The 288,358-nt window shown below is 38.8% G+C and overlaps 13 protein-coding genes and 1 long non-coding RNA gene across 33 annotated transcripts; 6 read left to right on the forward strand and 8 right to left on the reverse strand.

The window, feature by feature from the left end:
- Positions 1–653: 653 nt before the first annotated feature.
- On the reverse strand, positions 654–44,605 carry LOC127440460 (zinc finger protein GLIS1-like). Its single transcript, XM_051697039.1, has 10 exons — positions 44,527–44,605; positions 26,379–26,518; positions 25,158–26,299; positions 22,582–22,743; positions 14,454–14,564; positions 11,275–11,419; positions 8,486–8,618; positions 3,068–3,207; positions 2,049–2,156; positions 654–1,213 (listed from the first exon to the last, which is right to left on the reverse strand). Exons 3-10 carry the CDS (start codon positions 26,190–26,192, stop codon positions 1,092–1,094), a joined length of 1,956 nt encoding a protein of 651 aa, XP_051552999.1. The 5' UTR covers positions 26,193–26,299; positions 26,379–26,518; positions 44,527–44,605; the 3' UTR covers positions 654–1,091.
- Positions 44,606–45,096: 491 nt separating this feature from the next.
- LOC127440459 (nucleoporin NDC1-like) lies at positions 45,097–66,454 on the reverse strand. Its single transcript, XM_051697038.1, has 18 exons — positions 66,322–66,454; positions 65,855–65,975; positions 62,640–62,741; positions 61,579–61,750; positions 59,077–59,206; positions 58,803–58,911; positions 58,662–58,713; positions 58,413–58,545; positions 58,214–58,306; positions 52,313–52,394; positions 52,025–52,189; positions 51,664–51,921; positions 50,792–50,904; positions 50,512–50,562; positions 47,263–47,326; positions 47,062–47,162; positions 46,778–46,938; positions 45,097–46,597 (listed from the first exon to the last, which is right to left on the reverse strand). Exons 1-18 carry the CDS (start codon positions 66,358–66,360, stop codon positions 46,534–46,536), a joined length of 2,010 nt encoding a protein of 669 aa, XP_051552998.1. The 5' UTR covers positions 66,361–66,454; the 3' UTR covers positions 45,097–46,533.
- A 460-nt stretch (positions 66,455–66,914) lies between these two features.
- Positions 66,915–67,856, forward strand: LOC127440495 (uncharacterized). Its single transcript, XR_007897140.1, has 2 exons — positions 66,915–67,146; positions 67,425–67,856. It is a non-coding gene; the product is annotated as an uncharacterized LOC127440495 (long non-coding RNA).
- Positions 67,857–71,045: 3,189 nt separating this feature from the next.
- LOC127440485 (uncharacterized) lies at positions 71,046–73,227 on the reverse strand. The gene has a single exon (XM_051697103.1). The coding sequence runs from the start codon at positions 72,267–72,269 to the stop codon at positions 71,520–71,522; it is 750 nt and encodes a 249-aa protein (XP_051553063.1). The 5' UTR covers positions 72,270–73,227; the 3' UTR covers positions 71,046–71,519.
- A 38-nt stretch (positions 73,228–73,265) lies between these two features.
- On the reverse strand, positions 73,266–81,690 carry LOC127440477 (protein YIPF1-like). Of its 2 annotated transcripts, XM_051697088.1 has the most exons (9): positions 81,422–81,688; positions 81,257–81,309; positions 80,947–81,098; positions 80,779–80,859; positions 80,421–80,508; positions 80,224–80,340; positions 78,686–78,852; positions 78,345–78,527; positions 73,740–74,797 (listed from the first exon to the last, which is right to left on the reverse strand). In XM_051697088.1, exons 2-9 carry the CDS (start codon positions 81,288–81,290, stop codon positions 74,702–74,704), a joined length of 918 nt encoding a protein of 305 aa, XP_051553048.1. In that variant the 5' UTR covers positions 81,291–81,309; positions 81,422–81,688; the 3' UTR covers positions 73,740–74,701. The 2 variants fall into 2 exon arrangements, with proteins under 2 accessions (XP_051553049.1, XP_051553048.1); XM_051697089.1 differs by lacking the exon at positions 80,224–80,340 and having other exon boundaries at positions 73,266–74,797; positions 81,422–81,690.
- A 191-nt stretch (positions 81,691–81,881) lies between these two features.
- Positions 81,882–92,010, forward strand: LOC127440492 (leucine-rich repeat-containing protein 42-like). 3 transcript variants are annotated; one of them, XM_051697110.1, is made up of 6 exons: positions 82,421–83,575; positions 84,898–84,953; positions 85,144–85,306; positions 85,681–85,773; positions 87,345–87,458; positions 91,601–92,010. In XM_051697110.1, the coding sequence occupies exons 1-6, from the start codon at positions 83,351–83,353 to the stop codon at positions 91,631–91,633; spliced, it is 684 nt and encodes a 227-aa protein (XP_051553070.1). In that variant the 5' UTR covers positions 82,421–83,350; the 3' UTR covers positions 91,634–92,010. The 3 variants fall into 3 exon arrangements, 1 of the variants encoding a protein (XP_051553070.1); XR_007897137.1 differs by lacking the exons at positions 82,421–83,575; positions 84,898–84,953; positions 91,601–92,010 and adding an exon at positions 81,882–82,291 and having other exon boundaries at positions 85,144–85,275; positions 85,669–85,773; positions 87,345–87,435; XR_007897136.1 differs by lacking the exons at positions 82,421–83,575; positions 84,898–84,953; positions 87,345–87,458; positions 91,601–92,010 and adding exons at positions 81,882–82,291; positions 86,069–86,526 and having other exon boundaries at positions 85,144–85,275; positions 85,669–85,773.
- LOC127440486 (low-density lipoprotein receptor class A domain-containing protein 1-like) lies at positions 91,925–93,796 on the reverse strand. Of its 3 annotated transcripts, XM_051697105.1 has the most exons (6): positions 93,572–93,796; positions 93,401–93,428; positions 93,044–93,178; positions 92,763–92,900; positions 92,511–92,639; positions 91,925–92,367 (listed from the first exon to the last, which is right to left on the reverse strand). In XM_051697105.1, exons 1-6 carry the CDS (start codon positions 93,596–93,598, stop codon positions 92,219–92,221), a joined length of 606 nt encoding a protein of 201 aa, XP_051553065.1. In that variant the 5' UTR covers positions 93,599–93,796; the 3' UTR covers positions 91,925–92,218. The 3 variants fall into 3 exon arrangements, with proteins under 3 accessions (XP_051553065.1, XP_051553066.1, XP_051553064.1); XM_051697106.1 differs by lacking the exon at positions 92,511–92,639; XM_051697104.1 differs by having other exon boundaries at positions 92,511–92,900.
- A 142-nt stretch (positions 93,797–93,938) lies between these two features.
- Positions 93,939–99,613, reverse strand: LOC127440473 (transmembrane protein 59-like). 4 transcript variants are annotated; one of them, XM_051697079.1, is made up of 9 exons: positions 99,413–99,612; positions 99,098–99,203; positions 98,899–98,993; positions 98,548–98,700; positions 96,069–96,141; positions 95,924–95,971; positions 95,690–95,822; positions 95,443–95,560; positions 93,939–94,584 (listed from the first exon to the last, which is right to left on the reverse strand). In XM_051697079.1, the coding sequence occupies exons 1-9, from the start codon at positions 99,563–99,565 to the stop codon at positions 94,429–94,431; spliced, it is 1,035 nt and encodes a 344-aa protein (XP_051553039.1). In that variant the 5' UTR covers positions 99,566–99,612; the 3' UTR covers positions 93,939–94,428. The 4 variants fall into 4 exon arrangements, with proteins under 4 accessions (XP_051553039.1, XP_051553041.1, XP_051553040.1 ...); XM_051697081.1 differs by lacking the exon at positions 98,548–98,700 and having other exon boundaries at positions 99,413–99,613; XM_051697080.1 differs by lacking the exon at positions 95,924–95,971 and having other exon boundaries at positions 99,413–99,610.
- Positions 99,614–99,817: 204 nt separating this feature from the next.
- Positions 99,818–139,005, reverse strand: LOC127440451 (U2 snRNP-associated SURP motif-containing protein-like). 6 transcript variants are annotated; one of them, XM_051697020.1, is made up of 26 exons: positions 138,900–139,005; positions 113,430–113,528; positions 112,863–112,974; positions 109,771–109,892; positions 109,591–109,658; positions 109,416–109,504; positions 109,217–109,252; positions 109,010–109,092; positions 108,754–108,919; positions 108,415–108,626; positions 107,761–107,804; positions 105,253–105,357; positions 104,655–104,721; positions 104,397–104,572; positions 104,104–104,266; positions 103,930–104,009; positions 103,706–103,793; positions 103,463–103,600; positions 103,075–103,255; positions 102,803–102,883; positions 102,641–102,704; positions 102,324–102,480; positions 101,418–101,528; positions 101,216–101,337; positions 100,782–100,949; positions 99,818–100,630 (listed from the first exon to the last, which is right to left on the reverse strand). In XM_051697020.1, the coding sequence occupies exons 1-26, from the start codon at positions 138,942–138,944 to the stop codon at positions 100,492–100,494; spliced, it is 2,916 nt and encodes a 971-aa protein (XP_051552980.1). In that variant the 5' UTR covers positions 138,945–139,005; the 3' UTR covers positions 99,818–100,491. The 6 variants fall into 6 exon arrangements, with proteins under 6 accessions (XP_051552980.1, XP_051552979.1, XP_051552984.1 ...); XM_051697019.1 differs by having other exon boundaries at positions 102,803–102,886; XM_051697024.1 differs by lacking the exon at positions 138,900–139,005 and adding an exon at positions 137,645–137,796 and having other exon boundaries at positions 102,803–102,886.
- Positions 139,006–170,646: 31,641 nt separating this feature from the next.
- Positions 170,647–173,604, forward strand: LOC127440479 (alpha-tocopherol transfer protein-like). 5 transcript variants are annotated; one of them, XM_051697093.1, is made up of 6 exons: positions 170,648–170,933; positions 171,303–171,456; positions 171,541–171,734; positions 172,018–172,128; positions 172,228–172,448; positions 172,833–173,604. In XM_051697093.1, exons 1-5 carry the CDS (start codon positions 170,739–170,741, stop codon positions 172,435–172,437), a joined length of 864 nt encoding a protein of 287 aa, XP_051553053.1. In that variant the 5' UTR covers positions 170,648–170,738; the 3' UTR covers positions 172,438–172,448; positions 172,833–173,604. The 5 variants fall into 5 exon arrangements, with proteins under 5 accessions (XP_051553055.1, XP_051553053.1, XP_051553052.1 ...); XM_051697092.1 differs by having other exon boundaries at positions 172,228–172,478; positions 172,609–173,602; XM_051697091.1 differs by having other exon boundaries at positions 172,609–173,601.
- A 2,063-nt stretch (positions 173,605–175,667) lies between these two features.
- Positions 175,668–196,652, forward strand: LOC127440468 (probable serine/threonine-protein kinase kinX). 3 transcript variants are annotated; one of them, XM_051697052.1, is made up of 10 exons: positions 175,668–175,801; positions 180,184–180,339; positions 181,451–181,495; positions 182,320–182,388; positions 187,341–187,412; positions 188,250–188,312; positions 190,138–191,022; positions 194,093–194,134; positions 194,892–194,936; positions 195,025–196,652. In XM_051697052.1, exons 1-10 carry the CDS (start codon positions 175,762–175,764, stop codon positions 195,030–195,032), a joined length of 1,425 nt encoding a protein of 474 aa, XP_051553012.1. In that variant the 5' UTR covers positions 175,668–175,761; the 3' UTR covers positions 195,033–196,652. The 3 variants fall into 3 exon arrangements, with proteins under 3 accessions (XP_051553012.1, XP_051553011.1, XP_051553014.1); XM_051697051.1 differs by lacking the exon at positions 175,668–175,801 and adding an exon at positions 179,136–179,299; XM_051697054.1 differs by lacking the exons at positions 175,668–175,801; positions 181,451–181,495 and adding an exon at positions 179,136–179,299.
- On the forward strand, positions 185,431–186,939 carry LOC127440489 (uncharacterized). Its single transcript, XM_051697109.1, has one exon. The coding sequence runs from the start codon at positions 186,053–186,055 to the stop codon at positions 186,425–186,427; it is 375 nt and encodes a 124-aa protein (XP_051553069.1). The 5' UTR covers positions 185,431–186,052; the 3' UTR covers positions 186,428–186,939.
- A 1,758-nt stretch (positions 196,653–198,410) lies between the features above and the next one.
- On the forward strand, positions 198,411–203,215 carry impa1 (inositol monophosphatase 1). The gene is made up of 9 exons (XM_051697096.1): positions 198,411–198,706; positions 199,660–199,753; positions 199,850–199,983; positions 200,109–200,213; positions 200,403–200,448; positions 200,669–200,777; positions 201,866–201,974; positions 202,585–202,736; positions 202,905–203,215. The coding sequence occupies exons 2-9, from the start codon at positions 199,691–199,693 to the stop codon at positions 203,033–203,035; spliced, it is 849 nt and encodes a 282-aa protein (XP_051553056.1). The 5' UTR covers positions 198,411–198,706; positions 199,660–199,690; the 3' UTR covers positions 203,036–203,215.
- Positions 203,216–204,227: 1,012 nt separating this feature from the next.
- On the reverse strand, positions 204,228–216,567 carry si:dkey-181m9.8 (uncharacterized). Its single transcript, XM_051697026.1, has 21 exons — positions 216,369–216,567; positions 214,796–214,886; positions 214,457–214,522; positions 214,187–214,353; positions 213,930–214,096; positions 213,730–213,806; positions 213,051–213,221; positions 212,869–212,973; positions 210,469–210,714; positions 210,004–210,095; positions 209,744–209,926; positions 209,439–209,618; positions 207,728–207,826; positions 207,532–207,621; positions 206,531–206,645; positions 206,329–206,447; positions 206,116–206,229; positions 205,824–205,887; positions 205,617–205,710; positions 205,094–205,262; positions 204,228–204,968 (listed from the first exon to the last, which is right to left on the reverse strand). The coding sequence occupies exons 1-21, from the start codon at positions 216,411–216,413 to the stop codon at positions 204,798–204,800; spliced, it is 2,625 nt and encodes an 874-aa protein (XP_051552986.1). The 5' UTR covers positions 216,414–216,567; the 3' UTR covers positions 204,228–204,797.
- Between the last annotated feature and the right edge of the window lie 71,791 nt (positions 216,568–288,358).

Consider the following 288,358-nt stretch of genomic DNA (forward strand, 5'->3'; position numbering starts at 1 on the left):
CTCTAAATCCTAGTGGTGGTGTAGTGACTCGTCTCAATTGGGGTGGCAGTGGACAAATCCCAGTTGTCTCTGTCTGAGACCTCAATCCGCGCATCTTATCACGTGGCTTGTTGAGCGCCTTACTGCAGAGACATATAGCGTGTGGAGGCTTCAGGCTACCCTCGGCAGCATCCACGCACAACTCATCACGTGCCCCACTGAGAGCGAACCACATTATAGTGACCACAGGAGGTTACCCCATGTGACTCTACCCTCCTTAGCAACCAGGCCAATTTGGTTGTTTAGGAGACCTGGCTGGAGTCACATAATCTGTTCATTCTGATTATATTCTAAACAAAGTGAAAAATGAAGAAAATGTTGCTCCAAAAGCTAAAACTTAATTTTAGAATAATATAATCTCCTAAAGGACTGATTAGTAAAAGTAGAGCTATAATTAGAGTAAAGGTTGAAAAGATTCTATTTAATTTAACTGCAAGGTGGCGGCATACTAATAGTTCATGGTTTTGCGAAGTCTTCCGTAAAACTGCACACTGAAGCAATCAGTGAATGTCCACTTTTATTGCTTGTGTTTTTCTAATGGTAACACTAAACTAGAATGCAAAAATAAATAATTCAAAATGAATAAAAAAGCAATGGTGGCAAGCTCTCTTTCCTCTTCGGTTTATTTGAGAAAGAAGACAAAATGGTACATAATGTAATGTTGATGAAAAATACAACATAAATATTACTTAAAGAATCATGTCCTTTTACTAACTCAATGTAAACAGTATCTCTCCTCAATCTCATTCTCTGGGCAAACCAAACATGAAAATTACAAATGTTTCGAATCCAAACATAAAGCTGCATCGTCATTAACAGTGCCAAAGTTGCAGAAATTTCTCTTTCAAGAGCACAGCTGTCATTAAAGGGCTGACTCACTGCTTGAGGAATCTTTGAGAGGATATTGCTCAACCAAAGTGTTTATCACACATTTCTGTTGTGATTGGAGAATCTTTATCCAGAATTCCACTTCCTTAATCAACCATGTCTTAATGTATTTAAATCATTCCTATATGCCCCTGCTCCCAGGTACATTGGTCCAAAGGTGTATTTCACGTCTGAGAGTACAGAGGGCAGAACTGACTGAGGCAACGGTCATAGATCCCAACTGGAAACGGACATGGAGGAGGGTGATGCCCACTCACTGGCTGTGTATCCTGGGTTGGGCTGTGGCCTGTCAACAAAGAGAACCTTTGTAGAATTTACTATATTTTTGAAAAAAGTAAAAAAAAATTTTTTGAAAAAAATCAAGGTAACTTGATGCATTAAGATTTTCGAGCTCTTAATAACTAACAATAATGTTAATGTTAATAAATGTTAATGTTAACAATAATAATTGAATGAATTATAATAATAATAGTCTTAATATTTGTCCTCAGTACACTTAACACTGCTTTGTTTGGCCAATTTGGATTTGTTTGTTTACTACAAGCAAAATATAGCCTGTTGTTCAATTCAAAAAATTCTTGTTTATGCAACAACAGATTTCTTGTCCAGCCAATTAACAAAAAGTTTCATTTGTACATGTACATGGCTCATATGAAGTGAGCTCTGTCAATCTTGTCTTAGAAGAAGAGAACATCTTGCAACATCTTGCCAAGCAAAGGCATATTGACCTCTAAACTTAATACAGAGCTCTGAACATCATCAAACAACAAATAACTAACTAATGAAAAAAAAAAAAAAAAACAACAATGACAGCATAACGAGTCAGCAAACAGCACCAGCCTCTATAACATTTATTCATGCTGCAATTCATTCTGTGAGATTGCAAATCAGCAACATTGTTCAATTTCAAACTGTTTGTTCAGAGGACTCTGTTAACTAGTGGGACATTTGGGAAATATTGCAAAAACCTTGTTTTTATGTAGATTTAATGTAATTTAGATCTCTTAGTATCTGTGATTCAAAAAGCTACATATGCTGGAAAAAATATTACTGCTATTTTTACAGTGTTAGACCAGAAATGGAGATAAAGAGTTGATGAGAAATGACTGACATGAACGTACCAGAAGAATTTATACAGGTTAAAGGGAATCCATTTTGGTCAAAATTGTGCAGACCATCTCTTCCATTACTGGAAATCTGCTCTACTCCATTAAAAGTGGCCTGAAAAACTAGAGAGAAAAAAACCCCAGGCATCATGCACTATTTTTAAAATTTATGCATTTCAATGTCATAAAATTCCATCAGATTGAATTGCATAATCCTTCAAATGAAATTATAAAAACTTGAAAAAATGTAAGTTTTATTAATTTTATTTTGTTAAAGATTACTAATTTGATAAATGTATATATCTTAAAAATAGGCTAAAATATATTTAACAGGATTAGCTAAATACAATTCAATAACAGTAGTCCTATCTGCTTTAATTGAACAATACTTGATATTAGTTGATATCGTTATTCAACTGTGGTTACAAAACCAAGCTTAATACATCCCCATTATCACAATAAAATAGAAGGAACACATATTTTAAATTACATAACATCAATATTTAATTAAAGGATTTCTAGACCATCCTAAAAATCACATTGTGTTTACAAAGGGGTCTAAACATCGTCTCTCCAGCTTAAGTCCTGGCTAACACGCACATGGATCTAATTAAATGATCTAATTTAGTGGTTTTCAAGCTGTCAATGAACACTGATTTAACAGAGCCAGATTTAAATCATTACCACTTGTAATTATAAACTAACCACGTAGACAATGGGAAACAAGCAAAGGCAACCATAAATTTTTAACAGCAACAATGGTCCTCTTCATGAAACATTAAGTGTTCCCGTAAGAGAAGGCCATCCTGAAAAGGCTGTCAAAGTTGTTGAAGTATTGTCCCCAAACTTCAGTCCACCTACTTTGCTGACTAACACTGCCTCGTTTTGTAAAGTTAATGCATATTCCACCATCAATGCCAACAACTTGTTAGTTTGCGGAAATACATTTGTGAAAAAAGTTGGGAGTATAAACTGCCATAAAAAAATAAATAATTTCAGACACTAATGAATGTAATACAGAATAGTTTACAAACCTTGGTGATTTATTGGTACTTCATTAAACATCTGGTTGAGTTTTTGATGTGGGTTTAAGATAGAGCTGTGCTTGTCAGAGAGAGCCTGGAGCTCATTTGTACCACTGACCAGGCTGATTCCACAAACCAGAGGAGAAGGTCTGAAAGAAGACAGCAGTTGACTTAAAAATCAGTTGTATGTAAAATCATGAATGCTTAATATCTCTCAAGTTCATTCACAATCTACAACATAAGAGATGTATGTACTAATTTTTTCATTACATTTTAACCATGATAGGAAAACCAATGAGGCCACTCTAGGGACTACTTTCAATTCACATGGACATATTGCATATGTATGGATCAAACAGAATCAAATATTTCACAACTCATAAAGGATTTATGAAACATATGGGAAAAACACAGACGATTGGGGGAAAATGTATTAAGATAGGTAGAAATATGGAATAGCCACAATTTCTTATGTCTTACTTGTATATCCATTTTGCACCTTATTATTTAGGATCTTCAGTTAAAATACTAAATAACAAGATGCAGATGCAAAATGAATAGTTCTTTTGGAGAGTTTTTATTTGAGGTATTTTATGTGTCTGTATACTCTTATATAAGGTATTATGTTTATAGTTTTATGCTGTTTTATAATGTATTCTTTAAGATTTGTTGAGATGTTATTATTATTTACTGCTCTTATTTATAAAATAATTTTAAACATTTTTTGTGTTGTACTGTATGTGCACAGCACCACAATTCCAAGACAGATTTCACTTCAGAGACAAAGTATTTGAATCTATTTCAATTCTATTCACTGATTTTCATGCTAGTTTTTAGCCCCAGCTTAACTACCATTCAGAAATAATGGAAATGTTGTTAAAAACTTCTCAGCTCAGAGTTTGGTCGAGTGCACAGAAAAAACAAGGTCTCCAGTTATCAACTGCCTGTTCCGTGGTGCTGTGTTCGATCAGTGGGCTACACAGTAAGAGAGGCCGATATGTACAGTGTGTGGCAGCCCTGGATCTCTGCAGCTCTGCCATGTGTGTTGTGTCCCAATGGAGCGGTTGTCAACACAAACTCAGAAAACAGCTCTACTCTTCATATTTTTACAGCCAGCCTCTCTATACACGCTAATCACAGCCAGCTGCCAGCACGCACCCTTAGGCAGGAATGAGAGGAATCTTTCATGCAATGTTTAAAAATCCCAATTTACCCATCACACCGATCCTCTTCTTGGTTGTCAGTGTGTTATTTTCAGCCAGCACTCTGTAGTGAAAGACTTGCTTAAAGAAGGCCGAGTAGAGTATCCTATCATGTTTGAAGGGTCCATTTAATAACTGAATGTAAGGGTTCAGATATACATGACAGGAACTTTTATTCTGGAATTATGTGGTTCCAATGATCCTCTTTTTAAGTACACAGGTTATCACTTGTACCAAACACAAACACACTGGTCAACATAATTTAATATTGTGAGTATTTATTTATTTATTTTTCTGAAAAAGATGCAAATTAATCTTCAAAAGCATGCAATTAAAAGTGTTAAAAATGGGGCTGTGGCAAAAACATAATGAGCAATTCCTGAAGTCTTGGGTCACAGCTATAAAAAAAATGCTGTTTATTTGTAGTCTGTGGCACAAGCTTTACACAGGCAGGATTTAAGTACAATAATGTTAAGTCCAATGTCACAGGTCTGTTTTTGATAGGGTTGCAATTGTAGGGAAAAACAATGCTAAATGCAAAAATAATAAGAATAATAATTTAAATGCAACTGAGTAACTCTAATTCTATATAGATACAATAGCAAAATAAAAAGGCTTATCTACTTTCAAAAGGGAGAAGAACATGCTTTCCATATCTTTTGTTGTGACATCAAAGGCAGTACGTCCAATCAAACTCTACTGTATTTTTGCCGGAATTCACTTGGAAAAAGGTTGCAAAGTTAGGCAGATGCCAACATGGACAAAACTACACAATGTAAAAACATATGGTCAGATGCACAGATGCTGTCTAAACCTGCTGGGCTTTATTGCCTGCTGCACCTCCACCAGTGCCTTCAGTCGTCCAGCTATGGGGTCATCACCCAGGAGCCACACATCACAGATGTTTCACTCCATTAATCCCGGAACATCTCCTGGTGGTGTGGCAGCAGTCAGGGACATCTACCTGCCATCCCCCACAGCTGGACACTGGATCCTTTCCATTGTTTCTAGCTCCTTCATCCTCATCAAAACATTCCTCCTTTAAAGATCATACTACGCAGCCAGGGTTCGAGACACCCCCCATGAGCAGACCTACCCTATGTCCAAGGCATGTTAGAAAATGCATTTTTCTATTAGAAAAGACAAGCTTTCAGACTACGCCTACCAACTTCCAATGCCTATCCTTAAACCAATCCCCCAACAGAGTAAGTAGGAGAGTGACGTGAGAGGTGTCGTGGAAAAACAAAAAACAAAGTCTTTCAAGCAAGTCAGTCCACTGGCGGCCATCTTTGGAATGTTCTTGGGAAGCTATTTCCAGTCATGACAGTGCAGCTCTTATCTACTTAAACAGGAAAAGACGAAATCCCCTAAACTGTTGGTCAAGATTACGATCAAAGAACATATTTCAAATTAGCAGTAAAAGCTGAGAACACTGGTCTCATAAATTGTATCGTAATCTTTACCTCAGGTTACTCTAAAATGCGCAGTTTTCCCAGCTTGCATAGATAATGCGCATGCGCATTCTCGAGATGATTGACAGGCGATGTCTGCATCTAAAAGGTGACTGGCTCTTTTAACTGTAAGGTGGGACTTCCGTTCTACATCCATTGACTGTTGGGTGCTAGAGCTCCTTGGTTGAGAGTTCCAGTTTCTCCTATTAATTTTAAAAGTGGCCCGTCTCTGCTAAATAATCTCTGAAAATATTCAGACTACATTAATTACAAGTTTACCTGCAAGGAGATTTAACATGGTTTTGTGCAGTGAATTATTGGCTGCTGGGAGCATGAAACCATATTATTACATAATTATTATACCACCAATCATAAACCAACTAATACATTTCAATGTTTTGTTTAAGGACATTTTGTATGATAAACAATTTTGGTTCTGGGTTGGGTTGCCACTTGATGTCCAATGTAAAATTTGGGTCCTAAAACAAAACTGTAATCTATCAAAATGACTGATTCTTTTGGCAAGAACTCTGAATGGCAAAGACTGATAAAAGCCCAAATATTGTTTCCAGAAGAACTATAAATGATACACTATGCCACATCTTATGGCAAAAATAAGTCAAGGCAGCATCTTTTTCTGATAACTGCTTCATAAGCTATGATAGTTTCATTTTAAATGAATGCCAAACACATTCACCAGGTCATTCAATAGTCTCATATTTCATAAGTTTTTGAAATAACAACAAAAATCAAAGCATCCTAAATCATTATGTCTTAACAATATATTTATATACAGTATATACTGTATATATACTACTGTGCAAAAGTTTTAGGCACTTGTGAAAAATGTTGCATGGTGAGGATGTCTTCAAAAATAATGACATAAATAGTTTTAATTTATCACTTAATGTCATACAAAGTCCAGTAAACATAAAAAAGCTAAAACAATATTCGGTGTGACCACCTTTGCCTTTAAAACAGCACCAATTCTCCTAGGTACACCTGGACACAGTTTTTCTTGGTTGTTGGCAGATAGGATGTTCCAAGCTTCTTGAAGAATTCGCCACAGTTCTTCTATCTATTTAGGCTGTCTCAGTTGTTTCTGTCCATTTGTGTAATCTCAGACAGACACGATGTTCAGTGGGGGGCTTTGTGGGGGCCATGACATCTGTTGCAGGGCTCCCTGTTCTTCTATTCTAATCATTTCTATTTGCAAAAGAAATGTTTGGGAGTCTAAGATTTATATTTCCTATTGACACACTAAAGCTGAAGATATAAAGAACCATCTTAAGACAAATGCGTTTGTGAAACATCTGATGTGCCTAAGACTTTTGCACAGTACTGTATATATATATTGCAATAACCTCATATTCTGAAGGCAAAGGTCAGGAAATATAATTTAGCTCAAAATTATACACAAGTAAATCACCTTTGAAAATCCATTTGTGGAGAATTAGCTTTATGCTTTCTGTGTTGACTTTATTTCGGCACCACAAAACTGAGACTTTATGTGTTTTGAATCCATCTTAAGATAGCTGGTAACTGACAAACATGAATTGTGTCATGAATTGTTTAGGAAGTTCTGCTGAGATGCTAGTTGATAAAACAGATTTCCAGTTCACTGCCACAAAATGATTGTTGTTTACATAAAGCAAATCTGGACACATGTTCTCTTTCCGTGTGCTTGGATAAGTAAGTACAGTAACAAACACTGTCCTGTTTGTGTTAAGTGACAACAAAGGTCTTTTCAAGCTGAGGTCTGTAATTCTGAAGTTTGCGCCATAAACATAATGAAACAGAATTGCACAAATAACAACTGTTTTCTATTTCCTGTTTCCTAAACAATCCCCATCTGCCATTAGTCGGACATGCAGATAACCCCGCCCCAAACTCACACCACTGGTTGGGCAAACGTTACAGTTTAGGGCTGGTTAGGATGCTCAAGCAAGCCTATCAATGTTTTGATAGCACCACGGTGCTTTTGGAGAAATCAACCTACAATTGGCTTACTTAGAGCTGTCTCTGCATATGAGACTGGGATATGAAAAGTGTTTTAACACTGAAAACTGAACACATTTCAGCTTTATGATAAAGACAAATAATGTAGCAAATTAAAATAGTCATGTCCACAAAGCTTATAGTGACCATGCACAATTGCAAAAAAATCCTCAAATTATACTCAGAGAGAGGGCATTTCAATTTTCCATATGGAATTAGATAATGAAGAAATTAAGATCAGATCAAATCACTTCTCAATCTGCACATATTTGCATGACAGCACAATAGCAATAGAGAAAGTAGAGGTCATGGGTTAACTGTTAACATGCAAATGCATTATGATCATATTTTTCAAGTGAAGAAACATGTGCAGCCGCTCTTCATAATGACATCGTTCTTAGGGCAGGGAGAATCTGCATCCACCATATCGACCATGTTATTTTAATCGAACATCACATGCACATGTTGCTAACACTGCCAGTTACTGCTCTGGTTGAATCAAATATACAGTATATGTGTTGCAGATGGACTCTAACAGTCAGTGACAAATAGCCAAATAGTCACAAGTAAAATAGGTCCTATATGTATCAAAGAGAGAAACTGGACTTGTCCATGTTGTATGTTTTTTAAAATGTATGTTTTCACAATGTTCTGAAGATAAGCCTTTCAGAATTCAGTCAGCAATTATGTTACTTAGATATCCTGCCCAACTCTTGAAATGCAGCAGTCCCTCGTCACATTTACCATATACATATTGTCAGATGTGTTGATATTACCTCGGCTGATTAATCTTGTTATTGGGTAGATGGTTGTGGAGGCTAATGCTGCAGTGTCTGGTGGATTGCTCCAGATTCATATTGATGGCTCCTGATAAGACTCTGCTACAGGATTCACCATCCTCTGAGTATGCTGTAAACCCATCGGAACAAAAAGGATCTCTTTAATTTCTCTAAGGTCTCTTTAATACGTTAATTGTTTCTCATAGAGAGCAATGAGAATAAATGGAGAGTAAATGGAGAAATTTGCTTAGAGGTAGAGACAGTTCACACAAAAATCTCATGCTGCTTCAAAACCATAGGACATTCTTTCACCTCATGGACCACTTGTATAGTACTTTCATGGCACTTTTTTTGTCATTTTGGAGATTGACAGACACGGTCCCCATTCAGTTTCATTATAAAGAATAGAACGGTCATGATATTCTTCAAAAATTCTCCTTTTATGTTCAAACAACAAAATAAGGCAAAGACAAATGGGTTTGGAACGAGTAAGTAAATGATGAAATAATGTTAATTTTTGGGTTAACCATTCTTTTAAATCTCCTGAAGTCCTCTGGGAAAGAGACAGTCACATGAGGGCATTCCAGTCGTCATAGTGAATATAGAAATGTCACATGATGTGTTTTGCTAAATTTTGCTGATTCAGTAGAAGATTAAAAAAAAAAAAAAAAAAACATGTTAAAGAAATATAAAAACATTAGGTTAATTGAAAGAATTATTCCTAAAGAGTGCTCTAAAATGAAAAACCTACTGTTGCCTAAACTGAACAGGAAGCAAGCATCACAATGTAGTATTTAAATATCACCTATTCCTCCTGATCTAACATTCATCAAGGTCAAAAATGAGTAACGTAGGCAATTCTGCTTGCCGAAGTAAATCTTTCACAACCACTCTTAAATTGAAACACTGAGTTGTTTGTTTCTCATTCAGCAGAATCAGACCACTGAAATATCTGCGGCTTCTGTCTGCCTGCCAATCTCTTCAAAAAGTAGCGAGCAGTCTAAGGCAATTAGTGCAGACAGCCCTCCTGGATTTTCACTTCAGGTGTTGGCAAAAGGAGCTTTGCTCTGTCTGACAGCTTCTTGACTCAGTCACAAGCATTTGAAGGGAAAAGCGGCTGGAATGGAACTGATTCTGGAGAGTGTGAGAGACGTGCGTGGGGTGGCTGCTTGCCAACAGTGGGTGCCCAGTGTCTAAATAAACACTGCTCTTTTGAGCTTGTGGAACATCTGATGTCAGAAATAGTATATAGTGCAAATGATGGGTATAGGAATTGAGGAAGGGAGAGGAAAAGGCTAGTCTGAGAACATTCTCCCTCGTACACATCTGTAATGCTAAATGGCATTTACACATAAACATTTTTTCAACTGACAAACATAGGCACACAGTGCACTTGAATTTAAAAAGTGGACAGAGTCTAGAATTATACAGTGTGATGTTCTACAATGTCATCTTTCACTAGCATTGGATGCATCTACACTCACTGACCACTTTATTTGGTACACCTGTACACCCACTTATTCATGCAATTATCTAATCAGCAAAACGTGCGGCAGCAGTGCAATGCATAAAATCATACAGATATGGCATGATTTTTGGTGCCAGACAGGCTCCATTCTGGCACCATTCTGAGTAAACTCTAGAGACTGTTGTGCGGAAAATCTCAGGAGATCAGCAGTTACAGAAAAAATCAAATCAGTCAGTCTTGCACCAAAAATCATGCCAAGGTCTAAATCGCTGAGATCACATTTTTCCCCATTCTGATGGTTGATGTGAATATTAACTGAAGCTCCTGTCCCATATCTGCATGATGTTATACATTACACTGCTGCCGCACGATTGGCTGATTAGATAATTGCATGAATAAGTAGGTGTAGAGGTGTACCTAATAATAGTGTGTTATACCTCTTTAGCTAATGATGACACCCAAAAATGAAAATTCTATCAACATTTACTCACCCTAATGTCATTCAGAACCTGTTGATTCATGCGCATTCATGTTTACATGCACATTTTTACACTGATTATGCTTAATAAGTTGACAACGTATGTGGTCTTGTAAACGCATTAAATGGCTTTCATTCATTGGTGTAGGTGAAAAACGAACGGTTCAAGAATAAACCGCTTGACACGGGTAGGTTTGCCCATTACCCCGATTTCGCTTTACATGTAAACACTTTTACCAGAGCTCTTACGGGCTTATCCAATGTACTCACGTGTTGTGCACATGCCTCTTCACGGTTTGACGTCAAAAACTGAGAATAACTCGGTTATTTCAAATGTCATGTAAACGTGCGTTTCATGCTTTGTCTGATTTTTTAATAAGATGATTTATGTGAGTTATCATCGGATTGGTGTTCATGCAAATGGGCTCAATGAGTTGAACTCAAGAACTGATTTGTGAATGAATCATTCAGGCTGGTTTTGTGATAACCAATCAATTGAAAAGATCTAACTCAAAAAAATTATTCGATTACAAATCAGACATCGCTACTTCTTTCATAAATGCGAGAAATTGAGCTAGGCAGGAATGCTAAAGTGCTTGTTCATTTTAATTGCATGAAAAACAGTGACCAGTGCAGTCTAATTTTCCAAATTTCAACTTATGTGTTCCAAGGAAGAAAGCAAGTCATACAGAAAGTCTTACACAAAGTACGCAGGCATTATTTGGTACTTTTATATTCAGTAGTACAACACAAGCTCTTGAAAGGGTTCTCAGGCCTTCTACCATAGTCAAAAGCTCAATTCAGTGAAGGCAGATGAAGCCCATTCGAGAATAAACCTACCAGTAAAGCTTTTCTGATGAATCTTAGTGAGGGAGCTGGAACACCTGTGGTCTGGGATGTGTACTGAAGGAGTAGAGCCATGGAGATGCTGCAGGCCAAAGCACACATCCACAACTTCCTGCTCCACCTTATTACGTAGCTGGCCCTGTCGAACCACAGAAAGCATATAAATAGCGGAGACCAGGGCAAGTTGTCACACTTTTAACTCCAGAGACTGTTTCAAGTCAATTACTGTATAGCCAGATACTACAAAAAAGCAGTTTAAAGTTTTCACCATTAATGCCCAGGAAAAAATAAAACAAATAAAACAAATAATATGTATATATATATATATATATATATATATATATATATATATATATATATATATATATATATATATATAGTTGACTGAATGTGCATTGACCTTTTTTTGACAACTTGCCCCAATAGTGGAGAATGTTGTCAGACTATATGGGGAAAGTTGTCACAATCGAATCTGTCATGAATCTGTCGAAGTGGTCATAAGTTTCATGTAAAAATTGGGAGGGACACATTCCCCATAACCAAACACCATCAGAACAAAATCTATGCCTCTCTTTTAAACCATAACTGCATTAAACTGCCTTGTTTATAGGCTTGTTTAAATGTAAATAGTAAAACAATTATTAAACAAAATTTTTATTAAGCAAAAAACAACTCATGAAACAACAAAAATATAAAAGGTACCATACAAAAATATATATATAAAAAGAAATTCGACAAATATTGCAATTTATAAATTGTATACATTTATGACATTCACAACACATGTGACTGCCTTTTTTCTTTAATTAACATAGTTGACCCTTGCCTTAATGTACAGGTGCATCTCAATAAATTAGAATGTCGTGGAAAAGTTCATTTATTTCAGTAATTCAACTCAAATTGTGAAACTCGTGTATTAAATAAATTCAATGCACATAGACTGAAGTAGTTTATGTCTTTGGTTCTTTTAATTGTGATGATTTTGGCTCACATTTAACAAAAACCCACCAAATCACTATCTCAACAAATTAGAATACATCATAAGACCAATAAAAAAAACATTTTTAGTGAGTTGTTGGCCTTCTGGAAAGTATGTTCATTTACTGTATATGTACTCAATACTTGGTAGGGGCTCCTTTTGCTTTAATTACTGCCTCAATTCGGCGTGGCATGGAGGTGATCAGTTTGTGGCACTGCTGAGGTGGTATGGAAGCCCAGGTTTCTTTGACAGTGGCCTTCAGCTCATCTGCATTTTTTGGTCTCTTGTTTCTCATTTTCCTCTTGACAATACCCCATAGTGGTTCAGGTCTGGTGAGTTTGCTGGCCAGTCAAGCACACCAACACCATGGTCATTTAACCAACTTTTGGTGCTTTTGGCAGTGTGGGCAGGTGCCAAATCCTGCTGGAAAATGAAATCAGCATCTTTAAAAAGCTGGTCAGCAGAAGGAAGCATGAAGTGCTCCAAAATTTCTTGGTAAACGGGTGCAGTGACTTTGGTTTTCAAAAAACACAATGGACCAACACCAGCAGATGACATTGCACCCCAAATCATCACAGACTGTGAAAACTTAACACTGGACTTCAAGCAACTTGGGCTATGAGCTTCTCCACCCTTCCTCCAGACTCTAGGACCTTGGTTTCCAAATGAAATACAAAACTTGCTCTCATCTGAAAAGAGGACTTTGGACCACTGGGCAACAGTCCAGTTCTTCTTCTCCTTAGCCCAGGTAAGACGCCTCTGACGTTGTCTGTGGTTCAGGAGTGGCTTAACAAGAGGAATATGACAACTGTAGCCAAATTCCTTGACACGTCTGTGTGTGGTGGCTCTTGATGCCTTGACCCCAGCCTCAGTCCATTCCTTGTGAAGTTCACCCAAATTCTTGAATCGATTTTGCTTGACAATCCTCATAAGGCTGCGGTTCTCTCGGTTGTGCATCTTTTTCTTCCACACTTTTTCCTTCCACTCAACTTTCTGTTAACATGCTTGGATACAGCACTCTGTGAACAGCCAGCTTCTTTGGCAATGAATGTTTGTGGCTTACCCTCCTTGTGAAGGGTGTCAATGATTGTCTTCTGGACAACTGTCAGATCAGCAGTCTTCCCCATGATTGTGTAGCCTAGTGAACCAAACTGAGAGACCATTTTGAAGGCTCAGGAAACCTTTGCAGGTGTTTTGAGTTGATTAGCTGATTGGCATGTCACCATATTCTAATTTTTTGAGATAGTGAATTGGTGGGTTTTTGTTAAATGTGAGCCAAAATCATCACAATTAAAAGAACCAAAGACTTAAACTACTTCAGTCTATGTGCATTGAATTTATTTAATACACGAGTTTCACAATTTGAGTTGAATTACTGAAATAAATGAACTTTTCCATGACATTCTAATTTATTGAGATGCACCTGTATGTTAGTGTGATTTGATTATCTTCACTTGTTTACACAAGAGCTATTCCAAAGATATGATGATGGTAACAAATGTACCTTTTGAGGGCATAATTCACATAAATGTTTCTAATTTAAGAGGGTTTTGAACTAGGTATTTGAGACTAACATACAAAACCTCCAGTAGACTCCACTTTTGACACTAAATGTTACCGTTCCTGAGATATAGCCCAAGTGACAACTTTCCATTGTGACAACTAGCCCAGTCTCACCTATACCTCTGATGTACTACTCTGATAAAGCAGACAACACAGCCTACTGCTCAGAAAACATCTCTGCAAGGAGATACTGCCTGACTGAGTGCAACAAAGTCCCATTGTGGCTGAAACAACTTTCTGTTTCTGATTCATTGCAGCATTCAGTGGAGCTGGTGGTGAACATGTTTGTTATTTGCATGTCACATCTGGCCTCTTGAGGAACAGCACTGCACTGCTTATTAACTGCATTACGGGTCGAGAACACATGTGTTCTTGCTTAGAGTGCCAAAGCCATGGGAATACACAAAGGTCTGCCTCATCCTTCTTTGTTTGAGAGCAGGAACAGCCAATAAAACAATAGGCCTTTTCATTAGGGATCCCTGGGATATAGAAGATTAGTGATGAAGTTAATGCATTAAACGATGTGACTTCATTTTTCAGGTCATCAAGTTTATCAGATTATATGCACATTGCATGTTATTTTAGATTATGAGTCTCTTGATATAAAATTACAAACACTTAAGACTGTTACCTTGTCCTGTGCCTGCAGGGCTTTACTGAAGTGGGCCTTGACATGTTTGCGCAAAGAGCTGGGGTCCGTGTAGCGTTTGGTGCACCCTGGGAGCTGACAAGCATATGGCTTCTACAAGGAGTATGACAAAAATGAATGAAGCATGAGCCACAGCAGAAGAGAAAATCATGAATTATTAGTCACTCAGATGCATTAGAATTCACTGCTTTATGAACAGTGAACTAATGAATGAAAATATCCCTATATGGTACAGTGTTGGCATATGGCAAAATATCATTATCCTTAAATTGCATTGTTGAATTAAAAGGGCAGTTTTTTTTTTTTTTTAATAGAAACTAATAACATGCTGTTTTTAAGCCATGTAACATTACATTTTCTGTGTTTTTATAGGGTCACCCTTATAGGGATGACACAATCATGCTGAAATGCCTCTGAAAATTGCAATATTAAACACATTTCTTCTACATCTGGATTTTTGTGCTGCATCATTGCTAATTTCAATAGATGTGTGTGTGTTCACAGATCAGCTTTATTAAAGCAAAAACAAGAAGTCTGAATGAAATTACATTTCCCCACGGGGACTTTTTATAGATAGTGGCATCAATAATATTAATGCAGTTTTTATTTATTTGTAAGTGTTTTTGTATTTATGAATAAATAACATAATTATTATTTGTTTCGTGTGTTTAGAAAAATGAACACAGTTGTATTTTACAGAAAGGACAAAAAGGATTGGATTGAGGCGGGTCACTATGCCACCACGAGGACCAAGAGCGCATTGGGAATTGGGCATGCCAAATTGGGGAGAAAAGGAGAGAAATTTAATGAGAAAGCGCTCCAAATGTATAAATATTTACCAATTCATAAAAGAAACATGAATTGGTATAGAAGAGAAATTCATACTTTTTTTTATTTATTTTTTTATGTCTATTTGTATTAATTTATTCATTTATTGGCAAATAATGGCAAAATGTAAGCATTTTTTCCCAAAAAAATCTCTTTTGACTTTTGTTTAAGAAGATTTTAATGTCAAAACAATCTAGAGGGTTAAAATATTAAATTTTTAACATGTACCACAATACATTAGTTATAAGATACATACAAAAATTGATCACTTATAGTGTTATGAAAATTATAGAACTATTCAGCTTTCTAAACTTACAATGTCTCTAGAACAGTTCATGACTTTAGAACTATGGAAAAAACCTGAGTATTTCAGATGCTTCACATAGCATACATTTATCAAACTCATCTTCAACAGGATGTGACACAGGTGCGGAGGGATACACAAAACCGATTTTGTAAATATTAGGATATCACCACATCTGTCCATTCTAAACATTAACCACACATCACCCTATGCTGTACAAATTCTGAAAACAGCAGCAAGGCTATTAAGTAGTAATGACATGGAATCATACGTTTCAGCTGCGCATTCAGAAAGCATGACTGTCATAGAGAGTTGGGTGAGAAAGAAGAAAAGTGAAATTGAATAACTTTCCCAAAGTCTTCACGCAGAGGATTAAACATTGTTTATGTTAATAACAAAGTGACAAAGATAACAACCCTGAACAATCACTCACACAAATGTGCTCAACTAATCTACATGCTGATTTCTGCACTGATGTAGACTTTATACTTGATACATCTACCATAATAATAATAATAATAATAATAATAATTTTAATTTATATAGTGCCTTTCCAGAGCTCAAGGACACTTTACAATAGTTACACAATAATACACAAACAAAGAACAGTCACAAAAACACAGTTCAGATAGCACAGTCATGGAGAGTGAATACATAACACATTAAGATAAGAAAAAGTTTTAAGTTGAGATTTAAACTCAGAGATGGAAGAGATGCTGCGAAGGGTCAGGGGGAGTGAATTCCATATACTGGGTGCTACTATGCTGAATGACCTGCCACCCAGAGTAGAGAGGCGAGATCTAGGGACAGAAAGGAGCCCGGACCCAGAAGACCTAAGCGAGCGGATCGGGTTGTAGGGGAGAAGCAATTCACTAAGATAGTGAGGTGCCAGACCATGAAGTGATTTAAATGTAAGCAGGATTAGTTTATATTTGATGCGAAACAAAACTGGTAACCAGTGAATTTCAAACAGGAATGGAGTAATATGAGCTGAGCGCTTGGTATGAGTAAGAATTCTAGCAGCAGAATTTTGAATATATTGCAACCTAGCAATAGAGTTAGCAGGTAAACCAATGAAGAGGGCATTGCAATAGTAGGGTGACCATATTCTGGTTTTCCAAAAAGAGGACACCTTTTTTTTTTGCCAGGGGGTGGAATAATATGGTTCAAAACAGTGTTACTATGAATGCAAACTTTAATACAGTGAAAAAGACACTCTATTAGCATAACATAAATATATATAGATAAATACAAATTTCCAACATTCTTTTGAATGTCCATGTACTCAAATAAAAAATGTTATGCCATGAGTGTACCTTCATTTACTATTACTATTATTTTGAATGGCCATGGAAAATGAAGCAATGTGATAACAATTTTACCCGGTCGCAAAAAGTAGTCTGGTAATTTACCTGATGAACTTTCACCTTTTGCTGACCCTTTATGCTTCGCAGAGCTAAAGTGTGCTTCTAAATCACTTGCACCTTTATTAGCAAATGACACATAAGTGCCAGCTTTACATGTCATACATTCTGCTTCTCACGGATCTCGACCTGGATGAAAGCATGGGAATTTTTAGTGCAAATCTTCTGTAAATTTGCACTTTCGTTTGGGCATTGTTTCCACTCAACTGTCATTTGCTGCTACTGTCAAGCAACTGTTTGATGCCGAACACAACAGCGTTTTGCGCATTCATGGAGAGATTGACAGGCAGGAATTTGGCCAATAGTTGCTTATAATCGACCAATTGATGTGCGAGAATGCAGGACTTACAAAGAGGGGTTAAAGCAATGCAAATATGCGCCCACACACAATGAAGTATTAGACCAGATGCACATCATAATGCAACTAAAGCCAAATCCCGGCCGGATGCTTTTTTAAGGTCCGAAAAAGAGGACATATCGGGGAAAAGAGGACGTATGGTCACCCTATGCAATAGTCAAGACGTGAGGATATAAATACATGAACCAGTGTTTCGGCGTCTTTGAGACTGATAAAGGGACGAAGGCGAGCAATGCGGCAAAGGTGAAAGGCAATTTTAGATACAGATTTAATATGAGCTTCAAAAGTGAGGGAGGGATCAAAGATGATACCTACATTTTTTACAGTATTGGATGGTTTAAAGATGAAAGTGCCATAAATATCACAACCAAAGTCATAAGGAATGTTTTTCGTAAGTGTTGGTGTTCCAATAATAATGATCTCAGTTTTATCCATGTTCAATTTTAGGAAGCTGGAGTTAAGCCATTTTTTTATTTCATTTACACATGTTGATAGTGGACCGGTCTAGAGAGTGGGAGCAGATCTACAAGCTGTACATATTTGATTGTTATCAGCATAACAGTGTTAACTGAAACCATGGCGGCGAATGAGTTGACCCAAAGGCAGTATATATATGTCACAGTCTACCTTCCCCCATTTTCTTCAAGGACTCTTATTTTGAAGTTTTCCCCTGGACTACATCTCCTATAGTTCACTTCCCTCATCACTTCCATCTGTTCATCATCATCCGCACCTGCCTTCCATTCCCTCATTAGTTACTTGTATATATATATATATATATATATATATATATATATATATATATATATATATATATATATATATATATCCTCTAGTTTTGCCCATTCCTTTGTCAGTCCTTGAAGTGTTACGCTGTGTTAATGAAGTGTTACGTTGTGTTATGTTAGCATGTTGAACTTTGTTGTTTGTTTCCACTCCAGCGTTTGATCCACTCCAGCGATTATTATTAAAAGATTTAAAGAATCTACTCCTGCATCTTCTCTCTTACACTTCCACTCCACATTACAATATATAATGAATAATAGAGGTCCAAGAACCGATCCCTGAGGGACACCTAATTTCAGGGAAACAGTAGGTGACTGATAATTTTGTATTGAAATGTAAAACTGTTTATCCGAGAGGTGTGAAGAAAGCCAGGAGAGAGCAGCACCAGTGACACCAACATCCGAGAGGCAGGAGAGAAGTAATTCATGGCAAACGGTATCAAAAGCAGAACTAAGATCAAATAATAGAAGAATGGATAGAGAATCAGAGTCACTAGTGAGTAGTAGGTCATTGACAACACTTACAAGGGCGGTTTCAGTACAGTGAAATGGGCGAAAGCCAAACTGAAAGGGGTCAAAAAGATCATTTTGAACAAGGAAAGATTGTAACTGGGAGGCAACAACTCTTTCCAATATTTTGGAAATTAATGGTAAGTTAGATATAGGGCGAAAATTAGAAAGAACAGTAGGGTCCAAGTTAGGTTTTTTAAATAATGGAGTTACTGCCGCAGTTTAAAGTGGTAAAGGGAGAGAAGCAGAAGCTAGAGATCTGTTTAAGAAATGTGAGATATGTGCAGAGATGACAGAGTTTGAGGAGGGATGTGGGAGCAGGATCAAGTTGGCAAGATGAAGAATTGGACTTCAGTATTAAGTCACTGATAGAGGAGGGGTTTGTAGGTAAAACTAGACAAATATTGACAAGAGTGGTCTGGCATAAAACTAAAATCTGAAGCCTCATCTATAAAGCACTGGCAGACAGCATTCATCTTTTCCTGGAAATAATTCAGGACAGAACAACAAAGCTCATCAGATGCATGGACATCATGAGCTGGAGGTTGGGTGAGCTTATTTATCGTGTCAAACAAAACCTTAAGTGCCACAGCTGCCATCAAAAGCTTACTGACAGCAGTGAATGAAACCACCCTGCTCTGAATAAATCAGCTCTGTTGACTTAAGTGTGCTGAGGAAACAGATATCACATGCGGGCTGGTTGTTACACAGCTTTACAGGCTGGCATGAGACCTGAAGTGGTAAAGCTGTAGAGAGATGAGCAACCAGGACTGGTAGCCGCTGAAGTGGCGCTCTTTTTTTTTCCTCAAGTCATTAAAGTGAAAGAAGATCTCTCCGCAGTGATGGACTATAATTCCTTACTCTGAATTTAGTGTAAATAAATCCCTGTTATTTTAGGGGACTACTACATTTGGAAAAAAAGACAAGTAAGCTTCCCTCGCTTGTTTGTTTTCATTAGTGGTGATATGGTTGATATATACCCTAATGCCTTAGAGCAGGAAGACAAAGGGAAAGACGTGAGGAGAAATAAATTAGGCGTGGTGAAAGGAGAGAAAAAAGTAGGCTACATGTAAAGTGCATTTCATTTAAACATGTAAACAGAAAGAGCTAGTGAACATATTTGAACCAGAAATGTCATGTCCATTCAGACTGAGGAGACACGTGCCCATTGCTACATCCTGTGGTTCATACAATAGAGCATGGCACTAGAAATGCCAAGGCTGTGGGTCTGACTCCCAGGAAACACATATACTGGAATAATGTATACCCTGAATCAATTGCAAGTCTGCCAAATGCATAAATGTAAATGCTGACCCTCTCACATTTTTGAGCCAAATGGATTTTGAATGTAATTATTTTTTTTACCATACAATGAAAATGCATGGTGATTAATGGCTTTCAAATTTAGCTATATTAAAAAATTGTATGCATTAACATTAAAAATATTTTTTTTTTACCTGGGACTCCTTGCACGCTAGAGCAGGGGTTTTAAACATTTTGATACCAAGGACCCTCAAATATGGTGGTCCCTTTGCAAAGGACCCCCTTCTTAAAGTATAAAGGCATCTACTGTATACAGCTGAAGTCAGAAGTTTACATACACTTAGGTTGAAGTCATTAAAACTCATTTTTTAACCACTCCACAGATTTAATATTAGCAAACTATAGTTTTGGCAAGTCTTTTAGGACATCTACTTAGTGCATAACACGAGTAACTTTTCAAACAATTGTTTACAGACAGATTGTTTAACTTTTAACTGACTATATCACAATTCCAGTGGGTCATAAGTTTACATACACAAAGTTAACTGTGCCTTCAAGCAGCTTGGAAAATTCCAGAAAATGATGTCAAGCCTTTAGACAATTAGCTTTTGATAGGAGGTGTACTGAATTGGAGGTGTACCTGTGGATGTATTTTAAGGCCTACCTTCAAACTCAGTGCCTCTTTGCTTGACATCATTGGAAAATCAAAAGAAATCAGCCAAGACCACAGAAAAAAAATTGTGGACCTCCACAAATCTGGTTCATCCTTGGGAACAATTTCCAAATGTCTGAAGGTACCATGTTTATCTGTACAAACAATAGTACACAAGTATAAACACCATGGGACCACACAGCCATCATACCGCTCAGGAAAGAGACGCATTCTGTCTCCAAGAGATGAAATGTAGTTTGGTGCGAAAAGTGCAAATCAATCCCAGAACAACAGCAAAGGACCTTGTGAAGATGCTGGAGGAAACAGGTAGACAAGTATCTATATCCACAGTAAAACGAGTCCTATATCGACATAACCTGAAAGGCTGCTCAGCAAGGAAGAAGCCACTTCTCCAAAACCACCATAAAAAAGCCAGACTACAGTTTGCAAGTGCACATGGGGACACAGATTTTACTTTTTGAAGAAATGTCCTCTGGTCTAATGAAACAAAAATTGAACTGTTTGGCCATAATGACTATCGTTATGTTTGGAGGAAAAGGGTGAGGCTTCCAAGCCGAAGAACACCATCCCAACCGTGAAGCATGGGGGTGGCAGCATCATGTTGTGGGGGTGCTTTGCTGCAGGAGGGACTGGTGCACTTCACAAAATAGATGGCATCATGAGGAAGGAAAATTATGTGGATTGAAGCAACATCTCAAGACATCAGCCAGGAAGTTAAAGCTCGGTCGCAACTGAGACAATGACAACTGGACAATGACCCCAAGCATACCTCCAAAGTTGTGGCAAAATGGCTTAAGGACAACAAAGTCAAGGTATTGGAGCGGCCATCACAAAGCCCTGACCTCAATCCAATCCAATCAATTTGTGGGCAGAACTGAAAAAGTGTGTGCGAGCAAGGAGCCCTACAAATCTAACTCCGTTACACCAGTTCTGTCTGGAGGAATGGGCCAAAATTCCAGCAACTTATTGTGAGAAGCTTGTGGAAGGCTACTCAAAACATTTGACCCAATTTAAACAATTTAAAGGCAATGCTACCAAATACTAACAAAGTGTATGTAAACTTCTGACCCACTGGGAATGTGATGAAAGGAATAAAAGCTGAAATAAATCATTCTCTCTACTATTATTCTGACATTTCACATTCTTAAAATAAAGTAGTGATCCTAACTGACCTAAGACAGGAAATGTTTTCTACGATTAAACGTCAGCAATTGTGAAAAACTGAGTTTAAATGTATTTGGCTAAGGTGTATGTAAACTTCTGACTTCAACTGTATATTTTCATGTACAACGACCCATTTATAGTGTGTAAAAAAAAAAAATGTAAACATGACATTATAAAGACAACATTAAATAATTGCCTTTTACAGTATATTGCCATTTTACGAAAGTCACAAGATATTAAGATATATTAGGAGGTTATTAAAATCAATTATTATTATTTAATTTTTTTTTACAGTTATTGTTCTCTGAAATTTCCAGGGACCCCCTAGTACCCCTATGCGGCCCCGGACCCCAGTTTGAAAACCCCTGCGCTAGATGACAACTGTAGCACTAGACTAATACATCTTACATTTATACGAAGAACAACAAAGATGTTAAAAATTGCTCTTTTTGTCTTTGGTCATGTCTTATCTCAGCTACAACACTAAGTGAATCAGTACAATGACTGGAAATGCCCCCTCAGGATAAAAACAAAAAGTGCATGACGCCTCTGATTTTAACATAAATAAATACTGTATAGTTTTCTAGGTTGGACCTTATTTGCCCCCAAAAAAGCCTAAGATCTTCATGGCATGAATTCAACAAAGAGTGCCTAATATAGTGGCTATTGAGTGTATATTCATGGTGAACATATTTCATGATTTAAAAAGAAATACATACATCCATACATTGTTATATTTATTAAGACATTAATTAATGGCTTGTGTGTTTTGACCTGTGAGAATGGCATGGTCATACGTACAGTGTCCAGGTGTGTCCGCTGGTGTTTGGCTCGATCACTGGAGTTGCTGAAGGCCTTGAGACAGCCGGGGTGCTGGCATATGTAAGGCTTCTCACCAGTGTGGCTGCGTAGGTGGATCTTTAGGTTTTCCAGACGGGAAAATGCCTTATTACAGCCTTCAAACTACAAGAGAACACCCAAATAAACATGGGCACATGAGAAAAATCCCTCAAAGTAGCATAAAATCTTAATATATTCAGGTCCCCTGATTGAATTCTCATGTACAGACACATATGCATGCAAGTTATGACATATGCTTTAGTGGCAGATACCACGGAATGCTTTGCGCTATAAGCAGGGGTTAATACAGTATATAGCAAATCCATTTAATGAGAAGTAGGAAGAGATAGAGACAAGACAGAGAGAGACAGAGACTCATGTTGAAAAATTCTTTTTGGGGAACTAAAGATATAAAGTCACACAAAACTGTTCTCATCTCTTCGTTGTAAATCGTAATAAGTGCTATTCATGTTCCCAATTCATGCACATTTTAAGGCCTCTTCTGAAGATCCGCACACAGGCACAGAGACGCACATGCCACTCTACAAGTTTATTAAACAGAGCATGTTCAAAGCTGGTTCCTGTTAAAGCATGCCTCTGCTAAAGATGTTTGAGTTGGAGACAGGCCAGCGAGGGAGTCAGTAATAAGTCCAGCTGATTCAAGGTGGCAGCAGCAGTCATGCAGACTTATGGTTGGAGCAATTCTGTAAAATTATAAAACACATTTTGGCCATCACAGGTGTGATGTCATGATGAGGTTATATGAAAAATGAAAAAGCTTTCATTGAGCATCTTTGCATCTCTGTGTTTACAACTTTAAATTTTAAATTAAGTACACATTTATGTTTATATTTATTCATTTGGTAAAGTACACTCACAAGTGAAGTACACTATTCTTGTATATACTGTATGTGTATGAATAGAAAGAACACCCTCAGAGTCTATGTTAAAATCAGACTTACTGCACACAATATACTTTTACTTTTTGTATACTTTTATACCCTACTTTAATGGAATCTTCATCATATATCTACAAGCATATTTTATTTATAAAATCCATATGGCTGATCATTTTATATTTGATGGCTGTGCTGTTTTAAGAATCATATTAAAACATACAAAATTTTAAAATCATATTTATTCACTCTTGATTGATGGTCACAAATTCTAAATCTATGTACGTATGTGTCAAGATCATTATGACTTACAAGCACATAATATTTATTGTTCACCTAATGGAAGCCAGTAGAGAGCAGCATATGTATTTGATATCTTCCTGAATTATAGTGCTCTGGTTATCATTAAAGCAAGGAATAAAAACAAAATAAAAATAAAAATACAAAACCGTAAATAGATGAAATTATATCCCATGGCTACCTGACATAAAAAAAATTTTTTTTTAAATCTTATGTTGCTCATTGTGAAGAATATGAAACACAACTTCATCAAAGTATTTGATTTAGGAGATTATTTTCTCTGTCTTCCATAAAATCTAAAAGCATGTAATGCTCTGCATATCTCAAAAGAGACGGAACAGTGTTTAATGGGTTTTATGTTGTTATAACTTAGCATACATTTTTGCTGTTCACAAGCAAAAAGCATGTACTTTCTAGTGACAATTGTTGACCGCATTAAAAGCAACCAGGCAATGAATCAGTCTAAAATCTTAAAATTTAAAACTGAAAGATTGCTTCTCCACAGTTGTCATGGAAAGAGTTGATAATATTAATCATTGCAATCTCCAAGAAGGCAACTCTCACAAATACAATTTGTATGTGAAATATAAACAACAATAATATTTCTAAATCTCTCAAATCTGCAATGCAAAATCTTTGGAGATGAAGAGAGATTGGGACCACATGTCAATTTTCTCTATTATAAACACTTAAATCACAGAATTGGCATAGTTTTAAACTAAAACTGTATTTACAGTTGTTAATCCTTGTTGATAAAGTTATAAGTATTATTAAAATGTACTGTGTTCAAAGGCTGGCACAAAATTCAAATGAGTTCCAAGAAAAGGGTACAAAATAGGGTTTGAAACTGCTAAAAAACTAAGCTAATCTGAATTTTTCCACCAAATGTTCAGTGGACTTAACCTTCAGAAAATGTTGTTTGTCCACATCCAGAGGTCAAAATAAATGTTATATGTTGTTTTATTTTCTATTGAATTTCTATTAATTTATAAGCACATGTGAGACACGGGGAAATATTTTTTTTCCACCCCAATATTTTAATAATTCACAATATAATATTTTTTAGATTTAAAATCAATATCTATAGACTATAACAAAAATATTATTTTGTATGAGCTGGATACAGTTGCAATGGTCAGGAGGGGGTAACAGACATTTGATGTGTTTACAACTAGCTACTTTTCATACTATCTCAATCTTATGTTAGATTATGATAATATGTTATATATGTTTAACATATTTAATAGACCTCTCTCTAAAAAACATGGGATTTTTGCCTTTACTGCTCAAAAAAAAAAGTGGGATACCCATTTGTGGATACAATATGGATATAAAACTCACCATGCACTTGTTGGGTTTCTCGCCAGAATGGACTCTCATGTGAATAAGCAACTTGTATCGAGCATTGAAGGGCTTGTTTCGACGGACACATCCTGCCCAGAAGCAGGTAAAGTCCTCCCCTTTTCGCTGATCTATGTGAACCTTCTCTATGTGCCTCACCAGTTCTTCTTTCTGCCCATAAGAAGCCCGACAATCCATCCACCGACATGGCTGTTCATCTTTCAGGTGGCCATTCATTCCCTCATCTCCATGCGGCCAGCTCAGTCCCAAGTCATTCTTGCATTGATGCAGTATTGGAAGTTCCTTAGACGGTACTGTCTGACAACCGTAAATGTTAAGGTGCCTGGTTTGCTCCATGGTTGCATTTGAGTCAGAGCAGAGATACCGAAGCAGTTCCTCCTTGTTTTCAAACTGTAGAAGCTTCTTGTTACAAATCTGAAATTCAGCAACAGGTTCCTGCTTGGCAGATTTGGAAAACAGACCCACTTCTGGGGGTTTGTCCTGCTGCTGCTGTGTACAACTGAAGAGAAGGTCCTGTTGTTCCTCAGATGGACCACAGAGGGTTGAAAGAGATGAAGAGTTCTGACACAACTCTGACAAAGAGCCAGATGAGAGGCTGGAGGAAGGGGAAGAGAAGGATGGAGAGAAGGCATTGAAAGATGACGTGGACACGGAAGAGCAGAATAAGGAGGGGGACAAGGTATTGGTAACTTCTGATAGATTATCTCCAACTGAAAGACTGCAGGATGAGTCACTCTTTACTCCATTGATATACAACCCAATGGCACTTTCTGTGGAACAGACCAAATCAAGATCACCTGTTGTTATCGACACAGGTGACTCAGAGAGGCTGCACATTTTCAGACCTTCCATGTGCACTGCCTGATTTAAATGCCCATTTAAAAAGTACTCTTCATGATTGCTGTGGCTAACAAGCCCACACTGCTCCAACTGTGCAACTGTGGGACCAAGCATAGCAGGCCTCATAACATTCTTTGAGTTATTTTCCTTACAACTGGAGTTATGTGAGCACATCCTTCTTAATGAGTATCTTCAAACTTTCATTACAATAATTTCTTAGTGGGTTCTGGCCGCTCAAATGGTTTTCGGTAGTGCCACATCTGTTATGATTCTCAAGGTACCTGCAATAAACACCAGTAATATTGAAGAATTTGGACCATGGCTTTGGGAGATATCAGATTAAGTGTGTATGTGAAAGACCTTAAGATGTTCTGGTGCATGTTGAGGATGAATGCGAGCTGGTCACGAAGTTCAAGTTCTGTCCTTCCATCTTCTTAAAAGTGTCCCTCCCAGAATGCAAAACTCGGTTTAGGTATTTCGCCAGTCACTGTTGAGGCCTCCTGTTTTCACCACAAGGGAGAAAAATGAACTATCTGAGTTCTTCATTATATGCCATTTTCAGAAAATTACATGAATGTAGTGACATTTTTTCAAAACTATATTATGTAGTTCCTTATACATATTGTGACAGTTCCGAGGTAATGTGTCCACTGATTGGTGCTAAAAGTAAGTAAACTTTTCTCCCAAATGGATGAGGTTTTTATGGTTTATGTGCTATTGAGTTTTAAATCAACAAAACTAACCTCTTTACCCTAAACCTTAAACCTAACTGATAGTGTCATAAAAGCCTAATGTGATTGTGTAAACGTGATTGCTAGCAACCATGTCATTTTGTTCTGCTTCTATTGACTTGCATGCTCTACAGGACTTGTACCGGTGTCCTCTGCATTGCAGAGTACAACACTCTATCAGTTGAACTACTGTGCAATTTGATCACACTTGAACAAGTTTGTGAATGTAGATTATGTAATGTAAACCTTAAAATAAATTATGTGCTACAGTAAATGTGTTTTGATGTCATAAGACAGCATTGTGTGAGGAACAGGGCAAACAGTAAGTGTTTAAGACCTGATATCTGCCGTTTTACCCGATATTTGTGTGAAAGGGAATAAAAGTCATTGTTCTTTTGGCAATTCTAGAGTTCATTTCATCAGGAAACTGCTGCGATCTGTACAACAAGCCACGTAGAAGTCATTTTTCAAAAAGGTACTTATAGAAACGTGTTTCAACAAGACCATGTCGGCCATTTTTGACAGCACACACTACTCATCACGGTTGTAACAAAAGTAACAGATTTGATTCATGCTAATATTGTACTTACGCTAGGTTGTACTTATACTAGGCTTCATAACTAGCTTGACCATCAAAGTCAACCAGCTTCTGCAGATAGATAAATGGAGTGGTGGTGGTGTAGTGGACTAAAACACTGAACTGGTAAGCACAAGGTTGTTGGTTCAATCCCCACAGTCATCACCATTGTGTCTTTGAGCAAGACAAGTTGCTCCAGGGGGATTGTCCCTGTAATAAGGGCACTGTAAGTCACTTTGGATAAAAGTGTCTGCCAAATGCATAAATGTAGATAGATAAAGCTTGTTGGCTTCATCACCTTAAATTTGCTGGTGAATATCTTGACTATGCTAGACCAGCCTTGACCAAAATGGAAATTCATGCTGGACTTAACTAGTTCAGTTGGGCAACTATGACAGATCATTTTCTCAATAGACCATGCCACAACACTTCTGAGGGGTGATGCAAGTTTGCATAACACTAAGCTCAGAATCCCTGCAAATGGCAGAATGCTTCAGTGGCCAATGGTCCTCTCATGAATTGGACCTGATTATGGTTTTCTCTCCAAGTGTATATTTTGTTACCCTTATAGGTGTACAGGTAGCAATGTTCAGACACAGCTTCCCAGTAATGATTAACAGAGAGACATTTTTGCCTTGGTAGATTGGTTTGAACCTCTGGCAGAGGAGGATGCAGAGATGTGGTAATAGAGGCAGAGCTCTCTAATGTACCACATCCCCCAGCTAATGAGATCCAGGTCTGGAACTGTGGGGAAGGAGTCTTCAAAAGGTCTCTCCTGTCCAAGAGTCACACTACTGTGCGGAGTCAATGCACGTTGTAACACTCTGCACACATTTGCTCAAGTGATCTAGTGATGTGCTGCCATGATGGGCTGGCAAGGTGATTTGAAATTGAGAAATAATGTATGGGCACTGTGCCATGTATAGCTAAGACTGACTATATGCATCAAAAGGGCAAAACGTGACCAGAAGTGTTTCTTTCTTACTCTTACATGATGTGATTCAGTCTTAAAAGGAAAATACAACATAATAAAATAAGAACTCTCCATATACTCACGAGAACATATAAATTACACCATGGCATGGCTAATGGATTCATTCAGCTTAATTGGTCTAACAAGATTCCCTCTTCACCTTTGGCACTCAAATTACCTTTTTTATCAGACTGTTTCCTCAAGATTGGACAGAGCAGTGTTTCACTAATGTGTTGTTGACAATATCGCTTTCATCCCTAAAGAGCACAATGGAGAAACACCATCTGACACTCTTGAAGTCATTAAATACAATTTACCATAATTCTGTTCAGATTTTCACTTTAGTGCTGGGTGACAATTATATTAACACCTCACCCCACCCAACAGTTTTCTGCTGAATGAAATCTAAATTAAAGAACCCATATTATGCTAATTTACAGGTTCATGGTTTTATTTTGAGGGTCTACTAGAATAGGTTTACATGCTTTAATGTTCAAAAAACACATTATTTTTCTCATACTGTACAATTCTGCTAAACCTATTTTCATCATCTGGTTGAAACACTCTGATTTAGGTCCTGTCTCTTTAAAGCCCCCCTTTCCGGACTCGACATCACGCCATGTGAGTTTCGAATGTGTGAACGGCGAGCTCTGCGCATTTTGCTAGTTTTAATATTTTTTATGTTATAAACCGGTGAGATTCGATACACCCTGATCCTTAACTGTTCTATGAAGACAATATGTCAAAGAATTCAAAATCCTTGGGCTCTGGAGACATTAAAAGACACTTACGTGCTCAAGCTGATGCCCCTGAGCAGGCCGCAAGCCCAGGAGTCGATTTGGCCAGAGAAGTGAAGGAAATTCAGCGAGAATTGTTGAACATGTCGGCAATGCTGACGAAGGTCGTTGCTGACTTGGAGGATCTTGCTGTAATATGTCGATCGATCACTGCCATGGAGACAATATTCACTGAGGTGGTTACAAGAGTGGGGGATGTCGAGAAATGGATCAATTATCTGGGGTCATCAGAGAGGGAATTAGCTGCTAATCCGCTAGTGACCAAGGTGGATTTGGAACACGTCTGGAGAAGTTGGAAGATATGGAAAACTGCAGTCGGCGGAATAACGTCCATATTGTTGGAATTCCAAAGGCCGAAGAAGGTCCTGGATGGGCTCTTTCCAAGTCTGCTCGACATAACAGGCCATAAGCTGGAAATCGAGCGAGCTCACAGAGCTCACTCCGGCTCTGCGATCCACTAAGGGAGACAGGCCCTGATCAATTCTGGCCAAATTTCTGAGATCATCCGATAAAGATCTCGTGTTACGTGAAGCAAGGAATAAATGAAGGCTTTCTTGGAAGAACCACAGAATTTTCTTGTTCTCAGACTTTGCGAATTCGACAAGAGAGAAACGTGATCACTTCAAGGAATGCAAGAAACTCTTACATCAATGGAAGGTCGCTTTTGCACTGATGTTCCCGACCAAATTGAGAATAGATGCCAAGGATGGCCATAAAATATTTACATATCCCCAGCAAGCAATGTCCTTCATAAGGTCAATGGACTGAGTAAGTTATTTTGTGGTACTCACATTGCAACCAAGTGGATCGACTCACTGAACATTCACTTGACCATCCAAGGAAACTGAGCGCCTTTTTTGTTTCTTTTTGTGCTGGTTCTGCCTAGAGGCTGGAGTTTGTTTTGTGTAGTAACACTCCTTCGGGACAGTGTTGTGGATAAATCTGCACGTTCTTTGTGCTTATGCCTCCTATTGGTTGGAGTTTGTTTTGTGGAGTATTTCTTGAAAGACATTGGAGTGATTAGGTCATTTGTTGCACTCATGTTGCAGCCGAATGGGCCGGCTCACTGAACATTCGTTTGACTGTCCGAGGATACTGAACACCTATTGGCTGGAGTTTGTTTTATAGATTATTTATTATCTTATTTCTCTTCTTAAACGTAAGAAAAATGATATAGTGTTTCTTCAAGAAACGCATCTTTCCCTGCAGGAAGCTGAAAAATTTGGGAAGATATGGCGTGGACATGTTTTCTTTAGTGCTGGCTCAAGTAAGAGCAGGGGAGTCATTACACAGATAAGTAAGCATCTACAATTCAAATGTCTCAAACAGATTAAAGATAAATTAGGAAGAGTTATTATTGTTTTAGCAGAAATTCAGGGGCAAAGTTTTATTTTGGCTAATATTTATGCACCTAACGCTGATGATCAGGGCTTTTTATAGATCTTGAAGGGATGTTGCAAGCCGCTGGCACCCCTCATGATATAATATTGGGAGGAGACTTTAATCTATTGATGGATTCGGTCCTTGATCATAGTGAAGCAAAAGTGTGTAAGCCCCCTAGAGCAACACTGACGCTTCACAGGATGTGTACAAATTTTGGTCTTACAGATTTTTTATTATTTGGAAACTTTTGAACCCACCTAGTAGGGACTATACATTTTTTTCATCAGTCCATAAGATTTATTCTAGAATAGATTTTTTTTTAATGTATCCCTTTTGCAAAATCATGAATTCCAACGAATGTTAAAGGCTGAAATCAATGTATATATGGAGACCAACTGGTCCTCAGTATCCTCTGTGGGCGTGGCTTGGGAGGCACTTAAGGCGGTTCTTAGGGGTCCGATCATACAGTATGCCTCATTCACCAAAAAATCCAAAGCACGAGAACTCATGGGGTTGGAAGGGAATATTAAAAGTGCAGAGGCAGAGCTGAAGCACCAAATGTCGTCTGATGGCCGACTGAAATATAGATATAATACTATTTTGTCACGGAAGGTAGTGTTTTGGCTATTCAGGGCAAGAAAGTCATACTTTGAGTCGGGGGATGAAGCAGGAAAGCTTTTGACTAGATATATAAAGCAGAGAGAGTCTTTTTCTACCATTCCCTCAGCGAAATCTGCTGGTGGTGAAATATTTACCTCGGCCATTGATATTAATAATGCTTTTAAAGAATTCTATCTTCATCTCTATAGTTCCATGTCTTTATCTACTGATGAAGATATTAGAAATTTTGTGGAACCATTAGAACTCCCTAAACTGATGACTGAGCAAAAGAATTCTCTTGATTCTGAGATAACCTTGGAGGAGCTTGGCAAGGTAATTAAGGCCTTGCCTACAGGCAATTCTCCGGGGCCAGAGGACTTTGCCGCTGAATTTTTTAGATCTTATGCTACAGAACTGGCTCCACTTTTGTTATAAGTTTATATGGAATCATTAAAGAATGGAAAGCTTCCACCAACCATGACACAAGCACAGATCAGTCTGATTCTTAAAAAGGACAAAGATCCAAGCGAATGTAAGAGTTACCGTCCAATTTCCCTGATCCAGCTAGATGTAAAAATATTGTAAAAAATTTTGGCTAACGGATAAATTATGACATCTCTTATACATATAGATCAGGTGGGGTTTATTCGGGGCCGCAGTTCTTCTGATAACATTAGGCATTTCATCAATATCATGTGGTCAGTGGCGAATGATCAGACTCCGGTCGCTGCCATCTCAGGCATTTGATATGGTAGAATGGGATTTTTAAATTTTTTTTATGATTTTGGAAATATACGGGTTCAGGAATACTTTTATTGGATGGATTAAGTTACTTTATAGACACCTGGTAATGGCAGTACAAACAAATAGATTAATTTCAGATTATTTTACTCTGGATAGGGGCACCTGGCAGGGTTGCCCTCTTTCCCCATTATTGTTCTTTCTTGCCCTGGAACCATTAGCAGCGCGATAAGAAAGGAAGATGATTTTCCAGGGGTGGTGGTGGGAGGTATGACGCATAAGCTTTTGCTTTATGCAGATGATATTTTATTATTCGTCTCCGACCCCACTAGGTCTATACCTTGCCTGCACAGAATTATTAAGTTCTCAGGATACAGAATCAATTGGTCTAAATCCGAAGCTTTGGCTCTGACAGTGTACTGCCCAGTAATGGCTTTTCAGCCAGGCGCCTTCCAGTGGCCCAAACAGGGCATTAAGTATTTGGGCATTTTATTCCCAGAAAATTTGTGTGATTTAGTTAGAGTTAATTTTGACCCCTTAATAAAAAGGTTTTCGAGCGATGTGGGCAGGTGGGCTTCATTACTGATTGGGAAGGTTAATGTTATTAAAATGAACTGTATTCCAAAATTCAACTACCTGCTACAATCTCTCCCTGTAGATGTCCCCCTCTCTTTGCAATTTGATAGCATAGCGAAGACCTTCATTTGGAATGTTAAGCATCCCAGAATACATTTTAATAATTTACATAGGCCGACTGACAAAGGTGGGCTAGGCCTACCCAATATTTTGTTTTATTATTATGCATTCGGTCTCAGACATTTGGCTCATTGGTTGCTTCCACCTGAGAGAGCCCCTCCCTGGTTTTGTATTAAACAGGAAGTTCTTGCCCCTATTTCGCCATTGCAAAGCCTTTCTATTAAACTAACCGGAGAAGTTACACCCCGTTATCTCACATTTGCACTCAGTATGGACAAAAGTGTCCAGAATGTTTAATTCAGACATTTATTTAAATGTTGCCTTGAGCATATGGCTGAACCCAAAATTATGTATTAATAAGTCCCCTTTCTGCTGGTCAGAGTGGATTGTGAGGGAGGTTAATATGCTCAGTGACCTATATGAGAGTGGAGTGTTGAGAGCCTTTGAAAATATGGTTCAACATTTTAGGATTCCCAGACCTCAGTTCTTTAGGTATTTACAGCTTGTCCCAACAAAGTGGGAACTGCACCATCTTTCAGGAGTAATCATCTTGAAAATCCAGCATTGGTTGTGGTTGTACTGCTAAATAATTAAAATAAATTTTAACCACTGATTCTTCAATTCTACAGCCTTTGGAAGTCCAAACAAATTGGTTTTGGTTTTGCTTTTGCAGTGAAGAAAACAGCATCTTCTCGACATGGTGACAACACTAACCCAACTCATCCTGGCCTCAGCTAAAACTACGTTTGTTTGAGGGTGGGCCAAAGTAGCCCTTAGGCGGGTATTATGCAAATGTATTACATAGTGATGTAGATACTTTACGGAAGAAATGGCTGGACTACAATCCAGCCGTTGCGTGTAGTTCTTGAGCAGTGTTGTCTGTGGGAGAGAGTAACTCCCTTTTGCATGGACTTTGCTTTGTAACTTTGCAGACCTTTTACATGCACAAACAGCTATATTACACACTAAAGGAAAGGTAAAATCCCAAAAAGCATAATAGGGCCTCTTTAAATTTTGTATAAGAACAATATTCATGTGAATTGTTTCTTTACTTTCCACAACTAACATTTAGTAATCAGAAATCTTTAGGATCACACCGAATGAAAAACTTGCCAATAATCACAATATAAAAACTGAGTCAAGGAAATTTCCTTGTTTACTGGAACAAATTCATAAGATTAAAAAAAAAAAAAAAAAAAAACATATGCTTCCATTAAAATAAGTCCTTTCTTATTTAATATCACCAAAGTTCACTAAACACAGTTGTATAATTTTAGGCTGGGAAATGAGTACTAAAGCAATAGTTTTAATTTGAAATTTATTAGAAAATGTTCAAAGCACTTCTTTTCTAGAACAAGAACACAATATGGTCATATTTTAAAGTGTGCCATGGCACGACACCATTTAGATTCATTAAACAAATGGAAATTATGTGCTGTGTTGCTTTTCTTTCTTTTTTGTCATGCTGTGTAATCTGTCATGAGCCAAAATTGTGGCTGACACGTATGTTGCTTCCAGAACAGTATGAGTATGTGACATAAATGAACTTGCTTTGTAATTGCTCTCATTTATTAGTTCACAGCATGTGCCATGCTGCTGTTAACAGAGCATTGTGCAGAGGGAAAAAACTTTGATGTTAAAGTTTAGAGAATACTGGGTCGTTTTCAACACAGCCACTTTCAACCAGCCAGGCATCTCTGAAGTACATTCAAAGATGTGATTCAAGCAAATCTAGCAGAATTATCTATCTCTCTTAATAAAACATGATTGACAAGAGACAGATGTGGTTTTGTGGAGAAAAATAATATCACTGCGCTGAATGTACTCATCTTCATTGAAAGCTTACTGAAGTTCAGTGTCTGTATATTTAACCCTGTTAATGAGGAATCACTCGGCACAACCAATAATAATAAAGAAATGTAATCAATAATTACATTAGTGCCATCAAGAGCTATATTTTCATATAAATTCCTCTTATTTAGCATTTACTTATCTTTAATCAAGCTTTTTATCATTTACGTACTCTCATGTTGTTCCAAAGCCATGTGACTTTCTTCCATGGAACACAAAAGAGATGTTTGGCAGTATGTTACTCTGTCACCCTTCACTTTCATCGCATCTTTTTTTTCCATACAATGAAAGTGGTGACTGCCTAGCAACTACTTTTGTGTTCTTCGGAAGAAAGTAGTGAGTAAATGATGACCATCCCTTTAAACTGAACATGATGCAGTGACAAAATCCAGATACATTTCCTGCTGTCATTGGAGGTTAACTAATTAAGCAATAACACAAGCCAAGTGATACAAAGAGTGAAGCGTAGTGCTGTTATACTGAATATCAGCATTCTTGAAATGTCGCTTGTCCAATCAGATTTGAGGACAGCAACTAACTGTTGTATATAGTATACTCATAACACTCGAGTGAAACCGCTGGAATCTGACATTATATTCTTAAAAAACATGAAGCACGTCAAACAGTATTGCCATAAGGCAAATTGGTACCTGCAGAGTCAAGTGTAACGAATGAGGGTGGTATTCATTCAGACGACCGCCAGAGGGAGCCCTCTCCTGAATACTAACATTAAACCATTTCTTCTATGGTGACTTCCTGTTTACACTATATAAATAGCCATGCCTTCCATTGTTACTTTGCGAAGTATTGCCAGTTTCACTGCCTTACCAAGCATTTTTCCCATTGCCTTGTTGTTATGACCATTGTGCCTGCTTTATTGGATTACTGATTTTTGGATTACTGTTTTGCTCTGTTTGCCTGGTTGGACTGATTACTTGATAACGACTACTTTGCCTGTTTCTATGATTACGTCTTTGCCCTGTGTTTTGGATTTGTTTGCTGTGTATAATAAACTTCCTGTATATGGATTCTACCTTCGTCTCCATGTTGAGTCCCTCACATCAAGTTAGAATGGAAACCGAAAGTCACTCTCTTCTCTTGTCAGTCACTACAGATATATTACTTATTGTAACTCTTATTATAACTTTCATGATCAACACATTTTAGTGCATGTCACTGGTGGGTATGTGGGAGCTCAATAAAATAACAGTGAATTGTCTGCGATAAAGAACCCACTGGCTTTGCACTGATGGCCAATATGATGCCATTTAAAAATCTTCTGTCTCACTGGGGACGTAAATGGACAATCTAAAAGGATAATGGTGTCTCATATTACCAGCTGCATTACTGTTAAAGCACTGACAGTCCGGTGCATCACTGAAAAAGTAAAGTTTACCACACTGCCAGTTCCAAAAATTTACAAGCAAGTGCAAATCTGTGAGAAAACTCAGCTTAACTCTGAAGCCAGGAAATTCCACTAAAATGACAGTGGTTGAATCCAAACCGCTAGACATGGATAGACTTTCTCTACAAAATATGGTAGGTGAACAGTGGAGCTGGTACTTGCACATCTGCCAATGGCTTGGCCCCTTAAGCCAAGACAAGCACTATGTAAAATACAACCAGTTAATTGGTTGCGACTTGCATTGCATATTTCAATAAAAATATTCTGGTTTGTTAATGTCTATGATTACAGAGTAACAAAACAAAATCTTTAAATTAGGAGCATCTTGAGCTCTGACTGTGAACAAACAAACGAATGACAGCTGATTTTATTTAAGCCATGTTATGTTTGCGTTGTATAGTGTATCAAGTATTTCATTTGCACTGCATGTATAGTGCACAACCAGAGAGATGGGAGAAGTTTTCTGGAATCTGTTCGAAAACAGTGATTATTTTTACAATTTTGTTCTGTGAAGCTAGTGGGACAGAAATTACAGACTTTAGCTTAAAAGCCCCCTCAACTATAAAAATCCTCCTCTCCTGTATTTCCAACCATGCTTCCAAACCTCAACTCCTTTAACTTTTGTGAATGTAAATAAATCTTTAAACATAAATGTGTACTTCTTTATGGGTATGGAGTCAGAGGGGCACATTAAAAAAATACAAATTTGAGTTTGACCTATTAAATACATCACAAAAATAAAAGCCTAGCAATCGGGACTCACAAATGAAGTGTTCCTGGGCATATACAATGGTGTTTTTGGGCTTGGTGCAGAGAAAATATCTCATGATCCCCTACAGTCTTCTTGTTGGTCTCGGATCATATTTCCAAGCATTCCATGAAAGTTTATGGAATTTTGGTTTTTAGGCACGATGTGATTTTATGTGATGCCAACATGTGAGTTTTTTTTTAAAAACATTTTTTATGGTTTGAGCCAGAGTCAACGGGAACATTAAAATCCCTGTTTTAGTGTCCCTGTCAACACGATCATCATCATATTAAATAAACTTTAAGAGTGGATCCAAACAATACAAATAGCCAGAGTAGTATGTTTTTAATACATTTACATAGACATGAAAATAAAGTTGACGGTCACTGAAGCATCTGTTTAAAAGAAACTTTTCTGAATCTTAAATGACCAATAAAAATAACATGTCTCAACAATGCAGATTAGAAAGACACAATGTATAACAGCTAAGTGTTTAAAACTGAGTTGATCGATTTTGTAATGTCTCAAATACTTAAAAAAGGAATTTAAGGAGACTTGTGAATGAATATTTAAAGTTTTTTTCCCCCCTGAACAATCCAAAGAGCATTTTACATAAAATAAATGTAGCAACAACAGGGGTGGGTAAAAGTCAGTAGAATTTTAGTACTACACTCCATTATAATAGGATTTTGTAATGAGATGCATTTTGGAGAATATATCACTCATTTTGTCACATCATGGTGACAATTTTTTTTTTTTATTTCACTGTGAGGTACACTAACTACCATACTCAAGCTTTGATTACTATCATCATATCTGTGTTATGAGCAATTAACCAATACATAATAATGAACATGAAATAAAGGTACAATGAGATTTGTTTAAAGTCACTCTGAGTGCTGAATCAAACCCTTAATCATGTTATGTAAAATAAAAGTTTAGCCTTGCTCTTCAGAATTAAGAAATCAAACTAGGGAAAGCTAAATGCAATATATATATATATATATATAATTCCAACCTAAAGTTATTTTAGCTCTAACTATGGATTTTTAAATACCACATAGTTAAAGGCTGAAAAACAAAAACAATCCTTTGAGAAACTAACATGATAAGATCTCATCAAGAACTTTGTAAAAGAAAAAGAGGCAGCTGTTGGTTGAGATGTGGGACAGCAGTCAAGCCCATCCCATGATTAGGTTAGGTTGTCGGGAATCAAAATAGCACTTTTAGTCTGATATCTCAACTGTACCCCATTAAAAGGCTATATGTTAACATTATTTTATGCAATATGAACTAACATGAACTAAATGTGAACAACAGTATTTGATAAGTTAAACGAGATTAATAAATGTTGTAAAAGGTCGCTGTTCATTGTTAGTTCATGATGTCTAATGCATTTACTAACATTGATGAATTGTTACTAAAAATGCATAGCATGTGGATTTTTTTCTTGTTTTTTTATTTTTATCCCTACCAGATGACCCTTTCCTCTAAGTTTTTTAACAGCTGAATATTGCAGTATTATCATAAAACCCATTTAATCATAAATTAATCCAACTTGAACAATCATTTAGTTGGACTAGGACCAGTAAAGTGCCTTATCTCACCAAAACTATTGACCAGGGGTCTTCAAACATTTTCAGGCCAAGGACCCCTTGGTGGGTAGAGAGACGGAGCCAGGACACCCGTTACATATTGTATAAAATTGTGTTGTGTTTTATGCCTAAAAAAACGTGTATGGTAGGCTACCATATTATTGTATGTACATACTTCATGATGTTTACATTGCAAAGCCATTGAAATAATCATTAAATGCTGCCCTGCTGAAAAGACCAGCTAAAACCAGCATAAGCTGATTGGCTGTTTTAGCTGGTTGCCCAGCCCGGTCATAGCTGGTCAGGCTGGTTTTAAAGGGGTTTTGAACACTTTTTTTTTTAGCTGGTCAGGCTGGTCTTAGCTCATCAGACTGATCATGCTGATCTTAGCTGGTCAGGCTGGTCTTAGCTGGTCAGGATGGTTTAGCTGTTCAGTGTGGTCTTGGCTGGTCTTAGTTAGTCTCCTAGCCTGGCCAAGATGGTTTAAGATGGGAGGCTAGCTGGTCTCCCAGCCTGACCAGCTAAAAAGTTTTAAAATCTTCTCTGAAACCAGCTAACTGACCAGCCTGGCTAGGCTGGGTGACCAGCTAAAACCAGCTTAGGCTGGTTTTTGCTGGCCTTTTCAGCAGGGGTCTGCAACATTTTTGGCATGAAGTGACCTTTTTAATTTTCCATGTTAATCCCTGTGCCAGACCTCCAAAAAGAAAGTAAAAGACAGACAGACAGATAGATAGACAGACAGACAAACATAAAAACAGACAGACCCTGTCCATACAGGAAAAAAAAAAAAAAACTTTTATAAGGTTACTAAAATGGAGTCTTCATCTCACGCGAGTGATCGATTTTATACATATATTTCAAAATTACTGTTCATTTCATTGAGTAAAATTTGAAATGAGGAAAACAATGACTGAGTGCACCTTTAACTATGTTGTTTTAAGAGTCACCGTCGTGTGTGTGTGTGTGTGTGTGTGTGTGTGTGTGTGTGTGTGTGGTGTAACGTTAAGGGCCGTGTATGCCAGTTTGATCATCTCAGCAGTAACTATTTACTTACATCATGCAATTAAGCTATTGTTCTGAAAGCAAAAAGCAACTATTAATAAAATAAACTGTAGGCTGTCCTCTGCTCAACCGCAGAGTGCGACCAACTCACACAACCCTCCACTGCAGCGCTGCTCATACTATGGCAAGCCAAGAGTCTCAGAATTACGCGATAGTTTTAACGCGTGTACATCTAAAACGGTTCTAAACAACCATAAAGCCGTAAAATACGGCGTAGTAATTTCAAACGCCGTAAAAAACGCGCAAAAATATTTTTAAATGCTGTATTTAATGTGTGTTTAGTGTATGTGAAAAGCGCTGCTTTTTACGCAGTTTGGCTTAAAAAAAACGCAGTTTCTGTTGCACATAAGCAGACATTTATACTGCTTTTTATATGTAGTATAATGAGCCCCGCCTGCTGGTTTTCACAGCTAGTAAAGTTTGAGGGGTTCTCACCCAATCAGTGATGAACTGAGTCAGACTAGACCAGTTCAGTGCTGCAGGTTATTTCCGCAAAAGTGTGCTGATGATTTTACAGGAGATATATATATATATATATACACACACACTACCATTCAAAAGTTTAGGGTCACTTACTCATTCTTTATTTTTATTTTTTTTATTTTTTTTTCACATTTAGAATAATAGTAAAGTCATCACAATGATGGAATAATAGAAATGGAAATATGGGAATTATGTTGTGACTAAAAAAAATCCTAAATAAATCAAACTGTGTTATATTTTAGCATCTTCAAAGTAGTCACCCTTTGTCTAGAATTTGCAGAAATGTACTCTTGACATTTTCTCAACCAGCTTCTTGAGGTATCACCCTGGGATGCTTTTTAAACAGTATTGAAGGAGTTCCCATTTATGTTGGGCACTTATTGGCTGCTTTTCTTAATTATTCGGCCCAAGTCATCAATTTCAAAAACTTTTTTTTTTAAATAACATTTTTGTTTTGTAATTAAATAAATTAATATGGTGGCACAATTATATTTTTGTCTACAAAACTAATTTCAAACATTTAAGCATGTGCCTTCAGATCAAAAGATTTTTAAGATCATGAGAAACATTTGAACCCAAACTTTTGAACGGTAGTGTATATATATATATATATATATATATATATATATATATATAATATATATGTCATTTCAATCATTTCTTGATTAAAAAAATATAGTGAGCTATTTATAATGATTTGTAATGAATTGCTGCTTTTTACCCCATTAATTAATCTTAATGCACCAGTGTTTTTCTTCTTCATTTTTCTGATGTGACATTTTGAACTCAGAAAACTGTACACAGAAGAAATTATAATAAGATATATTATTAAATTAATGGGTTACCACCTGTAGGTAATGTATTCATCTTATTAATAATTGATAACATCAGTACTGTTAGTGGTCAGATGAGGACATTATTTGTGGTAAATTGCCATTGTTATTTTTACTGTACAAAAGCATTGATTTCCCCCCTTCTCCCCAATTTGGCATGCCCAATTCTCAATTCGCTCTGGGTCCTCATGGTGTTATAGTAACTCGCCTCAATCTGGGTGCCTCCACATCTGAGACCGTCAATCCGCACATTTTATCACATGGCTTGTTGAGTGCGTTACTGTGGAGACATAGCGCCTGTTGAGGCTTCACGCTATTCTCCGTGGCATCCACGCACAACACACCACGTGCCCCATCGAGAAAGAGAACCACATTATAGTGACCATGAGGAAGTTACCCCAATGTGACTCTACCCACCCTGGCAACCGTTGCTTAGGAAGCCTGACTGGAGTCACTCAGCTCGCCCTGGATTTGAACTTGCGACTCCAGTTGTGGTAGTCTGTGTCTTTACTCGCTGAGCTACCCAGGCCTCCAGTTAAAATTTTTAACAAAGCATTATCCAATTGGCATATTACCATTGTGATAAAATATCACATATGAAGGCATATTATTATATCAAAAGAATATGAACATGTTTAGTCATAATAATGAGAATGTTTCTCTAATGAGAATTATTATGAAACTGTTTCTTAGTGTTTTGAGATACGGAACTAAATTAATCCACAAAATATATATTTCTTTTTATCAACAAATTAGTCTCCATGTCGTTTTTTGTTTTTGTTTTACCCTTTCATAAGTTCAAAGTAGCTCATATTGATAATGCGCTGTTTTGCTGATCATATTATTTATGGCCGAGTTTGAATCTCCTGCCTCTGTGAGTTTTTTATTTGTATTTTTTATCTTGCATACTTCTGCCATTCCATCTAAAAATACCACTTATTTTAATCTGTACAATGATGCCAGCATCATTTAGTAAGTTTACATTTAATGGAGAGCAAAATATTGAGTCAGGAGCATGATTTTCGTAATCAACAAATCTACAGCCGGTCGTTCACATCTGGTGTAAAATGGAAGGTCTCCAGTTAACATGAAAACCAGTTGAACTGTATACCAGCAGCAACACAAAATGAAGTTTATTCTGGTCATCTTAATTTGTTTGAATCTAATGAGCAATAGGTGGAAATAACCTCAGTTCATCGTTGATTGGGTGAGAACACCTCACACTTTACTGGCTGTGAAAACCAGCAGGTGGGGCTCATTATACTACACTGTAAATAAAAATCCTGTTAAATTTACGGTAAAAAACTGGCAGCTGTGGTGAAACCACGTTTCAGGCTTTACGGGATGTAATTTTGATGCCTGTATATTTTACGGTGTATTACCGTCGTTTATATTATTAAATAATAAACTTGATATATTAATCTTCTGAAACTGTAAAAATCTGCTTTTTCACTTTCTAATGTGTTGTTGATCACCATAGTAATTACAAAAGGGTACATGATGACATGAAGTTCATCAATAGTGACCCTTCCTGGAACAATGACTAAAAAACATGTAGAGACAGTCCTCAGTCACTCACACAAACACTAAACACCATCAGGGTAAAACATGTGAAATTAAAATTATGCAATAAACATTAACTAAACTACATCAAATATAACACAGAACACCCCAATGTACATAACTGATATAAAAATAAGAAGAAACATAACTATTCCCATAAAATATAATGAAATGAACTGGGTCACGCAGGGAATTCTGGGAATGCCGATTATTTTTACCGTAATTTTAACAATAATTTACCGTAAAAAGTACATGCACTCTCGTTAAACATAATATACATTTTTATTGTTAATTATACAGAAAAATCATACTTTTTACATACATTTTTTTTTTTTTTTACAAAATCTTACCATAAAACTACATGTATTGTCTTTTTAAATATATATATAAAAATTTTACCGTATATTTTAAGGTAACTACCTGTTAACCAATTAAAGTTTTTTTACTGTAGCATTTTTACAGTCTTTTACCATTAAAATTACGAAAATATTTTAGTGTACACAGAAAACGCTGTAAAAAGCTCTGCATTTGTGCAACCAAAAACTGCGTTTTTACGGCGTCATATGCCAAGCTAAACAGTGTAAAAAGCGGAGCTTTTCACATACACTAAACACCATCTAATATGGCGTTTTAAATTATTTTACACGTTTTTTACAGCGTTTGAAATTACTACAGCGTATTTTACGGCTTTATGGTTGTTTAGAATGCCGCAAAATACGCCGTTTTAGATGTACACACATTAAAACTATCGCGTTATTCTGAGACTCATGGCTTGCCATACAAACCTGATGTGTGTCGCGCACTGAGCGGATCGTGATGAGCAGTGGTTGTGTGAAGGGTTGTCCAGGCTGCTGCTTCTGTTGACTAATGCTGTTTAGTCACACTTTAAGATTTAGCATGCAGCTGCGAAGGACTTCACGTCGATAGACTAAACTTCATACTCCACTCTCGGTGTCGCTCACGTGCAAGTAAGTGAGTGATTGATTACGACAAATGTCAATAGTGGATCAAGCAATAATTTGCGGACCCCCACAAAACTCTGTGAAGGTTTTCAGTGGCTGAATTGTATTATTCACTATTAATTATTCTCATTTGTACGTAAATGAAGTGATCCAAAATTATCCTTGTGATTATCCTAAGGGCCATAGCTAATGGGTGAAAGGTGGTAACGATTCTAGGGGCCCACATGTCCAGGGGGCCCCCACAACAAATTCTAAACTGTATTTTTTTTAATAGGAACGGGGTCCTGAGCAATAGATAGTAAGGGGGCCCCGAACACCTCGCTACGGCCCTGATTAACCTCATGTAAAATAACTAAATCATGCGCTACACAAGAATAGGCTAATGTGTCATGTTTGGTCAGTGAATCAGAGAAACAAAGACACTTGAAGGGATAGTTCACCCAAAGTTGAAAATTCTCTTTTCATTTACTCACCGTCATGCCATCCCAGATGTGTATGACTTTCATTCTTATGCAGAACACAAACTATTGGATTTATATATTTATATATAAATCTCCACTTTCATGTTCATTTTTCTTCTTTTGTTTTTTGGCGATTTGCATTCTTCATGCATATCGCCATCTACTGGTCAGGGCTGATAAAAAAGGTGGAGATTTATAGTGAAAAGGGACTTAAATATTGATCTGTTTCTCACACACACCTATAGCATTACTTCAAAAGACATGGATTTAACCACTGGAGTCGTATGGGTTACTTTTATGCTGCCCTTTATGCTTTTTGGACCTTCAAAGTTCTGGCCACCATTCACTTGCATTGAATGGACTAACAGAGCTGTGATGTTTTCTAAAAATCTTAATTTGTGTTTTGCAATAGATAGTCAGTCATAATCTGGGATGGCATGAGGGTGAGTAAATAATGAGAGAATTTTCATTTTTGGGTGAACTATTCCTTTAAGAAAAAGAAAGTATAAAAATAAAATTGGCATTATTTCACTATTTCATCTTGTGTTGTATTCTCCTATGATCCCATGGACCATTTCTGCAAATCTGTCTCTGATTGCGGCTTTTGTACGTTTAATAAAATCTAATAATTTTTTTTAAGAACTACCTTACTGGTTTAGATTTTCCTTAATTTGTACATACAAAACTCTCTTCATAAATTAGCTGGAAGATAACAATAATGAAATCAAGTGTAGCCTCTCTATAAGAACATAAAATAACCTTGTGTGATATCCTAAACCAAACCACATTTTTCACCTAATGAAACATTTTTCACATGTTTTTAAATTAAGAACAAAACAAGATAGGAAACGCACATTTGTTAACTGTCCCCACGAACTGATCCCAAAATATGAAAGTTGAACACTGCATGTTGCACAACTAATCTAAGTTTAGAGATAGGTTAAAGTCATTGTATCTTCACTTTATACACAAATTAACAGTTGTATCTGTCGAAATCTGCGACTTATTTTTGGTTTTCATTATGAAGTTCATAAGCAATAAACTCACCCGAGGTTGAATCACTGTTGGACTCTTGCTCTCTGCTGCTGCAGGACCAACTTTACACTAACTTCATGACAGATCATCATCCATCCTTCTCAATGTTGAAAGACCAAACCCTACACACCAGCAACTACGCCATCTCATGCTCTTATTAAATAATAATAATAATAATAATAATAATAATAATAATAATTAACGGCCTTCTCAACCTTAAAAAGTATGCAAACCGGTAATCGAATGGATAAACATGATTAAAAAAAATAAATAAAAATAAAATAAAAACAATAGAGACAAGTCCTTATAACTCCACGGATACAGGCGTTGTGGTCCATAAAGTTTTAATGGACTGTATACTGCTGCAAACTTTAATTTACAAACAAAACCCCTAGGGAATTATGAAACTACCAAGTCATTAAACCTTTCGAAAGGCTATATATTTTAGAAAATCACCACGGAAACATTTATTATTTAATGCTAACATTATGCAGATACACTCTGCAAAGTAGGGAGGTCAAAACAAAATATTCAGCCATTCAACCAGTTATATTTAATTGGATTTAAGTTATATGCAATATTTAGCATATCCGGCAGAACACAAACAGCGGCCTCTACCGTAAATCTGAGGCGCTGAACATGGCATTTCACAATGCAACAAAACGTGACTCCAGCCATTTACAGTAAAGCATTTTAGAAAACTTTATTTTCATGAAGGCTTTAACCTTCTAATACTTCAAACAAGATATCCCAAAAGATGCTATTATGGTAAATAACACAGAGATATTTATGTGTAAAACAGATTAATGAATGGAAGATCGTGGAACCAATGATCCATGTAACACCTAGAGAAGCCAATGATAATTTACATCCAATTACTATGCTATTAAAACACTACAAAAACAGGACAATCTGGAAACAATTAAAGCAAGATGCAAAAGTAGATCAAAAACAAGGTAAGTGTTTAGGCCCACTTAGGGTTAGTTCACCCCAAAAAAATCAAATTCTCTCATCATTTACTCACCTTCATGCCTTCCCAGATGTGAATGACATTCTTCTGATGAACACAAAGATTTTTAGAAGAATATCTCAGCTCTGTTGGTCCATACAATACAAGTGAATGGTGGCAGAACTTTGAAGGTCCAAAAAGCACATAAAGGCAGCATAAAAGTAACCCACAAGACTCCAATGGTTTAATCCATTTCTTTAGAAGATAGGTGTGGGTGAGAAACAGATCAATATTTAAGTCCTTTTTTAACTATAAATTCTCCTCCCTGCCCAGTAGGTGAAAATATGCACAAAGAATGCGAACTGCCAAACACAAAAGAATGTGAAAGTGGTGATTTTTATTATTTTTCTTTCACCCACGCCTATCAAATTACTTCTCAAGAAATGGATTTACCCACTGGAGTCTTATAGATTACTTTTAAGCTGTCTTCATGTGCTTTTTGAACCTTTAAAGTTCTGGCCACCATTCACTTGAATATTTCAGCTCTGTAGGTCCATACAATGCTTCTAAAAATCTTCATTTGTGTTCTGCAGAAGAGAGAAAGTCATACACAATCAGGATGGTATGAGGGTGAGTTAATGATGAGATCATTTTCATTTTGGGGTGAACTATCCCTTTAAGAGGGCATAATAGTTCAATTTACTCTGATGAAGAGTGTAAAGTCTTACACCATTTCCTTACCACCCCAGCATGGTTTTGAAATTCCTCATCACATCCTTGCACATGGGCACATAACCGTAATAGTAATTACGGTTATGTGCCCATTATTACACAATAATATTCCCACATTATGGAATTATATTGTGCATGAAAGATTTTTTGAATGTTACTAGGATTTCAAGGTGCAGGACCAGAATGAAAAACAATATACTTTATAAGGCCTTGGGTAAAGTTTAGAGCTAATCCCCCATATATCAGATCTTTTGAAGACGCATAATTGTCCTGTGAAGTGATGTCCTTCTTTCTTCTCCTGAGAGGCACGCACATTTGAATCTGAATGGCAAGGTGCACTATTCTTTGAATTCCAAGAACTGCTGAAGCCTTTTTCGATGTTCTGTTGATATATTCACAGCGCTGAAAACAAGAAAATTAACAAGATTGAGCATAAGCATGCAGCAATGCACTGTGTACAGTATATGCCTGGCAAAGTTCAGAGACATGAATAATATATTTTAATTATTACATGGCAACAAATACGACATCTTAATCATTCCCAGAACACTGAGACGCAGTGCTAAAAATGATTGGACTTACTTCAAGTGCTCTCCAAATGTGGTAGTTATCCTGTATATAGATGTCTTTAGAGCAGCACGCAGTGCAAACCTTAGAGTTTTGTAGGTGGAGTCACCCATACTGCAGGTAGTCCTAACAGGTTTGCTGGAGGCATGTGGCAGTTTAAAGTGTCTGTCAACAGCCTGAAATTAATAAAATTAATAAACCAAATGATAATAATAATAATTAGACTGTCTCTAAAATCAACCTCTCTGAATCTTGATCTAATCAGTCCATTAACACCTACAAAAGCTCAGTTGCTTTACCTCAAGCAAGAATACCAAGCTGCTAAGAATGTTTGGTAATGTAGTCTGCACCACTCCAAACTGGTCCTCAGAGAAAGAGGCCACCACCAGATGAGACAGTCCTAAAAACAGATATAGCAAGAGACAAATGTAAATATTCACATATACATGCAAACAAGCATATTAGATGACATTTCTTAAAAAGGAAAACTATTTTCTGACCTTGGAGAGCCCATATATGAGCTTGGCTGTCAGCAAACAGAGCTTGGCTAGAGGCTTCTGGAAGCTGTTCAATAGAAAAAAACTTTTTTACTTTTTTTTTTTTTTATATACAGAAAATAAATGTTCAGAGTCCTTTCAGGATTAGACATTAGGTCGGAGCATAGAATTAAATTAACTCATGCGAGGACTCGCTATTTTGGATTCGTTATACGCAATGCATAATTTTAATTAATTTATACCCATTGCATACTGTTCAGGACACTTTAAGGAGTCATTTAAGGGTTAAACTTCTGACACACAGAGCCATGTGACCAAACACCATGGCGTCGAATTCAGTGAACTGTTTCTATGGGCGCAGCACCAACAAAAGTGCCTCTGGTAAGAAACCTATTTGGTTGTAAAGAGTAGCATCTCTAGTTTCGTTTGATATGCTGATTTAAGTATTTCGTTCATTTTTCATGCTTTGGCACGCTGATAAACGAAGTACTCGGATGAGCGCTGTGGAGCGGTTTTCTGACAGGTGTTCCAAAAACATGTTAGTTATTTTGAATAACTTTTTACAGTAACAAATCTGTGGGTCATTTTGCTTCATTTTAATATAAATTTGGTTATATTTTATTTTGTTATTACTGTACAATATTGTTCTATTCTTTGACATTAGTAAATGCATTCCTATATATTCACAATGCATTTTCACATTGGGAATAAATGTATTCATGCAAAAGCTGAAAAATGTTGCTTGCAGAGGTTTTATATGGTGTTAGGATGAAAATAAGCTGCATTTCGAACTGTTCGAAGACCAGTGCCGACAGACAGCACACTGGAGGTTAAGTCATTCACTAAACAGGGAGCAAGGGAGCATCCTAAAGCTATCCATGCAGCTAAGTGCATTCACTCCTAAAATCCGACCAAAAGTTCAGTTTCAGGCTGCAGATGATGTTTGGACCACTCAACATGTTTGGCAGACACGAGACAATGATAATCAGAACATAGATTCAGAATTTTATAATGCAAAATTTTACTTTAATATGGCTGGCAGTGATTTGATGATGCTGGCAATTACTTTTAATCAGAATTATTTATAGAAAATCAGCTGTAATGTCTATAACATCTCAAAAACATGAATAATCAACACTCCTGGACACATAATAAACTATTTGCTGAAAAAAAAATCTTTCTATAGCTAAAAGACTTTATATAGCTTGGTACTACTTAAAATTTCACAACTTAGTCCCGCTATCCACATATGCAGACATCAATTTTTAGTAAAACGAATTGCTCTAGAATATTTTTTTATTTTTTTGCTCACGTGCTACTAGTTACAAGTCAAAAAGGGAAATGGAAAATGCACACACCAGTCACGCAGGGGTCTCAGTAGGTTAAGAAAATAAGATATTGATTTTAAGGGCTTGTGCATTGTGAATAAACATGAATCTATCTTTAAAAAACAAAATTACATATTACATACACACTGAAATACAGCTTGGGTTTGATTAAAATACACTACACACCTTAATACAGAGCCAGTTTATATACAGTTCCTCTAAAAGCTACAGTATATCTTAATAGTATTAGTAGAAATATATTGTAACATGAGTGGATAAAGATTAAAAAACTTTGTAATACAAAAGCAAAGAAATGCATGATGATTTGTAAAATTGCATTATTTTTATTTTATTTATTTTTTTCCATTTAAAACTGGGTAAACTGGGACACAAAAATAAATCTAACAACTAGTGCCCAACTGATTTATTGGTTGGTCGACATTAGCCTTTCACAGATATATTGGTATCGGCGTATATGTTTTCCGATATGCGCAGATATGAAAAGTTTTTTTCAGAACATAATGCAGAAAACAATGCTTTGGGTGATTCAGAATTGGTGTCATAACGCAGTTTGTCCAGCAGAGCATGCTCCGACTCCATTGTTTACAGAGCTGAGCTGACGGTGGTTTTGCACGGTACGGCGTTAGTTGGAGTCTTCACATTAAGTTGCTAACTTGTTTGTGAAATACATACTGGAAAGTTAATAAACAATGACCCAATCATTTTCCCTTTTCAATATTACTAATATAACGTTAACCCTGTCCCTGACAACCATGTCACTCATGTTTATCACATCTGTTTGCCAGCTATAGTTTGTCAGTGCAGTCAGTAATGTAGCAGATTTAAAGGTAAACATCAGAGCATAATTTTCCATCTTTTATTTTCCGTGACAACAAGCTTATAGCTAACTAGCTAACCACGTAGCTACTTTCATCCCTTGTCAGCTGAGTGGAAGCTAATGTATAAACATGTATTCACCAAACTGTTTTGTTCAGGATTCGCAGTTTGGTACCCCCTTCAACCGAACAATTCCAGTCGTTGCATTTACAAAATGTAATATTTAAAAGTCTGGTTTTCCACTGTTGAAAGTTTCCCTTGAACTTGCATAGCAGAATACGGTGTAACACCGCTGCCGCTGTTTATCTCTTGACTCAGCATGTGTAAATGCTTCTTGTTTTACAACCTGCCCCTAATTGACTGGCAGCATTAAAATAGTCAGCATTTGATTGATACTAAACAGTACTGCTGATGTTTATTTAGCTATTTATTTTATTTGAATTTATTCTTTATTTAAATGGTCAGCCATTGACTGATACTAAACATACAGTACTGATTTTTATTTAGCTATAATTTAAATTTATTCTTTATTTAAATGGTCAGCAACTGACTGATACTGAACACACAGTACTGATGTTTATTTAGCTATTTATTGTATTTTTATTTATTATTTATTTTCTCAGTGTTCATTTCTAGAATTTGTTGACAATGTATAATAATAAATGTCAAATATTCTTTGATAAAAATATTTAAGCAGCCTTCTGAGTACCTTTGCATAGTCATATCGGTGCAAAATTGGTGCACAATCCACATAGAAATGGTCTGTTTTCATTCCAGCTCAAAAATTAACTATATCGGCCACCAAATCGGTAATTTGTGAATTTCCCCCCTCTAAAATCGGTATCGGTCTCAAAAATCCCATATCGGTTGGGTACTATTAACAACTACAAACTAAACACACAACCTTCCACTCACAGAGAGACAGAGACACATGGACAGAGAAGACTAATGGTGTCTGTGCTAATTTAAACATGGGCAGAAACTAGACATGCATTAATGATTCCCATGACTAATAATCTATTGTGAAAGCATGCAACATGCAGCTTGAGACAGATCATCCATTCAAGTAATGCATGCTTAACCTTACCTTGTTAAATAAATACACTATCAGCACCCGCTTTGCCAAAAAGCTTTTAACCTGAGCAGAACAATTGAGAGTATGACAGGAACATGAGTTAACATGTGTCTCTAGGCCATGTAATTGTATCACACTGAAACGTGAACTGGCCTTTGCCACAGCAACCGTACTGGACATGCCAAAGCTGGTCAGTTTTGGTTTCTATGGATACATGCTTGGAAACAAAGTAAGTCCCAAGAAATAATAAAGGATTCATTTACAGTTCAGGCAGTAGAAAGTACTGTAGTACCTGCTCTCTCCTGTTCTGCATCCACTGGGCCAAAAAGCTGGGTTTCTGATTGGTTGGAGGAGGACTAGGAACGGTGGCAGGGGAGGCAGGAGGACTTCCATTGGCCTGTGATACTGTCCAGAAAGTAAAATCCAAATGAGCTAGATTAGATAATACTGTTTGGTCTACTATTTTAGACATTTGTCTTCAGCTTCTCACAAATATTTATGAAGGAACAGAGGTCATTAGAATCACACAGAACTACATTAAATCAAAAAAATAATTACCACAAAAAATATATATAAATATAATAAAATAATAATAATACAATCTTAAAAACATCACAATTCAACAGAATTTAAAGAGCATCTATTGGTTTTTAAACGTGCCTAATTTTGTTTTAAAGGTCTCATACAATAGATTTACATGCATCCAAGGTCAAAAAACACTTTAATTTGCTCATAATTAAAATTGCAGCATTAACTTTTTTCCCCCGTGTCTCAAACGACTCGTTCAATGATCCGTTCTAAAGGATTCATTCCAAACTCCTCCTTTCAGAGAGCCTACTCTGCTCTGGTTGGTCAGATGTCTCTAGAGTTTACTCCGAATGGTGCCAAAAACAAAAAAACATCCAGTGAGCAGCAGTTCTGTTGATGGAAATGCCTTGTTGATGAGAGGTCAACAGAGAATGGCCAGATTGGTTTGAACTGACAAAGTCTACGGTAACTCAGATAACCGCTCTGTACAATTGTGTTGAGAAGAATAGCATCTCAGAATGCTATTCTAAGATGCAGGTTAGCACTGTTTTGGCAGCATGAGGGGGACCTTCACAATATTAGGCAGGTGGCTTTAATGTTGTGGCTGATCGGTGCATGTTAGGCTGTGTGCCTCACCTGTGGAGGCACTCCATAATTTGGGGCCTCTCCTCATGATCTGGGGGCTCTGCACAGTGCCAGACCAGGGAGACTGGGGTTCCTGTTTGCCAGACAGGTGGCGAAGAGCAGGGGAGGAGAAAGGGCTGTCCAGATCTGGGGTGAAAGGAGCAGTCAGTGCACTGTGCCCCATTGATGACTTGAGGAAGACTGATCCGGGAGTCCTGAGTGGCATATTTGGTCGTGGTGTCTCAGGTAGATACTCTTTACCTGATATCACTGCAGAAAAAAAGGGCAGTTTGATTCCTCTGGTATGTTACCAAGGTCAGTGCTAATCTTGTGTTTAGGATCAGATTGTTGGATATTATTTAAGCAGTCTTACATGAGCTGGCTGTAGAGCCAGATTTGGTGACACTGCTGGCAGACTGAGACTTGACTCTGCCGTTAGAGGCAACTGCATCCTGATGAGCCACCAGTCTGTGTGTCAGCTCACTCAGCAGAGACAGACATTCCTTACTGATCGCATTCCAGTTATGAGGGTGACCACCTACATACAGATGTTACATTATTTTACAAGTGACGAAAAGGAAGGAATGTTTTTAGAATTCATTAGAAGCTGGTATGGAGGAATACGATTTTTAAAGTTACACAAAAATGATTTAGTATGTACCTGGCTGGCTCAGACTGAAGACTTCCAATCTACGTGATGGAGAATGTTGGGATAACAGAGCCAGGTCTTGCAGAGCCAAAAACTGCAAAAAACAGTCATAACCAGTTAAAAGAATAGTTCACCTGAAAATGAAAATTCTCTCATAATTTACTCACCCTCATGCCATCCCAGATGTGTAACACTTTTTTTCTTCTGCGGAACACAAATTATGATTTTTAGAAGAATATCTCAGCTCTGTAGGTCCATACAATGCAAGTGAATGGTGATCAAAACTTTGTTGTTTGTTTGTTTGTGGCTTAACGCCATGCCAGCTTCTATGACTATTTTTAGAACTGCAACATCTAATCGATAAAATCGGTAATTATTGATAATGAAAATTATTGACAACGAATTTCATTATTGATTAGTTGGATATATGCAGCCAGCATGGAGAAGCTCCATCAGCGATGTCACATTACAGCCCAGAGAAAAGTAGGGGTGTTAACGATTCATCGATCTGGATCGATGCATCGTTGATATCGATTCAATGCGTAAATATCGACACCATATTTTTTTAAGATGCACCTTTATTTTAATACTCATGTCAGCAACGTCCGTAAGCATTTCCGTCAGGCTATGAAGCAACATTACATTCATTTCACTTTGAGTGCTAAATACACTTTTCATGTGGGACACGGATGTGCACGGGGTCTCTGAAGCCAAATTGTGCTATGCTTTCCATGCGGAAAATACACGCATCAACCGGGCTTCCCGTGAAACGTGAGCTCCAGTAACAGGATCCGTACAAGCACGTCAACCAGGCACTCCTTAAAATGCGAGCTCTCATGACAAACGCAGAACGGCTCACATGCGCAATTAATTCGGGCTTCCATCGATGTTGTTGCGCATGTGACCCATTTTAATTTTACATGAGAATTTGCTATATGTTCAACCTTGTGAAACATCCTGACAATGCCAACATTCTGAACAGCACTAATGAGGGAAAGAGAAATCACCTGCTCAGCACTAGCATCAGTTATAAGACTTAACACATCAACACCCTAACTAACATTTATCCCAGTTAAGAGTTGTTCCTCTCCAGCGCATAACTTACATTTTCTATGTTTTATAATGTATACATTTTATGAATTCAAAATCATGCGCGTATTTCTGGGTATTTCGCAACACTGTTTGTTTTTACCACAGATGAGTCTCCGTTAAACTTCACTGAGCAAACGAGCGCGTGCATCCACGTCAATCAAACCGATCACAATGGAGAAAGGGAGCGCATCATTAGAGCCCAAGCACTGAAAGTGCAGAGGCCCTATTGTTCTTCTAAGGATTATTATTATTCTTTTCAAGGTTTTCGGTACTTTTGGGGTACTTAACATGCATGAAAACTCTAAATTTTGCAAACACATCAGAGTCATCGGCCATTAGGTCTGGGCAAATTTGCAGTGGGTGCTCTGTAACACCCCCTTGAAAATGGCCATGTAATCGTGGGCTCTGAACTTTTAAATACTCTTCCTAGGGGATTCATGTGACTGCAGTAGTGTAGTCTAGTGCATACGCAGGCATACGCCGTATGCCCACCTATCTTTCTTAGGATTTTGCGTATGCCCACCTAAAATAAGTGATGACACGTATGGCTGCCAGTACGAGTAGGCTTTTGACCCGGAACTTTTTCAATCTAATAACACAATGCCGCAGCACCGTAGAGTGAATTGTGTGTGTGTGTGTGTTTTTTAATTATTATTATTTAAAAAAGTGTACAGAGATTCTCTCTAAATACGCACAGAGCTGCGGGAGTGCAACTTATGGCACTGGCAAGACAGAGAGTCTGACTAAGTTGATCGACCAATCAGAATGTTCATTTCAGATGCGATTGGATATTTGCTAACCAATCATATTTTCAGTTTCAGACATTTCTAGCGTCTAATGCTGATGCACAAGCATCCCTGGAGTAACCATTATTTGCGCTGCAAATTTACTTCCCTGCTAAATGTATATATACATATATACACACACACACTCTACCGGTCAAAAGTTTTGAAACACTTACTCATTCTTTATTATAATTTTTTTTTTTTTTTTCACATTTAGAATAATAGTAAAGTCATCACAATGATGGAATAATAGAAATGGAAATATGGGAATTATGTTGTGACTAAAAAAAATCAAAAATAAATCATAACAGTGTTATATTTTAGCATCTTCAAAGTAGTCACCCTTTGCCTAGAATTTGCAGACATGTTCTCTTGACATTTTCTCAACCAGCTTCTTGAGATATCACCCTGGGATACTTTTTAAACAGTATTGAAGGAGTTCCCATCTATGCTGGGCACTTATTGGCTGCTTTTCATTATTATTTGGTCCAAGTCATCAATTTCAAAAAAGTTTTTTTTATTTTTATTAAATTTTAGTTTTATAATGAAATAAATTAATATGGTGGCACAATTATATTTTCGTCTACAAAAACTAATTTCAAACATTTAAGCATACGCCTTCAGATCAAAAGATTCCATAGTTTTGATGACTTTACTATTATTCTAAAATGTGAAAACAAAAATTATAATGACTGTGTTTCAAAACTTTTTACCGGTAGTGTATGAGAAAAAACAGATTGTGTGTCAAAAATAAAATTATAAAGACCACATTCCACATTAATGCAACAATCAACCCCCGAACTTTCCCCAGAACAAAACAAACAGAAAAGAAAGACATGCACATTAACCCTGCGCACGACACCGCCAACTGGCAACCATCTCTCTAAACTCAAACAGTCAATGTACGTCTACGAGAGCCCATGCGACATGTAGATTCATCCACTTAACTGTCTCGAAGGTGTGTGCCTCCACAAAACAAGCTCAAGCCGCTAGCAGAACCAGCACAAAAAAAAAAAAAAACACAAAAAAAAAAAACGGGCCGTTCAGTTCTTCGGGCAGTCAAACTCACTCCAATGTCCTGCAAGAAATATTCCACAAAACCAACTCCAGCCAACAGGAGGCATAAGCACCCAAAATGAGCAGATTAATCCACAAGCTGTCCTGAAGAAATGATATTACACAAAACAAACTTCAGCCGCTAGGCAGAACCAGCACAAAAATAAATGAAAAAGGTGCCCAGTTTCCTCGGACAGTCAAGTGTATGTTCATTGAGACAGGTCCACTAGGCGGCAACATAAAAATCACAAAATGGCTTACTCACTCCAATATCTTTATGTAGGATAATGCTTGCTGTGGTCATGTAAATTCTCTACGGCCATCCTTAGCATCTATTCTCAGTTTGGCCGGAAACATCAGAGCAAAAGCGATCTTCCGTTGATGTAAGAGATTCTTGCATTCCCTGAATCAATCACATTTCTCTCGTTGAATTCGCCAAGTCTGGGAATAAGAAAATGCTGCGGTTCTTACAAGAAAGCTTTCCTTTACTCCTCGCCTTGCGTAACACGAGATCTTTATCGGATGATCTCAGAAATTTGGCCAGAATTGATCAGGGCCTGTCTCCCTCCGTGGATCTGCGAGCCGGGACTCTGTGAGCTCACTGGATTTCCAGCTTATGGCCTATGTCATGTCGAGCAGACTCGGGAAGAGCTCATCTAGGAATTTCACCATATCTCGGCCTTCCTCATACTCAGGAATTCCAACAATTTGGACGTTGTTTCATCAATTACGATTCTCCAAATCCTCTAGTTTTTCCCAAACGCTTTCCAAATCTATCTTGGTCGCTAGCGGATTAGCAGATAATACCCTCTCTGATGACTTCAGATAATCGATCCGTTTCTCGACCTCTGACAATTTTGTAACCAACTCAGAGAATTTCGTCTCCATGGAAGTGATCGATCGACGCATTACAGCCAACAATCAAACAGATTGCAACAATCTTCGTCAGCACTGCCGAAACATTCATCAGTTGATTTTTTTGATATACTGTCTTCCTAGAACAGTTAAGAATCAGGGTGTATCGAATCTCACCGGTTTATGACACAAATAGTAATAAAACTAGCAAAGTGCACGTTCACAAGTCCACTCCTTGCATAACGTCATGTGACTCTTGGGTCATTTTACTCTTTAATAAACAGTATTTTTTAAGTTTTACAAGTAAAGGAACTGTTTTGCATATGTCCTGAAAGTAATAATAATAATAACAACAATCAAACATAACTATTCAAGCTTTGTGAGAGTAATAGAATCATTCAGTACAGTAAACCAAAGCAAATCCTTACACCCTTTATCATATCTGTTTCTTAAAAAATAACATTTTAATAAAATACAGGAAATTTCGTTATTTATCCAATTAATTGAAGAAATAATCGAAGATTAATCGATTATCAATATAATCGTTACTTGCAGCCTTAGCTATTTTCATGTCAGAAAAAGTTAAAATACACTAAAAGGTATATAGAGATTAAAAACCTATATAAGGTTTTTCATATCTACTTCTGCTAAAAATTCTAAAACTGATTCAGTCTGAACTTTATTAAAAAACCTTTTCAAAAGTGTAAGCTGAATAAAGCAATTTCCTAAAGGAGTTAAAACCTGCATAGTCCAATAAAACATGCTTCAAAAATAATGGCCCAAAACTCTGAAGCTTCAAAAAGCACATAAATAAATAAATAAAATAAAATAAATATATATAAACCGATTAATCGGCCGATAGTTTTTAAAACTGATTTATAGAATGTAAAAAAAAAAGTTTTATACTTTCCTTACTATAACAGGCACAGACAAAGAGTCCTAAATGAACAAAATCCCAGAGGCAATTTATTGTTCAACCAAAATCCCCAAAATATCCAGAAAAACTGATTATTTGGTGCATAACGTGGGACTTTTAAGAATATACAAGCCTGAAACACACCAGGGACTCATATTTTGAAATGAAGAAATGGTAAAAAAAAACAAAAAAAAAAACACATATCGGTAAATATTGGCATAGATTTTTGACGATAACAATCGTTCCAAAAAGTAATTTTCGGCACTGATTAATCGGCAAAACCGATATATAACAAATATATACAGTATATACCTCAATCATATAGCATAAAAGTAATTTATACGACTCCAGTGGCTTAATCCATGCCTTCTGAAGTGATCTAGTCGATTTTGGGTGAGAATAGACCAAAATATAACTCCTTTTTCACTGTACATCTTGCCATTGTAGTCTCTAGGCATAATCTCAATTTAACACTCAATTACACTTCCTAGTGCTTGACAATTGTGTAGCGCACTAGATGGCGCAATGTGTAATCGAGTTTGAATTCATGATCGCATAGGAGACTGCAGAGGTCAAGATTTATAGTGAATAAGGAGTTATATTTTGGTCTGTTCTCACACAAAATGTATTAATTTGCTTCAAAAGACATGGATCAAACCACTGGAGTCATATGTAATACTTTTATGATGCATTTATGTGCTTTTTGGAATTTCTAAATTTTGCTCGCCATTCTCTTGCATTGTATGGACCTACAGAGCTGAGATATTCTTCTAAAAATCTTTGTTTCTGTTCAGTAGAAGAAAGTCAATCACATCTAGGATGGCATGAGGGTGAGTAAAACATGAGAAATTAAATTTTTGGGTGAACAATTTCTTTAAGAAAAAAAAAAAAAAGCTACAACATCTGCAAAAAAGGCCCATCAGTTACATTTTAAGATCTCTTTTCAGGGTTTCCACGTTTTAACCAATGCATTTGCATAACTATTTCCGTTGTCCATGTTTACAGGATTTAAAAAAAAAAAATAATAATTTCGTAGAGTGTGTACTAGCACAGAGCCATTTCTATCCAACAGTTGAACATTGCTAGAAAAATTTATACATACTATGGAAATGTCAAAGACTATTTTAAAATTCCCTGATACTTCCTGGTTTGTCATGAACATGGTCACTATTGAAAAAAAAAGAAAAAAAAAGGAAAAACAAAACTGACCCTCATGACTAAAGTGTTCTTCTCAGCCAGAACTTTGGGCAGACACTGCTCTGCATCCTCAGTAAATATAGACTGCACTGGAAAACTGTAGGCCTGATGATGCACAAACAGTAATCAGTGATGATTGCCAAAACAGGTTCTTAAGTAATGCCATTTGTTTTTTTAGATATCCAAGAAATAGAACTTTATATTTATATACCTCTGTGACATAGATCCTGAAGAGAAGCACTGTGATATACCAGGTTAGGTACAGGAAGGTGCCACTGATCAACAGGTAGTAGAAGAAGGAGAAGTCTAAAAGTCCAGTCAATGAATCCAGTGGTTGAAGAGAACTATAAGGTTGTAAGGAAAATGAATATATGGATTCATGAAGAGTTGTTGCTATTTGTTTAGTTCAAAATGGTTAATATATTAGTTATTTCAGGCAGTCTGAATCTTAAAATCTGACCTGTCTGTCTGTAGATTAAGTGTGCTGGAGATCCATGCCTTGGGAACATACCCTAAAAACAAAGACAACATTCAAAATAATCAACTTCTCCCATAAGATTCTCTTCAAGAGGATGTATATTTGATCATCAGTATAACTTACCGAAAAAGAAATAGAGGGCGGCGAAATTCCTGGCTGAAAACAAGGACTGAATAACACTGCACTTCACCACCATGGGTAGGGAGCCCTTAAAGCGGAGGTACTTGTGTTGCTTCAAAGCCAGTATGACAAAGACAAAGTTGATTTCGCATTAATGATTCAGTTAATTCTCTTTCAATAGTAATAGGAGACTTTGCAATTATCAACACAGCCAAATCCTTAATTGATACTTGACAATATGACATTTAACAACAGTAGTGAATAGCCAAGTACTTACTTGTATGGGTTGAAAGGACACATAGTAAATATTCTGAACCACTCCAAGAAAACTGTGACTATATCCCATGAAGGCCCCAGCCAGGAGAAGGAACAGATGATACTCATTCAGACAGGTCACAAATTCACCACTAAAGAAGCCAACATAATATAAGGGACAGTTATTATTATTCATGTAATGTTATTGTCATTAAACACCAAATGCAGGCAGAAACTACTCAGGACTATTTAAAGTTGTCTTATGCATTTTAGAGGGGCACTTGCCTACATTCGGGCAAGACTGACCTCCTTGTAATTTTGGGGATAAGATTACTTACAGCATCAATTGAAAGAACTTAAGATAACTGTATATGTGTCATTCGCCTTGCCTGCGAGGAATGACAGGAATACCTACAATGCAATTAATGAAACATGATTCAGTGAGGTTGTTGTTTGTTGGACAAACAGAATCAGGTCATGTCATAGACCTGTGGTTCCAAAAGCGGATGCTGGCTAGGGGTGCCACGGAATCTCCGCTCAGTTCAATATTTTAATTGCCACTGACGTTAAAAGTACTGGTATCATTGAGTACTGACTGAATTCCCACATGCTGTTTGACTATAGCCAGCTGCTTTCAAACACTCATATGTCTGCTCATGCTCTATAGACCATTTCAAGACGGTTTAAAGAAGAGACGTTTTTTTGTTGTTCCTTGAACATTTCCTGCTAGTTGTGCGTTCCAAACAGGATAAATCCCCCTCCGAAGGGCACTTTGAAGGGAGAACAATCATGATAGTCATGCTGTAAGATCGCTTCAAACAGAATTTGCAATAAAAAATACTTTAAAAGTGAGTTCCGAATGACCCTTATTTTTGAGCCTTTCAAAGCTCTCGCAGTGGATGGTAAAGTCTTTGAAGTGCATACGAATGATTACTTCTGAATAGAACGCACCCTCATTTAAAACAACAGCACGAGCGCTTCATTCATAGTGACTTTAACACTATCACTAAGCTCCGCAAGTCATTTACTTGTACATTTAGTCTATTAGCAGATTCTTTTATCCAGAAGAAAGAGACAAGAAAAGTATTTTAATCATTAAAAAAAAAAGAAATCCTTACCTTGTTCGTGGGTCACGCAGAAAGCTTCATGGAACAGCTTCATTGATTATAACCAGAGACTATTTAGCAGAGACAGGTCACTTCTATTATAATTAATGGGAGAAATTGGAACGCCCAACTGATGTAGAAATGAAGTCCCGCCTTACAGGTAAACAAGCCAATCACCTTTTAGATACAGACATCAACTCAAGAACGCACATGTGCATTAGCTACACAAGCCGAAAAAAATAAAAAAATAAAAAAAATGCTTTTTAGCATAATACGAGGTAAAGAAGCACATTTTATGATACCATTGTAGTCAGATTTTACTGATAATTTGAAATATGTTCTTTGACAATAATCTTGACCAACCGTTTTGGGAATTTTGGTCATTTCCCATTCAAGTAGTTCGGAGCTGCACTTGTATGCTGCTTGTTTACATAGAAAATAGCTCCCACGAGCGTTCCAAAGATGGCCGCCTAGTAAGCTGACTTGCCTAAAACAACTTTGTTAAAACAGGAGCGATCATTCCCGAGCTCTCCGCTGAGGAAATAATTCTAAACTACAAAACATTTTCATTGCCTCCCTCGCGTAGATGCTCGGTATCAACAACACGCCTGGATAAGTCACTTCAGGTAAAATATGCAAACTCAGAGCCTTATTTAAAGCATTAGAATTACTTGTTATTGTTTAGATGCTTGAAATGGTCTATAGAGCACGCGTGAACAATCTAATGCTCTTCTTATGCAAAATGCCCCTCTTGAAGCGATGTTAATTTAAACACAGCCATTAATGTATTATGCGAGTGTAAACAGACGGGACAAAAATATTTGATCTTGAAATATCTGATCTGTGCGAAGTGTAAATGTAGCCTAATAGATCTGCAGCTGTCTGTTTTAGGTCTATCGTTAATATTAATCAAACAACAATATGGACAAGAAAAAGAGAAAAGCACTCACTGTCCTTGGCTGGATAACTTTAGTAGCTTTAAGCTCAATAGATTTCAATGATGCATCTCTTTCAGTCTAGTTCTGACTGCATTGAATCAATATAAATATATATCTCGCAGAGTAAAAATGATATACCTTAAGTAGTTTTATTTAGCATTTATTTAGTACTTTTTTAATGTTTTCATATTACATTTGTTTTTTAAATATTTAATTGCTGCTGTTCCTGAAAAGCCTAAAGCACTATTTACACTGTTCTCTATTTTATTATTGGCTCTTGAATAATATCTTTAAAAGCTTAAAGCAATGTTTACTAAGAAACACTTAAAGGCTACATTATTTTAATGTAATTTGTTAATTTTTTCAATAGCATATTTGTTTATTTATTTTTCAGTGGTTGGGGTGCCGTGGGCGAAAAACACTATAAAGGGGTGCCGTAGTTTAGGGAACCACTGTCATAGATCAATGCACATAACCCACCTCTCACTCCTGCAGGGAGTTCCTAGAGTGCTATAACGTCCACCAATTGTTACAGAGGCACACCACATCACCAGCATGCCCATGGTACAGTACACCAAAGAGTGGACACACTGTCGTGGGTGAAGCACCGTCCACATGAGGGCCACACGTGAACACGGAATGGAAGGAACCACTAAAAGATATACAAATAGAGTGAAATAATTAATCAGCACACAATGGACCTTAATCAGGGCAGACATCATATTTAATTTGACAGAAAACTGAAGGCTGTGAGGGACATCCATACAGTCCGTTCCTGAGTTTTTTCAGTTCCTGTAATTTTTTTTAAAGTTTCATCTTCTGAATGATTAAAGCAGGGCTGCACAATTAATCAAATTTATAATGGAGATTACAATTACAGCAATTACAATTTACTAATCGTGAAAAGTGTCAATTATAGCAGTCCATGTAGGTCTGCTCATGTTGCATCAAACTTTTCTAATTAATCTTCTATTTAACCTGCGTTTTTGCTGTGGTTGAGGATTGTAGCTAATCACAGACAAGTCTGTTGCTTGATTTCTGTGTATTTTTTATTTAAAAAATTGCTTTGTTTTTTATGCTTCTTTAGGCTACTGATCTTGATTTCCTGATATTTAAAACAGGAATAAAGTCATTCAGGAACACAGTTCTCATCTTGTTTTGGCTGTGTAGCTGAAATAAAGAATATAACATGCAGTTGATCCACCCACAATAAGAATTTTAATGTAGATTATATTAATCCAAATTAATAGCAATTACAATTTTTGTCATAATCGTGCAGCCTTACAACAAAGTACACAATAATTCAACAGTGGAGCAAACAGTACATCAAATCCTCACAGCCTCCATTTCATTCAGGTTAAATTAAATATAAATCTACCTTGACTGAGGTCTATAAATACAATGAAAGAAAACATTACCATACCACTCAAAATAACTCATGTCATGACCCTAAACAGAACATTAGTTTTCTTAAGAGAAAGTCCTAATTTTATCCATCCAAAAATAACAAATCTAGCCAGGTCCTTCTCCGGTTTACGCACATGTGTAGAACTCCAGGTTGAAAAAGCCAGTCATCAGAACCACTCCACACAGCACGACAAGAGAAAAGATGGTGCTTGAGGCCGTAAGAAGGCTTGTGCATTCTGAAAGCAAGGTTTGAGTTGATCACCAAAGTGGAATTCAAATATTTACATTATGTTTGTTGGACATTTCAGACAGATTAACACTAGCCTAGTTTCCATCCACTTTTCACGCTGTTTTGTCATCGACAAAGTGAAAAATGCTAAATTTGCTGTCATCTGCCTATTTCCATTCAAATGGGCTTTTATCGATAGAAATGGTGTGCGTGATGACGTCATGCCCAAAAAAACACTTTGTCGCATAAGTTTTGGTTTATCACAAAATAAATCTGCCCTTAAGCCGTTTCTATACAGAAATGTGTTTTTATCTAATTGTGTACCTTTCGCCTCCCAGATGTCCCTAATTTTTTTCCTCCAAAGTTTTGGTAAAATGGGGAGAGTATTGAGACAATTCATTGAAATTAACCAGCTAACTGTCATTTTAATTTCACAAATAAATACAATCAGAAGATGAGGAATTGCAATCAAAATGGAGCAGTTGCCCTTCTGATAGGACTGTAATATTGGTCCTGATGTTGCGCCTATCGCAGGTTGCCACCGGTTCCGACACGAAAGCGAATTGTCATGGCCCTGATCAAGCTGGCAACCTGCACCAAGAAGTGGGGGAAAATTTCAGTCTTAGTATAAGGACCATCCATCCATGTGTAAATGCTGTGTGCACAGCTATTAAAGAAAAACTGATGCAGTGTAACATCAGTGTTTATGATACATTCCTGATATTCAATAGGCTATTTTGAACAATCATCTAATCTAAAGCATTGCCAACACAACTGCATTATGTCCCACATATTTGTCCCACAACTTTTAACGACCAACTGAACTTGACTGTCATCTAAAATTAATTTTAGCATCATAATTTAATTTACATTTTCTGAAGAAGCTCAGCAAATGCGACCTGAGGTAAAGAGGGTTAGATTTAAAAAATATTTAAATGTTTTAAAATGTTCAAAAGCTCGGTTTTTGAAAGTGAACTCCGCATTGGAGTTTATAGTTAAGTTTGTGTAAAGAAAAGGCATATACAGTATATAAATATAGGTCGTTTGGAAATTATTTTATTTAAAGATTTATTCATTTGGTAGGCTAATTTATTTAATTTAATACAGGGAATTTTGCCTGCATTTTTTCCAAAAGTAAACTAACAATAATTTAATAGAATTGGGCTGTTAAGTGTTCAAAAAAAGCACACTGAAGCTTTTCTTCTAGTACTGTGTATTTATTTTTTATTTAAAACATCTTTGTACACAGAAATGATATATTTTGGTTTTTTTGTATTGTGGGCTAATTCCGTGACTGCCGTCTATTATTTTGAATGGTGTGGAAAAGCAACTTTAATAAATAAACGGATGTCTACCGCGATTAAATTAATCGCAAATAGTGGCCATTCATTTGTTCTCCGTGCACTTGTTGAAGTGCATGTCTTGATACGAGATACACTATATTGCCAAAAGTATTCGCTCACCCATCCAAATAATTGAATTCAGGTGTTCCAATCACTTCCATGGCCACAGGTGTATAAAATGAAGCACCTAGGCATGCAGACTGCTTCTACAAACATTTGTGAAAGAATGGGCTGCTCTCAGGAGCTCAGTGAATTCCAGCGTGGTACTGTGATAGGATGCCACCTGTGCAACAAGTCCAGTTGTGAAATTTCCTCGCTACTAAATATTCCACAGTCAACTGTCAGTGGTATTATAACAAAGTGGAAGCGATTGGGAATGACAGCAACTCAGCCACGAAGTGGTAGGCCACGTAAAATGACAGAGCGGGGTCAGCGGATGCTGAGGCGCATAGTGCGCAGAGGTCGCCAACTTTCTGCAGAGTCAATCGCTACAGACCTCCAAAGTTCATGTGGCCTTCAGATTAGCTCAAGAACAGTGCATAGAGAGCTTCATGGAATGGGTTTCCATGGCCGAGCAGCTGCATCCAAGCCATACATCACCAAGTGCAATGCAAAGCGTCAGATGTAGTGGTGTAAAGCACGCCGCCACTGGACTCTAGAGCAGTGGAGACGCGTTCTCTGGAGTGACGGATCACGCTTCTCCATCTGGCAATCTGATGGACGAGTCTGGGTTTGGCGGTTGCCAGGAGAATGGTACTTGTCTGACTGCATTGTGCCAACTGTGAAGTTTGGTGGAGGGGGGATTATGGTGTGGGGTTGTTTTTCAGGAGCTGGGCTTGGCCCCTTAGTTCCAGTGAAAGGAACTCTGAATGCTTCAGCATACCAAGAGATTTTGGACAATTCCATGCTCCCAACTTTGTGGGAACAGTTTGGGGATGGCCCCTTCCTGTTCCAACATGACTGCGCACCAGTGCACAAAGCAAGGTCCATAAAGACATGGATGAGCGAGTTTGGTGTGGAAGAACTTGACTGGCCTGCACAGAGTCCTGATCTCAACCCGATAGAGCACCTTTTGGATGAATTAGAGCGAAGACTGCAAGCCAGGCCTTCTCGTCCAACATCAGTGCCTGACCTCACAAATGCGCTTCTGGAAGAATGGTCAAAAATTCCCATAAACACACTCCTAAACCTTGTGGGAAGCCTTCCCAGAAGAGTTGAAGCTGTTATAGCTGCAAAGGGTGGGCCGACGTCATATTAAACCCTATGGATTAAGAATGGGATGTCACTTAAGTTCATATGCGTCTAAAGGCAGATGAGCGAATACTTTTGGCAATATAGTGTATTTGTGTTGGCACTCCTGGAAGTGTCATATTTGCAGTGATCGGATCTTTATGCCGTTAAGATCAATCGATAATCACGTACAATAAATTAGCTTTCAAGGATGAACACTGTCGTCACACATATTGGGGTAATTCTGTCATGGGACAATACATTTTTACGTTAATGTCATTTTTCTTGACAAAAGTGTTTCCAAACTAGCGACATTTTAAGTATCGACATAGAGTTTATGCGCTAGTGTTAAACGGAAACATATGTCGACACTTGTGAAATTTTAGCGATAATTTGCGTTTCCATCAGCTTTATTTTGATGCGCTAAAACTTTTTTCGCAAAAAAATCATTGGATGGAAACGTAGTTATTGATACACTTATGCACTTCTCAGCAACTCATTGTAATTAGACATGTTCTTAGGAGACACTCTTGCCCATTTTCCTCACCTGAAATCGACAGGATAGGGTGAAACAGGCTAAATCTACCGAAGAAAACAAAGAGCGCAGTTGTCACAGGTAGGAGAATCACTGACCATGCAATACTCGCCACCGCCCTCCATATCACAACCTGTAAATAAATATGAAGCGAATTTAGACTCAGTATATATATATATATATATATATATATATATATATATATATTTTATACACTCCACACACAACTTTGCTTTTTAACCTGTCTAAAAAAAAAACACATCATTCTACTAATATTTTCTAACATTTTAATTATAATTCTGAACAAACAAGCAAGAGTACACACAAACAAATCACTAAAGCATTATTCAGTGCAGAACAACACACCACCACATCGATAAGGTGCAGAAAAAGTATTGTATTACACTCTGCTGACTAACCACTTCCTAGTTGTTTACAGTCGAGTTCTCGAAACCATTACTAATTTGACCAGCCTTTACCTTTCTTATGAACCAACAATTATGTTTGAGGGAAAACATTTTGTCATGCTTGTGTCAGTCCTGCATCACTTGTGTAAAATCCATATAAACATGGCAAAAGTGAGAGCATTACCCGCGCCACACATTCGAAGGACCTCGTAAGGACCACTGCGAGTGTCTAACTTATCGCCGGAGTAAAATAACATTGAGCTTAAAGGAATAGTTCACCCAAAAATTAAAATTATCTCATTATTTACTCACCCTCATTATATCCCAGGTGTGTATGACTTTCTTTCTTCACTAGAACATATTTGAAGAAAAATAGAAACATTTCTTAGCTCAGTAGGTCTTTATGATGCAAGTGAATGGAGATTTTTCTTTTGAAGGTCCTAAAATCACAGACAGTCAGCATAAACTTCATCCATACGACACCAGCTGTTAAATTAATGTCTTCTAAAGCAATACGATCGCGGTTGGTGCGAAAAAGATAAACATTTAAGTACTTTTTAAAACTCTTGCTTCCGGTCGGCAGCATATGCGCGTGTGACGTAATCACATTGCCATTTGAGACACACGAGTACTGACGCACGTGGGACACACACATGGAAGGGCAGCGCTGTTTACAAGTGAGGAGGAGGAAGGCTGTACAGTATCTTGGTTGATTTTGGTTTAGATCTGTTTTTATCTGTTTCTTTACTCACAATGATGTGTTTGTGTGTTTATCCTGGATGTCTCAACCAAGTGGAGAACGTGAGAGTACCTCGGTATCCATGGCAATGAGAAAGCATCACAAGAGAGACCGCTTGGACTCCACCATCTCCTGAAGCATTGGATTATAGTTAAAAAGTACTTAAATATTGATATTTTTCGCACCAAAAGCAATCATATTGCTTTAGAAGACATCAGTTTAACAGCTGGAGTTGTATTGATGACGTTTATTTTAACTGTGAAGAGAAATTGCCAGCAGCTGGAGTTGTATTGATGACGTTTATTTTAACTGTGAAGAGAAATTGCCATTCACTTGCATGTTAATAATAATTATAATTTTTTTAATAATTTTCTTTATCACATTATACATTTGCACATATACAGTGAAATTCTTCTTTTTTTTTCACATATCCCAGCTAGGCTGGGGTCAGAGTGCAGGGTCAGCCATGATATGGCACCCCTGGAGCAGATAGGGTCAAGGGCCTTGCTCAGGGGCCCAACAGTGGCATCTTGGTGGTGCTGGGGCTTGAACCCCTGACCTTCTGATCAGTAACCCAGAGCCTTAACTGCTGAGCTACCACTGCCCCCACTGTTAAGGACCTACTGAGCTAAGAAATGTTTCTTTTTTTCTTCAAATGTTTTCTGGTGAAGAAAGAAAGTCATACCAAAGTCTTTCTAGCAAGTCAGTCTGCTGCCATCATTGGAAAGCTCTCGGGAGGCTATTTCCAGTCAAGACAGTGCAGCTCCCATCTACTTGAATGGAGAAAGACCAAAATCTCTAAAACGATTGGTCAAGATTACGATCAAAGAATATTTCAAATCAGCAATAAAATCTGACAATACTTGCATCATAAATTGTGATTCTTAACCTCATATTACACTAAAAATGCAATTTTCCTGGCTTGTATAGCTAATACGCATGCACGTTCTAGAGTTGATTGACAGGTGATGTCTGCATCTAAAAGATGATTGGCTCTTTTAACTGTAAGGCGGGACTTCCTTTCTATATCCATTGACCGTTGGGTGCTAGAGCTCCTTGGTTGAGCGTTCCAATTTCTGCCATTCATTATAATAGAAATGGCCCGTCTCCGCTAAATAATCTCTGGTCATACACACCTGGGATATCATGAGGGTGAGTAAATAAGAGAATTTTCATTTTTGGGTCAACTATCCCTTTAACCAGGGCCAGAGATTAAGAGGGCTGGCTTGTGGCAAAAGTTCCTCCAAAAGTGACAGAAATGCTCCTGAAATTCAAATTGTGGGGATAAAAAAATAAAAAGCCCCAGTTTTTTATTTATAACATCTGATATAGTTCTTAATATTGTGTTATAAGCTTATTTATTAGCTATTATCACAGAAAATATGATTTGATGTTGATTTAATTTTATTGGTAGGATGTAATATATATTCTCAGTCTAATTATTAAAATTCAGAACTTATTTAAATTGATTAAATCTAAGTATTTGAATATAAGAATGACAGAATTTTCAATATCAGCCACAACATTAAAACCACGTCTAATATTGTGTAGGTCCCCCTTGTGCTGCCAAAACAGCGCTAACCAGCATCTCAGAGTAGCATTCTGACATGCTTTTCTTCTCACCACAATTGTACAGAGTGGTTATCTGAGGTACCTTAGACTTCAGTTCGATCCAGTCTGGCCATTCTCTATTGACCTCTCTCATCAACAAGGTATTTCCGTCCACAGAACTGCCCCTCACTGGATGTTTTTTGTTTTTGGCACCATTCTGAGTCAATTCTGTTGTGCATGAAAATCAGCAGTTACAGATCAGCAGTTACAGAAATACTCAAACCAGCCCATCTGGCACCAAAAATCATCCATACGATTATCTAATCAGCCAATCGTGTGGCAGCAGTGCAGTGCATAAAATCATGGAGATACGGGCCAGGAGCTTCAGTTAATGTTCACATCAACCATCAGAATGGGAAAAAAATGTGATCTCAGTGATTTGTACCGTGGCATGAATGCTGGTGCCAGATGGGCTGGTTTGAGTATTTCTGTAACTGCTGATCTCCTGATTTTTTTTTATTTTTTATGCACAACAGTCTCTAGAATTTACTCCGAGTGGTGCCAAAAACAAAAAACATCCAGTGAGTGGCAGTTCTGTGGACAGAAATTCTTTGTTAATGAGAGAGGTCAACCGAGAATGGCTAGATGGTTCGAACTGACAAAGTCTATGGCAACTCAGATAACCGCACTGTACTATTGTGTTGTGAAGAAAAGCATCTCAGAATGCTACTGTGAAATGCGGGTTGCCGCTGTTTTGGTGGCACGAGGGGAACCTACAAAATATTAGGCAGGTGGTTTTAATGTTGTGGCTGATTGGTGTATATACAGTTGAAGTCAGAAGTTTACATACACCTTAGCCAAATACATTTAAACTCAGTTTTTCACAATTCCTGACATTTAATCGTAGAAAACATTCCCTGTCTTAGGTCAGTTAGGATCACTACTTTATTTTAAGAATGAGAAATGTCAGAATAATAGTAGAGAGAATTATTTATTTCAGCTTTTATTTCTTTCATCACATTCCCAGTGGGTCAGAAGTTTACATACACTTTGTTAGTATTTGGTAGCATTGCCTTTAAATTGTTTAACTTGGGTCAAACTTTTTGGGTAGCCTTCCACAAGCTTCTCACAGTAAGTTGCTGGAATTTGGGCCCATTCCTCCAGACAGAACTGGTGTAATTGAGTCAGGTTTGTAGGCCTCCTTGCTTGCACATGCTTTTTCAGTTCTGCCTACACATTTTCTATCGTACTGAGGTCCGGGCTTTGTGATGGCCACTCCAATACCTTGACTTTGTTGTCCTTAAGCCATTTTGCCACAACTTTGGAGGTATGCTTGGGGTCATTGTCCATTTGGAAGACCCATTTGCAATGAGTTTTAACTTCCTGGCTGATGACTTGAGATGTTGCTTGAATATATCCACATAATTTTCCTTTCTCATGATGCAATTTATTTTGTGAAGTGCACCAGTCTCTCCTGCAGCAAAACACCACCACAACATGATGCTGCCACCCCCATGCTTCACGGTTGGGATGATGTTCTTCAACTTGCAAGCCTCACCCTTTTTCCTTAAAACATAATGATGGTCATTATGGCCAAACAGTTAAAATTTTGTTTCATAAGACCAGGGGACATTTCTGCAAAAAGTAAGATCTTTGTCCCCATGTGGAATTGCAAACTATAGTCCGGCTTTTTTATGGTGGTTTTGGAGCATTGGCTTCTTCCTTGCTGAGCAGACTTTAAGGTTATTTCGATATAGGACTCATTTTACTGTGGATATAGATACTTGTCTACCTGTTTCCTCCAGAATCTTCAGAAGTTCCTTTGCTGTTGTTCTGGGATAGATTTGCACTTTTCACACCAAACTACATTCATCTCTAGGAGATGGAATGCATTTCCTTCCTGAGCAGTATGATGGCTGCGTGGTCCCATGGTGTTTATAGTTGCGTACTATTGTTTGTACAGATGAACGTGTATCTTCTGGTGTTTGGAAATTGCTCCCAAGGATGAACCAGACTTGTGGAGGTCCACCATTTTTATTTCTTTTGATTTACTCATGATGTCAAGCAAAGAGGCACTGAGTTTGAAGGTAGGCCTTAAAGTACATCCACAGGTACACCTCTAATTGACTCCAATTAGCCTATCAGCAGCTAAATTAGGCTTGACATCATTTTCTGGAATTTTCCAAGCTGCTTAAAGGCACAGTTAACTTAGTGTATGTAAACTAATGACCCACTGGAATAGTGATATAGTCAATTAAAAGTAAAGCAATCTGTCTGTAAACAGTTGTTGGAAAAATTACTCGTGTCATGCACAAAGTAGATGTCCTAAACGACTTGCCAAAACTATAGTTTGCTAATATTAAATCTGTGGAGTGGTTAAAAATTAGTTTTAATGATTTCAACCTAAGTGTATGTAAACTTCTGACTTCAACTGTATATATATCCCTTATAAACATTAAAAATGCCCCTGAAAATTAAATCCAAGGAGAAATTATTGCCCCTATATGTAAAAGTTTATTTCTGACATTGAGCTGAACCCTGAGACTGAGACATACAACTTTTTTAAATTTTAGTAGTTACTACCCTGAGCAAGACATAAATTAGTGACATTTAAATTGAATGAAATACATCGCTTTATTACATGATTATCCAAACCGGAGATGACAAAATCTGAATTAAACTGAATAAATTACATCTATCTTAAAAATATCTTACATATTTTTGTAGACAATAAACTTTAACCTATAGGAGTAATACTTGAAACTACAGACAAAAAAAAATTATTGTGATAAACCTATATTCAATAGTCCTGGCTTGAATCAGGTATCTTAATTATTTATACATACAATAAATATTTATTATATACAACTGATTTATACAAGTATTTATACATGCATAAATATAAATAATTTAGTTATTTAGTAATAATGTAGTTTTAAATCGTTGCTTTGAATCGGCCTCATGTCGACATAAGTCATTTTCAGTTGTGTATTCCTTTCACTTCATTCTGAATCAAAGCAATTTTCTCCCGATGAGTGCCATTTGCTAAGGTGATGCTGCGTCTTTCCAGACTGGTTCTGCTCTTATCAATCTCTCGACGCGTCTTGGTCTCAAATGCATTTGTCGGTAATATCTGAGTGGAACTGATGGACATCTCCGTCTGGACACCTTTATGAATTACAGGCTTTTGTCCAGGTCTCTGAGGAATGGCAGGCAGTGACAGCTGTTCCCTCTGCGCCTTCTTATCTTCCCATAATTTCAGAAGCCGTCGCTGATTGTTTGTCATATCCTTCAGATTTTGCTGGAGTGACTGAACTTGGTCCTCTAGCAGAGTCTTTGAGGTCACGGTGTTGGCCAGTTCTGAAGTCAGTTCATCGATGGTCAAACTTAATTTCCCCGCTTTTTCAACCAGTGAATCGCACTCCTTCTCCTTTTCATGCAACTCGTTGATTATATCCTTGGTGGTTTTACCATGAAATTTTGGACCCGACTCCAAACCAATTTCAGCCCGTAGGACTTTCACCTGTTTGCGCAGCTCCTTGTTGTCCAAAGTCAATTGCTTCAGTTTCTGTTTGAGAGCTTCGGTTGATCTAATTCTAGATTCATATTGTCTCAGTTTTTCCCTCATCAAATTCTCCCGTTGCAAAGCATCGTCTCTTTCCTTTCGGCACTTTTCCAACAGCTTCAGAGTTTCGTACTTAGAGACCTTTTCCACTTTCCCAGCCATCATTCACTTGCAGTCTTAAATGTTATATTGAAAATGCATGATCCTTGTTGAAGGTTGAAGCCTTTTTAAATAAGTTTTCCAGGTGAGGTCAAGTTGGGTAATTCAAATAATGGCAACGGATATCCTCCCATGCATTCAAAAGTGATCCAAAAATGAAGTCTCCTTTCTATTTTTTAATCCACTGTGTCAAGGGATACTGGGCGCCACAGTGACTTGCGAAGATGACATTGCTCCACAGAGGTTTTGGTTAGGCAGCCAGCATCAGTGTAACTCTAAGCTAAGGCTAGAATGACCATTAATTAGGACACACCACACATTGGCACAGTTTCAAGTGACACAAATTTTCGATTTTGTTAATTTGGAAAATGTAGCTAAGCCATTTCATAACGCTGGTGCCAACTTAAAAAAAATAATTTATCTAATTAAAATGAATGTGATGGATAAAGGTTAAAAGTGCACTGCTGATGGCACTCTGAGATACATGAAACGTTGTACTGTATCAGATCCTGACATCAAAGACAAGATAGATTTTATCTAAGACAATATACCTTTGTTCCTTTTATCTTGATGGGGCAGAAAAGGAAATTCTATGATCTCCACCAAAACCATGTGGCTATCACTATCACCATCAATCACTGAGACATTATCTGGGGAAAAAAGCCTTATGCGCTTAGCATATGCTCACCATTACCCATTAGTCTATGTTTGTGTGCATGTAAAAAAACAAAGAAAACTACTAAATATTTATTACAAAGTAATATCTTGAAACACTGTTAACAATTAATTGGTCTAGGCATTGTACAGTATCTACATGTACAGGCACATATCTAGATACAAATCTCTCATAAAATACACAGTGAACACAAGTAATATAGATATATATAAAACAACGCTAAAACAGCACCAACCCACGTATTAGAATAGCATTCTGAGATGTTATTCTTCTCACCACAGTTGTACAGAGCGGTTATCTGAGTTACCATAGACTTTGTCAGTTCGAACCAGTCTGGCCATTCTCTGTTGACCTCTCTCATTAACAAGGCATTTCCATCCACAGAACTGCTGCTCACTGGATGTTTTTTGTTTTTGGCACCATTTTGAGTAAATTTCCTGTTGTGTGTGAAAATCCCAGGAGATCAGCAGTTACAGAAATACTCAAACCAGCCCATCTGGCACCAACAATCATCCATGCGATTATCTAATCAGCCACAGTTCAGTGCATAAAATCATGCAGAAACGGGTTAGGAGCTTCAGTTAATGTTCACATCAACCATCAGAATGGGGAAAAAATTTGATCTCAGTGATTTGGACCGTGGCATGATTGTTGGTGCCAGATGGGCTGGTTTGAGTATTTCTGTAACTGCTGATCTCCTGGGATTTTCATGCACAACAGTCTCTAGAATTTACTCCGCATGAAAACATCCAGTTAGCAGCAGTTCTGTGGACGGGAATGCCTTGTTGATGAGAGAGGTCATTAGAGAATGGCCAGACTGGTTCGAACTGACAAAGTCTACGGTAACTCAAATAACCGCTCTGTACAACTGTAGTGAGAAGAATAACATCTCAGAATGCCATTCTGAGATGTGGGTTGGTGCTGTTTTGGCGGCACGAAGGGGACCTACACAATATTAGGCAGGTGGTTTTAATGTTGTGGCTGATCAGTGTAAATAAAAAAAAAAAAAAAAGCAATGACCACCACAGAAAACGGCAAGATTGTTTAATATTTAAACAATTTCTGCGATCTAGCTTTGGTTTTCAGCATCATTGAAACTAAAGTAGATTATCAGTTTATGTGTGTATTCTTAAACTCATATTTTTCTTTTCATTGTTTTTCGTGATGGCACTGTAGAGTTTTTAATGTTTTAAAACAATTTAAGTGTATGTACACGTTCCAAAGTGGTAGAAACAGGAGAATGACCCTTTTGAAAACCATCTCAAACTCAATTATCACATAAATATTTAAACCACAGCTATATACATATCCTCTACTTAGTAACACTACAGTAACATGTGTCTTTAACTCCAATCAGAAAAAAATCAGTAATGTTGCAACTTGTAGATGACTATCTAGATGTTACCCTGCTCTCCCACATCAAAATTAGATATTTACCTTCACACTTCAAAACAAAGACCTTAAGTAGTGAATTCCAGACAACCCACGAGCCCATTATCAAGATACCTGATTCTCTCTAATAAGGCAAGAAGAGAAGCAGCAATTACAGGAGAATAACAATTGCTTGAGGAGCAGAGATTATGTACAGGAAGTCTTGTCTCAAGTGTTAACATGTTGAAAAATCTTGTCAATTGCAATGTCTTATTTTCACTTCAGCAACTATAATCAAATGACAGCTGAAGTGCTTGCATAGCTATTCAAACATTTTTATGCCATGTCAGTGCCACACCACTGAAGTCCTGTATTTACCCTCAGCTCTATTTCAGTTTGCCTTTGTGGGTGATAAAGTGTTGGTCGTTCTCAGTGACTCATTGTGATCCTCTGATAGATCCGTCACATTTGTACTGAAAAAGTATGCCTGCGAGAGAGAAAAGAGAGAGAGGGCACAAATCATTCAGACTTTGACAGCACTTTTGTTCCTTAAACTCCACAAACATTGCATTCACTAATTAAATGAATGTAATTGATGGCATATGATAGCCATAAGGATATGGTTCTGCTCACATACTGGCATGTTTCCAGGGCAGTCAATGACTATTGCCAGTGTTTCCAAGAACACACCCCTCCACTGGGAAAACACATTTGACACCAACAACTTTGATCCTTTAACGCTGCAGGAAGAACTGCCAATTCTGATAAGCTACAAGCTTGAGTGTTTCAAAGCCCCTGTTGCAGTTTTACAGCACTCAATTGTTGAATATTTCGTCGTCAATTTCAAACTGGAAGCTAAATAAATGAATAAATGCAAACTTTAACATTTTGACAGTTTGATCGTTTCGAGGACTATAGAATGATTCAGTTTGAAACAGTAGATACATGTAAATATTTGTGTAGTAGATACAGTATATGTAGTAGATTAGTAGACACTAATATAATAGATATTTTGTATAAATTGTAAGAGCTGTCAATACAGTGTAAACCCTAATGCTCAAAATAATTAATTGTTTTGAGCAGGGAAACATTAAATCATACAAATTAGTTCAAATAAATTAACCTTGATGTGTATTTAGAACTTTCTCTTTCTTTTGAGTTCACGAAACTTACACCTTTTTAGTAACCTGAATTGTTTAATGTTTTGAGTTTAATGAACTTGTCTCTTTAAATTCACAGGAACTTAAATTTAACTGAAACTGGGAAGGGGATTTTTATTTCCCAGCATGCTTTACATAGCACTCGAAGGGAGAGTAAATGTAAAAATTAAGTGTTATAAAGCGTGTCTTTGTGCGAGATGAATGTAAAGGGAGATTCTTGTTAGTGTTTAATGTTTTGTTGCATTGTTTAGAAGAGTTTCTGTCATGTAAAATTTTTTGGGGGGTTACCATTATGGTGAATAGTGGAGCTTGAGATTAGCTTGAGGTCAGGTACAATATTAGATCGTTCTACACTTTACTGATATACCTGTTGAGCAGTTGCTGCTAATCAAAGCATGGTTTATCCAATTAGCATAAATTCAGCATGCTAACATTCACTGTACTGGTTTGTTCTAACTAGTACTAGCAAGCTAGGTTCCCTCTACTTGACATATTTAAGTTGAGCCTACACAGTGATTTTAAATTCAGCCAAAGAATGACATTTAAAGTTAAGTACCATTAAAATGCATATGTTCGCTTATTCAATATTTCAAGTTAAGAAAAAAATCAACATGCATGAGTACTACAAAATCAAAATCTGACAGTTATGCTTACTTGTAATTTATTAACTTAAAAAAATTGATGTAACCGATTACCTCAAATTTTTTTAGTTCTGCTAACTTATTCGGGTTTACAGTGTAGATTACATTTTTTAATTTAGTTAATTACATGATTTGCAGATTAATTAATCGCATATATCAATATTTGCCTAGAAAGGCTAATTCGAAATAAATAATACATAATAATTCAAGTCAATTTAATTATAATAGCCTATTCTGTAATATAATAAATATAATAATTCAGATATTCACCTTGAATATATTGTATTACTGTAGCAGATGAGAAAAGCATTGATTAGACAGTACAAAAAGTGGCTTTAGTAGTCAATATACTGTTTGTTTTACTCCCATATAATTGAACATAAGCCTGTCACTGGCCTACAGTCCACATCAATCCATTTTGCAGTTGGGTTTGTCAATCTGTCCAAGGTAGACTTAAAGGAATAGTTCACCCAAAAATGAAAATTCTCTCATGATTTATTCACTCTCATGCCATCCCAGATGTGCATGACATTTTTTCTTCTGCAGAACACAAATGAAGATTTTTAGAGGACTATCTCAGCTCTGTTGGTCCAGAGCTGTTGAAGGGGAGAAGGGGGAGAGAGAAGGGGGGGCAGCAAGGTGATTTGCAATTTATCACACGTGGTGATATTCAGGTGAAGATTTCAGCTTTTGTGAGAGAGTTCTATGATGTTGATTCTCGCAGAGTTCTTTGACTTTTACCGGGAATGGCGCCTTTTGGTTGTAGACATCCTGGTGCCAGCCTTACAAATCCCATAAGCAATAAAAGAAATGTGTTTTGCCTGCTCACTCATGTTTTCTTTAAAAATGGTACATATATTACCAGTTCTCTAAGGGTATGTGAACTTTTGAGCACAACTGTATACCTTTAAGGGCTGTTCTCACAGGACACATTCTTGCGTTCCTTCTGCACTATTTTTAATTGTTGGTCTACAGTGCCCTCCACTAATATTGGCACGCTTGGTAAATATGAGCAAAGAAGGCTGTGAAAAAATGTCTTTATTGTTTATCCTTTTGATCTTTCATTCAAAATATTCACAAAAATCTAACCTTTAATTGAAGTAAAAAAAAATAAAATAAAAAATCTCATAATTAAATAAATATTTTCTCCAAAACCCATTTGCCACAACTATTGGCACCCCTAGAAATTCTTATGAGTAAAATATATCTAAAGTATATTCCCATTCATATTTAAAAAAAATAAATAATAATAATACACCTGGGTGACTAGGAACATAAAATTGTTCAGCCATGGCTTCCTGTTTCACAGGAGTATAATAATGAGGTAACACACAGGACAAATTCCCTTAGTCAACCATCACAATTGGTAAGACTAAAGAATATAGTTCTGATGTGTGGCAAAAGGTTGTTGAGCTTCACAAAATGGGAAGTGGCTATAAGAAAATCGCTTAATAGCTAAAATGCTCATTTCCACCATCAGGGCAATAATTAAGAAGTCCCAATCAACTGGAGATGTTACAAATCGGCCTGGAAGAGTACGTGTGTCTATATTGTCTTCACGTATGGTGAGGAGGATGGTTTGAGTGGCCAAAGAATCTCCAAGGATCACAGCTGGAGAATTGCAGAAAATAGTTGGTTCTTGGGGTCAGAAAGTCTCCAAATCTACAATCAGACATCACCTACATCACCACAAGTTGTTTGGGAGGGTTTCAAGAAAAAAGCCTCTGCTCTCATCCAACAACAAACTCAAGCATCTTTAGTTTGCCAGACACTACTGGAACTTCAAATGAGACTGGGTTCTATGGTCAGATAAAACAAAAATAGAGCTTTTTGGCAGCAAACACCAGATATGGATTTGGTGCACACAGAGAGGTAGCCATATGGAAAAGTACCTCCAGCCTACTGTTAAATATAATTTAATAATAATAATTTTTTTTACAGCCTTCTTTGCTCATATTTACCAAGGGTGCCAATATTAGTGGAGGACATTAAAAGTACATATGCATCATACAGGCGCCTTTGGAGCGTCTCACTGAATTTCAGCATATTAAACATCCCGTTTTTAGGATTATGTCAAGTTAAAAATAAACTGAAATTTTGAAAATCGTGTGTCGAGACCCCTGCATTTCATTGTGCTTCATCTAACTGTCAAGAACACTTCCTGTGTGGCTGCGCTGCTTGTGAGGTTTGTTGAGGCTGCATTTATTATGTGTAAAGATTCATAAAAATATACCTTGCAACCAACTGCAAGTAGGATGTGAAGAATCACAATGGTGGACATAATTGCAATGGTAATCCGTGGTTTATCGTCCCTGATGGCCGGCCAGAATGTCATTGCCAGCACAGATCCTGAGAGACACAAAGCTACCACAATGGAGCACCACCTCAACCTTTCACTTGGTATTATCCACAGGATCTGTTTTTCATAAATGCACACAAACAGGTAAATAAGCTGTAACGGCGATGTAATAATAAAGAATGTTGAAAAACAATCCATCAAACTGTGATGCATCATATTTTTGAACTGATGAGATAAATATGCACATATTAATGTATAAAGATTGTATTACTAACCACCGCAGGAATGTAGATGGAGAGGGAGTAACCATAGACACAGACTATCTGCAGGAAGGAATAGGACACCAGGCTTGTGACCTTCCTATTTCGCCATGTGAGAAACCCCCATAGAGCTAATGGTACTAACCATGCATAGCTGTAGATTGCTGAAGCGGCCATGGTTACTTGAAAAACAAGGCAAAAAGAACAATTGAAAAGTTTTAGGTAAGGATTATGGGGTTTGATATTTGCCCTCTTCACAGCATACTAAACTTCTTTTGAATATTAAATGAATCAAATATAATTTACTGATATATGTTAAACTAATATAATGTATTGTATAATTTATTGTAGTATTTCATTACTATTGCACTAGCTTAAAGGAAAAGTTCACCCAAAAATGATCGTTCTCTCATCATTTACTGACCCTTATGCAGTTTAAACATCATAGATGTAAGATGTTTTTATATCCATACATTGCACACCTACTGTTTAGAAAGATTTATTAATTATAATGGAAGTGGTCGCATCGTAGTTTTTTTTTTTTTTTCATTTTGTCATTTCACAATAAGAGTTTTTTTATGTTCTATAAATTTTTATTTTAAAACTATCGCCCGATTAATCGGTTATTGGCCTTTCCTACCACCTTAGTTATTGGTATCGGCAAAATACACTATCGGTATATACAGTATATACTGTATACACTCACCGAGAACTGTATCATGCGATTATGTAATCAGCCAATCATGTGGCAATGGTGCAATGCATAAAATCATTCAGATACAGGTTAGGAGCTTCAGTTAATGTTCACATCAACCATCAGAATGGGGAAAAAATGTGATCTCAGTGATTTGGACCGTGGCATTATTTTTGGTGCCAGACAGTCTGGTTTGAGTATTTCTTTAACTGCTGATCTCCTAAGATTTTCATGTACAACAGTCTCTAGAGTTTACTCAGATAGGGGCCAATAACAAAAAACATCCAGTGAGTGGCAGTTCTGCGGAAGGACCTTGTTGATGAGAGAGGTCAACAGAGAATGGCCAGACTGGTTCGAGCTGACTGAAAGGCTATGGTAACTCAGATAACCCCAGTTGTAGTGAGCAGAATAGCATCTCAGAATGCACAACACTTCAAACCTTGAGGTGGATGGACTACAACAGTGGAAGACCACGTTGAGTTCCACCTCTGTCAGCTAAGAACAGAAAGCTGAGGCTGCAGTGGGCACAGGCTCACCAAAACTGGACAGTTAAAGACTGGAAAAACATAGCCTGGTCTGATGAATCTCAATTTCTGCTGAGGTACACAGATGGTAGACTCACGGCTGCCTCAGCTTTCTGTCTTTTTTCGAGTTTGAAAGTTTTGGACCCTGTTGACTCGCATCATTGATAATACAACTATGAAAATATCTTTGTTTGTGCTTATTTTTTTTCGATCATTATAATGTTTTGGTGAACTATTCTTTTAACAAAACTGGAGTAGTTACATTTTAAATCCTACAAAATGTAGTTTGTTTTTACTGTTTATAACACAAGCTTATTTCAAACAACATTTCTCACCTTTCCTAAAATCTGGCACATATTTGAACTGTGGCTGACCCTTGTTCACGAGAAAACTGGAGATGTTTCCACTAATAGCAATGGCAAATACAAGAGTTGCACAAATCCAGAAAGGTCCTACAACAATAGAGACCAGCACATTCAACCTTTTATAAACTTACTTTTCCTCTATTCAGTTTTATTTTAGTTTAGCTTACCATACAGGTCCGGGTTACTTCGTAAATAGATCTCAACAAAGTTTTTCCCTGGCCAAGGCAGAATTGAGCCAACTATTCTGTCCTTTACCTAAAAGTAAACAGCAGAAGTTTTTTAAGCTTCATCTAAGCCTTGTCTTGATAGCATATTGTTACCATTAGTTTCAACAATCTTTTTACACAACAATTACTTGCACAAGTCATGTTTGGGTCTAAATCGCTAAACTGGGAAAAAACACACACATGACCTGAAACACATACGTTTCTGACATACACAATGAAAGTTTCTGAATGACTTTTTATGTTACCAACCCCTGTAAAGTGAGTGGTGATTGCTATAGAAAATATTCAAGTAGCTTACCTGACCACTGTCCACATCGAATAATGTTTGATAGTACTCAAATGTCCAGAAGGAAGCACTTTTTCTCTGACCCGACAGAAGCTGTATAACAAATAAAAAATGTTTTTACAACAGCAATCCATTGGGGGAAATGAAATGGATACATTTTCTTGAATGTATTCCTCTGACCTCAGTTTTGTCGTCATTGTCCAAATGATCAATCTTTTCCTCTTCAAAGACAGTTCCAGCCCTTCGTTGTTTTCGAGATTTGAGCGGATCATCAGTGGTCACTGTTGTGGCACCTTGGTTACTTTCCATGAAATTTTGATCATCTTCAAATTCTAAAAGCACAAAAAGTTTTTTCTTTTTTTTTTTTCTTTACAACTTTCAAGAGCAACACGCAGATTGCACAATATTCTGATTAACATTTATCTACACTGTTGTTAAACTTGTAAAGTGATTTGCATTAAAATCATGGGTGGTTAATGTAAGTACTCACCTTGAAACTGCAGCTGAAAATCAGTATTCGCCATCACAGATCATCACAGTGCTCTGTAAATGAAGAATTCATTAGAGAAGACTTACAGTAGAAGATACCTTTTAGATAATGATGTCATTATTTTAAGCAGTAAATCATTAAATGTAGGAAACATAAAGGATTTACCACTGTAACTTAAGTATCTTGACTACATTCATGGGACGAGTGAAAATGCTGCACAACCTGTTGACAGTCAGACGACGTCAGCGGATATATTAACTCAGAAAACTGCAGTTAGATTAATCGTCGTAAATTAGTTTGTTTCAGAAGCAGCACTGTCTAATATTACTTTACATGCATGCGCCTTAACCGAAAGATGACATCAAATATTTTTCGGCGTGTCTAGCAGAGAAAGCTTAGCAAAGAAATGTTTACGATTTGAAACTTTGTTTTGAAGGCGTGAACTATAAAACGCGGAAATAGGCGAAACACTATTAACGTAACAAAAGAAAAGTGTTTACTTGTCCTGAAATACATTCTTGTATGCTTTAAAATTGAGTTCAATAAAGATGAAAAATACCTACGTCCTCTTATTCATGAATTATATCAATTTAGATATTTTATATAAATCTTAGTGTCTTTTATTTTGGGATGTACGTGAAGACTGACAGAACAGAAATGTTTTTTTCAACAGCGCGTCGCTTTTAAATGCCTTTACATTTTATTTCTTGACATTTTCGCAAATGCATCCTTAATTTAAAAAGCCAAATCAGTATTTTGGACAAAAGCTGCTCGAGTATACGTGCTGCTGTGTACGGAGCTGGTTAGGATGTACTTAAATGAGGACTGTGGATGTGTCTATGTCCGAGAGAAAGAGAGCTGCGTTGTGTCAGTGCAGATACTCATGCAGCTCCGCCGCAGAGCCACAGACTCTTCAACAGTGACTTCTCATTTAAACTCTGCATTGACGCGTTATCCTCCGCTAGTCACACAAAGAGGAGCGATCACTTCATCTTTACCTACAACAGAGGGCCGCCCGCAGGATTTCATCTGAGGGTACTCACAGAAATCAAATGATGTTACATTTTCTCTTAACAGCTTACAGTTCATTGTGTTGCAGTTGTTTGTATCGTGATAAATACATGTAGTGTGACTAAAATCATAAGAATCGTCATGATTAATTATTTTCATGTATTTAATACAGGAAGTGTTCACAAGATATTTTACCACAGATTTTTACCACCTCTTATATTTACCTGAATTGCTTCAAAATTGTTTATAATAATTTCCAGACACTGCTGGTCCACTGTAATCAAGTATATTTGATATTTTATAAGTGTTGCCCTTTTAGTGTTACATGGCATCCACTCAGTCTGGATTGGTGGCACATGATTTGTGGCCAATGTGTATTTTAATAATAATAATAATAATAATAATATGTATACATTGTATACACTAGAAAGTAACAGTATGAGATTTTCACGATATGATAACGTCATAAAAATACCACGGTATTACATGTGTATTACTAATATTATTTAACAGTTAATATTTAGTTATACAGTTAGTTAAATTTGGACTTTTATCTACTTGTAACTGCTCTACTGCCATTTAATTGTATGCCATGCTGCCAAATATTATTTTTGATTTATTATTTTAAGACTTGTAATGTAATTAAAAAACAAACAAACAACAAACAGCTAACAAAACGGTATAAATAAAATATAATAAAAAATTTCAACTGAAATGTAAAAATACTTGAAAATCAAAGTCAGTTCTGTTCCAAATTTTAGGTCGAGTGGCAAAGTGCTCAGTACCAAAAAATGTCCTCTCTGTATTCGTAAATATCCCAATACTGTTTTACTGAGTGAGAAACAGCTCCAAATGATTCAGTGAGAGAGCGCTCTGAACCAATTGTACCGAATCACGAATCGATTCAGACCGTTTTTCTAGCCCGTTTGGCCAGTTCACTGAAAAGAACCGACTCAAAAGAATTTCTCATTCGCAAATTGGGCATTGTTAATTCTTTTAAACAGCCAACAGAAATACGGGACACATTGCATGATTGGTGAAATATTTGGAGAGTAAATATTTCTCAGGTCAGTCGGAGCGCTCATGGTACGCACAGTGCATACTGCTGTACAGCTGCAGGCGCCACTGGTCTGCGGTACTCTTGTGAAATCATTATTTGACATATCTTTGCAGTTCATTGCTGATAATATTGGTCATGTGGATTCACTGGCCGGTTTCCCTGAGCAAATGGCTGTTAAGTTGTTTTCGGCCGCTGAAGAGAGACACAGATTCATTGACCCACATACTGCACACCGAGCACTGCACACTGTAAAAAATGGCTGTAAATTTACGGCCAAATTCCTACAGCAATCTACTGTGATTCTTAAATACAGTAGTTTGCTGTTAAAAATGTTGCATTCTGGGAGATCAAGAGCAGGCTCACTGTGAAGTGACTCGTTTTACGGTAAATAGCTGCTCTGTGCAAGGCATTAGGGGAATATGAACATTTAAAATCATGATATCATGCCCCCCCCATGAAAATTTAAGTTTGTGCCACATGCTTAGTGTTCATGATGTTTCTGACCAACACCTCTGTTCTTTATCATCTCACATCAGCCTTTACTTGTCTGTCTAATGAGAAAAAACCAAACAAAACAACAACAATCTGTACACAGTAAAATAACAGTATAGCACTGCATTGTGGGTTATAATGGTGAAATACCCATAAGCCTTTGTGCTTGAATTAGTATGTATGCTTTGGCAAATGCATTGGAGCTACAAAAAAAAAAAAAAAAAAAAAAAAAAAAAGAAAAGAAAAAAATACGCATACAAAATTATTTATTCAGACTTAATAGAAGTCTTAGTTTAATTTGTGTTGTTGTTTTGTTATCAATAGTTGTGTTTTGTTTGAAGTCACCATTACGGTGATTAGTGATCTCTTGAGCTGGCACCTTGGACCTTCTTTATTATTATAATATTATGTTCTTCCAGCCAATCAATTTACATTTAGGTAAAAGACAAGTTGTTGCACTGTGCTACTTGGAAGACAAAACCTAAGGGTAGCCTGAATGTCTGATCCTACCTTGCAAATGGCACTATATGTGGCAATAGTGATGCATTACACATAAAAGCAAAAATAACAAAGAATTTTTCAGCAAAATTATATCAGCAAATTGAGTGTTTGATGTTTCTGATGAACTTACAGCATAACTCGAGTTTGATGAAGTTACAGCATAACTTGAGTTGTTATCAAGACACACAGATATCAACTCTCAGCATACAAAACGAAACAGTGGTGACAATTAACAAACATACTTTTACGTAAATAAGAGCTGAACATTAAAATCCAAGTAACTTAGACTACAACAAAAACAATGTCAAAATAAACCAGTACATATGAAAAAAATCGAAGTAATTTCTTCATGCCGCAGTGCATGCTGGGAACATAGCTGTTAATTTCATCAACAGTATATAGTATGTAATTTGACAGCTATATGCTGCTAAATTACAGTTGTATACTGTAGCTGTAAAAACAGTATATAGCTGTTAATTCAGCAACAGCAAGACACCATTAATTTTACAGTAACATGCTGGCAACCCTGCTGCCAGTTCTTTACCATTTTTTGACGGGAAAATCTTTAAGAGTGCAGGTTTTCTGTGAGGCCTGTGGAGAACTTGTGCTGAAATCCATGTGTTTGAGAAATAGGTGAGAAGTGTCAAATGAACACAACCATGAATGATTCCTCCAGAAAGTATTTCCAAACCTATCTGCCTTCGTATACAGTATTGCTTATGTCTGTGTATGATGCCTAAAATGCTCTCTGAGTATGCCTATTTGCTAGCACATTCTGTATATAGCCTATATATTGTATTTTGTATGTGTGTTGTCTTCTCAGGTATCTTTTGATATCTGAAAGAATGGACGAGATCCGAATGTTTCAGAGTCTGGAGAGCCTTGACCTCAATGGATGCAGATTAGGCAACAACCACGACATTTTTAAATACATAACCTCTGAGGCCCTGTCTAGGTATGGACAACAGATCATTCTTAAAGGGATAGTTCAACCAAAAATGAAAATTCTCTCATCTTTTACTCACCCTCATGCCACCCCAGATGTGTGACTTTCTTCCTTCTGCTGAACACAAATATTTTTAGAAGAATATCTCAGCTCTGTTGGCCCATTCAGTGTGAGTGAATGGTGACAAGAACTTTGAAGCTCCAAAAAGCATATAAATGCAGCACGACTCGGTTGGTTAAATCCATATCTTCAGAAGTGAAGTTTTCATTTTTGGGTGAACTGTCCCTTTAAACAGTGCAAGAAAAGAGTCACATGGTTGCTAGTTTTACAATTTGTACTACTTTGGAATAAGTGTGATCACAGATATCATTAATGCATTTTTTTTTTTTTTAAATCTGGTAGTCTTGTGAAGAGGGGGCAAACTGCCTTTCTGATGCAGGCCTGCAGAGACTGACAGCACCAGTCAGATTGATGAAGAAAGGTCTAGAAAACCTGCAGATCTCTCTGGTAGGCTTATAGCAAATATTCTTATAGTCAACTCTAAATTACATTAAAATATTCTTTATGAATTATTTTCCATCCATAACCAGGTAGAAAGTATTTTTTATGCAAATTTACTTGTCTACTATCATTTTTACTTCTTATTTCAAAACAGAGAATCCTATCACAGAGAAAGGACTTGGCTATCTAACATGCTTTCAAATGCTATAGAAACTAGACATACACTATACTGCCAAAAGTATTCGCTCATCTGCCTTTAGACGCATATGAACTTAAGTGACATCCCATTCTTAATCCATAGGGTTTAATATGACGTTGGCCCACCCTTTGCAGCTATAACAGCTTCAACTCTTCTGGGAAGGCTTTCCACAAGGTTTAGGAGTGTGTTTATGGGAATTTCTGACCATTCTTCCAGAAGCGCATTTGTGAGGTCAGACACTGATGTTGAACGAGAAGGCCTGGCTCGCAGTCTTCGCTCTAATTCATCCCAAAGGTGCTCTATCGGGTTGAGGTCAGGACTCTGTGCAGGCCAGTCAAGTTCTTCCACACCAAACTCGCTCATCCATGTCTTTATGGACCTTGCTTTGTGCACTGGTGCACAGTCATGTTGGAACAGGAAGGGGCCATCCCCAAACTGTTCCCACAAAGTTGGGAGCATGGAATTGTCCAAAATCTCTTGGTATGCTGAAGCATTCAGATTTCCTTTCACTGGAACTAAGGGGCCAAGCCCAGCTCCTGAAAAACAACCCCACACCATAATCCCCCTCCACCAAATTTCACAGTTAGCGCAATGCAGTCAGACAAGTACCGTTCTCCTGGCAACCGCCAAACCCAGACTCGTCCATCAGATTGCCAGATGGAGAAGCGTGATTTGTCACTCCAGAGAACACGTCTCCACTGCTCTAGAGTCCAGTGGCGGCGTGCTTTACACCACTGCATCCGACGCTTTGCATTGCACTTGGTGATGTATGGCTTGGATGCAGCTGCTCGGCCATGAAACCCATTCCATGAAGCTCTCTGTGCACTGTTCTTGAGCTAATCTGAAGGCCACATGAACTTTGGAGGTCTGTAGCGATTGACTCTGCAGAAAGTTGGCGACCTCTGCGCACTATGCGCCTCAGCATCCGCTGACCCCGCTCTGTCATTTTACGTGGCCTACCACTTCGTGGCTGAGTTGCTGTCATTCCCAATCGCTTCCACTTTGTTATAATACCACTGAGAGTTGACTGTGGAATATTTAGTAGCGAGGAAATTTCATGACTGGACTTGTTGCACAGGTGGCATCCTATCACAGTACCACGCTGGAATTCACTGAGCTCCTGAGAGCGGCCCATTCTTTCACAAATGTTTGTAGAAGCAGTCTGCATGCCTAGGTGCTTCATTTTATACACCTGTGGCCATGAAAGTGATTGGAACACCTGAATTCAATTATTTGGATGGGTGAGCGAATACTTTTGGCAATATAGTGTATCTAGGACAGATGTGAAGGTAATTAAAGAGAAAACAAACAAGCTTCATTAACTTTGTAGTGGCTGCTGAAGTTTAAATCGAGGACATAATATTAACAATTTTTGTAGGTGAATTTGTCATTGAAAGGATTCTTCAGAAATAAGATTAATCTGATCCGCTCAGAGACACCTCTGAAGGTGTTTACTCACTCTGACTGCAAAACAGAGGGCTGGGCTGAACAGGTAACAGATACACAAAATGTTTTATGGTATCTGTCATAGATTTTATGTTCCTATGTAACATATGTGATGATGCCCTTTTAGAGTTTTTATACTGATACTATATATACATATATAGAGTTTTGATACTTTACAACTTATTTAAAATTGTCAATGAGGTTATAAACCAATGGGAAATTGGAGCTGCAGAATTACCAAAGAAAGACAACAAGCCAAGAAGAAATGCTCTCAGGTTCTGTGAGTTTATCCATTTTATATATAAACTCAGCAAAAAAGAAATGTCCTCTCACTTTCAACTGCTTTTATTTTCAGCAAACTTAACACGTGTCAATTTTTGTATGATTATAAAAATATTCAACAACTTAGACAAACTGAACAAGTTTCACAGACATGTGACTAACAGAAATGTAATAATGTGTCCCTGAACAAAAGGGGGGTCAATATCAAAAGTAACAGTCAGTATCTGGTGTGGCCACCAGCTGCATTAAGTTCTGCAGTGCATCTCCTCCTCATGGACTGCACCATATTTGCCAGTTCTTGCTGTGAGATGTTACCCCACTCTTCCACCAAGGCACTTGCAAGTTCCCAGACATTTCTGGGGGGAATGGCCCTAACCTTCACCCTCCAATCCAACAGGTCCCAGACGTGCTCAATGGGATTGAGATCTGGGCTCTTCGCTGGCCATGGCAGAACACTGACATTCCTGTCTTGCAGGAAATCACGCACAGAACGAGCAGTATGGCTGGTGGCATTGTCATGCTGGAGGGTCATGTCAGGATGAGCCTGCAGGAAGGGTACCACATGAGGGAGGAGGATGTCTTCCCTGTAACGCACAGCGTTGAGATTGCCTGCAAAGACAACAAGCTCAGTCCAATGATGCTGTGACACACCGCCCCAGACCATGATAACCCTCCACCTCCAAATCGATTCCGCTCCGGAGTACAGGCCTCGGTGTAATGCTCATTCCTTCGAGAATAAATGCGAGTCTGACCATCACCCCTGGTGAGACAAAACCGTGACTCATCAGCGAAGAGCACTTTTTGCCCTTCCTGTCTGGTCCAGTGAAGGAGGGTTTATGCCTTACAACAGGCCTACAAGCCCTCAGTCCAGCCTCTCTCAGCCTATTGCGGACAGTCTGAGCACTGATGGAGGGATTGTGCGTTACTGGTGTAACTCGGACAGTTGTTGTTGCCATCCTGTACCTGTCCCGCAGATGTGATATTCGGATGTACCGATCCTGTGCAGATGTTGTTACACGTGGTCTGCCACTGCAAGGATGATCAGCTGTCCTTCCTGTCTCCCTGTAGCGCTGTCTTAGGCGTCTCACAGTACGGACATTGCAATTTATTGCCCTGGCCACATCTGCAGTCCTCATGCCTCCATGCAGAATGCCTAAGGCACGTTCACGCGGATGAGCAGGGACCCTGGGCAGCTTTCTTTTGGTGATTTTCAGAGTCAGTAGAAAGGTCTCTTTAGTGTCCTAAGTTTTTAACTGTGACCTTAATTGCCTACCGTCTGTAAGTTGTTAGTGTCTTAATGACCGTTCCACAGGTGCATGTTCATTAATTGATTATGGTTCATTGAAAAAGCATGGAAAACATTGTTTAAACCCTTTACAATAAATATCTGTAAAGTTATTTGGATTTTTACAAAATTATCTTTAAAATACAGTGTCCTGAAAAAGGGACGTTTTTGCTGAGTTTACATGTTCAAACTGACACAGATTCTGAAAATAATATTTATTACAGAATGATTAATTTAGTGGCCTGATGTTGTAACTCCAACACCTTTTCTATCATTATGTGCATTGTGTCTATATTAAAGGTGCACGCAATAATTTTCTCATTAAAAAAGTTTTACTCCTAAAGAAATAAATTGTAATTTTGAAACTTGTATAAAATCATGACCACACATGAGATAAAGAGTTCAGTCATATCAGTAACATTTTTGAAAGCTCTTTTATTCTACAGTTGAAGTCAGAAGTTTACATACACTTAGGTTGAAGTCATTAAAACTAATTTTTTTAACCACTCCACAGATTTAATATTAGCAAACTATAGTTTTGGCAAATCATTTAAGACATCTACGTTGTGCATGACATGAGTAATTTTCCAACAATTGTTTACAGACAGTTTGTTTTACTTTTAATTGACTATATCACAATTCCAGTGGGTCAGAAGTTTACTTACACTAAGTTAACAGTGCCTTTAAGCAGCTTTGAAATTTCTAGAAAATTATGTCAAGCCTTTAAACAATTAGCTTCTGATAGGAGGTGTACTGAATTGGAGGTGTACCTGTGGTTGTATTTTAAGGCCTACCTTCAAACTCATTGCCATTTTGCTTGACATCATGGGAAAATCAAAAGAAATCAGCCAAGACCTCAGAAAAAAAGGTGGACCTCCACAAGTCTGGTTCATCCTTGGGAGCAATTTCCAAATGCCTGAAGGTACCACGTTCATCTGTACGCAAGTATAAACACCATGGGACCACGCAGCCATCATACCGCTAGGAAGGAGAAGCATTCTGTCTCCTAGAGATGAATGTAGTTTGGTGTGAAATGTGCAAATCAATCCCAGAACAACAGCAAAAGACCTTGTGAAGATGCTGGAGGAAACAGGTAGACAAGTATCTATATCCACAAGTATCTATATCCACAGTAAAACGAGTCCTATATCGACATAACCTGAAAGGCTACTCAGCAAGGAAGAAGCCACTGCTCCAAAACCACCATAAAAAAGCCAGACTACATTTAGCAAGTGGGGACAAAGATCTTACTTTTTGGAGAAATGTCCTCTGGTCTAATGACACAAAATGTAACTGTTTGGCCATAAGGACCATTGTTATGTTTAGAGGAAAAAGGGTCAGGCTTGCAAGCCAAAGAACACCATCCCAACCATGCAGCAAGGGGGTGGCAGCATCATGTTGTGGGGGTGCTTTGCTGCAGGAGGGACTGGTGCACTTCACAAAATAGATGGCATCATAAGGAAGGAAAATTGTGTGGATATATTGAAGCTCAAGACATCAGCCAGGAAGTTAAAGCTCAGTCACAAATGCTTCTTCCAAACAGCAAAGTCAAGGTATTGGTGTGGCCATCACAAAGCCCTGACTTCAGTCTGATAGAAAATTTGTGGACAGAACTGAACAAGCGTGTGCGAGCAAGGAGGCCTACAAACCTGACTCAGTTACACCAGTTATGTCTCGAGGAATGGGCCAAAATTCCAGCAACTTATTGTGAGAAGCTTGTGGAAGGCTACCCAAAATGTTTGACCCAAGTTAAACAATTTAAAGGCAATGCTACCAAATACTAACAAAGTGCATGTAAACTTCTGACCCACTGGGAATGTGATGAAAGAAATAAAAGCTGAAATAAATAATTCTCTCTACTATTATTCTGATATTTCACATTCTTAAAATAAAGTAGTGATCCTAACTGACCTAAGACAGGAAATGTTTTCTACGATTAAATGTCAGGAATTGTGAAAAACTGAGTTTTAATGTATTTGGCTAAGGTGTATGTAAACTTCTGACTTCAACTGTACATGGGGCAGGGGCACCCTCATGGGGGCAGCCATGTTAGAATCACATACCAGCTGAATACTACTCACTTAATCTCAGTAGCTGCCCTGTTATTGGACACTTTCACTCATTGATAAAAGTAATCATGGCTGATTGTGAACAGTGAATTTTTACAATGGCATCTGTAACTGAAAAGTATTGATTTTGAATGATGCTGCACCCACACCACTAGGTGTCACTGTAAGTCCAAGATGACTTACAAAAAGTGTCTGAGTGCGCCTTTAATTTTAATAGAATTGTTCAGGTTCAATACAAGTTAAGCTCTTCAACAGCATTTGTTGCATAATGTTGAATACAAACATAAAAAAAAAAATAAAAAAAAGCAAAACTCAGTTACAGTACTGCAGCGAATGGAAGTTTATAGGGCCAGTCCATAAGCATTAAAATGCACACCATTTCAAAAATGTACACGTTAACATGATTTTAGTATGGTAAAATCAGGGATTTACTGGCTTTATGGCATTTACCAGATTACAGAGTTAACCTGTTTTATGTTGTTGTGACAACAAAGTTGTAAAATTGGATATAACTTTACAGACAAGGTTAGTGAATATTATTTTGTTTTTTAGATGGAAGGGAAAAGTTTGTTCGAGAGACATTAAACTCCTTGTCTGGGACAAGTGGCACCACAAGTAAAGACAAAGTTGTGCCAATTCACTTATATAAGCATGATCTCTGTGGCATGATTTCATCAGAAGAACACATCGCACATTCCCCAACAGTGGGAGCTGTACAGAAGGGTAAGAAGAGGAGACTATCAACAGAGGAAGAGCAAAGTATAGCTCCTCTCACAAAGCGCCAATCTGTGTCCGCTCTATCTGCAGAGGATTTAGATCTGTTAAATAGTTACTGAGTGGCAACAAAGTTTACTTAGCCAACAATGCATTCCTCTGTGAGGGAAGTGACTCTGAAATGCTTTTATTTTGATTCTTGTAAATAAAAAAAATAAAAAAAACAGTTCATTTGAACTTTTGTACTATTATCTGTCATTGCCTCATTCATTGGCAGCCAAACATGGGCATGTTTATACAAAATACTTCACTTGAAAATGGACAAAGTGCAATATGAATCTAAGTTGTGTCTAAGACACAAGAATTTTTTTCATACACAACAGTGAAAATGGTAAAATGGAAAATACACATTCTGACTTGTACACAGGACAATGCATTTTGAGGAATGTCTGTATTTTAGTCTTTGATGCAGATGTATTCATCAGACCAGTCAAAACAGTGCTGTCTACCATCCCGACAAAGACTTTGGGGTATACACTCACAGTATTGAAAGAGCACAGGGATGCAGGCCCACCACTCTGCTCCACAGGAAGGGCAGCTTGTGTCTATCCAGAAGCACAGAATTAGTAGACAGTGTATAAATCTTAACAGGACAGAACGATCAATTACTGGGCATTATCACCATGATTAAATGCTTTGCGGACATGTGACATGTTGCAAATTAGTATTATATATAATAAAGACTTACAAATTCCAGTTTCATCCGAGCAGTCTCCACAATCATTAATAAAGTTACATTTTTTGTCAATGAAGATCCAAAAGCGTGGATTGCCACAACGTAAGATAATGTTACTTGGAAGGTTGTTTGGTAGATCATCTAAAATAAAAATGGCCCGCTTTGCATGAATCCATTGTGAAACACTGAACATTGAATTTATAGTAGTATACAGTATGTATGGATTTTCACATGCCTCTGTTGTTAAAATAGAATGAAGCTTACTACATATGAGCTTGTCCTCATCTGTTCCACTGGGACAGTTGGGAGCTCCGTTACAGAGGTCAGAAGGTGGGATGCAGGTTACTCTGTCATCACACAAAAATCCGGACCCATTTTGTGGCGTCCTACAATCTCGATTTACTGTCTCAAAAAAATAAAAAAAATAAAACAGAAGAAAAAATAAAAATACAAAATAACAATAGTCTGAGACTAAAATTGCAGATTCTTCTTTTGACAGTCTTTTAGAAAAAATGTTAGTGGATTACACACAATAAATGACATACTTGGAGGTGGCTCAGGGATGGCAAAAACCAAGACTAGCACCACTGCACTAAAGATCATACAAGACAAAAGGATCCCAGAGATACATGCAGCTCTTCTAGTGCAACATCTACAGCTGCAGCACTCACCATAACAATCTGATGAAAAACACTCCCATTACATCAAACTCTTTAAGCAGAAAGTATTGTCATTTTCACTGAAATCAATGTACACAATATTACAAGGGCAAAATGTCTGTGTAAAAAAACAGCTGTCCACATAAAAATGAATGAGAACATAATTAAGCTTGATGAATGTTCAAATGAATATTTGTTCATACAAAAAGGAACTTAAAGTCCAGAAAGAAAAGTACATCTTACCTTCCTCTTGAGTTTCACTTTTCTCGAACTGTCTCAGATTGAAAAGTGACAATCAATAACCTCAGTAGAAATCCAATCATTACTACTGAATCCAAGATATCCCCAATATACTGTATATATTCCCAATTTGCAGTTTGAAGTGTTATGTAGCCTCAATTATAATTTGCTTACCTGAGGACATGTCCTGTTGGGTTTCATATTTATTTGGATAAAGTTGAATCATAGCTCTAGTTAATCTGATTTACAAAATACACTTCTTGAATCAAACATCATTCAAAAAATATGGTGTCTTCAGAACTCTATATAAATGGTCAGAAGTGTGTTTCAAGCCAGTAACTTAGTAACGACATCAGCACTTGTACATAACAGCTTTGTTGCCAGCACTGACATGCCCACACAAATAGAAATTATGACAGTATTGACATTTCCAAACAAATAACTAACCACAAACACTGCACTGCTGCAAAAACACGGGCTACTTCAATCTGATCTTGATTAGTAGAAATAAAGAAGGTAAAAATATGAGACTGAACACATTTTGGTATTTTTCTTTATTAATTTTAAGATGACAAATCTGAGGTTGCTAAATATTTTCATTTATATTGCCTGAAATTCAATTATGAGTGATTCTGTAACAGTTCAACAAACTTTCACTCACCAATGGCTAAGATATCTGAGATAGCATAAATCGAAATGTTAAATTTCACTGTGCAACACAAATGTTGTACCACAAATCACAAACTGTTATTGATTTCACCAAGAACACACACAAAAGGAAAACAAAAACATTCTCTCTACAAATGGGTAGAAAACACTACAGAGCTTTCATTCTGATTGGTAATGCCTTTAAAGTGCCAAAACATCGAAAATATTCCCCATAGTCCATACTTCTCAAATTTGAAAAAGGAGAAACCAAAATATCGATAGTAAATAGCTATAGAGTTTTAAGCAACAATCACAAAGTTTGGACTGAGAAGACCAAATATCCATCATTAAGACTTAAGGAGTTCCTTGGAAAGATCTTACTCTTAAATGTTAGATTGATTCAGGTTGACCTTTGATGGAAGAGGTCCTGCTTCCTGCTCCTCTCCCCCAGGAGATCTGATAATCACCAGAGAGGACTGCACATAAGGCATCAGTTTCTGGTCCTTCTTGTCCTCCATATCCCCATATATACTTAGTTTCTGATAAAGGAAAGAGCAAATATGAACACAACCTGAAATCAGACTTTTATCCGAGTTGTTACTACCATCACTAGTTGGTGCATGACTCAATGGCCTGCATGTGTAAACTGGGTCGAGATCATAACTACTTATCTGCTTAAGATAATAACTTCAGGATACTACCAACACAGCTACTACCAGATATACTCAGGGAAAGGCAAGAATATTCCATTATTTAATCTTTGCCTTGTTGCCAAGTCTTTCTTAAAGATCCTGCAAGGATGTAACAAAGTGATTTCTCACTGAAGATCGACCAATACTGTTTGTTTTACAACCCATGCTAAATACTCATTTTTACTTATACCAATTATTTTTAGTGTTATAAGTGTCTAATAACTGATATGCAGAAACGAATTACTGTTTTATTTCTGCTTCTTTACACAAAACAATCAGACTACAATGCTTAAAATGTTGGCTGTTACATATAAACTGTAATGATTTATGCAGACACCACTTATTTAATAAATATACCGGTAAACATTGTTTCCTGTTGAATGCACAACAGGTGGTGTAGTGGTTGGCTGCAATTCTTTAGAGACTCACCAGATAGAATTTATCGATAGACCCAATATTAAAGACCCATTAACCGTTTTATCAGGTAAAAATATACCTCAAATATTGGTTTAATTTTATTTAATTTTTTTTTATTAATAATCAGTAAAAGAAAAACTAGCAGTATAACTGATTATCAGTCAAACTCTGTTTCTTACTGATAGTATCGCCTCAATATACAACCACATTAGCAAAACTATGTTTTTTAATTTATATTATATTATTTATAACAAACATGATAAGGGTGTTAAGGGTCAAGCAGTTTACCTCAGCAGGGACATACTGCTCAACAGCTGTGGACACTGTGGCACAGCAGATCCAGATTAGAACAAAGACAGATAAAATCAGAGTGGTGGTCAGGATCCAGCTGGGCAGCCACGGGTTCCTGACAGCAAACATGATGATGATGATGGTGGTGGTTCACATTCAACATAGACAACCAATGTAATAATTGCAGTACATTCTAACTAATAAGGCCAACATGATTTCCTGTACAGATCGAGATGTGACCAACCTTGAGAGGCAGCTGAAAAGGTTGTATTTGTCCTCAGAGTTGCTTCTATCAAAGAACATGTCTCTGTCTCTCTCCTGGATGGAGCTCCTCGGAAAGTCTTTATAAACAGGATTGTACATTCCCCGATTTTCAACTTTGAAAAAACACAATGGGTCCATCAATGTTGTGATTTTGAAACCACCTATTTTATATCACTGACAGTTTGATGATGTTAAGAGTTGCTATCATTATTACTTAGGCTGGAAAACAGTAATGACTGGTCAGAAGAGGTCCTTGGAGAAACTAAAAAGAGTGACATTTTTCAAAATCTGTTTATTTATCATAGAGGAAAAGAGAAAGACCCAAAGAAACATAGAAGTGAGTCATTTTAATCACTTACAAATGCTCCGTGGCTCATCTGTCTCCTCTCTCTGAAACTCAAACTCAGGCATAAACTGAACTTGCGGCTCAGACTAGAAGTAAAAGAGAACAAAACTTAAGCAATGGCACTTTCAAATAAACTTCAATTACTATTTGCACACACTCTTTATATGCAGTATCTACACAATATTACATCAACAATATGGTTAAAAGAATTTTCCAAAGTTAAACTCAACTGAAAATATAATGTTGTAGCATGAAGTTAATTGCCACAAAAAATATATTCGACATGTGTTTAACTTTGTATATACACTACCGGTCAAAAGTTTTGAAACACTTGACCGAAATGTTTCCCATGATCTTAAAGATCACATTTTTTCCCCATTCTGATGGTTGATGTGAACATTAACTGAAGCTCCTGACCCGTATCTGCATGATTTTATGCACTGCACTGCCACACGATTGGCTGATAAGATAATCATATGGATGGTTGTTGGTGCCAGAGGGGCTGGTTTGAGTATTTCTGTAACTGCTGATCTCCTGGGATTTTCACGCACAACAGTCTCTAGAATTTACTCCGAATGGTGCCAAAAACAAAAAAACATCCAGTGAGGGGCAGTTCTGCCGATGGAAACGCCTTGTTGATGAGAAGGGTCAACAGAGAATGGATAGACTGGTTCAAACAGACAAAGTCTACGTTACCTCAGATAATCGCTCTGTACAATTGTGGTGAGAAGAATAGCATCTCAGAATGCTATTCTAAGATGTGGGTTGGTGCTGATTTGGTGGCACAAGGAGGACCTACACAATATTAGGCAGGGGGTTTTAATGTTGTGGCTGATCGGTGTATATTAAGATGAAATATTTAAGTGCAACATGCTGCATTACATTAAGGTCATTATAAGGTTATAAACAATGCTCTCCCACATATATTTTGCTATTCTAACTGCGCTTATTTACGTCATTGGTATAAGTAGCAGTAGGTGGTAATATACAAGAAATGCACAATTTTATACCATCATGCTGTTAACATTAGTGATGTCCAGTTTGTGAATGAATCGTTCTTTTGAACCGATTCTTTTTAGTGAACGAGTTGAACTAGTTAACCAAATCGGACTGAATTATTTGAAACAGTTCACATCTCAAGTCAACACTGATCCACAAGTTACTCTATTTTAACCTGTCTCTCGGATGTGCCCGACACTCCGAATCGAAATGAGCCGATAACCGGGAGTAATATGATCCTAGAACTGGTGATATCTGCTTTTGCCAAATCTTCTTTGCAATTAACTGCTCAAACTAGTTCACAAATCGGACTGAACGCTCGGGTCGCAAAAGCTCTCATGTCAGCAGTACAATGAGTTGCTCGTAACAGTTCTCGAGTCAACAGTACACTGAACTGAGAATCGCCTCTTTCGGAGGTGTCCGACATCCTGAGAACTGATGAGCTGCTGACATTGAGCATGTGTGTGATTAAGGGGCGAAATGTATGTTTCAGGTGTATTTTGCTGAACAACAGAGAGTGTAACAAATAAAACATACTGGAAATATGTTTATGACTTTATTGTATTACCATTTTATCAATGTATGAAGATGATCCAGTCTACAGCTCTCGAGTCAACAGTACATTGAGTTGATCACAGCAGTTCTCGAGTCAACAGTACACTGATCCAATGACAGAAGCTCTCGCGTCAGCAGTACACTGAGTCGATCACAGCAGTTTGCGAGTCACCAGTACACTGAACTGAGAATCACCGCTTTCGGACATAATACTGAGAACTGCTGATCAGTGAGCAGCTGATGAGCATGTGTGAACCGAGGACTTGAATGAGGGGGCGAAACGTTTCAGTCGAGAGATGTAAACAAATTGTACTATTGAGTATTGTGTATGCAGATTATATCTGAAGTTGTGATGAGCTGGATCATGGTTTCTGTAAAAAAGGGTGAGTTGATTAAGACTAGTTTAATCACTTTTTATGCTTTAAACGTGTGTAGAACATCCATGTTTGTATATCAGTGTCAATATTGGGTGCTTTAAGTGCAAAACTTTAATATAGGATGTACTGTAAGATCACTGAATGAAACAATGATGACAATAAACACCCTTATTATTATAACTTAATTAAATAAAATGTTATAATCAGCTATATGCCCTTACATATGCCTTTATTGAATGTGTTTGTGTGTGTATTCTACGACACCGGCGTATTAGCATTATATATAGTGGCGTCATTATGTGATGACGTAAATGAACTGGTGAATCGTTTTTTTTTTTTTTAACCAGTTCATTGAAACGATCCGTCCGAAAGAACCGGTTCATGGAAAAGAATCAGACTTCCCATCACTAGTTAACAGTTCTTCAGTCACCTTGGCAGTCCTACAGCTGAACAACTGCAGTGAAAACCCACCGTATAATTCTTTTATTATTTCATTTTTAACAATAAATATGAACGAAAAAGCCCAACAGTTAAATATTAACATAACTTTTACAAAATTACCTGGAAAATGACAACTTTACCATCATCTGCCTGGAGGTAAAATGTCCAGGACGAGGTGATGAAGTTGTTGGCTTGACTCATCATCTCATCCCAAAAACCCCTCACCAGTGTCAGCGGGTATAAAAGATGGATTTTGGGCAACATTGTCATCAACTTCCCATACAAATAAATAAAAAGTTACTTCAAATAACATCCTCCATCAGCATTTTTAAATACAAGTGGAAATTATAATATCTAAGACAAAAGAGTATGAACATACAAAGTGGCAATTATTGCAAATGATCATGCAAGCAGGCAGCTGTACTGTACATAAGGCTATGACTGTGTATTCAAATATGTTCCTCACATTACCTGTTCCATCCTTTGCTCTGCAAATGGTAGTTGACTCTGACATCCTAGATTGCATGCGTACTGCTCATCTGACTGGGCGTATGCTTCACGACAGGCTGCGGGAAGATAAACATAACAGGTTACATAACAATTGCAATGTTAGTTTCTTCTGAGAACGCGAGAGCTTGAGAAGTTCAGATAAACACTACTTTAATATTACCTGACTCGCATTCGGATTTGGTTTCATTGAGATCTTTGCTGTCACCTACAAACTGGCAGATGGAGAAGAGACGGCATCCTCTCTGGCAGGCGTACAGAGTTTCCTCCTATCAACAACACATACAGGCCACATAAACACACGCACCTCATTCCGCCTTTCCCACGGTATATTTTCACAGTTATAACGTGCAATCCCTTAACAAACAGTTTAATTAATGGGTCAAAATGTCAATAGCGTTTGTCAAAACATTTCTTGACTATTAAACAAGTCGAAGCTTGTTGAATTTTTCGCTGTTGCAGGAAAGCTTGCACTCACCCGTGGATAAGTGTGCAAACTGTGCATCTGACATGTATTATGACAAGACGCCGTGTTTCCCAAAACACTATCGAACACATCGGAAGATCCGGAGGCGCTCACGATTATGCAGCAAAAACTCAGCAAAATCCCGCAGAACTTTCTCACTCCCATTTTTGTGAACCACCAAACATCGACTAAACGTCTCTTCCTTGTTTGTGATGAAGATACCGCGAGAGCGGCGTGCAAAAGCACGCTTCACTGCGCATGCGCTGCGCAGTCAGCGTTATTCGTGATGGTTAAACAAAATATGATTAACAAAATAACCTAATGGGTTAATTCACGGCAAAATATAAATTCCTTCATCCTCGTGTTGTTCCAAACCCTAGCGTTTAACTCAAAGGAGATGTTAGGCAAAGGACAGCCTCAGTCACCATTGATTTTTATTGTAAAGGAAGAAAAAAGTGCAATGAAACAGAATTATGACTAAGACTGTCTGTACAGCTTTTGTGTTCCAGAGAAAAAGCCATGCAGGTTTGTAATAACATGATGATGAGAAAATAACTCTTAATTTTCGGATGAACTATCCCTTTAAAATAAAATTACCTCTAATATCCTAATTATCAACAGTATGTTGCATTTTAATCTTTTGTAGCTTTTTATACAATGTCTTAAACTTGTATGTTTATCTTAAATCTTATCTTCATGCAAAAACAGGCATTTCAAAGAGGTCACATAAATTGTGTCTTTATTGAAAAGCAAACACCTATACAACTGAAACTTGCACTATTTTAATTTAAGTCAGTTTCAAGGGATCTAAAAACCATGAAAAAAAAAAAAAAAAGACAATAGTTTTCATCTTGGAGTGCCCCAGCCACTGTAGTTATTTTCTTTTCTGACACCCTGAACATCAAAGGAAGCTGTCAGCTAAATGACATTATAAAACAACCCATAGATTACCCTTGAGAACACTGTTCTTGTGTCAATGTGAGTGAGCTTCAAAACGGAGGAGGTGAAGGGAATGTCTCCCACACTGATTTAAAGGACAAATTTGAGGCACAAAAGACAATCCAGGCAAATTTTCATAACAGCCAACAGTCTCAGTGTTTGCTCTTTTTGGATTTCTTGTGAGAACGGTGAGGCGATCGTGACCGAGATCTGGATTTCTTTGAGGATTTTTTGGGAGTTCTTGATTTGGACCTGCGTGGCCTTTTGGGTGTTCTTGGTGGGGAAGGAGACCTACAAAAGAAGAAGAAAAAAAAACGTTATTTTTTTTTTATTACTTCCTCCAACAGGGAATAAGTCCATAAACAAGTATATAATGAACACCACAATATATAAGAATTCAGTTTTATGCTGTGACTATAAAGAGATTAAATCATAATTTTACCTTTTAGATGACTTCCGGTTGCTGTCTCTCGGAGAGTCTCTGTAAGAAGATCGAGAGCTGTCCTTTGTGTATGATCTATCAGAGCGCTCTGATCGTGGTGAGGGCGACCTGCCGCGTCTACTGCTGCTACTTCGAGTGGGGCTGGGGGAGGGACTGTGCCTCCGTTTTCTGTGAAAAAAAAAAAGCATGATTATGTTAAGAGTCAAACACACTGCAGCTCATAAACTGTAACCTTAAAACAAAATCACATTCAACGCTTTTACATAACTACTGTAATGTAATCACAGTAAAGAAGTATTTGTAAGTATTTCTGAAGACGCACAATCTTAAGAGGTAATAAAAGAGTAGAACATTTACAAAAGCACATGCCTCAACATTGAGATTTATTCATTCATATGCTGAATGACTTTTGGGTTCTTATGCATGTATCTTACTTTTCTTTTCTACTTGGTGTGGAGTCATCCTTGTCCTTCTCTTTGTGCGACACATCAGATTTGTCTTTGTCTTTTCGCTCCTTTTCTTTCTCTTTCTCTGTCTCTTTCTCCTTCTCCTTCTCCTGAACAATAAAATCACAGCAGTTTAAATATGGCAAAAAAGTTGGGAATGCGATTCTAAAACTATTTAGTTGATACCAACCCTTTGTAGTAATTTGTCCCGATAGAGCTCTATTTGTTCTTGAATAGTCTGTCCAGATTTTTTGGGTCTCTTCCCAGATTCAAGCTCATCTTGAAACTTCATGACTTTAAGCTACAACACAAGAACAAAATGAGGCAAATTATTTTGTACATTGCTTTCAGGAATGTTAAAGGGATAGTTCACACAAAAATGAAACAAATCTCTCATCACTTACCCTTCATGCCATCTCAGATGTTTATAACTTTTTTCTTCTGCAGAACACAGATTTTTTGGAAGAATATCTCAGCTCTGTAGGTCCTCACAATGCAAGTGAATGGTGACCAAATCTTTGATGCTCAAAAAAGCACAAAGGCAGCATAAAAGTAATCCATAAGACTCTGGTGGTTTAGCTGTCTTCTGAAGCGATCAAATTGGGTTTGGTTGAGAACAGACCAAAGTATATATTTTTTTCACTATCAATCATGACATCCGCAGTCTCCTTGTCGATCATGATTTCAAACTCCATTACACTTCCTAGCGCCTCCTAGCGCTCTGCGCATGCGTCAAGCACTAGGAAGTGTAATCGTGCTTTAAATCATGATCGTGCCTTCAAAATAAGGAGTAATATTTTAGTCTGTTCTCACCCAAAATCAATTTGATTGCTTCAGAAGACATGGATTAAACCACTGGAATCTTTAGATTAATTTTAGGCTGCCTTTATATGCTTTTTGGAGCATTAAAGTTTTGGTCACTTTTCACTTGCATTGTGAGGACCTACAGAGCTCAGATTCTTCTAAAAATATTTTTGTTCAGCTGCAGAAAAAAGAAGGTCATACACATCTGGGATGCCATGAGGGTGAGTAAATAATTTTCTTTGGGTTAACTATCCATTAGGCTTTAGGTTTGGTACATTTAGCTTAAGTATACCTCGATTTCTCGCAGTTTGGCACGTTTCTCCTCACTCATCTCAGAAAACTTTGCCGACTTTGAATCATATTCTTCTCTAACAGGATTAGAGCAAGATTGCTGTTCTGTGGAGCTGGAGCTCTTGAAAGAGTCTTTGCTTTCAGCTTCATGTGTTGTTCTATGACACAAAGTATGTAAAAGTGAGTTCCAAAATACATGGCAGATAGCACTTTGCGATACACAATCGCAATCTTTTTTCAAACCAATCCAGAAATTACCAATAAATTGTAAACCGCTAAAATAAAATTGAGGAAAAAAAATTAGCTAACAGATCATACCTATCTTTACTTTTCTCTGATTCTTCGGGAAGATCAAAGATTTCCCATTTTGATGTGGTTACGGCTAAACAACAAAGTAAAATCAACTTTCTGGATTCATACACAGTATATGAAGCTGGAAACTGAGGTTTAAATAATGTGATAAATGTCATTTGAACTAACCTTGAGCCTCCAAAGCAGCACCATCTACTGCCTCCCATTTTGACGGTGCTAACTTAAAACCTGTTTTTTGCCCAGAGTGATCTACTGAAGAAGAAAACAGATTTATAATCCAAGTTTCTTTTAGAGTGTCTGCCACTACATTATCAACTTCTGCAAGTATGTCAATGTTGATGAGATTCTGTAAAGTACTTACAAAACAAGAGTGTTATGTAAAATAATGAACAAATTGGGATGTGATAGTATGATTGGTAATGAGTCATCAGAATTCTTACAAGGAACACCATCTAGATCATCATCTGCTCCCTTGATGGGCACTCCATCCAGATCATCGATTGGCGCTCCATCAATTGGTGCTCCATCGATGGGTGTGCCATCCACATCTTCCAGAGGAGCACCATCCAGCTCCTCCTCCACAATAGGAGCACCATCAATGTCCTCTGTTCTTTCTGGTTGCTAATTCAAAACGCATAATATGCTCAATCCTCCAGCCCATGAATAGAGTGATACTCTGACTAATTAGAACTGCCAATAACTATTTGATGCCAAAAATGACAGTGACCAGAGCAAGACAATCCAGAATGGATGATATAATGTATCCAAGCATCTATTTTTTACCTATGAATCAGAATAACTGAATCAGATCATTTCTACCAAACTAACCTCTGGCACTGGCTCTACAATCTCCTTTTCTGGATCGAGACTCACGAGCCCCAGGAAAATGTTCTGCAGTTTAATCAAGAAAGGATCAGGATAGACTGCCCAGTCCTCCCATGCACGAAAACAGGACATTACACGCTGCTGTGGAGACGAAGAAAAGAAACATCAACTCTAGACAGTGCATTCTGTCTTTGTTCGAAAACCAAAGAATGGGTAAATGGAAGTGTAACAAACTGGAAAGCACACCTTGAAATGCTCTGATTGTAAGTGGCCCTGTATTGTCTTGTAAGTTGCATTGAGGTCAGAAAATATTTGACTGAGTTTTGTTTCAAAGCTGTAAAAGAATGGCGAGAGAAACATTAGATAAACAGACAAACAAAAACTAAAACTTGAGCATGCACTTATTAAATATAAGAGGAAAAATCGAAAATGAGTACTGAAATCGAATACTGAAATCAAGCCACACTTACAATTTTCTGTAGTAAGAGGCATTAGCAACTTTTGCAGAGGAGTTATACAGCACGTCTGACACCAAATACAGTCTTGCAATCTAAAGTGGGGACAAAAGTGCACAGGAATGAGAACGAGTGAAGACATGCATGCAGAAATTTTAGTTTATCCTAATTTTGTTACACAAGTCTAACCTTCTTTGGCAGAGGTGTTTTAAGTATGGACAGAGACTCAGTAATGCATTCCACAATCTCCTCGGCCGCATCAGCACGCATGAGGCAGAAGAGCATGGCCTCAGCTATGTCGCTCTTCCTCAGCGTGAGACCTCGCAGCATCTCCTCCAGTTTATCCCTCTCACTGCAATGAAAAAGAACCCTAAGAACACACACCCAAAAGCCTGGTAGCTCCATTCTTGCTGATGAGTTCATATCTCCAGGAAAGGATCCAAGACGAGGAAAGCAAACAACACTTTGACAATGATACGTACTCGTCTTTCAACGCGCCCTTCTTGCTGGTTTCTTCATCGTCATCATCATCGTCATCTTCAAGTTCCTCATCTTCGGGAGTGCCATGTAAATATGGGTTAAGAGGTGGTGGTCGCCAGAGAGAGCCATTCTTAAACATTCTGAAGTCCTCAGTTTTCCATTTTGTAGGAGATTCGCCCTAGGAACGAACAATTTTACCTTGATTTTTGGGCACCATCAACTAAATTCCTGACAAGTAGGCAAAGATAAATAATACTAACCTGTAATATGGTGTATAACTTCCATCGGTAATAGACGTGAGCTGGACTTTGATTTTCAAATAAAAACCTGTTGAATCCATGAAAAGACCAATGTTTGTTGTGAAACCTTTCTCAGAGTACATCTTCAACCAAGACAAGTAGAGATTGTGAAAATTTAAGACTTAAACTCCAAAAACTTAAAGGGATAGTTCACCCAAAAATGAAAATTATGTCATCTTTTACTTGCTTTATGTTGTTCCAACCCGTAAGTATTGACTCAAACTGAATGGACACAAACAGACATGCTATTCAGAATATTAGGGGCTGACACCCTCAGTCGCCTTTCACTTCCATTGCATCTTTTTTTTTTTTTACATCCAAAGAAATTGAATTGTGACCAAGGTTAACATTCTGCCTAAAATCTCCTCTGATGTTCCATGGAACAAGGAAACTCTAGAGTTTGTGTCAACATGAGGGTGAAAAATGATGACAGAATTTTAATTTTTGGGTGAACTGCCCCTTTAAGATGTAAAGATTTTAGTTTAAGGCACCGAGTTTGTTTCAAATGTTTTGAGTTGGAAAGAAAACAGGTACACTAAAAAGCCCGCCTTTAACTCACCGGTAGAGCGAATTGTTGATCTCTTTGTTCATGATCATAGCCTCAAACAAGGGCCCCTCACGCACCACAAACTCGATCATTCGATGGATGAGAGAGAGCAAATTCCTACGAGAAAAACACAGTTAAAGCGAAACAGATTCAGCGCCATCACAAGCCACATCTAAACAGCTCCTACTGCTACAGTATGACATCTGATAAAATGCAATATTTTTTGCACTGCTATCCATAAGTCAATAGACATGTTCTTTTGAGCTTTTAAGATTTAAAACTGACTGGCAGTGACCAATTTTAACAAAACATAAGAGTCTATCTACAGAGTCTCAGCCATAGCATTCTTCCCTCATAACTTCTACTTCTGGTGAGGCAAAGTGTCAGTTCTTCATATTTTTTTTGACAACAAACAAGTGTGGATGGAGAGGGACAAATAACCATGTAATCACTTCTAGAGTCAGTTAAGGGATAGGAACAATAATGGGGTTCCAGAGCTGGCTCGTGAAGTGGCCGATAAATCAACAGATGATGTTTCTCAAATGTACTGAAACACAAATCACAAGTATTGGAGCCGATCATACCAATGTGAGGCAATCATTCTGTATACTTTCCCCAATCCATCCCGTGACGCTTTTCTGGTCCCTCGCAGCTGCAGACAGTTCAACTTGTACTGCTCACCAAGGCCAATGTCAAAGGTCACTGAGACTATGGGGGATTGGGTGTCGATTTTGAACCATGCTACTGTGGCAGTTTAAGTGAGCAACAGCCAGAGGTGTGGTCTGTGTGTAACTGAGACTACGTGAATGTGTAATAAGTGCATTCTTTAGTGTTTCAGTTGGTAAATTATTAGTAGCTGAATGGATCATATCAGATCAAATGTCGGTCAAACTCTTAGCAACATTCTTAAGGCGTGAGTATACTTCAATTTTTCACATTCCAGATCGGATCACGCACAGTACGTGTCATGCAAATTTCATCATCAGTACAGTCTGCACACTCCCGACATGCAGACGGTCCTCGTCTGTGTGCATCATCGGCACCTGTCGTTGACTGCTGTAAAAGATTATCACAAAGCAGTCGTAGTGCGCATGCGCTGAACGCGTTCATATTCGCTTATTGTCAAAAGAGTATACTTTCAAAAGCTGAACACTCGACTGTGTGCGATACAATCCAATACGTGAAAATTAAGAATACCCGAGCCTTTGAAGTGATAGTTCATCTAAACATGAAAATTGTGGCATCATTTACTCAGCCTCATGTTGTTCCAAACACAAATGACATTCATTCTTCTGTGGAACATACAAGGAGATGTTAGGCAAAAAGCTAGTTTCAGTCACTATTGCCTTTCATTGTATGCAAAAACATTAAATGAAAGTGAATGGTGCATGAGGCTAACATTCTGCCTACAAACTCCTTTTGTGTTCCACAGTAGAAGTCAGTCAGTCATACAGGTTTGTAACAACACTATGATAAATGAAAACAGAACTTTCAATTTTGGGTGCACTATCACTTTAAAAACATCTCAATAAGTAGAACTACCAAACTGTCAAGCATGCCTTAACATTGACACCTAAAATACACAGAAAACATTGATTCATAATGTATGTCCACAGAAACGATAATAAACTCACAGAATTACCTCCTTTAAAAAAATAGAAATTCTTATTTACAAAGAATTGCTAATGAATTTCTCAAAATGAAAATTCTCATAATCTACTCACCCTCATGCCATCCCAGATGTGTATGACTTTCTTCAGCAGAACACAAAGATTTTTAGAAGAATATCTGTTGGTCCATACAATGCAAGTGAATGGGGCCAAAACTTTTAAGCACCAAAAAGCACATAAGGACTGCATAAAAGTAATCAATACGACTCCAGTGGTTTAATCCATATCTTCTGAAACTATCTAATCGAGTTTGGGTGTCCATTGCAGTCTCTAGGCACGATCATGATTTCAAGCTCAATTACACTTCCTAGTGCTTGATGTATGCGCAGAGCGCTAGATAGTGCTAGGAAGTGTAATCGAGTTTGAAATCTGTTCTCATCCAAAACCAACTGGACCACTTCAGCAGACTTTGATTTACACACTGGAGTCTTGTGGATTACTTTTATGCTGCTTTTAAGTGCTTTTTTGGGCTTTAAATTTTGCACACCATTCACTTGCATTGTGTGGACCTACAGAGATGAGATATTCTTTTAAAAATTGTTGTTTGTGTTCTGCAGAAGAATGAAAGTCATACACATCTGGGATGGCATGAGGGTGAGAAAATGATGAGAATTTTCATTTTTGGGTGAACTTTTCTTTTAACTTCACTATCTGAGCATTATGACACAAACCCTTCGTAGAGAAATGCAATGTGTGTATGCAGCTGATATACTAGATTTTCATGCAAGGCCTCAACTTTTGCTCACCCAAACCAGCCTCTGGTAGCGTGCATGTCCAATGTTTCAAACTACAGAGATGGGATAAGTTCTCTACATTTCATAAGAATTTGGAAAAAAAGAAAAACATGTACCTTTCTGTTGGGATAACCACTTTGACTATGGCTTGCGACAGAGTCTGGATATGAAGTCACATCAGATAATAAACATAGAATATATGTGAGTATTGTTAAAAAGAAACAAGCATAACACTAAATGCAACATATACTCCTACAACAACAAACGTGTTCTACAGTGTCAGTTTTAAAACTTGACTGAACACATTCCTTAGAGAAAGAGGCACTGAAATGCTACACCATCTGAATCAACAATATGTTTTTTTAAATTCTAAGTTCTCTTTACATTCTCTAAATAATCCTTTTTTACAAAAAACAAAACATTGCAACAATCAGAGAGTATCAAAAGCAGCACAGTTCATCCTAACTAGACTTTGGAAAACACCATGGCCTATAAAATGATTTGTCCAAAGAATATTCTACACTCAAAACCACTTACCGGTACAATCAGCATGGTACATATTTAATTGATATTATGATTTAATAACGAAGTTGCTAAATTTAGTAAAATGACAAGTCTAAAGCAAAGCACTTTTGTACAAAGGTGAATAAAACTAAAGTATTTAAGCCTACACCTCTTTCAAAAAAAATTACAAAAAGAAAGTCACTTTCCCTATCTACATTTTTGACCATGCTAACCGAAATCTTTTTGTCCCACGTATGCCAAGTTACCTTCTCAAACTCGTCTTTGCTCTTTGGAGGGGGAGGCATAGAAGCATTGGGGTTCTTCAGTCTCTCTTTGGGCTGGGCATTGAAAGGCAGTCCAGAGGGTGGAGGCGGAAGAGTATGCTCCATCATAGAAGGTGGAATGTATATTGGGTGAGGTGGAATTGGTACACCTTTACCCCATCCCAGTTTCATTTCAAAATTCATTAACATTTTGCCTGAAATGGACAGCATTTGCTAAAGTAATCATAGATTTAAAAAGGGGCAATAGTAAGTCCTAAGGGATACCAATAAATATATAGACAGATAAATGAACAGACAGAAAGATTAGATTGATAGATTTACCATTTAAATGTTTAAGTGCACGTTCAGCATCTCTCCTCGTCATGAAGGCAACAAAGCCACAGTTCCTCTCTCTGGCCCTCTCTTCATCAGTCCTGGGCCACATGATTTTCACACTGGCTAATGGACCATAGCGACCAAATTCTTGACAGAGCATCTCCTCGTTCATCTGTAATATTAAAGAGTATGTTTTAGTATGAAACACTGATGGGGTTTAGTAAAATTCTGTAAAAAAAAAAAAAAAAAAAGCTTCAGTTACCTGTGGATTTATGTTCCCCAAATAAAGATTTGTAGTTGTTGGATCACCAACATCATGTGAGCCAGGAGCTGAATCATCCAAAACTGAAAAACAAAACAACAGCGCTGAATAACCACCTAAATTTCTATAATTTGTCCTCCATGATGTGTTACATATACACCAAAATGGTCACGTAATTGCATTACACAGTATATAAAACAAAATTACCACTGGACGGACGGTTTCTTCGTGAAGAACCATCCGCTAAAAGAAGCAGAGAAGCAGTGTGAATTTTGTTTCCTTGATTAAAGAATACGCTGCTAAATTGTGGGAGTGGCCATGACATGTGGGACGAGTCCGACTCCAATGAAAAACAGAGGGAACTTTTTTTTGGTGGGAAAAAAATATATACAAAGAAATAACTTACAGGATCGCCTTCCTTCCATCGTGGAAAGAGGCTCAAAACGACTGACACGGCCCTTCAACTTGTGACGTTCATCACGCTCTTCCTGTATTCTACAAAAACAACAGAGGATACCATTTAATTTCATATTAAAGAGGCAAAGTGTTTGTTAAATAGTCAAAAGGCAAAGAATACCAACTGTTTGAGTTCTTCTTTGAAGAGTTCAAGGTTGCTCTTTTTCTTTTCCTTTTCTCCCTTCTTCGATGCCTAAATAATATAATTGGAAAATACTGGGTAACAGCACGACAAAATTTGTGAAAGATCAATGAAACAAATCAAAATAAAACAGGAATAAAAAAAATTAAAAATAAAAACGTACATTGTGTTTGTCTATAGTTAAAAACTGTGGTGGAGTTTCCAGAGGTAAAATACTTTTTGTCTCCAAAATTCTTGACTTCGGTTTGTAAAGCTTTCCTTTCTTATCATCGACTGCCACTTCCTCTGTAAGGGAAAAAGCAGAATAGATGTTAAAACAATTAAAAAAATTTTACAAATATTTATCCATCTTGCATAACTGTTGGAAATGTCAAATTAACCTTGTTCCTATATAGATTTATTTATATTCATATATGTGTGTGCATCCATGGCATTTTATTTTTCTATTGTTGTAATCAGTGGACTCTACAAAATGAACACACACTTTGGTCAGGACACACATAAGGAGACAATAAAGGTGTCTTTACACAGCTGAATTGAAGGGATAGTTCAGCCAAAAATGAAAATTCTCCCATCATTTACTCACCCTCATGCCATCCTAGATGTGTATGACTTTCTTCTGCAGAACACAAACGAAGATTTTTAGGAGAATATTTCAGCTCTGTAGGTCTTCACAACGCAAATGAATAGGTGCCAAAATTATGAAGCCCCAAAATCCACATAAGGGCAACAAAGTACTCCAGACGACTCTGGTGTTTAAATCCATGTCTTCCGATGCGATATAATAGGTGTGGGTGAGAAACAGATCAATATTTAAGTCCTTTTTCCATCACTTTCACCTTCTCCTTCTGTTTTCGGTGATTCGCATTCTCTGTGCATATCGCACCCTACTAGGCAGGGAGGAGTATTTATGATAAAAATGATTAAATATTGATCTGTTTCTTAACCACACCTATAATATAGTGTCTGAACTCATGGATGTAACCACTGGACTCATATGGATTACTTTTATGCTCCCTCTATGTGGATTTTTGTGCTACAAAATGTTGGCACCAATTCACTTGGACTGTATGGACCTACAGAGCTGAAATATTCTTCTGGAAATCTTTGTTTGAGAAAAGGCGAGGAGTTCCACAGCCACCGTTAGTAAACAAACTAGCTGCTAGCCTGCTACTCAGAGGACTGCGCTAATTTTACAATTCCATTAACAGAAATAAAGTATCCAAAGAAAAATCACATCTCGCATGTCTGTGTGACTTCATCGGGAGATACTATTTGAGTTTATCGCATCTGTACTGTGTGACTACACAGAAAATAAAGTGATTTCTGGATTACTACATCAACTTTTTCCTGGGATGACAGATAAAATCAGATGTTTATCGAGAGTGGGTAATTCAACTTTATTATACACTAAACCGTCATTAAATCTAGTTTACATGAGGGAAGTATTGCGTGCCTGATACTATGTGTTTAACTTGCATCAAGATGTCATTTTTAAGTCAATGAGTGAGTATTTCAGTACAGTAATTTATGCCGAGTCATAAAAGCCTTTATTGTAAAAGATTGTTGATAAATAGGTTTATAGTGCATTTTCAACATGTTGCCCACCGAGTTCAGCGTGTGCTCCACTGTTAAAAGCACAATTTCACCACCTCGTCTCTCATCTCCTCCAGCTGCAGCACGGAGCACCTCCTGCGTGGCTCACGAGCCTAGTTTAAACTGTAACCTGAAGACATAAGCTGCGTCCGAAAACTGGAAAATGCTGCCTTGAGAGGCTGTATGAAATAAGGTGCTTTTCTAACTGTTAAGATAGTTCCATTCCGATGCAGCCACAGTTAGTATAAAACAGCCCTAAGCAATAAAGGTGTAACTCCGATCCTGGCATTCTCTGTCAGTGTTGTTGATTTTGTTGTTGCTATTGAAACATGCGTGCAAATAACGTCAGAAAATATTGTCGATAATAGATGATATCACTACGGTGGTTCCTTTTGTGAATGTGAATTCAACAGGGGAAAAGTCTCCGTTCCTCATAAGAGTTCTCATCTAGAAAGTTACTGAGGGAAAAGTACCAGGACTGTAGGTGGGAATGGGCCTTTAGACTAACTTTTTAGCTCCTACTCCAGGGTGGGTACTTCTACCCCAGAAGGACTGTGGGAGGTGCTGCAGCCTGTGATTGGTCAAACATGTATGATGCACAAAGCAATGAGAATCTGCAGCTGCAATGAGTAAACAAACTTGTAGCTGCTAGCCTGCTTTTTAGAGGACTATGCCAATTCTCCAATTCCCTTAACAGAAATAACATAAAACCAACAATGTATAAGAATATCGCCTGTTTCATGTGTGTGCGAGGGGTGAGCAGATGCGTTTTGAGTTTATTGCATCTGTACTGTGTGACAATACAGAAAATAAAGTGATTTCTGGATTATTACTACATTGTTTTTTTTTTTTGGGGGGGATAACAGACAAATAAAAAGATGTTTATTGTAAGTGGGTAAATAAGATCTATAATAAACAACTGTCATAAAATCTAATTTACATGAGGGAAGTTGCATGCCTGTTAATGTGTAGTTAATATGCATTAAGACATCTTTAGGTCAATGATTGGAAAGTTCAGTACAGTATTTTATGTGGAGTCATAAAAGCATTTAATGTAAAAGATTGTGTTGATAAATAGGTTTATAGTGCATTTTCAACATGTTTTCCGCGTGTGCTGCATAGTTAAAACAGGCTGCTCGCCTCACCTCTTAGTGCAGCTTCAGGGACACCACACGCAGGCACAGCACACGCACCCAGTGTAAAAACTGTGACTGTATGATAACTGAAAAAAATGCTGCCTTTGGAGGCTGTATAAGGAGGTAGAATAAAAATACGGTAACTGTTATGAGACCAGTTTCCTTAGGAATTCCATTCATTAAAAAATGCTATCATTTAAGCCATTAACTGATTAGGCAATCTACATTTTCGGATGCAGCCACAGTTTGTTTAAAACAGCCCTAACAAAAGTGTAGCTCCAATCCTGGCGACCTCCGTCAGTGTTGTTGATTTTGTTGTTGCTCTTTAATCGCGTGTGCAAAGGACGTCAGAAGAAAAATGGTCAACACAAGATGATGTCACTACACGTCCCAACATTTATGCCACCTCTGTGCAGCATTAAACAATCTGTGTAAATACACCTTTTCTTGTTATTTTGTAGTTTAAAGCTGGCTATATATTAACCTTATGGTCACTGCAGCAACATCCAGATGATTAACTTACCTTTTGTAGCATTGGCAATGCCACCACGGACAAAAGTCTTAACTTTTCCTTCACCTCCCTCAAAGGCAGCAAGAAATTCCTCATAGATCTCTGCAGCGGCTCTTTCATCCTCCTTTGAAGAATCACAGAATGCTTTAGTAATTTAGCAATATAATGTTAATATTATTTCATAAACCTCTGAGCATTAAAAAGATACATCAGTTACCATTTTGTGTGTGTTCTGTGCATTGATAATACTGGTGTAAACTATCTGTAACAGGCACTGTCATTTGTACTATTGAACCCATACTCCAAGACCAGGTTTTGACAAGGAAAAAAACACTCATGACACTACATAGAGCTAATACATTGCACAGATATAAATATATGTACAGATGCATAAAGCACTAGTAAATGCTATCGTATCAGTTTAACCGAGGAATGACAAAGAATAGTTTTGATTGGGAAGAAGCATTTAGGCAATCTAGAGGAAGTGCGAGAAGATCAATAAGATACAAGTCGATCAATACCGTATATTGCTTTATGAATGTCTCAAGCCAGTAATAATTAACATAGTGTACTACTTACCTTCTTCTTAAGTTCATCCTGCTCTTTCTTACTTAGTGTTCTTTTCGCAACTGCCATCTTGCCGATACTAAATGCCTTTAACTTGTTTTCTAATAAAGCCTGCATGAAAATAAGAAAATCCATTAACACAAGTCATCCTTGACATTACTTCACATACCTGTATAATCTTGCCAATGGAAATAAGATTTGGAGACATTATAGGAATGCTAAGAAACAAAAACAAAACACATACAAAGAAGCAGAGAAAACAAGAATCAATCTATTGCGTCATTTTTATTTCACCTGAACTTGAATTTGAAAAAGCTTCTGAATTCATGATCTTGAAAAAAAAGTGTAATTTGATGTTATTGAACATTTTTGCTGTTAATATGAAATATTTGAAAATATTTTGTGAATTCACCTAAAAATAAATTCAGGTTGTGAAATTCAAGTTTTTATTATTCAAGTGGTGGATTTCAGGTCTCAATATTCAGGTTGTTGAATACGGGTTAAAAAAAATTCAGGTGGCAAACTTTGAGGATGACATCAGGGAATGCAAAGAAGAGCTAACGAGCCTCAATGTAATCCACCTCTCTCTTGGACAATTGTAAAGCAATGGAAACAGCTAAAAAGTCATTTTAAACTACTGTGACAACAACATTGTGAAAACACTAAAAGGTATACTTTAGGGATATTATTATGTTCCATTAATGTGTTTTAAAGAAAAGATCAACTTAATCAGTAAATTAGATCCTTCACCTAACAAAGTTTCACCAAGAACCTAATTTCCTTATCTGAGCAAAGGACATTTACCAGTTGAAACGAATAATCAAACTACCTCATTTTAACTGCAAACCTGAAAAATAAAAATAAATCCAATTTTAATAGAAGTATTAAATAATAGATCTAAAAATAAGTCACGCAGTCAGTGAAGGACAGACATGATCGTTTACATAGCTAGTCCATGCAGTAATTAGTTATTCATGTTCAAACTGACGAGCACCGGTATTACCGCTGGTTGGACGCTAGGTGGTACTATGGGGTAATTTTCGTTAAGCAATAGCCTGCCCTACACAATAATGCAAGGCAGCTTGATTTCAAACTTTGAACTTTATTTATTTTAACTAAAAGAATCAAATGAAACTGGAAAACAATTAAGTGCAATTGAAATGCGTAGTGTGTGTAGTTGAACTTTTTGAAAGATGGCTTTATAACAGTTGTGAAGGGCAACATCTCTCTGGCAAAGAACATCTGTGCATTCTCTTCCAATCGGGTATTTTGTTGTCTGGGAAAATCGTGTGTGAATAAATGAGTTTTGTTCCCTCCTTCATGATATATATATCCAGCTACATTGCACGGGTCTGTGTGTCTATGGGCAAATTATTTGTAATATTAATTTGATAATAGCATCATCATCATCATAATAATAATAATAATAATAATAACAATAATTTAATACATGGGAAAACGAGCCAAATATCGTCTTGACATCGTCAAAGCCATCAGCCATCATCGATCCCCGAGATCATTGTCTGTCGGCAGAACCCTAATGTGCATTTTTCTCTATAAATTAACAAAATGTTCAGACAGTCTCCTTGCTGGTTTTTCCCCGACACATTCAGAATCATTACCGCTTTTGCCTGTGTCGCTGCTGCTCGCTTCATGCGTGCGCTTGTAAAATGTATATTTTAAAGGCTCATTATTACGGTTTCGTATTTCTCTATAATGTAGAACTTATAACATTCTCTCTCAGCCCTGGAACTCAAACCATTTTCTGATGCCCCCCAAAAATATATATTTATGTAATTAAATTAATATCATAAAAGTGCAACAACTAATGGCTTAAACTAATGACTACTACATTAGTGGCCAAAAATATTGGCACCCATGGTAAATATGAGCAAAGGCGGCTGTGAAAAAAAAAAAAACTGCATTGTTTAACCTTTTGATCTTTCCTTCGAAAAATGTACAAAAATCTAACCTTTTAATTGAAGTAAAACAATTGAAACGGGGGAAATATCTAATTATTAAACAAATATTTCTCTCCAAAATGCATTGGCCATAATTATTGGCACCCTTTTATCCAATACTTTTTGCAGCCAAAATAACCGCTCTGGGTCTTCTCTTATAATGTCTAATGAGGTTGGAGAACACCTGGCAAGGGATCCGAGACCATTCCTCCATACAGAATCTCTACAGATCCTTCAAATTCAGAGGTCCATGTTGGTGGACTCTCCTCTTCAGTTCACCCCACAAACTTTCTATGGGGGTTCAGGTCAGGGGACTGGTATGGCCATGGCAGAACCTTGATTTTGTGGTCAGTGAACCATTTTTGTGTTGATTTTGATGTTTGTTTTGGATCACTGTCATGCTGGAATATCCAACCAGGGCCCACTGTAAGCTTTCTGGCAGAGGCAGTGAGGTTTTGATTTTTTATTTGTTGGTATTTAAGAGTCCATGATGCCATGTATCCGAACAAGATGTCCAGGACCTCTGGCAGAAAAACAGCCCTACAACATTAAAGACCCAGCACCACATTTAACCGTGGTCAAATCCATCTCTGGTGTTTGCTGCCAAAAAGCTCTTTTTTGTTTCATCTGACCATAGAACCCAGTCTCATTTGAAGTTCCAGTAGTGTCTGGCAAACTGAAGATGGTTGAGTTTGTTGTTGGATGAGAACAGAGGCTTTTTTTCTTGAAACCCTCCCAAACAACTTGATTGGTGATTTTTTTTTTCAATATAGACAATATAGACATGTCTTTTTCCAGGCCAATTCTTAAGATCTCCAGTTGATTAAAACTTGTTAATTATTGCCCTGATGGTGGAAATGGGTATTTTTAATGCTTTGGCTATTTTCTTATAGCCACTTCCCATTTTGTGAAGCTCAATAGCCTTTTGCCACACATCAGAACTATATTCTTTCGTGTAACCCACTGTGACTGATGATTAAGGGAATTTGGCCTGTGTGTTACCTCATATTTATACCCCTGTGAAACAGGAAGTCATGGCTGAGAAATTTCATGTTCCTAGTCACCCAGGTGCACTAAAAAAAAAAAAAAAAAAAATTATTGAGAATACACTTCAGGTATATTTTACTCATAAGAATTTCTAGGGGTGCCAATAATTGTGACCGTTTCTTGGAAAAAAATATTTAATAATGAGATATTTCCCCTCTTTTAATTGTTCTACTTCAATTAAAGGTTAGATTTTTGTAAATGTTTGAATGAAAGATCAAAATGTTTTTTGTGTTTTTTCACAGCCTTCTTTGCTCATATTTACCATGGGTGCCAATATTTTTGGCCACTACTGTAGTCAACTAGGAAAATCTTTGGTTGGGGGGAGCCCTAGGCAAAACCCAGCGAAATGTTTGTTTCTATTTATATATCTTGAAAAAGTGATACTGCCGTTTACTGACGAGAGCCAACATTTTATTTTTATTTCACTTAAATTTGATCTTTCAATTAACAGCTTCATTTCGCCCAAGCAGCGATGAAGTGGGTGAACAACACCTGTTGGTTTCTGCTTTAAACATGTCAGTTATCTGAGCACGTGTCAAATACTGTTTATGTATGTGTACACACACACACACGGAGTCGCATATAATTAAACTGAAAATGCACATAGGACAACGTTAAGTTCATAACACCCAGAATATGGTCTGTCATGATTATAACATTATAATAAACAAAAAGCAAGCACTGTCAATTTACAGAATATTTTGTATGTGTATATACTAGTGTTGGTCAATAAACAATACATAAGATAATGAAGCACAGACTTTATGCACACCGCCAGACTAATATGTATACATTAGTCAAACACCACCTCAGTTGCTTTCACTTTTTGTGTTCTTCATGATTTAAAAGCAGCTCTTACATTCACACAGATGTGATCACAGACATTTGTAATTAATCAGACCACAAAACAACACAAAAACATTTGAAAATTCTGAATGAGAGATGTTTATTGTGATGTACCGCTGAGATGGGCCGGTGTTATGGATCAACTGGGGATTATGTTATCTGGGCATGTACGCGTGCACGTGAATAATTTTACTTGCCTTTTCAGCAGATTCGTTCAATGTGAATAGCAAAGAAAAGATGTTTTGCACATTATTAAAAATGTAGGCTATATATATATATATACAGGTGCATCTCAATAAATTAGAATGTCGTGGAAAAGTTCATTTATTTCAGTAATTCAACTCAAATTGTGAAACTTATGTATTCAATAAATTCAATGCACACAGACTGAAGTAGTTTAAGTCTTTGGTTCTTTTAATTGTGATGATTTTGGCTCACATTTAACAAAAACCCATCAATTCACTATCTCAAAAAATTAGAATATGGTGACATGCCAATCAGCTTATCAACTCAAAACACCTGCAAAGGTTTCCTGAGCCTTCAAAATGGTCTCTCAGTTTGGTTCACTAGGCTACACAATCATGGGGAAGACTGCTGATCTGACAGTTGTCCAGAAGACAATCATTGACACCCTTCACAAGGAGGGTAAGCCACAAACATTCATTACCAAAGAAGCTGGCTGTTCACAGAGTGCTGTATCCAAGCATGTTAACAGAAAGTTGAGTGGAAGGAAAAAGTGTGGAAGAAAAAGATGCACAACCAACCGAGAGAACCACAGCCTTGTGATTGTCAAGCAAAATCGATTCAAGAATTTGGGTGAACTTCACAAGGAATGGACTGAGGCTGGGGTCAAGGCATCAAGACACAGACATGTCAAGGAATTTGGCTACAGTTGTCGTATTCCTCTTGTTAAGCCACTCCTGAACCACAGACAACGTCAGAGGCGTCTTACCTGGGCTAAGGAGAAGAAGAACTGGACTGTTGCCCAGTGGTCCAAAGTCCTCTTTTCAGATGAGAGCAAGTTTTGTATTTCATTTGGAAACCAAGGTCCTAGAGTCTGGAGGAAGGGTGGAGAAGCTCATAGCCCAAGTTGCTTGAAGTCCAGTGTTAAGTTTCCACAGTCTGTGATGATTTGGGGTGCAATGTCATCTGCTGGTGTTGATCCATTGTGTTTTTTGAAAACCAAAGTCACTGCACCCGTTTACCAAGAAATTTTGGAGCACTTCATGCTTCCTTCTGCTGACCAGCTTTTTAAAGATGCTGATTTCATTTTCCAGCAGGATTTGGCACCTGCCCACACTGCCAAAAGCACCAAAAGTTGGTTAAATGACCATGGTGTTGGTGTGCTTGACTGGCCAGCAAACTCACCAGACCTGAACCCCATAGAGAATCTATGGGGTATTGTCAAGAGGAAAATGAGAAACAAGAGACCAAAAAATGCAGATGAGCTGAAGGCCACTGTCAAAGAAACCTGGGCTTCCATACCACCTCAGCCGTGCCACAAACTGATCACCTCCATGCCACGCCGAATTGAGGCAGTAATTGAAGCAAAAGGAGCCCCTACCAAGTATTGAGTACATATACAGTAAATGAACATACTTTCCAGAAGGCCAACAATTCACTAAAAATATTTTTTTTATTGGTCTTATGATGTATTCTAATTTTTTGAGATAGTGAATTGGTGGGTTTTTGTTAAATGTGAGCCAAAATCATCACAATTAAAAGAACCAGAGACTTAAACTACTTCAGTCTGTGTGCACTGAATTTATTTAATACACGAGTTTCACAATTTGAGTTGAATTACTGAAATAAATGAACTTTTCCACGACATTCTAATTTATTGAGATGCACCTGTATATATATATATATATATATATATATATATATATATATATATATATATATATATATATATATACACACACACACACACACACACACAGCTCTGGAAAAAATTAAGAGACCACTGCAAAATTATCAGTTTACTATTTATCACAGGGTTCTTCAAAAAGTTCATAAACGGAGGCGTTTAGTTTTAAGTAACCTTAATGAACTGTATGTGGAGTTTAAAAATCAGCACCCAGATTTAAAGATAGAGAGATCAAAATTTTGTGAACCGAGGCCAAAATAGTGTGTGCTGGCAGGAGCATCTGGAACTTACACTGTGTGTGTCTGCACACAACATCAGAACATCAAGCTGATGGTTGAGTCAGCAAAAGCTTAAAAGTGGACTACAAGGACCTGCTGGAACTTCTAGGCTGTGACAAACAGTTATGACTGCATGCTCAACAAGTATGACCAGTGTCCAGGTATAGAGGCCTTACTGCAGATGCTTGAAGTGTCAGACAAAGATGACACTTCCTGATAACATCACCTTTAAGCAGTGGGTTATGACTGACAGAGCAGATTTTATCACTGTCGTTCTCCCTAGGGATGAATTATCTGTTTCTCTGGCTGAGAAACGTAATGCGTTAAAGACACACCATTGGTTGAGGACATCAGCGTGGAAAACTGTGATTAAGACAGACTCGAACCCTTCCCATTATAAATTGACCCTGAAAGTGGAACTTTGAGGAATCTTGAGCATTACATTAGGACTTAAGTTCTAAGTCTAAAGAACAAGAATGTGCAAAATGTTTACATATGTTCATTTACCCTGTAATGTGCTCTAGAGATCAGTTTTTGTTCCAAAGAGCTAGGACCATCCTGAGCCGAGATATTGAGGTTTCTGTAAAAAGCTGTATAACCAAAATTTGTCATGTGCCATGACACAAAGACGGCCATCGTGGTTAAACCAAGAAAAATAAAATAAAAAAACTGGTGGTTTTGTAATACCAATACATAGAGGTAATCACTAATCAAAAAATAGGAAAATTAAAAATGGTCATCCAACCTGTGCTGAACCAATTGAGATGGACTGACCCATTATTATATTCAAATAGTCTTTGATTTCATCTCAAAACTCACATTACATTTAGCTAATGGCAGCATACTCTAATATGGTACCGAAATTAACAAAAAGATGATATTGTATAATTTTTTATTTTTTGGTATTGCGATATTTTGTTAGTACCTGTATACCACGCAACCCTAATTTATAGGTAGGTATTTTTTTTCTCTCCTTTTTTTCTCCCCAATTTGGAATGCCCAATTCCCAATGCGCTCTAAGTCCTCATGGTGGCGTAGTGACTCGCCTCAATCCAGGTGGCGGAGGACGAATCTCAGTTGCCTCCGTGTCTGAGACCGTCAATCCGCACATCTTATCATGTGGCTTGTTGAGCGCGTTACTGCGGAATCATAGCGTGTGTGGAAGCTTCACGCTATTCTCCGCGGCATCCACGCACAACTCACCACGCGCCCCACCAAGAGCGAACCACATTATAGCGACCACAAGGAGGTTACTCCATGTGACTCTACCCTCCCTAGCAACCGGGACAATTTGGTTGTTTAGGAGACTTGGCTGGAGTCACTCAGCACACCCTGGATTAAAACTTGCGACTCCAGGGGTGGTAGTCAGCGTCTTTACTCACTGAGCTACCCAGGCCCTCTATTAGGTATGTATGAGTAAAAATGAACATTTTTGTTTTATTCTATAAAGCACTGACAACATTTCCCCAAATTCCAAATAAAAATATTGTAATATAGAGCATTTATTGATGAAAATGACAATTGGGCAAAATAAAAAAGATGCAGTGTTTTCAGACCTTAAATAATGCAAAGGAAAAAAGTTCATATTCATTTTTATACAACACAATACTAATTGTTTTAACGGAGGAAGAGTTCAGAAATCAATATTTGGTGGTATAACCAAATATTTGCATCTTGGCATGCCCTCTACCAGTCTTTCACATTGCTATTGGGTGACTTTATGCCACTCCTGGCACAAAAATTCAAGCAGCTCGGCTTTGTTTGATGGATTGTGGCCATCTATCTTCCTCTTGATCACATTCCAGAGGTTTTCAACGGGGTTCAGGTCTGGAGATTGGGCTGGCCGTGACAGGGTCTTGATTCGGTGGTCCTCCATCCACACCTTGACTGATCTGGCTGTGTGGCATGGAGCATTGTCCAGCTGGAAAAAAACAATCCTCAGAGTTGGGGAACATTGTCAGAGCAAAAGGAAGCAAGTTTTCTTCCAGGATAACGTGGCTTAATTCATGCATACTTCACAAAGACGAATCTGCCCGATTTCAGCCTTGCTGAAGCACCCCCAGATCATCACCGATCTTGGTATGCTGAAGCATTCAGAGTTCCTTTCACTGGAACTAAGGGGCCAAGCCCAGCTCCTGAAAAACAACCCCACATCATAATCCCCCCCTCCACCAAACTTCACAGTTGGCACAATGCAGTCAGACAAGTACCGTTCTCCTGGCAACCGCCAAACCCAGACTCGTCCATCAGATTGCCAGATGGAGAAGCTTGATTCGTCACTCCAGAGAACGCGTCTCCACTGCTCTAGAGTCCAGTGGCGGTGTGCTTTACACCACTGCATCCGACGCTTTGCATTGCACTTGGTGATGTATGGCTTGGATGCAGCTGCTCGGCCATGGAAACCCATTCCATGAAGCTCTCTACGCACTGTTCTTGAGCTAATCTGAAGGCCACATTAATGTCTGTAGCGATTGACTCTACAGAATGTTGGCGACCTCTGTGCACTATGCGCCTCAGCATCCGCTGACCCCACTCTGTCATTTTACGTGGCCTACCACTTCGTGGCTGAGTTGCTGTCATTCCCAATCGCTTCCACTTTGTTATAATACCACTGACAGTTGACTGTGGAATATTTAGTAGCGAGGAAATTTCACGACTGGACTTGTTGCACAGGTGGCATCCTATCACAGTACCACGCTGGAATTCACTGAGCTCCTGAGAGCAGCCCATTCTTTCACAAATGTTTGTAGAAGCAGTCTGCATGCCTAGGTGCTTCATTTTATACACCTGTGGCCATGGAAGTGATTGGAACACCTGAATTCAATTATTTGGATGGGTGAAGCGAATACTTTTGGCAATATAGTGTATTTTAAGGCCTACCTTCAAATTCAGTGCCTCTTTGCTTGACATCATGGGAAAATCAAAAGAAATCAGCCAAGACCTCAGAAAAAAAAATTGTGGACCTCCACAAATGCCTGAAGGTACCATGTTCATCTGTACAAACAATAGTATGCAAGCATAAACACCATGGGACCACGAAGCCATCATGCCGCTCAGGAAGGAGACGCATTCTGTCTCCTAGAGATGAAAGTAGTTTGGTGTGAAGTGCAAATCAATCCCAGAACAAAAGCAAAGGACCTTGTGAAGATGCTGGAGGAAACAGGTAGACAAGTATCTATATCCACAGTAAAAATTAGTCCTATATCGACATTTCGACTCAAGATGGCGCCGAGTATGGCTGCTGCGTTGCGAGCTCCGACACAACATAGTAATGTTTTGTTTGTTTTGTTCACAATTCTTATGTTTTTTGTCTTGGATGTTGTCTGCCTTATTGTCTACAACAGACAGACACTTTTGGACATCGGTTCAGCAATCTCACGCCGTAAACCGGACTTCACATTCCTCAATGCCGACCCGCTGTTTACAAACACGCCAGCGGAGCCCTTTGTCTGGGCAGCCCAGCCGCGGAAACGCAGGAGGAAAAGGGGAAACAGAGTAAGACGCCACGCAAATCGACCCCCGCTACCCACTATTCTACTGGCAAATGTTCAGTCTCTGGATAACAAGCTCTGTGAGCTGAAAGCGCGGATCTCTTTCCAACGAGATACAAGGGACTGCTGCATTATCTGCCTAACAGACACTTGGATGTCTGTGGAGATTCCAGACTCAGCCACTGAACCCACGGGGTTCTCCGTGCACCGAGCGGACAGAGCGAAAGACCTCTCAGGTAAAAGCAGAGGTGGTGGTGTATGTTTTATGATCAACAACTCCTGGTGTGATCAGAGGAACGTACATTCTATCAAGTCTTTCTGCTCTCCTGATCTGGAATTTCTTATGCTTCTGTGTCGACCATTCTGGCTACCGAGGGAATTCACAGCGGTCATTATCACTGCTGTGTACATCCCCCCACAAGCCGACACAGACCGGGCACTCAAGGAACTGTACGGGATTATAAGCAAGCAGGAAACCACGCACCCTGAGGCCGCGTTCATTGTGACCGGGGACTTTAATAAAGCCAGTTTAAAATCAGTCACACCAAAATACCACCAGCACATTAGTTTCAACACACGAGGGGACCGGGTTTTGGACCATTGCTACTCTCCGTTCTGGGATGGCTACAAATCCCTCCCCCGCCCACCATTTGGCAAATCGGACCACTCTTCCATTCTGCTTCTGCCTGCTTACAGGCAGAAATTGAAACAGGAAGCACCCACCCTCAGAACGATCCAGTGCTGGTCGGACCAATCAGACTCTACGCTACAAGACTGTTTTGATCACACAGACTGGGAGATGTTCCGGTCCGCCTCTGATAACATCGAGCTTTACGCTGATAGCGCAATGCGTTTCATCAGAACGTGCGTAGAGGACGTCGTTCCGACCAGAACTGTACGAATCTATCCAAATCAGAAACCATGGATCAATAGCGATGTTCGCGCGGCACTTAATGTGCGGACCTCCGCTTTTAATTCCGGGAACGTGGAGGAGCATAAACAAGCCAGTTATGCCCTCCGAAAAACTATCAGAACCGCAAAACGCCAGTACAGGAGTAAGATTGAAGGACAGTTTAACACCACCAACTCTAGAAGCATGTGGCAGGGAATTAACATCATCACGGACTTTAAAGGGAATAAAAACTCCGCCATGAACACTGCTGTCTCTCTACCGGATGAGCTAAATACTTTTTATGCTCGTTTCGAGGGAAATAACACCGCCCTCGCGGAGAGAGCTCTCGCGGCTGAAGCTACAGAGGTTAGTTTACTCTCCGTCTCTGTAGCGGATGTAACCCGATCCTTCCGACGGGTGAACATCCGCAAAGCCGCTGGCCCAGACGGCATTCCGGGCCGCGTCATCAGAGCGTGCGCGAACCAGCTGGCTGGTGTTTTTACGGACATTTTTAACCTTTCCCTCTCTTTGTCTGTAGTCCCCACATGCTTTAAAGCATCCACCATTGTGCCTGTTCCAAAGCAATCAAAAATAACTTGCTTAAATGACTGGCGTCCTGTTGCTCTGACCCCCATCATCAGCAAATGTTTTGAGAGACTAATCAGAGATTACATCTGCTCTGTATTGCCACTCTCTCTTGACCCGCTGCAGTTTGCTTACCGCAACAACCGCTCCACTGATGATGCCATTGCATCTACAATACACACTGCTCTCTCCCACCTGGAAAAAAGGAACACTTATGTGAGAATGCTGTTTATAGACTACAGCTCAGCATTCAACACCATAGTGCCCTCCAAGCTAGATGAGAAACTCCGGGCTCTGGGCTTAAACAGCTCGCTGTGCAGCTGGATCCTGGACTTCCTGTCAAGCAGACGCCAGGTGGTTAGAATAGGCAGCAACATCTCCTCATCACTGACCCTCAACACTGGAGCCCCACAGGGCTGTGTTCTCAGCCCACTACTGTATTCCTTGTACACACATGACTGTGTGGCAACACATAGCTCCAATGCCATCATTAAGTTTGCTGATGACACGACGGTGGTAGGTCTGATCACTGACAATGATGAAACAGCCTACAGAGAGGAGGTACACACTCTGACACACTGGTGTCAGGAGCACAACCTCTCCCTCAACGTCAGTAAGACAAAGGTGCTTGTGGTGGACTTCAGAAGAAAAGACAGAGAACACAGTCCCATCACCATCAATGGAGCACCAGTGGAGAGAGTCAGCAGCTTCAAGTTCCTGGGTGTCCACATCACTGAGGAACTCACATGGTCCATCCACACTGAAGTTGTTGTGAAGAAGGCTCATCAGCGCCTCTTCTTCGTGAGACTGCTGAGGAAGTTTGGAATGAACTGCCACATCCTCAGACGGTTCTACACCTGCACTGTAGAGAGCATCCTGACTGGCTGCATCTCCGCCTTGTACGGCAATAGCACCGCCCACAACCGCAAAGCACTGCAAAGGGTGGTGCGAACTGCCAGACACATCATCGGAGGTGAGCTTCCCTTCCTCCAGGAAATATATACAAGGCGGTGTGTGAAAAAAGCTCGGAGGATCATCAGAGACTCCAGCCACCCGAGCCATGGGCTGTTCTCACTGCTACCATCAGGTAGGCGGTATCGCAGCATCAGGACCCGCACCAGCCGACTCCATGATAGCTTCTTCCCAAGCAATCAGACTTTTGAACTCTTGATCTCCCACGATCAAAATACATCAGCACTGCACTTTATTACCCTTACTCTTATAACTCACACCGGACTGTCATAAATTATATTATTATTATTATATTATGTTCTCTCTTAACAACTGACTATCAACCGACAGCCTGAATGTCAATACAGTACAATACTGTACATTCTATATATATATATATATATATATATATATATATATATATATATATATATATATATATACACATACTTTTTTATATATTTTTATTTTTTATTTTTATTTTATAATGTGTATCTATATAGTGCGTATTGTATACTGTACAGTGTATGTTATTATTTGTATACTGTTGTGTGTAATTATGTGTATATCAGACGTTTAAATTGTGCTGTGTTAATTTGATGTTATTGTAAATTGGTATATGTCTCATCACTGTCACGACTGCTATGTTGATCGGAACTGCACCCAAGAATTTCACACACCATTGCACTTGTGTATATAGCTGTGAGACAATAAAAGTGATTTGATTTGATTTGACATAGCCTAAAAGGCTGCTCAGCAAGGAAGAAGCCACTGCTCCAAAACTGCCATAAAAAAGCCAGACTACAGTTTGCAAGTGCGCATGGGGACAAAGATCTTACATTTTGGAGAAATGTCCTCTGGTCTGATGAAACAAAAATTTAACTGTTTGGCCATAACGACCATTGTTATGTTTGAAGGAAAAAGGGTGAGGCTTGCAAGCAGAAGAACACCATCCCAACCGTGAAGCATGGTGCTATGCTGCAGGAGGGACTGGTGCACTTCACAAAATAGATGCCATCATGAGGAAGGAAAATGATGTGAATATATTGAAGCAACATCTCAAGACTAGGGTTGCAACGGTATGAGATTTTAACGGTACGATAACCATCTCGGAAAATATCACGGTTTCACGGTATTGCACAATTAAAGAAGGGTTTTTTTTTTTTTTGGTTGAACAAACGCTTTATTATATTGAAACTTGAAACAATTTTTATTCAAGTATGTGTAAACAAAAGTCTCCCTTTTGAAAATAAAATAAGAAAGCTAACAGAATTATAATAATAAACCAAATTATAAACATGATTAAAAAAAATAGCATGTAACTATAACATGTTATATAACTAAAGCATGCTAGTTTACATGTTAGCATAGGATGTTAAATTAACTACTAAATGAAAAATAACATCAGCTGTGTGAGCTTTAAAGTAAATGTCCTATGATTATTAACAATTAACATATACTGTAGGTGCATGACAGCGCAGCCAGACTGCTCCTCTCTGTACCTTTAACTCAGTGGTTCTCAACTGTTTTTGCTTCAGGACACAGATTTTACATTGGAAATCAAGTGGTGACCCACCATAGTAAAAACATAACCTGTATTTAATGTATCCTGGGTCGCATTTCCTTTTACGTTGCATAGTTTTGTTCATGGTTTTCAAGTACAAGGACATGCATCAAGTGACATTTTTGTTGTTGACGTCAACAATAAAATCTACAGGAAGTTTTCTCTCCCCCCTTTTAAAAATTGAAGAGCATATTTACTTAAATTAGCCCATTATTGTCCCATTTGTTTCCTAATTTTAAACTGAATTCAAACAGAACATACATATTACACAGGAAGAAAGGCTCCTCATTACCATGGTTAGGTCAGTGTAGCTTGTCTTAAATAATAGTAATAATAATAAAAAATTATAATATTTATGAAAAAAAAAAAAATACTAGCTGAAACATCTTGAAATTTTACAACTGCTACTGTTGATATAAAATGAGGTCTAATAGATTCTACCTTTAGATTATTTGATATGAAACTATAACACTGTCAAAATATAACTTATATTTGTTATTTGTTACTTTTACTCATGTAAAATCGTGAAACAATTTTGTAAAGGTGATTTATAATGGAAAAACATTTAGCGCATAGAACAGTGTTGCTCTTTTCCTCCTCAGTGCTGTTTAGCATGTCAGGACTACCTACTGTTTGAGAGGTTCGACTTGACTTCCTCTGTAACGCTTTAAACTAGAAAAGTCTCACTAGAATTGAAATTGGTCACATCGGTTTTGAGGTCTGCGAACTGCAATATCGAGGGAAGGCCGGTTGTTGCACGCCGCTTCAGAGAAGATCATTAGCGCGAGCTGGTTCCGTTACACTCGTGTGAAAGTGCAGATGAGAAGCCTTTAGCGATTGCGAGATTATCATTAAATCTGCCTTGGCAATCCTAAATAGGCTATCACTTGTGCGGCCGCCGAAATATCTTCAATGGGAGAACCATGGCGTTGTTCTTTCCCTGCTGTCCGCGACACAGTCCGAATAGACCTGCGACCCACCAGTTGAGAAACACTGCTTTAACTCACACACACACTCACTTATGTCAGACCCCTTCGCCTCGCTTCTCTGACATTTTCTCCACTGCATGTGTATGTGTGGCGCAAGTTGACGAGTCTGACAGGCAGACGAGGAGGAAAGGAGATGCGCACACGCAGGTGAGATTCTCCGTCCGGTTACATTTTTTTTTTCAATACCGTAGATAAGCAAATGTACATGGTATGATAACCGTCAATTTTCATACCCTGAAACCGGTATACCGTTGCAACCCTACTCAAGACATCAGCCAGGAAGTTAAAGCTTGTTTGCAAATGGGTCTTCCAAATGGACAATGACTCCAAGCATACTAGAGCCCGACCGATATGGGATTTTTGAGACCGATACGGATTTTAGAGAGGGAAAATTCACCGATTACCGATATGGTGGCCGTTAATAGTTAATTTTTGAGCTGGAATGAAAACAGACCTTTTCCATGTGGATTTTTCACCGATATGACTATGCAAAGGTACTCAGAAGGCTGCTTTCTTAAAACAAAATTTTTATCAAAGAATATTTGACATTATTATTATAAATTGTCAACAAATTCTAGAAATGAACACTGAGAAAATAAAGAATAAATGAAAATACAATAAATAGCTAAATAAACATCAGTACTGTTTAATATCAGTCAAATCAAATCAAATCACTTTATTGTCACACAGCCATATACACAAGTGCAATGGTGTGTGAAATTCTTGGGTGCAGTTCCAATCAACATAGCAGTCGTGACAGTGATGAGACATATACCAATTTACAATAACATCAAATTAACACAACACAATTTAAACATCTGTTATACACATAATTACACTCAACAATATACAAATAATAACATACACTGTACAGTATACAATACGCTGTTTTTGTTTTTTTTTGTTTTTTACTATATAGGTACACATTATTCAATAAAAATTAAATTAAAATATATATATAAAAAAAGACATATATATATATATATATATATATATATATATATATATAGAATGTACAGTATTGTACTGTATTGACATTCAGGCTGTCGGTTGATAGTCAGTTGTTAAGAGAGACATAATATAATAATAATATAATTTATGACAGTCCGGTGTGAGATATAAGAGTAAGAGTAATAAAGTGCAGTGCTGATGTATATTGATCATGAGAGATCAAGAGTTCAGAAGTCTGATTGCTTGGGGGAAGAAGCTATCATGGAGTCAGCTGGTGTGGGTCCTGATGCTGCGATACCGCCTACCTGATGGTAGCAGTGAGAACAGCCCATCGCTCGGGTGGCTGGAGTCTCTGATGATCCTCCGAGCTTTTTTCACACACCGCCTTGTATATATTTCCTGGAGGGAGGGAAGCTCACCTCCGATGATGTGTTTGGCAGTTCGCACCACCCTTTGCAGTGCTTTGCGGTTGTGGGCGGTGCTATTGCCGTACCAGGCGGAGATACAGCCAGTCAGGATGCTGACTATATTAATACTGCCGAGTCAAGATAAACAGCGGCAGCAGTGTTACACCGTATTCTGCTATACAAGTTCAGGGGAAACTTTCAACGGTGGAAAACCAGACTTTTAAATATTACATTTTGTAAATGCAACGACTGGAATTGTTCGGTTGAAGGGGGTACCAAACTGTGAATCCTGAACAAAACAGTTTGGTGAATACATGTTTACTCATTAGCTTCCACTCAGCTGACAACAATGAAAGTAGCTATGTGATTAGCTAGTTAGCTATAAGCTCGTTGTCACGGAGAGTAAAATACGGACTTTGTTTATTTTACTTTCCAGCATTGTGTCTCACCAACTAGGTAATAATATAGCGTGAAATCAACACTCAGACACAATCCACCACCGCACCGTTGTCTGCTGAGCTGCAAAAAGATGCTCTGATGTTTACCTTTCAATCTGCTACATTACTTACTGCACTGACAAACTATAGCTGGCTAACACTGCAAACAATAGCAAAGATAAACATGAGTGACATGGTTGTCAGAGACAGGGTTAACGTTATATTAGTAATATTGAAAAGGGAAAATGATGGGGTCATTGTTTATTAACTTTCCAGTATGTATTTCACAAACTAGTTAGCAACTTACCGTGAAGAGACACCGCTTAACTCCGCCCTGCCTGCAGAGCCACCGTCAGCTCAGAGACAGCTCTGTTAACAATGAAGTCGGCGCGCACTCTGCTGGACAAACTATGCTATGACACCAATTCTAAAGCACTGTTTTCTGCATTATATGTTCTGAAAAATGTTTTCAAATCGGCGCATATCGGTAAACATACGCCGATACCGATATATCGGTGAAAGGCTAATATCGTCTGACCAAAATTCCAGCAACTTATTGTGAGAAGCTTGTGGAAGGCAACACAAAACATTTGACCCAAGTTAAACAATTTACAGGCAATGCTACCAAATACTAACAAAGTGTATGTAAACTTCTGACCCACTGGGAATGTGATGAAAGAAATAATTCTCTCTACTACTATTCTGACATTTCACATTCTTAAAATAAAATAGTAATCCTAACTGACCTAAGACAGGGAATGGTTTCTACGATTAAATGTCAGGAATTGTGAAAAACTGAGTTTAAATGTATTTGGCTATGGTGTATGTAAACGTCTGACTTCAACTGTGTGTGTGTGTGTGTGTGTGTGTGTGTGTGTGTGTGTGTGTATTAGGGATGTGCGAGACTAGTCAACTAAACGGTTTTGATGCTGCTAGTCGACACTGGAATTACTAGTCGGTTAATATTTCCCCCCATTAAACTGATAATAATTTTTACACATTTATGTGTGGCTTTATATTTTTACAGAGGCTGCACTTATATTACTGTCATATTAATGTTACATATTTTAAATAGAATTAATACAAATATTATTTTAAAAAAAAAAAAGAGGATATCTAGAGCTGATAAAGAGTTTAATTTCACCTCAGGCTGCACGTGCTTCTTCCCTCTCTCACTCGTGGCGTGTGCAGGAAAATGTCCTCTCGCTAGACAAGCAAACGCAGCAAAGTAGTTATGAAATCACTTCGGTGGTGCGGGAATCGGCTTTCCAAATGGTTTAAAGTCCCTAAGGATGTTTTCACATGAGTCTTCTTTACATCTGTGCATGCTTGGATGTTATTTTTCCGCTGAGCTGGCTTTTTCAAGCGCAGGATAGACGCCTCAGGTGAGTCAAGTCCCGTCTTTCATCGGAACACGTCGACGGGTTAGTTTTACTCATCAAAAAATTTATGCTTTTGAGTAAGTAGCCTAGAAAATAACTGTTTTAGACTAGGTATGCAATTTTTTTGAATTTGCTGATTAAGGCGGCTATTTTCAACGAGGTGCCGACTGCTTAACATGTTAAACAATCTTTTATTCTGTGTGCACAGCATGTTTAGAATACATTAGGTTTATTGCAGGCTACGTCACAGGCCTATTTTTTCTATCATATAACTACTTCTTTTTTTTTACATCATAACTGTTATCGGTTAACGTTCTTTACCGAACAGCTGTCATATTAGATCAATGGTTAATGCACGACTGCACGTCGTGAAATACGCGCAACTTATCAGAGCATTTTTTTCTCTCTCATAGATTTGGTTTAGTCTACCTGTTAATTATTTTCAACAATGTCCTGACTGTTTTAATATGTTAAGTAACTTGGTGATTTCCGTTTAGAACAGGCTTTTAATGGTTGTTCCACTGATCCTGCACTATTCATTCAATTGTTTTCAATAAATGTTAAATATTTGCAAACGTTGATTCAGTGAATGCATGTCATGTTCTATATTTAATGTACAATGATCATAATTCAAGGCAAGCACGTCGCAGATAAATGCCCCTTTTCAGTGGAATTTAGCATTGGATTTGGAATAGACCAAGTATTTTAAATGGTTTTTTTTTTTTTTTTTTTTTTTACTGTTTTCTGAAGGTTGGTTTCTCTTCAGGCTAGTCGGTTACAAAACTTCCATTTAAACAACAGTCAAATTAGTTGTAGTGCACATCCCTAGTGTGTGTATGTACACACACACGCGCACACACACACACACACACACACACACACACACACGGCCAAAAGTTTGGAATAATGTACAGATTTTGCTCTTATGGAAAGAAATTGGTACTTTTATTCACCAAACAGGCATTCAACTGATCACAATGTATAGTCAGGACATTAATAATTTACAACTATTAATTATGTACAATTTGCAAAAAATTACTTTAAAGAGTTCTCATCAAAAACTCCATGTGCAGCAATGACAGCTTTGCAGATCCTTGGCATTCTAGCTGTCAGTTTGTCTAGATTCTCAGGTGACTTTTTACCCCACGCTTCCTGTAGCACTTGCCATAGATGTGGCTGTCTTTTCAGGCACTTCTCACGCACCTTACAGTCTAGCTGATCCCACAAAAGCTCAATAGGGTTAAGATCCATAACACTCTTTTCCAATGTCCGTTTCTTTTCCCATTCTATCCTTTCTTTTTGTATTTGTGTTTCAAAAGTGGCTTTTTCTTTGCAATTTTTCCCATAAGGCCTGCACCCGACTCTTCTCTTTACTGTTGTACATGAAACTGGTGTTGAGCGGGTAGAATTCAATGAAGCTGTCAGCTGAGGACATGTGAGGTGTCTATTTCTCAAACTAGAGACTCTGATGTACTTATCCTCTTGTTTAGTTGTACATCTGGGCCTTACACATCTCTTTCTGTCCTTGTTAGAGCCAGTTGTCCTTTGTCTTTGAAGACTGCAATGTACACCTTTGTATGAAATCTAAAAATGTTTGGCAATTTCAAGCATTGTATAGCCTTCATTCCTCAAAACAATGATTGACTGATGAGTTTCTAGAAAAAGCTTTTTCTTTTTTTTTTTAATCTAATATTGACCTTAAGACATGCCACTCTATTGCATACTGTGGCAACTCAAAAACAAACAAAGACAATGTTAAGCTTCATTTAACGAACCAAATAGCTTTCAACTATGTTTGATAAAATGGCAAGTGATTTTCTAGTACCAAATTAGCAATTTAGCATGATTACTCAAGGATAAGGTGTTGGAGTGATGGCTGCTGGAGATGGGGCCTGTCTAGATTTGATTAAAAAAATACTTTTTTCAAATAGTGATGGTGCTGTTTTTACATCAGTAATGTCCTGACTATACTTTGTGATCAGTTGAATGCCACTTTGGTGAATTAAAGTACCAATTTCCTTCAGAAACAGCAAAATCTGTATATTATTCCAAACTTTTGGCCACCAGTGTGTGTGTAGATGTATGTGTGTGTGTGTGTATATTTTATATACACTATATTGCCAAAAGTATTTGCTCATCTGCCTTTAGATGCATATGAACTTAAGTGACATCCCATTCTTAATCCATAGGGTTTAATATGACATTGGCCCACCCTTTGCAGCTATAACAGCATCAACTCTTCTGGGAAGGCTTTCCACAAGGTTTAGGAGTGTGTTTATGGGAATTTTTGACCATTCTTCCAGAAGCGCATTTGTGAGGTCAGACACTGATGTTGGACGAGAAGGCCTGGCTCACAGTCTTCGCTCTAATTCATCCCAAAGGTGCTCTATCGGGTTGAGGTCAGGACTCTGTGCAGGCCAGTCAAGTTCTTCCACACCAAACTCGCTCATCCATGTCTTTATGGACCTTGCTTTGTGCACTGGTGAGCAGTCATGTTGGAACAGGAAGGGGCCATCCCCAAACTGTTCCCACAAAGTTGGGAGCATGGAATTGTCCAAAATCTCTTGGTATGCTGAAGCATTCAGATTTCCTTTCACTGGAACTAAGGGGCCAAGCCCAGCTCCTGAAAAACAACCCCACACCATAATCCCCCTCCACCAAACTTCACAGTTGGCACAATGCAGTCAGACAAGTACTGTTCTCCTGGCAACCGCCAAACCCAGACTCGTCCATCAGATTGCCAGATGGAGAAGCTTGATTCGTCACTCCAGAGAACGCGTCTCCACTGCTCTAGAGTCCAGTGGCGGCGTGCTTTACACCACTGCATCCGACGCTTTGCATTGCACTTGGTGATGTATGGCATGGATGCAGCTGCTCGGCCATGGAAACCCATTCCATGAAGCTCTCTACGCACTGTTCTTGAGCTAATCTGAAGGCCACATGAACTTTGGAGGTCTGTAGCGATTGACTCTGCAGAAAGTTGGCGACCTCTGCGCACTATGCGCCTCAGCATCCGCTGACCCCGCTCTGTCATTTTACGTGGCCTACCACTTCGTGGCTGAGTTGCTGTCATTCCCAATCGCTTCCACTTTGTTATAATACCACTGACAGTTGACTGTGGAATATTTAGTAGCGAGGAAATTTCACAACTGGACTTGTTGCACAGGTGGCATCCTATCACAGTACCACGCTGGAATTCACTGAGCTCCTGAGAGCAGCCCATTCTTTCACAAATGTTTGTAGAAGCAGTCTGCATGCCTAGGTGCTTCATTTTATACACCTGTGGCCATGGAAGTGATTGGAACACCTGAATTCAATTATTTGGATGGGTGAGCGAATACTTTTGGCAATATAGTGTATATATATATTCATTTATTTATTTAAAATTACTTTTGAGCTGTTTCCATCGCTTTGCGATTGTCCAAGGGAGAACGCTTGTTTGCTCTTCCTTGCATTCCCGGATGTCATCCTCGAATTTTGCCACCTGAATTTTTCAACCCGTATTCATCTACCTAAATATTGAGACCTGAATTTCATGACCTGGAATCAAAGACTTGAATAATAAAAACTTGAATTTCAGAACCTGAATTTTTTTTTTTTAGGTGAATTCAAATATTTAAAATGAACAGCAAACATTTTCAATAACATCAAATTAGTATTTTTTCAAGATCATGAATTCGGAGGCTTTTTCAAATTCAAGTTCTGGTGATCTAAAAATGACGCCATATGTATCCAAGTTTTGTAATATTTGATGTTACTTCTGTGGAGTAAAAGGTTTGCTATGCATAGAGCTCCCAGAGATACAGGCAGCCATCAGTAACCCATCACCGAGTACATTTGGAAAGATGACAGACATGGAGTGGCTGTTACAACACTAGAAGTACACTGTGTCTACACGGGACCATATATCATCAGTGTCTCCTTTAAGGCCTCGATATACTCAAAGTCTGTCTAGCAAGTCAGTTCGCTGTCGGCCATCTTTGGAACGCTCACGGGAGGCTATTTCCAGTCATGCCAGTGCAGCTCCTACCAACTTGAATGGAGGAACACAGAAATCTCAAAAACGGTTGATCAAGATTACGATCCAAGAACATATTTCAAATCAGCAATAAAATTTTATAATACTGGAATCATAAATTGTGGTTCTTTACCTCATATTACACTAAAACACGCAATTTTCCCGGCTTGTATAGCTAATGTGAGTTAGCAAGCTGATTGACAGGCAATGTCTGTATCTAAAAGGTGATTGGCTCTTTTACATTTAAGGCGGGATTTTCTACATCTGTTGAGCGCTAGAGCTCCCTGGTTGGGCGTTCCAATTTCTCCCATTCATTAAAATAGAAGTGGCCCATCTCTGCTAAATAGTCTCTTAGCCCTTTTCCACCGAAATTGTGATGGTTCTTGTGTGGAGCCTCTGCTCCACTGGTTCACGGCCAAGGCAATCTGGAGCCTATTGTAAACTGGCCGTGCTTTTCCACTGACCTGTGAGCCGAATGGTGACGTAATGGGTTACTGTCTATGTGGTAGTTTCACGTGACTACCTCAGACATAAACAAACATGGCGTGTCACAGTGTTTGTATACAGCCTTTACTCTTGTTTTTGAAAACATATTTAAACATACGGAGTAATGCAATCCATCATTATAACTAGGGATGGGCACGAGTACTCGGACATGGCAGCAACGATCGATCACGAAAACGATGATCGATGGTGATCATGCATGATGTGAATTTGCTTAATTTGAAATTCAGTGACAATTACCTGACAACAAAACACAAATGTGTCAAAGAGGGAGCTTATTTTTAATTTTGAGATTGATTACATTGTCATTTTGAGGAGTAAATTGATTGTCAGAGATGTTTCATAGCAACCAAACTGATTTATGACGCTGCAATGCTATCATTACGATAATAAAAAAAAAAGTGTAATTAACTGTGTTTTGAACACCTGTCTCTTCAAAACTTTTGCTAAACACATTTTTTTATCCTTTAATGTACGAACTGACTCGTTAATGGATATTATTTAATAAAAGTGAATGTTTGTCACTGACTGTACACCACCTCGCAGGCGAGTGTTTCAAACACTTTGACAGAGCGCAGCTAAATGGAACAGAATGCAGCGTCTTCAAAACTGAACTTCAACTTAACACGCATATTAAAAACGCAATGGTTATGGCGTCTCCTGTTAAGCCAAATGCGATTTGAAAATAGACTGTTCAGACAGTCACTAAAAAAACTGGTGCGCGCTTACTAAGATTACTATGATAACCTGAAGGAAGACCAGACAAATGCGTGTTATGCACATTCTTTCATTGAACTGGGCAGCGAATCTTCAATAATGACAAAAAATGATGCATTATATTTTGATTATGCAATCTTTTATACATTCTTTAACAGATTATTTTATAACAGCATATAATAATGAACCACCGATACACTGGAACAACAAGACGAAATGCAGCATTGAAACAACCACACCGTCTTTTTCCAGAGCAGCCTGTATTTCTCCTGAGGTTACCTGTGGGTTTTTCTTTGTATCCCGAACAATTCTTCTGGCAGTTGTGGCTGAAATCTTTCTTGGTCTACCTGACCTTGGCTTGGTATCAAGAGATCCCTGAATTTTCCACTTCTTCATAAGCGATTGAACAGTACTGACTGGCATTTTCAAGGCTTTGGATATCTTTTTATATCCTTTTCCATCTTTATAAAGTTCCATTACCTTGTTACGCAGGTCTTTTGACAGTTCTTTTCTGCTCCCCATGGCTCAGTATCTAGCCTGCTCAGTGCATCCACGTGAGAGCTAACAAACTCATTGACTATTTATACACAGACACTAATTGCAATTTAAAAAGCCACAGGTGTGGGAAATTAACCTTTAATTGTCATTTAAACCTGTGTGTGTCACCTTGTGTATCTGTAACAAGGCCAAACATTCAAGGGTATGTAAACTTTTAATCAGGGCCATTTGGGTGATTTCTGTTATCATTATGATTTAAAAAGGAGCCAAACAACTATGTGATAATAAATGGCTTCATATGATCACTATCCTTAAATAAAAGACAGTTTTTTTGCATGATCAGTCATATTTTCAAAAACAATGCCAAAATGTCACAATTTCTGCCAGGGTATGCAAACTTTTGAGCACAACTGTATATACAGTTATGTACATGTCATTGCCCCTCGAGTACTCGACGAGTAATTAGTACTCGAGTAGGCAAAATGACCAAAATGCCCATCCCTAGTTATTGCATTGCTCAACAAGATTGTCAGAGATGACATCTAAGCTAAAGATGACAGGTAATTACATTATATTGTATTAATTATGGCTTAACTTGCTAAGTTCTGTAAACTGTTACAGTGGAATCATTATTAACATTGGTGTAGCAGATGGTTATATTTGAATTTTTGCCATAGCATATAATATTACTGATTGAGAATCCCACCGTTTTACTTAAAATAGCCGCGATCTTCCAAACTGAATAGCTGGTCAAACATCCCCTTACAGAACAAAACAATGCACAAAACATAACAACAGTGAAAGAAAAGCTAACAAAGTTGGCAAATATAACAACTCACTGAGATCAGCTGCAGAGGACACCGGTGATTCACTGTTTATCACGAGCGTTACTGGCTGAATTCAATGCCCCGATTAGTTAGCAGGCTGGTCGGTGTCAGGAGTCCAAAACATCGTTGCTCCGTCCACTGTCGCTTTTGCTTATGTCCTTCTTATGATCCCTGTACTCCCTTAAGTGTCTTTCAATTTGTTTATGATTTGGTCAGTTGTATGATTTAAGGCAGCATGCATCATGTTGTGCTGTATCTTCATTCTTGTAGTGTATTTTTTCCCCTTTGATCTCACTAGTTTATCTAGGATCTTCGTAAATACCATATCGCAAGTAGAGCACTCACTTCGTCGTGTTATCTGAATGGTGGAAAAGGGCTATCTGATATACTTCCAACGAAATCGAAAAATGAATGGGTGTTATGTCATTTAGAACAACATCTGGTCAAAAAGGTGTTTTTGCATTAATTTCGGTGGTTCGTAACAACTCGCTGGGGCCAACTTTTAGTAAAAATTATTATCGGCTACTAAACACCTTCTTACTACCATTGGTCCACGTCATCGGTAGGTGTGACCTGGAGCTCCACCTACCTTCTAAACGCCTCCCACATCGGTGTGGTGGATGTCTGGATGTTCGGAAACAGTATACCGTTGCTTGGCTGTTTAGAACTTTTACCCCTGAACAACAACTTCAACGTTAGTATATCAAGGCCTTTACTGTTGACACCGTTCACGTTGCTAGTGATATTACCTAGAGATATTAGCAAACATGATCATGTTAGCTCTTCGAAGCAAAACGAATATATTCAACCAACTATGAACATATTTTAAACAAGATTATTTTAATATTAGCATGAAATGCAGCCCTTATCGACAAGACTATAATGTCCAGTCAACACAAATAGCGTTTCTTCAGGTTCATGTTAGCTCTCCCAGCAAACAATAAACACACGCAAACTTATTTCGTTCTCTGTGGCCGTGTCAACAATATATAATCGAAACCATAAACAGGATCACATGTAGAATACACTGCAGTCAGATTTTAATCCGTTAATTGTTTTATTATTAAAAATCTGTGCAGCCGCCGGAATTCTCGCTAACTACACTGCTAGCGAGTTAGCGTCTCAACCGAGAAGCTTGAAGGGCTACTCATCCTGTCACAAAGCAGCACACTACTGACTCAAACACAACATTACTGCAATTTAATCTTCGTAAGCAAGACAGCATGTCTTAAGCGTAGTGATATGAAATTAAAATGTGCTCAAATACCTTGGAGTTGGCTTTCTGCGCCCCACCTGGCGTTTTGTCCGCCATTTTGCCCAACACTGTGCTGCGTGAAGCGCGTTCACGCTCCCAAACTGAGAACAGGGGTCTTCTTCTTCTGTGGGTTTACTGGCGGGCTGCAAACCAACTAAATAGCTGCATGCCGCCACCTACTTTGGAGTGTGACGAGGATGAAGTCTAGGAATAAAATATGTTCAACAGTTTCCATCTCCTGACATGTATCACATAAACCCATGTTATGTTTGCCCATGATGTGAAGTGTTGCGTTAAGTTTAGTACTATGACATGTTCCTTTCTATTTAAGTTATGAGTCATTTTATCTTGCCTTACATTGCTTTGCATTTTATGGAAATGTCTGCCATTCTGACATGCATCCCAGTACTTCTTCCATTTGTAATAGCAAGCTTCTGAAATCAAATGTTTCCCTTCCACCCTGCTTAAATTGACTGTTAAGCTTATTTTATCTAATGTAAGTGCTTCCTTAGCTGTTTTATCTGCTTTTTCATTTTCTTGCACCCCGACATGTGCTGGTACCCTTGTAAAATTTACTGAGATTCCAATCTGCCTTCATCTATATAAACTGACCAATATTTCTGTCAAGATATCATCTCTACATGTTTGAAATGTTTGAAGGCTTAAGAATGATGCCATTGAGTCCGAACATATAACAACCTTATCTGGCAACACTTCCTCGACCCAACCAAATGCCAATTGTAATAGCAACCAACTGCACTGTACACTGATGTCCCATCCGTTAACCTCCCAAAGTTTCAGATTTTAAACTCATAATATGCTGCACCTGTTCGTCCAGCATCAGGGTTTTTGAGCCATCCGTGTACACTGGAAGAAATGCATAATGGGCAGTTCTAATATGTTCCAGTGTTATAGATTTTATATTATTTCTACTCTGTCCTTTTTGAATGTATTCATGTAATTTGAAGTCAAATTTAGGTTCACTGAATAACGTCTGGGGCATCAGGGATATTGTAACAGTTGGTCCAAATATTCTAGAATCTAATGACATTTCTTCTGCCCACTCCTTAGCTTTCCATGCAAATCCTGATTCTCTTGAATTTATTGTTTCCCCAACTCTCTTCTAATACTTTCCTTGCCAGATGTTCTTTATTGTGACCCTGTAAAGAGGACAGGAGTCATGGTCATATCTCAGCAAAATCTGAATGATGTTCTTATTATTATTATTATTTGGGGTTATGGCGTATTCCGCACCTTAGGCACATACCACCACCTACTGTTATTTGTGTGTGTGTGTGTGTGTGTGTGTTTTTTTTTTTTTTTTGTTTTTTTTGTTTTTTGCAACCAGCATGGGTGATCTTTCTACCTTTCTTCTGTTTGTTTTGGGTTCCAACAATGGAGGGCTCAGCCTGCTGGGTGTTCAGCTCCCATGCCTAAACCTCACTATGCGAGTTCCCTCTATATCAGGGTGTATGTAGTTTTATGTTAATAACATATCAAGATCCTCTTATCTTCTGTATCAAATATGTTTATCTAAACCTGTCTATTAAGAAAGTCATAATTACTCTTTGATTCATTTGGGCTTGTTTACCTTTCCCTAAGATCCAACTGATCGTACTTATACTTTTGTATTACCTTTTAAGTTCTCAATCATACTCTTTCTTTCTATATAATATTTTCTACATTTCAATATTGTGTGTTCTACTGTTTCCATTTCCCCACAAAAATCACATCTGCCTGTATTATGTTAACCTATTAAAAGTAATGACGTATTAAGCCCTGTATGTCCAGATTGCAGTCTAGATGGAATCACCTCCTCTTTCCTATATCGCCCTAAATTGTATGCCTTCTTAATTGATCCTTATCCTATAATAAAATCTTCCTATACTGCATAAATCCCATTTCGTCTGCCACTCTTTTTGAATACTTTATTTAATATTGATTTAATTTCTCCTCTGCCTAACGGAACCTCAATGTCGATAATGTTTCTTCTTAATGCCATTTTGCCAACATATCTGCCATTTCATTTCTGTAAACTCCTGTGTATGCCATGTTTCTAGTGATTTTGTAATCATAGATAGATAGATAGATAGATAGATAGATAGATAGATAGATCATATCATATACACTACCGGTCAAAAGTTTTGAAACACTTGACTGAAATGTTTCTCATGATCTAAAAAACTTTTGATCTGAAGGCGTATGCTTAAATGTTTGAAATTAGTTTTGCAGACAAAAATATAATTGTGCCACCATATTAATTCATTTCATTATAAAACTAAAATTTAATAAAAAAAATAAAAAAAGTTTTTGAAATTGATGACTTGGACCAAATAATAAAGAAAAGCAGCCACTAAGTGCCCAACATAGATGGGAACTCCTTCAATACTGTTTAAAAAGCATCCCAGGGTGATACCTCAAGAAGTTGGTTGAGAAAATGTCAAGAGTACATGTCTGCAAATTCTAGGCAAAGGGTGACTACTTTGACGATGCTAAAATATAACACAGTTTTGATTTATTTTTTTATGATATTATTATTTTGTTTAGTCACAACATAATTCCCATAGTTCCATTTATGTTATTCCATAGTTTTGATGACTACTTTTATTCTAAAATGTGAAAAAAATTATGTTTCAAAACTTTTGACCGGTAGTGTATATATTCTCTAGCAGATTGATGTGATACTAGACTAATTAGTGCTGACATGGAATCTCAACAGATGATTACTCTATCTGGTCTAACATCTTCAATCCACTGGAGTGCAACCAAGAGTGCAACTAATTCTACTGTATATACTAATCTGTTCGATAGTCTCTTGAAGATACATAACTTGAATTCTGGAATACAAAATACCAGTTTTTGTAGTATCTGCTGCTTTTGATCCATCAGTGAATATCTGTAAATACAAGAAATAATTAACTTTCATATATTTCTCTCTCTCTCTCTCTCTCTCTCTCTCTCTATATATATATATATATATCAGAATCAGAATCAGCTTTATTGCCAGGTATGCTTACACATACAAGGAATGTGTCTTGGTGACAGGAGCTTCCAGTGTACAACAATACAAAAACAGGAGCAAGACATAGATAATAATAAAAATAAAAAAAATAGTTATACACATATGTACATACACACACAGACACACACATGTACATACACACATACACATAAATAGTGCAATCTAATACAAATCTGTTATCTGTTATGTACAGTGAAAATACAAATCTGTTATGTACAGTGCAAATGTTTTTTTGTATTTTTTCAGAAGAATGAAATGGCAGAAGAGGTTGGATGTGTTGGATAAATATATAAAAAAAGACTAAACTGTGTATTGCACATAGTTATTGCTCAATGGGGCAATTTAACTGTTCATGAGATGGATAGCCTGAGGGAAAAAACTGTTCCTGTGCCTGACGGTTCTGGTGCTCAGAGCTCTGAAGCGTCGGCCAGAAGGCAACAGTTCAAAAAGGTAATGGGCAGGGTGAGTGGGGTCCAGAGTGATTTTTCCAGCCTTTTTCCTCACTCTGGAAGAACCAATAATCCTCTCAGCAGTCCGAATTGTCCTTTGTAGTCTTCTGATGTCTGATTTCGTAGCTGAACCAAACCAGACAGTTATTGAAGTGCAGAGGACAGACTCAATGACCGCTGAGTAGAACTGTAACAGCAGCGCCTGTGGCAGGTTGAACTTCCTCAGCTGGCGAAAGAAGTACAACCTCTGCTGGGCCTTTTTCACAATGAAGTCAATGTGTGTCTCCCACTTCAGGTCCTCTGAGATGGTAGTGCCCAGGAACCTGAATGACTCCACTGCTGCCACAGTGCTGTTTAGAATGGTGAGGGGGGGGTCAGTGTTGGGGTGTTCTTCCTAAAGTCCACAATCATCTCCACCGTTTTGAGCGTGTTCAGCTCAAGGTTGTTTTGACTGCACCAGACAGCCAGCTGTTCAACCTCCCTTCTGTATGCAGACTCATCGTCATCTCGGATGAGGCCGATGACAGTGGTGTCATCTGCAAACTTCAGGAGCTCGACAGAGGGGTCCTTGGCGATGCAGTGATTGGTGTAGAGGGAGAAGATTAGTGGGAGAAGAGTAGTGGGGAGAGCACACATCCCTGGGGGGGCACCAGTGCTGATTGTACAGGTGCTGGAAGTGAGTTTCCCCTGTCTCACAAGCTGCTGCCTGTCCATCAGAAAGCTAGTAATCCACTGACAGATAGACATGGGAACAGAGAGTTGGTGTAATTTATTCTGGAGTATAGCTGGGATGATGGTGTTGAAAGCCAAACTGAAGTCCACAAAAAGGATCCTTGCATATGTCCCTGGTCTGTCCAGATGTTGCAGGATATGATGCAATCCCATGTTGACTGCATCATCCACAGACCTGTTTCCTCGATAAGCAAATTGAAGGGGATCTAGAAAGGGTCCAGTGATGTTCTTCAGGCGGGCCAACACCAGTCTCTCAAATGATTTCATGACCACAGATGTCAGGGCGACAGGTCTGTAGTCATTAATTCCTGTGATTTTTGGTTTCTTTGGGACAGGAATAATGATTGAGTGTTTGAAGCAACATGGGACTTCACACTGCTCCAGTGATCTATTGAAGATCTGTGTGAAGATGGGGGACAGCTGGTTAGCACAGGATCGAAGACACGCTGGTGAGATGCCATCTGGGCCTGAAGTTTTCCTTGTGTTTGTTTCCGAAAGACGCGGCTCACATCATCTTCACAGATCTTAAGTGCAGGTTGAGTAGCAAAAGGTGGGAGGAGGGGGGTTGCAGGAGGTGTTGGTGTTGGTGTGAAGTGAAGGTCAGAGTGGGTGTGGGGTGTGAGATTGGGCCTTTCAAATCTGCAGTAGAACACATTCAGGTCGTCAGCCAGTTGTTGGTCCACCACAGGGTTGGGGGTAGGAGTCCTGTAATTTGTGAGTTGTTTCATGCCACTCCACACTGATGCAGAGTCGTTAGCGGAAAACTTGTTTTTCAGCTTCTCAGAGTATCTTCTTTTAGCCACTCTGATTTCCTTGTTCAGTGTGTTCCTGTCCTGATTGTACAAGACTTTATCCCCACCCCTGTAAGCATCCTCTTTGGCCTGACGAAGCTCTGCTGTAAACCACGGTTTGTCGTTGTTGAACTTTAAATAAATAAATGTCAAGCAAAACGTCTGAATATTCAAAAACCAGGAAAAGACTGTCTGGTACAAGCTGTCGAATGTTCAACAGTTCGTCTCTGGTAAAACTGACTGGAAAAAGATTACCAAACACAGGACAAACAAACAAAAACAACAAAACAATAGGAGCGCTCCACACCGAGGAGGCCATCCGCATCGCCATCATGATTCCTCTGATATTCACAGCAATCTTCTAGTACTTTCATAGTTTGATGTTTTTGCTTACTGCTCTCAAGTCTACTCCAATATGCTAAAGATTGTTTGCTTCTTAAGTCTGATGGGAGTTCTTCTGTCACTACCAGTAAAGTATAATTTGGGGTATGACGAAGTGCCCCAGTACATAATCTCAAGGCCTTTGTCTGTATTTTATCCAGTTTACTGAGGTTTGATTTTGCCGCTACTCTATATATTGGACATCCATAATCAATATTGGGTCTCTCTGTATATACTAATCATTGATTTTTTTATCTGCAACCCATCACAACCTAATGTGGCCATCATCAAATTTATAACTTTCTTACCTTTATTCTCATATTTATATGTGTTCTCCATGTATACTTGTTATCAAACTATAATCCCAGATAGTACTTAAAAACTGACACTCTCTCTAGTGGACTACCATTTAGATAAAGTTTGTTATTTTCAGGGATAGATTTTCTTGAAAAGTACATACAACATGATTTACTAAATTATATCTTACTGTAAATCCCCATGTTAGTGACCATCTTTTCCACGTCTAGTATTGCTTTTTGAAGAACTGATATTTTGCATTCTATATTTCTTCCTCTTTTCCATAAGGTGCCATCTGTTTAACATGATATAGCATATCTGGTCTTCTCCTGGGGCTGTATTTTTGCATCCATTAATTGCCAGGTTTAATTCATCCAAACTAAAATCAACATCTAATGTGTTCTCGGATGGTTTCCTTGGTATATTAACATCTGGATAGCTTTTTAATATTTCTTCTCTTTTATCACTATATTCACTGTCCTTATTCAGTGTGTTTACTTCAGCAAATATCTTTCCAATTAAATTATCTTTGTCCTTATCATTTGCATAAACAGATCCATTTTCTGTCATTACTGGTATAGGTGTATACTTTCCTTTACCACCCATTCTCTTTAGCATGTTCCATACTTTGCTTATACTGGTCTCTTTCCCAATGGTTGAACCAGATTTTCTCCAATATTCTCTTTTAGATGTTTTAATTGTTCTGCAACAACTTGCTTTTCATTTCTGATATTACAATGAATTTTCGAAACTACGATTTTTCCTTAGTATTTTAAATGCATGATTTCTCACTTGGATTGCCTTAGTACACTCTCCAGACCACCATGGTGCTATTTTCCTTTTTCCTTTGCCTGTTCTTCTGTGGATGCTATTTTTTAGCAGCATTATATATACATGCTACCATACTTTCAGCCTGTTCATCTATAGATCCATTTTCATTTATGATATTATTTGTTATACATAATGAATTAAATAACTCCCAGTTTGCTTTATTAAAGCACCATTTTCCTCCATATATTTGCTTATATTGTAATACCCTATCTATTGTGTTCACTGGGAAGTGATCACTACCTATGGGATTTTCTAGTGTACTCCATTCAATTCTGTTAGGGAGGCAGACACTAGTGTTAGATCTAGACTTGAAATCTTACTTGTCATTATATTTATTCTTGTGCCAGTTCCATCATTCAGACATACCATAACATTCCATAAAGTCCTCAACTACTACCCCATTTGTGTCAGTGTTTATACTACCCCATAGTGTGTTGTTTGCATTAAAATCCCCACACCATATTTCCAGCCCTTTAGATTTATTGATTTTCTCAACAACAAAAAATCATTGACATTGTTTGTATTCATGCTCATCTCCGCATTTTACACATCTTTGTTTCCCTCTACAGACTGCTGCTACATGCCCTATTCTTTGGCATTTGTAGCATCTTATTGATGGTGGTATGTATTCCCTTACTTGATAGCTCATCATACCAATGAGACCCGATTAGGTATTGGATCTCAAAACTGTATCATTACACTGAGACTGTCCTGTTTCTAATTATCTCTATGTGATATGAGTCGTTTAGCATCTAGTACTATCCCTCCTTTTAAGTTTGCTTTGATTTCTTCATTCAAAACTGATGTTGGCCTCCGACAGTCAACGGATGCAGATGTCATCCTGATTTTTCTTCAAAAAAGTTCACTTGAGATGCTTGGTTCAGCCTTAGCCTTTTTCTGTAATCTCATTGCTGTTCATTAGTGGTGATGAGCTATTTGATCCTTTGCACTTCATTTTATATCTCACTTCTTGATATCCTACCTCTTCTTCATCTGCCCATTCAATATCATCAGAACTATCACCCATTTTGTTTGCACTTATCTCTCTGTAAATTGTGTTTCTGTTACTCCTTCTCGTGCGTCTGTTGTGTACGCTTCCTGTGCCCGTCAGCTCCTCAGCGCCATTATTTGGAAATCATTGACCATTTGCAGAGTCACGTCACATTTGGCCTGTATGATGTTAACGTTATATGATTCATTTATGTATTAATTTTTCATGCCTAACCTAACACATTGAAACTCAGAATACATAAATTATCATTTTTGTTCAGTGTATGAATAGTGCACACAATGAATTGTGCTGAAAAATATGTATTTAGAAAAATGCTGGACCAATACCTTAATTTGAAATTGAATATGGGTCATGTCACTTTTGCCACTTGTGAATTCATTTTCAATTTACTAATATTGACAGGCCTATCCTCACTCTCAGTGAGGCCGAGCATTTGTAAAGCAGCTATATACATTACGCAAATCACAATTATCCATAATTAAGATGTAAGCACTTTTTTGTTTTGATTATTAAGATGGCAGCTGGCAGTAAGACTGCAGTTCTTCACAGAGCTTCATCATTGTAGGCTGACCATAATAAGTCAAAGTCCGAGTAAATTATTGTTATTTCTCTCCTGTGTGGTAGGAGAATAAATTAAATACAGTGTATCCAGGAGCCACAGTCCAGAACACATCCTTACAAATGATCACTTTATTAGTGCACCCATTCTGCAGCTGCTTTTATCTGCTTTCAGTGCGTTCAAGTTCAAGGTATACATTTATCAGAATCTGTGTTCCATGGGAACTAAACAAATTTCCCTGACCTTGGCATTTTTGGCACAATGCTATACTGTACCAGTTAAGCTACAGGAACAGATGATAGTAATGTGTGTTATAACAGAGTAATAAAAGAGTGATAATAGAGTGACTATTTGCACTATGTGTGACTAGGACCTGCCGCACAGTGCAGCCATTTGCACTCCAATAGTCAGGTGGAAACACAGAAATTGAAGACAAATGCACCCCTAGTGTCACTTCAGTGCTGTGTGGTGTAAAGATGGAGTGGATGTGCTTTTCTTGTGCAGACGACCCAGGTTCGATTCTGCCTTTTGTCCCACTTTTCCCCATCCTGTTTTCTGTCTCCACTCTCAATACTTCCTTTTACACTAATAATAAATAAAAATGAATATAAAGGCTGATTTCCTCGTAGTGATTTGGTCACTGTGACGAATGGGGAGCTGAGAGAAAGGTTTGAGCTGGGTAAAATTAACCATAGTTTTACTATAGTAATATTGTAGTAACCATGTTTTTTGGTGGAAGCCATAGTTTTAATGCAAGCTACAATGGTGTTACTACAGTAATATGATGTTAAAATAGTAACCATGTTTAATTTTGTGGCTACTATGATTTTACTACAAAATACCATGGTGAAATTTTTCTATGGTTAGGGTTACATTTAATGTAAATAGCATCTATTGCTAATTGCACTTAGTACATATAGCCTCTGCCTAATATTAATACAATACTACAAACAATGACACAACTGAACAATAATTGCATCCATGGACTTGGGTTACAATGTATTCCTGTAGATAATGGGCTAGATGTTGTAGTGCAAAAATGGTGTTTTAATAACAGTGTTTCAGAGGTGATGTTATGAACACACTCATTATGACTATTTATTTTTTAATATTGTTATATCATTATGAATGATTTACTCTTCTAACATATAGTTGGAGTAGCCTACACAGAGTGCGCTTCGGCTCCATCCTGATGTCTAATAATATAGCAATGGCTACAATTAACGTTACCAGTTAATGTACTTTGAAGACCATGAGTGTGACAATAAAAATACAGACAATCAATATCTTTCAAAAGATTTATAGCACTTTTATCATATTATGATCTACTCATTGATAATCTTCCACACTGATTTGTCCATAAGCAGACAATGCTACATTTACACCACGTACAGGACAATGACATTTTAGACGGTAAGTTCAGGCATTGACAATAAACTATATTGTTATCCATCCAGTGTATTTAGCTTGAGTATGACATTAAAGTGTTTCTTTTGGCAAATTCAGTGCCGTAGACCAGGGCCATCATCAGGGAGGGAGCGACCGTGGATGTCAGGGAGGAGAAAAGTGTTTTTCAGTGGTTGATTTTTAAATTCTGAATATGTGGTTACCATCCCAAAATGTATACTATCACATTAAAATAAATTAGGCTACAAAATTAATTTAATCCTTAAATGTACATAAACAAACAACTTGTGATTTGTTGAAGCATATATGCTTCCGCTCTTGGCATTCACCACGTGCCTTAATTGAAAAACATTAAATCAAGGTCCACTGTGAACGCAGACAGCGTGAGTCAAAAGTGCCATTAAAGATTGGGCTTGATGAGAATGTGTGCCACATATTTAGGAAATAATTCATAACTTCATAGCCTATGCACCACAGACTACATGCAAGGTGAATATGATTTTGCTACAGGTGTATTTATTGAAATGGACACTTGAGGCCTATTGAGATATTAATCTCGTCGTGCTTGCATGGTGTTGCTTGGACATTCCCTTAAAATATAAAACACACTTTAAAGAACAGAATTGAACCATGGCCAACAAGGCCTATTTGACATTGAATACACAGTCAGCGTAGAACATTAGGCAACACTCTGATTGAATAGCCTAGAAATTAAGCCTTAGCATGTATGCATCAGTAATAACATTCAAATAAATATGGGCCATTGATTCAATATCCAACAATATATAAATTGTAACCAAATACAGAAAACAATCATAATGATAACGGAAAGCTATCATTTAATACCACTGCTCGGTAGGCACGCTAAATTCGGCAGCATCCTTTTAAACACCCTGCATCATGTCCGTAACTGCATCATCATCCCACTAGGGTGGATAAATGGAATTATTATCTAGGTTCATTCTAGGATTTAGGAGTTCATGTAAATACCACTGCAAAGCCATTCAAACTTGTTGAAATCACTGCTTAATAATAAAGCTGACTTGCAAATAAATGATGAGCCAGCGAAATAAATATGGAAACTGTGCTGAGTGCTACATTACAAGGGAGGTGTGTGACGTCACCATGCAGACAGATGTTCAATCCCTGTGTCCTTGAGTTTAGCTATAAATTATGGCAGAGCCAACAAATGACATATGCCAAAGGATTGATTCAGTGACGTGCACAGATCTTAGCAGGGGTAGGGACGGAAGGATAAAAAAGGGCACTGATTTATCCTTTTTAATGAGTAGTAATTATAAATACTTAAGTAATTTCTTTGATTTTTGAGTATTTATCCATTTTCTTGTATATACAGTATATAGCCTACTGTACATATATTTTTCCTTTATCACAAATAATAGCCTATTCTGTTATATTTCTCACAAAAAGCACCATGGTAACACACTAATTTATTTGTTTCTTTTCAGACATAGTCTGAGATAACCCTAAGTTTATGACATGTGTCATAGTAAAACCATGGTATTTTTTAAAGTACCTTGGAGTACCATGACAGTATCATGAAATATGAATATGAACAATCATTCAATACCATGGCATTACCCTGGTAACGTGGTGCACAGTGCAAAGGTGTGATGAGAAAGTGCAAGCGCGAGTCGATCGACTGTGTTCCGCGAATGCTACAGGGTCCTTGAATAACTTATAACATGCGAGTAAGGGCAGCCGGTAGAGTTTCTGGTGACCCCCTATTGAGTTGGTGCCCTACGCAGACTGCGTAATATGCCTATAGGGAGCTGCGGTACTGCGGCCTTATGGTATTTTTCTGAAAGTGACTTGTCTAATGGCTAGGGATGGGTGGATCGATCCTAATATACTTCCGATACTGATGTTGTATCAAAAATATCGATCCTCACACAAAAATATGGATAAAAAAAAAAAAAAATACATAAATGAACAATAATTATAAGTTTCAAAGTGATATAAAAAGGATTAGGCACAAATACTTGTGCAGGATGGGAACTATTTGTTCTTCTGCTCATCTTAACGTGCATGCTGAAAGACACAAGCAGACAAGCACTTGCGCCGTCACAAGACTCGTTAAAACAAGAGGGATCAGTGTCTTGTAGAGGTAATGATAGAAAATCAGAGAAACAGCTTCTGGACAGTAGTGTAGTCTAGGGTATACATACGCAGTAGGCTATGCCCACCTATCTTTCTTAGGATTTTGCGTATATCCACCTGAAATAAGTGATGATACGTATGGCCACCAGAACAACGAGTAGTCTTTTGACAGGGAACTTTTTCAATATGCTAACGCGATGCCGCAGCACCGTTGAGTAAATTGTGTGTGTGTATATATATATTTTTAAAGTGTAAGGTGAGTCTCTCTAAACGCGCACGGAGCTGCGGGAGGCAGGAGCGCAGCTGATAGCACTGGCAAGACAGACAGTCCGACTATGCTGATCCACCAATCAGAATGTTCATTTCAGACGCGATTGGATATTTGCTAACCAATAATATTTTATGTTTCAGTAAGGGGCGGGACATATCCAGTGACTGATGAACAAGCATTTCTGGAGTAACCATAATTTGCACTGTATATTTATTTCCCTGCTAAACATAAATATATGTATATACATTTAAATGTAACTTATGCAATTAAACGTTGTGAAAATACGGCATGTTATTGCACCCCTGCTAGTTTTTGATGCTCTTTTCTTTTCTTTTTCTTTTTGCTTTTTATTGCTGTCGGTGGTGCCTTTTTCTCGTGATAGCCTATCAAATCATTACAGTTTATGTTTCTAAGTAGGAAAACAATTTCACTATACACAGAAAAGCACATAATAGTACACAAATAAAACACATAACCATTAATTTATGTAGGCTATATCTGGTAATACAAGATAACGTATTAACGTGAACATTACTGCTCTCATATTAGCTACAATGTTTAACAGTTTATTGCCTATTATGAATTAGTTTATTAGTCAGAGTAATAATGATGTATTAACAATTTTCATAGTAGCCTAATAAAAGGAACATTAATGACACCTATTAATTTAAATACATATTTAACATCAAGTTACCATACCATGGTCCTTAGCTGTGAACTCTTCCCCATGCCAGCAAGAAACTTACCCTGATATACATTGATATATGTTGTAAGCTGTTGTGGGACTATATATATATATATATATATATATATATATATATATATATATACATATATCTATATACAGTATCTATCTATCTATCTATCTATCTATATATATATATATATATATATATATATATATTTTAATGGAAAAATAAAATTCTTACACTTTTTACTGTAAATAAATGTAAATTAATTTTAGAGATTGGGTGCATGTGTTTTTTATTTATTTTTATTTTTTATTTATGGGGGGTCTTTCATGAATTTACAGTATGCCCACCTCTTCAGACACTACTACACCACTGCTTCTGGAGTAAATTCACACTAAAATAACAACATATCTAAAGGTGACATTTCTTATTTCTTATAATTGCGTGTAATTGTTGATAATAAGTAATAATAATAATAAAAAAAAAATAGTTAACCATGGTTTTACTAAAGTAATATTGTAGTAACCATGTTTTTTTTTTTTTTTTTTTTTTTTTTGTAGTAGTAACCATGGTTAATTGTGTGGTAACTATGGTTTAACTAAATATCATTGTTAAACTATAGTTATAGAGAAACCATGGTTAATTTTTATAAGGGTAAACAAAACAGAAATCGAACAATTTTCTGTTAAGGCTCACAAATGTAGTTACAAAAAAAAGAAGTATCGGTATTGGTATCGGTATCGACGATACTGGATTTGAAATTATTGATATCGGATTGAAAAGGATTACTATCATGATGGCGCCGTGGATGGCTGCCTCGGTGTGGAGCTCCTCAGTTCTTTTGTTATTTTTGTTTGTTTGTCCTGTGTTTGGTAATCTTTTTTCAGTCAGTTTTAACAGAGACTGTTGTTTTGACATTTGACAGTTTTCTGTTCCTGTTCTATTTCAACCTATTACAGTTTTTGGGAATCTCTGGTTATTTTAACATAACATCCATTTTTAAATCAGTAATTGTTTAGGAAAAGTCAGTTACACATTTTTAAGAGCTATTCTCATTGTAGAGAATTAATCTGCGTATAACATCAGGTATAGTGAATAATCATAAAAAGATACAAGTACAGGTGATAACTGATTGAGGTGCAATTCAATCAATCATTCAATCAATTATTCATTCATTTATTAGCTATAACTACACTGTCCAGCAGAAATATTGTTAAATTGGGTACAAATCAGTGTGTGAAATTGGCTATGAGGGCTTATAGGTGTCTGTCTGGAAACCCTAAAATTGCAGATTGAGCTCTGAATCCAGTAAAAAACAAAACTCTATTTACAGCGTCTACTCAGGTTTATTTTCCACATGTTCTGATAGCTTCAATTACTTTGAATATTACCAAATAAAATAGTTAGTCAAATCATTTGCGGCATTTAAGTGCAATTTGCCCTGCCTCTGCATATTTAAAATGTCAAATAAGGTATAAAAACTTTGATGTCTGACTGACCAATAATACACATAAAGAGCTCATAAATAACTCATGTAAAGATTTAAAGTACAGTTACAGCACAAACCCTTCCATTTCACACACAGGTTAGCCATATATATAACTTTAGCTACTGAACATATACATCTGTAAAACGCTTTACACACCTCCGTCATTAAATCAGAAAACATGGCATTTCATATTTCATGTCAATATAAAGATAACATGCTGAATTTGCTCTTTAACCTAGCTACTGTAACAATGAAAAAATGTTTTCACATTCACATGGAAATTCGGGATAAATTAAACGTTAGATTAGATGAACATACCTCTCAAATAACAGCTTTCTTTTTGACCACAAATCGATGTTGTCAACTCATTGGAAGTTGGAGGTAGACGCTAGCTCATGTCAGCTTCGTGCTTCTGATCAACCGTTATACTCCAGACCTGGTGCCCGCTGTGCCCGCGACCTGCGGCACCTGCCTGGCCACCTGCGGCCTGCCCCTCCCCCCACTGATCAAAGATCAGCTCACACAGCTTCAGTCCCACCACTACTATAATGGTCAGAAATATAAAACTGACCCTCGGTCAGTGTAGCTCTAAATCAACAAATGACCTGAGATGTCATCTTTGATTGACAGGTGTTTCTATTGGTTCTTCGTTCTTATGTTGATGAACATGATGAACTACTAATCAGTTCTGGGGTGGCCACAGGGTGGCCAATGAGATTGCCACTGGGAGGCGCAGCTCTGCTGTTCAAGAGACGCAGGTGAGGGAGACGAGCCAGTGCGCTAGTCAAACTCCGTCAGCACGGATTTCGAACAGCGCTGTCGAGTATTCACTTAGCGAATCTCCACTCTCTTCCTAACAAAACGGATGAACTACATCTCCTCACCCGCACAAACAAGGACTTTTCAACCTCTGCTGCCTTGTGCTTCACAGAAACCTGGCTGAGTGAAGCCATTCTGGACAGCACGTTACATCTGCTGGGCTTTCAGCTGTTCAGAGTGGATTGCATCACGGAGTTAATGGGGAAAACGAGAGGTGGAGGGACATGCTTTTATATCAATGAAAGTTGGTGTACAGATGTAACAACGTTAAAGAGGATGTGCTGTCCTAATTTGGAAGCGCTTTTATTAACTGATAGCCTTTCTACTCGCCGCGAGAGTTTTCCTCGTTTATTCTGGTGAGTGTGTATATCGCACCAAACGCGTGTTTGAACACAGCGCTGCAACAGCTGGCTGATCAAATCACAGACATGGAACAACAATACCCAGACTCAGTTATTATTATTCTTGGGGATTTTAACAAAGCAAATCTCACACGTGAACTGCCCAAATACAAACAGCACATTACATGCCCAACCAGAGACAGGAACATACCGGATCATTGCTACACAACAGTAAAGGATGCATATTGCTCTGTCCCTAGAGCAGCTTTGGGACTCTCTGATCACTGTCTGGTTCACCTTCTTCCAACCTACAGGCAGAAATTAAAATCAACCAAACCTGTAGTAAGGACTGTAAAGAGATGGACCAATGAAGCAGAGCGGGAACTACAAGCCTGCTTCGATTGCACAGATTGGAATGTTTTTGAGGCTGCAGCCACAGACCTGGATGAGCTCACAGATACTGTTACATCATATATCAGTTTCTGTGAGAATATGTGCATTCCTATTAGGACTTATTTAAAGTTCAACAATGACAAACTGTGGTTTACAGCAGAGCTCAGGCAGCTTCGTCAGGCCAAAGAAGATGCTTACAGGGGTGGGGATAAAGTCTTGTACAATCAGGACAGGAACACACTGAACAGGGAAATCAGAGTGGCTAAAAGAAGATAATCTTAGAAGCTGAAAAACAAGTTTTCAGCTAACGACCCTGCATCAGTATGGAGTGGCATGAAACAACTCACAAATGACAGGATCCTACCCCCAACCCTGTAGGGAACAAACAACTGGCTGACGACCTGAATGTATTCTACTGCAGATTTGAAAGGCCCAATCTCACACCCCACACCCACTCTGACCTTCACTTCACACAAACACCAACACCTCCTGCAACCACCCTCCTCCCCCCTCCTGCTACTCAACCTGCACTTAAGATCTGTGAAGATGATGTGAGCCGCGTCTTTCGGAAACAAAAGATGAGGAAGGCTTCATGCCCAGATGGCGTCTCACCAGCGTGTTTTCGATCCTGTGCTAACCAGCTGGCCCCCATCTTCACACAGATCTTCAATAGATCACTGGAGCAGTGTGAAGTCCCATGCTGCTTCAAACGCTCAATCATTATTCCTGTCCCAAAGAAACCAAAAATCACAGGAATTAATGACTACAGACCTGTCGCCCTGACATCTGTGGTCATGAAATCATTTGAGAGACTGGTGTTGGCCCACCTGAAGAGCATCACTGGACCCTTTCTAGATCTCCTTCAATTTGCTTATCGAGCAAGATGATGCAGTCAACATAGGATTGCATCATATCCTGCAACATCTGGACAGACCAGGGACATATGCAAGGATCCTTTTTGTGGACTTCAGTTCAGCTTTCAACACCATCATCCCAGCTATACTCCAGAATAAATTACACCAACTCTCTGTTCCCATGCTTGTGAGACAGGGGAAACTCACTTCTAGCACCTGTACAATCAGCACTGGTGCCCCCCAGGGATGTGTGCTCTCCCCATTACTCTTCTCCCTCTACACCAATGACTGCATTGCCAAGGACCCCTCTGTCAAGCTCCTGAAGTTTGCAGACGACACCACTGTCATCTGCCTCATCCAGGATGATGATGAGTCTGCATACAGAAGGGAGGTTGAATAGCTGGCTGTCTGGTGCAGTCAAAACAACCTTGAGCTGAACACGCTCAAAACGGTGGAGTTCATTGTGGACCCCCCTCACACCAACACTGACCCCCCTCACCATTCTAAACAGCACTGTGGCAGCAGTGGAGTCATTCAGGTTCCTGGGCACTACCATCTCACAGGACCTGAAGTGGGAGACCCACATTGACTCCATTGTGAAAAAGGCCCAGCAGAGGTTGTACTTCCTTCACCAGCTGAGGAAATTCAACCTGCCACAGGCGCTGCTGATACAGTTCTACTCATTAGTCATTGAGTCTGTCCTCTGCACTTCAATAACTGTCTGGTTTGTTTCAGCTATGAAATCAGACATCAGAAGACTACAAAAGACAGTTCGGACTGCTGAGAGGATTATTGGTTGCCCCCTGCCCCCACTTCAAGAACTATACACTTCCAGAGAGGAATAAGGCTGGAAAAATCACCTTGAACCCCACACACCCTGCCCACTACCTTTTTGAACTGTTGCCTTCTGGCCGACGCTTCAGAGCTCTGAGCACCAGAACCGTCAGGCACAGGAACAGTTTCTTCCCTCAGGCTATCCATCTCATGAACAGTTAAATTGCCCCACTGAGCAATAACTATGTGCAATACACAGTTTTATCATTTTTTAATATTTATCCAGCACATCCAACCTCTTCTGCCATTTCATTCCTCTGAAAAAAAAAAAAAAAAAAAAAAACATTTGCACTGTACATAACAGATTGTATTAGATTTGCACTACCCATATGTATGTGTGTATGTATGTATGTGTGTGTCTGTACGTATGTGTATAATAATTTTGTATTTTTTATTATTATCTATGTCTTGCTGCTGTTTTTGTATTGTTTTTGTATTGTTGTACACTGGAAGCTCCTGTCACCAAGACAAATTCCTTGTATGTGTAAGCATACTTGGCAATAAAGCTGATTCTGATTCTGATTCTGATTCTGAAAAGGGGAAAAAAGTGGTATCCCCCATCTCTACTAATGGCTTATTAGTTTCAACAAAACCAAACTGGCTTTGGCTGAACCTGACAGGTCGTTCAGTTTATGTCAATATTCTACAAAAGACTAATTTAATTTATATTACTGAAAGCGACGCGACTGCACCCATTATAATTAATAAATCTGTCTACACTAGTGGTACGCGATGTCGGAAATGTGGTAGCAATCGAGTATTATTCTTTTGATGAACTTATAACACAATACATGAAGTGGACTTTTTTATCTGACCTGTTACACGTCTGAGGTAATGGCATGTCGATGTTCTGGGGCGAATTCAAAACTGAATTTTTTGCTTACTTGAAGGGCACTCCTGCAGGAGGGGATGCCACGCAAAAGCTTGTTCAAAACGAAAGTGAGAAAATGAATCTTTTCTCTGAGGGCCCTTCCACAAGACTGTTAGCAAAGGGTACATTCATACAGTAATGCCATGTTTCCTTCAGAGTACACACTTCAAGGGCTCTGCAGTTCAGAGTGAGTATAGGGCATAGGAAGGATCACTTGCGATTGGAATCTGACCCTGACCTGCTGTGGCATGTGCTCTTAAAGGCACCTCCGCTTAATTTTCTTTAATACGCCCGCGATTTACAAAGAGATCTCATAATAACACATCATTACTGTTATTGTGAGATTATGATGAGATTTTAATTTTGTTTTATTTAGCTATGTTCATTTAATTATTAAAATGTTTCCCCTTTTTTCTGGATGACCAAAAGGGCACCGATTGATTTGTGAACGAAACAAAACAAAGCTTGTGCCCCTGCTTCCCCCGTTCTGTGCACTTGATTATGATAAAGGCATGTGACAAAAGAGAGCATTTAAAAAATAAAGTAGCCTATGTATCGATGAGTGCCTATAGAGGGCACTAACACATTGATTAATGTAAGTGTTAAGGTGAATTAAAATAAAGTTTATTGATGGCGTGATGTGAACACACAACCAGTGACGGCTGGTCCATAGGAGGCAGTGCCCCAGTGGAAAGTGTTTTTTTTTTTTTTTTAAATAAACATTTTTAAAAGTTATTTTTTAAAACTTATTTTAAGCATGTGTGTGTTTAAAATGCATAATAACGTGTAATATATAAAATATAAATCATTATTTTAAAAAAGAATGAAAAGTATCTTCCTTTTCATCCCTTCTCTCATCAAGTATCCCGACCACCACCGACTGCGATTGCTTGAGGCGCTTTTTCCAGCGCCCCTCAGTGGAGCAGTACCAACCAATGCTGACACAAGATATTCACATGTGCAAAAGAAATTTTGCCAATCAGCAGGCTCGATATTATGGCCTGAGGGGCGCTTAGAGAAGCATGCGCAGTCAGTGATGGTCGGGACTCTTGACATTGTCTCATTGTACGACTGACAGTCTCTGCCAATAGATTGTAATACTATAGCAATGATGAATGCGGACACAGGAGCAGGATTTCAGCTACCTAGTCTGCCCCCAAATTCAATAAGATCTCTTCAGCAAAATCAATTTGAAAGGAGAACTTTGGTAGAGAAACTACGGGTAAAAGAGCTTGGCCCAGATCAACCTGACATCAACATCAAACAACAGGCTATCGAAAAGAGCAAAACGTACACACAATGCTTCTCTGGACTTGGTACAGCAGAAAGGCTTGACTAGCTGGATATAGTCATGCAAATGCTTTATTTTGCTTTCCATGTCTACTTTTTAAAATGACAGGGACAGATGGAACATGGACTGTTTTAGGATTAAGGGACCTAAAACATTTATCAGAGAGGACGAAGAAACATGAATCTACAAGAGCATAGATGGACAATAGTGTCAAGCTAGCAATCCTTGGCAGAGTCAACATAGCTACGCAACTGGACGAAGGCCACAGAATCGAGGTAAGGAAGCACAATGAAGAGGTGGATAAGAATAGGCACATTTGATCAAAGATAATTGACTGTGTGAAATTCTGCAGGGCATCTGAGCTAGCCTTGCGCGCCTCGCTAGACAATGTGTTGGATGAGCACCTTCAGACAGCTACCATTTTCAAAGGCACAGACTTCCTGGAACTTCAACAACAAGATGGAACTTCCACAGTCGTGCTGTTAACACTGTGTATGAGCACAAGGATGACCTCCTACGGTGTTTCTTGACCATCAGAGACTCTGGTAACTTTGATCCTTCAACTGTCAGAGAGGCCGGGGGCTTTGTGAGAATACTGGAAGATGAGGATTTCTGCTTTTTACTGACATTGTTTCACAAGATCATGCCATACGTGGACATGCTGTTTAACCAGCTGCAGAAGAGGAACATCAACTCGGTCTATATCGCAGGACTCATCCAGAGGTTCACCAACAGCATGTAAAATATCAGGTCAAAAATTATTTATCATTGGCTGAGAAAATGTTTATAGTGAGACAGTGAATAGGAAATCAAGTTAGGATGATAATGTAGACACAGTTTATTAAACACAGAGTACACAATGACAGACTAATTGTGGATGGTAACTTGTGTTTTGGATCAGGGACTCCATTCCTTCTGGATCTGTGCAGCAGCTGCCCACAAAGAAACGGAGGACACTAGGACCAGGAGAGCAACAGCGGTTGGCTACAGAGGTAAGCTGTAATGGCCTATAGCCCTGTTCACACCTGGCATTAACATGTGTCTTGGTTGATTCGATCACAAGTGGACACCTGTGATAATAGGGTCATTGAGAAGTTTGACATTAACATTCTGACTTACAATAATGAGCCAGTTCCTACAAAAGGGATATGTAGGATCACACTGACAACAAAAAAATGGACGTTCTGTAAATGTAATGTGTGTACTGGTGGAAGGCAATAGACAGCCTATACTTGGGCTGAAGGCCTGTGAAAATCTGGGGCTTATAAGGAGGGTTCATGTGATCAACAGTACAGCAGTTACACCGAGTGACACAGTTGAGAAACAGAAAGAGATGGTAACTAGTACTAGTGACATAGTTAAACAGTACCAAGATGTGTTCAAAGGTTTGGGTTGCTTACAAGGCAAACAAAAAAAATACAGCTGAAAGACAATCCTGTAACAGTCATACATCCAGCCAGGAAGGTACCAGTAGCTCTCAAATATAGGTTGAGATCAGAGTTACAGTCCTTGATCGAGAAGAGCATAGTAAAGAAAATAGAGGAATCAACAGAGTGGATAAATTCTCTAGTAATTGTAGAAAAGAAGAACGGAGATCTCAGACTTTGCATAGATCCACGAGACTTAAATAAGTGGATCAAGAGGGAACACTGCAAGTTACCAAAAAAGACTGACATAACTAGAACAATGGCAGGTGCATGTTACTTCTCTAAACTTGATGCATTGTCAGGTTTTTACCAGATTGTCCTGGATGAAGAAAGTGCTAAACTATGTACTTTCAATACACCTTTTGGTCAGCACTGTTTACTTCGCTTACATTTATTCATTTGGCAGACGCTTTTATCCAAAGCGACTTACAAAAGAGGAATAATACATCATAAGTGATTAATCCTAAGGAGACAGGGTATGAAAAGTGCTGCACTACAAAGTTTCACTAGCATCAGAATAGTAGTATTCAAGACAGATTAGAGTGCAACAAGAATATATATAATACAAAAATGTGTGAAATGTGTTTTTAGCCATTTTTTGAAGACAGAGAGTGAGTCTGCTTCACGGATGGAGTTGGGAAGGTCCAACGTGGTACAGTGAAACCGAATGTCCAGGAAAGTGTTTTGGTGTCGCTAATTAGCCGAGCGCAGGCTTCTGGTGGGAATGTAGCTGTGCAGAAATTATTTTAGGTATGCTGGAGCAGACCCAGTGACTGTTCTGTATGCCAGCATCAGAGCCTTGCATTTGATACGTGCATCAACCAGCAGCCAGTGATGAGAGACAAAGAGTGGTGTAACGTGTTCTCTTTGGTTCATTAAAGACCAAACATGCTGCTGCATTCGGGACCATTTGCAGGGGCCTAATTGCACATGCAGGGAGGCCTGCAATGAGAGCGTTACAGTAGTGTCTTTGAGATGTGTTCTGTGACATTGAATTGGTTATCGATGGTTACCCATAGATTTCTGACTGTTTTGGAAGGCGTTACTGTAGTTGAACCCAGCTGCACGGTGATGTTGTGTTCAACAGCATGGTTGGCTGGAAAGACAAGGAGATCAGTCTTCGCTGGGTTAAGTTGCAGGTGGTGTTGCTTCATCCAGGCCGAGATGTCTGCCAAACAGTCCGAGATTCGAGCAGTCACCGTGGTGTTGTTGGGCTGGAAAGACAGGTAGAGCTGTGTGTCATCGGTGTAGCAGTAGTAAGAGAAACCATGTGCCTGAATGATGGGTCCCAGTGATGTTGTGTATATTGAGAAGAGAAGTGGCCCAAGCACTGAGCCCTGAGGTACCCCAGTAAGTAGCTGATGTGACTTGGACACCTCACCTCTCCAGGCTAACATGAAGGACCTACCTAAGAGAAAGGAATTAAACCAGTGAAGCACAGTTTCTGTGATGCCCAGAGAAGAGAGGGTGGAGAGTAGGATCTGATGGTTGACTGTGTCAAAAGCTGCAGAAAGGTTCAGTAGAATCAGGACGGATGATCTGGATCCAGCTCTCGCCTGTCTCAATGACTCAGTGACAGACAGCAGGGCAGTCTCGGAGGAGTGTCCTCTTTTGAAGCCTGACTGATTGTCATCCAGCAGCTTGTTCTGCGAGAGATATGATTGAAAACTGCCCTTTCTTTATTTATTTTTTTTTGAGTTGAAATTATTTTATTATCTTACTTGAAGAGATCACACAGTGATCTGAGAAGCAGGAAAGATGACTCGCAGATACCGGATGCGTGGTCTGAAACATCTTTTTTTTTGTAATTAACATTTTATTGATTCATAAGCACATGCACATAAGCGCATATATAAAGAATCAACATTTTACATTTAAACCCCACTAATACAATCCCACCCTGACCCCTAACGGACACCCCTGTGGTCCCACATAACACACACACACAATCCAAAAAAATATAAATAAATAAATAAATAAATAAAATAATAAGCATACATGATTAAACTAAACTATATTCTCCACATCCCCTCCCTGAGAGTCCCCCCAAAAAATATTTGCCCCATTTTTTAACAAATAAGTCCCTAAACCCCAGCCTTCTACTTACCGCTTCCTCAAACGCAGCTACCCTCCCCATTTCCACACACCACTCCGAAAAAGAGGGTGCTCCACTTGACTTCCAACCCCTTAAAGTTACTTGCCTGCCGATTATGAGACTGGTCAGAACCCAATTTTTAATGTGATAATCTCCTAAATTCATGACCACCCCATCACCCAAAATACAGAGTCTGGGACAAAGCAAAACCTGAATGTTCAAAACATCACACAAATAACTCTGAACCCTCAACCAAAACTCCTGGATCTTAACACACCCCCAAAAGACATGGGTAGTGTCTCCAACTTCTGATTGGCATCGCCAGTAGGTGGGTGTGTCTTTAAGACCAAGCCTATATAATCTAGAGGGGGTCCAATAAAATCTATGTAAAATCTTAAATTGCATAAGGCGAACCCTTGCACCAAAAGATACAGACTTGACATTTTTCAGAATCTTAGTCCACACTCCATCCTCCAATACCAAATTAAAATCTTTTTCCCATACTCTCTTGAGAGAAGTCAAGGCTCCATCCCCCAGACTCTGAATTAGCAGGGAGTACTACACTGATGCCTCATGACCTTTTTCAAAAGCAGCAATCACCTCTCCCAAAGCACCTGCTGCCTTAAGGGGGTGTGTGCTACTCCCAAAAACAGTACAGAGCATGTGGCGCAGCTGTAAATACTTATAGAACTGAGATCTGGGAATCCCAAAATGATATACCAAATTCTCAAAAGATCTCAACACTCCACTCTCATACAGGTCACCGAGTGTAGTAACCCCCCTTACAATCCACTCTGACCAGCAGAAAGGGGACTTGTTGATACATAATTTGGGGTTCAAACATATGCTTGAGGCAACATTTAAATAAATGTCTGAATTAAATACTCTAGCCACTCTTGTCCAAATCTCGTGCAAATGTGAAATAATGGGGTGTGATTTAACTTCTCCGGTTACTTTGATAGAAAGGCTTTGCAGTGGCAAAATAGGGGCAAGGACTTCCTGTTCAATAGAAAACCACGGAGGGGCTCTTTCAGGTGGAAGCGACCAATGAGCCAAATGCCTGAGGCCAAACGCATAGTAATAAAACAAAATCTTGGGTAGGCCTAGCCCACCTTTGTCTATCGGCCTATGTAACTTATTAAAATGCAATCTGGGACGTTTACCATTCCAAATGAAGGACTTCGCTATGTTATCAAATTGCTTGAAATAAGAGAGGGGGACATCTACAGGGAGAGGCTGTAGCAGGTAGTTAAATTTTGGAATACAATTCATTTTAATAACATTAACCTTCCCGATAAATGTAATGAAGCCCACCTGCCCACATCACTCAAAAACCTTTTAATTAAAGGGTCAAAATTAACACTAACTAAATCAGTCAAATTTGCTGGGAATAAAATCCCCAAATACTAAATGCCCTGTTTGGGCCACTGGAAGGCGCCCGGCTGGAAAGCCGTTACTGGACAGTAGGCTGTCAGAGCCAAAGCTTCGGATTTAGACCAATTGACTTTGTATCCTGAGAACTTGGAAAAGGAATTAATAATTCTGTGGAGGCAAGGCATAGATCTAGTAGGTTCAGAGACAAATAATAAAATATAATCTGCGTAAAGCAGAAGTTTATGCGCCACACCTCCCGCAACCACCCCTGGAAAATCATCCTCCTTTCTTATCACAGCTGCTAATGGTTCCAGGACAAGACAGAACAATAAAGGGGAAAGAGGGCAACCCTGCCGAGTGCCCCTATCCAGAGTAAAATAATCTGAAATTAATCCATTTGTTTGTACCGCTGCTACAGGCTGTCTATAAAGTAACTTAATCCAACCAATAACTGTACTCCCGAACCCATACTTTTCCAAAATCTTAAAAAGATAATCCCATTTTACCATATCAAAAGCCTTTTTGGCGTCAAGTGAGATGGCAGCGACCGGAGACTGATCATTCGCTACTGACCACATGATATTGATGAGATGCCTGATGTTATCAGAAGAGCTATGGCCCCGAATAAACCCCACCTGATCTATATGTATAAGAGATGTCATAACCTTACGTAATCGGTTAGCCAGAATTTTTGACAATATTTTAACATCTAGTTGGATCAGGGAGATTGGATGGTAACTTTTACACTTGCTTGGACCTTTGTCCTTTTTAAGAATCAGACTGATCCGGGCTTGTGTCATGGTTGGAGGAAGCTTTCCATTCTTTAATGATTCAGTATAAACTTCTAACAAAAGTGGAGCCAGTTCTGTAGCATAGGATCTAAAAAATTCTGCGGCAAAACTATCTGTCCCCGGAGCCTTGCCAGTAGGTAGGGACTTAATTACCTCATCAAGCTCCTCCAAGGTTATCTCAGAATCAAGAGAGTTTTTTTGCTCAATCGTCAGTTTAGGACGATCTAATGGTTCCACAAAGTTTCTAATATCTTCATCAGTAGACGAAGACGTGGAACTATAAAGATCAAGATAGAACTCTTTAAAGGCATTATTAATATCAATGGCTGAGGTAAAAATTTCACCACCAGAAGAGAGGGAATGATAGAAAGAGACTCTCTGTGCTTTATATATCTAGCCAAAAGCTTCCCTGCTTTGTCCCCCGACTCAAAGTATGACTGTCTTGCCCTGAATAACCAAAACTCCACTTTCTGCAACAAAATAGTATTATATCTATATTTCAATCGGGTGAATTCTCTGAGGCCATCAGCTGACATACGGCGCTTCAGCTCTGCCTCTGCACTTTTAATATTCTCTTCCAACTCCACGAGTTCTCGTGCTTTGGATATTTTGATGAATGAGGCATACTGTATGATCCGACCCCTAAGAACCGCCTTAAGTGCATCCCAAGCCATGCCCACAGAGGATACTTTGGACCAGTTGGTCTCCATATAAACATTGATTTCAGTCTTTAACATTTGTTGGAAATCAGGATTTTGCAAAAGGGACACATTAAGGTGCCAATTATATGATTTCTTTTTCTCTGTATATAGCAACACCTCTAAACTCACCAGGGCATGATCTGAGACTAAGATATTTCCAATTGAGCAATCAACAACAGATGAAATGAGGGATTTGGATATAAAAAATCTATTCTAGAATAAATCTTATGGACTGATGAAAAAAATGTATAGTCCCTACCAGATGGGTTCAAAAGTCTCCAAATATCCATAAGACCAAGATTTGTACACATCCTGTGAAGCATCAATGTTGCTCTAGGGGCTTTACACACTTTTGCTTCACTATGATCAAGGACTGAGTCCATCAAAAGATTAAAGTCTCCTCCCAATATTATATCATGAGGGGTGCCAGCGGTTTGCAGCATCACTTCAAGATCTATAAAAAAAGCCCTGATCATCAGCGTTAGGTGCGTAAATATTAGCCAAAATCAACCTTCGCCCTTGAATTTCAGCTAAAACAATAATGACTCTCCCTAATTTATCTTTAGTCTGTTTGAGACATTTGAATTGTAGATGTTTATTAATCAATATAATGACTCCCTTGCTCTTACTGAGCCAGCACTAAAAAAAAACATGTCCACCCCATATCTTCCCAAATTTTTCAGCTTCCTGTGGGGAGAGATGTGTTGATGAAACACAATATCATATTTCTTACGTTTAAGAAAAGTAATAACCTTCCTTCTTTTTATGGGGTGCCCAAACCCATTTACATTCCATGTGGAGAGAGATAGTACACTCATATTAACATATGACATTTTGATATATAATAGAAAAAATAAATTGTGTGTCAAAAACAAAATTATACAGACCACATTCCCCATTAGTGAAACAATCAAACCCTGAACTTCCCCCCAAACAAAACAAACAGAAAAACATGCGCATTAACCCCGCGCATGAAAGCGCCAACCGGCAATCCCTCTAAACTCAAAAGGTCCATGAACGCCCACGAGCCCCCATGACAACTTTTCCATCGGATTGCTCTGTTTTGCCTCACAAATTTGTGAGGCAAAATTATATAACAGAAAATACTTTGTAAAATAAACCCCAGCCAATAGGAAGAATGAACACAAAGAACATGTAGATTCTTTCACAGAACTGTCTCAAAGGTGTGATCTTCCACAAAACAAATTCCAGCTGATATAAAACCGTTCAGATTCCTTGGACAAACAAACGAATGTTCAGTGAGCCGGCTGTTATGAGTTCAGCGGATCACATAATCATTCCAACGTCCCATAAAAATACTCAACAAAACAAACTCCTGCCAGCAGGAGGAATAAGCACAAAGAACTAACAAATTAATCCAAAGCTGTTCCAAAGGAGTGTTATTCAATAGAACAAGCTCCAGCCGCTAGGCGGAACCAATACAAAAAGAAACAAAACCGGCATCCCGGTTCCCTGGATGGTCGAGTCAATTCACTCGGAGGCTGCATAAAAGTATATACCATGATTTACACAATCCGTCAACTTTATAAAAGACATCCTTTGTGTGAGCATGTAGATATTTTGCGGTCATCTGTAGTGTCCACTCTCAAACTGGCCTGGAACTTCAATGCAAAAGTAATCTTTCGTCAATGCAAATGTTTCTTTAAGGAAAAGTGTTATTCACAAAACAAACTCCAGCCGCTCGGCAGAGCCAAGGCAAAAAGCAAGAAGAAACCAAAATGACGCCCAGCTTCCTCAAAAGCCAGAGTAAATACAGCGAGTCGACCCACTCACATGAGAAACACCCAATGGTTTACTCACCCATTGATTCAATAAAAGACATTGCCTGATTGGGACATGTAAATACTTTTTGACCGTCCTTCGTTTCTATTCTCAGTTTGGCTGGAAACATCAGAGCAAAAGTGATCTTTCGCTGATGTAAGAGTTTCTTACATTCCTTGAACCGATCGCGTTTCTCTCTTGTCGAACTCGCAAAGTCCGAGAACAAGAAAATATTGTGGTTCTTCCAAGAAAGCTTCCCTTTGCTCCTCACCTGCGCAACACAAGATCTTTATCGGATGATCTCAGAAATCTGGCCAGAATCTACTGGGGCCTATCTATAGTTTTTGGCTGCGAGAAGTTACATGAATATGTGTATGGTAGGGATGTGATGATAGTAACAGATCAAAAGCCACTGATTGCAATCTCAACGAAGGCCCTCGGTGATGTGCCACCATGCATCCAGCGTCTTCTTTTGCACTTACAGAAATACCATTTGACGTTTGAGTTTACTCCAGGTAAACACTTGGTAGTGGCTGATGCTCTTAGAAGAGCAAGCCTCGGCACACAGGTACCAGCAGCAGAGAACATGATGTTCAAATTCATGTGGACTGTGTGGTGGACCAGATACCTGTGTCCAAACAAAAGTGGGTTGAGTTTGCAGATGCAACAGCAAGTGACAGTGTGTTGCAAGATGTTGAATGAGAAGCTACCAAGCCCATTTCAGCATTTTAGAGATGAGCTTTCCATTGTTGATGGCGTTCTTCTAAAAGGATGCAGGATAGTAGTCCCTACTACTAAGAGACCATTAATGACCAAGCTCATACATGAAGGCCATTTGGGCATTGAAAAATGTAAACGCCATGCCCGAGAATTGATGTATTGGCCCTATATGAACAGAGATATAGAGACACTGATACAGCGCTGTGATATTTGTCAACAGCACAGATACAAGCAGCAAAAAGAGCTCCTGCAGGTTTTGTTTCATTGAATTGTAAGTAAATATTCACTTTATTCAGCGTTGTTTTTGTTCTCTGTCTTCTATAGCATCCCGTTACTGTTTTACTGCATTACAAAGAGCTTCAAACGATTCAGCCCGCACGTTAGACAGATTCATTGAGAATAACTGACTCAAAAGACTGATTAATTCATGCATCGGGCATCACTTCGATTCACGAGCCCTGCTGAGTTTATGGCCGTGTTATGGCCGTACTCTCACTGTTTTTTTGCCAAACACAGGTATAACAGAAACAGTAAGAGTAGTATGGTAGTAAGGCATTTAGTACACGGTCCATTTGTTCTGTGGGGGGCACCACCACACATCATCGGAACACACAGGGCGCATTTTGTTTAACACAGATTGAACACATATTTATTGGCTCAGTAAATCGGCGCCCCCCAAGCGATGCCACCCTAGGCACTCGCCTTTGTCGCTTAATGGGTTGACTGGCCCTGATACAGAGTTTGCATTATTGGCAGATACCTCCGTGAAACAGATAATCTCACATTTGAAAACAATTTTCACAAGACATGGCATTCTAGTCACTTTGGTCAGTGACAATGGGCCACAATTCAGTGGGCTAGCATTCAAAGAGTTTGCAAATCAGTACGGATTTGAACACGTAACCTCAAGTCCACACTACCCATAATCAAATGGTCTAGCTGAAAAGGCAATGCAGATTTTGAAATGTCTGCTAAAGAAAGTGGCTGAAGCTGGCGAAGATCCCAACCTTGCTATCCTAAACTATAGGTATGCACCTTTAGAAGGCGGGAGGTCTCCAGCAGAACTACTAATGGGTAGAAAGCTGAGGACAAAGTGAGACAACACTGAGGAGTGTTAATTGCTGTGGAGAGTGGACATACTGTTATGGATGGCAATTCTACCAAAAGGAAAAAACAAAAAACAAACAACAAATGTTATGTTATACATTGTTAAACTGTTAAAATACGTTGTTGCAATGAAGTACTGGGGGAAATTTTTTTTAAATGTTGTGTCTGTTGAAATGATGGTTTGAAGCCATTGGCATATTTATTTATACATTTTTTAAGGGAGATGTAACGATGAGTACCTATAGAGGGCACTAACACATTGAGAAATTGAGAAAAAAGTGTAGAGGTGAAGAAAAATAAAGTTCATTGATGGCATGATGTGAACACAATGTGTCTGTGGTCTGGTGAGCTAAATGAAACAGCCTAGTTCCAAAAATATCAAGTTACAAAATTTGATGTGTATTTTTTAGATGAACCCCCCCCCCCAAAAAAAAAAAAAACACACACAAAAAAAAAAAAAAACTAACAAAAACACTAAAAGGTGAAGTGGAGAGCTGCAGCTATTATTAGCCACATTGATGTTCATCAGTGTTGTTCTTCATATAGCCTAGCTCACTGACTCAAATAGTGCATGCCTAAATCAAGATGATTCATTAAGGGTTCACGCTCCAATTTTACTTTCTTTTACACATTTGGAATAACCAACCGTCTGTCTAAATATCCACACAAACACAGAACGTTCCCCAAACGTTTGTGTATGGTTCCCGTTTGGTTATTTTTTGGGGAACCAATTCCTAACATTCTCGGAACGTTATTTGTTATGTTTTATTTGTTTTATAACCATTAACTTACATTCCCAGAACGTTCTGGGAAACAAAAATTGTTAGATGGGATGTACATTTTGGATAAGGACCCAGTGGGTTAATGTGTCAAGAAGCATCAACTCCAACAACTCCCAATGCAGGCCAAACCGTTTACTTTAGCGACTTTACTTTCAGGTTGAAATGGATGAATGCGTTTCTATAGGCTGGTTCCCAACCTTGCTATCCTAAACTATAGGTATGCACCTTTAGAAGGCGGGAGGTCTCCAGCAGAACTACTAATGGGTAGAAAGCTGAGGACAAAGTGAGACAACACTGAGGAGTGTTAATTGCTGTGGAGAGTGGACATACTGTATATGGATGACAATTCTACCAAAAGAAAAAAAAAAAAAAGAAATAACAAATGTTATGTGATACATTGTTAAATTGTTAAAGTACGTTGTTGCAATGAAGTACTGTGGGAAAAAAGTTGAAATGTTGTGTCTGTTGAAATGATGGTTTGAAACCACTGGCATATTTTTTCAGTTTTTTTTTTTTTTTTAAGGGAGATGTAACGATGAGTGCCTATACAGGGCACTAACACATTGAGAAATGTAAGTGTAGAGGTGAAGAAAAATAAAGTTCATTGATGGCGTGATGTGAACACAATGTGTCTGTGGTCTGTGTGAGCTAAATGAAACAGCCTAGTTCCAAAAATATCAAGTTACAAAATTTGATGTGTATTTTTTAGATGAACCCCCCCCCCCCAAAAAAAAAACTAACAAAAAAACTAAAACGTGAAGTGGAGAGCTGCAGCTATTATTAGCCATATTGATGTTGACGCTTAGTCCTTCATATAGCCTGGCTCACTGACTCAAATAGTGCATGCCTAAATCATACAAGTCAACAACATGAACATCAACAAGATGATTCATTAAGGGTTCACGCTCCAGTTTTACTTTCTTTTACACATTTGGAATAACCAACCGTCTGTCTAAATATCCACACAAACACAGAACGTTCCCCAAACGTTTGCGTATGGTTCCCGTTTGGTTATTTTTTGAGGAACCAATTCCTAACATAATCGGAACGTTATTTGTTATGTTTTATTTGTTTTATAACCATTAACTTACATTCCCAGAACGTTCTGGGAAACAAAAATTGTTAGATGGGATGTACATTTTGGATAAGGACCCAGTGGGTTAATGTGTCAAGAAGCATCAACTCCAACAACTCCCAATGCAGGCCAAACCGTTTACTTTAGCGACTTTACTTTCAGGTTGAAATGGATGAACGCGTTTCTATAGGCTGGTTGTGCGCGACTTTTTCTATTGCTACATTTAGTTCTGGAAAGTTGCTGGTGTGGCGTTAACTCGATCTTCACTGGTGTTTGTTGTAACGTATTATTTTATAAAAATAAAAAAATAACAAGTTGGTCTGTGTGTGGGAGTTTGTCTTTGTGTCAGTGCGTGAGAGAGAAAGAGAAGTGTATAAAGTTGGCTTGGCTAATGTTTGACAAAACTTGACCTGTACAAAGGTAAAACAACACTGGGCACATGAGTAGTTTTCATGGGACCGGGATGTGAGGGGCTCATTCCCTGCCCCTCTTACGTAAGCCTGCAGCTCTGAACATGCAACTCGATCGGGTCCCGCAGATATGAAGTGTGAAGAAGCTGAAAACATTGACGAATTAAATAATATGCCTGTAGATTCTATTCGGATCGAACCCTATTTGTTGAAGCTGAAACAAAAAGCAGAGGCAGAAAAAAGCATTCGATTCTTGGATTCGTCGAAAACTTTTTTGATAAGGTTTTTGCGAGCCAGAGACTTTGATGTTGAATTGGCGCTCAAGGTTTGTAGCACTATTTTGCCTAAATGATGGCTGAACTAGAGGTGCGAAACGATTCACCACAGCGGTGTTTGATTTCTGTAGTGCTAGGCTATAGTGCCTCCTATATGTGATTTGATTCGCAGTGCAAACCATGCCATGGTTTACGTCCGATTTCTTTTTCAGGTTATGAAGAAATTAAAGTATGGTTTACCTTTTTGAAACTTTATTCCCATTGTATTGTATTTATATGCTCTTTACTCCAGTTAAAATAACATACAGTATGTGTACAAGATAACACTTCCTTCTTTCCTTTTTTATATCCTGGAGGAAAAAAAAAGAGACCTTTTGAGACTAATGTCACATGTCTTGGATGCTGTCTTCTATCCACAGCTGTTGATTAACTATCATAAATGGAGACAAGAATGTCCAGAAATAACTGCTGATCTGCGTCCATCATCCATCAGAGGACTGCTCCAAAACAATTACCATGGAGTTTTGACATCACGAGATGATACTGGAAGTCAAGTTTTAATCTATCGGATTGGCAAGTGCATCCTTAAAACGACGTTTGAAAAGTTGTTTCTGCTGTTATAATGGCAAATATCACACATTTTTAATCACTTTTCAGGTCAGTGGAACCCCAAAGAATTCACTGCTTATGAGGTTTTTCGTGTGAGCCTCATTACATCAGAGCTTATTGTTCAAGAATGGGAAACTCAAAGAAATGGACTCAAAGTCATTTTTGATCTTCAAGACTGGTGCTTTGCTCATGCTCTGCAGATAAATCCTTCTTTGGCAAAAAAGTTATCATCTGTACTTACGGTAGGCATCTTCAAAGATTTGAAAGAAATTACTTGATTAATGGTAGTAAATGTTTACAATTATCTGCACATGTATCTGGTTTTAACTGTAAGATAGCTTGAGCCATAAGCATAAGATGGCTCTTCTAACATTTTGACAGACTGGTTATCAGTATTTAGTGTGTTTTGTAGGTTGCCTTAGATATGGGAATGTCATACAACTTTTAAATTTTTTTTTTTTTTTTTTTTTACAGCCATAAAGCTCAAATTAATTAAACAAAACAAACATCATATTTGTTTTACAGGACTCCTTTCCTTTGAAAGTACGCGGCATACATTTGATAAATGAGCCCATTTTTTTCTGTCCCGTCTTTGCCATGATCCGTCCATTTCTACAAGACAAAATCAAACAAAGGGTCAGTATTATTAAAGTACATACAAATGGGATATGATTCACATGATAACATCTAGGTTGATGCCACTAACAGTTCTCTTTGCTGTGTTTTTCTATATAGGTTCATATGCATGGAAGTTCATATGTCCAGAGTCTCTGTGATTATTTTCCAAAGGCTATCCTCCCACCTCAGTATGGAGGCACAGGACCCAGCATAGATGAAGTGTGCCAAGAGTGGACCGAATACATCATGCAATCTGAAGACCTTCTCCATAAGCTCTCTATAGACTTAGGCGGAGGAAATCCATCTCAGTCATCCGTCCATGAATGAATACAATGAAGGTACAAGATGCCATGTGCTCTTTGTTAGAGGTGATATTACAACTGCCGCCGTGAAAGTTTACATTCTTTCTCTTTAATTTCTGTGAAAATCAGAATAATGTTACAGAGACTACACACTCCACCAGGCGTACTATTACTGAATTTTTCTTATATTGCACAGGATTGAATGGTGCAGCTTTTCAAATTGTCTTCTCATACTCCAGACTGGAAAGATCATTTGCACTGTCAAAAGTGACATTCCCACAGTTACCTATTTTAATGGAGTCATATTTTTGGATAATGAGATTTTAATTAATTCTTTATAACACAGATAGTCAGTTGACATTTCAAGTACTTGATAAACCTCTGATGATACAATAATGTATGTGATATCTGTCTGCACAGGAAGTCAATGACTAGAATGCTGTCCAAGACTGAAACATAAAAGTGCCTTCCTTTTACTTTTGTTTTAACAATGGACAATTATGCTGCAACTGTTTAAAGCGATCATATTCTCTGAAATGAAGGAACTATAACTGGACCTTTTTTAATATATTTGAATTAGAAAGCCTCTGTTAGATTAAATGTAAATGTAAATTGAAGCCTTTTGCATTTACAAAAACAACTTAAAACATGTCCTTATTGTGTGTACAGCAAGTGGGAGAGTACAGTGGCACTTTGGTCTAGTGCCTTTTGTTCAGACTCTTAAACAAATAAGACTAATGACCTTACTATAGCGCTTCATGTTGACCATTTCTTTGTATGTTAACATTTTGAAACCCTGTACATATTTGTTTTTACAGTTTATTTTCTAACACATGATGTGTTTGAAAATCACTCTTTTACATTAGTAGTTCATTATTTAATTGTCCTAATTTGTTAACCTCTAATCTCATTGTTTACTTTAAGAGGCACTTTTTTATTTAAATATAAATTATAATGTGATAATAAAAACTGTTGAACCAAACCTATAAAATCATAAGAAGGAGGTGTCCACATACTTTTGGCCATATAGTCTATATTCAAAAATCATCCAGCTATAGCAGAATCTTATTTTTTATAGCTTAGTGGTTAAGGACATAAAATGAACTGAATGTTCAGCCCCTATGGGGCAACCCAGGAACTAAGGAGATACGAAGATAACAATCCTCCCTATCACCATGTTGTCATTGCGTAATTGGGCCATAACCATATGTTGCTTCAGGGGGACTGTCTGCATGTGCAACTGGTCTACAAAAAAGTTGTTTTTTATATATATATATATATATATATATATATATATATATATATATATATATATATATATATATATATATATATATATATATAAACATAAGGTTATGGCTCAATTGTCTATTTTCAAAACACATAATTATTGTGTGAATAGTAAGGAATCTCTTGGTAATAACACAACATTGTACTCCAGAGAAAGACTCTTTTGTTGAAAACTGTAGGAATTTTGTTGTCTTTTAGAAAAAGCCTATTGAAATTCAACACATTTTATTCTAAAATGATTGCACGCCCTCTGCTGGTAAAAGCACAATATACTGAGTACATAATAAAGTACAGTACGGTAAATAGATTTTAAAGACTAGAAAAATCATTTTTAAATCAGAATAAAACACACACCCACACACACAACACTCTCTCCTACATGTACCAAATGTTATAACAAATGTAGGCTACTGTGTTGTGGGAAAAAGCCATTTGGTTCACACCTGTTTCACCTAACCATACCCATATTATAGCCAATACAGCTCACAAAAAGTAATATAATTATAATTGAAGATGCAGATTTTGATTGAATTCATAACAAAAACAAAAATATATATAATTATCCTTCTTCAACAAAATCGCAAATTTTAATCCTGCCAGTAAATCCTAATGTTATAATTTTTAGTCAACTAAACATTTGGGACAGATTACCATGTTACCCTGGTACCTGAACTGTTTCATCAATTATTTCCGATGGTTGTCTGAAAGAAAAGGAAATCTGCTGATCTGGTGACCTCTTCTTCTCCACATTTTTAAAGTGGGTGATAATAAAGGACACATTGCCCTAACAAAGTGGACTACATAGATAATGTAGAGGTGAGAACTACGAATGAAGCCACATTGTCTGAGTGTTCAGAATAGTTCTGATCCAGCCAAGCGAGCACACATAAACATTTTAATGGCAAATAAAATAATTGAAGTACATTCTTTATATACTTTGGGATGGGTAATTGCTTAGATAGCATAAGTGGGTGTGTTCTGTAGCTGAAGGCTGAAGTCAAACACTGGCTATGGTTAAAATGATTACATTTGAAAAGCAAACAGTAGGCTACCTCATTCTTTGTATCAGATATGCTACATACACGTAATGCTGAATTCATATGCTATGTCCTAAAGTTATGGTACATTTTTTAAAAGCCCAATTTAAGAAACGCAACGTGCTTAATTACAGTTCTGAACATGATATAAATACATATGAGCATGCACAGAGCCTCGTGTGAGTGTAAAGTTACACAGTGAATACGCTCACTTTAGGATGAGGTGGACAAAAGCGGAGAGGGGTGGGACATAACGTATATATCTGAGTCAGACAAGTAGGAAGCACATTTTGCACTAAGAACAAAAAAGTACAAGGCTCTCGTTAATTTCAACCATTATTAAGATGAAACCCAGTTAAATTGCCTATAAGAGTTGATGGCATTAAAATGCACTCGTTCAACTGAATTGTGCATCATGCATGCCATGTGTACTTTATACTGCAGGCTTACACAAATATGAAGCGTTTATTTCTTAAACCTACGAAAAGATCTTACTTACAGGGTCCAATATAGTCTACAGTAATCTTGGAAAACCTACGTCGGTATTATTTACCATAGACCACAAAAAAAAATAAAAATAATAATAATTAAAAAAAATAAATAATTCAAACGTTAAACCGAACGACAGATGTTATCATAATACTACGTATTGTTTCGCATTAACAACACTGAGAAAAACATGGAGTTTGATCTCGCGATAAGTGCAATCTTCCATCTTGCCACGTTCCAGTGCTGGCAGAAAACAGGGCAAAAGGGGCGGTCTATCCCTCGCAGGTATCCACACGATTGAATAAGGCATGTGCCTGTGCTTGATGATTGGATGATATTTCAATTAGCTCCACCCACAATGGCTTTGTATGGCTACCACTGGTCGAATGCTTAGTCACTCAAAAAGGGGACGGGTTGCTATGGGCTTCAGTGTATGAATGTTGAGGGATTTGATTTTTTGCAGGGCACCAGAATTGAGACTGGAATTTACAGTCAGTTCAGCTTTTACAGAACACGAAGAACTAACCATTGCAATGGCTCAGAAGAAAAATGCAAAGGGGAACATCAAAAAAGGTTTGTATATTTACATATTTTCGTCAATAATACGCACAGTCTTCTTGCAGAAGGCCTGAAAGTTAATCGGGCGGCTAGATTGATTTTTGTTGATTTTTCTCATTCTAAATGCTTGGTTGTGGTTATCAACAACAATGAGACATTAACTTGATGGCAAAACTGGCTCGTGGAACAAATAATTAATAACAATATCCCTAGTGCAGTATGTCGACTAAAGCCGTGAATGATATATAAACTACCTTAGGTGCGTTACATTGTAACCGTGCATATTTCTTTAATCGTCGACATATTCTGAGCGAACAACGTGTCACTTTCAGCAGTCCGAGGTATATTGGCTTGTTTACTTGGAAATAAGAAAGGGTGCAGAGCTTCTGTATGCTCTTGCACAAGCCCAACTGGGCCTAGTTTATTTGACTGTTTTTGTTTAATTTAGAAAGCAACTAGTTATTGACCTATATTTCTAGACTCACGTTTGCTCATTGCTGGAGTCAGAGTTGTCCCAGTGCTCACGTGTCAAATATTGGGAGAGCGTGGGAGGGGTTACACGTGGCTTCTAGGGTCTCGAGTCAAATCCCATACCCCAACAGACTCCGTAATTAAAAATTAAGCTTTACTGTATTCCTCCAATCATCCTGGTTATCAACGTCCGTTTGTTGGGGTTAGCTATTATTATTGATTTTCGTAACTGCGTGGTTATGTAAGAGTAGTCAAAGTGTCTTGTCAGACTTGATTTAAAGGTATGTGTTTTATACCTGAATGAACCTGTGAAATTACGACACATGTCTCTAGTTTTACCTTCTAGTCTGACTTTGGGTGTAGATGTTGCCTCAAACTTGTGAAGTGAAGCACGCCAACTAGGATCGACAGAAATCTGCTCCTCATCTTTCCGAATTACAGTTCTTCTCAGTCGCTATAAATTTTTTTTTTTTTTTTTTAAATGGAATTATCCGTGTTCTTGATGTCATTTTTAAGTACTGTTTCGCAACCTCCACATGTGGAGAGCATTCCAGTTGGTCTGTCATCAAACATCTTGAGGATCACATATTATGGAACACTTCCCCCCCTCCCAATGATAAATATCTAGAGCCACGTGAAGGCTCTGAAAATTATTTTCGTAATTAGTGCCACTGTCCTTAAATTGTTGGTTCCGCAAGCATTCAATCATTTTTTTTTCTCCATTAAAAAGTTTGACTTCTAAAGGAATTAATTGCATTTCTGAAACATGTATATAAAATCATAAGCACTCACCTGAGATGAAGACTCTTTTCAGATCAGTAACCTTATAAAAGCTGTTTTATTTTATATGGTGAAGGTCTCATGGGGGCCATATACTACTAGCTTAATTTTAGTAACCTCTCTGTCATTGGACATTTATACTCATGGATTAAATTTATCCTGGTTGACTGTGAATGGTCAGTTTCTACAATGGCATTGTTAACTAAAAACTATTGCGTTCGAATGATGCTGCATCCACACTACTAGGTGTCAGTGTAAGTCCAAGATGACAAACAAAAAAATTACTGAGTGCACCTTTAATGCCTTGCAAACTGTTCATAGAGGAGTGCAATGCTGCCTTTTATTAAATTGTTGGAATTACTCCTTCAGGGATCTTTTCAGCTGCACAGGATAATTTGCAGAGTGCCAAAGAAATGGTAAAGAAACCTGTCATGGTGCGTTTGTTTATTTGTTTGTTTTTCTAAAGCATCTCTCAATTAATTGAATCAATCAAATAACCTTGCATGTGTGTTTTTTTTTTTTTTTTTTTTTTTTGTTGTTTTTTTTTCCAGGGCATTTCATATGTTGCAGTTCTCTGTCGTGTGTGCTTTTTTAGTATTTTTCTATTTTTTTTATTTACCGTTGGTTAATTCAGTCAGTGAAGCAAATCGGTATGCATCGCTCAGAGACTGGAATGAATGTTCACTTTTCTGTTTCATGCAAAGTTTGAAGGTGTGCATTTTTAACATAAGTCAAAGTAACACTGTTATTCTTTTGGGTGGCAATAATGTTTACATATAACTCTGTAGAGTGTGTTTAAAAAAAAAAAAAAAAAAAAAAAAGACTTCTAATTGATTTTTCATCTGCTTCAAGATTCCATATGGGGGTGTTTGTTGATAATGTCACATGAGGGGTTAAGGGTCGGGGTATGCTCCTGTGACCAGGCAGGAACTGCTTTTTACTCAGAATGTGAAGCAGTGAGGTGTGTGTATGTATGACTGAAGAAGAGAGCATATTTCAAATCAGACATTCCAGTAGATTGATATGTAAACTTAACAATGAACATTGTTTATTACCCACAAATGCACAGCAACTTCAAAGGCAGTGCATGAGTTACAAAAAGTGTTTGAAGCACAGTTTTTCATAGCAGATTTGTTAAACAAATGGTGGAGGGGAAGATGTTAATAAGGGCACAATGGCTGCCATTTGACTCTCTGTGAATTTAAAGATGAGTCGATCATATGTGACTTAGAGGTGTGTCTTTTGTAAACATTGCTCAAATAGCATGCAGCGTTGACCTGGCTGAAATATTTAAATGCTCTATAAATGTATGTCTTACTGGGGATTGCGGGTTGTTTGGTATCATTGAGTATATAGAAATGTTCTCATCTTTGTTTCTTGTTGTGTGCTCACAGGGCTATTTTAAGTACATTATTTAACAGTTTGTTTGACAGGTTTTTCAAATTCTTTTTTGGTTCCTGCTACATGGCTGAATGTTTTTGTCAAGTCCAAGCTGAAGCCCCTGCTAACATGTTTATTGTTTCAACAAGAAACTAGTGAGACCTGTCCTTGTATGGGAAATAAATAGCTCAATGGCAGTGAGAGTCACTGAGTTTGCCAAGACTGACATGCTCCTCCAGGCTGGAGGCTGAAAAATGCTTTTTAAAGTTTGATTAGCTTGCAGTTAAAACGTATACATAGGCCTCTGTTTTTCCAAACTGTACTGTATGACTTTCTTCCACTGAACTCAAAAGAAGATGTGAGGCAGAATGTTAGGGACTGATAGCCTCAGTCACCATTCACTTGCATTGGATGGAAAAAGGGTGCAATAAAATTGACAGAGGCTAACATTCTTCTGAACATCTCCTTCTGTGTTCCATGGAAGAGAAAAATACATACGGGTTTGAATCAATGTAAATGACGTAAGAATTGTTTTGGGTTGAGCTGACCTTTTTAAGTGAAATAATTTTTGTGACCAATGAGCTTTTCAGCTTTCATGTGTGGCTAAGAAGAGCAGGATGGAGTGGGGTTTGCCCCTACCCTTTCATATGAGTGCTCGAGATTTTCTGGCTTTCAAGCAGACAGTTCTAAAAATAATCCATTTGCTGGTTAAGTTCCATCTTAAGTTCCGGCTCAATTCACCAGGAACACAAAGGCAGGAGACCTGCTTTTGTACAGGGGTTTAGGGTAGGATTGGGGTGAAAGACGCTCTCTTGTTTCCCACTTGATCTGGAGGGATGGGAGAGCCGAAGGCAGAGGTCAAGGTGGTGACTGAAGAAACTGGTATTATATTTGTGTGCTTTGAAATAATGTTTATGACTAGTAGAGATGACATTTAATGAACAGTTCAGGGTATGATATAAAACTGTAACATTTGAAATTCCATTATGTTGTTTTCACTGGATATATATTTGGTTTAATCATTTTGTAATTGTAAGAGACAGCAGCCACGATTTAAAGTTATATTCTAAATGACAAAAGTGCATTAAATGTTTAGTTTATATGTTTTCCTGTCAAATAAGTTCACATGAAATCTGTACAAAATGTAAAGAAGAATTTCTTTGCCTTAATGCTTGGAGTGTTGTAATTACCGTTTATATATCTTTAACAGTTACATTTGCACAGTTTGTTGTGTGAGTGTGTGCATGAAGTCGTTTGTGTGGTTTGACCTAGGAGAATGTAGCTAACAAAACACCTGTTCATTCTTCCTTCTAGAGCTCTACATGCAAATTTATTTATACCATGGTTCCATGAGGAGTGTCAGCAGCCCTCAGAATAACTCTGAGCCTTGGCGTTTTGTCACCTTGTGAATACTATAGATGTGTTTTGAGATTTAAACATCTTTAAAGAAATCTTTCGTGTGAGAGAATATGATATGGTTTGGATTTTATCCATGCCTAGAAATTAGTAATTGGTTTGTCTAGTTTCTCAGCTTCAAAGCTGTAAATATTAACAACATTAACAATCAGCTATGGTGGCCTTAAGAAAAAGTATCACGCAGTGATACTAAAAGACTAATCCTGCTTTAAAGACATAGCTTTATTATGAGCATGTATTCCTCATTGATCCATGAACAGGGTTTTGACTTGATTGTTTTAAATGACAGTCAGTGTTTGTTTTTGTAGTACTACTTTACTGGCATAATCTTATTCTTTATTGTTCTTCAGATGCTAAGCCGCAACAGGCGAATAAGAATGGGAGAAAAGCAGAGGCTGCGGGAGGAAACTCCTTCTTCACCTGGTTCATGGTGCTGGCTCTCCTGGGTGTCTGGACCTCTGTAGCTGTGGTGTATTTTGACCTTGTTGACTATCAAGGTGTAATTGGTGAGTCAGTCATCTATATATTGCATTTTGCATCCTCTTTAGCAGATTTGATGTATATCTTCAGTAGGGGTGAGCAATATACCAGTAGACATGATAAACCTGTAGAAATTTGGCAACCGGTATACATTTTGGATTATCGTCTTTATCACGGTTACGCAAAACCGCCACCACGCGGCAAGAAATGTGCACCTAATTCTATTCACGTAACACGTACGTGGTACACATTCTGTCTGAGAAATTGAGGAGGAAGGCAGAGCAGCTTTACGTGAGACTGAGAGAATTGACGAAACTGGGTTTTTCAGGTACTGACAATTTTTCGGTGTGCGTCAAAGCGAAATTTCGGGCTGCCAAAGCAAATTCAATGACATTAATCCCATGTTCTGAATATATGCTTCTCATCAGACACACGCAGCTGTTTCACATGACTTTTGCATGCGCTATCTCTGAAGCATGAAAGTGTGCATGAGTCCAGCAGGCTTCCAGATTGGGCTCCACACACTCTTGCGCTAAACCCGGTTTCTCTCTATCGCGGCACAAACTTCAGAACTTGCATGACCTATTTGAATTCTACTGAGTTTTGAGTTTTTTACCTTAATAAAATTAAGTTTGAATAATGTTAGATATTAGAAAACAAACCGGCTTTGCTTTTAGGTATTCAAATATTGTTTACAGAGATGACTTAAACCATTAAGAGCCTAATGAAGTGTGTTTTTTAAATAATACTAGTCAACAACATCAGACTGAAATGTGAAATGTAGCCTTGTGGTAAGGTTGATTACCACATTTTGAATACCACCAATTGTTTTTTTTTTTTAACTCTGACTACATTTGTCAAGTTCCAAATAAAGAGATAATTATATAAGAGGAAGAAGTTTTTATTTATAAAGTGTTTAATTCAATGACTGGATTTGTCAAAAAAAGGCATTACAATATGGTTATTTTTTTATATAAACCAATTTTTTATTTATTTATTTATTTTAAAATGCAACTATATCGTGATATAAGATTTTGGTCATATCGCCCACCCCTAATCTTCAGTATGGTAATTTTTTATTTATATGCTCCCTTTATTTATAATTCTTTTAATATCTGGCCTTAATTTTGCATGCAGCCAAAGCAAAGGACTTGCGCTGTAATCTTTCAGAGGTATTACAAGGTATGAAATCTAAACCAATGATTAGGATCACCATCATAAACCTCATTTCATTGACAACCCATCATCCTCAATTATAAAATAAGTGAATGTGCCATTTCATTTTAGTTCTGTTTTTAGTATCCTCGTTCATACTTCAATTACAGTATCGTAAGGTGCATAACATCTAACATCCAATACATTTTGAGGCATTGAGATCATAGAATCTATATGTACATAAAATAACAGCATAAAGGATAAAATCTGCCCTAAATGCATTGTGTGAATGATGAAACAATAATAAGCACAACTTGTAACACTTATAGATTAAAAGGTTTTATATATTTACAAAAACCATTATTAATAGTTGTTGCACAACATTATGTAATGCTTCACAGATCAGTAGTTCATGTACATTCATTGATGAATATATGGAGAAAAAATACAAATGAAACAATTATAAGTATTGAATGTAATGATCATGTCAAACATTAAATAATGTTATGTAATGTCCTAACAAGGGCGTAGATTTGTCTTGAAAATTGGGGGGGGGGGAATTGCAGCATGAAGCATTTTAAATGTTTCATTTGATTATGGTATAAATATTTTGTGGGTGTGTCCTAATGAAAGGGCACGCCCCTGTGTCTTAATGAAAGTTAATACTAATTGTCACCTTAAGAAAGCACCAATTACTGTACTTGGAAAAGTTTAAGAGGATTCCACATCTTAAGGTACCCCAAGAAACATGTACTATTTGGCATAAGAAAAAGAAATGTGCTTATGGCATTTTAGATTGTTCACCAACTTGGTTAACAACTGACTTAATTGGGTTCAAATTACTTTACTAGGTAAACTTGTATCCTATGACGCTGATGGTGATGGAGACTTTGATGTGGAAGACGCTAAAGTACTACTAGGCAAGTGCACTGATTTGAAATAAATTGTTACCATGTTTTGCATGACTGACTTTGGTTCACTTTTGTGCAATTTCAAATTAAATCAGACCAATGCACGTGCATGACACTTTCATGTTTTTGAAATCATAGTTTTTAGTTGAAACACACCATTTTGGAGAAGAAGAGATGACAGATTATCTTGCATGTGAATTAGATCAACTTGCCATATGCAATATTAAAATAAAAACATGACAACATGATGTCACAAGGAGAGAAAAGAGAGATTTATTTTCTCATGTTACAGGCAGTTTAATTGTTTTAACAAATAAGTTACGTAAGCTGTACATTCATCAAAAACCGCTCCATTGGGATTTCCCATGCATGGCCCGTGTCTGTCATTTTCCATACCCCAGCTTATACTTAAAGCATCTTTACCCTCTTTATAGCACTGAGTCCTTATCTACTAAACCTTGCCAACCACTTCTACCCTTTCTCTATTTTCTTGTTCTTTCACTGTTCTTTCTTTCCCTCTGTCTCTTTTTCCTTATCACGTTGGCGTAGGGCTGACCAAAGATGGCAACAAAGAAAACTCAGACTCCCTTGAGGAAGTCCTCGATATTTTAGTAGAAGAGGGAAATGATTGGTTCCAAAGTTTCTTCACCTTCCTTTATGATGTTATGAGTCCCTTTGAAACACTAGAGGATGAAGAAACTGAGGCAGCAGTGGAGGACGTTGCTGGCGCATCACAGACTGAAGGGGTTCAGGGCCAAAAGACATGCGTTATTTTAGGTCTTCAAAATCAGTAGTCATGTTTTCTACTGCGATCGTGACAGAAGCACTTTATTAGAGGAGGACTTGCTCCCTAGAAGACTTGATTCTGTTCTAAACACTTGAAGAAATATTTTGTTGGGAACATCACCAACAGTCATTTGAGGATCTATGAACACTTTTGCGAAGATGATGTCATTATGAACATTTACACCTTTTGTTAATATTGAACTTATGTAGTTCATGCTTTGTTGCGGCTCTTTTGCAACAACTATTTCCTTCTACTAATATACTATTTAGCTTTTATATATATGACCTTGGCTGAACTTACAGCACTAATGTAACCTACCACCCTTACTGCATGTCTCAGTTCTGTTATATCATAATCAATATAGTAGATATGTGTTTCTCCTTGAGTCTTCACATGTGACATCTTATGCTTTGTTTATAGTCTTATCATTTTCTGTCTTTGTGCTATGAACAGTTAATTTATTTTGAGCTATTTTCATAACTAGCAGTAATTGCTTTTTTGGGTCATTTGTATCCTTGGCAATTAAGTGGAGATATCTTTGTTTTGTATTTTTTTTTTTTTTTTTTTACAGTGTTGGTATCTCTAAGCACAGAATAGGTAGTTTGACATAACATTGTCAGTTATTACGTTTTTGTGTTTCTTTGTGCTCATGGAACTTATCAATATTGTTAATTTCTTTGAGGAAGGAGAGCGGCACCTCGCATAAGTATGAAAAGGCTATATCCCACCAAAGTGCTAGCTTCCTAAGCCTGATTTTTGTTAACTATAGTCTCAACAGACTTGAATCTAACCAAAATATTACATATAGCGTTATTTAAGGAACTTCAATAGTTGTTCCAGGCAAAAACTTGTTAATGGTCCTATTTAGGAGTCTTCTCCTGAACGCCAGAGTTTTGGAACCGTCAACAATTTGTTCCTACCTGCCAACCTAAAGAACCAAAAATTGTGTGCCTACCAAATGTAATGTAGAGTTTATATATGGACTCTTTATTACCAAGTGGTATTTGAGAGGGTTAGAAACGTTAATAACTGAAATACAGCATTTCCTACGCACACATCAGAATTTATATATATATATTAAAAAAGTGTGCTTCATTACAGTCTGACATGATGATGATGATAATGGGCACTGTTGCTTCTCAACAATCACTACATGAAATTAATTCATTTAAACAACATAAGATATCAGAATAATCCTGTTATGTATTTGTTTCTGGAAAATTCTTTGAGTTCTGTTAGGGTAATTAATGTGTTAACTCATTTAAATTAATTTGTCTTAAAATAAATAAAAAAAATTAGAAGGTTCAGTATTTTCCTATTTATGTTAAGCTTGAAGGATATCCTTAGTTTGGCTATTTATTCTCAATTAACAACTCCTTCAAGTACAGTTTTGGTGTTTTACTGGAAAATCAGAAATTCAGGTCATTTGTCACAGTGTGACAAATTAGTGTCATTTGGCCTTTTGGTTTTATTTATAAGATACTTTGTCCTTGAATGTTGCAGAAATCCCCAGTGCTGTTAGTTAATAAATGTTTGGTTTGCAGATAGTGTTAAGGAGCATTGTGTTTGTTTGTTTTACTTTGAATCAACTGAATGATGTTAGATGTGGATGAATGGACTGTGCACTCTTTGCCATCATTAGTGTCTATGTATGCAGAAGATAACAATTGTAGGGATTATGTGATACCAGGGATTACAAACAAAATGTTTTTCATTTAAAATGACAGCGTTAATTCAATAATTCAGTGAAGACTTGGAAACAACTGAGAAATGCACTTTTTACCTCTAATAATGTTTTCCTTATATCTGGATTAGCTGTGCATGTATTTTTAGTAATACGTAGTTGTTAAAAAAGTCTTCATTCGCAGAATGCAACATCCACAACGGGCAAGTAGGCAAAGAAATGTGATGCAGCAGTTTCCTTCAGGATTAAAGCAAGTTTAATTTTTTTGGGCAACATGAAGTGGTGCAGTTCCAAAAAGTTACTGTGATAAACCCTTTGGCCTTTAGTTTCATGAAAAAATTACCGTAACGAAATTAACCGGTTACTAGAATAAAAAAATAAATAAAAAATTTTTTTTCACTCTGGAACAGTTGAAAATCACTTTTTCGCGATTATAGTTAGGTTTGGCAAACAAATCATTTGTTTTCGTTTCATGAACAGTTTTTAGTCCCTGCGTGATATACATCTGCTTTGAGTAGCAATCACTGACTGACTTAAACTTTTTGTTTGTTTTTTTTTCATTTATGCCAGATGCAAAGAAAGATGTTTTCCAGAAAAAAGGTATATTGCACACTTGATATAAGTGCATGGAGCAGACTTGCCCCTATTGTGGTTGGGGATTTTAATATGGTTTTTCGAAGTACTAGATCAACTTGTTTGCATGATGGAGCTGACATCAAAATGTCAAAGCTACATAATGTTGTTTTTCTGGTTAACCAAAGAGTCTTTATCAGTAAAGTTCTAAAGTCCTCCTGCAGTTGTTACTTACAAACCTGCATGTGTCTTGACATGAAGAACTACATGCACATATAGTTCTTCAATCTAAGTCTTTTGATAATACTAGGTAACCTTGTACTCGGCATAAACCTATAAATCCTAAATCCCATCATCTTCCAATGTAATCTATGGAGGATGTCTCAGTACTAATGCTCTGAATTTTGAATCCTGTTTACTTACCAATCCCCAACCATTGCAACTAATTGCATTGTAGTTTGAGGTGTGTGTAGGTATTGTAGTTTAGTCACAACGATTATGTCATCAAACAAAGTTCTCACTCCCCAGAGCTTTCCCACGCCAAAGATGTTGGGTTGAAGCTAAGGGAAGCTCTGAAGCAGCAGCTCACCATTATCCATGAGAAAGTGGAGGCCAGGAAGATAGCTAAAATGGCACTGGCCGAGGTGAGAAGCATCCTAGCCAAAGAGGAGGAAGAGAGGACCTTGAACCGAATAAGGGAGGAGTCTGAAGCCAAGGCTTGGGAGAGGGCTGAGGTGCGGCTGAAGGAAGAAGGAGAGAGAATAGAGAAGGAGGATGTGGAAAAGGCCATGGAAAGGATTAGAAAGCAGAAAGAGGAAAGGGAGAAAATGGCAGAAAGGGAAGAGGCAAAGGTGGCAAAGAAGGTGAAAAAATATGAGGTAAAGGAAAAGCCAGATATGGAAAAGAAATCTCATGATAAGCCTGTTGTTGATGAAGGTAATAAGGTTGAGAGAGATGGAAAAGGCAAAGAGTCTAATAAGGCTGCAGCTAAAAGGAAACTGTAATGCATCTTATAAAAATGGCACACTGGTTGGTAAAAGTTTATACCAATGAAGAATGTCAGATCATTTTTCCTTTAAATTGTGTTAACCTGTGGCTGAACTGGATCTCAGTCCATTATGAGGATACTTCGGAAGACCGCCCCTTAAAGGCATGAGGCAAAGAAATACCTTTTGTCTCAATGAGAGACTCCATAATCAACAATGCTAATCATTATGTTTAGTTGTCTAATGCTCAGAGTGGCAGGCAGCAAAATGTTGAAGTATTTGATTGGTAAAAGCCAAAACAAGGTGCTAGATTTTGATCATCATGCAGAAATTCCATTATTTCTCTTAAAAATGTTTTTTCTTTTTTGTTTGAGGGTAGAATCTTGGTTTACTCTTATGAAATTCTAGCTATAGTGTGATGTTTCAACACTGATAATTTTCTGCTGTTGTTCATGCACAACAAATAAAATAGGTTGTTACTTTATGATGAGGGAGAAGCGTATGTTGTCAATAAACATTGTGAATCCCCTGATTTGGTTTTCCAGTGCCTTTTTTGAGTGTTTTTCTTTTCAGTTTAATAGTTGCACAGTATTAGTTGTTATATTATGCTCAAACATGTCATTTTTTTTTTTTTTTTTTAAACAATAATGCTAATCTTTTCTCTAAAAAATATCTAGAAACTCTTCTCTTATGTAAGTAATCACTCATCCTCCTCCTCTTCCTCTTGGTCTGTTTCAACTCTCAAACACATACCTGTCTGTCTGTAAGATAAAGCACAGAAAAAAGTAAACCAAAAGTTGTCAGCAGTTTTGTTTTGGAAGCATAGATGTTATTCTGTGAATAAGATGCACTTCAAAAGAGCCATGTGCTTGTTTTGTGTGACTATTCTACACATGCCTCATGTATGTACATCCACATGTAAAACCCTCAGGACTGAAAGATAAGCCCACCATTGTGACCAGTGAATCAGTTGAGGAGGGCCCCGCTGAACCTGTGGAAGAAGGTAAAGTTTTGTCACATAGTATTACACAGTAAACGAGAGGGTGCTGTAAACATTTATTTAAAAGAAACCGAAACTTATTTGTATGCATCAATAAATTGACTTAGATTTAATAATAGGGATGCTAATACTTTCAGATTCTTGTATTTCAGTCTTGTCATTATTTTCTTGTTTTTTGTTGTCTTTGTTTTTTTTAAATAATAAACCTAAACAAACAAATAAAATAATCACGACTATAATCAATATTGCAGTATAAAATGCACAAAATAAGAGCTCTATCTATTGTGCTTTGTAAAATCTTGATAATGTAGTCATGTATGAGGAGCCCTTCTAACTTCCCATGTCATTGATACAAGCATTAATTCATTTGTTTGACTTGGGTAAAGAATAAGACTTATCTTCCAGATCGTTAAACATTAACACTTTATCCATAAGACACCTGTGCTTTATGTAGGATTTACACTGATAGACACAAATGAGTAAAGGGAACATGAGCAGTTTGTACCTGCAAGACCGCAATGATAAGCTGGTCTTGCCACATACCACCAAATTCTTGTGTAAACCTGACATAAAGGTCTTCCGTATTGAACTGCAAGAAACGGCAAACATGTAAGCCTAACTCTGAAGCATGATTATACAAGCATTTTTTTAACAATTAAACAAAGACCCTCGATCCATAAGTACAATCATTGTTTTCCTTTCAACAAAGACAAGTTTAATAGTCAACTAAGCATTGCAGGCATAGAGGAAATATTATTAATCCGAGCATTGAATGGCTAATCTGGTAAAGGGCTGAAGAATATTTTGGTGTTTATATTTCTTTTTTTGTTTCTTCATCAGAGCCTGTTGTTGAGGAAGAGATCAAAGCCACTAAAGTTGAGAAAGCAGCTCAGCCACCACCAGGTATAGATTTTGTGAGAGATTTTTGAAATTACAATTTGTAGTTGTTGCAACTTTTTGACTCTCAGAAGTAATGCTGTTCTATGCAATTCTTTAAAAAAAATTTTTATGATAACAAAACTTTGATTTTAATCCTAAAGTACTGGTAGGTGTCTTGCTGCAGTGATTATTGATTGGTTCTTGTTAAAAAAAAAAAAAAAAATTGTATAACTAGACCTAAACGGAGTCTGCGTCATCTGTATCATTCACAAATGTCTACCTGGATCGGTATCTGCTCCTATACTGATGTTTTTAAACGGATCGGGTATCGGTCCGATGAGCCCGATCTAAATCCGATACTGTGTGTTAGTCATGTTCGTTACTGTCAAGCTCAAAAAATGACAAAAGAACCATTAAAACACAATTAAAGCAGTTCATATGACTCGTGCATTTTATTCAAAGACACTTGAAGACGTGCAATAGCTCTGTGAATCACAAAAGGCTGTGTTTAATAAATAAATATATAAAATGCATGCGCAGCTCCAGTGCGTTATTGAATGGAGCTGCTCTGTTTACACACACACACCCTTGGCTATTTTTAGCCTTCACGCTGTGCGCAATATTTGAGCAATACTCACGAACAACATCTCAGATGTAGATGCTCAATAGCTCGGTTCACTTATAATATGCATTTAGAACGGCACTGGAGGTGCTTTTTTTTTTAAAAAAAAATTTTTTTAAACCAGAATTTGAATAAGAAGTGAAAGAAACTACTGTGAACTTGCCTACAAACAGACACACACAGGACTTCCTGGAGAGTTCAGAATGTCAAAATAAAAGCGTGAGTGTTTAAAAGTTAAAGGTGTCATGGAGAGACTCACTGAGGCAGAGATATGTACTCAGTAGCAGGGTTTATTGAACAGATGATTAAAACAGTGATGCAAACATTGTGAGTAAATCCAGTTGAGCAGAGTGGCAAACAGCATGTGAGTAATATCCAGACAGGGTATAGACATGATGAACAGATAACTTGCAACAGTCTTATGATACTTGCAGGCAATAATGAGACACAGGTATGTTTGACATAGTAGAAAAGTCTGGAGTCTCAGAGATACTATCGATGAGAACAGACAAAGAGTGTGTGTGAAAGCGGGGTATATATGCAGTCCTTGATTAGCCACTAATGATATGCAGGTGGTGTAATCAGAACTCGGGGAGAGTGAGTTCTGATGGCAGTGAGGAAGAAAGAGATCTGTGACAAAAGGTGCAAGATTGAGATATATTACTATTGTAATATTATTATCATTTGTTTACAAATGATAATATTTTAAGTTGAATGGGTTCCAAAAAATAACTGTGTGAATGAAAAGTGAGCTGATATCTTACAACTAAATTGAACAAAAAAGAGATCTGAATCCTTTAAAGTCCAGATACAAGTTGAAAAAAATTGCAAAGCAAAAAAAAAAGGCTTCTTTTGTACTGATGACTTATACTGGAATTACTGTTAATTTTGCTGCTACATTATCCAGTATACTAGTTAACAAAGTTTTTCGTAATAATCTATACATTTATATTGAAATAATGTGTAGTTAGAGTTTTGTGTTTCTTTACTTATTAAAGAGTACACCCAATTAGTTCCACACAATAATGTAAAGAATCAGTTTAGAATATATGCAAAAAACAACACTGGTATCGGATCGGTATCGGCCGATACTGAGATTTCCGATATCTGAATCGGATCGGAAGAGAAAAAGTGGTATCGGTGCATCCCTACTCTCAACTCCATTTAACACATTTTTCTTATACACTATCACCCCCCCCCCCCCCCCCCCGCCCCACACACACACAGAACCAGAGACTGTGGAGGAAGAGCCTTTTGCTGCAGAAGATGAAGTAGCTGAAGAAGAACCAGAGGCTGAAGAGGAGCAAGAAGTTCCGGAGGAAGAGCAAGAAGTTCCGGAGGAAGAGCAAGAAGTTCCGGAGGAAGAGCAAGAAGTTCCGGAGGAAGAGCCTGAGGTTGTGGAGGAAGAGCCTGAGGTTGTGGAGGAAGAGCCTGAGGTTGTGGAGGAAGAGCCTGAGGTTGTGGAGACTTTTCCAGTTGAGGAAGATGCCACGGCAGAGGCTCCTGAAGAGGCTATTGAGGAGATGATAGAAGGGGCTGCACAAGTAGAAGAGGCAATAGAAGAACCAGTTGTGGAATCTGTACCACTTGAAGTGGTAGAGGAGGTTGTTGCAGAGGAAGCTGCGCCAGTGGAAGAAGCCGTAGAGGAAGCTGCGCCAGTGGAAGAAGCCGTAGAGGAAGCTGCACCAGTGGAAGAAGCCGTAGAGGAACTGGCAGAAGAGGCTTCATCAGTGGAGGAAGTAGTGGAGGAGGTTGTACCAGTAGAAGACGTTGTTGAAGAGGCTTCACTAGTGGAAGAAGCTGTAGAGGACGCTGCACCAGTGGAAGAAGAGGAGGATGCCCAAATGGAAGAAACAGTAGAGGAAGCTGTGGAAGAGGCTGAACAAGTAGAGGAAGCAGCTGAGGAGTTAGAACGAGTGGAAAAAGCAGTAGATGATGCAGCACTAATGGAAGAAGCACCTGAAGAGCCAGATGAGGAGTCAGCCCCTGTTGAACAAACGGTAACAGAAGAGGAACTAATAGAGGCAGCTGAGGCTGTTGAGGAGGATGAGGAAGTACAAGACTCCTCAGTGGAGGAACCAGAGCTTGAGGAGGAGAGTATGGAAGAAGAGGGTAAGTTTTCATTAATTCAATCAAATGGAGATCATGCAAAAGGAAAATATGATCCATGGACAAAAAAGGCAGAACGAAGCAATGCCTAAATTGTCTAATGTGTTATTATAATTAAGTGATGCATTAACAGTGCAATAGCATTAATGTGGATGTTCACGTTATCTTTGATCTTGTGTCAGTGACAAGTGTTTACACCTGTTACTAAGATGCGTCTCGGGTGATCCGATCACATGTGGTCAGGTGAGACACATCGCTGTTTACACCTGGTCGCTTAAATGTGACCTGTGACCACTTGTGTTTGGATTTCGAGGGAAGGGTCTCTTTCATGACGACATGCTTCAACTATGTTATGCTAAATACGCTACTTCCTGATGCAGCTGAAATTTATTCCATGCACAAACATTTTGAGCAAAATTTCCTGTTATTTTAGGGAATTTCCTGTATTTACCTGAGCTTCAAACGTCTGTGCTTGTAATCTGTGTCCCTGCGTGTTGATTTCATATACACCATAGATGATCTGTGAAGTTCTCGTGCTTGTGTATGTATCTGTTTTTTTTTAATTTTCTGATCTGCAATTTTTTTCTCTTAAAACGGATAAGCTCGTAACCGGCAAAGTTTAAATTCGTTAACTTGTTTTAGCACAGTGGTTAAATGACAGGGGAGGGGTGGCGCTTTACTGCTGTCTGGGATGCATTTAGGACAGAAAGTGTTTACACCTCAAATGTGATGTGGTCACATGTGATTTTTGACTACCTTCATATGTGGTTTTTGGGATCAGATCAGAAAACGTTTTAGACACTGTATACACCTGTGCTGACCACTTGTGACCAGATCACCAGAAATCCATCTTAATAACAGATGTAAATGGGCTCAGAATGTTTAAATGTGCAGTTGTAATTGAGTTATCTTAGTTTTTGCTCAGAGCTACAGTCGTCATATCTCTGTCCAAAAATACATGGCACAATGAGTGATTGAATATTTGAAGAAAGGATATCAGCGGACGTTTTAGACTTGACCTTTTGTGTAAAGCCTGCTTCTTCTAGGTTTTTGGCGACTTTTTAAAAAGGTTCGTTCCTCATTCCTTGTTTTTTTTGTCCACCCCATGTATTAAAACATTGTTTTTCTCCTTAAGCTGCAGCAACATGAATGCTTTCTTCTTATCTGTCCAAAAATGTACATTCCTAGAGTTTACCATGATACCTCTACCTTGTTAGCATTGCGTTCGACTTTCGAGGTAAATACACATCACGTGTCACCTGTTATCGACAACGTTGACAATAAAAAAAAGTTGTCGACAAAAATTTCCGTTGTGGAATAGTTACGAATATTTTACGTAACATGAGATCACATCAAACTCTAATGATGGTGTGTGGGAGGAGCACTGAAGCTTGAGTACATGATTGAGGAGAGGAAGAAAACACAGCTCACAGTCCAGACTCACACCAAACCTCCCAAACAGCTTCAGGTGATGTAGATTGCAAAGTATGAGGAAATTATACAAAAATGCAAAATAAGTAAATACTCGTTGTGAAATAAAGCGGAGCCGGAGCTCAAGCAAAACTTGCACGTCAGAGCAAATTTAAAGGAAACACCCTGGTGTTATATCTTTAATGTATCCTTTATTAAAGTTCAAAATATAAGGAAGCAGGTCACGTAAATAAGGACAAACTCCGAAACTGACATTTCTCTGTGCGGTCAGCGCCTCTTCTATGAGTCGCGTGAAGTGACCCGATCTAAGGGGTAGAGATTGAAACTGCACCCGTCTGATGTACACTCTGGCGCGGGGACGCACGTCCCTCACGCACGCTTGCTGCAGCTAGATTATAAAGTGATGGCTCGCGACGTATTGAATCATAATATATGTGTGTATCTTATTGTGAAGAAATCGGCGATACGCAGCTCTATTAAGAAGATAACTTTTTTTTGTGTGTGTGTGTGTTAAAGATGGATGAGTTTTTTGATTTGTTGTTTTGGCTTGTTTTTCAATATAAACATCTAAAACTCCTTTAAAACAACATACGTTTACTTTAGGAGCTATACTGCAGAAGAAAAGTGTGTTATATGAGAATGTTGAATATAATATTAAATATTTTAAAATATCTAAAAGTCCTTATAACAAGATACATTTTCCTGAGAAGCAACATGTAAGATATTTAGATTTGCTTTCAGAGAATATATCTTGACTATACACTACTGGTCAAAAGTTTTGAAACACTTGACTGAAATGTTTCTCATGATCTTAAAAATCTTTTGATCTGAAGGTGTATGCTTAAATGTTTGAAATTAGTTTTGTAGACAAAAATATAATTGTGCCACCATATTCATTTTTTTCATTATTAAACTAAAATTTAATAAAAATTGATGACTTGGACCAAATAATAAAGAAAAGCAGCCAATAAGTGCCCAACATAGATGGGAACTCCTTCAATACTGTTTAAAAAGCATCCCAGGGTGATACCTCAAGAAGTTGGTTGAGAAAATGTCAAGAGTACAATTCTAGGCAAAGGGTGACTACTTTGAAGATGCTAAAATATAACACAGTTTTGTTTAGTCACAACATAATTCCCATAGTTATTCCATAGTTTTGATGACTTTACTATTATTCTTAAATTTTATTTAAGTTTAATGAATTTATTAAACTTAAAACTGATTTTTTTTTCCCCCCTTTAATTCAGTGAATGTCATTTAGAGGTATTTTTTTATTGTTAGTAAGCACATTTAATACAACCTTTTAAGTCGGGCACAAGCTGAATAATCAGTTAAGAGCTAATGATTAATCGTTGCAATAATCGCCGAATAGTTGAATAATCGTTAGATTAGTCGATTATCAAAATAATCGCTAGTTGCAGCCCTATTATCTAGGTCTGTTTTTCACAAAAATCACTTCCAGGTTTACATGACATTTTAAAAGACATGATAGTTTTAGTCCCACCTAATTATATTGTCCCAGTCCTCACAGAATCAGAAGGTGTAAACCAGTAAAATTAGGTACTGACTTTTGACCAGTTTCTTTTTTTTTTTTTTTTTTTTACATTTTCTTTGTTGTAAAATTGTCTTTGTCATGTTACAGAGGATGTAGCTGCAGAGGAAGAACAGCTTGAGGACATTGCAGGTTGGTCATTCAATTTTATATTTATAGAAAAGGTCCAGAGCTGGGGTCGGCAACCTATGGCACGCGTGCCAGGAGGGGTAATCACTGGCACGCCGGCAAAGTCGAGAGAGGAGTAGACCATTTTATTCATATTAAATTCTGCACCTACATTCCACTCTACATCTTGATGTAATCCTTCCTCATGATCACGCAGCATGTTTTCATGAGCTGAATGGGAGGCTAAATGAAAAGTTAAAATGTGACAAGACTGCAGTATACCCAACAGACTCATGCAGCGCGTGCAAGCCATTTGAGCATCATGAGCCAGCTTCACTTTCGGTTAATCGTGCGAGTAAACGCGCCCTCTTTGCTTCAGTCAGGCTGCGCGGATGACAGCCTACATTCCGTGTTTAATTTCTTTTTGCTTTCAGAACAACACGTCATGTAATAAGGAAAACACCACTATTAATGCTTGAGATTTCCAACCCAGCATACAGGTACACTGTCCTTTAAACCATGGCCACATTCAAAATTACATTAAAAGAGAAAACATAAACCCAAATTGTGGGGTTCAAAAATCTGAGTCTATTCAAAATATAAATTAAACCTGGAAATAGTTTTAGGCACAGCCATTGACCAGGAAAATAAAAAATGGCACTCCATGTCAAAAAGGTTGCTGACCCCTGATCTAGAGAATGGAGAATACTTTCATCTATAGCAAGTCTGTGATTTATCTGTCTTTTTGTATCTTATTTTTTCTTAATTACTTGTTTAACAGAGGAAATTACCCAGACAGAAGAACAACTTGAAGAAGAGCCTTCAGGTAATCAAAGTTGATTATATTTCTTGTCATAATCGTGATATCCTACAGCAGCTTAAGTGTACTCAGTATCAATCATTTTGTGTTACAGAAACATAAAATATTGGGCAGTGTGTAAGATACAGAGGATCAGCACCACATAGCATTCCACTGGAATTGAGCAGCTGCCAATTTTCACCATGGAGTTAAAAAAAAAAGAGAACACAACTAGTACTTCTCCCCAGTTTTTTTTTTTTTTTTTTTAAATAAGCCTATTTGTTAATTGATAACACAGTCTTTTGTGTGCAAGTACACATTTTTTTAATGTCTTTGTCAACTTTTGTTTGGTTGTTTGACTTTCCCCTTTATTCTTTTCCTCTAATGTAGGTGTGAAGTAGCCATTTTTGAATGATCATGGATGATAGTTTGGTTGTTGTTTCCTATCATGTGTGTACAAAAATTTTCTTGTTGCTTTGTAGCTCAGAGATCTTTACATTTTATTCAGAATTTAATACATAAGTGTCTAAGTCGTCTGTCGGAATAAAACTAACTTTTTGCTTTAATGTGAACGTACTATGCAAAGCTGCACTGATATTTCGCAATGATTTCCCCCTTCCATTTCCAATATTGCATATCAAGGACAAGTTTAGGCTGGCAGGTTAATCAAGATAATTGTTATTTGATGTGTATGTGAATGTTTGCTTGTGCGTGTCTATTTACATGTTCATGTTTAACTTTGTGCGAAACGATCTTTTGAGCCATGTTGTCATGTTATTTCCTCATTTGTATTTTTTAGCTTGCTGTCAACCAATTTAGTACCTCTCTGTTGATACCTTGTCAGTACTTTAACTATTTGTTTTGCTTGATGAGAGCATAGAGCTTGTTTTTGCATTTCATATTTAGGAAAGGATTTTCAAATTCAAATGATGTGTTCTCCCCCATCCAGTCTTTTCTTTGTATTTACACTTTTGCCTTTGTCAGTAAGTTGCGTTCTACCATGTGAACTATTGACTGTGATTCTGCTCTTTGACTTAGATATACAGTGGGCCAAGACCGTGTACAGCACCTGCAGTGGGTTGTGTTTGTCAAATTTCAGTACTTCACAGGCTCATGATTTGATAAGCTCTCTGTTTCAGGCAGACACTCCAGCTGCTGTTCAGTTTGTATATGATGGCCTGTGTGGCAGAAAACCTGAGGTAAATTAAAAAGTGTTGCTTAATGGGAGGTGTCATCTAATGTAAATGCTGCCCACGTAAATAGTGTTTCAAATATGGAGCAACTAAATATTTTATTTTTATATCAAGGGAAAGACTTCTTAGTGCTTTTTGTGGGTCATCAGTCAGCACATGCTAATTAATTTGTCAGATGTCATGCACTGCCTATATGCTGCCCCTTTTAACTGCTATTGACACAAAAAGAAAGGACAGTTTTGTTGGCTACATTCAGAAGGAAACATGAGTAAGGGTATCTTGTCATTAATATCTTATCAAGACAAAATTAGTTTGCATTTACTATTAATGTTCTTGTCATCATTGTTATCATGATTGTTATTATAGCGCAATGTAGCTCTCACCCTTGATAGAGTAAATGGTTAAACATTTTAAACGGGTTTGATCTGTTGAAGGAAACTCAAGTTTGGCACCTGAATTGTTTCACTGTGGATTAATTTTTTTTTTCATTGTAGTGTTATATGTACACTGTGGTTTTGCGGGCCTGCCAGAATAAATGTTGTTTATGTTACAGGGTTTAGGAAATGCTGCAAATTCCTTCAAAATGATGGGTCTCAACTCACAAGTGGCTGCAGTATAGATTTTAGGGTTTCTTTTTCTACAAAACTACAGGGTGTTTTCGACTCAACACTTTTGAAGTCAATGTGAATTTTTCAAGTGTCATACAGACTTTTTTAGGATTTTTAAGGATTTCTCTTTTTTTAGTATTTGACAGTTTGTCAAATAAAATGAATTTTACAAAAGTGTTAACTTCTTAAAGCCATATGTGAAAGGTTGGATTTAGCAGCCTTAATATGGACTGTACTTAAATGGACGGACACCTCACGACCAGCAATAAAACGATTTGTAAAGAGGTCAATTTTTTTTTTTTTTAAATTGTAATTCATTTTTAAACAGAAGTTTCTCAATGCTTTCTACTCAGAGGTTTACAGGAAATCCTGCTGTATAGGCTAACTCGTTCTAAGTTATTGAGATCACATTTTAGGGAGTTTTGGGTGACTTTTCACAAGTCTGTAAACAATTGTACAGTAAATGTTTTGTTTGAATGCAGCAATAAAGGTTGGGACAACAAAGCCATCTGTTTTCTCTTTTCCTGTTAATTTCTCATGAAAGTTGTCGTTTAACATTAACCAAATTAAAATACTTTAGATTACCTAACTTATTCTTTGCATATGTTCCTAACCCATGCTCACACTGCAGAGTGGTGTTCACTTCCCTCTATTAAAGCTGGTTAAAGGTGCAGATTGTGATTTGGCTGTTGTCTGAATGATCTGGCTGTACAGGGTGGAAGAAGATGAATTGCTGGAACGATACACGATACATGATGTTGCCTTTTCTCATCACTGCAGTTGGAGTGTACTATGTTTCTCAGCATTAGAACCAAAATCAGATGATTCAAGAACAAGTCCTATTAAAGAGCATACAACCAATCAACATCAAATGCCTCTGTACACACACTACTGCTTCAGAATAATTTCATTGCTTGGCATGCTACACTTACTGTACGCGAAATTTCCCATAATAATAATAAAAAATATACTGTAGTATATTAATACAAAATATTGTCACGGGGGGTTATATAACTTAAATTAAAATAACCACTAAGAGATCATATTTTTCACTCCGTGAAAATATACTGCAACATCTTGTTTTGAGAAAGGGAGTGGGCCTGTGAATATTATCCTGGTCCGTGGGGGTATTTGGAGTCAAAAAAAGAGTGAGAACAGTACAGTATTTAGTCATGTACAGTGTATTTTATGTCCAGTCATAAATAGTCCAGTGAGATCAGTTGCTTAAATAAGAATTTCGATGGAGCAGTTGCCCAAACCTTGAAGTTTTGAAACCAGTTTTATTTTTTTTCGTATTCCAAAGAACATATTCAGTGCTGTTGCTTACCCACAAGATGTAAAAAGCACACTCAGAAAGTAAACTTTCAACATAGGTTCAAGGAATTAATTGATCAATGAATTAATGCACAAGTGGCATACAAATACAGCTCCTGTATACTTGAATAGGGAAATTTGGAAATCTCCAAAACGGTTGGTCAAGATTACGATCAAAGGAAATATTTCAAATCAACAGTAAAATCGGACAACAATGGTATCATAAACTGTTAATCTTTACCTCAGATTACGCTAAAAAAACAAACAAACGCAATTTTCCCGGCTAGTCTACACAGTGCGCATGCGCGCTTTCGAGTTGACTGACAGGCGATGTCTGTTTCAATAGATGATTGTTTTTTTTTTTACCTTTAAGGCGGGACGTTTTTTCTACATCCGTTGACCGTGCGCCCATTCATTTGAATAGAAGTTGCCTGTCTCTGGTAACTGTAACTTTAGGGGAAAAACATGCAGTATTTGAAGAACGTCGGAGCTAAACAACACTGATTATTTTATAATCAATATAGGAGAGCAATGGGATATTTTGTTGTACAAAATGCCTCGGTCGTTGGTTGAAAAAACCCTGATAGTTAAGAGTTAAATCTCTTGTACTCGACAAGAACCCGGAAATGCTTGGCATGTAGGAGGACTGAAGCTGACAGTTTGTTAATTTCGTCGGTCATTGGTAAGCATTTTGTGTTATTGTTATTTTGAGTATCGGTAGTTTGTTTTCTTTGTATATGTGGCTAGAGCATAATGCATTGTTTGCATCGATATTTATGATCAAACGTAATTATAACTGCTCCAATGATGAAAGGAGGCAAATAGTAGATCCGTAAAGCAGAGATGATATAGGTCTGTCATGTATATCATCTGTAGTGGTAATCCAAATTTGTAATGTACATGTATGACCACAACAGACATGGATTGCATAATCTTATGTATTGATTTAAATCGATTATCCATGCACACATGTATGCCAAAATACCATAATTATACTACAGGTATTGTTTCTACAAAAATGTGGGAACTTGGTATTAGCCACCACTGTAAAAAAAAATTGATCTAAATGACAGATCCTGACAGGTACACTGTTTGAAAAAGACCCCATATTATTTTTATGATTTTACAGTGACAATAACTGTACTACTGTTTTGGTGGAAAGGAAACTTTAGTTACATAGTATTTATTTTGTAAGGATACTAGGGTATGAAAAGTAAGAGACCCAGTTGGAAGTCTATTTATAGGAAGAACACTATATAAGGAATTTGTCCAGGGATTAAGGGACCGCCAGCAAAGTGGTAAAAAAAAAAAAAAATCTGAAACATAAAGTACCTCCTCAGACAGTCCCTTGCAGGCATTGAAGACTTTATCTAAATCTATGCTTCTCAAAACCTAGTTGCCTAACTAGAAGTTTTAGGAAGTTGCTGCTGTCCGTGAAGAGTATCCTAGTTCTTTTCGGTTTAAAACGCTGTTTTAAATAGACAGCTGCCCATGTATGCAGTAGACAGTCAACTCACTAGGGTTTGAACTCCTTAATGGATGTACAGCAACATAAAACGTTACAGCATCCCTGTGTTTGAAATCAGAAACTGACGAGAATGATTTTTTTTTTTTTTTTTTTTTTTTTTTTGTCAGATCGAAAAGGAGGTCCTTGCATAAAGGCAAAATGCCTGATCTTTGGCAAGATGCGATGGACCATGCTGTGACTGTGGCCAGGAAGGCAGGAGAGGTGAGAATCCATCTCTTTTTTTTAAGCTTGAGTAATATTTCCTAAAAAAATACATTTCACTGTTTCTAAAAACTCTTATATATTTGTTACCAACAGATTGTGAGGGATGCTTTGCAAAATGACCTGAAGATCATGTGTAAAAGTTCCTCTGTTGATCTGGTCACTAAAACAGACCAGAATGTGGAGCAACTCATTATTACATCAGTAAAGGAGAAGTTTCCTACACACAGGTATTGTGCCCATGCTAACACAGGCTCAGAGGTTCTGTAATCCTGCTCATACATACTGTATAGGTTACAGGAGCATAGTATCTCTTGTAAATAAAATAGTCAGGCTCTGCTCCTATTTATTTCAGTTTCATTGGTGAAGAGTCAGTGGCTGCAGGAGAGCCTTGTGTTTTGACTGACAACCCAACATGGATTATTGACCCTGTGGATGGGACCACTAACTTTGTGCATGGGTAATGTATTAATATTGTATTCATTGATGTGATGCTGCATTTGTCCAGAAGACCCTAATTATGTGTATGATTATGAGAAAACCCTTGATCAATTACATGATTAATTAAAATTTTGGATTTCATATCTTGAGACTATGATATCTATTATGCATGAGAAAAAAATAAATAAACGTGTCTTCCTTTGTTCAGATATCCATTTGTTGCTATATGCATTGGCTTCGCTGTCAAAAAAACGGTGAGCAACATTTGCTTTCAAATGCGTTCTCTTTCATTTTAGAATACTAAAGTGTCAGCACTGGTAATAGATGTTTGCAACGGTGTGGTGAGATGTGATATCAGAAAATGCAGCTCTGTTTCCACTTTATTTCCTTGACAAGTTTTATGTTTGGAATGCATTTTTGAATGTTAGTCCAATGGGAAGAGCGGCTGTCAAACAAATTATTCCTCTCTTACAGTTAGAGTTTGGTGTGGTGTATAGCTGCATAGAAGATAAGATGTACACAGCTCGAAAAGGGCAGGGTGCATTTTGCAATGGACAACCCCTACAAGTATCAGACCAAAAAGGTATTTGTTCTTTGCATGTTGATCAGGATATGAAATTAACTTTTTTGCCCATCAGCCACAGTGGCTAATAAATGCCCAATTTTACCAACCACTTTGATTTTACACAGACACACACACACACACACACACACACACACACACACACACATATGTTGGTGCAGCTATCATTATGAGGACTCTCCATAGACATAATGATTTTTATACTGTACAAACTATAGATTCTACCCCCTAACCTTAACCCTACCCCTAAACCTAACCCTCACAAAACACTTTCTGCATTTTTACATTTTCAATAAAACATTGTTTAGTATATTTTTTAAGCTATTTGAATTATGGGGACACTAGAAATGTCCTCATAAACCACATTTATAGCATAATACCCTTGTAATTACCAGTTTGTAACCTAAAAAAAATGACCTCGTAAACCACTTGAACCTGCCCACACACCATATTATTATTATTATTATTATTATTATTATTATTATTATTATTATTATCATAATGATAATTTTGCAACAGGTAACTTGCTAGTACAGCCAAAAATATTAGGAATTAAGGAAGTTGAAACAAAGTTACCCTGCAGAGTTGTGTTCACATAATGCATGTAAAACGAAGTACTCCATGGAAATAAAGCTAACTAAAGTCAGAGCACCTCATGAGATGGTCTGAGATCTTTTGCAGCGTTCGCATAGATGACACTATTCTTGCAAACTGTTTTCAGATGACTGAAACAGAGGAGTAAGAACGCTATGCTTGTGCTGCACTCACGAGCGGAAAAGCGCCATGAACCTCTGAACACACATTGAATCAGATGTGCACATTAACTGCTTTTGTTTCGTCTGTTCTTAAAAAAAATTACAATTAAATGTGTTTCTTCAAGCGTGCATTTTTGAGTCGAATGGCATTTCTTGTCATATGTCACTCTGAGACGTCTTACAGGCCACCCGCCACTGTGTTGGGTAGATCATGAGCAAAATTATTTTAAAGAGTGTTAATTTCAAACCCTGATGTTGATCCAGTTTTACTCCTTGTCTTTTGGGTTGAGAGTCATCTGAATTCTCTCTAACTGTTCCCTAATCTAATAACAGAGATCAACCAGTCAATCATCGCCACAGAATTTGGCTCCAATAGAGATCCTGATGTCGTTGACAAGATTTTCTCTAGTATGAGGAAGATCTTGTGTCTGCCAGTCCATGGGTATGTCCCAGTATTCTTCCATACAAGAATAAACAGTTTTGCTCTGTTATAATTTTCATAATATTACAGTTTAAAGACCCCATGCAATGGCTTAACAAGCGCAATTTTCAGTGAAGTCGGGGCGGGACATATCAAAGGGCTTTTTCTTTTTTTTTTAAACAAATGAATAAATAAATAGACAACAGATTTTAGTTTACATTAAAGCCATGAACCATGATTTGGTACTTGTTATTGCTAGTCAGAGGAAGATGGTATTAGGTGGAGGAACATTCTCAGTCTAGACAGAATTTGATTTGGCAGAAGTTTAATGTGCAACGGATGCAGGATGAGTTATCAATATTTTTGGTCAGTTTACCTGCAAAATAAAGAAATATAAAATATACATTTTATTGCGTATATTGGCAAAAAATTATATGGTAAATTTTTAGGAGTACACTTGCATATAGATGTCTCCAAGCTAACAGCACAGACGAAAACTCCAATTTTGATTTCACAATGTCTTGTATTACTATTACTATTTAGTACTTATATATGTATTCTTATACCTGTAATGTGCATCAACTCTGACAAATACCTCTAATATGAATCTGATCATAAATAACTTCTTCAGGATGCGAGGTGCAGGATCTGCTGCCCTCAACATGTGCCTGGTGGCATCTGGTTGTGTTGAGGCCTATTATGAGATTGGCATTCACTGTTGGGATGTTGCAGCTGCAGCAGTCATAGTCTCAGAGGCAGGAGGAGTTCTTATGGATGTTGAAGGTAAAGAGTACTCAAATGATTGTTACATCATTTTAAATTTTATACTAATTGTTTTTTAATTTCCTAAATTTTGGCAGTGTTTGGATTTCAAAACATTTATTTTAGCTTTAAGTGAATATAATTGTCTATTAATATGATTTAATGATAGTTTGTTCTAAATGTCCTCAGGTGGACCAATGGACCTGATGTCTAGAAGAGTTGTTGCAGCTAATAACAAAACAATTGCAGAGAGAATCATTACAGAGATTGAGGCATTTTCAGCTGTAAGAGATGATGCACCTGTAGACCTTTTAAAGTGAAGCTCGTATATTAATATAGTTTAGTTACTAATACATTTTAAATTCAGTTGCATTTTATGGCATCTTTTGTATTTGTGTAATCACTGTCTCACAATGTTGAAAAAAGGTATTAAATTATAATGCAGCTATGTATAAAGAGGACATGATTGATTATAAATTTGGTTGTGTTTACCTATTGTACATCCCATTCTTTTTCTTATGTTTCCATTGAATGATAAACATATTTTACAACATTAGGGTACAATGGCGCTAAAGGCACACCTTAAGAGAAATTATCTTTTTTTTCTGGTCCCAAAGTGTATCAAGATTCAAGAAATACATTTACTTTGATTGAATAAAAGTACAACTGAAGGTTGTTTCAAATAACATCATTATTATAAAAAAAAAATTTTTTGGGGGCATTTTACCCCACACCTGAGGTAAACGGCTCCCTCACATGTGGTAAAAGGCCCTCAGGGGGGTACAATGATATAATGTGGATACCGGGGCAATAGTGCCACAATTTGTTGCTTTTTTGAGTAACTAATTAAGAAAATGCTTATTCAAAATAACCACTTTAGAAAAGGGTGCATAATTTCTTGCTCATTTCAATCTTGACATTTCATTACATCTCAAGTATTCTATAAAGAAATTAATCTCCATTGTGATCGGATCAGTCAACGTGAACCCACTTTGAACACGTTTCATAATAAATCTATTCCCCCCACTTAAGAAAAACAATGCATTTAAAAGGGGCCTTTAGCCCCTGCAACGGGGGCCTTTTTACCCCAAATACTATCCTTTTACCTATTGGACAGTTATTGAAATTCTTTTAATATAATTACCATGAACAAAACTGAAAATGACAAATAAGTATGTTGTCTTAAAATACATGTGATAATTTCCAGGATATTCATTAGCTACATACATTTACAACGTTTAAAAATATATTAAATCAAATTGCCTCAAAATCAACCTTTACACGCAAAGATCTCATGGAACAGGAAAATTTTGCAGTGCATAGTGACACACAGGTGTTTAGGAAAGTCCTGTAGTTTTTGATGCTATTTAGTGTTTTGGGAGAAAATGAAATCAAAGGAGCCTTTTACCCAGTGGGGCTTTAGCCCCTTTGTACCCTATACTGTAAAATATGTAAATGTATATAAATATATTGTAAGGTACTTTACAACATTATATTACACAGAAAAAAATAGACTGTTAAAAATGTGTTTAATATTCACATTAATTCATACAATAATCATCTGCAACATAACCTCTCACACCTCTTACAGGTCATGCTGATACCATTTCACATTCACAATGGCCAAAAGTGCAAACTTGTGCTCATTAAAATGCATATATAGTATGTAGATTATTTAATATAAAATAATACAAAACCTAACAACAGTTACAACATAGATATTGTATTAGTTGACCCTCAATGCCAACAATTAGTGTATTTAAATGGTTTTGAAAGCCACAAGCCTTTCAGCAAGTAAGGTTATGAAATGTGACTTCAGAAGGATACATGCATTTTAAGTGCTTTAGAACCTCTAGTCTTGCTCTTATTGTTAAAAACAGATATAAATCCTGCATTATTTCTGGTTGCTCTGCCCATTGTTAAGCATTTTTTCCTCTGACATGGATTAAAAACAATCACACACACACACACACACACACACAAACAAGTTGGGTAGATGGAGCTTTGCCAATGTTAATCAGTGTGAATAGACTTGACATGAAAAGTTGCCTATGTGTCCAGGGCTGTGCTCTGATGTGCTCTTCAATCACTCAGCAGCAGTAGTTGCTGAGAGTCCTCAGGCACGGCTCGAATCAAGACTGAGTACCATGGAGCTCCAGCCGCAGGAGGAGAAGATGGGGAGGGTGTGGGAGGAGCAGCTAGCTTCAATCCAGGGGCTGCACCGCTGGTCAAAACCACCCTCTCTTTTAAAATCTGAGAGAATAGTACACACTTATTATATATGACTTATTACACAGGATATGAAAGTTTAACATAACTGCACTGTGTACATAAATGATGCTTTACTCTTAATTTTAACATATCCAGCTAGTACCGACCTGCCGAAGTCTGTCCTCGTACCGCAGATCTGCCTCTAAAGGTTGTTTCTCTGGGACTGGCACTTTCCAGCGGTCAAGTTCTGCCCTCAACTCTGCACTGTCTAACAATGCCACAGGGTCCAGTCCATTCTTGTTTATTAGCTCCACCAGACACTCTTTATAATGTAACCTACAAGTGGGCATAACATTTGAGAAGATCTTGCAGTTTTATTGAAAGTGCATATTTTCCAATGAATTGTTTCTTTCAGTTGTTTGTGATTACTGGATAAAGATTTGTAATATTCATTTTATAGAGATTGCAATCACAAAGAGCAATTTCTAGCCAAATAAATATTTTAGAACAAAGCATGACTAGAAAAATGTAAATTCGCCAAAGAAATGTCCATAACATTTAATTTTCTTAAGTTTTCCAGGCCTGTAAATCAGAACTTTCAAATTCAATGATATTTATAGGTAACTGTGGGAACCCTGTAAAAGACGATCAGAGCTTTGACATCAGGAACTTTAAGCAAGTGTTCCTTACATGCAGTAACCACTGTATTCAGGGAAAGCTAGCCGACCACATGGCTCCTCTTTAACAGCTCCTGTTTCTTGGAACTCCATTACACCACAAATGCCTATAACAGACACATTTGAACACTCACCAAAATATTACATGACCTACACATACAGCCAAAACTACATGCAAATAACATTCACAAGTAGGCACATATCAAAGCAAAAGTTGTACCTTTTAAGTGTCCCCCTATCGTAACTTTGGGGCTGAACATTAAAGGATGTGATACTCCATAGTACTGAAAGGGTAAATAAAGGTTATTTAAAGATAATTTAACCATAACTGCACAATGTGACTGTCAACACACACATCATGACCAACATTAGTAACCAATTTATTAATCTGTTAATCTAAACTGTTTAACTGTACATTGTACATATTAGGTTCTTATAGGTTATATTATATTATGTTATTTTATGTGTATTATTTTCTGTACACAAAGGATTTTTACTCATCATTACACTACCTGCAGCAGGTTCCGTAGTCTTGGGACACTCCAATCTCGCAAATGATATAGGCAGTCTCTGGGGTGATGAGCATGTAACCCCTTAGCTCCACACTCAACCGAAAAATTACAGGTCTGCAGAGACACCATTTATAACAACAGATACTCATTCTTAATAATTGATACAGAGCTCTTTGGTACCACAATATGACGTGCCGAGAGAAAGGAACTTACAGAGCCCTGTTTAAATGGCTGACTGCAGCCTCCGCAGAATTCATGCTGGCACTGAGTGCATTTAAAATGCAAACAACCTCCTCTAGCCAGGAAGAAGCGGAATTTGCATTTTGGACAGTCTGAAAGGGGCATGTAGATTGTTACAGAGAATTACCTGGGATGCAATAAGCAAGCTTCATTTTATGTTTTGTCCAGGGTTTACCTATTTTGTTCCTGCTGAGGAGCTGCTCCAGTCTTGGGTTTTGGTACTCAGGGCTGTTGAGTTGCTCCCACTCTTTGAACTTCTCACAGGAGATCCCTTCATGCTGTGGAGCCCACTAGAAAACAAGCATCCAGATCCAGAACATCAATCAATATGAGATCACAAGTACTATCAAAGTGCTTGGCCACTGTGAGCATTTCAGAATACCCCAGGGTTCCCACACCTTTTGACCAAGGAATTTGCATGATTTTTCCTTGACTTTTCCAATTGTTCATGATAGCTTGATAAGGGTGATTCAACAAAACCTACTAAGAAAATGTTGTGGTCCCCTTTTACCCCCAAATCATAGGAAACAAATAAAAAGTATATTTTGCAAATAGAAAATGAAGCCTATTTATAGAACCATTAAGATTTTTTTTTAATAACAGTTATGCACATTTTACCCCAAAATCTCATTTACACAATGAGATTCTTTTTTAATTATTATTTACATTTTCAAGTTTTTATTTATACATCATAGTAGCACTCCCTGGTGCTTCAAAGCATTTCTTAAAATGACTATTTAAAATCATGGTAAAACAGAATCTTTTTTATGTAATACATAAAAAACGACTGTGTTACGTTAATAAGAATCATCATAAAAAACAAAAGGGACAGTAAAATTTAAATGTCCAGACATGGTACAGTAATGAAAATTAGGAGGTAAAATGTGCAAAATAGAATTTCATATTTTTTTTTTTTAATTGATTTGGGATTAAATATGACCACAACAATTTCTTGACAGGCTTTTATTTAGCTAAGTATACAGTATCTAGGACTATTTGTATTCCATAACATTACTTTTTAAGACTATTTTAAATTCAGTGACATTTCCAGGCCTAAATATCACAATTTTGAAATTCCCTGATATTTGCAGGTTTTCCATGACCATTGGAACCCTAATACTCTGACTCCAAAAGTTGCACATAAAATGATCTTTGGTTTGTAATGGGATGACCTACAGGCTTTTTGCACTGAAAGCATGTGCTTTTCTCACAGCTGGGGCAGTCCATCCTCAGCCTGTCTGCTTCATGAAGGAGCCCAAAGGAACACTATGAAAGAAACATAAACACCTCTACTAAAATGTAGAAGCAGACATAAAACTGTATTGTGGTCAGACCTGAGGTTATGTTTAACATTGCGAAGGATGGAACTTACATGTGCACACCAGCGGAAGTTGGGCATTTCCTGCAGTGCCTGGTCTCTGAGCTTCCTTTGAAAGAGCTCATGGATCTGAGGGTCCAAATAATACCGGATCTACAGGTAAAAAGGATTTACAGTGGGTCATTTTTGATCTATTCAGTCTAGTTAAGTTCAATAAATCCAGCAAATGGTACTCACGTACAGTACAAAAAAAAAAAAAAAAAAAAAGAGAAAAGAAACATATTCTAATTCAGTTTGTCTTTTAAAACAGTGTTTCTCAATTGGTGGGTCACCCAGGTCTATTCTGATACGATCATGGACAGCAGGGAAAAAGCAACACTAACCGCAAACAATAAAATACAACTAACCATATGATCATGCATTGACAGTAAAATAAATAAATAGGCTTGTCACCATCCAATTGAACTCTATAGTATTTTGGCAAAAATTAATCTGCCACTTGGTAGAAGCTAGCCAAATTAGTTAGGTGCCAACACGGAGAGGCTGCATGACATCCTCAAAAACCTGAACAAAACCATGCATGGTATATAAAAAAATCAACCCAGACTACATTAAATATAGATTCACTTTTTGCAAGGATAAACATGGTTTGTGCCAACCGCAATGTGTTTTGTGCGGTCAATTATTTTCTGCCGAAAGCAAGAGACCACAGAAATTAAAATTTCTTAATGAAAGAAAAAATGAAAATTCTCTCATTACTGAATCACCCTCATGATATCCCAGGTGTGTATGAATTTCTTCACCAGGACACATTTGAAGAAAAAATATCTCAGCTCCTTAAAATGCAAGTGGATGGTGATCAGACTTTTGAAGCTCCAAAAAGAACGGATAGTCAGCATAAATGTCAACGATACGACTCCAGCGGTTTAATTAAAGTCTTCTAAAGCGATACGATCGCTTTTGGTGCCAAAAAAGTTCAATATTTAAGTACTTGTTAACTATAATCCAACACTTCTGGTAAGCTTCACAAGAGGGTGGAGTTCAAGTGGTCTCTCGCGTGAAGTATTCTTGTTGGCATGTTACGGACGTAATCTCACATTCTCCTCTTGGTTGAGACATCCCAGATAAGCACACAAATGCATAATTGTGAGTAAAGAAATACAGATCTAAACCAAAACCAATGAAGCTTCTGTACAGCGTTCCTCCTTCTCACTTCTCACTCTTCCATGTGTGTCACACGTGCCTCAGTTCTCGCATGTTTCACGTGCCAACGTAATTACGTCACACACGCATACAGCTGCTGACCGGACACGATGATTTTGAGTTAAAAAGTACATACATATTGATCTTTTTCGCACCAAAAGCGATTCTGTTGCTTTAGAAGACATACATTTAACAGCTGGTGTCATATGGATGATGTTTATGCTGACTGTCAGTGATTTTTGGAGCTTCAAAAGTTGAATCACCATCTTCTTGCTTTTTAAGGACCTACTGAACTAAGATATTTTTCAAATTTTCTTCAAATGTGTTCTGCTAAGAATGAAAGTCGGCATCTTGACATAATAGTGAGCGCACAAGCTCTGACACATTGAGCTGTGCTGCTCAAAGGGGCAATGCAAGTTTAAATTTGGCATTCAACAATTCCCAATCCTGTTCCCCCACCTCTCTCTCTATCACTTCTTGCTCTCTCTCTCTCTCTCTCTCTCTCTCCTCTCCTCTCAATAAAAATGACAAAAGGCCAAAAAATGTGGTTGGAGCTCCACACCTGAGTGTCAAGCAGACTAAAGTATTCCATAGACTCCTCCCTACGGCCTCCTCGCACATCAGGAAGATTACAGAGAGGACACACTGCATGTACTATACTCTTCTCCTTGATGACAGAGGAAAAGTATTTCTTAAAACAGCTCTCACAGAATGAGCAAGAGCAGTGGGTCATGGTGATCATCTAAAGAGAAAGAGACAGGTTTCAGACTGAAAGAAGTCAAAATAATATGACATAACTAAAATGCATAACTAACATCAAGATGGCTCCATATGGTTATGGCAAGTATACAATTACTTTATTCTCACCCTGTTGAAGGACACTTGCTCCTGGCATATGGGGCAGTCATGGGAGAGGTATTTCAGAGCAGAGTCAAGGTTCCGGCAAGACTGCACTGCTTCCAGTACATCTGTGGGGCTGAAACTGCACCCCTCCAAACTCAAGATGCGCTTGAACATTTCCGCCTTTTCACCTTGCACACCACCTGGAATCTGACAGTAGGTTCATTGTACAGTGCAATCCTGTGAAAAGCAAGTGAAACGAATATTCTCATTTGGCCTCCCCTTACCTCCATGTCCTCAAATTTCTTCAGCTGAATAAGAAATCGCTGCTCATTCATTGTAATCACCCTGTCAGGCTGTTTCAGAACCTGCTCTGCATCTGGAAAAGAGAAAATTCACAAAAGTCAACATTAAAATAATTATTCCATGAGAAACGTGTCAGATTATAGGGGGGATACAAAGATAAAGCAAGCGGTATCAGGCTGGTCATGTCATTTCAACATGGCTTCCCACATGAGGTGACCAGCTCCATGTAAAATAAAACAGCTTATTATTTCATTTTTTCTACTTTTTTATACACTATAAGTGAATGGTGACTGAGGCTGTCATTGTGCCAGAGCTTTCCTTTTGTGTTTTGTCATACGGGTCTGGAACAATGTGCATTTGAACAATGAGGGTGAGTAAATGATGACAGAATTTTCATTTTTTGGTGAACTACCCCTTTCAACGTTATCACTTTTGTGCTATAGTACCTCTGTAGTCTCTGAAGAGGACCCAAGCCTGGTCTGGCTGGGCTGCAGGATATTTGACATCCAGAACTTCTCCTCCTGCATTGTGCTTTCTCTGGAAGTAGATGGTGAGCTTGTTCTTCATCTTGCTGTGAGAGACCCCCACAGGAAGTCTGTTCACCACCACCTTGTGACTGTTATCCACCAAGGCTGGGCGAACCACAGGGCTGCCACCACCATCCAGCCACTGTCCCCCAGCATGGAGAATATCTTTATGAGAGTGGTAAATTTAGTATTTATTCAGTGGAACATCAGCAATATTTTCAGTGGTGTGTAACTGGCACCAAGAACTGTTACAATGTGACTACTGACCAATTAGTATGTGGACACTTAAGCCACACTTAAAGTATGGAAGTCTTTGTGCTATGTTTATTTAAAATAAATGCCACTTGGTTTGATATTTTGTTAAATTATGCAAAAGCATTTTTCAAGCAAAACATTTCAGAAAAATATATTTTTGTATAAATACATTTTCACAACAAGGTAAAATTTTACAATAAGTTTCAATTTGTTAACATTCGTACATGCATTAGATACGTATCATGAACTAACAATGAACAATACATTTTTTCACAGCATTTAGCCATTTATTAATCTTAGTTAAAAGAATGTTCCAGGTTCAATTCAAGTTAAGATCAACTGACAGTATTTGTGGCATAATATTGATTACCCAAAAAAAAAGAAAAAAGAAAAAAAAATGTTTTTTACTCGTTCCTCCTTTTCTTTAAAAAAAGCAAAAATCGAGGTTACAGTGAGACACTTACAATGGAAGTGAATGGGGACAATGAAAGTGAATGTGGCCAATATTTGGAGGGTTGAAAGTCAGAAATGTGAAGCTTATAATTTTATAAAATCACTTACATTAATTCTTCAGTTAAAACTTGTGTATTATTTGAGCTGTAAAGTTGTTTAAATTGTAATTTTTACAGTAATTTTAGAGTTGTAGGGTTTGTTGACATGACATCGTCATGGTAACGAAGGTGTAAAATTGGCTATACACAGTTTTCCTGAGCAAACACTCGGTGGCGCCATGATGATTCTAATTGCCTGTTTTCTGTTTATGGTCTCCAGAAGCAATGAAAAAACTACCAAAACGAGCGATTCAGTCGGAGAATAAAAACCATTTCAGTTTTTTTGGAGTAAAAATTTATTTCAGGCTCAACTTGTGCAATTGTTTGCTGTCATAACAACTAACATAAGTAGTTAATGATGATCTCAACATAACAAACCTCAGACCATCACTTCACATCTTCAACACACACTGAAAAAACAGTCATCTCGACTCTGTGAAGTATTGGCATGATAGAGCAACTACAAAGCAATTTTTACAAATGTAATACTTTTAAACATCACATTAACCGCTAAGAATATATGCTGTTGTGAGCGAAAACACTGAAGACAGGAAATTGAAAACAGTTGATTTGAGGAACACTTCCGCTTTCAGGAAAAAGGTGGATAACTTTACACAGAAAAGGTTTGTAAGTGATTTTTTCACACTAAAATCATGTTTACACGCATATCCTTTAAGTCTTGTGTCTAAACTTTTGAAACAGTGAGTATTTTAACGTTCAAAAACCATTCACTTCCATTGTAAGTGCCTCACTATAACCTCGAGTTTTGCTTTTTTTAAAGAAAAGGAGGGTCGAGTTGAAATGTATTTTTGTGGTAATCAACATTATGCCACAAATGCTGTCGATTGAGCTTAACTTGTATTGAACTCGGAACATTCCTTTAATGCAAGATTATTAAAATAAACTATTAACTAATGTTAACTACTGTTACCTTTTATAGCTTTTAATTGTTTTAATCTATTAATACAGTACTGTATACTGTATGTTAAAAATGAACTTTAAACAAGATGAATAAATGATGTTAAAGCATTGTTCATTGTTAGTAAAAATGGAACCTTATTGTAAAATCTCACCGGATTCAAATGATAAAACAACAGATCTATTGTTCAAACATCCACTTAAATTGCCTTAGGAAAAGTTGCTTAGAAGTAATGGAAAAAATGACTAAACAAGGGAAGTTAGTTTTGAGTGAAGGTCTAGCATAATTTTATTTATTTTTAGCCGTTCTGGAACTTCCAGAAAACTCTTTCCAAAACTCCGCAATCCATAGACAGGCACTAAAGACTGTTGTGTTTGAGCAGATGAAGGGCAATGGGTATCTTTTTCCCAGCTGTTTATGGAGCCTAGGGCTGTTACTGAGACAGGTGTGATATTTCATGGCACCTATTTTAATGATATCTGACAAGTAATAGTGATGCTTTCTGTATGTTATTTCATAAAAAAAAATTTTTGAATACAAATTACATCACCTTTAAGACCTTAAAACATTAATAAATTATATGTTGTTATATACCTTTGTCTCTGTTGTCCAACTGGTACATATTGACTACTCCTTGTAATTGAAGGCTTTTGAACATGTCATCTATGTTGTTTAAATCAGAAGAACTTCTGGCTGAACCTAAAGCAGAGATAATCTTTGATTAATTCAAAAGATATCATGAAGATCTGAATATTCCTAAATTGTACTGACTGTACCTGAGGCAGGAGAGATAAATGGGTTTGTTTGGTGGTTAGTCTCCAAATCTTGTGCTTCAAATGTGATCCCGAAATCCAGCAACTCTTGTGTGTATGATCTCCTTACCCCACTCATCTCAGTGCCAGTGGCCAGTGACAGACTGCTCTGGGACATTTTACTCTTGGATATTGCTATTGGAGAAAACCTCATGGTTAGCAAGGAATAGAAAGTGAAAGTTGGCAATACTCATTCATATCAGAAAACCAATATACTTGAGTGTAATGGACTAACATGCTGCATTTTCTGCTTTAAAGTGCATTAAGGTTGTAGGGAATTTCAGCTTTGTCTACCAATGCACTAAATTTCACAGAGGCCAATACCCTGTGCCTTTATTTTTCATAGTAGGTGCACAAAGAGATGATGCAAAGACACTGACAGGTGATCCTTGCTTCTGATGTGAAAATAAGTAGACCATGAAAAACATCTATATTAACCTCCATAAAAACAAAACTGGAAGAAATATGATATAACTGTCAGCCCTAGTCTTATAAATTGATTGGACAAACGGTGTTGCAAGGGTGCTGATATTTTGTATCACTGTTTGCATCACTCCACATAAAAATCCTATAAAAAAGTTGAATATTTGGAGTAGTGAACAGTCCATTTTAGACTAGTATTGAGCATAGAATCAATGTTTACTATTGCTGGCATGCTGAGTCACTCCATGTTGAGCGGCTGATGACTTCTGCATGGAACTGCTACCTGCATGCGGCCAGCTTTAGCGCAAACAACAAAGAAGGTTGAAATACTGCATCAGTGGCTGATCATTAAAAAAAGGTACCAAGAAGAGATTGTCAAATGTATTTCAAGAATGATTGAACTGAAACTGAATCACTAACCTGCCATAGGATGAAAAAGGACTTGGCTGAACTACCCGTTCTTCAGGCAAAAGCTTTGTTTGGGAAGGTAAGGACGGGGTTCTGACCGGATAGGTGGCAAAAAGGGGAGTTTCACGCTGAAAGGCAGAAATCATCTCCTCCAGAACTATTGACAAATTTGACCACCCCTGGGAACCAAACACCAGAGTGAAACACACAAATGATTACAATTTTCAACAGAATAAGTAAAATGTGAAATAGCTATTTAACAGACTTACAATCTTCCAGTTGCTGAGACAGTCGAGAAGAATGCGTCCGTATGCATCCACATTGCTGCTTTTAGCATTGATCACCATAGAGGGTGAGGGGCAGACGTTGCACCTGGGTGGGTTTTTGGGATGGGTCTCGTGGATCCAGATGCAAACTGGAATGTTATACTTGTTGCCTTAGTAAGAACATGATACAGATATTATGAGCTTCGGCAAGTCCATGATATGCCATTTAAACATTGGTTGGAGTTTTACCATAAAGCTGTTGAAACCATTTACCTTCATATTTTACAGGTACAGTGCCGCCCAAATTAACCAATTTCTTCTTATCATTGTTGGGGAAGTCTTATTTGTAGAGAGAAAACAGGCTTAAGAAAGTGTACAGTGTAAGCTAAAGTCAAATCGTCTGCATAGCTAGTCAGTAAATTGTTAACTCATTTTCTGATGTTTTTTTATTTCAATGAAGTGAACTGTCACCAACACTAATACATTTAGCCAGTACCCAACACAGTTTCCATGCAATATTTAAACAATGTCAAAAAGCATCATTTGTAGATCCGTTTATGTTCACAAAGATATGCGTCTAGATCTCAGATGCGCTTTCAATGAGAAACTTACAATAATAGTCCACGTAAAGCTGAAGGTCTGGAAAATCTGTGGATACGGCTTTAATATCATCAAGCACCTCGTTGGGGTGACAGTAATTGCACTATTGAGAAAAAGTGAAGATGCACAAGAGGGTAAATAAATATCAGCAAAATCTTATAAACTTTCATCAGGTAAACACTGTCATGCACATTAATGGACATTGCCCTGATAGCATATGTACATCACCCACCCAGACGTCTAGTTGATGTGCATGTTTACATCTGTAAAACCTATTTTTCACGTTGTTTGCTTATCTGCAATACGTCTATAAGATGTTTCCTCTCGGATATCAATAAGACATTCAGCAGATGTCTTTGAGACATTTATGATTTAAAGTGTCAGTCTGATCTTTTAATGATGTTTAGCAGTTGTTAATTTAATGTCGATGCTTTCCAGATGAAAAGATCTAAAACAGACATCTCGGAGATGTATGTGCCCTGATAGCACACGTACATCTCCCAGATGTCTATTTAATGTGTGATTACATCTTGGAGATGTATGTTTTAGGTTGTTTGCTCATCTGCAATACGTCAATAATACGTTTCCTCTCGGATGTCAATAAGACATTCAACAGATGTCTTTGAGACATTTATGATTTAGATCATTTGTAAATCTTAACTTTTTAAGATGTTCAGTAGATGGTAGTTAGAATGTGATGCTTTCCAAATGAAACGCTCTTAAACACACATCTCAGAGACGTACATGTGTAATCTTGGTGTGCTGTCTGGGATTGGGGAACTACAGCTACTTTATGCAGAGTATGGTCTCTGACCCTGATAGCACACATACATCAACCAAACGTCTATATGATGTGTGTGTTTACATCTGGAAGACATTTTTTACGTTATTTGCTCATTAGCAATACGTCTATAAGACGTATGTCAAAAAGTTTGCCTAGAATCAGGGTGTCAATAAGACATTCAGCAGATATCTTTGAGGCGTCTATGATTTAGAATGTTTGTAAATATGATCTTTTTAAGATGTTTAGCTGAGGTTAATTAGATTGTGATGCATTCCAGATGAAAAGATCAAAATCAGACATCTCAGAGATGTTTGTGTGCTATCTGGTGACATCCCAATCCCAAGCCTCACACAGGACAAATTTTCCTTACAAAAATATACAGTGGTAACCATACTATAGTTACCATACTATTATTACTAACTAATAGTTATTACTATATCTCCACTCCACTCCACTGTCAAAAATAATAAACAGATAAATAAACAAAGTGACAATAAGGTTTTGACAGCTTCTTCTTGGAAGGAGATCCCATTTGAACTCAGTATGGTTTTACAATAATAACGACAACTGTCGTAACTATGACATTTTGGCCGAAACTATGGTTACCATGGTCATTTTTGTAAGAGTGTCTTGAAATATCTTGTTCAGTATGCCATCTGACTTAGTGGCATTTGCACAGTTGAGCACCACATGCAATGCGAGCTGAGCTTAATGCTCTATTATTGTTAATTAGCTTGTTAGCTTATTAACCATTACAACCTGGTAAACCTTATCTGCCTCGCTACTGTCAGTAAAACGTACCTCGACAAGCGTTTTATACTGAAGATCAGCTGTAACACGCGACATGTTCACCCTTTAACTATAACAGCACCACTCACACACTCAGCGTCAAGTAACGTTATATTCAGACTGAAAAATAATATCTGTTGCTTCTTCCATCGTTTAAGTTTACATGTCATTGAGCCAGTTTCGGTTTTCTTTTGCCGAGTGCCAACAAACGTCACAACGCCTTGTTGATACCGAAAATTGGCTATAGTAGTCTGCCATGATGAGTGTGGCAAGGAGGGCGTTGGTTTAGTATTTTATTACATACACTGGTTCAGGTAAAGTGAATTTGTGTTTTAGAAACTGACATAAGATGGAAGGTCAAGCACAGATTAAAAAACGATTCCTGATTGTTCAGTAAATAGATGATATTCCTGATACGACAGTAAATAGTAGGACTGGGAGTCGATGCCTAAAAGAACCGATTCTTCTATTCCGAGGCATTGGGAATCAAGAGTCTGTTCCAAAGCTTGGACGTATGCTTAATAATTTTTTATTGGTATTTGCACAAAAGGCGTGCACAAAAACCTGGATTAAAAATAAAAAAAATAATATATATATATATATATATATATATATATATATATATATATATATATATAACATTATTATTATTATTATTATTATTATTATTATTATTATTATTTGTAATAAAACCATCAACCTGATTTGTAATGTCTGGGCTTTTTATTTCAAATATTCCTTTTAAAACAAGGACAACTGTTGAGGGGTAACGTGAAGGCGAAATTGAACTTTTAATATTTGTTCAGCCAAACGGAAGCGATGCACGTTGGTGCATATAGGACCATATTTATTATTACAATATACATTAGCCTACTACATAGAAAATGTAGAAATCTTTTGTCATTCATACAATGAATCACAATTAAAGTATGCTTATGTGGCATATTATGTTGCTTATGTTGTTTATTATAAGATTTCACTTTGCCTCCTGGTTTTCTTAAGAATCAAGTAAAGTTGTCGATTCCGAAAAGCTGGAATCAGAGTCGATTCCAAAATTTCAGGATTCGAACAGCTCAAACAGCTTCGCGATGGGAGAAAGGTGCCATCCGTTGTTCCTGGCAGGCTTCAGGACCAACGGCTTCTGCCGTTTACAGGCTCCATTTGGTTAGGATTAGGCTGGGGGCGGGGTTAGGGCATCTGCTGCCTGCCAGGAAAAAACCGTGGCACCTGTGTACAATGGAAAACAACTTCCAGTGTTGCACTTATTCCTCCACCCCCCTCTAGCTCTTATATATTCAACGCTAGATGTCGGTATAATACATAAAATCTCTCTCTCACTACACTGATGCTGCAAACTAATAAACAGGAAAGAAGCAAATGTGAGTGGTGAAGTACCCTTAAAAAATAAATAAAAACCTGCAAGCATGTTAATTAACATGTTGTTTAAAACAATGCAAATACAAGCAAAAAACAAAACAAAAATATTTTAAATTTATATATATATATATATATATATATATATATATATATATATATATATATATATATATATATATATTTAAACAAATCTTTTTGCTTTATTATTTTTGCATAACTTTACCATCTTATGATAACACTGCAATTCTATTACAAATAAATTACAACTGGGTTAATTTTCAGGCCATTTCATCTTATGGATAAAGAATCTTCCAAAATAATTAAGAAATTTGTTATTAAAGAAAGGTTGACATCTTTGTTACAGTGGTGAAAAAAGTTATACATTGTTTTCTTCAAGGTAGATAAGGAATTCATTTTTTCAGCACACAAATTGAGAGACATAATTCCAAAATCTTTTAACAAGGTGGCAATTTCAAAACTAATTGGATAATGTTTCTGGTTCATCTTTACAGAATGCACATTTATAAGTAGCCTATAGCTTTACAGAGCAGTTTAGAGTATGTCTGTGAAGGTTTATCATGTGTCTTGACCTTTGTAGAATGTGTTGAATATACTTGTAAGCAACAGAACTTTGTTTTCCATTTACTTCTATATAAATTCAACACTTTTTCCATTCAAGCATACAAAATGGTAAAATTTAACATTTTAAACAAATGTTTAATCAGTCAATGGAAAAAGAAAAAGAAAGATCAGTTGCTTGTGAATTCATTCTACCACACATATTTACTTGGCAGCAAATAAGTACTCTCATGGGGTATTTTTGTAGTACATTTTACTCCAGATATGCCAAAATCATGCTTCTTTAACCCTAAAAAGGTTTTTGTATCCTGGGGGATACAAACATTTTAGAGGCTGGGGAAAAGGGCAACGAATTATACATATTTGTGAAAAATATTGAAAAGTGGTTCCCTGCAAATACCGAGGACATGCAACTTTGTATATAAAGTCTGGCATCAACTCACAATCTTTATCTAAAAGTAAAAAAGCAGCTGACCTCGAGGCAAATGTTCCTATTCTTTCAAAGCTATATTCATGATTTCTACAAGCTATAAAATTAAAAATAAAGCATCATTAAAAAAATAAAAAATAAAAAAATAATGGAAATTGTAATTTATTATGTGGGTCCTAATGTGTTAAAAAAAATAAATAGCAATGAATTCACTTTTAAAGGGCACCTTTATATGCTTGCTCTTTTTAGGGTTAAAGCATCTGACTTTATTTCTATACATAAGACTGATTCTACATGATAAAAAGCTGTTAGAAGGAAAACAATGGTAGATTACAGCTCAATTCATAGTTTTATAGTTACTGACAGCATCCAGACTTTAAGTTCTGTGTTGTTGGGCAAAACAATCTTGTGCTAACCTACTAAGATAACACAGACTCATTTTCAGACTTACTTTCCACCACCAAGTTAATTTTTTCTACACCTATGAGATGACCAGGACACAGGACTGGGTGGGTGGACAGGCAGGGCGCAGAAAGAAAAGTGATTTATGATGGCGAGGTACAGATAAGAGAAGAAATGGAACGAATGCAGTTGTCACTCAGCTGTGATGGCACGACCCTGTTTCTGCTGATGACAATATCTACCTGCCACGTGTGATTATGCCATATTGTGAAGGTGACCCCTGAGAGTACTCTTGCTGAAAGCTGGGACAATGCATGAGGGAAATGCACATATAAGATTTATCCTATCTTGATCTTTTTATTCTCAGTATCAATTTAGTTTAAGCTTCCTGTACTTTTGGTTATTTCAACAGATATTTAGATTAAAAATGTCTAATATGACCACATGTTCATTGTATGTATTATTTAACCCTTATCTGATTTGGTTTTTATTGTGTATTCTGGCAATTTCTAGGGAGCTAAAGTTGAGCTCCAGCGCATGGTAATTTTACAAACTGGGACTCCCTAGACAGTCAGTGCACTTACAACTGAACTAGGGAGCTGACTGAGACACACCCTAAGCCTTTATACAGGTGCATCTCAATAAATTAGAATGTCGTGGAAAAGTTCATTTATTTCAGTAATTCAACTCAAATTGTGAAACTGGTGTATTAAATAAATTCAGTGCACACAGACTGAAGTAGTTTAAGTCTTTGGTTCTTTTAATTGTGATGATTTTGGCTCACATTTAACAAAAACCCACCAATTCACTATCTCAAAAAATTAGAATATGGTGACATGCCAATCAGCTAATCAACTCAAAACACCTGAAGAGGTTTCCTGAGCCTTCAAAATAGTCTCTCAGTTTGGTTCACTAGGCTACACAATCATGGGGAAGACTGCTCATCTGGCAGTTGTCCAGAAGACAATCATTGACACCCTTCACAAGGAGGGTAAGCCACAAACATTCATTGCCAAAGAAGCTGGCTGTTCACAGAGTGCTGTATCCAAGCATGTTAACAGAAAGTTGAGTGGATGGAAAAAGTGTGGAAGAAAAAGATGCACAACCAACGAGAGAACCGCAGCCTTGTGATTGTCAAGCAAAATCGTTTCAAGAATTTGGGTGAACTTCACAAGGAATGGACTGAGGCTGGGGTCAAGGCATCAAGAGCCACCACACACAGACATGTCAAGGAATTTGGCTACAGTTGTCGTATTCCTCTTGTTAAGCCACTCCTGAACCACAGACAACGTCAGAGGCGTCTTACCTGGGCTAAGGAGAAGAAGAACTGGACTGTTGCCCAGTGGTCCAAAGTCCTCTTTCAGATGAGAGCAAGTTTTGTATTTCATTTGGAAACCAAGGTCCTGGAGTCTGGAGGAAGGGTGGAGAAGCTCATAGCCCAAGTTGCTTGAAGTCCAGTGTTAAGTTTCCACAGTCTGTGATGATTTGGGGTGCAATGTCATCTGCTGGTGTTGGTCCATTGTGTTTTTTGAAAACCAAAGTCACTGCACCCGTTTACCAAGAAATTTTGGAGCACTTCAGGCTTCCTTCTGCTGACCAGCTTTTTAAAGATGCTGATTTCATTTTCCAGCAGGATTTGGCACCTGCCCACACTGCCAAAAGCACCAAAAGTTGGTTAAATGACCATGGTGTTGGTGTGCTTGACTGGCCAGCAAACTCACCAGACCTGAACCACTATGGGGTATTGTCAAGAGGAAAATGAGAAACAAGAGACCAAAAAATGCAGATGAGCTGAAGGCCACTGTCAAAGAAACCTGGGCTTCCATACCACCTTAGCAGTGCCACAAACTGATCACCTCCATGCCACGCCGAATTGAGGCAGTAATTAAAGCAAAAGGAGCCCCTACCAAGTATTGAGTACATATACAATAAATGAACATACTTTCCAGAAGGCCAACAATTCACTAAAAATGTTTTTTTTATTGGTCTTATGATGTATTCTAATTTTTTGAGATAGTGAATTGGTGGGTTTTTGTTAAATGTGAGCCAAAATCATCACAATTAAAAGAACCAAAGACTTAAACTACTTCGGTCTGTGTGCATTGAATTTATTTAATACACAAGTTTCACAATTTGAGTTGAATTACTGAAATAAATGAACTTTTCCACGACATTCTAATTTATTGAGATGCACCTGTATTTTAGCATATAAAAAATGTCAGTGAGCACACTAACAAGATGACTTTTGCAAGGTGTTCCTTGATGTGCGTAATAGTTTTCCAGAAAGCACTTTTAAGCTCTTTGTGTGAATCACCTGACTGTAGCATAACAGTTTATGTCAAAAGGTGAGATGGTCTCCAAGGTCCAGGCATCATTGTTCTACTGCCCTACTTCCAGACAATGGAAGCACTCTTCATTGCACAGGCTCTCCATGCAATATACTTTGGCCCGCTTCCATATTGCCCCTGGAGTGAATTTACCCCAGCTCTGCATTAAGCCTTGCTAGTCATTCTTTCTCGTCACATACACGCACACACACAACCACAAAGTGCACACACAAGGCTTGACAGTCTTTATTGGTTCTGGGTTAGGCTGTACACAGCTGCTGCGCACACTTGAAGCCAGGCTCAAACAGACCAATGCTGTCTGAGGACCGTTTTGAAAACCTCTCTGAGGTTCAATACTGCCGACATTACTAGGAGCTGAGTCTCTTTGTCACATGCAGTGCTTTCCACATGAAAGTGGGCACGGATCGCACACTCCTGCCTGGAAGGATATAAAAGTCCCACAGGAAACAAGGCCCTTTAAATTAGTAGATGTGCACAACTTTGTTGATACAGTATAGCAAAGCTATTGGTCCAAACCAAATAGCTCTAATTAAATCCTGATGCAGGGTGGAGGGCTTTTGACTGTCAGGGTTGGACTGCGAACTTCTCTTACTATAATAAGGCTTTCTTAGATCTATAACCATATTACTTTAAAGTGAAAAGACTGATAGATAAGATAGATAATTGTTATCATGTATTGATTTATTACTTTTTCATAAGTTTCATAATTCAAAATGCACCCTGATGATTTTACCATTTGTCTTACCAACTTCTGTGGAAATGGCCTTTAAACAGCCGGTGGCAAAAATTGAATTAAGGAAAAAGCCTGAAAAAAATAAAATAAAATAAAATAAAAAATAAAATAAATGATGCAGACTTGAATGCTTGTATATGTGTATGTGCATGTCTGTGTGCAAGGCTATATGCATATGAGAGAGTGTGTATTTACCAAAAGGTATTTCATGTATTTTTGTGCATTTGTACTGGCTGAGGGCTAAAGAGGGCTTGTCAGGTCCACTCCAACCCAGAGAGGGGGCTCTCTAATGGGGTTTGTCATCTGCTAATGATAGCTCACAGCCGTGAGCCACCAGTGGTTTAGAGGTGCTTTGCAGAAAGGGAAGGGATCCATAATGATTTGGCATCTCTTAATGAGAGCCAGTGGGCATCCCTGACCAGTGCTCAGCTTGCTTTACTAGAGGGAAATGGCAAGAGGGAAACCCCCCACTGGAAAAGAGCAGTCAGCCGTTAACCCCTCAGCCTGCCTCAGCACATTTAACAACAGAACCTCTTTAAAGCTATCCATGCCTGCATTAACGCTTCAAACATCATCATGTGCACATTTATCTGCAAGTGCACATTTAACACAAGCTATGCTATTGGGCCAAAGGAACAATGACATTTCTGCCTTAAAGCCCCGAAATACTTGAAACGAAATTAAAGAAGGAACGGTTGTGACGTCATTTCAAGCTAAATCTAACCAAAACGAAGGTGTTTTTGAGTTCATTTTGGTGGTTCGTAACAGCTTGCTGGGGCGAACTTTTAGGAAAAGTTCTTATCTGCTGCTAAATACCTTCTTACTGCCATTGGTCCATGTAATCAATGGGTGTGACCTAGAGCTCCACCTACTTTGAGGCCAACATTTGCTTTCATTTCCCCAGTCATTCAAGATCAGTCAACATGAACATACACCAGTGTGCAAAGTTGCCAAGCTGGTGCAAACTTTCATACATTAATTTAATTACTTGTAATTTTTTTTTAATTAATTATTTTTTATTTATTTATCACACATTATATGTTTTGCACAGTAAAATTCTTTCACAGTGCCCCTGGAACAGATAGGGTCAAGGGCCTTGCTCAAGGGCCCAATGGTGGCATCATGGCAGTGTTGGGGCTTGAACCCCTGACCATCTAGTCAGTAACCCAGAACCTTAACCACTGAGCCACCACTGCCCCCTGTTTTCACATATACCAGCCAAGCTGTGGTCAGAGCGCAGGGTCAGCCATGATACAGTGCCCCTGGAGCAGATTGAGTCAAGGGCCTTGCTCAAGGGCCCAATGGTGGCATCATGGCAGTGTTGGGGCTTGAACCCCTGACCATCTAGTCAGTAACCCAGAGCCTTAACCGCCAAGCCACTTTACTCATGTGCTGTCTGCAGCTGAAAAGCCATTCACACATGTGAGATATACACTGAGCTTCTTCTTTTACTGAAGAACTGACGTCAAGCTGATCTGAACTTTTTTATTGCGCTCAGCTGAATATCATCACAAATGCTAATTGTAATGTCACATTAAATACCTGTTAATTAAGGTCTCTTTAAAACACCAGAGTACAGTTACATTACTGACTGAAAAACATGAAAATGTGAAAATAAGCATTCAACAGTACTTTTGTTATTAACATGGTACTGACCTGATAACTAACTCCTACTCTAGATCTATAGTTCTACATTTTTGGCCCTAGGCATAAATACAAACAGCAGAATTATAATGAAACAATTTTGATTTCGACATCCATACAACATGTTCTGTGAAAAATTTATAAACCTTTAAAATAAAATTGAAGTAACCATGACCATATTTTTTTTTCCAAAAAATTAATCATTCAAAATCAATTATCTTTATGTGCATTAATGCATAAGTCACAATAATGAAACAAACCTTTGTGGGACTGTACAGTCCTTTACTGCCCATCCAAACAATGCTATCAAGCTTTCAGCATCGCAGTCTACTTTTGTATCATTGATATTATGCGGCAATGCTTGTGGGCATATCTGCACTCTTGTTCTGTCTGAGAGTTTTGTGGTTCTAAGTGGGTTTCTACTGTCACCTGAGATTTGAATGAATAAAATATATTAGACATAGTACAAACTAGGCTTCAGATGATATTGCATCACATGTTACTGCAAGCTCTCTCAACAAGACTTTAACTTGAAGCAAAGTACCACAATTGTCATTTGATAAAATGTATTAATAATGAATTGAACTCAGGCCACCTTGCTGATACATTGGTCACATTCATTGGCATAAAAGAGGTTAATTAGTGGTAAGATTAAAATGAGTTCTGTTAAATCTGTTGACCAAAGTGAATTGTTGCTCCACTGGTGCATTTACTACTGTACTGATTATATTTGTTATAATATTATATTTAATCTGTTTCAGTGGTTTGTAACAGCTCGCCTGAGCAAAATTTCAGGAAAACTTTGTACGGCTGCTAACACCTTCATACTGCCACTGGTCCATGTCACTGGTTGGTGTGACCTGGAGCTCCACCTACTTCGAGGCAGACAGCTAATTCTGGTTACATTTTTCAGTCAGTTATGATCAGTCAACAGGAGGCACAGTTATTAGCAAGCTGGTACAAACTTACCTCTATGAAAGTTCATGTATAGACATTTTTCATGAACATGCCATGTGATTTTTATTTTATTTTTTTTAAATTAGTGTTCATCTATAAAAGTAATAAAATCTACTCAAATATTCTAAGAACCCATTTACACTGTTGTTTAATATACTGCTTCACTCATGTGCCGTCTGCAGCCGAAAGCCATTCACACATCTGCCCAAAGTGAGATATGCCTCTTATTATACTTATTCTGCCCATTAACACTCTTTTATACACCCATCTTTGCAGTAGTATCAGTGTCATCATAATCTAAAATAACAGAGGATAACCAGTGAATATTATGGCTGCGTTTAGAGAGTTAGCACATTAGACCCATAAATGCAGAATGTAAACATTACAAATTACACATTATCTATTGCAGATATATTACTTAAATTAATCTTTCAGTGGTTTAAACAGATTTTATACTGATCTCGTATAGAATAGAATAAGGAACGAAGTCATTAACAACACATTTTAATGTCACATTTGTTAAGGTTTTATATGTAGTCTTGTGCATCCTCATATTTAAATGCTCCTCTACACACCTCCCCCAGCAGCGTGGCTGTGTCTGAATGTTTGCAAAAATCTGTATATGCTTATGGAAATTGAAAACACTGCTCCCATTGGTCAAAGTGGTAAGTGTTGTAAGGCCTATCGGCACGTGCGAGCTCCATTTATGTCCAGGAGAGGTCACCAAAAGCTATTTGTGAAGTGAGTTAATTTCAGCTGTACAGGATGTAATACAGTGAAGAGGAATGCATATTTTATGGACTCAACCCCACAACCCAAACCTACCGATCTAGTGTACCGGAACTTTCGGAAACAGCATGCTTCCTGTGTGATCATGATGTACAAAAAAATCAAAATTCCCATTCATTAATACCTTTCAACCTTCTTCAGCTCAACTTTGCAAGAAATCCCCATTCAGACTTTAAATGTGCTGAAAATTCCCTCATAAAGCCTCACAAACCAATTATTCTCCTTGGACAGGATAAGAAGGCTGGCTTTTAATTTGAGACACCTTGTTGTGTTGTATGCATGGTCAGCAGACTGATCATACTATAAATTCGGTCACAGTAGATAGAAAGTTCTGCTGTACAAGACACCGGACTATTTATCTTAAGGAGTTTAGACACAGAGATTTCTTTATAGTTTTCCAGACTCGAGTTATACAAATGAAGGGTGTCTCCAGACTTCCTCACACAAGTGTTCTTGACGTGCACATCCACTGCTGACGCTTTTACTTTTGTCTCCTGTTGTTTCCGGTGATTACATCTTCTAGCGCATCTTCGTGACAACAATGGCTCAAATGTGAGTGTTGCCACCTTTTGGATCCACTAATTAGTGCAAATAATTCCTAGCGCATGCACATTCTGCACGCTTAAAGATGTGCAGTTAGAAAAATTAGGCTGCGTGCGTTCAGTGCTCGAGCACTCTGCTGATGACAAGAATTAAGTAATGCCTAATTATGCTGTATGCATCTGACCGATGTATACTTTGGGCTTAAAGAGGGAATGACCGCTTTGATTTAACACTCACATTTTGTCTTCTAATCATCTTGTAGGATGATCAGCATTATACCTAAGTTACTAAATCTTCTCTCAGAGATCAATAAAGTGTCTTTCTCTTTTCTTTTGTGCAGTAACAAATTATTGCAGATATAGTGCACACTAGCTAGAAGTTGGCACACTATTAATACCCTTAGTGTGCTGAATGGTCTTTGGGTTTAATATTTCATTGATCCCTAGGTGACTTACAGACACGAAATATCCTGGGTTTCCATGGTGACCTACCACCCTCTTTTCTGCAGATCTCTTTGACAGAAACTTGGCAAGTCAGCAGCAACTTCTGAGAACTAAAATAATTCCCCCAACCAGCACTAAGGCAAGTTGGTTCATTCTGTCACTTAATCCCCTAAAAGTGCCAATACTGTAGGAAAATAATAACTACAAGAATAAAATAAAATACCAGACCTTCCCTAATACTGTGTAATCTGTTGCACTGTGTACTGTGCTGGACTGTGTTTAAAGTTTATTCATTTCTGTCAAATCTGTCTTTCTCGGCTCTCTCTGTTGGTTGCTCTAAACATCTGAAACCAATCATCTGGAAGAATTAGGACTGTGCTGAACTTTGAATTTTTTTTCAAAAACATTTTCAGTTATTCAAATTCTGCTGATCCCCCACCCATCTGCAAGTCTTTCAAGTAGGATTTAATCACTCCTTGCTATATTATATGTTTGCAAAAACATTCGATTTTCAGTATATGTAAGGGATAATGTACATGTGGATCAGGACCTAAAAGGGTTTGTTTTGCAATAACAATGCTTGATGACTGTACATTATCACGCTGATTAGCCGGCCACTTACAAAAACAAAACAAAACAAAAAATACATAGACATGAAATTTTGATTTGAGTTTAAATATGTTATTATGTGTGAAGAAAGAGACTGCAGAGTCTCCGTAAAATAACTTAATTCAATCTCCAGTTTGTGTCTGAATTCTGATGAACAACCTGTTGGTGTTTATTTTGCAATAATGACTGTCTAACTGTTCAATATCCCACTTATTACACAACAACTTGCCAAATAATTAAATACATAGATGGACATAAAGTATTGATTTGAGTTAAAAAATATCTTTTTATTACTTACTTCTACATGTCGTAAAGCGATATGAGAGAAAACAGGACACACAACATAAGTAGGAATGATTACGTGCAATGGCATTCTTGCATAACCAGTCAAATATCAGTATTAGCCCATATCTGCAGCCATTATCCAGGAATATTTTACAGCTTAATGCTGTGATTAACCAATCAGATCTATAGGAAGTGAGGTACTCTGAAAGAGGAATATTCTCTTAATATCCACAGCAGCATGGTGCAAAGACAAAAGATTAATTGTGACCAAAAGGAAAAGTGTGGTGAAGAAAGCTTGAAGAAGAAATTTTGCCCTTTTCAAAAACATAAAAAATTAATAGCCACAAGAACCTTTTGGTGTTAATAATGCTAAAAAAGCCATTTTGAATTAATGTGAATGCAGAAAACATATCTGAGGTAGATGCTGATGGAATCTCACATTCGCAGTGCATTATGACAAAATTTGCAACATTAATCTTTTTTTTTATTTTTTATTTTTGTTGTTGAAAATGGTTGCTTTTGCTCAGTATTTGATAGTGATCAGGGTTCTTCATTATGCAATGCAAAATGCCTAGGTTTTGTTTATGGTTTCAAGTTCATACAGCTCTCTTCAGGACATCTCTGGGCCAATTCGCAATTTCAAATTGAGAACCTAGTATCTAGAATTGTCTGCACCAGTATTTAAAGAACTTACTCTCGGTCTCTTAGTCCTCTTGGCTTAAAAAAAAAAATAAAAAAATTCAAAATGAAAAATCTCAGAAATCGTTTTTCTCAGTAACTCATTTTCCTTCAACTTAATTCTTGTATATTGTGTACAAATAACAAACAAATAACAACATAAAAAAAGTTTAAATGAAAATGGAATGATCTCAGGAATATTAGGTGTTGCTAAATAACTTGATTTCAAAGCAATGCACCCACACAATTTCCTTTGCCTGCTGAGAAAATATGATGTCCCAGAGATATAAAATGTTTGCTACAGGGCGTTCTTTCCCACCTCTAATCACCACATTCTGTAGAAAATCCTGAAAGAAATGCCCTGTGGATATTCTTCATTAGTAGGCGAAACTGCTTTGTAGATATGTGTGAAACATGTTCTTCTGAGGTATAACATTTTTACCTGTGAAACTTGTTGTAAGTCCTGCCCACGTGTTTCTTCTTGGTTTGTAAATTGTGGTGTAAAGCAGTACACTTCCAAAAACTGTTAGAGGAGAAAATCTCTTGTCACTTTTACATAAAACACTTCCACAGCGGCTCATGGCAATACACATCACAGATGTCTTCTAACTTGGCCTCAGATATTACTTTGCTGAAGCAAACTTTTTAACTAAACAACCAGAAAGATTAATCACCACAGACACTGAAAGAGAGGAACAAACACACGCTGCTTGTTTTTTGTGTGTGCCTTTAATGTGCCTTTTCTAGCAAATATCACAACCTGCCTTCCCTAGTGGAGTGGTTTTGGTGAAAGGTGATTAAGACTTTTCTTCGACATCAACCATACAGTCTCCCTATGCTGTCCAGCATGCCTGGCCCTGCCCACCTCAGGGAATCTTCCGTAATGAGATTGTACTCACAGCCCAGCACAGGGATATGAGAAGGGGGGACGGCTTCATGGAAGGTGAAAACAAGAGCATTATGAATTTCTAATCCCTGATACATTATTCATTCATTTTACAAGCCCAGAACACAAAGGCGGGCAGGAGAGCACTCACTTCAAACATTTCTCTGATATCTCGGTGTGGGTAATCGTTGCATTCTTCAAATGAAGGCAAAGTTTTTAAAATGCATATATTAATGTCTGAAAATAACCGGCGCATGCCATGTAGCTCTGCTTCTGTAAGGGGGGATGAATGAAGTGAAACAAAATGAGGATGAATAACAAGGTAGCACATCTGTCAGGAATGTGATTCTTTTGCAAGGGGATAGACTGCAAGTTCTTTTATCTCCTCTTTCAAAAAGGGTCACCTAAAAGAATTATTTATTTTACCTCAGTCACAGTCCTGACTTTGCAAAGCAAACATTGCTCTGTGCACCTTGTTACCCACACCAACAACAAAGAATGTGAAAAAGATTAACTTTTGAATGTGAATGGTCTTTAAAGGTGATGAGAGTAATTTACTTATTAATTAATTCTTATTCCAGGTTCATTACAAGTTAAGCTCAGTTGACAGCATTTGTGGCATAATGTTGATTACCACAAAAAAATTTTTTGTCACATCCCTCCTTCTCTTAGAAGAAGCAAAAATCAGGGTTACAGTGAGGCACTTACAATGTGAATGGGGCCAATCTGTAAAAGCCACAAGATGTGAACAATAAATATGTGAACATGATTTTAGTGTGATAAAACCTTTTTTTTTTGTGTGTAAAGTTCTATCCAATTTTATGACTTTGTTGCCATGATGTAACGCTGTAAACTATAAAACCCTAAAATTACTGAACAGCTCCAATAATACACGAGTTTTAACAGAAGAATTAATGTAAACACTTTTAAAATATTACAAGTGTCACATTTCTGCCTTTAAACCCTTCTTAAAGAGTTAGTTCACCCAAAAATGAAAATTCTCTCATCATTTACTCACCCTCATGCCATCCTAGATGTATATGATTTTCGTTCTTCTGCAGAACACAAATTATGATTTTTAGAAGAATAATTAATCTCTGTAGGTCCATTCAATGCAAGTGAATGGGGGCCAAAATGTTGATGCTCCAAAAAACACATAAAGGCATCATAAAAGTAATCCATACGTCTCCAGTGTTTTAATCCATATATTCAGAAGCGATATGACAGCTGTGGGTGAGAAACAGATAAATATTTAAGTCCTTTTATTGCTTGAAATTCCACCCAGTAGGGGGCGGTATGCATCAAGAATGTAAATCACCAAAAACACAAGAACAATGTGAAAGTGATCTGTTTCTCACCTATCATATCGCTTTTGATTGATTTAACCACTAGAGTCTTATGGACTACTTTTATGCTAAAATGTGTGATTTTTGGAGCTTCAAAATTTTGGCACCCATTCACTTGCATTGTATGGACCAAAAGAGCTGAGAAATTCTTCTAAAAATCTTCATTTAGTTTCAGCAGATAAAAGAAAGTCACATACATCTGGGATGGCATAAGGGTGAGTAAAGGATGAGAGAATTTTCATTTTTGGGATAACTATTCCTTTAAAAACAAAGAAGGGATGATTTTTTGTGGTAATCAGCTTTATGCTACAAATGCTGTCGATTGAGCTTAAAAGGGATAGTTCACCCAAAATGATAATTCTCTCAACGTTTACTCACATGTATGCCACCTGATACTCGTATGACTTTCTTCTGTAGTGGTGGTGGCGTAGTGGGCTAAAGCACATAACTGGTAGGTTGCTGGTTCAATCCCCACAGCCACCACCATTGTGTCCTTGAGCAAGGCACTTAACTCCAGGTTGCTCCGGGGGTATTGTCCCTGTAATAAGTAGGTCTGTAAGTCACTTTGGATAAAAGTGTCCACCAAATGCATAAATGTAAATGTTCTGAGGAACACAAACAAAGATATTTTGATGGAGATATGAAGTGCATATATCCATTCAATTCAAGTCAATGGAGTACAACACATCAAGCGCGATACATTTTAAAAACGCTTCAAATCATGATCATGCCAAGAAGACTACAGAAGTCAAGATCTGTCGTGAAAAAGGAGTTATATTTTAGTCTGTTCTCACCCAAAACTAATCGTATGGCTTCAGAAGACATGGATTACACCTCTTGAGTCATATGGATTATCTTAATGATGTCTTTATGTCCTTTTTGGAGATTGGAACTGTTGGACCCCATTGACTTGCATTGAATGGACAAACAGACACAATATCTCAATCAAAATATCTTTGGGTTTCGCAGAAGAAAGAAAGTCATACGAGTTTGAGACAGCAAAAGGGTGAGAAAATTATGAGAGAATTATCATTTTTGGGTGAACAATTCCTTTAATTTCTATTAAACTCAGAATACTCCTTTAATATGTAACAAGTAAGCAATGTGAAGCTTGATTCCCCAGAAAGTGAAAACACATGTGGCTCTGTGGTTCTATCAAAACATTGCTCTGTTTAATGGAGAATCCTGACCTGATTACAACCAATGGCGTGAGTTTGGGGCAGAACCATCAGTTTGATCATCCAATGGCAGTTGGAGCTTGTGTTAAGGAAACCTGTTTGAAGGCAGTCATTAGGGGTTCAAGCCTGAAGGGCTGAAACCATTCTGTATTTGTCAGGATTTTGAGGGGTTCAAGCCCGAAGGGCTGAAACCCTATTGTATTTGTCAGGATTTTTAGGGGGCCAAGCAGAGAAGCTGCTGGAACCCTATTGTAATTGTACTGATTTTCTTCTTTTTAGGGGGCCAAGCAGTGAAGCTGCTGGAACCCTATTGTAATTGTACTGATTTTCTTATTTTTAGGGGACCAAGCAGCGAAGCTGCTAGAACACTTTTGCAATTGTACTGGTTTTCTTCTTTTCCTTCTTTTTTTTCTGCCCTAAAAGTGTCTGGGCGTCAGAGATGGTAAGTCGTGGAGACACCAAATTTGGCAGGATAATCCCAAATCCCCCTCACTACTCAGGCGCACAAACACACACCCATCTGACCCTAGGTGGCGCTATAATAATCACTTTTACGTTTTGGCTCATATCTCTGCAACCATAAGGGCTAGAATCGAAATTAATCCCCCCCATGAGTCAAGCCTACAAAATGTATATCTCTTATTTCAATTCCGTCTATACTTTTTCCCACCATTTTGAAATTTATGAAAAACCTACTTTTTTTAACTCCTCCTAGACCCTTTGTCCGATCAGCAAGCAATTTGTTATACATCATCTACAGACCCCCTGACAAAAATGTATCAAAATAATTTCGATACCTCAATTAATTCCGAAGATATTAACGATAAAATTCCTTTGGTTTAATGTGATTTAAGTAATTAATCAATATTTACTCAACACAAACTCCAAACATAAGCAAACTCAATATACATAGTAACCAGGACATTTAGAATATGTCAGCAAAGTTTCATGCAATTCTGCCCCTAGGGGGCGCTACAACTAAAAGACTGTTATAACTTCACAGCAGTTTGAGTGACAAAGTTCAAATTAAATATGCATCTTCTTTGGTTCAAATGCTAACATTTTCTTAAAAAATTTATTCAACAAATTAACAAAAATGACCGCCAATGTCCAATCAAATTTCAACACCTTATAACTCCTGTTGGGAATGGCCTAGAGTTATGGAAATGACTATACACAAACAGGGTGTCAACTCGAAGCCGCATATAAAATTTTGTGACAGTCGGCTACATGGTGGCACTATAATTAGCTAATTTGTGTTTTTACTAATACATTAAAGATTTTTAGCTTCTCTGAATCCACCAGTGCCCTCCAGTGTTATGGTCACATGGATTTCCATTCCCGCAAGAAATCTTTTTTATCATGTATATTTTTTTTAAAAATCTACTTTTTCAAACTCGTCCTAGGTCATTTTCCCAATTCGCACAAAACTTGGCATACATAATCAACAGACCCTCCTGACAAAAATGTATCAAAAGAATTTTGATACGTCGAATCGTTCCAAAGATATAAGCAAATATATTTTGGGGCATGGCTTACAATGAGTAATTAACTTGTATCTTGTGAGCGCAATTTTCAAACTTAACAAAACTTTGTACACATAGACAAGAGAACACTCTGAGGTTACATGCCAAGTTTCATTCATTTTTTAAGCTAGGGGGCACTATAACTTTTTTAATTCAAAGCAGTTGAATTACCTCCAGAACCATATATGATAAAAAAAAAAACAAAAAAAAAAAACATTATTTCTGTGAATCCATCAGTGCCTCCAAATCATTTGGTTACATGAATTTCCATTTCCACAAAAAACTTAACATTTTGATTTGATTGAAAAACCTACTTTTTCGAACTCGTCTTAGGCTGTTTGACTGATTCACATGAAACTTTGTACACATTATCTACAGACACTCCTGACAAAAAGTTATCAAAAGAATTTTAATATGTCAAATCATTCATAAGATATTAGCCGATAGGTGTTTGCATGTGGCCTGTTATGACTAATTGACCCATATCTTGTGAGCACAATTTTTAAACTTAACAAAACTTAATATTCATGCACAAAAGAACATTTGGCAGCGCTATAACAGAAGAAATAGCTATTTTTACAACTGCATTTTTAAGCGGTTAGAAATATGGAGATAGACAGGCTGTTTTACTGTTTGCCCACCAGAGGGAGCCACAAGACAAAAGCCCCTGTAAATCAGCTAATGCACCGCTGTCTGACTGTCATTAAATTGTTGCAGGGATTACATAATGGTTAAACATTACCTGCATCTTAATTCAGCTCATTTTAACATGCTTAGTCATTTAACACCGATTTAACATTTAAATCTCAGTTATGGATTAACTTTAAACTTGCAGCTGAGGTTTTATAAATATTAAATTGACCTAAAATTAAACATGAATAACTTTGTAAGAGAACAGTGAATATGCCGTCAGCCCTCTGAGAAACATTTATCATATTATTTATATTTATTATGGCCATCAGCCGCAATGTATGCTTTCAAATCTGTTGCGTGTGCGATGGCTCATCACGGTGTTGGCGTAATTACCGCGTCCCTGTATGTGGGGACACTGGACAAATACGAATCTCTCGAGGAGAAATGAGAAAACAGCGTTAATTCGGCACTTAATGAGAGCAGTTACAAGTGACAGGTGATCGTCGCTTGTAATTGCAACAACAACAAAACATTTTTTTTTCTATGTTTCTTAACTAATTCTCACGTAGGCCTACCTCAAGTGCACATAATTATCTCTGTTCATTTCAAGTTGTACATCTTGGGAAAGTAATGATAACTTGACATAAAAAAAAATAAAAAATCAGAGTCAGATCATGTTTAACCACTCTGTGGATTCAGTGAAGAATTTGCTAGAATGACTCAAAATGACAACAGTTTGTGAGTCTTTTTGAACAATTCATTAAATGAATTGAAGATTAATACATTCGTGAACCGGACTGATGGAGCAGGTGAGTAAATGATGAGAGAATTTTCATTTTTGGATGAACTATTCTTTTAAAAGGCACCAATACCATAAACATTAGGTAATATGTTTCTTTTGACCAATTGTGTTGGGATTTCAAGCAGAGGGTCTCTGATTTTTTTCACTTTATACATCACTCATTACATAAGTGTGTTACTGCACAATTATTGTGTTGCTTAAAGTATTATAAAAAAATAAAAAAGCAGCACATCGATTCTGTGCTCAACAGTCACACAATAAAAATATTTTAAAATAACTGTTTTGATAAATAGTCATGGATGTCAAATAATACTACTAATAATAAAACGGTTATGGTTTATATCAGCGGTCACCAATTAGCGGATCGCGGTAAGGGTCCAGACCTCGGCTGGGTTCCATTTGGACCTCGAAACATCATGACATTGGCTGACCCATCTCTCCGTTTCTGCACTTAATGTGATCAGCGCGACAAAACAACGGAGCTGTGTACAGTGCAAGCACTTGGGCATAGATAGCACTGATCTTTCAGTGCTGTATCCTCGAATATTTTGCTCTATTACAGAACACGCTTCATTTATACCCTTTCGCATGGTAGACGTGGCGCCACGCGCAGATTTGCAGACGTGATTATTTTAACGACAGTATTTATTTTAAATACAGTCGGCAGCAATATAGATACTGGCATCTTTCTCTAAAACACACTGCAGAAAACAAGAATGAAGCAAAGTGAACTTCATGTGTCTGAAATGAATTCAGAACCAGGTTTGTGACAGGACAACGTGCTTCCAGAGTGCCTTTAAACGATTACGTTTTTTTAACATCTAAAATTGCCTTTATGATCAGCATGTTTAAAGTCTTTCACAAATGGATTATTTTTGTGAAAATTAATCAAAGATCATCTCTGGCATAGATGGCAAGGAAAAACAAACAGAAATTTGATATTACTAGTAGTATAATGGAGTTCTCATGAGAATGTTTCCATATTTTGATATTTATATTCCATTTATAGGCCTACTTAACTTTTGTCATGACACACACAGACACAGATGACATGTTGAACCCAGTTGCGGGAGCTTTATTGAAGATACTGTACAGGTAAGTCAACAGTTATATGAGGAATTGGTAACTTAGCTTTGGAATGACAGAGTTCGTGTTCCAAGGGAGAATACTGGTGGATCGCCACTCCAGGAAGTCGAAGGAAGAAGAGGAAAATTCAGAATATCGAGGACGAGGGATCAAAGGGCACTAAAGTAGTTTCACGAAGGAAATCCGATGAGCAGGTAAGTCTGAGAGTTCCTTGCGGAGACTAGACAAAGATGGAATGGTGGGGTGAGTATTTATTGAGGTGAGGTAATTGTGTGATGGATTGGGATCAGGTGTAGGTGATTAATAGTCCGGGGAGAGAGAGTGGAGTGTGGAGTGAGAGGGGGAGTCCGGTGTGGATGTGACATTACCCCCCTCTCCACGGGCCGCTCCGAGACCTGGAACTCCCGATGTCGAGGCCGGCCCCATCTACGCAGAGCAGGATGCTGGGGATGGTCCGCGTGGAAGCTGGTTAACAGGGTAGTTAACAGGTAGTGTCGTCCCGAGCCACCCATGATCTTTCTTCTGGGTCTTACCCCTCCCAGTCGACGAGGTACTCGAGACGACCTCTTCGATATCGAGAGTCCAGGATCTCACGCACAGCATAGACTCCTAGACGTCATCTAGGAGCAGCGGTGGAGGGGGGCCCACAACCTCATCAGACCTAGGTGAAAAAGAAGACAGAGATGAGTGATAAGGCGTTAAGAGAGATACGTGAAAGGTAGGTGAGATACGGTAATGTGTGGGGAGTTGGAGATGGTATGTGACTGGGTTTATCTGGTGTGAAATAGTGAAGGGGCCTATGTTTCGGGGGCAGTCGGCGTATTATGTCCTGCATGGAGAGCCAGACCTTCTGTCTGGGTTGGTATGGCGGTGGAGTGGAGCGTCGAACATCTGCCTAATCTTTGTGGCATCGGACTGCTCTTTGGAGGTGTACATGGGCGGCATCCCCAACCCTCTTGGTACTCACAGAGAGAAGTGTGATCATTATCTCTGTATGTGTATATCCTGAGCCAATGAGATCATCATTAGAGTTTGGAAATAGTGTTATTTTGTTCTGATTGAAACTATTTTATTTTGTTATTGTTTGTGTGAAGTTGATCTTAGCATGGTGATTTGGCATGAGCTCTCCCCTGCCCTTCACAATAGCATATTTTGTTTTGTGTCTTAAAACCTTTCGAGTTTTTTTTTGTTTGTTTCTTTGTCTTGGTTTATTATATGATTATTTTGTAAATGTTCTCTTCTGTGTTCTCAGGAGCTGAGGGCCCAGTGTAGGGGGCTAGCCATTCCCCGCTAAATGGTGGTAGTGTCCCTGTCACATGCGGAGTGCTGTGTATTCACAACTGATTCACCTGTGTGCTTTTGTGAGTGAGAGTGTACACTTGTGGGTAAAGTGTCTTTCTATTGGGGGATCGCTGTGCTCGGCTAGCCTACCTGGTCCTGGTAAGCCTCAGCTTTCTGTGGTCAGCAAGTTTATATGCTGTTTCATGGGTCTGCGTGAAGCCTATTACAAACCACGCAGCTGATTCGCGGTGCTCATACTTTTAATACACATTTAAATGATGGAATAAGCATGCAGTGCCCATCTGACTCTAATGTGAAATAAATAAAATATTTTTGTACACTGGTATTCACATCTCTTGCCCTTTTGTTTTGAAACAACAAACCTGGGTGCCCTTTTCTTTTTGTGATTGAGTTAGTATTTCCCTGTAATTGCAGGGTGGTGTAGTCAGATTATCTATTGGTTTTCCCTAACATAATAGCATCAGCAGCATTCTCCCCCCTCTGCTGGTGCAACCGCCCTATCCTCCTACACCTCGCCACTCCGCTACACATGCAATAAGATCCATGTTTAAATATAACAGGGTCATAGAATGACAAACAGTCTTTTAGTAGCATGTATAGGTGGTTATACATGGGATGTAGTATTCGGAGGCACCTCTGCTAGTCATGCTCGTTCACGAGAACTATCATTGTCATGCAGGACTGTTTGCGGAACACACTGCAAGAGTTAAAATGTTTTATATTTTCACATTTGTCAAGTTCTATTCATGGTTAAATTGTTTTATGGAGAAATAATGGGTATACAAAAGCAACATTACACACTCAACGGATTTCCCATTTATTATCATCAAAGGTGTTTCTTGTCTTCTCAAGTTTATTAATTGTTTTAGATCTATTGTCACGTATATGTGTTTTGTTCTTGTTTTCGTGTCTTATTTGTAAGTTTAGTTCCTGTCACTTGTTCAGGTCATGTGGTTTCATGTCACGTGATATCCTGTTTCATTATGTGTTCCTGGTCATGTGATATCCTGTTCCCCTCCATGTTCATGTGTCTTGTTTTCATTGGTTCATTGTCTTATCTCATTATCAGTCTTATGTCATTGGTTCATGGTTTATTTTCTTATTATTAGTTCAGTCTTGCGATTGGTTGTCTTGTTTACTTGTTGCCCATGTCTGTGTATTTAAGCCCTCATGTTTGCCATTGTCTCTGTTCAGGTATTGTTAATGTAACATTGTTGGTGTAACCTCATTTCAAGTCAAGTCATGTCATGTCATGTCATGTCATGTCATGTCATGTCATGTCATGTCATGTCAAGTCATGTCAAGTCAAGTCAAGTCAAGTTTCGTCAAGTCTAGTAAAGTTCATGTTAATGTTTTGTTCATGTTTGGATTTACTGTTTTTGGATTTCATGTTTGTATTAAACTGCACTTGGGTTCTTCACATCATCTCGTCTTCGTCTGCCTGTCATTGTCATTGCCAGCCACCGTTACAGAATACCTGACCATCGTAAGGTGAACTCAGTGGTTCAAATCCTGCATCTTCACCAGTGGAATCGAGCCCTGGAAAATTATGTGGAGGACCTCTGCGCTCTGGCCTACCGGGTGGACTTTAATGAAGTCGCCCTCAAGGACATTTTCCGGGTGGGATTGAGTGAGCCAGTTTCCTTCTTGATGCCTGGCGGTCGCAGTCCCCTCAATCTGACTCAGTATATCAACCTTGCCCTGCAGATAAGTGGTTCTACGTTCACTGTGGGGAAGGCGGATGCTGAGCCAGAGTCCCACGTCATGGCCGCCAAGCCCGAGTCCCACGTCATGGCCGCCAAGCCCGAGTCCCACGTCATGGCCGCCAAGCCTGAGTCCAATGTCATGGCTGCCAAGCCCGAGTCCCACGTCATGGCTGACGGGCCAGCGTCCCACGTCATGGCTGATGAGCCATGCCAGAGTCAGCTCCATGCCATGTCACAGCCAAGCTTCAGTCTGCTCCATGCCATGTCTCAGCCAAGCCCCAGACTGCTCCATGCCATTCACAAGCAAGCCTTTGCTCCATGGTCCAGGCCCACCTCTGTTCCAAGTTCCAGGCCCGCCTCCACTCCACGGTCCAGGCCCACCTCCACTCCACGGTCCAGGCCTGCCTCCACTCCACGGTCCAGGCCCACCTCCACTCTACGAGCCAGCGTTCATGCCTGCCATGGCCAATGAGTCAGCATCCACGCCTACCATGGCCAAGTCAGGATCCTGCCGTAGCATGTTACCACGTCATGCCATGTAGCCACGTCAAGTCACCAAGTTTTATTCATGCAGATCAAACTATCATAAATATCATAATAAAAGAAATTAAAAATAAACAAATAATTCCACCTTCCTACTAGGATAAGTGCAATGACACACCACATGATGTTAGAATGACTTCCAACTTGGAAATTCCTACAAAATATTGCACTCGACTTTTGCCAAGACGAAGAGGTCTGTCGTCACCCAAACATTCCAAAACCAGAAAGATGCATAAACTTGGTACTACACCTTGACTTTTATTAAGAAATATCACTCTGTGAAGCAAAGGTTCTACATTACATGATGATAACACTTGTTTAACAAACATTTGCAAAGACATGTGTTCTAATCATGCTACATTGTACTCTTTCTATAAGTACCTGTAATGCAAATGTGAGCAATGCAGCATAATTTATAATACGGTTGCTCTGACATGTCTCTAATAACAGTCTAACACCTGCTAGGCAGGATCATTCCAATTTTGTTTTCTTATAATATTATGACCATCATGCAATGAAAAGCCATTATAATCAAACATCAACGATATCAAATGGAAATATCCCACATCCAAGTTTCATGTAACACAACATTATGAATAAACTTTCATTCTGATAACAGTTACATCATGGCAACCATAAAAAAAAATACAATTCCTGCATTCATCTCCAAAACATCACATTCTGTGACAATACCAGTCTGTTATCATGACATACAGGGAACTTTGTACAACAGAACTTGTCTATTGTTAACCAGTTGTTAATTTTTGCATTTCATGATTATTTGGCCCTTCTAGGCCCTAAGCGGCTTGAACCCCAGTAATTGCTGCTTGCAGCTATATTTATATTTGCAATTCCATTTGATGTCTCTATAGTGGCACGTAAATGACGAATTTCACCTTTAAACAACTTTGAGGCATTGCTGCCTATTAAATGCAATGAGTAGAGTTGAATTAGAAATGTCCAGCTTCAAAAATGTATTTCTATGTATTTTGTCTGAAATGTAATCTCCTGTACAGTGTGACAAGATATATTTGAAAGACATAGCAGATATAGTACAAATGCTGACAAGCTGTTGGAAAAATGAAGTGGAGACATGGAGAAATGGCTCTAGACGAAAAATGAATTCAGAGTAGAGGAATAACAGGCGAACAAAAGTGCACTGAATTATTATTGGTTAAAATTAGATTACAGCCTATTACTGAAATAAATCTACATTTCTCAACTGCAACTCTGATCTGAAGTCATTGTTAACTTTATTTTCTCTTTCTCTCTGTCCAAAAATGTAATAATTGATGCATTCCTTTAGTTTGAAGACTGCTTAAAACTTGTTTTGTTTTGTATTTCTTTCTTTGCATGTTTAATAACAGAATATAGAATTTAAAGTGATGGCAGTAAAAAATGTTTGGAAGTCTACAACTTTGCATTTTTATTAGTGTTTTGGCCTTTAATGAGAAGGATTAATACAGACATAAATCTGAGGAATATTTTTGAGGTCTTTGAGTCTTTGAGGAATATTTTTGCACTATCAAGCAAAAAATTTTTCAGCTTTCTCTCATCTTTTCTATTTGAGGAGGAGAAGATTCAGTGATCACAGTTACTGAATCCACGAAAACCCCAGTATTTTAATCACCAAAGATTTTGATGAATAAGCTTGTGATGTTCAACATAATTATTTATCTGTTACAAAGTTTTGCTAGGTAAATAATTCTGAACAAATTAATGCCTCATTATGAACAAAATCTGTATTAAACACCTGCAATGAATTCATCAAGTCATTAAACTAGTGTAATGTAATTCATTATAGTTAAGAAATTATGATAGCCTCAAATTTCCTCTCCTTGGAGTGCTTTTTATTCATCATTTGACATTATTTCACTAACAAATTTCGCAAAGTACCATGCCAGCAGAATTGCTGATTTAAGATATGATACTATGGTAATACCATGGTTTTTGGTCACATAATATGTCATTACCATGGTTTATAAATGGTAGTATCATGGATTTCTTTGATGTATTTTGTAGTACCTGAACATGTATATTGAACATGGTATACAGTACATGGTATATATGGTAGATAAATCAAATATATGTAATTATTCAGTACCATGGTATATATCAATGTACCATGTTATTACCATTGGATACCATCATAGTACTCTAATCCTTGGTATTTTAAAATATGAACTTGATATCAGAACTCCTGTGGCCTGAGTTTATAAAGTTCTTTCCAAGCGCTGTATCGTGGCTCCTTGGCTTTTCTCTCTCAACTTTGTCACAACATGAGGAACTCCCAATCCCAATCAAAATGTGTAAACTTTATTCACTCCATTAAAATAATTCTGCAATAGTTTTGTGTTTGCTTTTATTAAGATTTTTATTGGGATTGTCCATTAATTAATCTATGTTTTGGGGAATTAGCCGTGATAGTGGGATTTAGAAAACAAACAACCAAACAAAATAATAAAAAAACTAATAATAAAACTACACAAACATCTTTGGAAGTAGTACATCCACAATTAATGAAGCATGTAAAGACATCCATGCTCTTCAAATGCCCCTAATCGTATTTTGTGTTACAAGATGTTTACAGTTTGATGGCTAATTGTGCCCATGCTTTGTGTTAATCTTCCTGGTTATTGCTGTCTGTCTGTTAATCCCTTGAAGGAGGACGGTAGATGAGGCATGCTCAGTGCTCACACAAGCCTCTCAGGGCTTGCTAATGCATGCTGATGACTGCACCTTGACAACACCTCCACAAGACCCTTCTGTTTGGCCTGATTTAATTCTATTACAAGACAACAGAGAATGGGGGGGGGGGGGGGGGTGAATCAATTACTTTCAGACTGTCTCAGAGGATGCCGTTACACAGTGTCAAATGACTTTGTGCCAACAATGTCCCTTTTTGTGAGAGATGGCTCTTTTGTTCTTCATTCCTACTATCTTATTTGCCTGAATGTGACATTAAGCCAGGTCACTGGATGCAGATGTGTTGTGCAGCAAAGTGTAAAAAGACAATCTTAGGGGAGGGAAGACCTTGAATAATATTGCCTAAATATGGCTTCATACCACACACACATGCACAAACATATTGTCAACTAATTTCAGGAGAACAGCTTGTCATATTGTGTGCGCTCACACAAACATGCGCAACCACGCACGCACACACAACTTTTGAAAATATCCTTTTCTTGCCACATTGACAGAGAAGCGTGTTCACAGCTGCTCCATATGGTTGTCAGTCAGAGTGTCAGGCCTGTGAGCTGTCTCATCCATCCAGACTGCCTGCTCCCACAGGGTTCCTCCAGAGAATTAGATGGTTGGTCAGCTGTCTTTGGGGATTTTACATCCACAACTCCTTAGTTTAACATTCTGTATACTTGCTTTAATGTTACATTTTTAAGTAAATATACAATGGGGTTCAACAGGGTTCCTGTAACCCATCTGGTAGAGCATGGCACTAGCATTGCCAATTCATGGGTTCAGTTCCAGGAACACATACACTGATAATATGTGTATCTTGAATGCACTGTAGCATTGAATGAAAGCATCTGCCAAATGCATAAAAGTAGCAAAATGTAAAAATCCACTAGTAAAAATCCTTGATTCCCTATCTGTCACTCACTCGATGTTGGTGTCGATGTAGTGACACTTGGGGTCACTCTTGGGAGCCCGAGACACCTCTGGTCTTTGATAAAAGGCCAATGAAAATTGGCGAGTGGTATTTGCATGCCACTCCCCCAGACATACGGGTATAAAAGGAGCTGGTGTGCAACCACTCATTCAGATTTTCTCTTCGGAGCCGAACGGTCATGCTCATTGAGCTGAATACTACTGTTCAGCTGGATCTGACGGCGCATTTCAGCGGCTTCTCCCTCCTCTGCACTAGTACACTGCAGAAAATGCCCCTGGGCGCTTCGGCAGAAAAACTAGAGAGTATATTTTCTGAAAGAGCATTTTTCCCCTCTAAAAGAGTATATATTTCTCTAAAAGAGCGCACACACGGAACGTCTATTTAAAGACGCGTCTTTTTAAAGACTGTGTGTTATTCCTGGTTGCGCTCGTTATTTCTCGCCTTCTAACGGTCACGATCACTGTCTTTCGTGTCTGGGCACTGCTTACGCGGAGACAGCGTTCGTGGATGGTCATGTTCTCATTGCGAGAATATGTCCATGGCAATGTTGCGGTCACGGCTCGCCTTCCCCGATCGGGCTTCCGGGTGAGTCCACCGGCTCGTCTCATGGTGAGTTCGACCTCTTATTCGGAGCCCGTGAAAGTGATGAGTTCTCGAGCGGTCGGAAGCCTCAGCTGGGCTCCTCCCTTCAGGGTCGATTGCCCAGTCACAGGCTGACGCGGAGATGATGACATGCTTTCCCGGGCAGCCACGAGCGTCGGTTAGAGTGGATCTCACTGCTCTTCCCTGAACGCTCGCGGCTCGGTGATTTATTCCTGGGCTCACGGCGCCGCTCAAAACCACGCCCCGCCCCCGTTCCTTTCTTCCCGGAAGTGCATGAAGAGCTGACAAGGTCGCGGGAGGCACTTTTACTGCCCGGTCCTGATCTTTTCAGCTTCCCCGCCCTCACTACCCTCGATGGTAGGGCGGCTAAGGGCTATTCGGCAATCCCCCGGTGGATAAAGGCGCTCGCGGTGCACCTATGCCCGCAGAGCACCGCCACCTGGCGCGGGTGCCCAAAGCCCCCGTCCAAGGCCTGTAGGTTTACGTCGTCTCTGACGGCTAAGGCCTACAGTGCCGCTGGACAAGCCGCCTCCGCCCTGCAAGCCATGGCTCTCCTGCAAGTCCGCCAAGGCGCTAAAGGAACTGCACGAGGGTAGTTCCGCCCCAGGATTGATGCAGGAACTGTGCTTGGTGACCGACCTCGCTCTCCGAGCAACGGAGGTCACGGCGTGGTCTCTCGGGCGGATGAGGGCCACACTAGTGGTCCAGGAGTGCCACCTTTGGCTCAACCTGGTCGAGATGGGTGAGGCCGACAAGACACAATTCCTTGCTGCCCCCATTTCCCAGGCGGGCCTATTCGGCGACACCGTCGAGGACTTTGCCCAGCAGTGTTCAATGGTAGAGCAGTAGATGGATGCTAGCCGGCATATCCTGCCCCGGCCTGGCTCAAGATCCCACACCCCGTCTACTCATCGCCAAGGGCGTCCCCCTGCGGTGACTGCACCGGCTCTGCCGCAGCCCGCCCCTTCGGCCCGGCCCCGGCGTGGAGCCCACCGCAGGAAGCAGATGCCACCCGTCTCGCGGCCGCCCAGAACCCATGAAAGGCTTCAAAGCTCCCTTGAGATGGGCGACCTAGGGACAACAAAACCCGCTGCTCTGGAGCTGGTAAGCAGATCTCCATCTTTTTGTTACCTTCTTGCATTTAATTGCGCTGCATGCCCAAGTGGCTGCAGTACTCAAGAGCTCAGGAAGAGTGGTTTCCTTGTTCCCTGGGTCACGTATCTGGTGTGTACGGCCATCATCATGATCACCGTCCACCACTCTATTTGGCAGGTTTGGTGCTCCAGCGGCGGTCTCCTGCCCCTGAGGGCCCAGCTGTGGCACAAATCCACCTCTGATGTGACAGTCTCCACAGGTCACGAGGACAGGCCTCTTCCTCCCCCGTCCCAGGCTGTTCCGGGGGTGGTCACAAGGAGCCAGGTAAGTGCTTCGATGTCCTTTGACTCAGCACGGCCAAGACGTGGTGTGGCACCTTGAGCTCCACCCCGCCGCGAGGCCCCACCTGCCTGTATGTCCGATGACGTTGTCCCTTTGTTCCCTCTTGCGCGGAACTTGGACGCATGGCTTGCGCTTTCCAATCCGTCGCGAGGGCTGGTCCTGACCGTCCGACTCGGCTGCGCGATTCACTTCGCCGGGCATCTGCCCAGGTTCAGTGGTGTCCACTTCACCTTGGTGAAAGACGAAAACGCTGCTACCTTGCGCGGAGATCGCTACCCTCCTACGGAAGGGCGCGATAGAACCTGTCCCTCCAGCCGAGATGAAGAAGGGGTTTTTCAGCTCCTACTTCATCGTACCAAAAAAAGGCGGTGGGTTGAGGCCAATCTTGGACCTGTGAGTTCTGAACTAGGATTTACACAGACTCCCGTTCAAGATGCTGATGCAAAAATGCATTCTGGCGAGCGTCTGGCATCAAGATTGTTTCGCGCCGGCAGACCTAAAGGATGTGTACTTCCACGCCTCGATTCTTCCTTGACACAGACCCTTCCTGCGGTTCGCGTTCGAGGGTCAGGCGTATCAGTGCAAAGTCCTCCCTTTCGGTCTGTCCCTGTCTCCTTGCATCTTTACGAAGGTTGCAGAGGCTGCCCTTGCCCCGTTAAGGGAGGTGGGCATTCGCGCTCTCAACTATCTCGATGACTGGCTAATCCTAGCTCACTCACAAGACGTGTTGTGCGCACAAAGGGACCTGGTGCTCTCACACCTCAGCCAACTAGGGCTTCAGGTCAACTGGGAAAAGAGCAAGCTCCTCCCGGTTCAGAGCATCTCTTTTCTCGGTTTGGAGTTGGACTCAGTCTCCTTGATGGCGCGCCTTACGAACGAGCGCACCCAGTCGGTGCTGGCCTGTTTGAAGGTGTTCAAACAGGGAACAGCGGTTCCACTGAAATTTTTTCAGAGGCTCCTGGGGCATATGGCATCCTCGGCGGTGGCCACCCCACTCGGGTTGATGCATATGAGGCCGCTTCAGCACTAGCTCCAGACTCGAGTCCCGAGACGGCCATGGTCGGTCTGTCACCGTCTTTTCAGCCCTTGGACCGACCTCTCGTTCCTACGGGCAGGTGTTCCTCTAGAACTGGTCCCCAGGCGCGTCATGGTCACTACAGATGCCTCCAAAACGGGCTGGGGCACTGTTTGCAATGGGCACGCAGCTGCCGGCCTCTGGACGGGTCCGCAACTGCATTGGCACATCAACTGCCTCAAGGTGTTGGCAATTCTGCTCGCCCTGTGGAGGTTTCAGCCATTGATCCAGGGCAAGCACGTGTTAGTTCAGACAGATAACATGAAAACGGTAGCATATGTCAACCGCCAAGGTGGTTTGCGCTCTCGTTGTATGTCACAACTCGCCCGCCGTCTCCTCCTCTGGAGTCAGCAGCACTTTAAGTCGCTGCAAGCCACTCACATCCCGGACAACCTCAACACTACAGTGGACGCGCTGTCACAACAGGTTACCCTCAGGGGAGAGTGGAGACTCCACCTTCAGGTGGTCCAGCTGATTTGGGGTCGATTCAACAGGCACAGGTGCACCTGTTCGCCTCCCAAGAATCCTCCCCACTGCCCGCTCTGGTACGCCCTGACCAAGGCCCCCCTTGGCATAGACGTGCTGGCACACAGCTGGCCTCCGGCATGTGCAAATATGCATTTTCCCCAGTGAGCCTGCTTGCACAGACCCTGTGCAAGGTCAGGGAGGACGAGGAGCAGGTTGTCCTGGTAGCACCCTACTGGCCCGCCCAGACGTGGTGCTCACGACAGCTCCCCCCTGGCAAATTCCCCTGAGGAAGGACTGTCTTTCTCAGGGAAGGGGCACCATCTGGCACCCGCGCCCAGACCTCTGGAATCTCCATGTCTGGCCCCTGGACGGGACGCGGAAGACCTAAGCTGTCTCCCACCTGCGGTGGTAGACACGATCACTCAGGCTAGGGCCCCCTCTACGAGGCGCCTGTATGCCTTTAAGTGGCGTCTGTTCGCTAAGTGGTGTTCTTCCCGTAGGGAAGACCCCCAGAGATGCGCATTCGGATCAGTGCTTTCCTTCCTGCAAGAGAGGTTGGAAAGGAGGCTGTCCCCTTCCACCTTGAAGGTGTATGTTGCTGTCATAGCAGCACACCACGACGCAGTCGATGGTAAGTCCTTAGGGAAGCACAACCTGATCATCAGGTTCCTAAGAGGTGCCAGGAGGCTGAATCCCTCCAGACCGTGCCTCGTTCCCTCATCGGACCTCTGTAGTTCTTCAGGGTCTACAGAGAGCCCCCTTTGAGCCTTTGCACTCTCCTTGAAGACTGCCCTCCTGACTGCGCTCACTTCCATCAAGAGGGTAGGTGACCTGCTAGCGTTCTCTGTCAGCGAAATGTGCCTGGAATTTGGTCGAGGTTACTCTCACGTGATCCTGAGACCCTGACCGGACTATGTGCCCAAGGTTCCCACCACCCCTTTAGGGGCCAGGTGGTGAACCTGCAAGCACTGCCCCAGGAGGAGGCAGACCTAGCCCTGTAGTCTCTGTGTCTGGTGCGCGCTTTATGCATCTATTTGGATCGCACGCAGAGCTTTAGAATCTCTGAGAAGCTCTTTGTCTGCCTTGGTGCACAGCGGAAATGAAGCACTGTCTCCAAGCAGAGGATCGCCCACTGGCTCATTGATGCCATAACTATGGTATATGTCGCCTAGGACATGCCGCCCCCGGTAGGGCTACCAGCCCATTCTACCAGGGGTTTAACGGCTCCCTGGGACCTGGCCAGGGGTGCCTCTCTAACAGACATTTGCAGAGCAGCGGGCTGGGCAACACCCAACACCTGTGCAAGGTTCTACAACCTCCGGGTGGAACCGGTTTCGTCCCAGGTAGTGGCACGCAACACAAGTGGATAAGCCCGGGATAGCCGGCCGGGTGTATCACTTGCACATAGCACCTTCCATCTCCCTTGGAGCTGAAGATGTGTGCCATTAATTCCCAGTAGTGTTCACAAACTTTGTTCCCTGGTTGACTTCCTCCAAGCCCTGTGGCAGTCGAGTTTTCAGAGAGACTCGCTGCTGGCCCAGTACACGCGCTAACTAAGAGCCCTGTTCTGGGGTAGGTGCTCCGCATGTGGCGGTTTCCTTTAAGGCTAACCCCATGCAATCTATATCTTCCACTAGTTCATTTCCCTGCTGGCAAACTGCGTCTTCCTTGGGCAGAGCCCCTCTGCCCCAGTCTCCATGTTTGTAGTAACTTCTCCCCCATTGGGCAGGATCTACCTTGAAGGCTCTCCACATGGTTGGAAAGACCATGTGACGTGTTCTTCCACTTAAATATCCCCCCTCTCTTTGGGCGAGGTGTGGTCTCCGTGGTGTCTTCTCCTTGGGAGGGACACCCCCCAACTAGACCTGGCAGCCCAGTCGGATAATCCCCCTTCTTTTTTTGGGAGTGGAAAAAAAGAAGGAGAAAAGAGGCCATGACTGGGTTAAGCCTGTCTCTATCTTTGGGTAGTCGAAAAAGGGCCGTTCGACACTCATAACTGTGTCGGGGGAGGTTATGTGTCGACCTGGTGTGCTGGCTATGAGGCACACAGCAAGTCTGCCCACCACACACCGCCAGTTCACGTAACATCGTTCAGCCTTGTGGAATTTTGAATAGGGACCCCTAGTGTCACTACATCGACACCAACGTCGAGTGAGTGACAGATAGGGAACATCGTGGTTACTGGTGTAACCTCCGTTCCCTGATGGAGGGAAAGAGACGTTGTGTCCCTCCTGCCTCAACGCTGAACTACCCACTGTAATGGCCGGATCTTATATCTGCTCCTCAGCATAAAACCTGAATGAGTGGTTGCATCCCAGCTCCTTTTATACCCGTATGTCCGGGGGAGTGGCATGCAAATACCACTCACCAATTTTCATTGGCATTTTATCAAAGACCAGAGGTGTCTCGGGCTCCCAAGAGTGACCCCTAGTGTCACTACATCGACACCAACGTCTCATTCCCTCCATCAGGAAACGGAGGTTACACTAGTAACCATGATGTTTTTTTCCCCATTACAAATTATATTATCGGCATAACAATTTGAATGAAAATTTGAATTGAGAAATTAAGATTTGATTTGCTAATTTAAGATTAGCAACTGTTCTAGGACAATGGACTTCTAATTATTGGCCTCCAACATAATTCCTTTGGGAGGCACCAGTACATCAACAAAGTGTGTCAGATAAATATTTACATTTACATTTATTCATTTAGCCGATGCTTTTATAAAAACGACTTACAAATGAGGAATAGACCAACAACAGGAGCGTTTCATCCTAAGGAGGCAAGCTGCTCAGAGAAGCACAAGTAGAGAGGAAGGTAAGACAGCCCGATCTGGCAACAAGTGCAGTCAAATCAGACAGTTTCACTTCTGGCAGTGGATCAGCCACCTACCAGATCAAAGTAGATATTACGTGATTCGGGTGAACAGTTCACGGAAGACTTTAATTAGACATAGTTTCACTTGGACACAACATAAAACTGCTTTTCAGCACACACACTCACTGGCACACACAGCGCTGTGTGTCGCTCATACTGTTGGCCTTCCCGGCCTACGCAGAATGCACATGTTCGTCAGCTGCATGCATCTCTCTCTCCCTAACTGGCATCTCCGGCTCCTCTTTATTCCTCTGCCGGCTGATTGGGTAATTCAGCGCCAGGCGTCCATCCTTACGGCCCAGCCATGTACTCCTCATCACAATATATTAATAAGTCCTGTTTATTAATAACTTGTTTTTTAATTCCCCCCAAAAGCCATGTCTTTTTCATCCATTTTCCATTTAATAAAGATACGAATTGTAGATATTTCAGAAATATGATAACAATCACATATCCCATACAGAGATTGCATTGAGTGTTGGGAATATTCACACATAATGTATTCAGCTACAATAAGATTTGAGAGTTCAAAAATGAAACATTTTAGAAGAGAACAAAACATCACGGTGGTTTAAGCCAATGAGCATTAAGCTGTATTGTCAGTAAGTCGATTCCCATCGTGCATTCAGTTTGCGCAGTTGGGAAATACCTACTGCGGCACATCGCTCCAAACACTGCGGCCGCCTCACTGTCGAAAGATTATTTTTAACATACATAGACAGCAAGTCAAACAGCTTTCTAACCAGCATGCACTGCTGGTGATCACCTGGCTTCCTATGCATATATTACGCGGTCTGTGTAGGGCACCAACTCCCTAGGGCACCATCTTACCCTAAGGAGACACCAGAAACTCCACCGGCTGCCTTTCCTCACACGTTATACTTTATTCAAGGACACGATAGCAGTCGAGGAACACAGATGATCGCCTTGCAGCTCGCACCATGTCAGATTATCGCCTCGAACCGTTGCGTACCACCTCCTGAGACCTGTGTGTGATTGCTGTGAGCATTTTTCATTTCCATTTTTGTTTTGTTACTAATAGCCCCTAATAAACATGCAAAAAAAACAAAAAAAAAAAAAACAAAAAAAGAAATAGCAAATAGTTTTCCTAAAAATGTATGTCCTCATGTCGGGACAGCGGAATAAGTTGTGAAATTTTAAATAATACCTAGCTATAGAAAGTTAAAGAAAGAAAGTTTCAATAGAAATAGAATAGAAAGTTTAATCAAATTGTTTATGTTTCCAGGAGTGTTGGTTATTTATGTTTTTGAGACATTACTGACATTACAGCTGATTGCCATATCGGATTAAACTAGAGACTCTTGTCTTTTGACTCCAACAGGTTTCAATGTAAAAACTTAATGAGGTTTCTTACCAGATACAGTTTTGTTGGTGTTTCTCCCAAAGACAAACACTGCTGAGATCAGCGCCTTTATTGTTAATGTCAGCGCAGGAGGACGCGGGGTCGCACAAGGTTAAAGTGAAAATAAGACTTTGACTTCATAATTTTACACTTGTGCTCATCCTCTAACGATGTGAGAGACTTCAGAATACATGATGTTATAGCAAGCAACGATACTCCCTGGTTTTTACGATGCAATCTGGGAATTTTTAGGGTGCGAACATTTTAGTGCACTGGAATGATTTTGCAATTGGGACAGCCCTAGAAAGGCTGACTCCCTGATCAGTGCCCTGACTACTGAACTAGGGAGCTGACTGAGGGGATGGGTGGTTCCCCCTTGGTTGTTTTCATCGCAAACAAACAAACAATAAAACAGTGCAACAGAAATAAGCCACAACAGAATAAAGACACAACACAATGGAAAAGCCACAGCACAATGGAAAGAAGCTACAACACAATGACATTAAGCAACAACACCACAAAATTAATAAAACATGACAAAACGAATTTATCAGAAAAAAGTAAAAAAACTGCTGTATTTATTTGTTCTTAGGTGCTCTGATCAATACCTGGTTGGGTTTCTACCAGACCTCTTAATGCACATAACTTCATCAACATTTTCTCTAATCCAGGAAATTATGTGAAAATGACATCACAGTACCTGCAGCTATTATTGTGTACTGGCAGCTCTTATAATGCTCCCACAAAAATGAGCTGTTTGCAGCCTGTAGCACCCACTCAGATGCCGAAGCACTCAGGGGAAATGCTCTGTTTGGTCACCATTCACTTATATAGTATGGACAAAAACACATCATATTTCCATTAAAATATTTTCATTTGTGTTCGCAAAAGAAAGAAAGTCATACAAGTTTGAGATGGCATAAGGTTGAGTAAAAGATAAGAGAATTATAACTTTTGGATCAACTTTTGTCAATCCAGGATAATTCCTTTTACCTAGCATGATTTGAAAATATTAACATGGTGAATGTCACCGATATGTTTATTTGGTTATTAACTTAGAAATAGTGCAGAAACTTCATATTGCATCATAATGTTTCTTTGTTTTTATTTTTTTATTTTTTGTCCTAAATCCTTTGGTTTTTTAAATTTGATTTGGACTGCAGATTTTCAATGAGGACTCATTCTAAAAAGGCCTGCAATACTGTGCTATTCCGTATTTAGTTCCCTATCTGTCACTCACTCGACGTTGTGTCAATGTAGTGACACTAGGGGTCACTCTTGGGAGCCCCAAACACCTCTGCTTTTTGAAAAAAGGCCAATGGGAATTGGCGAGTGGAATTTGCATGCCACTCCCCCGGACATACGGGTATAAAAGGAGCTATGCAACCACTCATTCAGATTTTCTCTTCGGAGCCGAGCGGTTGTGTTCAGTGAGCTGAATTACTCTGCCGATCCATTCACCTCAAAAAGCTGTTGGATGTACGGTGCATTACAGCGGCTTCTCCCCCTCTTGCACTGGTGAAGTGCAGAGAACGCCCCTTAGCTTCAGCAGCTAAAAGAGTATATTCTACCTACTAAAAGAGTATAATTTCCCTTCTTAAAAAAGTGGCATTAACGGAGAGCGTCTTTTTAAAGATGCCTCTCCGTTTGTGTGTATTTCCTGGTTGCGGTCATTACCTCTCCGCTTCCAATGGCCACGATCATGGTCTTACGTTCATGGACGGGTGATGTTCTCACTGCGAGAGCGTGACCATGGCAACATTGCCGTTGCGGTTTTTCTTTCGTTAGAGGGAAAGACCACCCCAGTGGCTCCCCACCTCGGTCCTTCTACCTATGGGTTTGATAATTCCCCAGGTGGATAAGGCGGTTGCGGTGCACCTGTGCCTGCAAGGCGCCGCCACCTGGCGGAGCCGCCTGAAACCCCCATCCAGCGCCTGTAGGGTTATGTCGTCTCTGGCGACTGAGGCCTGCAGTGCCGCTGGACAGGCCGCCTCTGCCCTGCATGCTATGGCTCTCCTGCAAGTGCACCAAGCCAAGGCGCTAAGAGAACTGCATGAGGGTAGTTCTGACCCGGGATTGATGCAGGAGCTGTGCTCGGCAACCAACCTCACTCTCCGGCCAACGAAGGTCACGCCACGGACTCTCAGGCAGGCGATGTCCACCCTGGTGTTCCAGGAGCGCCACCTATGGCTCAACCTGGTTGAGATGAGAGAAGCTGACAAGGCACGGTTCCTTGATGCCCCCATTTCCCAGGTCAGCCTGTTCGGCGACACCTTCGAGGAGCAGTTTTTGGCGGTGAAGCAGCAGATAGAGGCCGTTCAACACATCCTGCCCCGGCACGGCTCAAGACCCCGCACCCCGTCTGCTCATCGCCAAGTGCGTCCTCCTGCAGCAACAGCACCGGCTTCTATGGAGCTGGTGTACAGACCACTCCATCCCCCAGTGGAGGGCCGGGAGGAGAATCTTTTGTTTCATTTTTCGCCGCATGCCCAAGAGGCTGCGGCACCCAAAACTTCAACAAAAGAGTGGTTTTCTTGTTCCCTGGGTCACATGTCAGGTGCGCACGGCCGTCGTCACGACCACCGTCCACCATCCCATTTTGCCAGATTTGGCACTCCAGCAGCGGACCCCCCAACCCTGTGCACCCAGCTGTGGCACAAACATGCCCACACCGGGTTGGTTCCGACGGACTGCGGGGACGATATTCCTCCTCCCACCTCCTCGACAGATCTTATAGTGGGCGACAGGAGCCAGGTAAGTGCTTTGATGTCTCTGGACTCAGCATGGCCGCGGGGCTCGAGCCCCCTCGACGTGGCGCCTCAGGCTCTGCCCCGTTGCGAGGCCCCACCCGCCAGTACGTCCGATGTGATTGTCCCCTTGGTCTCTCTCGCCCGGAGTTTGGACGCATGGCTCACGCTTTCCAACCCGTTGCGATGGCTGACCCGGACTGTCTGACTCGGCTACACGATTCAGTTCGCCAGGGACCCGCCCAGTTTCAGCAGCGTCCGCTTCACCTCGGTGAAGGGTGGGAATGCTGCTACCTCGCGTTCAGAGATCGCTACCCTTCTACGGAAAGGTGCGATTGAGCCTGTCCCTCCGGCCGAGATGAAGAAGGGGTTTTACAGCCCCTACTTCATCGTCCCGAAGAAAGGTGGTGGGACCTGCGAGTACTGAACAGGGCCTTGCACAGACTCCCATTCAAGATGCTGATGCAAAAACGCATTTTAGCGAGCGTCTGGCATCAAGATTGGTTCACGGCGGTAGACCTGAAGGACGCATACTTCCACGTCTCGGTCTTACCTTACCTCCTGCGGTTTGCTTTTGAGGGCCGGGCATACCAGTACAAGGTCCTCCCCTTTGGCCTGTCCTTGTCCCCTCGCGTCTTCACGAAGGTCGCAGAGGCAGCCCTTGCCCCGCTAAGGGAAGTGGGCACACACATCCTCAATTATCTCGACAACTGGCTAATCCTAGCTCACTTTCGGTATGTGTTATGTGTGCATAGGGACCTGGTGCTCACGTACCTCAGCCGACTGGGGCTTTGGGTCAACTGGGAAAAGAGCAAGCTCTCCCCGGTTCAGAGCATCTCTTTTCTCGGCTTAGAGTTGGACTCAGTCTCGATGACGGCGCGCCTCACGAATGAGCACGCACAGTCGGTGCTGAACTGTCTGAAGGCATTCAGACAGAAGACAGCGGTTCCACTGAAATATTTTCAGAGGCTCCTGGGGCATATGGCATCCTCAGTGGTGGCCACACCGCTCTGGTTGATGCATATGAGACCGCTTCAGCACTGGCTTCAGACTCCAGTCCCGAGATGGGCATGGCGCATTGGGACACATCGCGTGGTCATCACTCTGATCTGTCACCGCCTCTTCTGCCCGCTTTGGTACGCCCTGACCGAGGCACCCCTCGGTATAGACGTGCTGGCACACAGCTGGCCCCCGGGATCACGCAAATATGCATTTCCCCCAGTGAGCCTACTTGCACAGACCCTGTACAATGTCAGGGAGGATGAGGAGCAGGTCATCCTAGTAGCACCCTACTGGTCCACCCAGACGTGGTACTCGGACCTCACGCTCCTCGCGACAGCCCCCCCGGCGAATTCCCCTGAGGAAGGACCTTCTTTCTCAGGAACGGGGCACCATCTGGCACCCGCGACCAGACCTCTGGAATCTCCACGTCTGGCCCTTGGACGGGACGTGGAAGGCCTAAGTGGCCTATCACCCGCAGTGGTAGACATGATCACTCAGACTAGGGCTCCTTCTACAAGGTGCCTGTATGCTTTTAAGTGGCGTCTGTTCGCTAAGTGGTGTTCTTCCCGACGCGAAGACCCCCAGAGTGCTTTCCTTCCTGCAGGAGAGTCTGGAGGGGCGGCTGTCCCCCTCCACCTTGAAGGTGTATGTGGCCGCCATTTCGGCACATCACGATGCAGTGGATGGTAAGTATTTGGGGAAGCACGACTTGATCATCAGGTTCCTGAGAGGCGCTAGGAGGTTGAATCCCTCCAGACCGCACCTCATACCCTCTTGGGACCTCTCTGTAGTCCTTCGGGGTCTATGGGGAACTCCCTTTGAGCCCCCGGAGTCAGTTGAGCTTAAGGCACTCTCTTTGAAGACTGCCCTCCTGACTGCGCTCATCTCCATCAAGACGGTAGGGGACTTGCATGCGTTCTCTGTCAGTGAATCGTGCCTGGAGTTCGGTCTGGGTTACTGTCATGTGATCCTGTGACCCTGACCGTGCTATGTGCCCAAGGTTCCCACGACCCCTTTTAGGGATCAGGTGGTAAACCTGCAAGCACTATCCCAGGAGGAGGCAGACCCAGCCTTGGCATTGCTGTGTCCAGTGCATGCTTTACGCATCTATTTGAATCGTACACAGAGCTTTAGAAGCTCCGAGCAGCTCTTTGTCTGCTTTGGTGGACAGCGGAAAGGAAGCACTGTCTCCAAACAGAGGATTGCCCACTGGGTCGTTGACGCCATCGTGATGGAATATCACGCTCAGGATGTGCCGCCCCTGTGGGGTTACGAGCTCACTCTACTAGGAGTGTAGTGGCCTCCTGGGCCCTGACCAGTGGCGCCTCTTTGGCAGACATCTGCAGAGCAGCGGGCTGGGCAACACCCAACACCTTTGCGAGGATCTACAATCTCTGGATTGAGCCGGTTTCGTCCTGTGTATTGTCAGGTACGAGCAGGTAAGTTCCGGGACAGCTAGTCAGGTGTACCGCTTGCGCATAGAGCCTTTCCCCTCCCTTGAGGTGAAGACGTGCGTTTTTGACTCCCAGTCGTGTTCACAAGCTGTGATCCCTGGATGACATTCTTCCTTAGCTCTGTGGCAGACGAGTTTGCGGAGAAACTCGCTGCCGGCCCAGTATGTGTGCTAATTAGGCCCTGTACTGGGGCAGGTGCTCCACATATGCTGGTTCCCCATAGGTGACCCCATGTGATATCTTCCACTAAATCGTTTCCCTGTCGGTAAACTGCATCTTCCTTGGGCAGAGGCCCCTCTGCCCCCGGTCACCATGTTTGTAGAAACTCCTCCCCCCTCGGGTAGGACCTACCATGCGACTTCTCCAGATGACATACTTCCGACAAGTCTCGGTAAGACCATGTGATGTATTTCCACTCAAAATACCCCCCCCCCCTTCTCTGGGTGGCGTGTGGTCTCCACGGTGTCTTCCCCTTGGGAGTGACACCCCCCCAACGTAGACATTTATGGCCCCCAGTCGGTTAACAAATTCCACTCTTTTTGGGGAGAAAAAAAGAGGAAAAGAGGCCACGGCTAGGCTAGCCTGTCCCTATTTGTTGGGCAGTCGACTTGTTCCCAAAGGACCGTTCGACGCTCATAAGAGCATTGGGGGAGGTTACGTGACAGCCTGGTGCACTGGCTATGAGGCACACAGCGGTCTGTCTGTCTCGCACCGCCAGTCCACGTAACACAGTTCTACAGTCTCATCGACACAACGTTGAGTGAGTGACAGGGAACGAGACGTTGTGTCCCTCTTGCCACAACACTGAACTACCCGCTGAAATGGCCGGGACCTTGTCTTGGCTCCTCAGCACAAAACCTGAATGAGTGGTTGCATACCAACTCCTTTTATACCTGTATGTCCAGGGGAGTGGCATGCAAATTCCACTCGTCAATTCCCATTGGCCTTTTTTCAAAAAAGCAGAGGTGTTTGGGGCTCCCCAGAGTGACCCCTAGTGTCACTACATCGACACAACTTTTGTTCCCTCCATCAGGGAACGGAGGTTATGAAAGTAACCAGGACATTTTCCTCTGTCCACCTGTATTGGTCCCCTTTAAAAACATTAATAGATTATTTTCCTGTTTGTTTACATCTTTGCATTTGATAGGTGCTTCTTGTTGTTGAGGGTTTGATTTTATCAGGCAGGGGTAAAGGGCAGGGCAGAGTTGAATCCAGACAGGGGAAGGCTGCCGGGATGGCTGGTTTGAGGATGAATCTTGGGGAAAGTTTGGGTTGTTTTGCTTGAAGAGGCTGACAGCACTGCAGCAGGTTGGGGTGGTTTGTGGATCAGTTGGAAGTCGAATGCTGGGAGGACTTGTGACTAACAGGCACAGATCCCTCAAGGTGTAAGTCACAAGTGGGGCTGCCAACATAAAGTGACAAGAGGGAGCCCACCCATAAATCTGCTTTTCATTTTAATTAGCCTCAAAAAGCAAAGGAGGGCAGAGGAGATAGAGCACCAGGGATGATCCCCCTTCCCTCAGGTCCAGCTAAACCCTTTAGCTTTAAGGTGGTTTGCATTGCATGTGGCTCTCACAAAATATGACTGGATATCTGGATATTTGTTAGCTATGAACATCTTGACAAATTTATGATCAAACCAAAACAGTGGATAAAGGTGTATTACATTATTATTAGTACAATTTTTAAATAATACACATTCAGTGAGCTATGGTTAAATGGGTGAAATCTTATTTAAGGGACCATTTTCACATTTCCAGGATTGGAATAGGGAAGTAATCAATAGGAGGGTAATCTACAAAACTGACGTGTAGACGTAAATAGAAGACCATAGCATGTCGTATGACTTTATTTATTTTGCAGAACACAAAAGGCAATAATTTAATGAATGTTCCATTGGATGAATTCAGTACAAAGTTAGAACATGGGGACTCACTTTAATGCTTAATAAAGCACCCAAATGTGCAATTGCATGACGTCATGATGTTTGATCAGAGACACGCATTAACTATTGAGGTTTAATGTTATCGACATACTATAGCTGCCATGTTGGATTTTAGTGCTGTTAATGAATTGGTTTTGATTTTGACTTGACCAAACTTTGTGAAAAGGTTTTATAGGGACAAATTGTAAATCAAATCACAGCAGGATGTGTGATGTTTCCTTGCAAGTGCAAATGTTTACAATTCTATATGATAAATAATAAGCTTTACATGGAATGATTTTTATTAACAACAATAGAAAAAAAAGAAGAAATTTCCAGCACAAAGATTCTGGTGTATTAATAATTTGTAACTGTTCTTATGACCAAACTAAGTCTCTCTCCAACTCTTTTACCTAATGAATAAAATGCTGTGGGAATAGGGAGCACAGAGAGAGGCTAATTTGCTGTATGCTTTACAAAACAACCTCGATTTGAGCTACCTTATGAAAACAACAAATCAAACTATACATTACAAAATAGCGTAAATATGAGAAATGAAAATTGTTTTCAGCCTTGTGCGATGCTCTGAATCCATGGAAATGGCTTTGATGTTTATAAGCATTCAACCTTATTATATCATCTATAATTGTAGAAATATTCAGCTCTCTGTATCGTAAATTATTTAATAAAAGCTCAATGTTCATTATGCATTATTATTTTAACCTTTAATATTGCTTTAGAGAATCATAAAGAACTTTACTTCAGTGGTCAATTCCTTACATGCATTATGACAGTATTACTGCTTTATAATTACAAGAATTACAAAGTTAGAACATCTACAAAGTCCCAGCTTGCAATTACAAATTAAAGAAAGTATTTCACACCAAACATGACTTCAGCATTATATATGGACAAGTAATTAATAAGATACATCAATCTATATGCTCCAGCAAGATTTTGCACTGAGAGCCTTTATTTCATTTTTAATAGAATTATATATATATATTTTTAAGGCTTTTACTTTATAAAATATGGCATCAATTATACTCACAAACTATGTTTTGTGATTACTGCAGACATAGGTCTACCTCAGTGCAGATGGACCGATTGCATTCAATGTTCTTGTACAAGAAGTGTTCCTCTCCAAACGATTTACATGAACAGGATGCAGACATGTAACATATCATGATGAGCATGTGAAGTATAGGACATCCCAGTATACCTATAGATATGGGCCTTTCTCCGGTAACGCTCCATTTGTGTGTTGTGTGTGTCACCATGGTTTCCATACTGCGCTTAAAATTGGCCACTTTAACCCCAAGGCTATGGCCACTTTCAACCCTGGGTAAAGCAATGCTTCACACTTACAATTTTGAAAAGGGGTTAGCACAGCTTTTGCAGGGTTAACCCCAAACTGTAATGCCCGAAGACTTTTTTAAAAAAATAAAAATATAATAATAATAATTATTATTATTATTATTTATTCTGGCACAAATGGAATGATCTTGGAACGTTAGTAGGAATGTTATATTTTAGTGGGACAAGTCTTACACTCTATGCAGTGGCAGTGCTTTTCAAGAGTAGGAATGTCCATCCATCCATCCATCCATCTTCTATAGCCGTTTGTCCTATTTAGGGTCATGGGTAGTGCTGGAGCCTGTCCCAGCTGTCTCGGGCCGTAGGCAGGGAAACACCCTGGAGAGATGGCCAGTCAAGTGTAGGAATGTGCTATTTGTAATGTTTACATCCTAAATTCATAGTGCTAATGCTAGCATGTTAACCTTGGCCACAGCATGCATCCCTCTTTTATTGTATTTTATGATGGAAGGTGTGAAAATAGTCCACATAAGATCATGAAAATATATTTTTATACTTGTTTTATTAAAGACATTTATTGCTACTGCAAAGATTGGTATTGGGTGATATGAGTGTTACTATGGCAGACAGATAGTAGGATTAGTCAGTGGACAAAAGAATTGTATCAGATGCAGACACAATGTGTCTCAAATGTGAATGGTTGACAGATTGCTGATCCGTCAAAAATGAAAATTTCGAGCATTTACCATGAGTCCCTGCATTACAAACGAGATGAATCAGCCTCCAAAGGGCACTCTGAGGCAAGAACAATCTAAGAAGCCATGTTGTAAGATAACTTCAAACAGAATTTCCAATAAAAATGAATTAAAAGGTGAGTTCTGAATAAACGTTATTTTTGAGCCCCACACCTTTTATCCCTCCAAAGCTCTCAAAGTGGATGGTAAAGACTGCAAAGGAAATAAGGCATAGGGATGATCACTTCTGAATAAAATGCACAAATGTTGTTGTTAATGCTCTTCTTCTCTGCTTTGTGTTGCATTTGACTTGCAGGTTATATACACATTGTGCGTAGAATGTGCATAACACAGAGGCCTCTTGTGGTCCAATTGACGTGTATACATGCTAGACAGAACCGATCTACAACCATATTATCTAGGTCTGTTAGTTCGATTTCTCAAAAACTGGACAGGTACGATTTTAGTCAGACTAACATGCTTACATGACATTTTAAAAAGACAAATTATTGCTTTAGTCTGACTGAAATCAGACTTGCATGTAAACACACTCATTACCACAGTTGTGATTTTTTAGGGGAAGCCATGTTTTCTCCAATTACATGTGATTTCCTTTCCATTTTGTGCTGAAAATCTTAACTTGGGCTAAATACTGTATATTTCTCATTCTATATTGAGTCTAGCAAAAAGCTCATGCACATACAAAACAGAGGTTGTTACTGTGCCCCTAACACCATCAGAAGGTGTAGGGGGTGTCTTGAGTTTGTTCTGGCTCCCGCTCAGGAGCGCTCAGCTGCAGAGCCATGCAGGTGTGACTCAGAGAAACCGTCCTGCTTAGGACCTACAGTCTGATCCAACCAGAGCATGGTGCTCGCCAACTTGCTAATCTCACCAATGCCCCTTGGTGCTGTTGCCTGGTAACAGAGCAAGATTGGCTGCCTCTAATTAGCTGTTTGGGTGAGTCACATGAGCGACAAGTAGATGCCAAGCTAGTGCTCTTCAACCCATGACTTCAGACCTTCAACAAATGACCAAATGTGTATCTGCACTTTTATGCAAAATATGTGGTGTAAATTTAATTCTTATGTCATGTTTATTGAATTCATATGTCATGTATATTGATCTTTTCTCAGATAAGATTGTCTTCACTATGAGCAAACTGAAACTTATATAATCAAAATAAATAAATAAATAAGATCAATGTGGGTCAGTCAAAGCTATGTGATTCTTCAAACTTAGACATAAAGAGAAAGTTGAATAAAGTCGAATGAAAAGCTTTTTCCCCCACTACAATTCCGTTTGTAAGCCCATAATTTAATTTACTGTGTCTCTGAGTATATTGTCACAAGGTTCTTTGGGTGTATAGTCATTACTCGGTGTAAACAGCAAGTGACAGTTATGCTCTCAAACAATCCAGTGTGTAACTGGTGACTACTTTTAATTCATCACAGAAAGGGTTGGAGGCTAATTATTGGAACTTTCACCCTTCACCATTTTGGACTGATTGTGCAGCCAGTAATTACAAATGAATGGCTAGAATAGCTAAAAATAGCTTGATTGTGTTTAATTGGTGGGCGATGGAGGGGATGAAATTTTATTTTACCCTTTATTAAATAACTTGTTATTTGATACAGCCATAAAATTTCAGCCACTTTAGCATTACAAAATCTAAAAAGAATAGTTAAAATACCCGTTTTATACATAGACCTGTTTGTCCCTTATGTGGAGGTTGCACCAGCTATACATAAGTTACATCTTAGCCTAATTGTGGCGTAAATGGGCACTAAGTCACAATTTATGCACTGCTAAATATTTGAGTGTTGTACCATTAAACTTAGGTAGAATGTAACCCTACGTATAAACTAAATATTTACGGAAGCCTCCAAACAGGAGTAATGGATGAAATAAAAAAGCAGACTCACTTAATGACATCAATGAACTCAAGTTTTGGTTGACAGGCTTCAGTCCTTTCGACATACATGATGATGTTGACATTTACACTCTTTTACATTTACGGGAGAAAACATTATGTAAATATTAAAAACTAACATCTTCAACATGAACATGAACTAACGGTGCACTTTCCTGTGTACGCCGCCCGGTGTCAAGTTTCAACAATCAAAATAGATATTAAAATGAATAAATGTCTATTTTTCCAGCCTGTTGTATTAGTATTTATTCATTTATTGTCCCTTATTCATTTTAGATACAGTTAATGAATATTGTTATTTACATAGGCTAAATATATACCATTAATGAAATCTTGTTTTATTATGTATCGTATTTCAATGTGGATATAATTTATTACAGCTGACAGTTGCGTGAGCAAGGTTTGAGCAAGATCATCCTGAAACTGACGTTTTTTTTTTTTATCACTTCTGTGTACAAATTTCAAAGCTGCTTATTGGATAAATACAGGTAAACGTCATATTATGCGACTACGCATTACTTTACTGAGAGCTTACAACCTACTAGTTAAGTCTTGCCTTAAGAACAGGTGGTGCAAGCAAATTAAGCACTGACTTAGTTACAAACTAACTAGTAGTTACTAAGCCCTTAGTTTGAACTTTACGTCTCAACTAAAGTGAGACCTTACACACAGCTGGTGCAACCCTACCCAGATCATTTGCATTGTTAGGTTAAGTTTATGTAAAGTATATGCAACACTAGAAACTAATTCTCAGTGGTGACAAAGGAATGACAGCTCTTTAAATGCTGGATGTCATTAACAAACATGTCCCTTTGTGGCACAAGCTTTAATTGCTTGCACTCAAAAGCATCAGGAGAGAAAAAAAAGTGTCCAGGCTCAAACTGTGCTCCGTGTGATATTCAAATAATGGGGTGGTGCAGCCGTGTGCAAAACAACATCAAAGAATTCTCTCTCTCTTTTCTCTCTCTGCAGTTCTCTCTGTCAATCCCTGCTATTTGTTGTAAAACCCAGATGCATAAGAATAAGAGCACAGTTAACTGCTGCTGAAACAGAGCTCTCTCCACTAAGAATGAGCAACAAACATGGTGAGTGTTTGAAATCAGCAGCAAATATATATACACTACCAGTCAAAAGTTTTGAAACGCTTGACTGAAATGTTTCTCATGATCTTAAAAATCTTTTGATCTGAAGGCATATGCTTAAATGTTTGAAATGAGTTTTGTAGACAAAAATATAATTGTGCCACTATATTAATTTATTTCATTATAAAACTAAAATTTAATTAAAAAAAAAAAGAAGTTTTTGAAAATGATGACTTGGACCAAATAATAAAGAAAAGCAGCCAATAAGTGTCCAACATAAATGGGAACTCCTTTAATACTGTTTAAAAAGCATCCCAGGGTGATACCTCAAGAAGTTGGTTGAGAAAATGTCAAGAGAACATGCCTGCAAATTCTAGACAAAGGGTGACTACTTTGAAGATGCTAAAATATTACACAGTTTTGATTTATTTTGGATTTTGTTTAGTCACAACATAATTCCCATAGCTCCATTTATGTTATTCCATAGTTTTGATGACTTTACTATTATTCTAAAATGTGAAAAATAAAAAAATATAAATAAATAAAAAAAAAATTCTATATATATATATATATATATATATAAAAAAATAAAGAATAAGTGTTTCAAAACATTTGACCGGTAGTGTGTGTTTGTGTATATATATATATATATATATATATATATATATATATATATATATATAAGAATAAAAAAAGATGCTTGCATTCGTCACTTCTAGATAAAAAGAAAAAAACATAACTGGGTCATTCCTAAGGATAGGATTTGAAAGAATTTGGCAATTCTGACTTTTGAGGAAGAAATATTTTGATATAAGAAATTGTATTCTTATTGGATTTACTGCCCTCAGGATCCTGTTATCAGATGATTAAATTGTTTCATATTTTAAACAGAACAGCTTCTCACAAATTGTGTGTACACAGACTTTTTAATTAAGATATTTGAGTCATTCATTGTTTTTATAAAATACCACTAATTACAACAAAACGTATAATGCATCTTTAGCTACATATTGTCGTATCAACAACCATCCAGTTATAACTCTGATTTAAGTCTCACAAGCTTTACCAACACCTAACACAGTAACAATTCTTTTTTCATTTTGTTATTCCCCCTTCGGTCTTCACCACTCCAGCCATCAACTGCTCTAGTTCACCCGTACTCTAATCAGCCACAGTGTTTATGGAGTCTCGTCTCTGATCACCATCCCTTATCACACTACTAATATCCCCTATATGTTAGTAGTTGTTGTGATTGTTCTTCTTCTTCTGGATATTGCTCTTCTTTGTTTTGCCTTATATAGTGCTCATTGTTTTCTTTGTAGTTTTGTATATAGTTTTGTTTTGTCATTAAACACACTGCAATTGGGTTCACTCCAACTCCCGTCTTCATCTCTCCTTCCATCAAATGTGTGACACATTTGGAGTCGCACATGTCAAAATGAATGACTTAAAAAAACGGCTGATAAGAGTCATTCATTCGGTAGGAAGCGCTGTATGTTTTGAGGGGTAGATTCAAAAGAACCGACTCATAAGAGTGATTTGTACAGGACTCGGGTAACCCTGGTTGCGCTGTATGTTTCATGCTGCTGATTCAAAAGAACTGGTTCATAGGAGTCATTCAATGCAGAAACGGACTGTGTTTCGTACAGCTGATTCAATCAAATGCATATTCGAGAACCATTAACAGAGCCAAAAGTCATCAAAATAATTTGGTTCAGGTATTTTTTTTATTTTTATTTTTTTAATAGAACCAGTTATGAATAAGAACCAGTTCTTGATTCCCAAACCTAGTCATTCCTACTATGCATTGCATTTTTATGTCCCCATTATACAGTATACTGCATGCCTTTATATTTAAAAAAATATATATATTAAAAACACAATTTGTAAAGATGGAAATCATATTTTTTTTTCTTTTATCACAAACATCTAAATTAACTGATTTTATTTAAGTCAAAAATATTATTTAACATCAGTGAATCAACATGATTATATTAGGTTATACCAACAACATTTTTTTAACAGTTCCTTAAGGTAACAATTTCAGGCTACCACTGAAGTAGCCTCTTTTTTGGGTTAAATAAAAAAACAAAAAAACAATAAGAGGGCTAATACAAAGTCAGTTTGGTTCCAAGCTCAGAGATACTGTACTAACAGTTTTTGTCAAAATAAAAAAGTATCAACATTTCAAAACAAGGAATGCATCTTAAGAAAATATTTAGGTTGCACGGAATAACAGGAAGACAAGTGGAAGCTTTGCAGAAACAAAACATGAAAAAATGAAATAGACAAGGAGAGGATGAAGGGGAAGCGGGAGATCTGATGAAGAAGGTTGGAGAATGGAGAGGAAGATTGGGGAGCAGGTGCACACACTGGAATGACAGGTGATCCTCCCTTCCTCTGTGAAGAAGTGCAGATGGGGGGAGACACTGGGGACCAACCCTTATTTGATCTGAACCAAACTTTTTGGTCAGTGCAGAGGAGGAAAAGCTGCAAGGAGAATGATACATTATCTCTGTGTGCTTGAATGGAAAAATCCCTGTGATCTTTGTCTTTACCCTCTGATCCGAACATTGCTTTTTAAAAACGTTTTTCTAAAGTTGCATTAAAGTTACATTCTGAGTTACTTTCAATGTAATGCCTGAGGACTTTATCTGTGGCATGCTGTCAATTACCAGAGATAAATATTTTAACTCATGTCATGACCAGCTAAAAAAGTAAAAGTGGAAAAAATATGGTCATTTCATGCTTTTAAGAACCGTCCCCAAAAAAACAAAAAACAAAAAACAAAATATCGGGCACTGGCGTTAAGATCAACTACAATATAAGGAAATATTTGCGATTTACATTTAGCTTACAAAATATGTTATTTTTTTGGAATACATGGCTACTTTTGAATTTATAGCAATGTAGAAATAGGGCCTAATGTTGAGTTCATCTCAAAAAGTCAGAATTTCCAACTTCATACTTGGAAAAGTACAATGGAATGCTTGTAAAGTACAAATTTAAACTTGAAAACTTGTGCAGAAATCCTCAACTCCGACTCTTCCATGGTGCAAGTGCATGGTGTCACAAAAACATGTTCAGAGTAATGATAAACATTCACTTATGCAAATTAAAACATCAATGTGTCAGAGTTCGTACATGTTAATAAAACTTGTTTAGCTAATGTTTGCAGAGACAGATGTGTTAAATACACTAAATTATACTATCTTTTGATAATTGTACACACTTGGTTTGCTGGGAGATGTGGTGGTGTAGTGGACTAAAGCACTGAACTAGTAAGTGGAAGGTTGTTGGTTCAATTCCCACAGCCACCACCATTGTGTCCTTGAGCAAGGCACTTAACTCCAGGTTGCTCCAGGGGCATTGTCCCTGTAGTCAGGGCACTGTAAGTTGCTTTGGATAAAAGTGCCTGCTAAATGCATAAATGTAGATGTCTCCTTTGACAATTGGCACCTGCTAAGCTAATGGGAGAGTTGCAGTTTTGTTTCCCCATATCCTACTGTATATTTCCCTAGATATTTCCAATTTCTGTAAATCGGGAAGTATTTTACTGTTTTATGAACAGTTTATTACTGTGGAGTGATTACACAGTATGCTACTATATTTCACAGCTGAATTATGGGTAAATATACTCTAAGTGGTATTAAAATACAGCATTTTTAATTTACTGTAAATCCAAATACAGTAAAATTGAGCACGAAAAAAAAGGAGACTATTTTTCGTGCTGAAATGGCAGAGAGAGAGAGAGAGAGAGAGAGAGAGAGAGAGAGAGAGAGAGAGAGAGAGAAACAAGAATGTAATGGGAGTTTGCTGATATATTTCTGATATTTAATTATCTTATAAAATATTTTTTACTCACCTTTATTTATAGTTCTTTAAAAAATCTTTAAGTAATCGATTATTTAATGTTTAAGGAGTTCTCACAATGCATTAGGCTTCCCATTTGCCTCAGGCTTCACTGTGTGGCCACTAGAGAGTGGATAGATTTTTCAACATAAACTTCATCTCTCTCTAAACTTCAACATTAGGAAATTGAACATTTTTATCAACCAGTATTTGTGTCAAATTAACAGCAAGGACTCCAGCAAGGCAAAACTTTTGGAACGGCTCAAAAAGATGAATGTTGTTGAGGCAATTCTCACCTATTTTTTTATTTTTAATGGGTTTGTAGTTTTATGTGTTTTTTCCCTCATGTAAACTTCACCGTAAGATTAGTTACTAGATAGTTAGCTAGTGGAGATTTGATTTTGAATCACCATGTAATCTTTATATTTGATATCCTACATGTATTACGTGTTTGCTGGGCTTAACACTAACAAAATTATTCAAAATGCACGCCTGCGAGCAATATTGTCTCTTTTTGGAGACCATATATACTTTTATCAGGTTTGCAAAGGGGCACAACTTGGCAAACTTAAGGTTTTCATGTACTAGGCTATGTCTGAATTCCAGTGTACGTTCACAATGGCTGCATCTAATCTAAATCTAAAAATGCTGCCTTCTGATGCTGTGTGCGAAGGTAGGATGAAAATAAAGTACTTTTCAAACTCTTCTTAGATCATTTTTGAGAGGGGGTAAAATCTTGAGACCTGCCACTGCAACAGGCAGCTCTCACTCGACCTACCACCGCCAACGCCAGCTCTCACTCGACCTGCCACCGCCAACGGCAGCTCTCACTCGGCTATCACTCATCCTGCTACTGCTGCAGACAGGTCTCACTGGCTCCGTCACTGTTTTAAGCATCTTCCTCGTGATCCATCACCGTTAACTGCACCTCCCTCTCGATCCGTCAGCATCACAGGCAGCTCCAACTCGCACCGTCACCGTTACTTGCGCCTCTCTTGCAATCCGCCACCGTATACACACATGCTCATGTACTGTTTCCATTCACTTGGATATTTAAAACATTAATATGTATATCCTGTTGCCTCTACAATCCTGTCTTTTTCTTTTGCAAAAGGAAACTTTATCCAACCTCACAATGTACAGCCTACATCGCTTCAATATATGCAGATGTGCAACTTGCACAACAGTAAAAAGAGATGTAGTTTACTCTTTAGCATAGTTCTAGCTCACTGCGAATTGTAAATTGTCAATATGTATTGTTTTTCTGTGAAGTGTTTTATTGTTATTTGTTCTAATATGTATTTCTACTGGTCATGTATGTCATATGTTAGGGCTACTTGAGGTTCAGAAGACACTGTGTTTTGTTTCATCCCCTGCCACACAGGAGAGAAATGATAATAAAAGCACATGAATTTAAACTTACAGATTTAAACTTAGGCTGCTTCAGAATGTGGTAATAAAGTAACGGGGAGACAGTAAAGCCTACCTTATTTACAATAAAACCCTACCATCCAGCGAGAATGCTTTGTGTCCACGGTGTCTGTGTCAGTGTGCGTATCTATTAATTTTTAATTACAAAAGATAGACTACATCAGAATTACAATTGTTGTCTGCTTGTGATTGTGGGAGAAAAGTTTTTCATTTTATTCATTGCTTGGCACCTTATTTTAATCTTTGTTTACTGTTATTCTGTCCTATTTTATTATTATCATATTTAATTTTTTGTCAATATTTTTTTCTGTGAATTAATGCTTTGGTAATATTGTATGTAAACACAATGATGTCAATAAAGAGAGAGAGAGAGAGAGAGAGAGAGAGAGAGAGAGAGACTGTTCACACACACACACACACACACACACAAATAAGCAGCACTGACAAGTAGCATCATTTATGATAGTCTTATTTGATTGAACTATCTAGATAGCTCTCACATGCGATCCATAAGCATCACAGGCAGCTCTCACACGCGATCCATCAATGCAAAACACAGCTCTCACACACGATCTGTCAACACCACATGCAGCTCACGCACACGATCTGTCAATGCCACATGCAGCTCTCACACGCAATATGTCAACGCCACATGCAGCTCTCACATGCGATCCATAAATGTCACAGGCAGCTCTCACACGTGATCCATCCAGCCCATATAAGGTCCGCCATTTCAGCGGGTAGTTCAGCATTGTGGCAGGAGGGACACAACGTCTTGTTCCCTCCATCAGGGAACGGAGGTTACACAAGTAACCATGACGTTCCCTATCTGTCACTCACTCGATGTTGTGTCGATGTAGTGACACTAGGGGTCCCTATACGAAACGCCACAACTGGCTGAACTGTGTTACGTGAACTGGCGGTGTGTGGTGGGCAGACTACTGTGTGCGTCATAGCCAGCACACCAGGTTGACACGTAACCTCCCCCAACATAGTTATGAGTGTCGAATTGCCCTTTGGGGACAAGTAGACTACCCAAAAGTTAGAGACAGGCTAACACAGTCGTGGCCTCTTTTACCCTTCTCTTTTTCCACTCCCTAAAAAAGAAGGGGGATTATCCGACTGGGCTGCCAGGTCTAGTCGGGGGGTGTCCCTCCCAAGGGGAAGACACCACAGAGACCACACCTCGCCCAAAGAGAGGGGGGGATATTTAAGTGGAAGAATACGTCACATGGTCTTTCTGACCTTGTGGAGAGTCTCCAAGGTAGATCCTACCCAACGGGGGAGGAGTTACTACAAACATGGAGACTGGGGCAGAGGGGCTCTTCCCAAGGAAGACGCAGTTTGCCAACAGGGAAACGCATTAGCAGAAGATATATATCGCATGGGGTTAGCCTTAGAGGGAACCGCCACATGTGGAGCACCTACCCCAGAACAGGACTCTTAGTTAGCATGTGTACTGGGCCGCAGCGAGTCTCTCTGAAAACTCGACTGCCACAGGGCTCGGAGGAAGTCAACCAGGGAACAAAGTTTGTGAACACTACTGGGAATTAATGGCACACGTCTTCAGCTCAAAAGGAGGTGGAAGGCGCTATGTGCAAGCGATACACCCGGCCGGCTATCCCGGGCTTATCTGCTTGTATTGCGTGCCACTACCTGGGATGAAACTGGTTCCACCCGGAGGTTGTAGAATCTTGCAAAGGTGTTGGGTTTTGCCCAGCCTGCTGCTCTCCAAATGTCTGTTAGAGAGGCACCCCTGGCCAGGGCCCAGGAGGCCGCTACAGCCCTGGTAGAACGGGCATGTAGCCCTACCGGGGGTGGCATGTCCTGGGCGTGATATGCCATAGTTATGGTGTCAATGAGCCAGTGGGTGATCCTCTGCTTGGAGACAGCGCTTCCTTTCCGCTGTGCACCAAAGCAGACAAAGAGCTGCTCAGAGATCCTAAAGCTCTGCGTGCGATCCAAATAGATGCATAAAGCACACACAGGACACAGAAACGACAGGGTTGGGTCTGCCTCCTCCTGCAGGTTCACCACCTGGTCCCTAAAAGGGGTCGTGGGAACCTTGGGCACATAGCCCGGTCGGGGTCTCAGGATCACGTGAGAGTAGCCCGGACCAAACTCCAGGCACGTTTCGCTGACAGAGAACTCTTGCAGTTCTCCTACACTCTTGATGGAAGTGAGCGCGGTCAGGAGGGCAGTCTTCAAGGAGAGTGCCTTAAGCTCAAAGAGGACTCTCTGTAGACCCTGAAGAACTACAGAGAGGTCCGATGAGGAAACGAGGCGCGGTCTGGGGGGATTCAGCCTTCTGGCGCCTCTTAGGAACCTGATGATCAGGTCATGCTTCCCTAAGGACTTACCATCGACTGCGTCGTGATGTGCTGCTATGGCAGCAACGTACACCTTCAAGGTGGAAGGGGACAGCCTCCCTTCCAACCTCTCCTGCAGGAAGGAAAGCACTGATCCGACTGCGCATCTCTGGGGGTCTTCCCATCGGGAAGAACACCACTTAGCGAACAGACGCCACTTAAAGGCATACAGGTGCCTCGTAGAGGGGGCCTAATCTGAGTGATCGTGTCTACCACCGCAGGCGGTAGACCTCTTAGGTCTTCCGTGTCCCGTCCAGGGGCCAGACATGGAGATTCCAGAGGTCTGGTCGTGGGTGCCAGATGGTGTCCCGTCCCTGAGAAAGAAGGTCCTTCCTCAGGGGAATTCACCGGGGGGGGGGGGCTGTCGCGAGGAGCATGAGGTCCGAGAACCACGTCTGGGTGGGCCAGTAGGGTGCTACCAGGATGACCTGCTCCTCATCCTCCCTGACCTTGCACAGAGTCTGTGCAAGTAGGCTCACCCGGGGAAATGCGCATGCCAGGGGGCCAGCAGTGTGCCAGCGCTTTTATGCCGAGGGGGGCCTTGGTCAGGGCGTACCAGAGCGGGCAGTGGGGAGGATTCTTGGGAGGCAAAAAGGTGCACCTGTGCCTGTCCGAATCGACTCCAAATCAGCTGCACCACCTGAAGGTGGAGTCTCCACTCTCCCTTGAGGGTAACCTGTCGTGACAGCACGTCCGCTGTAGTGTTGAGGTTGCCCGGGATGTGAGTGGCTCGCAGCGACTTGAAGTGCTGCTGACTCCAGAGGAGGAGACGGCGGGCGAGTTGTGACATACAACGAGAGCACAGACCGTCTTGGCAGTTGATATATGCTACCGTTGCCATGTTGTCTGTCTGAACTAACACGTGGTTTCCCTGGATTAACGGCCGAAACCTCCACAGGGCGAGCAGAATTGCCAACAACTCGAGGCAGTTGATGTGCCAATGCAGTTGTGGGCCCGTCCACAAGCCTGCGGCTGCATGCCCATTGCAAACAGCACCCCAGCCCGTTTTGGAGGCGTCCATCATGACCACGACGTGCCTGGAGACCAGTTCTAGGGGAACACCTGCCCGTAGAAACGAGAGGTCAGTCCAAGAGCTGAAAAGACGGTGACAGACTGGCGTGATGACCACGCGATGTGTCCCACGGCGCCATGCCCATCTCGGGACTCGAGTCTGAAGCCAGTAATGAAGTGGTCTCATATGCATCAACCCGAGCGGGGTGGCCACCGCTGAGGATGCCATATGCCCCAGGAGCCTCTGAAAAGTTTCAGTGGAACCGCTGTTTTCTGTTTGAACGCCTTCAAACAGGCCAACACCGACTGGGTGCGCTTGTTCGTGAGCAAGAAAGGGCGAGGGGCTTGGGACCAGGGCAAAGTCCGTGGGGGGTGAAGCCATGAGAGGCTCGAGGGGCAGAGCCATGGAAGGTGGAGCCGTGAGAGGCTCGAGGGGCGGAGCCATGGAACGTGGTGCCCGGAGAGTAGCCGAAGACTCGAAGGGCCAGGGTGGAGCCGATGGCAGGGAGGACCAAGGCGGTGCTGGAGGCTCGGAGGAGCAAGGCGGAGCTGAGGGATCAGAAGACTGAGGTGGAGCCGGTGGGACTGAGGACCAAGGTGGAGCCGTAGGGAAGGAGGTCCCCGGTGAAGCTGACAGATCGGAGGGACGAGGCGCAGCCAGAGGATCGGAGAGCCAAAGTGGAGCCAGGTGACCGACAGACCAAGGAGGAGCCGGAGGGACCCTGGCACAGCCGATAGGCTGAAGTCTCGTAGTGGAGCCGAGGGAACGCCGAGCTGAGGCAATGTCGAGGGACCGACAGGCCAAGGCGAAGTCCAGGGCTCGGAGGGTCCAGGCGGGGTCGGAGGGCTGAAAGTTCCCCTTGCCTGCTCAGGAGAACTAAGGGTGGGTATAAGGGTGGGAACCATCTCCAGATCCCACTGCTCAGGTGTGGCTGTGACGTGGCATGGAGCAGGCTGAGGCGTTGCTGTGACGTGGCATGGAGCAGGCTGAGGCGTTGCTGTGACTTGGCATGGAGCAGGCTGAGGCGTTGCTGTGACTTGGCATGGAGCAGGCTGAGGCGTTGCTGTGACGTGGAGCTCTGGCTCGGCATCCGCCTCCCCCAAAGTGAACAGGGAACCAATGAACCGTAGGGCGAGGTCAATATATTGAGCCAGGCTGAGGGAACTGCGACCGCCAGGCATCAAAAAAGAAATGGACTCATTCAGTCCAAATCTAAAACAGTCTTTGAGGGCAACCTCATTAAAGTCTACCTGGCTGGCTAGACCGCAGAAGTCCTCAACATAGTCCTCCAGGGGACGATTCCCCTGACGTAGGCGCAGAAGTAAAACTGCTGGGTTCATGGTTGGTGAAGTATTCTGTAACGTATGCTGGAACTGCTGACAATGATGCAATGACGAAGACGATGATGAAGATGAGAACCCAAGTGTAGTTTATTAATAAATGTGAAACACCCTAACTACAAACATGAACAATCATAAACTTGAAACTTGGCTTGACATAAACATGAACATAAACATGAACATGAACATGAACTAGACATAAACTTAGCTTGCCAGGAACAACATACCAAACACATAACATCACATTCAATACTTCACAACTAGACAATGAAAACATGAGGGCTTAAATACAAGACATGGGAGAACATAAACCAATGAACAAACAGAACTCTTAACAAGCTAATTAAACAATAACCCAATGAAAACATGACACAAGAACATGGAGGGAAAACAGAAATCACATGACAAGGGAAACAGGAACACATGACATGAACCAGGAACTAGAATTTCAAAATAAAAGACATGAAACAACAGAATACACATGACACCTTCTTATCAATACAGTGGCAGTGGACAGTGCCTTCATGCAGCTTGTGTGTCATATTCCAGGTCTGAAGTGATATGTTCACTTTGTGTGATTAACACAATATATATATATATATATATATATATATATATATATATATATATATATATATATATATATATATATATATATATTAGTTTATTAGTTTGGAGCGACATTAGGGAGAAATGTTGAAAAGCAAATGCCGTTGTATCATAGAATATTTATTTATAATTTATTTCTAAGGTTCATTGTGAGGATCAGTCCAGACTTCAGGTGCTCCAGAAGGGGCAAGACATTGTAAACGAAGAAACTCTAGCCTGAATCCTTGTGTTGCTTCCTCCAACTATCAGGGAGTTTGTTCATTTGAGTTTGCAAAATTATTAATCTACCACAAGAGAGTGCGTTGTGCTCAGGAGAGTTTATGTAAGAAAGTTTTTTAAGTGAATGACTGCATTTATTCAGTAGTGTTAAAAATGAAACAATTTTGCACAAAGTTGAAATGTTATTGCCAGTATGAAAATGCTTGCATACCTGTGAATGAGGTTCATTTTTAGCATGGACATGCAGAAGAGTTACAGTAATTTAAAGCTCTAATTGAAACTGAAAGGAGTGGAAATGTAGTTAATTATGAGACAATGAAACAACTTTTTGAAGATCCATTGCACAATAAAAGTTATTGAAGTCACATTTTGCTGTCATTTTTATTCACTGGCTTTGTTAAAGTATGTCAGTTCTATAATGTGTATATATTGTATTCCAGTAAATAAACTGGAGAAAGTGACCAGCCAATTACTGTAAATTTTACAGTGTATCAGTATCTATTCATTGTATTACAGTACAATATTGGCGCAAGAAAACAGTAAAATACTGTAACTCTGTAACAGTACATTATTGTAACTACAATTTATAGTAAGATGGATGATACTGTAAATGCTTTTACAGTGAAATTACTGTAATCCAATTACAGTAAATTAGTGGCGATCTGCTGCCAGTAAGTTACTGTAATTTCTACAGGATTCTTTTTTTTTTACAGTGATATAATCGGAGATTGGAGATATCAAGTGGGAATATCCCATACAGACTATGAATGGAATGCAGCATAACTGGCCTATGCTAACCAGGCAAACCCTGACCTCTTGAACATATAGTAACAACAGCAAACTCCACCCACAGGAATTATTTTGATGATGCATAGCCAGATGTTTTTCACTTTGAAAAGTAGTTCCACCTTGAAAGGGCAATTTAGACAAATTTACTGTTGGAGTAACAGACATTTATTTTACAAAGAATTCATGTAATTGCGTACACAAAATTATAAGCATTACATTTCAACCCTCTCGCCCACTTGCCTGTTAGTGTTTTTATTGAAAGTGCATAACTCTAAATGCTCTTCCTATTTGTTTTAACAAACTAGGGACAAATCTAAATTATCATGTGCCACAGATGCAGTCCATAGACATTAAGATGAAAATAACTTGTTTAACTGTTGCATTTTTACAGACGTATGTAATGTGAGACAAATAATCATGTCTGTCTTTTCATTGTGTTCATTAAGAGTTTCCTCTGTGGCTGAAACAGCAGACAACAGTAATATTGTTTGCTTTGGGAAGTTTAACGCAATTAGTTCAGTGCAATTATCAGTGGAAGTGTGAGAGTTGCCAATGTAATAAAGGTCAGTTATAATAGTAGCTGTAGGAGTGCCCCATATTCCCTCCATTTCTGATGGTTGCAGTTTGTTTGATGAATGGGGGAGAGAATGGTTTATGCTTCACTTGATCAGTCTAAGGCATCTGCTAGGAGACAAAATGTGTTCCTTTGTTCTCTTAGAAATGCGGACAGTTTTTACATAATGTGCAGATGATGAAATTTAAGGCACACAGTGCGCAAGACGTAGCAGCACGCAGAAAACTGAAGGACACTTTGGCCTTTAGTTTTAGACTATTTAAGTGTGACAAGGAGGAGGGCGGGGTCAGGCCGTGAGGACACATGGCTGGCCCTGAATCAGGCTATTCAGCTGGGAGGGGGATAAAGACGAGATGGAGGCGCCAGTTTGAGAGAGAGAGAGACGCACGCGGCCGCATTGTGTGTGTCTGTGTGTCTTTATGTTTTATGTTGTTTTAAGTTACGTTTCTGATTAAACTTTATGTTGACTGTTCAGCCGGTTCCCGCCTCCTCCTTGCCCACTTTTACCTGTTACAGTGGTGCTGAAACCTGGGAAGAAGGAAGGATGCGCTGTTGCGGAGTCCTCGCCGCTGCCGTCTGCCAAAGGAGCAGCTGCAGCCATTTGCCTTGGGGTGGACGGGTTGCTGTCGGCCACCGTGTGAGGACACACGGCCAGCCCTGAATCGGGCTAATCAGCCAGGAGAGGGATAAAGACGAGCCGGAGGCGCCAATTCGAGAGAGAGAGACAGATGCACGTGGCCGCGTTGTGTGTGTCTGTGTGTCTTTATGTTGCTTTAAGTTAAGTTTTTGATTAAAATTTACGTTGACTATTCAGCCAGTTCCCGCCTTCTCCTTGCCCACCTTTACCTGTTACATGAACCATCTATAAAAAAAAAATTGGATCACATACTGTAGGAAATCCTGAAAGTATCATACTAACTAAACTTCTCCATAATGGGCAATGATTTCTCTCCATAAGTCCAAACCATTTCTGAATTTGGCTAACTGCAGTTCATTTGATTAAAAAAGTAAAAAAGTATTGGTAGATAAGAAATCCAGATCTATCATGTGCTGAAGAACTGGTTTAAAGAAAAGGTTTCAACCAGTTTCATGCTGATCTCTCCTTCTTTAGCCTCCATTAAACCCATTCCCTCTTTCCTGTCTCTTCCTAACCTCCAGCCTAGCATTTACCTCCCCCCCCCCCCCCACCCCGTAGCCATTCTACCATCACGTTTTCTGCTTGGTTATTGGAGCTGAACATGATTCAATCAGAGTAGCTGATGAAGAAAACCATTTTTTATTGAAAGGAGAAAAGTGAAAACAAAGGAACACAGCGAGTGAAAAGGTGCATCTGGAAAACAATAACCCAGATTTCAACTAAGGGATGCTATGAATGATCACCTGGGTTTTGCTAATCTCATCGAGTTTATTTTAGATTAAATCTCAGAGTGAAAAGGCTTTATGTTCCCTATTTAAAATATAAAGTCTTACTAATGCATTGACACTGTCGGGTTCTCACTATTTACTTCAATGTCAAAGTCAAAGTCATTTTTATTGTCATTTTATTTTTTGCAGGACAGAGAGAAATCTGAAATGTCATTTTCTGGGAAAACTTCTTGCAAATATTCAGCATTTAGATATACAAATAAAGGACAAATAAGGTGTAAAACTACTAGTGACAAAGCAAATTTGTAATAGAAATAACAAAGTTCATCAATCAGTCAATCAGTCTGTCTGTAAACTGTAATAATTCTTTATAAAAAGGTTCTATTTGTCATTATTATCATTAGAACAAACAACGAACAATGTTTCTTAGAGCATTTATTAATTGTGGTTAATATTAATTATAATATTAAATTATTTTTATTACATATATAGTATTGTTAATTGTTAGTTAATGTTAGATTATAATGTATTAAATTAGTAGGGTGAGTAATGATTCTAATTATAATTTGTTTTTGGGTGAGCTATCCCCTTAATATAATATAATATAATATAATATAATATAATATAATATAATATAATATAATATAATATAATGTAATATAATATAATATAATATAATATAATATAAGTATATGTAGCATATGTAGAATATTTACCAAGATTAATAAATGCTATAGTAGTAAAAAGTTCATTGTTAGTTGACAAATGTATGAAAATGGGAGTTAGTGTTCACAACTCCTAGGTATTTTTTATATACATATTGTCTTACAAGGAAATTTATAAGAGCCAATTTGGTATAACACCAAAAATATATTTACTGAGCAGTGAGATCTAATACTTAAGACAAGAGGCAAGAATTTGTTAAGAATTCATCACTGACATTTCTTAATGAGAAGCATTAATAAATGAAGGGAGGCAGCATAATTAACCAATCTCTGCATAATGATACAAAGAGGAAAGAGCTTCCCTGCATTCCCTGCAGAATACACTCAGAAAAATCACTTTTTTCCTTCAGGCGGCTCATTAAACGTGCTGCTGTCCACCTTGCTTGCTTTTTTAATCAACCTCCCTCTGTTACTAACTCTCAACAAAGGAGGGTGGATTTAGGAGTGTGCCATCAATGAGCCGCCCTCCCCTACATCAAGGAGTTTCAGTGGATGAAACATCTGAGTGCCAAGGTAATTAAGACTCTTCTTGCAATTCAGGCACTGCACACCGCCACTGCAGACTTTTGTGGACTCTTCAGTCATCTCAGGAGAAGTGTTACTAAAGTCAGGAGAACAATTTATTCAAGGTCAATGTCAAAAAAAGAGTGCAACATTAGCCTTGCTTTAAAAGCTGAGTAATCAAATGTTCCTTTTTTTCAATTCATTTTTACATATGTTGATTTTATACTGTTCCACAGTACTTTCAATACCTAACAAAAGCTTTTCATTCTAAACACTGGAACATTCAACGGTAGCATTGAGGAGTAGCTAACTATCAGTTGTGAGCTGCAAAAATGACTGCTTTCAGTATGGCATGACAATAGCTCAGATGTTTTCAAAATAATGTTTTTCATGAAATAACTCAGTAATTGTTTGATGTTACATAATGCTAGTGTCACATTAGTCTATTGCAGGGCTTCCCAAACTTGATTTTGTTCCCAAACTAAACCCCTTTGACCTAAATTAAGTACTCCATATTTTAACTAATGTTATAACCTTTTGGTCTTTTTTTTTTTAAACTTCTTTGCACTTCATTTTATAATTATTTTTTTTAATGAACCTTTATTACATTTTTTCTTCTCTTATTTCATTTCATTCACCATTGGCATTTTTATCCCAATCAGAGATTGCACTACAAATAATCATTATCCATCGCAGTAGTAAAATTTACAACAAAAACTTGTTGGTAAAATGGTCTATTTTTAATCTTTCAATTTTGTTTTCATTTCCCTGATATAAACATACAGTATGACATTTATTGTATGTACATTAAAAATTTTGATATATAGCCAATATTTATATTTTTAGTCATTCAAAATGTCTTTTCAAAAAGTAACAAAGCCAGGGCTGTAGCAACAATTATAACTGGGATGGGGGGTCATGCCCCCTACTTCTAGAAATACTTTTAGGAAACGAAACACAATATTTACACATATACTTAGGATATTATACATTATATTTTAACAATTTCGGCAGTCGTGCAAGCAAATAGTAGCTGGCCACCTAGGCGACACCTTTAAGACTCAGCAGAAGCCGCTGGATCCAACGCACAAGTGGCTAGAGTAAAGCCCAAGGAGGTAAAACCAATGGAGCTGTTCAGATTTTAGTAAAAAAAAAACAACAACAAAAAAAACAATAGACAATTATAATTTTCGAGTAAATGATGGAAATATTTTGGGACGCAACCTTTTAATCTCTCATGAACCCCCTGAAGTTCCCTCACGAACCACCGTTTGGGGAACCCTTGTCTATAGCATCAGTTTAGTGTGTAGAAATACTGTTATAGCTTTGGGAAGTGTGATTCAACATTCTGGTTCAATAAACTGATTCACTGATTTCCAGAAGTCCGCATGCGCCATTTAATGTGCTCTTATTTGAGGTAAAATAAATGTTTAGTTTAACACTGCTGTTTATCACATTTAATAAACTTGGGTGTATTTAATTGTATTAATTTTACTTAGTGTAAAACTACATGTGTTCCAGTTTGATGCTGTCACCTTAATTGAGATGCTCATTGTGTTTATTCCAGATACATTTTTATAGATATTTTCTTTTTTGTTTTTAGATGTAATGCAGCATAACTGGCCTATGCTAACCAGGCAAACCCTGACGTCTTGAACATAAAGTAACTACAGAACTCTCCACCCACAGGATTTATTTTGATGATGCATAACCAGAAGTTTTTCCACTTTCAAAAGTAGTTCCTTCCATCTCGAAAGGACTATATGTATTTATGTTACTGACTGTATGTATCTTACTGGATAAGAAGTACTGCTGAACTATCCCTTTAAGGGATGCTTAACAAGAAAATGCATCTAGAAAAAATCGTGAGATCTGTAATTACAGCAATACAGAACGGGAATAAGTTATAGTAGCCAGAAGGACAACAGGCCAAGTCTCCAACACCTCTCCATGTCATTTTCAAGGTATATTTGCTCATCACAACAGCTCACATCATACAAGCTTTCTTTACTATGTCAACTACATGAACATTCTCTCTGACCCTGTTCACTGCATGCATAAGTGAGTGCATATATCTTGTAGTGAATGACTTTAAATCTGTCCGAGGTAGCTGTAGACACAACTCTTGGTGCGGTCAAGCACGCAGGTGCAGCGTGAGGGAGTTATTCCAATTAATTAAGCTGGGAACAAATGAACCTTGTGTGTGTACAAATGTAAGTGTGTATGTGAGTGAAGACACAGAGGAGTGAGCTCTAATTAATTAAGTCAGGTTTTTGCAGAGGTGTAATAAGATGGACTTACTTACGTATGCACTGCCCACATTTAGAATCATGATATGCTGCTCTGAGGCTAACTCGCAATGTCGAAACCATTGATTAAAGGAAACTCCATGCATACAATTATCCTCCAAAAACTCATGTAATGCCAGTGTCTGTGCACAGCGGCGAAAAAATGTTGCCAAAAACTCTAAAAATGGGTTTCCTGTGGTAAGATCTAAAGAATAGTAATGTATTGTATTTAATGTGACTGAATCAGCCTGACTATATTAAGTTGTACAGATTCAGGTAGAAATAGTTCTTGAAAGGGATAGTTCACCAAAAAAATTTACTTAACATTTACTCACCCTCATGTCACTCCAAACTCTTTTGACTTTCTTCTGCAGAAAATAGAGGAATTTGCAAGAAGCTCGTTCAGATGTTCAGATGTAAATAATTTTGTGTTGTTTCTCACCAAAACCTATTGTATACCTTCAGAAGACATTAACTATGATGCACAAGTGCCAATGACTATTTTTATGACAATTTCTGTTTTTGAGTCACTATCAACTGCCACTGTTCTGAAATAAATGAATGGGACATCCTTTAAAATTTCTCATTTTGTGTTCAGCACATGGAAGAAAGTCATACAGGTTTGGAACAACATTACAGAATATTCATTTTTGGGTGAACTATCCCTTTAAATGTAGCCTAATTTAGCCTACAGGGCAACAAATGGAAATGCTTAGAAAAAGAGTCTAGTCTCTATGTTAGGTTTACCTCTGTTGTAGCATTTTTCTTTTGTGTGTGTAACATTTACACAAATTTACATTTAAGGGGCTAAGCCTCTCTCAGATTTACAGCTGATGTGTGCAATTTTTACGGTGTTAAAATACATTCTCCTCTCCCGGCTTAATAGGCAGAGACTATGACGAGTAAGCCCGTTCACATTGTCAGTGATTTTGTCGACGCGACACGAGCGACAGGCAACAGGATGTGGGTGTGTCAAGAGACGCAACAAAGTTGAGAAAAGTTCAACTTTATGCAAATGCGAAGCAATATCGTGCAGCAACAGCCAATGAGAATAAACAGTGAAGCTCACGTCATCTGTCTCCTGTGAGATAATCAGGGTTGGGAGGGTTACTTTTTAAATGCATTCCACTACAGATTACAGAATACATGCTGTAAAATGTAATTTGTAACGTATTCCGTTAGATTACTCAAGGTCAATAACGTATTCTAAATACTTTGGATTACTTCTTCAGCACTGGTAGATTTTTTTCTCTTGTTTTGACTATAAAAACTCTGCCAGTACAGTAAGACAAAATACACATGTTAAAAATACATTCTCTGAAAAACCTAAATATCTTATGCAGTGTTGTTTCTTTTTAGATATTTTTACTGGAAAACAATACAAAAGTTATTATCAAGAATACGATTTCTGCCCTAATATCACAGGTCTTACTAGAAAAAAGAAATTATGATCCAATGTGAATTTTCTTGATAAATAAATATGATCGTGCCTGGTAACATGTGCATGTAAAATGGCTAGACATAGCATTTCAGCTTAGCGTAAAGCTGACAATTCACACATGGTTTATTTCTATTTCTTCTGCTCCAAACTTACTTCTCTGTCTGCTTGTTTGAATGTAACACATCATAAGAAAGTGTTTCACCCCTGTTCAAATGCACTTTGGATCACATCATTTCTAAATGTTTAAATGTATAAATGTTTTCCATCTGAAAGGATTAAATATTAAATGAAACAAATGACAATAAAATGCAAAGTAATCTCTTCAGTAATCAAAATACTTTTTGAATGTAACTGTATTCTAATTACCAATGATTTAAATTGTAACTGTAGTGGAATACAGTTACTTATATTTTGTATTTTAAATACGTAATCCCGTTACATGTATTCCTTTAATCCCCAACCCTGGAGATAATGGAGCCGAGTGCAGGAAAGACGGAGGAGTTGTCATCAATTTCACTGTTCTATGTCATGTTTCAGTAACCACTTATATGCAGGGTTCGAGTTGAGGGGGGATGCCAGGGGATGCCATCCCCCTTGTTCAAGAAATACCAAAAAGCATACCCCTTGTGAAAGCACCATTCCCTTTAGATCAATTGTGTCATGTATTAAACTAATAATGCAAGTAAAATATTTAATATTTAATTTTAATACGTTTGATAAATAACAGACTTTAAATAAGGGTGATTAGCCGGTCAGAATTAGATTTCGACATGGGTGAGGTTGGCAGATTTCTATAGGTGAAATCCCCCAATCAGATCTGGACACTTGTACAGTTCGGATATATGCTGCCAGAGTGACGCTTTATTCCCGCAATCTGACAACCTTGAGCGTGCGATCTCTCTCTCCACTGCGAGAAAAGACACCGATTTTCTAACTGGCAGGTATGTCGGAGTTTGCAATGGGTTGACTTGTTCTTCCTAGTGTTCACATGAAACTTACGCCACAAGTTTTCAAATGTTTCATGTACTTTCAAACATGGTCAAGTGGTAGATTGGAGTAGGAAAAAAAATACTTTTTTTTACATTATACTAAAATAATGTATTTTTAATTTAATAGATCTGGACAAAAATGAATTCTCATTTTTGTCCAGATCTATTAAATTAAAAACACATTTAAAAAAAAAATGCAATTCAAAGAAACCATTTATCCTACTTGAATACACCTATGATGAAATTTTTTCAATTGCTGAGTTTAAAGTCATATTGATATTTTTTTTCTGAGGCTTAAAGTAAGAAAATTGTCATGTGGTGTTCAGAGACAGAAACAAAGAAAAAAAAGTCAAAGTCTCATTTCTAAAAAGAAATGTTGGCATGACTAGTGCAGAATAATCTTTTGTTATTTCTTAAAAAATTAAGCAGTGAAACAATTGTGTTTTAAAATATGATTAGAAATGCTTATGTTGGTGGGCCTGGGTAGCTCAGTGAGTATTGACGCTGACTACCACCCCTGGAGTCACGAGTTCGAATCCAGGGTGTGCTGAGTGACTCCAGCCCGGTCTCCTAAGCAAACAAATTGGCCCAGTTGCTAGGGAGGATAGAGTCACATGGGATAGCCTCCTCGTGGTCATGATTAGTGGTTCTCGCTCTCAATGGGGCGCATGGTAAGTTGTGTGTGGATCGCGCAGGGTAGCATGAGTATCCACGTGCAGAGTCTCCGCGGTGTCATGCACAACGAGCCACATGATAAGATGCGCAGATTAGCGGTTTCAGAAACGGAGATAACTGAGACTTCTCCTCCGCCACCCGGATTGAGGTGAGTAACCGCGCCACCATGAGGACCTACTAAGTAGTGGGATTTGGGCATTCCAAATTGGGAGAAAAGGGGATGAAAATTTAAAAACTTAGAGAAAAACGCTTTTGTCAACCAAATCAAAGTCATTGGGTGTAACCAACATGTAGGTAGTTTTTTTTGTTGTTTATGTTGACCATAAAATTCATAAAACAGAGCAGATGTCACTCTCTTTAGGTAGACCAGTCACAGGCTCAATTCTCTTCAGTAGTACAAAACACAGAGCACTGAGATAGTAAAATTTGAAACTCAAACTTCAATTATTTTCTTAAAATCTAGTGCAACAAACCAAGATAGGAAATAACCATATAAAATTCACAATACATCCATGCATGGAAAACAAAATAATCAATCCATCATAAACAGTATCAGTCCCAAATCCAAAAAAAAAAAAAAAATATATAGTCCATCCACATAGAGAGATAGATCAGCGTTGCCTTAGAAATCCCCGCCAAGCTCCTCCCACATTGGATGTCGACAGTCCCAACACAATCACCAGCTGTGACACAAGAGAGAGACAGAGAGAGATAGAGAGCAATTAGCGCCCGTCAGACGTGGTTGCAGTTTATCTTAAGCGATCACATGATTGGAATGCTTACGTTCCTTTTAAGCACAAATAGCGTGCGTTGAATCAACCGCGACTGCCCGCTCCTCAGTCTTCTTCTTTCCATGGCACCCACTCCAACTTAGCACCTCAAATAAATAAGTGATCCAAATATGAGACACTTTACAACCAACCCTCCAACAGCAAACCCCATTCACTCCAATAAGCAATCTCACGTACCTTTACATTATACTTGTGTGCGTAGTCTGAAATGAATATTCTCTGTCTGTGCTGCTTTCAAACCAGGATGCTGTTCCCTCGTGCCATTCTCACCGGAGGAGAAAAAAAAAAAAAAAAAAAGACCTCGACTGGATGTGCCGATTCTCCTCTTATCCAGCCGCCTTTGGTAAACCTTAATCAAAGTTATTAGTCCCAGCTGGGGGTAATTGTTTCGTATCCGCTGGATCACAGGGTGATGTTGGCAAGAAGATAACCAATTCATAGTGACCATACTCCCCTCCAAACAAAAACCAGACAAGCAAAAAAAAACAAACAAACAAAAAAAAAACCCACTATAAATACAATTATCAAAACACCCACATGCAATAGAGAATTCACACAAACACAAAATACAGAATGCCTTCCCCACTCTCCCACTCAATCTGCTAACCATCTGACAGTCCCCCCCCCCCCCACTTTAACATTAGTCGTCCCGACTAACAAATCTCTGTTCTGTACCTTATGGGTTGCATTCCCCTGGAGACTCGTTGCAGTCTACGTAACTCTGGAACATGGGGCAGTTCTGCATTACCGGTGGGAGCAGCGGCCTCCTGGTATCCAGCGGGCCCAGACTCCTCCATAGGTTCGGCTAGATATGATAATTCCTCCTGTTCCATTACTTCCGGCTCTGTTGCTTCCTCTGAGGGCCTCAATGCTGATGGCTGACTCCTCCGATAATAGACAAACACTGGCCAGTGGTCTTTACAATGGTCTGTATCATTCAATAAGGTGGTTGAAGTCTCCTGCCCTTCTGGTGCTTGGCTAGCTAACTTCTCTTGCAAAGCATCAACTGCTTTGTAAATTGATTCTATGAGCTGTATGAGTGGGACCATTCTTGCCCTCAGGTCGAATGATATACACAGGGTGATTAGGGTGTAACTGAGAGACCACCACAAATGGGGCTGGTAACCATCATGTAGCTAACTTGCCATGTGCTCTACAATGGAAGCGACAGAGCAACACACGCTCCCAAGGAAGGAGGCTCACTTTTGCTTTTTGGCACCGTCCACTCGGGTCCTGCCTCCTCTGTTTATTACAGTTCTCTCTCACTGCCCTCAAAACTTGATTCAAGGTCTTGTGATGGTGCTGCACCCATCCATTTAAAGTACGGTACGAGCTGGTAGCTGAACTTCCTGGAACCAATCAGCTGGGAGTCAGGCATGCCGCCCAAAAACTACAAAATGCGGAATGAGCCCGTTGTACAGTGGACTGTGTTGTTATAAGCCTGCAACAGCACTGGCAGTTTACTTGGCCACTGGGACTGAGATTTGGTGGTTAATGTCCCCAGCAAACCCAACAATGTCTGATTGAATCATTCACAGGCCCCATTACCCAGAGGATGATATGGTGTGGTCCGACTCCACTGGCACCCATAAACTTGGCATAATTCCTCAAACAATGATGACTCAAAGGCTCCACCTCGATCAGTCAGAATCCGTTCTGGGCAGCCACACACCTGGAACAAATTCTGTCATACAGCCTTTGCCATGGTGGCCGCAGTTTGATCCTTAGTAGGCACTGCAATAGCATACTTAGAGAACAGGTCAGTCATTACCAATATGTAAGGGTAAGTATCTGTTGGGCAACACAAGGACAGAAAATCAATATCTACTAATTGAAATGGTTGATGTAATTATAGGTACAAGAGGGGCTCTGACCTCAGGTCCCAATTTGCCCAACAAGCACGGACTACAACTGGCAATTAAGGTCACAGTTATAAAAACTTAGGACACTAAAGAGACCTTTTTACTGACTCTGAAAAACACCAAAAGAAAGATGCCCAGGGCATGCTGCATGGAGGCATGAGGACTGCAGATGTGGCCAGGGCAATAAATTGCAATATCCATACTGTGAGATGACTAAGACAGCGCTACAGGGAGACAGGAATGACAGCTGATCGTCCTCGCAGTGGCAGACCACATGTAACAACACCTGCACAGGATTGGTACATCTAAATATCACACCAGCTGGACAGGTACAGGATTGCAACAACAACTGCCCGAGTTACACCAGGAATGCACAATCCCTCCATCAGTGCTCAGACTGTCCACAATAGGCTGAGAGAGGCTGGACTGAGGGCTTGTAGGCCTTTTGTAAGGCAGGTCCTTACCAGACATTACCGGCAACAATGTCACCTATGGGCACAAACCAACCTTCTCTGGACCAGACAGGACTGGCAAAAAGTGCTCTTCACTGATGAGTCGCGGTTTTTCTCTGCAGGGGTGATGGTTGGACTTGCGTTTATTGTCGAAGGAATGAGCATTACACCGAGGCCTGTACTCTAGAGCGGGATCGATTTGTAGGTGGAGGGTCTGTCATGGTCTGGGGTGATGTGTCACAGCATCATCGGACTGAGCTTGTTGTCATTACAGGCAATCTCAATGCTGTGTGTTACAGGGAAAACATCCTCCTCCCTCATGTGGTACCCTTCCTGCAGGCTAATCCTGACATGACCCTCCAGCATGACAATGCCACCAGCCATACTGCTCACTCTGTGCATGATTTCCTGCAAGACAGGAATGTCAGTGTTCTGCCATGGCCAGCAAAGGGCCCGGATCTCAATCCCATTGAGCACGTCTGAGACCTGTTGGATAGGAGGGTGAGGGCTAGTGCCATTCCCCCCAGAAATGTCCAGGAACTTGCAAGTGCCTTGGTGGAAGTGTAGGGTAACATCTCACAGCAAGAACTGGCAAATCTGGTGCAGTCCATGAGGAGGAGATGCACTGCAGTACTTAATGCAGCTGATGGCCACCCCACATACTGACTGTTAATTCTGACCCCCCCCCTTTGTTCAGGGACACATTATTCCATTTCTGTTAGTCACATATCTGTGAAACTTGTTCAGTTTATGTCTTAGTTGTTGAATCTTTTTATGTTCATACAAATATTTACACATGTTAAGTGTGCTGAAAAAAAAGCAGTTGAATGTGAGAGGACGTTTCTTTTTTTGCTGAGTTTACGTTGTCGTGTCGGTGGCAAGAACCCTTGATCTTTCCACTTCCATAATTGCACAAGGTCTGGGTCTTGTTGTTGCCTTCTCTTCCATTCCAAACTCTCAATTTTATCTCCAGCTCTGCACTCTTCCTCTTGCACTGCACCACCTACTTGAGTCTCCCCCTCCTGTGCGGTCCTCACAGCCATTTCCTGCAGTTCACCTGGCAACCTAGAGAGCACATCAGCATAAAGATTTGTGGAACCAGGTCGATACTTAATGGTATACCTGAAATTTTCCAGCTGTGCCACCCATCGCTGTTCCACTGCACCAAACCTGGCAGTCTCAAAGTACACCAAAGGGTTGTTATAAGTGTATACTTCCACCTCCATTCCCCAAAGATTGTCCTTGAACTTTTCTGTCATGGCCCATTTTAGGGCACAATCCATAGCAGTGCCAATAGCCACTGGCAAGGTCCAAGGTAGAATACCACTGGGCCTTCTTAAGGCTGGTAAGAGACTCTTCAATGTGTGGAAGTGGGTAAGTGTCCTTGTGAGTTACAGCATTTAGCTTACGATAATCCACACAGAAGCGTCACGAGCCATCTTTCTTTTTTACTAACACAACGGGAGTGGCCCACGGGCTATAACTCTCATGAATCACCCCACTGCTCAGCATACCTTGCAACAGGCTCCTTAGCTCGAGATATAAGCTTGGTGGCACTGGCCTATACCTTTCTCAGCTAGGGGGCACTGTCCCAGTGTAAATTCTATGTTTCACCACCCTGGTATGGCCAAAATCTTCCTCATGCTTAGCGAAGACTCCACACCACCGATGGAGCAGAGCTGTCAATTTTTGTTGTTGGGCTGGATTCAGATATTTTACCTGCAATGAGAACACAGGATGCGATTCAGGAGGAGGAACATCCACGGTTCTTACCGCCACCTCAACAGTTCCAGGGCCATTAGGCCACAAGCAACAGATCTTTCTGTCCTTGAATGTCATCAGGCTGTACCTCCAATACATCTGCCAGTGTATGTCGTTGGGGAACAGTCAATGGATATGGATTTGGATTACACAACCGCAATGGAACTTGTTCATCCTCGACCAAGGCAATCACTCTGCCAACTCTCCATTCTGATCATGCTCAGTTAGGGGCTCCACCATCACCAAACAACCAGACTTTGGAGGATTCTCTGCCACATGTACCCACAGCATACTGTGGAGGGATAACCACTATCGGCTGCCTTGCAAGCCTGACAACACCTTGGAAAGGAGGGGTCAGCCCCTTCTGCAGAATTCTTTGATATGCTGCAAATGCCCTCTCCCAAGCACCACTTGTGGGGGACACTGCGGCCCAAAAGGCTGCTTAACCAGGGTGTATTCCTTGTATCAGTTCTTTCCAGCAC

This window comes from Myxocyprinus asiaticus, chromosome 5 (genome assembly GCF_019703515.2).
Source record: "Myxocyprinus asiaticus isolate MX2 ecotype Aquarium Trade chromosome 5, UBuf_Myxa_2, whole genome shotgun sequence".
NCBI lineage: Eukaryota > Metazoa > Chordata > Actinopteri > Cypriniformes > Catostomidae > Myxocyprinus > Myxocyprinus asiaticus.

What these genes read in the sequence shown, in the direction of transcription:
- LOC127440451 (XM_051697019.1), bottom strand. Translation starts at nt 138,944, where the DNA reads ATGGCGGACAAAACGCCAGGTGGGGCGCAGAAAGCCAACTCCAAG. An exon ending in TACAATCAGAGCATTTCAAG is followed by an intron (nt 103,601 to 103,705) that starts GTGTGCTTTCCA and finishes TCGTCTCCACAG; the next exon opens with CAGCGTGTAATGTCCTGTTT. An exon ending in TGCTGCTTTGGAGGCTCAAG is followed by an intron (nt 102,705 to 102,802) that starts GTTAGTTCAAAT and finishes TTTGTTGTTTAG; the next exon opens with CCGTAACCACATCAAAATGG.
- LOC127440460 (XM_051697039.1), bottom strand. Translation starts at nt 26,192, where the DNA reads ATGTGCTCACATAACTCCAGTTGTAAGGAAAATAACTCAAAGAATGTT. An exon ending in AGAAACCCAACAAGTGCATG is followed by an intron (nt 22,744 to 25,157) that starts GTGAGTTTTATA and finishes GTTCTCTTGTAG; the next exon opens with TTTGAAGGCTGTAATAAGGC. An exon ending in TCATCAGAAAAGCTTTACTG is followed by an intron (nt 8,619 to 11,274) that starts GTAGGTTTATTC and finishes ATGGGTTTACAG; the next exon opens with CATACTCAGAGGATGGTGAA.
- LOC127440473 (XM_051697079.1), bottom strand. Translation starts at nt 99,565, where the DNA reads ATGGGAGTGAGAAAGTTCTGCGGGATTTTGCTGAGTTTTTGCTGCATA. An exon ending in CAAATCCGAATGCGAGTCAG is followed by an intron (nt 98,994 to 99,097) that starts GTAATATTAAAG and finishes ATCTTCCCGCAG; the next exon opens with CCTGTCGTGAAGCATACGCC. An exon ending in AGCAGTATGTCCCTGCTGAG is followed by an intron (nt 94,585 to 95,442) that starts GTAAACTGCTTG and finishes TTCCTTTATCAG; the next exon opens with AAACTAAGTATATATGGGGA.
- LOC127440486 (XM_051697104.1), bottom strand. Translation starts at nt 93,598, where the DNA reads ATGAAACCCAACAGGACATGTCCTCAG. An exon ending in CCAACAGGACATGTCCTCAG is followed by an intron (nt 93,429 to 93,571) that starts GTAAGCAAATTA and finishes AATCTGAGACAG; the next exon opens with TTCGAGAAAAGTGAAACTCA. An exon ending in CATCCCTGAGCCACCTCCAA is followed by an intron (nt 92,901 to 93,043) that starts GTATGTCATTTA and finishes TTTTTGAGACAG; the next exon opens with TAAATCGAGATTGTAGGACG.
- si:dkey-181m9.8 (XM_051697026.1), bottom strand. Translation starts at nt 216,413, where the DNA reads ATGTCGCGTGTTACAGCTGATCTTCAGTATAAAACGCTTGTCGAG. An exon ending in GCTTTCAGTGCAAAAAGCCT is followed by an intron (nt 206,646 to 207,531) that starts GTAGGTCATCCC and finishes CTTGTTTTCTAG; the next exon opens with TGGGCTCCACAGCATGAAGG. An exon ending in AGCCATTTAAACAGGGCTCT is followed by an intron (nt 206,230 to 206,328) that starts GTAAGTTCCTTT and finishes GTGTCTCTGCAG; the next exon opens with ACCTGTAATTTTTCGGTTGA.
- LOC127440489 (XM_051697109.1), top strand. Translation starts at nt 186,053, where the DNA reads ATGGCACTGGCCGAGGTGAGAAGCATCCTAGCCAAAGAGGAGGAAGAG.
- LOC127440459 (XM_051697038.1), bottom strand. Translation starts at nt 66,360, where the DNA reads ATGTTTTCCCTCAAACATAATTGTTGGTTCATAAGAAAG. An exon ending in TGTCCTTTCAACCCATACAA is followed by an intron (nt 58,912 to 59,076) that starts GTAAGTACTTGG and finishes CTGGCTTTGAAG; the next exon opens with CAACACAAGTACCTCCGCTT. An exon ending in CTTAATCTACAGACAGACAG is followed by an intron (nt 58,546 to 58,661) that starts GTCAGATTTTAA and finishes ACAACCTTATAG; the next exon opens with TTCTCTTCAACCACTGGATT.
- LOC127440477 (XM_051697088.1), bottom strand. Translation starts at nt 81,290, where the DNA reads ATGGCGAATACTGATTTTCAGCTGCAGTTTCAAG. An exon ending in TGTGCCAGATTTTAGGAAAG is followed by an intron (nt 78,853 to 80,223) that starts GTGAGAAATGTT and finishes TTGTTTTTCAAG; the next exon opens with TAACCATGGCCGCTTCAGCA. An exon ending in TACTTGCAGTTGGTTGCAAG is followed by an intron (nt 74,798 to 78,344) that starts GTATATTTTTAT and finishes TCTCTCTCGCAG; the next exon opens with GCATACTTTTTCAGTACAAA.
- LOC127440468 (XM_051697051.1), top strand. Translation starts at nt 179,254, where the DNA reads ATGGGAGAGCCGAAGGCAGAGGTCAAGGTGGTGACTGAAGAAACTG. An exon ending in AGACGCTAAAGTACTACTAG is followed by an intron (nt 182,389 to 187,340) that starts GCAAGTGCACTG and finishes TAAAACCCTCAG; the next exon opens with GACTGAAAGATAAGCCCACC. An exon ending in AGCAGCTCAGCCACCACCAG is followed by an intron (nt 188,313 to 190,137) that starts GTATAGATTTTG and finishes ACACACACACAG; the next exon opens with AACCAGAGACTGTGGAGGAA.
- LOC127440479 (XM_051697093.1), top strand. Translation starts at nt 170,739, where the DNA reads ATGAAGTGTGAAGAAGCTGAAAACATTGACGAATTAAATAATATGCCT. An exon ending in AGTTATCATCTGTACTTACG is followed by an intron (nt 171,735 to 172,017) that starts GTAGGCATCTTC and finishes TTTGTTTTACAG; the next exon opens with GACTCCTTTCCTTTGAAAGT. An exon ending in AAGACAAAATCAAACAAAGG is followed by an intron (nt 172,129 to 172,227) that starts GTCAGTATTATT and finishes TTTTCTATATAG; the next exon opens with GTTCATATGCATGGAAGTTC.
- impa1 (XM_051697096.1), top strand. Translation starts at nt 199,691, where the DNA reads ATGCCTGATCTTTGGCAAGATGCGATGGACCATGCTGTGACTGTGGCC. An exon ending in GAGAAGTTTCCTACACACAG is followed by an intron (nt 199,984 to 200,108) that starts GTATTGTGCCCA and finishes TATTTATTTCAG; the next exon opens with TTTCATTGGTGAAGAGTCAG. An exon ending in ACAAGTATCAGACCAAAAAG is followed by an intron (nt 200,778 to 201,865) that starts GTATTTGTTCTT and finishes ATCTAATAACAG; the next exon opens with AGATCAACCAGTCAATCATC.
- LOC127440492 (XM_051697110.1), top strand. Translation starts at nt 83,351, where the DNA reads ATGGTACGCACAGTGCATACTGCTGTACAGCTGCAGGCGCCACTGGTC. An exon ending in CACACCGAGCACTGCACACT is followed by an intron (nt 83,576 to 84,897) that starts GTAAAAAATGGC and finishes TTAAGAGTGCAG; the next exon opens with GTTTTCTGTGAGGCCTGTGG. An exon ending in AAAACCTGCAGATCTCTCTG is followed by an intron (nt 85,774 to 87,344) that starts GTAGGCTTATAG and finishes CAATTTTTGTAG; the next exon opens with GTGAATTTGTCATTGAAAGG.
- LOC127440485 (XM_051697103.1), bottom strand. Translation starts at nt 72,269, where the DNA reads ATGATGGCTGGGAAAGTGGAAAAGGTCTCTAAGTACGAAACTCTGAAG.